The sequence below is a fragment of the Rattus norvegicus genome, chromosome 8 (assembly GCF_021556685.1).
Source record: "Rattus norvegicus strain SHRSP/BbbUtx chromosome 8, alternate assembly SHRSP_T2T, whole genome shotgun sequence".
In the NCBI taxonomy this organism is placed as follows: Eukaryota; Metazoa; Chordata; class Mammalia; order Rodentia; family Muridae; genus Rattus; species Rattus norvegicus.
This window is the reverse complement of record NC_141541.1, coordinates 74,340,539-74,557,184: the sequence shown is the minus strand read 5'-3', so window position 1 is coordinate 74,557,184 and position 216,646 is coordinate 74,340,539. Positions and strand designations below refer to the sequence as shown.

Here is a 216,646-nt window from a genome sequence, read left to right as displayed (position 1 = left end):
TCTCCCTTGAGTGTCTTGTTGGCATCCCACTAGCCAGCACCCTGGTGGCAGCAAGGAAGGAACTTAGCCTAGCACCTCTATGTTTCACCTCCCCAGTGACCCCCAGTGGTGAGGCGAAACACAGAACCACAGTCCCCCTTCCCCTGACTCCCGTTCCCCCATTACTGGTCAATAGAGGCAACTACTTATGCTGGGGACTGGAATGTAGTAGACAGCACTAAAAAGAAATGAGAAATGGGGGAGTGGGAGGGGTGTGAGATAGATCGTCAATAAGAAACTACTAACATCTCTTTTACTCAGAGCTTTCCCAGCCAGGTGGAACGGTGACTATCCAAATGCATAAAGGGGCAAAGTATAAATGAGCAACTCCGAAAAGAACTTTTACATTCCACCAAACATCTAAACACACCCTCAGTCTCGCTAAAAAATCACATTAGTGAAAATTATAGCGAGGTTTGCCATTATACATTAGGCTCATTTTGTAGACACTAATGTATTTTTGTACTTTAAAATATATAAACTCTAAACTTTTTTAAACAGTTAAGTGTGAGTAGTGAGATTATGAGAACTTGGAAGATGTATTTATTTTTCTCCTTTTCCCCATATTTTCTTTACCAAATGACGTTGACTCTCCCCGATCCATGGCCAATCAACTTTTGACCAAAACTTGGCAAGCACACAGTGATAATGCTCACCTGGTACACACCAAGCCCTGAGCTCAATCCTAAATCTCTTTGAAGCCACATACAGTGGCCCATGCCTGGACTTCCGGTACTTGGAAGGCTAAGGTCGGAAGACAACATGAACCCGAGAACTTGAGACCAATCTAGGCAACACAGTGATAACCTGTCCATCTAAAAGATTGAAAACGTAAAGTCCATCTTCAGTGAACCTGTGTGGATTCTGTGTGCATGTGTATGTGCATGTACATGTGTATTTGTGTGAGTGCACATATGTGGGTACAGGCCAGAGGTCACCCTCAAGTACTATTCCTCAGGAGCCATCCACTGTGTCTCTTAAGGTAGGGTCTGTCAGTGACTTGAAGCTCACCAAGTAGACCAGGCTGGCCAGCCAGCCAGCCCTAGGAGTCCCTTTCCCCACTGCCTTAGCCCTTGGGTTTGTAATGTGCTATCATACCTGGATTTTTTTCATAAAATCTGGGGATTAGACTCATATCCTCAGCAAGCACTTCACCTCTTCCGCCCCACATTTTTTTTAAATCGTATCATTATTCTCTTTAAACAAATGATGTAATGACTGCATAACCTTTGCATCATATTAGGCATTATAAGTAATCTAGAGTCGCTGGGAGTACCCAGAAGGATGTGCACAGGCTACATGCAAATGTTGCACCATGAAGAGCCTTGCATATCTGAGAAGCTTAGAAAGCCCTTTCTGTGTCTTATGTCCCATCCTAGCTCCTCTGGGTGCTTCATGGGTACATGTTCTTCCCCTTGTGCTACCGAGGCTTGTTCTTGGGAACGGGTCATCCTAAATGTATTCCCATCTTACTCCCTGAAACTGAGACGATTTTTCTTAGCATTTAAAGAACTATCAAAGAGGATCATTGCTAATTCAGAGTACAGATGTCACCCAACAGGAGCAAAGCTGCTTAGGACGGGTGGCACTATGCCTGTGAAGCATTGCACACTTCACGGTGTCAAGGCAAGAGGCCTAAGCAGAAGAGTAAATCATGCACTGTAAGGAGACCCTTTATCAACAACACACACACACACACACACACACACACACACACACACACACACACATACACACTCCCACAAGTAATTTGGCTTTGAACAAACGGTGCCAACATGCCAGCTTTAAATCCAGCTGTTCAAATTTGAGCCAGAAAAACTTTGGCCAGCACTCTAGAGACAGGTAGACAGACAACCCACAGAAGTGACAGGATTGGCTTGCCCTCCCTCATGGTCCAGCACTTATGCCTGTGTCTCTGCCTGCATTATAGTTTCCTCTGAATGAAGCTGCTGTGATCTCCCTGTGTCTGATGTAGTTAAGAAGGGCCCTGCATGACTGCCGTCCCTCCCCTCTTCACACTTTGCATGCCACCTAGCCGCATTCCCTACTCAGAACAAGTCACCTCAATCCTGGCAGAACAGACATCTATTGTCTTTGGACTTCTTTATTTTAATTAACTAACTAATTGTTGAGACAGTCTAACCTAGCCCAGGCTGGCTTTAAATCGTACAACTGAGACTAGCACATCGAGGACCGAGAGACGGCAGGCATGTACCAGCATGGCTGACTTATGCGGTGCTGAGGATGAAACTGGGGGTTTTGTGTCTGCTAAGCAAACACCCTCTGACTGAGCTACATCCCCAGACATCCCTTCATCCCTTCTCTCCCATCTCACTGCCCTCCCCAACTCCATGCTGTACTGGGTTTGAACCCAGGACCTCATGCATGCTATGTGCTCAACCACTGACCTACAACCTCCAGTTCTAAAGTCTGTTTTTAAAAAGACTTTTTCCTTTTAAAATAAAAACTAAAATCTTGGGGTTGGGGATTTGGCTCAGTGGTAGAGCCCTTACCTAGGAAGCGCAAGGTCCTGGGTTCGGTCCCCAGCCCCGGGAAAAAAAAAGAAAAAAAAAAAAAAAACTAAAATCTTCATTGGAAAGCAAACAGTCACTTCTGTAGTAAGACAACCGCAGGGGATGGTTTGTAACTCACGGACAATTCCATGCGGTTGGTTCATGCCATGCTTGGTTCTCCCTCGCCTGCTAGAGTAAACTTCTCAAGGGCCAGGAGTGAGGCCAGCTTGACACCGATCTTTCCTAGGGCTTGCTCCCAACAGTGGCCAAGTAATGTTTGTTGAATTGAAATAGAAATGAAGTTCTAGAAGGCTGCTAAGGAGCCCCATCACATGCTACAAAAGGAAAGTGTCTTAGGCTCCAATAAAATGAAAGGTGTGCCAATTTACATGAGAGTGTTGATGGCAAGCTCAGTACGTAAAACTCATTGAGAGAGCGATTTGGCAATACCTAGGAGAGCTGAAGACATTTTTACTTCAGCCTTAAACTCTACTTCTTGAGGAACTTTCACACTTGGGCAGGATGGTGATGTTTATAACAAAAAAGTATCCATCAGCAGGGAGGGGAACAGACTGTAGTTCAGTTATCAGAACACAGACACACAGAGACACACACAGACACACACACACACAGACACACACATGCACACACACACATATATACACACACACACACATAGACACACACAGAGACACACACATTCACATATGCACACAAAAATCAACAAACTAGAGCCATGTGTATCAATAGTATTTTGGTTCAAGATTATAGGGGCTGGAGAGATGGCTCAGTGGTTAAGAGCACTGGCTGCTCTTCTAGACATCCTGAGTTCAAATCCCAGCAACCACATGGTGGCTCACGACCATCTGTAATGGGATGCCCTCTTCTGGTGTGTTCGAAGATAGCTACAGTGTACTTATATATAATAAATAAAAAAATCTTTTAAAAAAGATTATAATATTAGTGAAAAATTACATATCATGAAGCACAAATAAAGGTTAAAAACAAAGGTTGCAAAAGGACGCCATGTCATCTTCATGGATATAAAAGCATGTAAGCAATGGTGCAAACTATCTATGGTAAACACTAAGCTCATAGAATTGGTTCCTGTTAAGAGGGTGGGAGAGTGAGGAATGAGCTGTTGTTGGAGCCATAAAAGGTCTTAACTAAACCTGAGCTTTTCCTTTTGCTGTGTTTATTTATTAAAATTAACATTTTTATTTATTTTACTTCATGTATTTGGGTTTTTTGCTTGTATGTATGTATGTATGTATGTATGTATGTATGTATGTATGTATGTATGCATGCATGTATACTGAGAACATGATTAGTACCTGAGGAGGCCAGAAAAAGGCATCAGATCCTTTAGAAGTGAAGTTGCAAGTGGCCTTGAGCCATTGTATGTGTGCAGAGAATTGAACCTGGGTCTTCTAGAAAAGCAGCAAGTACTCAACCACTGAGCTATCTCTCTAGCCCCTGATTTTTTTAAAAAAAGGAATTATGCATTAGTATGTCTATTGCTGTATAATCAAGCATGTGGGTACGGGTGCCTGCTGAAGTTACCAGCAGTTGTGAACCACTCGGCAAGGGTTTGGGGAACTGAATTAGGGTCTTTTACAAGGCAATACTCAGGCCTCTGTGAATCTGGAGGAAGTATGATATCCAAGGTGGGGAGGCTGGCTCAGTCTGTAACATGGTTCATACATGAGTCTTACTCTAGATTCCCAGCACCCACTTAAAAGACCGATTAGGGGTAAGTACTCTTGTACTCCTGTGGCCAGGAAATCTGAGATCGGAGGGTGTTAGGAGCTTGCTGGCTAGCCTGTTCAGCCACACTGGTCAGCTTCAGATGCAGTGAGCTACTACATCTCAAAACAATGAAGGACAATAGATGTCACCTGACACTGACCTCTGACCTGCACACACACACACACACACACACACACACACACACACACAGAGAGAGAGAGAGAGAGAGAGAGAGAGAGAGAGAGAGAGAGAGTCAGGTGTACTGTTACCTCTAATTCCAGAACTCTGGAGGTTAAGGCAAGTGGACTATGAGTCTCAGGCCAACCTAGGAAAGACCCTGTCTCAAAACACAAACAAGCAAACCCCAAAACACTATATCTCTGTAATAGAACAACATATGGTATGATGAAGAATGAGGTTGAAGTCATGGTCTTGGAGGAGAATCAACAATGACCACTCCACAGTTTGTTCTCAACTCTCATAAGGAAATTTCTCTCTACAACAGACAGAGACCATTACAGAAAACCACAACCAATCTAAATGCAGAGTTGTGGAGCCCGGGCCCAACTGATAGACCTACAGCACAGCTCCTGCACTTATAGCTCAGAGACCATTGTGGAAGAGAGAGCGGAAAGACTGTAAGAACCAGAAAAAAAAACAAGTTTGCTGTGGGATGTGACTCCTAGAAAAGTCAGAAGCTTCACCCATGAAGTTTCCTCAACATGGCTACCCAAACATGACTTGAGCAAGGGCGAACTAAGGGTCATGCTAACGTGGACGGCGACATCCTGCAAGGCCTCAGCTCTGGACAAAGAACTACAGGCTGCTAAGGGATGCCGAGAGGATGGATAAGAGTCTTCCATAGAGAAGAGCATGGAAATTCGTTATTCAGTACCAAGTAGTCAGCCTTAAAAATATACCCAAATGCCTGACAGTGGTGGTGCATGCCTTTAATCCCAGATTTCCTGAAACAGAGGCACACAGGTCTTTGTGAGTTCAAGGCTAGACTGGTCTACAGAGTGAGTTCCAAAACAACCAGGGCTACACAGAGAAATCCTGTCTCAGAAAAAACAAACAAACAAACAAATGATAAAAACATCTACACGCAAGTAATCTTATATGAACTGAAATGACCGGGTTGTATTTATGTATTTAGGAATATTTGAACACACACACACACACACACACACACACACACACACACTTTTCAAAATTATGACCTCTTTTTCTTTGTTATTGGCATTGGTTGTGTGTGTGTGTGTGTGTGAGAGAGAGAGAGAGAGAGAGAGAGAGAGAGAGAGAGAGAGAGAGAGAGAGAGAGAAAGGAGAAATGAAGGTGAAGAGGAAAATAATATAATTGTGTTATAATCCCCAAAAGAATGAGGCTTTTACAAACTGACCAAAATGTCTATATTGTTCAGTGAAAAAACAAGTTGTGACCCAGTATGTATACTATGTAACAGGATTATCCTACCCCATGGCAAATAGGCCTTTGAGTTAAGGCCTGCAGGTCACCATGGCTGGGGAACAGTAGCTGTTACGCCTGCCTCCCCAGGGGATTAGAAAATGTGCAGCTGCAGTTGGGCATCATCAGATAACAGGAGGCTGTGGCTCTGTTCCCAAAGTCCACTAAAGGCCAAAGTGCTGAGAAACCTCTGGAAAGAATCCACAGTAATTATCACAAACATCGTGCAATTGTAATTTCTGAAAAGTCACATGGGCAGCGCCACTTGAAAGCTGATCGGGGACAGCATAATGACTGAAGGTTTCCGACACTCTGTGCAAACAAGAATCAAGAATACCAATCTGAAAGCTTACCGAAAACACTGACAGATGACAAGCTCAGAGAGCCAATGACACAGAGTATAAAACATCTCCAAAGCCACAATCTGAGATTAGCCAATTAAAAAAATCAAGCAGCTGCTCAGCAGGTGCACATCTGATGTCCTGAGTTCAGGTTCCAGAGCCAGCAGTAGGAGAAAAGAGCTGACTCCCAAAAGGTGTCCTTTGATACCCATTGTCCCCCACCCTGCATTACACACACACACACACACACACACACACACACACACACACACACTAATAATAATAATAATAATAATAATAATAATATAATTCAAAACTATAAGGCAAGCAAGCTGGAAATTAAGCCCAGTTGGTAGAGTGCTTGCCCAGCATACACAGAGCCCTGGATTTGATCCCCAGCGCCCTGTAACCTGGATGCAGTGGCACCACCTTTTACACTCAACACGTGAGAGCTGGAGACAGGAAGATCCAAGATCAGCCTTGGTACATATGAGTTCAAAGCCAGCCTGCACTACGTGAAACCCTGTCTTAAAAAACAAAAACAAATCAATTGAATTATAAAAGGATTACAGCTGAGGGTACAGTTCTACATAAAACCAGCCTCTGTTGCCTGTTAACACTTTTACTTGTTTCACCTTGGTTTTTGCTGGAAAACAAAGATGTATGAATTGGGCCTGTTTTACTTTAAAATATGTTTGCTTTCTGTCTTTTTTAATGTCTACATCTCTCATCCTGCTTGCAAATTACCAAAGTATGGCTACCGTCACTAACTTTTCTTCTTTAAATGGTAGGGAGTCTTGAATAGAAGACTATGGTGGATCTTCTTCTCCCTAAAAGGAAAGGACACACACATGCACACTCATATGTCATAGTTGCTATTTCAGTCTGTTGCTGTTTTTGAGTCAGGGTCTCACTATGTGGCCTTGGTTGGCCTGTAACGCACTCTCCTGAGTGATAGAATTAAAGGCAGGCACCGTCATGCCTGGCTGGCGTCCCTGCATCATTTGGATCTGGAGATGGAACTTGGGTCATCAGACTTGGAAGCAAGTATCTTTTTCCTATGAGCCATTTTAATAGTCTCCCAAAAAGCAAGTTTTTTTAAGCAACCATCTGTTTTAAAAGAAGGAATATATATATATATATATATATGAATTTATATATACACATTGCTATGTAAAATATATATTCATATGTAATCTTATACAGAGATGAGTTTATATTATGTTTACATGTGTAATATTTAGAAGGATTCACAAATAACTAATAGCAGTAAATATTTTGAAGAGTTGATTTTTCCCACATACTTTTTATACAGTGTGTGTGTGTGTGTGTGTGTGTGTGTGTGTGTGTGTGTGTGTGTGTGTGTGTACTGGAGACTGAACCCAGAGCTGTGTGCATACAAAGAAGGTACTCTAGCACTAAGCTACAACCCCAGCTCCTGTTTTATACTCGAAAATTCCTGAATTACATAGATGACATTTAACTGACTCTGAAAATTAAAGCATTAAGAAAAAAAATCTTGGCAGATTTCCGCAAAGTCTATGTAAAACATTAAACCAGACTCTGAAGGGTTTGGCCTGTGGTTGGTTGGTTTGCTCGTTTCCTTTGAACCTCTGTTTTAGGAACCCGGTATATCTTGCTGGCTCTCAGATCTAGGAATAAAAGATGTCAGCCCTTGCAGTGCCACCTGGTGGCCATGGTCTTGTAAGGTTCCAAGCTTTTCTCTGAATAATCTTTGGGCGTGCCTATGAGCTCGACAATGGGCAACATGGCACCGTGCCCATAAACTGGCTGAGGTTGGTCTCGGTAGACACTAATGAATGCCCAGGACTGTCTTGTGTGGGTAGGATGCCACACAACTCCTGAAGTTTCATGAACTCTGTCACCAAGGAGCCCCTCAAAGGCAGCCTACAGTAACAGCGCATGGACTTCCAAGTCCAGAGCCAAACCCTGGTCCACTATCTACTAGCCATGTCTGATACAGCATAACTTCCAAGGCCTTCCACTTCCTCCTCTGCAAAGGTGGTAGGAACAAGTCAGGGAACGTACATATAAAGTTAGAACAATGCCTTTGTATAACAGGGTCTTGCTAAACATGAGTTCTCTTCCTAGAATTACCAACTGATCACTTAGCTCTCCCCTGACACTAGAGAAGGCAGCTTGGTTGCTATGCAGGTTCAAGCCTTGGAAATGTTGAGGAAGAAGAAATTTATTTAGTGTGTGTGTATGTGTGCACTCGTGTGTCCATGTGTGCACGTGTGCATGTTACAGCAGATGTGTGGAGGTCCGAGGGCAATTTGCAAAAGTTATTTCTGTCCTTCCACCATTTGGATCCTGGGGATGAGACTAAGTACATCCAGGTTGGCCGCAGGCGCTTTTGCCCAGTAACGCCCTCACTGCCCTCTCCCCGTGTATTTTCTTCAGCTGCCAAGGAATAAAAGAAAAACCTGGCAATGGAGAAGAAGGAGCTCCAAAGCAGCTGCAGCCCCACAAGGAGGGTCAGGTATCCCTAGTGCTGCCCAGGGGTGCTCCATCAAGCAAGACTGCCCCTGGAAAGCAGACTTCAGTCCCTGTTCTTCCCATCCCCCACTCCCTGAATGAGAACCAAATAGATAAGAAATTACAGGGATAGGCCAGAAGTTGGGGGCACTCAGAAAAACAAATGATCAAGTTGGCCATATGCCCTTGAAAGAGGATGACTGGGAGCCTATTGGTCTCTCACCCCTAGCATCAGAGTCATCTCTTCCCTTTTAAATCTTCTCAAGGGTGCAGAACCTGGGTTGGAAAGATGGCTCAGTGGTTAATGGAACTGACTGTCCTTCCAGAGGACAAGGGTTCTTCCAGCATCCTTGGAGTATGCACTACTGTCAGTAAGTCCAGGTGATCTGATGCCCTCTTCTGGCTTCTGTGGGAACTGCATGCACATGGTGCACACTTATTTGCAGGCAAAACACCCATATACATTGGAGACAGGGGGGTGGAGATGCAGATGTGTTAGTTTTCTTTTGTTTTAAAACAGAGTAATATAGCTCAGGCTAGCCTAAACTCACTATGTAGCAAAAGATAACCTTGAATTCCTGGTCCTCTTGCTTCTGGCTGCAGAGTGCCAGGATTGCAAGCATGTATCAGCATGTATGGTTTATGCAGTGCTGGAGCCTACAAAAGTCCTCAGACTACCAACTTCTCATTGCTGTGACAGAAGCCTAAGATAATCAACAGAAAAGGAAGAAGGGGTCATTTGGGCTCACAGTTTGGGAAGTTTAGGTCCATAGTTTCCTGCCTCTGATGTCTTGGGGTCTTTGTGAGACCTCACATCATGACAGAAGCTGCTCACTATATGACATCTAGGAAGCAAAAAAGACAGAAGTGTGTGGGCATGGTACACACCTAGGATCCCAGCTCAGGGGAGGCCAAGGCAGGAGGGTTGCAAGTTCAAGGCCAGCCTAGGCTATGGTAGTGAGCACTTGTCTCGGAATGCAAACAAAACAAATGCTTTCCCCCCTCGAAGCCTTAGTTTCCTGAACCATAAGATAAAGCTTTCTCGGGATTGCTGTGAGAACTAAAGGCAATAAAGACCTGGTGCGAGGCTAGAACACAATCTGTGGGGTGGGGTTTGGGGAGGCACAGGCAGGCAGGTGAGAAGACAGCAGTCGCTGCTGCTCTCTAGCAAAACTCCTTTGCATCGGGCCGTAGGCAGCTGAAGGGGCCAGACAGGTGGAAAGCGAAGGCGTTTTGCAACTGGGCAGTGAGGTTTCCTAATCAACCACGGCTCACAGAATGTTCAGGATGTGGGCCAGCCAGCCCCCAGCATGCACTGGGGAAAACCAAAGGACATAAGCAAGAGGTATGTCACGCCAAGGGTCTTGCTCATCATACATTAGCAGTCACCAGAGTGGTTGGCAGAGGCAGCAACACTATGGGAACCCCACCCCCTTCTTCCATTTGCACCAGTTTACTCACTAATAAAATTATGTCTTATGGCCATCCTTAAAGCACAGTTGTTAGGACAGAAGCCACTTTCTGAGTGCAATACACTAAGTCCCGGCATGCATTAGCTAATACAATTGAATAGAGTCATAGAAGCCCTGTGAGGAAGACATTGTCATGCCCCCATCATATAAGTGGAAAAACTGAGGCCCAATGCCTTGGTTTAAGAAAAAAATAACCCAACCAAGAAGATGCCATACCTGTCATTCAAACTCTGAGACCTAGCCTGACTCTCAGGCCAGGGTTTCAGATCAATACTGCAAGCCTAGACTAGAAGACTGTTTTTTTCTTTTCTTGAAAACAGGTGTCTCTATGTAACCCTTTCCAGAACATACTATATAGACCAGGTTGATCTTGAACTCACAGAGATGCACCTGCCTCTGCCCCCTAAGTGTTGACATTAAAGACACAGTAAGCACAATCTGCCAGAAGACACTTCCTAGAGAACAGAGGTAGGTACCTACAGGCTTTGCAGGAGCAGAAAAGCCCACCTCTTGGGCATGTGTCCAGTGAGGAAGGAGAAGAGACATTGCCTACCATCACCTATAGCAAGCATGGAGGGAGGTGCCACACACCTCTGTCAACATCCTTTCTCTCAGCAAAGACCTCAGCTTCCTCCTAGCAGTTTTGGGGAAAACCAATTGTGCCTTAGGCACTAAGGCGCCAGGCCTTAGGTCTAAATAATCACAATTTATCCTGGCCCGTCTGTTCTTGATCTAGGGATGTGCATGTAGACCAAGAAAGGCTTTGCCATGGTTTCATTGTCTGTGCTCACTTCCTGTAAAGGCATATGCAAATTACTTTTCTCATGGTTGTGACCTAGCACCTGACCAGAAGCAACTTAAAGCAAGGCATGGTGGCTCGCACCTGGAAACAGGCAGATCTCTGTGAGTTTGGGGTCAGCTTGGTCTACATTGTGAACTAATTCCAGACCTGCCTGCCAAGGCTACCTAGTGAGACCCTGTCTCAAAAGAATAAAGGAGGAGGAGGAAAAGGAAGAGGAGGAGGAGGGGGAGAGGGAAGAGGAGGAAGAGGAAGAGGAGGGGGAGGAGGGGGAAGAAGAGGGGGAAAGGGAGGAGGGGGAGGGGGAGGGGGAGGAGGAGGAATGTTTATTTTGACTTACAGTTGGAAGGGATACAGTCCATCATAGCAAAGGCATACAAGCAGGTGTGTGAAGTGTCTGGTCACATTGTGTCTGCTGTGTGGAAGCAGAGACAGACAGATACTGGGGTTCGACTAGATCTCTGTTTGCTATGTAGTCCACAACCCTAGCCCCATGAATAGCATCCACAGCTTCGGTGGGATTTTCTACCTTAGCTAACTTATACTCGGATCTCCCTCACGGACACGCCTGGAGGTGATTCTGGATCCTGTCAACCTGGCAACTTTAACTATCCCAGTATCTATGGGTCACCTTTCTGTCTGACGCTCTCAGTTGAGTAAACAATAAAGTCTTTTGCTGCACACCCCTCCCGCTCCCCGGGCATGTATTGGGATAAAGAACAAAAAGCCTGTTTAATATACTGGTCTGTTTAATATACTCAGCCTGTTGGGGAGGTGAGAGGTGCGGGCCCTGCCATTCCCCCAAAGAAGCCTGGGATGAAATACCGAGAGCCCTGTGGAGACATCACAGCTACTCCTGGCCCAGAGGAGCCACCCAGGCATCAGGCCAGTGCCCTGGGTATTTTCAGCTTCCAGCAGCATCAGCAAGGTCTGAGAGCCATGAGCCTTATTGTATTTCTGGTGACCTAGGCACCCGGCCAGCAGCATGGCCAGGGAGGGGGTGCTGTCTTTATGCCCTTGTCTGTCCCTTTCTTCTCTCTGCCAATCTGCATAACCAGGCCATGAGAAGGGTTGTATAAAAAGCATCTGCTAAGCTCGAAATGGATGGTAAGACAGACAGGCAACTAAAATGCTTGAGAAGCAACTTGGGACCCCTCAAGAACTCCATCTTTCACCCGGTTCTCCATAAACACCCTACCAAATACTTCTTTCTGAACAGCACGTCACGGGGTAAGGTGACCAGATGTCCAGTCATATACTGGACATTCCTAGATTTGCCACTCTCGAAAGCAATTCTCCTCTAGGGAATGTAAACATTCCTTCCCTCTTCATCAGGCGCAAGGCAGGCCATGCCACAGTGCCATCCGTGTTCACCCTGGTGAGTTTATTGGGCTTCCTTACAGAGCACAGCTGAGGGTTGCTGGAAGAACAGAGGGTGATCTTGAAGCACATACACTGCAAAGTCTTCACCAAGCTTAGATGATGGCTTCCCATAGTCACCTCAACGGAACATTGTTCCATCAATCTTCCTTGGCTTATATGCTATGGAGAATTTCAGGCCTTGTGCAGTTAGGTAGAGTTGCAGACAACTGACTGGGAGGTGTGGCTGGTATTCAGATGAAGGTCCAATGAGCCTGCCTATCTTCTCCTATGAGGTAACATCAACAATCAACAAGCCTGGTCTTGGGCGACAGGAGATACTGGTCTTCCTCCAAGTGCAGCTGATCCAATGAAGTTGACCATGGTTTTGCTTGGAGGGCCATCTTCTACAACAGCTCTGTCCCATGAAACCTGTCAGGTTCAGGCAAATGTGGACAGCTGGGCACTCTACTTGAGAGCACTGCTGGTGACATCTCCAACTGGTCCTTACATCCATCCTCCAGCCCTGATTCTTTTTTTTTTTTTTTTTTTTTTTGACTAGAGCCAAAAAGACTGGCAATTGCAACCCAGCTGTCTCATCCATGTCTGTGTAGCTAATAGTTGAAGTAACAGAGGAAACCAAACCTGTCTGGTTCCTCCTGCTCCCTCTCTAGGTCAGGTCTTTGCTCATCCCATTTAGATTATCCCAGTAGTCTGAATTTGTCTTCTCCACAAGCTGCCCTGCCCAATCCAATGTGTGTAGGTACGTCTTTGTCTGGAGATCAACCTTCAGGGTTGTTCCTCGAAAGCCTTTTTCTGTGTTTTTTGAGACGGGGTCTCTCACTAGACCTGGGGCTTACCACTTAGGCTAAGCTGGTTGGCCAGTGAGCCCCAGGGATCCTCGTGTTTCTGCCTTCCCAGTGCTGGGATTAATGCATACATATTGCCTCATCTGTCTCTTTGCATGGACTCTAGAGGTTGAACTTGGGCTCTCATACTCCTATGGCAAGCACTTTGCAAACTGAGCCGTCGTCCCCCTAGCCCCTCAGGGTGGTTTTTCTAAAGCATCATTGAAGAATATTCTAAGCAACTTGTTTAGCACCCCCCCCCCCAGAGCTTCTAATACAGGAAAGGTGGAGTCGGGTAGAGAATGTGTGCTTCTGATGAGTTTCCGGTTGCTGGCCAGAGACCACACTAAGAGATGCTAATCTAAACCACAGCCCTAAAGAATATTCACCTCTCCCCATCACCCAGGAGGCTCAAGCCTACATTCAAAGCCATTTTCTTGCCCAGTGCCATCAGCTCCACCATTCTTTCTTCCTGAGTGTACGCTACCAGGCACCCACATCCTCAAGACATGTAAGTTCTTCCCACCTCCAGGTCTCTGCTCAGGTGAGCCCTGTACTGCAGACTCTGTAGACCCATTGCAAACACAAGGCTTTCTGTCCTTAAGGCACATCTCAGAAGCTCACTGGGGCCTTATCTGTCAGAAAGAAGGCTCCTTCCTCAGCTCCTGGCTTAGCTCCTATTTCACCCTGCCGTTAAACTGTAGGTTCTGCAGGACCTGTCATGTTCTCTCTCTCTCTCTCTCTCTCTCTCTCTCTCTCTCTCTCTCTCTCTCTCTCTCTCGTCTACACATTTGTTAAATGCATGTGACTGTAGAAGACAGAACAGGAGCGATGGGTGGATCTTCTAGGAAATAGCTTTGGGCCCAACCAGAGAAAGAGCCTGTCAAACATGAATAATTTTTTATTATAGCTTTTTTTTTTCAAGTCAGAGTTTTTCTCAGTAAAAGTCCTGACTGTCCTGGAACCATCTCTGTAGACCAGGCTGGCCTCGAACTTTCAGAGATCCACTTGCCTCTGCCCTCTGGGATTAAAGACATCACACCATCACACCCGGCTTGATACCAGCTATTGAGGGAGGTCTTGTCACTTGCAGGACCTTTAGTAGCACATCACAAATCAGACAAGCTTGCAAGACTCGCTTGATTACATTGTGGCTAAGCAGACCCTGTGCAATGTTATTTGTTGCCTGACTGAGGAGAGGAGGGAGAATTTTCCAGAATATGATCTCTTACAGCTTGGTGGGGCTTTCCAGGGTTAACACTGAGTGAAGGCGTTTGATGAGGTCTGCAGTTTATACCGTTCAGCAAAGTCTGCCCTGTTTCCTCCCCAACTAGGAAATGCACACCCCCCCCCAGGTCCAAAGCCCACAGTTTGGCTATTGAAAAGGTCTGAGAAAGTCATGCTCCAGGACCCAGCTGGGGAGCTCCAGGGTCTCAGTTTAACCTCTGTCAGCCTGTAGGTCTCAGGAGCTTTCCTGTTTCCGCTCCTTCCCTGGTTAACTAAGGTCACAACCTTCTGGAAGAATGCAGGATCAGCCAGCCCTTCTGCATTTCCTCTCCCTGTGTGTGAAAGGAGATATGTCCAACTGTGACTGCAGAGAGCCCTCATCCTTGTGACTCAGCAGACTGGACTGTCCTCAGTCCCATCCCCTGGAATGACACACAGACAGACAACTGCAGGAGTTGGATGTGGTTGCCACAGATGCTGCGCAGAGCCTGGACTCAGGTATCTTTCCCTGAGTCTCTCGAGTCCATCATACCTGCAACTATCTCTACCAGGACTGGGAACCGAACCCAGGGCTTTGCACATGTGAAAAGAGCACTGTGCCACTGAGTTATGTCCCTAACCCAAGTTGAAGGAATTTTATGGACTGAATTAATTGTTTACTTCCTCCTAAACCCACTTATGGAACTTTACAAGTTATATTTATACAAGTTATATTTTACAAGTTATATTTAAAGACAGGGCCTTTTATAGGGATAAATAGATAAGAGGAAGATATATTATGGGCACTAATCCAGCATGACTAGAGACCTTGGTGTTTGTTTGTTTGTTTTAAAGACATCTAAAGAGAGAAGACCAGGACATGACAAACTAAGGAAAGATGCCTCAGACTGAGACAATGCTACAGACACCTTGCAGTCTCTAAAGCTGAAAAAGTAAATTTCTAGTACATAAGTCACCCAGACCCGACATTTTGTTATGAGATTTTTCACTAATGCAATACTACCAGTAAAAACAAGGAGACAGAGTAGAGGAATTCACCAAGCCTGGCTGCAGGGCTAGGGCTGTGGCTCAGTGGCTGGATGCCTGTCTGGCACATTCAAGGGCCTGGGTTTAATCTTCAGTACCACAAAACCAAAACCAAAGAAGCAGAACCCTGAATGCCAGCCACTGCCCACCCTGCCTCCCTGGTGTAGCTGCCCTGGAGTGAGCTGGGATTTCTACTGAAGTCCTCTCTGCTTCTAAAACACGATGTTATTATGTACAGATTTTTCGTTTTGAAATAGAAAGAATTGTACTTCATGCGATTCTCCAAGATTCTCTTTTTTCTTTTCCTTTTTTTTCTTCTTCTTTTTTATTATTATTATTTTTTTTTTTTACTTTTTTCCCCCTAGGAAACGTAGAATGTGAATCCAGGGCAGGCAAATCTGGGCTGGAATCCAGATCCCAAGAGCTCCAGCTGGGAGAAGGCAGGCACAGTTCTTTGTTGAGGCTGGCTTCATCATCGTTAAAAATGGAACTCATTTCCCTTACAAGGTTGTGCACAGGGCTGCAGAGAATGCCTCACTGACACACAGGTCCCTCCAAATCACCGCCTCCCTCATTTCTGTTGTTATTTTCTTTAACTTGAGGGCTGATGGAAGAGCTTACAATATCGTGTTGTCCCTAGATAACATAATCGACTGTTTTCTAGACTAAGAGCTAGGGCTGTGGATTCTACTCAGTGAGGAAAGGAAAATCTGTGTTTAGTTACCCTTTATGAATTGCTGCTGATGGAGGGCACCCGTGGGAGGGAGGGACAATCAAGCAGAGGAAAACTTGAAGGAAGTTCACCAACTGGGCTGGTTGCCTTTGAGACAGCAATTAGCCACCGTTGGAAGCTTTTCTTCTGTGAGAGTCCCTAGGCCTGTGAAGGTTTGCTGAGAAAGGGACCTTCTCAGCAGACGCCAAGAGCGATATTTTGGGGGTTGCAGCAACTGTGAATAGAACAGTATGGGGCTGACATCAAACTGGGAGCGGAGGGGGTGGGGCCCGATGGAAAGAAAGTTCTCTAAGCCTGTGATGGTTGCTGGTCCTTTCAACAGCCCGGTTTTCACATGTGATTACCCATGGAGCCCAGGGCTTGGAGTTTCTTTCTAGAGAGCTCATGGTTCATTTGCTTATTTAAATGTGACCTTCTTCTGCTTTCAAACTATGCTGGGAGTTTTTGTTTGCTTTGTTTTATTGGCAAATAAATGTATGAATGGAAAAGACAAGTGGATTCCAAGGTCTGGAATCAAGATTGTGAGTTGAAGATTGCAACACAGTGTGTGCTAAAATATTTATATGTGTGTTTATGGAATATTAATGTGGCATCCAGCAAGCACACAGGTAGACACTTGGGACAGCAGCTACCTCAGAGCTCTTCAAAGAACTTCTCTCACAGAATGTGGTTTTCATCTCTGGTCTTTCACTTTCTTCAAAGACTGCTGTGACCTCTCTCAGCCTTGAGGTGTCAGCTTGTCAACACCTCCTCCTCAGAGCCAACAGAACACACCTGTCTCCGCTGGGCTTGTTATTCTACTCCTGCATCCATCTGCCAGTAGGGAGAGGCCACAGGGACTCGGCGGTGTGTGGGAGTAGTGTGGCCTCCACTTGCTGTGAGCTTTTCTGGAACCAGAGCCTTTCAGTTCTTTGGGGACTGTTCTGCTCTAGATCCATCTATAGCACAAAGGAAGCTTGGCTGACTCACACAGTGTGACTGAGACTTACTGTTCACCTCGACTATGACGGTGCACACTTGTACTGCCAGCATTCGGGAGATAGGGATAGGAGGATCAAGAGTTCAAGGGCAGCCTGGGCTTTATGAGATCCTGTTTCAAAACAAAACAAGGACTGGCTAGAGGGCTCAGCAGATAAGGGTGCCCGCTGCCAAGCCTGCCGGACAACTTGAGATCACCTGAAATCAATCCCCAGGATTCATATAGTAGAAGAGAATTGATTTTTGCAAGTTGTCCTCTGAGCTCCTCATGCATTCCATAGAGCATGTGTGCCCCCATACACACAATCATCAATCATTCGGTGTAAAAAAAATTATACAAACAACAAAAGCCCTGTTAACTAAAAGGAATTAATGCCATACTCACTCACCTCTGTGCTTTCCTTCTCTCTCTCTCTCTCTCTCTCTCTCTCTCTATCTCTCTCTTTCTCTCTCTCTCTCTCCCTCTCTCTCTTTCAGAGTACCTGGTATTTTAGAAACAGACTAGCTAAGGAGTCCTATTCCTGTGATATAGTCAGGAAACAAAAACAAAGTGTTCTATACATGTATATATCACTACATTACACACACACACACACACACACACACACACACACACACACACACACACACCCTTGCCCTTAGCGTGGGTTTGTACGCAGTAGAAATTTCCTTACTGGCCTCACTGATCGTTCTCTTCCTATTTCTCCCTGTGGGTGCTTCTTTGCCCTCCTCCATCTAGATTGTTAAGAATTCCCGTTTGCTAGCACTGCCACAGACTAAAGAGCTTAAACAACAGAAATTTAATTTCTCACAATGGAGACCCGCCATCTGAGATTCAGCATGGGTTGATTACTGGACCCCCAACCCCACTCACCCTTTGGCTTTCTGAGATAGGGTCTTGCTACATAGCCCTGGCTAGCCTGGAACTCAATGTGTAAACCAGGGTGGCCTCAGATTTGTAGCATGATCCTCCTGTCTCTGCCTCCCAAGTGTTGGGATTACAGGCACCCAGCACAGCACCTAGCACAGCACCTAGCACAGCACCTAGCACAGCACTCAGCATAGCACCCAGCACAGGACCTAGCACAGCACCCAGCACAGAACCTAGCACAGCACTCAGCAGCTGGCTTTTTTTTTTTTTGAGGTCTTTCTCCCTAGTTTATAGAGGCCAATAGAGATGCAGTGTCCTCGTGTGCTTTTTTTTTTTAATCTTAATTTCCTCCTCCTGTTCCTCTTCCTGTTCCTCCTGCTTCTCCTCTTCCTCTTCTCTTTCTCAGTTTCTTCCTCCTCCTGTTCCTCCTGCTTCTCCTTGTTGCCCAGGCTGTTCTTAACTCCTGGGCTCAAGTTATCCTTCTACCTCAATGTCCTAAGGAGTTAGGACTTAGAGGTGTAAAGCTCCACAGGTGGTAAATCTCCCCCATATACCAGTCTGGACTTGAACTCATGGCAATCCCCCTGCCTTAGCCTTCTGAGTGCTAGGATTACAGAGATGAGCTACCATACCCAGAGGAAATCTCCTTTTGTTATTATTTGTAATTTTATGTATACACATGTGTCTGCATACATGTACAAGCACCATGTGCCTGGTGCCCCTTGTGGGTGCTGACACTGAAAACCGGGTCCTCTGAAAAAGCAGAAATTGCTCTTAACCAATAAACCATCTCTCCAGCCCCAATTCTTCCCCTTTTTATAAGGATATTAATCATATCATAGTAGGGTTTACCTTGATGGCCCCACTTTAATGAGCCACTTATCACTTTATCTCTAGTGATAGACACTGAGGACTAGGACTTCAACTTATGAAGTTGGGGAGTTACAAGTCATCCCCTAACAGGAGGGCTGACAGCAGCGGTGGTGGGTGGATCACAGCCTTCTGTGATGGGGCAGTGGAGGGGGACACTTTCAAGGGAGGATGCAGCAGGACCACATCTTATCGCCTTCTCAGAAGACTGCTCAGATCACCTCTTGAGGTTCTGTCCACTTAGCAGCCAATCCTAGTGTTCCCCATGCTGCAGGTCTTAGGCTACAGGGAATCAGATGGAGAAAGCTCCTCAAACAGCCAAGCATTAGATAAACAAGAAGTTTAATAATAAAAATGAGAAAAAAAACAACACAGTGAGCTGGCAAGAGGCTGGCAGACACAGTCTGACATGAGACAGCCTGACTCCTTATGGATTCTTGTAAAGTCACAGGATTGGTCCCTCACTCTAGAGAGTCTTTACTCTGATAGGGTAGGCTTGTCTTCCTGGTATGGCTGCTACACCAGTTGGTTCTGTACTCTGTCACCTTGTGAGGAAAGCTGCCTAAATCTGACCTTTAACCTGTGGTAAAAACAACAACAACAACAACAACCACGATATTCCTTGAGATCCATTTCCTCAGTCCACACCCATTCCCAGCTTCTGAGGTTAGCAGACAGATGAAAGCCAGTTTTCTGGAGAACTAAGAGCTTGAGGAATGCTGGAGGCTCCCCACCAGGAGATAGCCACAACTCCCAGGGTCTCCTGAAAGTTCTGAGTCCTGCAGACTCCTCTCTCTTGCAAAGTGCTCAGGAACACAAAATGTCTGGATCCTGGTGACAAGCAGGTGCCGGATCAGTTAGGAGGTACTGCTCCTCCTCCGGGGGTGAAGGGCTTTCCTCCTGGCAATGTTCTCCTCCGTGTCACTCTCGCAGTTCCTCTGGGGAGGAGAAAGAGAGGCCCAGGGCAGGGCATTAACAACCACACTGAGCAGCCCAAGTTCATATACGTCAAGCAAGGAGCCTATAAGCTGAGGAAGTGGGGTGATGTCAAAGGAAGCCCTTAGCTCCATCCAGAGACCTCTGTCATACAGGAATAGGAAGGGGACTTGAAATGGGGCCAAACTAGCTGCCTTGAGGCCTCCTTCTTGGAGCATCCCTGTGGAAACAGAGGCAGGGGGGCACAGTTATAACAGTGAAAATGCTATCTGGTACCATTTGTGTCTGTCAATAGTCAAGGCCTCTTGGAAAGGTAGTCCATGGGACTCTGGGTCCCCTGAGCTCAGTCTATGGGGAAGAGGTTAATTTTTCCATAAGGTCGGCTGGCCATCATCTCAGGCTCTTGGCCTCAGCTGGTCTCCACCAAGCCTTCAGCAAGCTTCACCTCAGAGCCGTCTGAAGGAAAAGACTTCTGATTTCCACCTTCACGAAAGTGTTAAACGAGGTGTTAAAATCGCTATTATTATTGGAAGGTGTTTTGTTCTTATAAGGTTTTGTTTTATTTTGTCTGCCTAAGCGAATGTATGTGTATATACACATATACATATATACATGTATACACATGTATGCACATATAAGCACATATAACATATATACATACAGTATGCATGCAGATGCCCAGGGAGGCCAGAAGAGGGAGTCAGATTCCCTGGGACTGGAGTTACAGGTGGCTGCCAGTCACCATGTAGGTGCTGGGAACCAAACCTGGGTCCTCGGCAAGAGGAGGAAGCACTCTTAACTACTGAGCCATTCCCTAGCCGCAGTTAATCCAAACTATCAAAAGAATAATTTGGATTTAAGTAAGTCTAAAAATGTTTAATTTCTATGCTTTTCTAAACAGAAGGTCCGGTCATCTTTCTAAAAAAATTAAAGAAGTTTCAATAGGAAAAAAATCATACAACATGTGACTGAGTAAAACAATGAAAAACAAAAACAAAAAAAAACTGTTTTATACCAGGAAAAAGTTAGAAATTTAAATTCTTTTCCATCCCTTTCTGCAACTATATCACATCAAGGCAAAAGGTCCAAGACTTGGTCCATGCCTGCTGCCTGTCATACACCCCCTCCAAGCAGGCCTGGGCCAGTAGGAAATCTGAGGTCAAGATCAACTTAGCCAACACATCCTGGACCAACTCTGACTAGGACAACGAAAATAACTCAAGCTTTGCTGAACAGCAACTTTTTAGTGTGAGTCAGAGGCAAACAATGAAAGAGTGAGGCGGGTAAACGCAACGGTGACAAACAGGGATTCTCAGAGCCAGCCAAGTCAGTTCCCTTCACAGTGCATGAGGCTGGTGGCCAGAAGAGGGACTCAGCCACAAAGGCCTCTAGAGCTACCAAAGTCCTGGCAAGAGCAGGAATAAACAAGAGCTCAGTCTATGGAAAAAGACCCCTGAGGACGTGTTGGGGCCACAGGGAGTGCAGGGATAGGCAGGGAGCTGGGGTGCAGGCCCAGTGTTAAGCATCTTCAGTTTCCACAGGGCAACTGCCAGGCGGCTACTTTACAGCCCGTTACTGAGCAAGGAATATATGAACTAATTTATACCTCTGGACACTCCTGCTCTTTCCACTCAATCAGGAGGGAGAGTCTATCCCAGGGAACCCCCACCAACTGAAATGTTAACACCAACAGGAGAATTTTAAGCAGGATTAATGAATCCTAATACACACTGAGCCCATACCCACCAGGCATTAGGAACAGGTCTTCATTTACATTTAACCACTACCCAGCAAGGTAACAAGTATTATTACTCCCGTTTTACAAATAATGACACTTTGGAACAGAGAAATCAAGTAACCTTGTCATGGTCACACAGCAGGGAAATAGCTGATTTGAATTCTGGAAGACTGGCTCTAGAGGCCACCCTCTTATATTTTTGGTTGTGAACCTAGCCTTTAATGGTTGAGGCATCTCTCCAGCCCGAGGCCACCACCCTCTTGATGAGTACATTCCATTACAAGTCTCTTGTTTTAAGCATACACTAAAGGGCCAGGGTGTAGCTCAATGGTGTAGCATTTGCCTAGCATAATAAAGGCCCTGGGTTCAACCCTTAGTATTATAAATATTAAATAAACAAACAAAAACTATAACAAGTATACCATCTCAAATGTTATTGATACAGGCAGTCTAAAACAAAGCAGGGACAGTTGGAAAGAGTGTAGCCAAGCACCCATTGTACAGAGGAGCTGGGATTGTCAGAAAAGGACTTTTTGAGGTAGAGTGGTTTGCAATAGGGTCTCATGAACTTGCCTGTACCCTCTGCCTTCACCTCCTAAGTCCTGGGATTATAGGTGTACCCTATTATACTTGGCCAGAGTAAATTTTGGATGGTCTATGGGGCCCATTTCCACAGTTCTCAGGGGACTGCTGGTTCTCAGGTAGGGGTGGGAAGGGTAGGGTGGAGTTGCAGCTGTTAGGGACCCCGTACGGAAGGGTTCCTAATGGTCCCTCAAACATATCCCTCTGCTGGTCACACTTCAGCCTTCAGGGCAGAAGAGGACAGGGCCTGCAGAACAGGCAAGAAATAGTTAATATCCTCCCCCTCCACGCCTACAGTCCAGGAGCTGTGCCCAAGCAAAGGGCTCTACATGGACTTACCAGGTCCTCACTTGTCCTCAAGTGCACCTTCTTCATCAGGGAGCGAGTGAGGTGGTTGCACAGGGAGACGATGCTGAAGGACAGCTGAGGAAATCAAAAAGAGGACGGCTGGCTGAAAGGGAGATCTGGAGAAGCAGGGAACCCCACCGGCCCCTGCCCCTCACCCCAGGCCCTGGCGCACCTTCCACCGCCTGCGGACATACTGCTTCTTAAAGTTCTCCAGGTTGACCACAGACTCTCTGCGCACCATGGCTTGCTGGTTGTCCACTGGCTGAGAGATACGACAGCATGACGGTGTCAACTGGGATTCAATGGCAGCTTCCCACCTCCCCACAGAATCCTGGACTACACATTGTCCTCAGCCTGCCGCCGACCTTCTCCAGCAAGGCTTGCAGTGGGAATGTCTCACTGCCCAGAAGGTATCCTGAGTGTCCCTGAGCTATTATACATATAATAGTTACTATAATGTAGTACATGCATACACAGAGAGAGAGAGGGAGGGAGGGAGGGAAGGAGGGAGGGTAGGTGAGAAGGAGGGGGAGAGAGGGGACGAAAGAGGGAGGGAGGGAGGGACAAACATGCAGACATTCACGTACACACAGAGACTTACAGAGAGAGAGAGGGAGAGAGAGAGGAGGGGAGGGAGGGAGGGGGAGAGGGAGAGGAAGGGGAAGGGGGAGAGGGAGAGAGAGAAACACTAGCATGACTACCATCTCTAACTGAGAAAAGCAGTAGTCATCAGTATCGCTTTGGGGAGGGGGTCATTTTATGGCACTGGGCTGACTGGCTTTGGTGAAATGCATGCCTATTGGCAGGTGTGGCGCTGATACTCCTCTGGTATTAGAAATGGAAGAAAATAGGGGTCTCGATGGGGCAGGGGTTGGGTGGAAGACAGAGACACAGTTGACATTCACTGCCTGGCAGTCTTGGACTGCAAAAAGCCTACCATGACTTCTCTGTGCCTTGGCTGTCTCACCTATAATATCGAGACAGCGCTGGTGAGACTGAATGAACCCACGGATACGGACATACCTAATCCAGGATCACCAAGCAAACAGCAATAAAATGATTGTTATCAGCCCTCTCTGTTTCCCTTTAACTGTCCCCTTTTTTTTTTTGTAAAATAGTAAAATAGGGTTTCCTAAATGAAGAGACAGGTTTAGGGGATTCTGTGGATATCCTAAAATGGTGTATATTTGAGTGCAACTTGTATGTGAATGGTCAGAGTAGCCCCGCTCTTTCATTCCATGGCATTATTTGTTTATCAGTGGGAGAAGGGCAGATGTGTACGGAGGTCAGAGGGTAACTTATAGGAGCTGGTTCTTCCCTTCCACCATGTAGGTCTGAGGAAGTGAACTCAGGTAGTCAGCTTGGCACCTGCTGAGCCATCTCTCCAGCTCCAGCTCCAGCTCCAGTACCATCCCTGAATGTCTTGGAAAGTTCTAGCAGAGGAGCAGAAATGCTCATATACCTTTGACAGGAGAACCCGTTCTCCCTTCAGGGAAAGCCATCTTTAACCAAGCCTTTGGGAGACATGCACCTAGAGTACTGAGGGAGGAGAGGGGTCCCTGCCCAATCAGCCAGACCAGCCTCAATGGAGTGACAGACATCGCAGATCGCCCTATGCCCAGGGTAGCCTTATTCTTACAATCCAAAAAAAGTGGAAACAACCCAAAAGCATATCTGTCGATGTGTAGAGAAACGAAACGTGGCATATTCATGCAATGGGGTGCTAACTAGCAATGGTAAATACAGAAACAAGTGAAGTGCTGGTACATTACACAACATGAATAAAGCCTGGGAGTGTGGTAAGAGGAAGAGGCCAGACACAAAGGGCCAACTGTGTGTGATTCCAGTGATATGATGTGGCCAGAAGAGATAAAAATACGGAGACAGGAAGCAGATTAGGTAGGTTTCGAGCTGGGCCCAGGAGAGAATGTGGAGTGCCTAAGAAAGAATGTCTCCTGGGGCTGGGGAGATGGCTTAGCAGTTACGAGTGAATATGGTTCTGGCAAATCTCTGACTTCAGTTCCCAGCACCCAGGGTCAGCAGCTCACAAGCACCTGTAACTCCAGCCACAACACTTCTGGCCACCTTGGGTACCTGATTCACATGTGCCTTCCCTCCCCCACATACACATAATTAAGAATAAAATAAAGAGCAAGGAGGAATGACTAGGTAGTTAAGAGTACCTACTGCTCTTCCAAAGGACCTGCGTTTGGTTCTCAGCACCCATTGCTTGTAACTGGAGCTTCGGGGGGAGCCAGTGACCTAGGTGGGTTCTTGGACTAGGACTCAGGAAGAGCTGCAAGTACTATTAACTGTCGAGTTCCTCTCCAGCCCCGAGAATGTTTCCCTTCTGGGTTAATGAAAATGTTCCTGGATTAGAAAGTGACAGTGACCATACTATTTTGTAAAAATACTAAGGACCACTGAATTGAACAGTTTCTGATATAGTAATTATGGAAGTAAAATTGTGTGTGTGTGTGTGTGTGTGTGTGTGTGTGTGTGTGTGTGTGTGTGTATGTGTGTTCAGGCAAGCGATGGTTCCAAGGACAGTTGATAGCTTCTGTGGATTCTCAAAGGACCCTGTGACCCAAGAACAACTATCCAGGATGATCCCTCAGGTCTCTGCAGCCTTTCTGCTCTGTTTTACAGCCTGTGATGCTGTCATAGGTAAGAAGCTAAGGGAGGCAACCCATAGGCTCTTCAGAGCTGGTTCTACCTAACCACACCCAGAGCCCAGCTCACTCTCGTTTCCCTCATGGTACCGGGCACCAGAAGGAGGCCATGTATACCACCATCCACACTGCCAGGAGGCCCATGCCAGGGATACCTCACCCATGCTCCCAAATATCCTAATTTATATATCATTCTAGAAATATTGCTGATTCTGATATCACTAGAGCCTCGAATGTTCCTTTGCTGTGTGTGGAGACTGGATGTCAGCTTGGCCTCCCGCAGCTGGGAAAAACCTGTGGACACTGGAACTTGTCCTTTTCTATACCAGCAGGCCATTCTTCCCTCCTCCCACAGCCAATAATGCTCCTGTTTACTCATGGTAGGGTTGAAGTGAGTCCCTGAACTACCGACAAGACCAACTAAAATGGAATCCCAAGACCTGGGCCAACAGAATGGCTCAGTGGGTAAAGGTGCTTGCTGCCAAGTCTGATGACCAGAGTTCAGTCCTAGGTTCCACATGACAAAAACCACCGTCTGATCTCTACACATGTGGCACTTGTATGCACATGTACACACACACACACACACACACACACACACACACACACACACACACACTGTAAACCTGGACCTGCTCACACCCATCAATAAGAGGCCCAGGGTACTTTGATCAGCAATCACAATACCATTTGGAGGTGCAATTCACTCAGCCATAAATGACCTTTGAACCTAGTTCTGGCATAATGTAATTGTTTTTCATAAGGAAATCTGAAGCAGTAGACTAAGGGAGAGGAAGGACTTATTCTTAAGCACTTACTGATGGGTAAGATTCCCAACCCCCCTAGCTGGAGAGACCACATGTAGAAAAAGGAAATCCTATTAAGGAAAACACCACTTCCTTCTGGTTTAACAGTGTCATTCACATTGCAGAGAGGCCCCAATGAAATGTCACATGGAGCTGTGCCCAGGGACATGAACACGAGGTGACAATTACTTCTAGTGTCTCTCTATATGCTACACATATCCACATGAGTCCAAGGAAAAGGCCACCGAACCTATGAACCTGTCAAGCTGGCCTTTCCTCATTAATGGGCTCCTTGGTTGCTAAGAGTCTCTCAAAAGACTGATGCAGTCATCTCAGCCTGGAAAGCCAGAAGGAGAGAGATTCTGCCGTGAGACCTATGCCCAGAAGGAATGTGGCATTGTTTTGGTTGAACGGACTGTGTCGGCTTCCTGCCCTTCCCTCTTCAGAAAGACAGTGAGTGTCCATCTTCCAGTCTATGGTCTATCTCTGATATCAGGGAGCCCAGGTAGCTCTGATGGGGCTCCCAGGGATGATTGGCATCTTGAAAAAAATGTCGAAAAGGGAGGTAAGAAAACAGAAAGCTGTGGCTGCAGTCAGATTTTTTTCTACACGGATGCGAATGTCTCTGAAACTGCCCAGGGGGGTGTGAAGTGGCGCCACAGAGCAGGGAGAGGAAGCAGCTGTAGCAGCCACCCTCAAGATTCGAGAAGAGAACCGTGGGCTTCAGAGGCGCCACCCCCTCCAGTGATTTTCTCTCTATACCAGGCTTTCCACAGGAGCTGCAAATAGACTGTAGCTTTCAAGCCTCCATCCGGGCCACCCCACAGCCTCATACTCCACAGAATGCCAGGAACACCCGCTTCTCTCCCCTGCCACTCTGGGCCTGGTAGACGTCCCTTCTCTCAGTTAAGTCTTCCTCCAAGAGGTACCTCTTCCCTTCCTTTTGCTGGCTGGGCCTCGGCCCCTGTTGGCAAACACCTATTTTCCCAGGAAGATGCAGGTGAAAATTTTGTGAGTTCATCTGTCTCCTCCAGCCTGGGTGCTCAGGAGCTGACCCTGCAGCCACTGGGAGAAGGTGAAAATGTTCCTCTCCGTGCTTGGCTTAGTCTCATTTTTCTGGTAGGTTTTGGGACAGATCATCGATATTGTTTTAATCCTCTTTACCAGGTCTTTGTGTTTTCTAAGCAATTTTTGTCTCTAAGGAAAACTTCCCAAAACTCTCCCTCCTGTACCCTTAAGAGTATGTAAAGGTTTCAACTAAATACCACGTGGGAACTGTGGTTGGGTCCTGATATGAACAAACCACATGGATGTAACAACACCCTTGCCACATGAGGGTGGATTAGGTTCATGAAGGAGACAAAGGAATCGCTGATTTCCTTAGGCATAATGATGTCACAATGCTTACACAACAAAAGACGACTCAGTTGGTGAAGTGCTTGCCTCACAAGCATGAGGATTGGAGTTTAACCCAGAGCCCATGGAAAATTATGGGCACAGTGTACGCATTTGTAATTATAGTCACAGAGACAAGGGAGGAAGAGGCAGGTGGATCCCTGGGAAACTCAACGGGCTAGCCTGGCTTTCTTGATGAGTATCCAGGAGAAGGGAGACTATCTCAAACAAAAAAGCAGAAGGCACCAGAGAAAGATCCTGCAGGCTTGGGGGGCACACACCCACAATCACAGCACTTGGTGGCTACAGCAGGAGAATTGGGAAGCTGAGGTCAGGCTGGACCATATAGCAAGGTGTCTCGAAAGTGCGGGGGCTGGGGTATGAGCTGAATACACTTAAAGCTTGCCTTGAAGTATATTCAATACTTCAGAAGAAGCTAGAGCAGGAGATAAAGGAGGTGACAGCCATGGACTGGATCCCTGCTGAAGCAGGGGGTGACACATGGAACTCACCATTCCATACCTCTACATACGTCTTGAGAATTTTCCCTTTAAAAAGTTACAGACTAATTTTAATCTCTGTAACCTTCCTTTTCCACCTATCACTCAGTTCCAAGCTTTTGGCCCAATCTGGGCACAGACCTCCAGATTCTACCCAGTGTCTTCCGTAAGGACACAGGAGGAGGCAGCTGCCTCAGATCTCCACAGACTCTGCTGTCCTTCATGCACTGCCTCAACCAGGAAACACCTCTACTGTGTTATTACTCTCACTCAACCGTTCTTCACCTGTGGGTCGGGATCCCTTTGGGGGTCAAATGACCTTTCCTCGGAGCTGCTTAAGACCATTGGAAAATACAGATACTTATGATTCATAACAGTCACAAAGTTACAGTTTTTAAGTAGCAACAAAAATAATTTTACAGCTGGGGGGTTACAACATGAGGAACTGGATTAAAGAGCTACAGCATTAGGAAGGTTGAGAACCACTGGTCTAACTGATAACTTACCAAGCCTCTCCTACCTCCTGCTTGATTGGATCCCATTGGCCTGATACTGAATCTTTTTTCCACTCTGAGGTAAATTTTTAAATATTTTTATTAGCATACATTATTTGTAGTAAAGGATTTCATTATGACATTTTCAGACATGAACATAATGTATTTCCAATCACATTCACACACACATACACACCCCATTAATCCTTCTCCACTCTTTTACTAATCCCCTTCCACTTTCTAACTAGAGCCCCTCGTGTGTGTGTGTGTGTGTGTGTGTGTGTGTGTGTGTGTGAGTGTGTGAGCGTGAGTGTGTGTGTGTCCCAGTGAGACGCATGAGGCTGTTCACATGAGCCTGGATAGGTTTACCAGTGACTACATCATTAAAGAAAATATCTCTCCCTATCAACCTCTCATTCAGGGTTTTCATGACCTCATCTGTCACCTCCCCCTAGAACCAGAACACAATGGGTGTTTGTTCAACTGAACCGGCCCCTTTGCAACTCCAACATGCCCACCACTAGTTTTAGTCTCCAGGGCAAGAACCGTCCCCACAGGCCAAGAAGTTCACAAAGGAGAAAAGCCATTCAGCTCCACAGACATTTCTAGAAGATTTGACAGTGATGAAACGGTTATATCCGGGCACACAGCAACCTCTGACTGGGCTGTGAGAAGGGAAGCTACCCCTGTCATCGTCGCCTCAGGAGGAGAAGCAGAGGAGGAGTCTCTGCTCTTCACACTGTGATCATTCCCTCTGCTCTGCTCCAACTCTTTCTCATGAGTCTTCAGAATCTGCACAACCATCCACTGCCGAGTGTGGCTGCCCTTCCCGACACACACAGGGCAGCCATAGTTGTATCTGCTTCAGGCTAGGACAGCTTCCTGCCCAAGGACCTGCCTCCCAACTTCCTTAGGAACTGATTTTCGGGGATATGTTATACACTTTCCCTGCCCTCCTGACAGCCTAAATGATGTTTGAACTGAGCACGAAGCCAAGCTTTAATTTAAAGTCTGGTAAATTAAAAATCTTTCGTGAGGGTCTGGGGGATATCTTAGCCAGCAAAGCGCTGATTGCACTAACATGAGGACCTGCGATTGATCCCCAGGTAAAAGGCCAGGCTCAGTGGTGTGCACTTGTATCCCCAGTGCCTTGGAGGTCAAATGAAGCAGATCCCTAGGGCTCAGTGGCCAGCCAGCCTGGTCTATGTGGTCCCTATGAGGTCTCAAAAAGCAAGGTGGCTAAGCTGGGAGTGGTGGCACATGACTTGGATCCTAACACAGAGGGGTAGATCTCTACTGGAGGCCAACCTGGTCTGCATCATGAGTCTCAGGTCTGCCAGGGCTACACAGCCAGAGACTCTCTCTTGAAAATAAGCCACGGAAGATAGCTCCAGAGAAATGACAATCAAGGTTGACCACTGGCTTCCACAGGCATATACATATGTATAAAATGTACCTATACACATATTTGTACCCCCGTATGTAAGTATCCCAGGGTGACAGAGACTCAAATCAGTGAGCTGCTCCCTGTTCCCAGCTCCCTTCCTCTAGGTCCTGGTGAAGCACTCCACTCCCTATCCCCCATCCTGCCGTGACAGCCCTGTGCTCTAGGTGGCTATTAAAATGCCATCCGTGTGCCCATAAGGAGCAAGCAGGTTCACTGACTGCACTCCTTTCCCGGGTCTCCTCAGTTACCCCGGCGCATCAGGTTGTGATACCTTAGGAGAAAGGAGTTTGTGTGTCGTGACATAGGAAGGTCACAGTCTCCTCTAAGTTCCCTGAAAGTCTCTGGGCTCTTTTCGTAGTTAACTTTGTCTTTGTCCAGTTAAGACTCCGGTTATGAAACAGGTAAGGAGGGTTGGGGATTTAGCTCAGTGGTAGAGCGCTTGCCTAGCAAACGCAAGGCCCTGGGTTCGGTCCCCAGCTCCGAAAAAAAGAAAAAAAAAAAAAAAAAAAGAAACAGGTAAGGAGGCACTGTACTTATGACCAGCCCTGAACACAGAGGAAAATTTCACTGCAAGGAAGGAAACCACTATGGCTCTGAGCCAGGCCAGAGGCTGACCAGCTGTGTGACCTTGGATAAGTGCCATCCCACAAACTGCTGTACAGGGAGAGTTCTGGGGAGCTCCCCTCCGAGGACCCTTTCAGCATGAACAGAGTAGTAGATTCCACAAACACAAGAAAACCAGCTCTCTCTCTCCCTTCCCATCCTCCCTAATCAAATCATGGCCATCACTTAAATCTTCTTGCATTTACTTTGGCCTTCAGAGAAGGTTCATCCAGCATCTTGCACCCATGGCCGTTCTCTTTTTAGGAAACCCAATGTAAATGTCAGGGTCTGTTGATACACCCAAAAGGACCTTTAATATCCATGGTGTCTTGTACCAAACACGTATGTGAACAGGGCACATGGGACTTGGAAGCATCTGTGGAGTCATTTGTCTTTAGCGTCAGGCACAGGGTTCTGCAGCCTTTCCTTCATCCCTGGATGTGCAACGTCAAACCACAGCCATCATCGTCAAACTCCCAGTCAACACGGCATCTCAGCACTGTGGGCCTGAAGTGAGGCAGGTCATTGGGAGAGTGGACTGCACAGCCTCAGTGAGTCAGGTGGGGTCACCCAGCCTTCGACTGTGGGCCACAGCAGTCCATGCTTGAAGTTCTTCTGGTTCACACCAATGTGGCCCAAACCCAGAGAGCAATGTTGCAAATGTAGCCAGGCCTCCTCCTCCACGTTTTACTGTCTCTACCTAGGGTCAAAGTTGAGCCGGGTGTGTTTGCACCCTCTTCTGCGTGGTGGTGCTGTCTCTTGTTTGCCCTCTCCCTGTGCATCTCCTACAAGACTGCCCATGATAGGATGCTTTTCTTCCTTAATTGTCCGTGAAATAACCATGCATCTTAAAATTGTGGTTTCTTATACTTGATTAAAATAGTTTCTATTTCAGTTATTATATGTGATACCTTAAATGATCCAGCTTGCTAATTTTAAAAAAGGATTCTAGAGAATGAGTTTATTAGATCAAAATCTAGTCTGTGCTGCCTGCTGAGAATTTCTACTTCAACACTAGCCCAGGACCTGTTAATGGCTTCTGGTGACCCTGGGAGCAAAGGTAGAACTCAACAGGCCTTGCTGGTTCTGCTCTTCCTCAGCTCGCTCTACAGTATATATACCTGCTCTCTACAGTGTACACACCTGCCCTCTACAGTGTACACACCTGCTCTCTACAGTGTACACACCTGCTCTGTACAGTGTACACACCTGCTCTCTACAGTGTACACACCTGCTCTCTACAGTGTACACACCTGCTCTCTACAGTGTACATACCTGCTCTCTACAGTGTACACACCTGCTCTCTACAGTGTACATACCTGCTCTCTACAGTGTACACACCTGCTCTCTACAGTGTACACACCTGCTCTCTACAGTGTACATACCTGCTCTCTACAGTGTACATACCTGCTCTCTACAGTGTACACACCTGCTCTCTACAGTGTACACACCTGGTCTCTACAGTGTACATACCATTCTCTCTATTTTGATTTTCCTTTCATTCCCTTCTCATCATCACAGTCTACATGGCATGACAGTCTACAGGGGACAGCTCTCTCCCAGGTTTGCTTAGTTGGCCACAGCCCATGTCCTCCATACATAGTTGCCTAAGCAGATCAACCCAATTATCTAGCTATCATGTATCTATCTCTACACCCCTCCCTTCCTCCCTCCATCTCTCTCTCCAGGCCTTACAATGTTGCCCCCTTCTCTTTCACAGCATAGGAACCAGCTGGAGTTCTTCATTTGTATAATTCTTGAGTAATGCTAGAATCTATCATTTAACTGAGAACTCCAAGGAAAACTGACTTGATGTTACATAACATCACATCCCCAGACTCGAGTCAACTTTTTTGAAACTGGCAGGTGCCTGCTAACTATGTCTGAATGGATGGATGAGCTTGGGTCCCATCCACTTCCTCAAGCACAGAATCAATTCCTAAAGTCCACGTAGTTAAGGAAATCAGGAAGAGTGACAGACTCACCAGAAGGCTCCCATTGTTATCACTAATGTGACACAGGACAAGTCACATTCTTTCTTGGTTTCCTCCCTAACCTGGGGATAATATCTCTGGGTATTTTGTGAGGCTATGGAGGTACTTGAAGTGATGCAGTTGGCCCCTAGTCCCAAGCTTTTAGTTCCATGTGGGGTCCAAGGTCCATAGTCTATGTGCTGTCTGCATGGATGCATTGGCCTTCCTCCTAGGAAGGGGAGATGACATCACGCTATGAAGTTTGGGAGCTAGAAGAGACCAATGAGCCCCGTGCTTCTCAAAGCTCTCTGGGGTTTGCCAGGCTTCAAGGCCCACTGGCCTACTATACAGGAATAAATACATCCTTGTTGTATGTCTCTTGTCTTCATCCTCAATATAAAGTCAGACCCTTAGCCTCTGGGATCTGAACTCTAATATCAAGATGGATATTTACAGCTAAACCTCACTAAACTTCTTCCTCCATATCGCACCTCAAAGATGAACACCCTGGGAAGGCAACTGGCTGTGAACGCTCCTATGCCAATTCTCCATCTCTGTGTCAACTTCTTCATCAGTTATGGGAAATGAACAGTAATAATACTGTCCTTATTCTCCGCTCACAGAGCCCTGACCCACCCCAAGACAGGGTGTCATATAGCCTAGGCTGGCCTTTAACTCAAACTCAATATATAGTCAGAGATGACTCTGAACTCTCGATCCTTCTGACTCCTCTTAAATCCCAGGAATAGAAGTATGTATCACCGAGCCTACTTCATGCTATGCAGGGCATCAAACCCAGGGCTCTGTGGATGCTGGGCAAGCACTCTAGAAACTGACCTATATCCCAGCCCCTTAGAGTTCCTTAAGCATCCAGTAAGGTCACAGTCATAAAACCCAATGAGTGAGAAGACAACTCAAAAGGAACTTAACATTTTCTGTGTACTATAAGGCCCTGACTCTGTAACAGGAAGGTACTGCTGAGCAAGTTATGCTAGCTATGTCCATCCAAGATCTTCGCTCAGACACCATGCATGTGGAATGTGAGAGATGAGCCAATCCGTCATCATTACCCAGTTATACAGCATTTCCTGGGGCCCGGAAGATACCCCCAGAGAAGGGCATGCTGAGGGGATAGGTTTTCTCATCGTTTCCACAGCTCAGCTGCTTTGCCAGCACTCTCTCAGAAAACTAGGCTGGTGAGGGAGGTGCGGAGTAGGTCCACTAACTAACTAAGACCCCAGTGGCTGGGGAACTCTAGAGGCAGTGAAGGCTGCAAACACACACCCTGCACGACACTTCCAGCTAGATGCACCAGCAGAGGGGAAGACAGCATGCTTCTACAAAACCCTGGGAATGCACTACTGACTAGATCCTGGTGCTCAGAGATTCAAGCCGGCCAGGATCCCCTCCGTGTGTGATCTGTTGAGCAGCTCTGGTAGGGACTCACTGGTGTCCCGGTGGAACACGGAGCCCAAGGCGTGGCCGTCAGTGTTCCCACTCTCCAGCTGGAGTATGCCCGCCATTTCCTGCATCCACTGAATGTCTGCTGACAGCTGCTGCCTCAGAGTCTCAAACTGCACCTGCAGATGGTCTAGCTTCCTGGCCACACCTCCAAGGCTGGCCCCTGCGGCCTGGATGTCTTCTCTCAGAAGCTTCTTCAGGGACTCCACCTTGCGGAACTCATACTTGAGCTGGGACAGGTTATGACGGGCATTCTCGTTCTCCTCTCGGTACCAAGCCTCCTTCTCATTGTAGATGGAGACCAAAGACTCCACATCATCCTGCAGGGTATCATGGGCTCCTGCGAGGGCATGGCATCCCTCGTCTACCCGAGCCACATCCTCTACTACGTGAGCAAAACGTTCAAAGTTGACATAAGTGTTGTTGGGGGGCATGCTGGAGTGGCATTTGAGGGTATACTCTCTTAGGCGTTTGGTCTTCAGCTGGGCAGGTTGTGTCTTCCACTGCTCAGGGACGCTGGCTTCTCCTTTTGACTAGTAGGTGTTCAGACAGAAGAACCAGAATATTAACATACTATGTGTTCCACAGGGCAGTCCGAGTTGCAGGCAGAAGGCACACACACGGCCTCTTTGGCATTCACTGCTCGTTTCAAGACATGGTAGGAAGAGCCAGGGTGAGGCTAGCACTGCCTCCCACACACAGCAAGAGACACTGAGGGACGTAGGAGTACTGCCTGCATGCTCACTTCAGGTCAGAGAGCTCTATGACCATTAGAGAGGGTCTACGCACATAGAATTTAATAGCAGCTCACATAGACAAGCAGAGGCTCTGCAAACATCCACTCAAGGGCTGAAACATGCAGGCTATGGTGGGCAGAGGAAGGCTGAGGATATCAGCATGCTCAGTAGAAAAGAGCCCAAGGGGCTCTCTAGCTTTGGGCCATAAGCACATCCCAACCTGGAAGATTATTGCCCTTCCCTATCCTCCAAGGAGTAAATGAACTTGAACTATTATCTATAGGCCTCTACCCTTCTCATCCACACTGAGATCATTCCAATGGGCCTTCCCAGTGAATAATATTAATGGAGTCCAGAGAGTGTTCAGCTTATCAGCCCACAGAACCAGGGCTGGGCCTTGCTCCAGTACCCGCCATTTCCAGTACCCTCTTCACACCAACATCAAGACTGAAAACCAGTGGGCCCCCACTACAAGCAGAGTTAGACGGGAATTCACTTTCTGCCCTGACCCTCCAACAGGGGACAGAATTGTCCTAACAGAGTTTCGGGTTCCCTTCCATATCAGATCTCTGTCTCAGGACCAAATTCCCGAAGCCACACAGCACCTATAAAAGTGATTGGCTTTCATTTCATCCTGTAGTGAGAGCCTGGTAGTCAGAAAAAGAAATCCACCTGATTACAAAGTTCTAGTGGCCTGAGATCTGTCTACAACCGGACTTCTGTGTAAAAAGGGACAGCGAGATGACTCCCAGTAAACTACATTTGATTTAAAAAAAAGCGTCTCAAGTGACATCTGCGGTGCTGCACTGGCTCTCTGAACCCACAAAATGCAAGCTTCAGATGGCATAACCCTAATTTACTCACTTTTGTCTGTTTTTGTGGTGCTCTTGATGGACTGCACAGCCTCATGCGTGTGAGGCAAGCGCTCTAGTACGGAGCCAGCATAACAAGCCCAGGCCCTCTGAGGACCCTTGACGAGTACCCGAGATCAAGCAAAGGCCTCCTAACAGCTGTTTGTATCTGCCTGCCACAGCCAGCCCTGGTGGCAGAAGAGGGACCTCCTGCTCACTGGAGCTCAATACCATGCCCTTACCATGATCCAGGGATGCCTGAGAGCCTCTTGGATGGTAAGCCGTTTCCTGCAATGAGAACGAGGAAACAGAAATGACCCCTGAGGACACTTCCAGGAGCAGCACTCAGTGTCCCACCTCTTTGACATCCTTTGGCTGCACCATCAAAGCAGGACAAGCACAGAGGTGGCTGAAAACAGACTGCATTTCCAATACTCTTGGGGAAAGGATCCAGACAGAACCCTTACTACCCAGGCCCTCAACTTCAGTTTCCACACTGGAGGATCTAATCGCCACCCTCTACTGAGCTTCCAGACCCCCCTGAAAGCCAGCTCTCCAGGGCCAAGTCTCTGGTGTCCATTGTGATGTTTTCCTCCCAGCTCTCTCCTCTGTCCTCTACTGCTCAACATTCAGGTAGGTTGAGCCCCAACCCTTCTGCATGCCACAGGACCCCGCTCTGATTCTCTCTGAAGTCTGTGAAAGTCAGAGGACATAGCCCTGGCCTGAGGACCTGTCCCCTGCCCATCCAGGCCCCTTCTCTGATGCTCACACAGATAATCATAGCTCACCGATTCTTGCCCATCCCCCTTCTTTGGCCTTACAGCTTCCTGGCTCAACAGGGCCGCTGAAGGAGAGGTAGGATTTGTATGTCTCATCTCTCCCACTATTCTGACCTCTCTGGGCCTGCTCTGCCTCCACTCTCAGCTTGAATACGCTTCAAAATGTTCATAGTCTACCTTTCAAATCAGAATCCTGCATATGTTTAGGGAAGACGCTACACTGATATCCAAATACACACGCGTGCAAGCATATAAGCGTGCGTGCTCGTGCAGACAGGGTCATCTGCACTCTGGCAGAAGATGAAGGCACAAAACCAAGATGTCAGGATGCGCACCTAGTCACGGCCAGGGACACATCTCGGCACCTGACCAGACTGGACTACATGACCCAGACGGCAGAGCGAGGGCGGGCTGGCACGCCTTTGAAAGGCCACGGGAAAGAATGTGCACCTGAGAAACCAGACTGTATCCGCTTACCGGGTCTCCTTCACAAGAAGCTTCCGAATGAAGTCCTTGGCCAGCTCACTGGTCTGGCTGAAGAATTCCTCGTCAAAGTCGTAACTCACAGCAGTGATGTTTGCCAGGGTTTCTTGCTTTGTGTCTCCCAGGAAGGGGGATGCTCCACTTAGACTGAGGACAACAGAGAAGGAACCGTGGAACTGAGGGAAAGGCCCAGCCCGTTCTCTCCAGGCAACCAAACAGTTGATTTCTCAGTGCTGTCTAAGCCAACTCACTTTCTGAACCTCCCACTGAGTACCTGACTCAGGGAGACTGTGTTTAAGGGACTCTCAAGCTAAAAGAAGAGAAACAGCCCTTGGTAGAACAAAGTAAAGTGCAGTAAGGAGCCAAACAAAGAACCCGGGGAGCTCAGGGAGGTAGGGGCGTTGCAGCTTTCACGGGGTGGCTGATCTTAAAGAATGAATAGGCTGTCAGCAGTTAGAATGGCTCCAGGAAGAACTTCCAGACTGAGGGAACAAAGCTTGAGAAGGCGTGAAAACATTTCGTCCCCATGGGGCTGGATGAGGCCATGCCATACAATGACCTCCTGAAGCACCAACTCTTGATTCGAATTCCCCTTGAGCACTGGGTACCTCTACGCAGATACGCCCTTAAGATGCACGCACCCCATCCATGCACCACCCACCTTGATTAACCACGTCATCTTACCAATTAGCTGTGCTGGGAGTCACTTCGGATTTCATTTCTGCTCCCTTAACACATTCTCTCACTCGGCTGAAAGTCTGTTTCTATCTAGCAGACAGCTCGTGGTAGTCATTCCTGTCCCTGTCACTGCTTTCTTAGCACTGGGGAACAGCAAGGTGCACTGGGAAACTCTGACACTCTGAGTTTAAATCCACTTCTGCCACTCATTAACTGTAAACTGAGAAAAGTCCTCTACCTTTCCAAGACGCTGGCTCCTCATTTAAAATGAAGACAGAAACAGCCCCCACCCATGCTGCACATGATTGACTTGAAGAACTAATGTGTGCAAAACACACCGGGCAGGGAGCTGTGGCAGTGAATGCCTGTTATCCCAGCGCTTGGCAGACAGAGGCAGGAGGAAGAGACTTTAAGGCCAGCCTGAGCTACTTAGAGTCTATATCTTAAAAGATCAAAGGAAGACTGGGCGGAATGGTGCACACTCTTAATCCCAGCACTCACTTAGAAAGCAGAGGCAGGGGAAGAATCTGTATGAATTTAAAGCTAGTGTGGTATACATAGAGAGTTCTAGGCTAGCCAGAACTGCATAGTGAGACCCCATCTCAAGAACGAACAAACAAACAGTCCGTGAATATGGATGTATTTCATGGGTAGAGCACTTGCCTAGCATGTATAAAGTCTTTGGGACCAGTCCAGAGCACCATAAGAAATAGATAAGATGCTTTGTATAACTCTGATCCATACTAGTGGTTCTAGATAGAAATAAATCATTATTTATGGCATGGATAAAACATAATAACCCTCTATGAGTCCTAAGTCTCCCGTTTCCATAAGGCCAGAAATTGGTCTATGCCACGTGTGCTGTGTCCTCCCTCATCTCTTCTCTCCTACCTGGGGGAATCCAGTCCATTCTATAGCTACTGATGTGTTTATAAAAAGATAAAGAGAGGGGGGATTATGTTCTATGGAGGTGTGGTAAAGTATGAGGAAAGGGGGTGCCTCCGCGGGTCCATGATGAGACATCCCTTCCCCCTGAAGGACCAGCCACATGACAGTATAGTATAGAATAGAGTTTATTCAGTGCATGGGGAGGGGAGTTAAGAGGGTAGTAGGGCAAAGAAAGGCAGAGAGAGAGAGAGAGAGAGAGAGAGAGAGAGAGAGAGAGAGAGAGAGAGAGAGAATAGAGGAGTAGAGGCCGGCCATGAGCTTGTGGAGAGAAGGGGGGGAAGGGAATGGGGAGAGAAGGGACAAAGAGGGAAGAGAGCAAGAGCAAGAGAGAGAGGACGGGCAAGCAGCCCCTTTTATAGTGTCAGGCATACCTGGCTGTTGCCAGGTAACTGTGGGAGTGGAGCTTAGAATGCTAACAGCTACTAGTTCAAATACATCTACCTAGACAGGTAGATCTGTTCATCTCCTTCTCTGTTCCACAGAAATGTGTTCAAAACTCCAGTGTAACCATGCTCCCACAGGGTCGTATCTCCCACAGACACAGAGTCCAGGACAAGCAAATCCAACTCTCATCCATGTCAGTATCCTGAGTGCTTGCACAGAGTACTTCTGACAGAACAAGTTTCCTTTCTTTTTGTTTTGTTTTTGTTTTGTTTTTAGAGACAGGGCTTCTCTGCATAGCCCTGGCTGTCCTGGAACTCACTCTGTAGACCAGGCTGGCCTTGAACTCACAGAGATCTACCTGCCTCTGCCTCCTGAGTACTGGGAATAAAGGCGTGTGCCACCACTGTCTAGGCAATAGACACGAGGTCTATAATCCCAGCTTGTGGGGAAAACTGAGGCAGGAATATCACAAGCCCAAGGCTAGCCTGTGCAATCGAGTGTGTCTCTGTCACAGAACATAATAACCTTCTATGAGTCCCAAGTCTCTAAAAAAAAAGAAAAGAAAAGAAAAGGAAAAGGAAGAGTAAGAATAAGATTGAAGAATAAGAATAAGAAGAGAAGAAGGGGAAGGGGAAGGAGAGAAGGGGAAGGGGAAGGAGAGAAGGGGAAGGGGAAGAAGAAGAAATAATTAAGGAATTCCAGGGATATAATTCAGCAGTAGTACATTTGCCTGGCTTACGTCCAATTACTCTAGTTTCAAACTCCTCGTACCACAAAAATAAATAATCAAAGGGCTACACAGTAAAACAAAACAAGAAAAGTAACACAAAATAAAATAAGTCTCATCAAGGTCAAGGAGTCATAAGAACACTGTGTGTGCCGTAGAATTCCTTAATAGTTCAATATGAAAACTAGAATTCTAAAGAAACCCAAGATTTAAGAAAAAAAATAGGCAACAAGCTCCCTGGCTCTGTGAGTACAGAGAAATGGCTGTTCACTTTGCGTCCGATCCAGCTAGGTGGTTAAAAAGGCACTGAGGCCATGGCCCTACCCTAGTGATTCTGACTTAATGGATGTGGGTGGGGTCTGGGCCAGGGTAGGTATTAAAAGGCTTGCAGAGTTGAGGGCCTCAGCTGTACTGCAGGAGTCACAGTGTAGTTCCCAGCCTACACTGCTGGGAACAATCCCTGGCGGTGGAACACTGGCCCTGGCCAAGGGCTGACTTTCACCTCCCCAAAAATGCCATGAAAATGGCATTCTCCATGTGAGCTACCAAGGGCAACCTCTTGGAAGCACTGGGGACTGAGTATCTACCAGCTTGCCCTGTGTGCCAAAACCGAACCTAGGAAATGTGTCCACAGTGGCTGTTCCCACCCTACTTCCTATGGCAGAGAGTCTGTAGTTCCTATTTTTTCTGATAAGAAAAACAGGTCCAAAGGTTAAATACCTGTCCACGGCCACAGAGACAGAAAGAGACAGCACTGGTATCCTGCCCCACGTGACGTCCACAAAACAAACAAAACCCTACACAGGAAATCTTGGCTTAAGCCACTGGATACAAGGGGGCAAGAAAGGGGGAAAAAGGGGGGAGGAAAGTGTGAGAGGGAGGGAAAGTGACCTAGAGATGAGAAGAGAGGAGAGAGGGCACGTGCAGGCATCCTCGGGGCTGTCACAAGGCTTCTGGTGAAGTAAAGATCTCAGCCAAAGGCTGAGCAGAGCGGCCAGAGCTTACCGCCAAGAAATTTAGACGTGACCTGTGTAGGAGGGTGGGCAGCTCTCTCACACTAACCCTGCTCAAGTGCAGGAAGTGGAGCTCAGAGCGCTTGGCCTCAGAAGCTGTGTGGATGTAACACATCTATCGATGCCCCCCTGCCCCCTCTCCCTCTTCCTAAAGCTGAGCAGGGCTTCAGCCCTAAGCTGGAAATACTCACAGGATGTAGGTGATGACTCCGATGCTCCTGTAAAGAAGAGTGGCTGTGTCAGGCCCTCCAGGGGGTCACTCGCTTCCCCCAGGTGGCCTCTGAATGCCATCTCAAGTCCTGCCCCTCCCTATCCCACTCTGCAACAGACAGAACGCATTTAGGATCCTCACTCTCTGCACACTGAGTCAAGGACCCAAAGTCAGGGTCTGACTTCTGAATTTGCAGACGCAGTCCTCGAGGCGTGTCCCTTAACCACTGAGCCCCCTTTCCTTATATACTGAGGACACTCAAGAATAAGAAACAACCTCACAGGACCGAGGGCGGGGTCAGGAGCCGCACCAACTGTAAAGCAGTGGTCAAACAAAACAAGTAAAGAATTTATCACAGCAGAATTACTAGGCCAGCACAGGCCTAGGACATAGAATGCTCTCGTGGAACGGCTGATGGATGGACCAATGGAGCTAACTTAACTGCTTTTGAGACCCCAGTTGAGGCTGACCCAGGATAAGCCTGCATTTGCCCCAGCCCCTCTCCCGCTGACACTGCCTTCGGGCTGGCTGCACAGCTACTGCTCCCGGAGACTAAGGGTTTAAACACTGAAGGGCATGCCATCTAAAACAGGGGCTGGGGCCTTCTGCCCCTGGAAGGATCCCGGGCCACCACTTACCACATGTCTGCCTCCAGTCCCAGTGGCTCATAGTTCACGATTTCTGGAGCTGAAAGAAGTCATGTTTAAGCGTCAAGAGGGAATAGAGATGAGAGGAGATGGTTCTAGGGAATTCTACAGTGTTTGGTGCCTATCGTCTCCATCCTGAGTCTCCAATAGTGAGAAAGGAATATTAGAACAGTGGGTGGGAATAATCTGGATGTAAGAATGCTGAGGAAACAGGTTGCTAAGGACTGTGGGAGTTTCTACAGGAAGTCTATGTTGAAATCTAACTCTTGGGCAATGAAAAAAAGAAAACCAACAATAACAACAGGGCCTTACAGTAGATTAGTTCAGGATAGTAAACCTTCCAGAATAAAGTGAGGCCTTCATAAAGGCTCCAGAGAGCATGTTCCCACATGAGAATAGAGGAAGACAATGGTATCTGTGACAAGGTCCCTCACCAGACACCAGGCCCACTGGCACCATCATGTGGGACTCACTACCACCGGATCTTTGGTCAATAGGTTTTAGATGTTTGGTTGCAGTAGCCCAGACAGGGTAAGACATGAGTTTCTTGCTAAGCTGGGAGAACCTCTCATGAACAAGCCATGATGAGGAAGGAAAAGGAAGGTACAAAGGAAGAGGAAGTAGGAAAACGTGGCAGTAGGAACTGAGCCAAAGATACAGTGAGCGACCAAGAGACAGTATAGAGTGTGAGAGAAGATTCCGCCAAAGAGACAAGAGGACCGTGAGATGCCCCGAGAGCACAGAGGCCCCAGAAAGCCAACCTTCGGTTTCATGCTCACTCTGACTGTGACTTGTAAGCACGTGGTAATGGAGACATTATAAAGGCGGTACCTCATGAGAGAAAAAGGGAGCCTTGATAACTGCTAAGGCAAGAAGGGGAGCACGGGATAGATGAGCTCTACACCCAGAATAATGTCTAAATCACAGCATCTACAGGCTGTCTGCTGTCCTCTCCCCTACATCTCCTCCTTCAACACGCAGACGCCCCATACTGGCTTTGACTTTTTTCCCTGGCTATTTTTAAATGGTGCCAGGATGTACTGTATCTCTTGATTGCTTCTGCTTGCTTCCTGCATGGACTTCTGTTTTCTCCACTGTGTATTAGCCCATGTGCTGAGCTGTTGTATGTCTGCACCCAGTCCCTCTCAGAGAGGCTTGAATGGTTTCTGCTTCTTACCACTGCTACTTTCTTTTCTTTTCCATTTTTGCCGATAAGACACATGAAAGTGTGTTCTTTTTTTTTTAATGATATTCAAATTAGGTGTGGACCTCAAGTAATCTATGGACTAGTCCAATAAGAGAGGTGCAGAATTTGAATATATATTTAAAGAATGTTTTGGGGTGTGTGTGTAGCGGGGGGGGGTGTTGAGATAGGGTTTCTCTGTGTAGCCTCAGCTGTCCTCCTGAAACTCGATCTGTAGAACAGGCTGGCCTTGAACCCAGAATGCCTGCCTCTGCCTCCTAAGTGCTGAGATTAAAGGTGTGAGCCACCACCATCCAGCCAAGAATCTTTTTTTTTTTTTCAAGTTGGAGAGCCAAGATCTGACTATGCAGCCCATGCTGGCCTCCGTCTCAAATTCCTGAGTTAGAGACGTCTCTTTGTTTTTCAGACAAGATTTATGCAGTACAGGCTGAACTCAAATTCCCAGTGTAGCTTATCATAGCCTTGAACTCCAGATCCTCCTGCCTCTACCTCCCGATTACTGGGATTACAAGGTGTAGACCAGCATGCCCAGCTCCAAGTCATTCTCACATGGCAACCTGACACCACTCTGACAACCAAACTATGATCATTTCTCTAGGAATTCATCTCTCTCTCTCCCCTCCCTCTCCTTCACCCCCACCCCGTCTCTCTCTCTGTCTCTCTGTCTCTCTCTCTCTGTCTCTCTCTCTCTGTCTCTCTCTCTCTGTCTCTCTCTGTCTCTCTGTCCCCCCTCTCTCTCTGTCTGCACCTCTCTCTCTCTCTCTGTCTCTCTCTGTCTCTCTCTCTGTCTCTCTCTGTCTGCACCTCTCTCCCTCCCCCCCCCCTCTCTCTCTCTCTGTGCATCTCATGTTCACCCTATGTATACCAGGCTTGGCCCATTACCTCCTGAGGACTCTCCTGTCTGCTTTTTATCTTGCTGTAAACTCTGAGATTGTAGACACACAGTACCACACCTGGCTCTCATGGGTTCTGGGGATTCAAACTGAGATCACACAGGCATGGCAAGTACTTTACTCAATGCTGTCTCCTCAGCCCTAGGAAATTAATTTCATTGCGTCTTACTAAAATGATGACTGCCATACATGACTACACACTGATTTTTTTTTAATAGTTTCAAAACAGATGTGTGCGTCTATGTGTGGGTAAGTGTGCACGTGTGAGCACAGGTGCCCACAAAAGGCAGAAGAGGGTTTTGGACACTCTGGAGCTGGAGTTACAGATGATCATGAGTCATCTACCATGGGTGCTAGGATCTGAATTGGGGTCTTCTGAAAGAGTATGGACTTTTAGCCACTGAGCCACATCTACAGCCCTAAAGTTCTCATATTTTGTCTGTTGTTGGGGGTGGATGTTGGGTTTTTTGTTTTTTGTTTTTTTGTTGTTTTTTTTTCTTTCTTTCTTTTTTTTTTTTTTTTTTTTTTTGACACAGGGTCTGGCCTAGAACAAGGTACTTGGTGGAGAAAATAACTCAAGCTGCCTTTTGAGGAGACCACACCCTCCATTTCTGAAACACTCCAAGTCCCATACAAGATAAATGATGGTTTGATTCTCAACTCTTGTTCCTTTCTTCTCTGCAGAGGTATTTTCTAATGAGCCCCAAACCTCTGGACCAGTTCCCTGGAGAGTATCTAGTGTGTAGGACAGGAAAGGTTAGGGCAAAGGGTGGGAGGAAGAGGAAAGGAATCAAGGCCAGAGCTCGGCCGGAGCTGACTGCTGCAGTATGTGAGTGAAGGCCAGGCTCTCCCTCGGGAGAGGCAGGTGGGGATCTAGCACCTGGCAGATGACCCCCTCTTTCCTTTTCAAGAAATCAAAAGCTGCTCCAGACAGAGGAGTCATGTGAGGAACCAAGACCCAGGAAGTGTTTTTTAAATCTGCACAAGGAACTCTTCCAAGAGTAAAAGGTGAGGCCAGGTCTGGGAATGTTTAACTCTACAAAGGCTTCTAGCCCCACCTGGCTACTCTCTGTCCCACTGGGCAGTCAAAGCCAAGCCCACGCCTTTCTCTTCACCCAGGGCCTACCAAGAGGATTCCTTCTCAACTCCAGTTTCTTGCAAGTGTCCCAAAGCATCATTCCTCAGCCCAGGATTGTTCCTAAGATTTCTGTCCCTCCTTCTCTCTGTCTCTCTGTCTTTCTCTACCACCCCCCTCTGTGTGTGTGTGTGTGTGTGTGTGTGTGTGTGTGTGTGTGTGTGTGTGTGTGTGCCTGCAGGCCACAGGACAACCTTGGCTATTGCTCCTTCAATATAATCCGCCTTAGTTTTTGAGACAGTGCCTTTCATCGGCCTGGAACCTGTCAAGTAGGCAGGCTCAGCTGGCTGGCCACTGAGACCAGTCTCTACCTGTCTGTGCCTCTCTAGCTCTGGGATTACAACTACCCTTGGCTTCCTTACACAGATTCTGGGCCTTGAACTCAGGTCTGAACTCCCTCCCCAGTTTCAATTGGCATTCAGAAGGAGAGAAAAACAATCCCCAAACTCACCAACAAATTCAGGTGTCCCAAAAATGTTTTTAAATTCAACTCCATCTTCTATTTCGTGAGCCAAGCCAAAGTCAATCAGCTTGATGTGTGGAATGGGGATATTCTTGTCTAACAACATAATGTTTTCTGGCTGCAGAACAAAACAGAAAGAAGGCAAGATAGTAATTAAAGTGTTATTTTGTGTTTTCCTGTGGGGTTAGGGTGGGGTTCCTGCTCTCTTAGCAAGGGGCCAGAGAGGGAATAAAACAGCAGAGTTCTTGTTTTTGTGTCCTAAGTCTTCTGTGAGCTTTGACCGAGGGTCAAAGACCAGTTTCCACTAACCCTGTACTGACAGCAAAACTAGAGAATGGGGCTCCAATTTCCCATCTGTCTCTGAATGGAAGAATCCTTCAGTGAGGTTCCCTGCTTGCTCATCTGTCAGATGAGACCAATCCTGCATGTAGCCTTTCCTATAAGCAAAGCCACCTCCCTGTGATGTGAGAGGGGCACACAGCTTCCCCTGAGTTTATACAGGACTCGTTAGCCTTGACTGACTCTCTGACCTCCCTCTTGTCCTCTGGCCAGTCAGCTTCCTGTTGACTTTCTCTGAGACTGACCAACTTCTCTCTGTGTGTTTAACTAATTTTGGCTTTTGGCAGGACACAGGAAAAATGCACCTGATTTCCAGGGAAAATACCAGCTGCCCAACCTATTTCCGGCCCTGAAACAGCTGCTGGCCTGACCCAACAATGGCAGGCTTGGCGGAAAGGAGACTGACTAGACCCTCACAGTCCACCCTGCCATCCCTCTCCCAGCTTCCAGGGTATCTGGACAGGATCATGAGGTCTGCCTTCTTCATTCCCATCCAAGCTCTGAGAAGAGACAGGGAACGGACAGATCTATCCGCTTAGCCATCTTTCCATCACCCCACAAGGACTGTCTTATTTAAGTTGGATTGTCCTGAAAACTTCAACCATACAAAAATCTTTATGTAACATTCCTAGCAGTATCACAAGAGCCAGAAAGCAGAAAATGCCCATAAACTGATAAAAAGATACACAAAGTGATTCATATACATACCGTATATGATATTCACATAGGAAAGCCTACTTTTTTCCAGGCTGGGAACTGAACCAAGGATTTTACTTGTGTGAAATAGTACCCTTATTGGCACTAAGAATACTATTTGATGATAAAGAGGAATGAAACAAATGAAAAGGTAAAAGGGAATTAACTATTGATCTCTGTTACAATGTAGATAAGCCTTGAAAATGTTACACTAAGCAGGTGTCAGGTTGCTTGCCTGAAACTCTAGTGCCTGGGATGATAAAGAGGAAGAGTGAAGTGCATTTGAGGTCAGCTCCGGCTACTCTTAAGTCTCTTCCAACAGAAGGAGGAAGACTAGGAGGACGAGGATGAGGAGGAAGAAAGGAAGAGGAGAAAGAGGAAGAAACATACACAAAAGCGTACATAATACAGGATTCTGTTTGTACGAAACACACACAGAGTCTAGGCAAATACATATGGACAGAAAGAAGATTAATAGTTGAGTAAGACTTGGGGAATAGGGCCAGTGAGGTGGCCCAGCATGGAAAACAGTGGTTCTCGACCTTCCTAATGCTGCAACCCTTTAATTCAGCTCCTCCTGCTGTAGTGACACCAACCATAAAATTATTTCATTGTTACTTTATAACTGCAAATTTTGCTACTGTTGCAAATCGTAAAGTAAACATCTGATATACAGGATATCTGATATGTGACACCCCCCCCAAGGGGTTGAGACCCACAGATTGAGAATCACTGATGTAATTTGCTGCCAAGCCTGATGGTATGAGTTCAATCCTTGGGACCCGCATGGTAGAAAGGAGAGGTGTAACTGCAGCAAGCTCATCCCTGACCTCCAGATGTGCACTGTTGCATGTTCATGTGAGCAAACACACACATGAAAATGTAATAAATTAAAAAAAAATTGGGGAGCCAAGCAGTGGTGCCAAATGTCTTTTAATCGCAGCACTCAGGAGGCAGAGGCAGGCGGATCTCTGTGAATTCCAGGGCAGCCTGGTCTACAGATCGACTTCTAGGACAGCCAGGGCTGCATAGAGAAACCCTGTCTTACAACACCAAGACTGGGGAATATATAGGGACTGCTAATAAATGTGTGGCTCCTTTAGGAGCCGATAAAAAATATCCTAAAATTAATTCTAAAACTGCCCTGGGAATGGTTGTACTTTTGGTTATAAAATCTATCATTTACACACAGCAAGTGGTGGATTGTGTCATATGTGGAGTAAAGTCCAGGAAGGCTGTTAACCAAGCAAACACATTTGAGAGGATCAGAAGCCACCATTCTCAAAGAACTGAGGAAGAATTCCCACCTTATGCCTTTGCTTACACCCCTGTTGGCACCCAGAGGACTTCCGGTCCACCTACTCCCACCATACTCCTGGTTGGGTTTACAAGGCTTGCTCAAACTCTCTCTCCCTAGAAGACATTTCCAATAGCCCTAGCCAGGCCCTACCTGGTTGTAAGGAGACCTTGGTCACCCCTAGGCCTCTGCTTGTTCAGATCTTTTTGTTAGGACATCTGGCCGCTATCTCCAGTCCAGCAGCCTCTGTTATCCTTCCGGACTCTCTGGCATGAAGCTATTCTGGACCAGAGGGAGAACTGGGGCCTTGCAATGCCCTCCTACCCCATGCGCTGTGTGGGTCCTTCATTGTGACACACTGAACTGGACCCTAACTTGTAGCTAAACTCACACTTAATCTGGTCTGGTTACCACCCAACAAATACACCAGGTGTTTCTGTTTCCATGAAATCTCTGAGACCTCCGGTTGATGCAGCCAGAGACTTTTACTCCGGGGAACTGAGGCCCTCCCTCAGATTTTTTCCTTTTTCTTTATTGGTTTGTTTAAACAACACGTTTTCTTTTGCATTTTTAAGGCTTGTTTATTTTTCTTGCCCCCTGGAGATTACTCTCAGCTTTATTTTGAAAATGTGTCAAAGTCCTTTCCCAAGGCAGATCAGATTTTTTAGCCTCTGCTGAAGGGAGTGCGAGGGCAGAGGAGGTCAGGAGACAAGATCCGGGCAGGCGGCCCCATTCCAGTGTCCCTGGCCCAGCACTCTGGTGGCTGCCACAGGAATACTGTTGCTATTCCCTGCACCGAGATACATCCTCCCCACTTTTCACTACTTCCCTGCCAGGCCACGTCTCTTCTTCTCTACCCACATCATTGGCCACCTTGTTAGGAACTTCTCTAGGAACGAGGCCCTGAGACCAGGCCCTACCCTATCTTGACCACCTCGGCTCAGAACCCAACTCAAAACAATGAATGCAATGGAAGCCACGAGCCACAGAGACGGACACCCCCACCCCTGGATGGTCAGGATTACAGAACAGCAGAGACCCAACATCAAAGAACTGAGGCTGACATCTCCAGGGAAGCGACACCCTGAGAGAAGAGACAGCCTTTTATCTACTCACGTCTGTAGCTCACAGGTGGAAATGGCCTCTCCACTGGCTTGGAGGGATGGCAGACTACATTTTCTTACCAGAGACCCATTTTCCAGCTGCTTAGAGCATTTCCCCTACCCTGCCCCCTCCCCAAAGCTGGTGCTGCCCATTCACATTTCAGCCAAGATAGCCAATCTCCTCCAAAAGGTCTTTCCTGATGGCCCCTCCCTTCCCAGCTCCAAACACCCTGCCCTTCCTCATTATAGCACTTCCTCTGGTCCAGAGCTCAAGTTCCTCTGCTTACTTATCAATCTCCCTCCAATGGGCTTCAAGCTCCCTAAGTGATTTGTTCTATCCTCTCCCCAGAGCTTAAGATAGAGCCTGACAGCCACCAAGCTCAGTAGGTGTTCCCCGAGAGAAGTCAAGTACCATTTATTAAGCCAATGAAATATGCAGGACCTGGCACCAACCAAATTCGTGGTCTAAGTTTACACCTCACTCAACTGCCTGAACAGAGGGTGTTATCATTCCTTTCTTGCTGACAAAGAAGCCAAGACATCAGCCAAGGAACCCAGAGATTTAAGCATCTATCTGTCATACCCAAAGCTCTTGTCCCCACCCTCTAAATTAATGATCCCTATCCCTGAGCTGGGGAACCTATGCAGCTTAGTGTCTGGAGCAGGCAGCATCTGCCTGCCGCCACAGGATGGCTTCTCTTCTGTGGATGCTTTCATGTAAATGAGCATACTCCAAACCATGCCCCTAGCCTAGCGTTCAGGCCTTGTCGAACTCTTAAGCTAGCTGCTCTTATCTCAGACAAGAAAACTGAACAGTGGGGAAGAGTGCTCAGACAGCTTAAGAGCATCCGGAGGACTGGAGTTGAAATCTGAGAGTCCACATCAAGGTGGTCACAATACCCTGTGACTACAGCTCCCAGGGATCAGACGCCCTCCTCAGGCTTCCAAAGACACTTGCATATATGTGCCATTATACACATGGGCATATACATAAATAAAAATAGAAAATGAGGTTATGGGGGCTGGAGAGGAGGCTCAGTGGTTAAGAGCACTGACTGCTCTTCCAGAGGTCCTGAGTTCAAATCCCAGCAACCACATGGTGGCTCACAACCATTCGTAACGAGATCTGATGCCCTCTTCTGGTGTATCTGAAGGTAGCTACAGTACTTATAAATAATAAATGAATCTTAAAAACAAAAACAGAAAATGGGGAGTTTTAGGAGGGGAGGACCCAAGTTGGTTATATCTAAAGAAGTGTGGCCCAAGGCACTCAGCCGGGGAGATGGCCTTGTGGCCGCAGGAATACTCTGCCAAGGATGCGGACTGGGCTACTTGTCCCCACCATCACCAGTAGGCTACTTGAATTTTTAGTTGGCCCTCTATACTCTGACTGGGTGCAGACAGGCCATGGGCTCCCTGCCACCAAATGATATTGCTACTTCCAGGTCACTAAGGGGATTCTAGGCTAGCCAGAGAACATGGTTCCCCTTATCTGCAGTTTTCATAAGGCTTCCTTCTACCATTCCAGCCTCCAGTAACAGCCTGACCATCTCCAGGGACCAGAGATTCATTCCCATGCTCCATGCGATCCTGGCAGCCTCCCTGAGAGGTAGGTGCTCCCACTGTTACCATTTCACAGATGCAGGAAACTGAGGCCCAGGGAACGAAAAGACTTGCTCCGGGCCCACCAGCTCATGATGGGAGGAGAGTTTCCCTGGCAGTCCAGCACCTAATCTTACCCCCTCAAGCAGTCTTGTTAAATATCCCAGAAGTCCCAGTGACCATCAAAAAGCTCATTCTGAGGACTGAGGCACTCAGATCCCTGGACCAGCTCCAGCCACAACCCCAGTTACCTTCCCAGCCTTGCAGTGGGTCTCACATCTGGACCTGCTTTTCATTCCCCACCATCTCAGACACCTCGGATCACCCTGGATAAAGCTCTATACTTTTTCACTATTTTATTTCGTATTGATACATGCATATATTGTTTTAGTCAAATTCTTCCCCCACCCCCACCTGTCTCTATTGAATCCATTTAGTGCTCGTGCACGGGGTGGACCATCTACTGGAGCACGAGCAGTCTCCCCAGGTCTACATCCCTAGAGTAAACACTGTCCCCAGCTGTAGCTTCTCTTCTCGCCTGAAAACCTCTGCTATTCTTCTCCACGTATTTCCAAGCCATGCCTCATGACCATGTTCCTGCCACTCCCTTATTTTCAAGGCTCCAGTCCTCCAGAGCCAACCGTGCTTACTGATAGTCCCAACTGTAGGCTGTCTCTCATCCATAATGATGCTTGCCTAGGTGGATGGCCTTTTCCCCAGGTAATTCAGTTCCAGTCAAGGTTCCTGGTGTCGCCTCTGCTATCTTGCCTGCTACACATTAACATTCATGTAAATGCAGTGAAAGATCTCCAGCGAGGGTTTCCTCCTTCTCTGCCTGGTTGGTTATACGCCACCACCAGGAGTGTCAGAGATCCCTCCTGACCCGAGAGCCGTTCATAGGGCTGAAAGGTAGCCCGAGACCCAGCAAGCTGGCAGTTCCCCAGGTTGTGGTCTCTCATTCCACCCTCCTGAAGAGATAAAGAGCCAAAGCTCTTATCTGTGGCCGGGAAAAAGTTTCAGGTCTGTGCGCAAAGGTGTAGAGCTAATAAACAGACCACTTCCTTTCTCTGGCTCCGGTTCACCACTCAGCAGATGTCATCCAAAGTTCCTTTAGCAGTTTTGATGTGACACATAATTCTGGCTGGACAAACGTCTGCCTCTCTGAGCCCCAAGGCTAGACATGGAAAGGATCCTGTGCCTCTGCCTCAGGTCGGAAGGAAGACTAGGTAGCCACAAGAGGCTGGGCCCCAGCCAGACTGCCCTCTGGGAGCACAATCCTATCCATCCTCCTTGCCCGTCGGCCTCGTCCAGTGGTACTCACTGCAGCCAGGTACTTAGCCCACGCAGCTGACATCACCTGCAAAGCATGGCTGGGGGAGGCACTGCATTCTTTAACCCAGGACAGAAAGCTGCCACCGGGGGATGGGGTGGGGTGGAATTGCCCCACCTGTCAAAACAAACATGCCTCACTTGGCCTGCCAGTCAGGCAGGCACTCTGAGAAAAGCCAACATGTTTGTTAGAGGTGCCTGCTGTGGTACCAACTGGTTCCATGGGACCAGCACAGCATGTCCAAGAGTTGGAATATGAGGAACGCAACCTCAGGACAATGTGCTCAAGGGCAAAAGACAAGGGCTTGGCAGCAGGAAGGTCTGAGTTTGCCTCTCAGCTCTGCCACTGAAAATATGAGATGGGCAAAGTCATTGGGCTTCTTGGGGCCTCTCCCTCCTACCTATAAAGTGGGGACATGCCTGGTAGGTTGTACACTGTTCTGAGGAATCAGAGAGATGGTTCATGCATGAAAGGGAGTATGGACCCCAAGAGAGGCTGTAGCACACTGGCTAAGCTGTCCATAGTAGCTCAGAGTCCTCTCTGGGAGTGGTCCTTGACACCTGAGATCATGGAGAACATGCCCTTGCACGAATCATCTTTCCCACGCTCCCACTTCCTGTTTCCCTTCCCCATACTGTTTTATTCTTCAGTCTCACAGTGCTGGGGCCACGAGGGATCTCAGAGGTCAGTCAGTCATGTTTTAGGGGAAGCCTAGAGAAGTCGAGAAACTGCAGAAGAGGCAGAGCTCAAGTGTACTGAGCCACAAGTGTCTCATGTGGCCTGCCTGCTGCTAGGTGAGTCCAAGGCCCAGATGGGCTTGTGCTATGAGGACAAGAAAACTTCATGGGCAATCCAAGCCCTAACCCAGATTGGTCAGGTACCTCTGGGCAACCTGAGAGAGCAAAACAGATTGATCATAAACAACCCTGACCCACAAGCCTCCAGTGTAGCCAGTGCCCAGTGCCCCACTATGTCTGCCATTCACAGACGTCCTGGCCCCTCGGCAGCCCCTACTGCCAGCTCAGTACCTACTTCCCCTCCACTACCTCCACCACCACCGCCCCAACCAGCAGTTTATTCTGCCAGATAACCCCATCCTCACAGTTCCTCTCCTGCCTCACTGCACAAACTCAACACCCACACAGGAATGTCTGTGGCCCATCCCTCCAACACACTAATGCTTCCTACCTCAGGGCCTCTGTCATCACTACACAGCCTCCAGCAGAACACCACCAGTGTGATAATCACTCCCTTATGTGCCCTGCCCACATCACCCCAGGAGGAAGTCAGGGTCCCTGCCTCTTACTGTTATCTCTAAGCACCCCAGAGCATCCAGCCTTGTGCTGACTGTTCAACGACTGGTTACAAGCAAGCAAAGGAGCAAACCAACACAGTCCCACACGTGCTTCTCACACATCCTGTTTTCACGGGGAAACCTGGTATGCATAATGGTTAACAGCACAGGCCCTGGACCCTGGGCTCATCCTCCATGCTGCTATGAATAGCCGTCTGACAGTGGGCAAGCTCCTAACTTCTCCCGCCTGCAAATAAGGGATAACAATAAAAGCTCCCCCTAGAGCAATGGCCCTCAAGCTTCCTAATGCTGCAGCCCTTTAAGGCAGTTCCTCGTGTTGTGGTGACACCCCCCCCCCCAGCCATGGAATGGTTTTTGTTGCTAGTTCATAATTGCAATGTTGCTACCATTGTGAATCGTAATGTAAATATCTGTGTTTTCTGATGGTCTTAGGTGACCCCTGTGAAAGGGTCAAGGAGTCATGACCAACTGCCCTAGATGCTTACCAGGAAGATCAAACATAGCATACGAAAAGGATCACACACATCAGCCTCAACACTGACTATGCTGTTGAGTCTCTCCCTCTCAGAAAGAGGATCTGGTCATCTGCAGTCCTTTCAGGCACCTCCCAAATCCTGTCTCTCCCAGGAGCTACCAGCTGCATGTGCAGCCCAGCCTTTCTCCTTCCCCGGCATCTCCGAGAACTATCTCCACCTATAAGGCCACTGCACCCAAGCATTCTGGGAGTAAGTCTTCTCTTGTTATTTGGTTTTGTTTTTAGCACAGGCTAGCCTAGAACACGCGGTGATCCAGCCTCAGCCTGCTGAGCACTCGGAATGACAGGGATGAGCTGATATGTTTGGATTTCTGGAAATGAGTCTTGCTTTCCCTACTGTATTAATAAAAAAATAATAATAATACCCCTTTCCTACGTTCCTCACAGCATCTAGCTAACAAGTCGTGTAGAATGTACAGAAAAGCTTGTAGCACTTAACATTTTATAAGGTCCTCATCTCTTTTGATCTCTACTGTGTGAGGCCGGTCCTGTCAGGATTCAGGCCACACAGATGAAACCAAGGCAAGCTCTTAGTCAAGCATTCTCGAAGGTGTCTCAGCCAAAAAGAGTAGGGACTTGAGCTGAGCCTACATCCCATGTGATTCCTACTCAGATGCCTCTGATTGATGCAGCCATGTCCTTGGAATCACCCAGCCTGCCCACAGTAGGCATTTTTGGGGTCACCCAGCCTGCCCACAGTAGGCATTTCACCATGGCTCTGCACCTCAGTCAGTATGCCAGCCCAGCTCCCTGCTTTTCCCAGAAGAACCACAGCTGTGGCTTAGGGAAGGGCCCAACTCAGCTGCCCTTAGACTTGTCAAACCACAGCCTCTACCCAGTCACCAGCAGAGGGACCACTGTGTGGCTCTGACCTCTTGCCCCTGTAGGGAAAAACAGGATAGGAAATCATGGCCTGTTCTTTCTCTGCTCTGCTGGGAAGAGAAGTGAAGACGCACTCTTTGTTAGTTGTGTGTTTTTTAGAGAAGGTCTCACTGGGTAGTTTTGGCCAGAGCCTAGAATCTTCGATGCAGACCATGCTGGTAGTCCTCTGGCTAACTGGTGTGCCACCATACCTGACTGTAAAACTTCACAGTCAGGGCTGTGCTAGGACTGCTGGTCTCAGGGGGGGATCAACCAGCAAGCACACAGGCTTCACAGTCTGTGCCGCACGTCCAACAATCCTTGCGACAGGCTCTTGTCCGTTCGTATATGTTCCTCATCCGATCTAGGGAGCTACTACTACCCCTGTCTAAGCTATGAGGACTCTGACCTGGATACTAATATTCTGAGTTCCATGATGGTTTGGGGTCTCCAATGATCACAGGACCAGTTGCTTCTTAGAATCCCCTGGAATTAAAATTAATTAAGGCCAGCTCCAGGGGTGGGCTCACAGTTGGTGTTGTAAAGCAAGAGCTGTGAAGAACCACAGTGCTCAGCATTCGTTGCCAAGGCCGACTGGCATCAGAAAGACATGAGTCTGTGTCTGTTTCTAGCCTGTGCTAACTGTGGGACCCTAGCAGATCACTTCTTTCTCTGAGTCCTGGCGATCCATCTGTCAAATGGGAACATGAATATTGCTTGGTTAGGTCGTTTTGTTTTGTTTTGTTTTAGGTTTTCTTCATGACAGGGTTTCTCCATGTAGTCCTGGCTATCCTGAAACTTGCTCTGTAGACCAGGCTGGCCTTGAACTCAGAGATCTGTCTGCCTCTGCCTCCTAAATGCTGGGATTAAAGGCCATGCACCACCACACCCTGCACCCTTTGTGGTAGTTAAGGGGGCACAGTGATGTCCCAGGAGCCTCGTATGACGTCTTTTCTACGGCGTAACCTCAGCGCTTCTACCTCAGCACTGCTGCATGAGCAGCACAAGTGATACACTCAGAGGAGAGAGCCTTCATACAGACCCCTCAGGGTGCCACCATCTCCCTCAAACCTGGGAACTCATGCACGTGTCCCCCCGTAAGCTTCATATTTCAGTCGTATGGTCTGCCACAGCCCTTTTTATTTTACCTTTCGCCTTCAGATAGTAAGTGTTCCACGGATGCCAACCGCCATTGTTACTCACCACTGCGGCCACCATAGATAGCAATGAATTAGCACTGTCTTGCTCACAAGTACCTTTGCACACTGCATCTCAGAGAACCAGGAAGTAACTGGTTCTTGGGAGGGGATTATCAACTTGATAAGAATTCTGTGAGCGTTTAACAGGGCTATTTATCAAAAAACAAAAAAAACAAAAAAACAAAAAAAACTCCTTTCCTATTGAGATCTATTGCTTTGTTAGGGCTCCTGGTGTGCTGCGATGAAACTTCAAAGAAACCATTGAACACTACTTCAGTCAGGAGAAGTTCGGCTCAGGTAGAGAAGGAAGCACACAGCTGGGGGCAGCCAGACACCTCAGAGGCCCCTAACATGAAATGCCAGGAAATATTAGGAAAGGAAATGCTCACAGAAGGAGAGGGGACAGTGTAGCAAGAATTTTGGTTTCTTTGTAAAACACAGAAATATTCTAAGAATGTGCTTTCATATTAATCCCAGGTGTGAGATATGGGGCTACTTCAGATGGTCCCCAGCAGCTGACTATGATTTGCCTGGTGCTCTAGCAGGGGTGTGATTTTGTCAGCTGCAGACAGATCTGTGATCACTGATGTTTGGAATTCTGGGGACTTTTCTGAGGACCCCAAGAAGCAGTGTGGGTTGTTGGTTGTTGTTCATCATAGTCTGTCATTGTTAAGTAATTGTGTGCAAAAAAGAAAGAAGAAGAAGAAGAAGAAGAAGAAGAAGAAGAAGAAGAAGAAGAAGAAGAAGAAGAAGAAGAAGAAGAAGAAGAGAGGAGGAGGAGGAGGAGGAGGAGGAGGAGGAGGAGGAGGAGGAAGAAGAGGAGAAAGAAGGAGGAGGAGGAGGAAGAGGAGAAGGAAGAGGAGGAAGAGGAAGAGAAGGAGGAGGAGGAGAAGGAGGAGGAGAAGGAGGAGGAAGAGAAGGAGGAGGAGAGAGGGGGGAGGAAGAGAAGGAGGAGGAGGAGAGAGGGGGGAGGAGGAGGGGGGGAGAAGAAGAAGGAGGAGGAGGGGGGGAGAAGAAGAAGAAGAAGAAGAAGAAGAAGAAGAAGAAGAAGAAGAAGAAGAAGAAGAAGAAGAAGAAGAAGAAGAATTAGATATCCTGACAAGTTTGCCCCAAGGAACTCGAAGCCTCTAATCAGAAGGAAGTATCTAATGATAATGTTGATACCTTCCCCCTCCACCCTTTTTTCTCCCCTATCTAGTGTTAGGGGGTTGAAAGGATGAGAGAAAAGGGGTAAAGAAGAGTGGACGAAAGAAGAACCCACAAAGTAGCCAAAGACAGGACAGCATTTTTTGGTTTAGTTTGCTCAACCAAAACAATGGAGAACATATTGGCCCAAAGAAGAAAAGAAAGAGAGAAAGAAAGAGAAAAGAAAAGAAAAGAAAAGAAAAGAAAAGAAAAGAAAAGAAAAGAAAAGCAAGGGGCTAGAAACCAGGCACATGCTTATCACTCCGGAGGCATAAGCAGGAGGATCAGGTGTCCACAGTCATCTTTGGTTATATGGCAAGAAAACCAAAACAAAATGTATAGCCCAGCCCAGACTTGGATTAGCAGCATGAATAACAAGTGCTGAGTTGTCACCTGATACTTGTGTGATCTTGAGCGTGTTACTTAATCTCTCTGAATCCCAAGTATCTGGTTTGTAAAAATATGACATCATCTTCTGCTGCCATGAGGATCAAATGAGGAAGAAGAGGGTGTAAGCTGGATTCTAGAGTGTACTGTGTCGTTAAAGCCTTACCACGACCACTCTTGTGAAAGCTGGCCCAGCAGTCCCTATCACACCATGACCATAGGTCAGCACTGAGGGGATTCTGCTCACAAAGGAACTCAGAAGCTTGGGTTTTGGGGGATTCCTTGCTCTGGAATTTACCCTCTTGCTAGTGTCCATAAAAACCAAAAGCCTCCTCGAAATTTTGAGCTTCCGGATTACATATAATTTTAATCATTTCTTGTGATTTATTATTTTTGCTTTAATATGCCATCTGTCCTGGGGACCACTTTCTTCTATTTCAGAGTTCTTGGGCTAGATTTGGTTGGTACAGAGAGGATAGGATACATCCCGACTCAGAGGAGAAATTCTAAAATAAATTAAGTATACCCAGGTAGATGTCTCCTAGCCATAAGGAAAAGCCATTTGTGGTCCTGCTGCTCAACATTTCCCAGAGTTGCCTGTCTGCACCTAGGCCATGAAACCCATGGAAGGGAGGCTCAGAAAGCTCAGCGTCTATATACCCAGAGGCCGTGGATGGGCTTAGCAGCATCATTGCCCTACTTGTATCTACTTGTACTCAAACTATCTCTGGGTCGTGGAAAATGGCCAGAATGCGTCTGAGAGTTAGAAATAGCCCCATCAGCCACCCTACCACACAGCAAGTCTCAGCTCTGCATACTGGAGTTTGTTTTCCTAGTCTACCAGAGCCCAAAACACTGTAATAAGAGTTGTGTTTTCTTTTCCACTCTTCTGGGAAGGGAGGTAACAATAACAGCACACAACACGTACTCTGTATGCGCCACTGAGCGCTGCTTCCCTCTAACGTCAACTCTGCCAGGTAGGTGGTGGTAGCTACAACAGGGCTGAAAAACCAAGGTTCAGGTGTCTTCAGGGATAGGACAGAATCAAGCATAAAGCCCAACACGGCTGACTCCATCCAGGCCCCTTCATCAGGGCAAACCCTTCCATTTCTATCAGCCACTAGAGAAAAGACAAAAGGAGGCAGTCTCCAGCAGCCAGTAAAGACCCAGGAAAATAAGTTAATTGCCTCAGTGTTATTAGGAAGGAGACACAGAGACACAGAGGAGACACAGTTAGACTATTACCTACCTGGCGTATCACTATCCCACTGTCCAAAAGCTTGGCCAGGCCCACCCTCCACTGGGACCCCCAACTTTTATTTTGTGACGCTTGAGAGGACTCTGTAAGCTGTCTTCAGTAGAAATCATTAAAAAGGCCTGTGATAACTGGCATCAGGAAGGGGACCATGCTGGAATAAGAGCTAGGACAGGGATTCACGCATGGGAACTGAGCCCACACTTTTGGTGTGGGTGCTGTGAGACTGTGGGCATGTCATGTTTTCTCTGGATCAGTCCCTCAAACAAAATATGGAGTCATTGTAGATGTTACTCCTCCTTTCCGTCACATGAAACTAAGCCCCTAAGCAATTCTGAGTTTGACCTCTGTCCCTTACCGTCCCTTACCTAGATTACTACTTTTGGCTGGGCTCCCAGATGCCCGGCTGTCTCCTTACCATCCATCTTCCCAGACAGAGGGATCAAGCTGGCCCCTTTTCTCTCAGGGTAAAGGGCCTCCTTGGCTTAGCCTTAGCGGCTCTCAATTGCTTCCAGTCTCTTCTCCAGTCATGTACACCTATCCTTTCTCTATACTTCATTGAATGCTTGTGTGGTTACTGCGATTCTATACACAGTATATAAGTCTTCCTTCCTCAGATGGTCCTCTCCCTCTGCAAACCCCTGTCAATTCTTTAGAAAAATCAAATGCCAGCTTTTCCAAGCAGCTCCCCACCCCCACTCTCTAGTGCTCCCCTCTGACATGACTCTTAGAATGGCTGATGTTTCTTTTCTGTCTCCTGCACAAATCTCTTTAGAAAAATGAAACTAGCCACGTGGGTGGAGGGGCACACCTTTAATCCCCAGCACTCTGAAGGCAGAGAGTTTGGGGCCAACCTGGTCTACAGAGGGAGTTCCAGGACATTCAGAGCTGCACAAAGAAACCCTGTCTCCAAATACAAACAAAAAGAGAGGGGGGGGGGAGGAAGGAAGGAAGGAAGGAAGGAAGAGAGAGAGAGAGAGAGAGAGAGAGAGAGAGAGAGAGAGAGAGAGAGAGAAGAGCTAAGCCTAGAAAGAATGCTCAGCACAGTACACAACCCAGCACGGGAGTTTCTGCAGAGAAGACTGGACAGCCACCCTGGTGTGGCAGTGCACACCTGTGAGCCCCGCCTGTGGGAAGCAGAGGCAGGAGAATCAAGAATTCAAGGCCAACAAGTTTGAGGTCAGTCTGAGGTACATAGGATCATGACTCAAAAGCAAAATAAAGAAGCAAATGCAAGAAATGGTGTGTGGGCATCCTCCTACAAACAGGAATCTACTCGTGAGGTGAAGGGACCTCAGTGAGTCAGCTCTGCAACCCCCACCCCCCCAGTCTCCGAGCCTAAGAGAGTCTTCAGCTACTAAGAGAGCCAATCCTTCTGCCTTGACCACAGCTATACATGCAGTTAAACACGGTCACGATGAACTTTCTCAACCCTGAACACCAGTTACCACAAATGATCAGTGGGCCCTGGAAGCAGCCTTGCGGCTCCAGTTTGGGGTGAGGGAGGAGCAGGCAGCCAATGGTCCTTGGGCTCCAAGGTCTAGCATCTCCAGTGAGGAGACACAGAAGGCCATGGTGTGCTGGGTCTAGGGTATCAGCCGACCTCAGCAATCCTGCAAATCCTGCTAGTTCTGCCGCCTTGCGACTTAGCTCTTAGTTTCCTCTTGGGAAATGAGTTTTGCTTCAAGTTTCTTGTTGTTGCTTTTTTAAAAAACTTTTTAAAGTATGCCTCACCTACTCCGTGGAAGAGATAAAGTGTTTAAAGAGCTTCTTGTAGCCAGCCCTGTGTGCACAAGGCCTGAGAGTGATCATAGTGAAACTGAGGTGGTGACAGGCAACAGGCCAATCCCTGCCCTGGGGTTGGGTTTGGGGTTAAAGGTGCTCAGAGTGGGCCTATGGGCACCAGACCCTTCTTATCTATGACAAGGGGACAAGGTCCCTTCTTCCTAAACACCCGTGCCCTTTACTCCCTTTACTGACCTTGAGATCAAAGTGAGCAATTTTCTTTGTATGAAGGTAATTCACCCCATCCAGGATCTGCTTAATGAAGCTGGTGGCTTCCTCCTCACTTAACGACTCCTTCTGGGCCAAGAAATCGAACAGTTCTCCTCCGGAAACTCTGGAAGACACCGGTGGGGAGGGCCAGGCCCAGTTAATTTTGTACGTCGTGAGGCCTGGCTCCTGCGTGCAGGTCCTACACCCGACTCTCAGCTTGTCTGGAAAGTAGGATCTCCCTTGCCCTGTCTGGAGCTTAGTCTAACCGGTACCTAGTACTATATTCCTTCTGTTGGAGCTCTGAGTAAAAAGTCACTCCTAGGGTGTTCCCAGAAAGGTCAGGTCCCTTGCTATCGTGAATATTACCCTTTTTCTGTAAAGAGGAAGCTGTGCCCCATTGAGAATTACATTTCGGGTAGAACAGCAGTATGGACGCTAAGGTACAATGACCTGGCATCCTGCTGGTTAGTCAGTTGATGACAAGGGGCACACATGCCCATGGCACACAGGCAGAAGTCAGAAGACAACTTCCTGGAGTTCATTCTCTCCTTCCAATCAGGTTTGTTTCAGGGATTGAACTCAGGTTTCAGGCTTGGGGCAGCAAGCACCATTAGCTGTTAAGTCATATCCCCAGTCCCTGACTTGCTATCTTGCTTGTACAAATGAACAAGTACCATCTGTCCCCTACTTCCAGAAGGCAAAGAATGATAAGTGAATTATTTACATTAATAAAAAATTATCTCCTGAGAATTCATCGCAGCCACCAGACCAATGAATAACAACAATCCTCTCACACACGATTCATGAAAGGAGAAACCACAGACTACAGGGAGACACACCAGTCCATCGCTGTCATGGACACCCTCCAATATGTGTTTGCCATGTAGATCACTAGGTGGCAAATTCCTAACTGTCCTGGACCCAACTAAGAATGATTTTCCCTATTCTTGGTACTGCCCACTTGGAAGCTCTCCAGACCCAATATCTGGTCCCAGGAAGAATTCTGCAGTTGTACTGACCCTCTGCGTGTGTATTCATTTGTGCACACATGCATGTAGAAGCAAGAGATCAATGTCAAAGTCTGTCTCTAGTGCTCTGTGCCTTATGTTTTAAGACAAGATCTCTCACTGAACCTAGAACTCTGGATTCAGTTAAACTGGATGCCTGCAAGCTCTTCCTGTCCCCTTTTCCCTAGTGCAGAAATCAGAGATGCACAGCTTCAGAGTGAGAGCTAGGGACCTGGACCTCCGTCTTCCTGCTTATGCAGTGAGCACTTTGCCAACTGAGGCGTCAATCCAGGCTTGGTGGTACATGCTTTTAAACCCAGAAATTAGGAGATGGACATCTTAGCGAGTTCCAAGACAGAGCTACACAGAAGGATCCTATATACACCTACGCATACACTTGGCTTCTTTAGCTTTGCGTAGCTCTTCTGTAACTCACAAATAACTGTATGAAGTATGGTGTGTATAAAATTAAAATTACACAAGCATAGTCTCAAGCACTTGTGGGACAAAAGCAAAAGGATTGTCACAAATTCGAGGCCAGCCCAGTCCATCCAGCCACTTCCAGGCCATCCTGAGATTAAAAAGTTAAGACCCAAACTCAAACAGGACAAAAACCAAAGTGAAACCAAAGTAAGTTGGGATGAAATAAAGAACTTGCTATTGCTGATGTCATAACCGGTATGCTTGGGCTACCAGCCACTCAGCCTCTCCCTGTCTCTACCTTCACAGCTGCTGTAAAAGAAATAGCAGGTGCCTGTCATGGCTGGCTATGAGCTAGAATCCTCGCCTCCCCAAGGGAAGCTTTATAAGCACCTTAAGCAACCAGGAGCTTCAGGCGGCACACCAAGTATGATAAATACACATATTAACTAAAGGGCCAACTCTTTCCCCTTCCCCTACCACCAGAGAATCAGAGACAGCCAGATTCCAAGCATGTACTATGGGCTGCTCGTCAATCACATAGCATGGGACCACTCTATCCCCTCTGAAACCTACAAAAGAGATTACTTAGCCCTTATGGGTCTAAACTCTCTTTAAAACTCTTGCAATATCTATTTTTATGTTTATCTATGGCTCTAATAATTCCTCTAATAAGTTTCTTACCCAAAAAAGACAATCTGCCTCTGTGTTCTGGCGAACTCCAAACAGAAACCTTCCCATTATAAGGAAGACAACTATCTCTGAAGCAAGTTCCCCCAAGACAAGTCTCCTGATGCCTTGATCTTAAGTTTCCCAGCCTTGAGAGTGTAAGAAATAAATATCGGTTTGTGGTATTTTGTTCTATAGCTGCTTGAAGAACCCAACATAGGATGTTTGTATTGAGTGGGGTGATGCTGTGACCAAAAAAACCCAACAAACAGAAAGCTAGAACCATGGGCGTGGCTTCAGAAGTAGGTAAGGCGCTGATGGGGCAGATGAGTTGTGAAATGCATGCTGGGATTAGGTTTCGATGTCAAAAGTGAGCCACAGAGAACGGTTCTAGGGAAGGGAGTCTCAACACCCGGAAAGTATCTAAGTGGCTCTGAATAGAATTCGGGTAGAAATACAGATGGCAACCTGACATTCTGGTGAGGTTTGCAGATAGAACCGAGGAACATAGCATCAGTCAGTGAAGTATTTTATTACCATTCTTGTAACAAAATAGCAGAGAAATGTTGCTGAATTTTGCTCATGTGCTAGTATCTTACAAAAGGTCAAACTTGTGAGTGATGAGACTGGGTATCTGGCTCAGAAAATGTCTAAGCACAACGCTGGTGAAGGAGTCTGTTCCTCTTGACCCAGTAAAAATATAGATGTGTGTGTGTGTGTGTCTGTCTGTCTGTCTGTCTGTCTCCCTCTCTGTGTGTCTCTCTCTGTGTGTGTCTCTCTCTGTCTCTGTCTGTGTGTGTGTCTGTCTGTCTGTCTGTTTCTCTCTCTCTCTGTCTCTCTCTCTGTGTATGTGTGTGTGTGTGTGTGTGTGTGTGTGTGTGTGTGTGTGTGTGTACCTGTACAGACAACTTGCAGGAGTCGGTTCTCTCCTTCCACCATATGGGTTCCAGAGATCAAACTCAGGTCTCCAGGCACTTTTACTCACCAAGCAATTTCACTGGCCCAAAGAGGAATATTTTAAAATAAAATATTTATTTATTCTACAAAATAAAGAATATGTAAACGTTTTCAGGCTTTTCAGCCTATTCCTGCTGGGAAGAAAACCATGAGAACCTCTGTGGCTGAGAGAACACAGGTGGGGCTGAGCTCTGCCTGATAAGGAGATTTACAAGGATCAGCTAGTCCAAGGAAGGCAAGATATTATTCATCCAAACAATGGAGATTAGTCAACTGTATAAAGGGCCTATTGTCCAAGACAATGAGATAAAGGTTTCAAGTCATCTCAGACTTCATAGTAGGGAAAGAGCTCCACTCCTGTCACAGGACCACGTTGAAGCCTGGAGGACAGAACCCTATCAAAGGAAGAGCCCCGCACTGCCCAGCAGTGGTTCAGGACCATCCTGAGGAACAGAATGCTATCAAAAGAAAAGCCCCCACCCCCACTGCCCAGCGCTGATTCAGGGCCACACTGAGGGCCTGGAGGACAGAACCTATCAAGGGAAGAGCCCCCCACTGCCCAGCGCTGATTCATGTGGAGGCCTTTGCTTCCTGAACTCCAGCACCACATCAGTCACCCCAGGTGTGGCTCCACTGGTTCCCGAAGTGACTGCTCTGTGCCAAGCAAAGCAGTGTGGGTGTGGCTACTCCCACCTGGATTTCAAAGGATGCCTCAGAGCTTGGTGGCCCCTGGAAAGAGAACTGTGTGGGGATGGAAGCCAATGCACAGAGCGCCCCCTGCAGCAGGCAATCAGGTTGCCTGAAGACGCCAGACCAGTGGACCGCCAGGTGTACATCCATTCTTGTCTGGAAGAGCCGCAGCCAGACCACTCCAACCTGTAAGGTGTGGACTACTCAGAGCAAAGACAAGAGGGCAAGGTTACCCAAAGCTGTTATGCAGGATCTGTGCCCTGGAGGGCCTGAAGGGCAAAATATTGAGCCCAAAGTCAGCCTAAGACTGACTCAAGACCTGTCACTCACTTCTTCTTTCCCAGTTTGCTCCTTTGGAATAGAAAGGGCTACACTACTCCTACCACACATGGGACTTTAAAACCACAGTGCTTGTTGGTTGCTCCCATTTACCTGAAGCGTAGTTTGCTCAGAATGGATCCCCTTGACTCTGACTCATAACGGGCCTGGCTGTGCTCCCTAAGACGCTGGCTTCCGTGTGTTTTGTTTCTTAAGACAGGGTCTTCGTTTGTAGCTCTGGCTGGCCTAGGACTTGCTCTGTAGACCAGGCTGGTTTCAAACTCACAGAACTTTGCCTGCTTCTGCCTCCCAAGCGCTGGGAATAAAGGCTTGGGAGCTGCCAGGCCCTGCTTGTCAATGTGTTAAACTCTGAAGCTGAAATCAGTTAACTTTTCAAGCCTCTTAGGGTTCAATGGATCTATTTTACATGAGGAGCTGACATGAATTTTGGGGGGGGGGGGTGCCATAGTCAGAATGGACTGAGACAGACCACAAAGAGGAACAAATGCTAGACCCGACTGCCTGTGACGTGGTGACTCATTTCCCTGCTCTAGGAAAGCTGTGGTTTTCACACCTGAAAAATAGCAGATTGGGCAAGATGGCCCCTAGAGCTTCCTCTCCTTAGTTTTATAAAAAATGGCCTCTTCATGGACTCAGGATCATCTAAGCATGGTCCCTAACTTACACACAAATCTTCATAAAATAATCTCTAGACAGGATCTCCCCCTTTCCAACATTTTCTGCACCTCCATAATGGTGCACATGAATGTCCTGGCCTGTGTGCAAACACCTCTGTTTGCTGAAGCCCTCTCTGTCTAGTCTGTTCGACAATATTTAGCCAGTAAACATGTGTGGTTACTGAGCACTTGAAACATGGCCAATGGGACAAAGGAACTGAATTTTTAAATTTAACCTAATTTTAAATACAAAAACTAATGAATTACTTCATTAAGCACAAGTTTACTGTTTAAATAGAACTGCTGCTCACTTTAACCATGGCAATCCCATAAGCAGGTATGTGCTGAGTGTCAAACTGACATTAGTTACACAGACTTAGAATATACATGTGTGTGTGTGTGTGTATAATGCTCATTAATAACCTCATATTGCCTATATAATAAAGTCAGTATGTGGACTGGAGAGATGGCCCAGTGATTGAGAGCACTGACTGCTCTTCCAGAGGTCCCGAGTTCAAATCCCACCAACCACACGGTTGTCTGTAATGAGATCTGATGCCCTCTTCTGGTGTGTCTGAAGACAGCTACAGTGTACTTATATATAATAAATAAATAAATCTTTAAAAAAATAGTATGTGTTGGAGTCAATAAAATTATCATTAACATCCGGTCACCTATTACTTTTCACCTATTTAACATGGCCACTAGAAAATTTCGAATTATATTTGGTCAATATTCAATTTTATTGGACTGAATAAAGAGAGAATGTGAGCTATGCATTAGCAATCGTCATCTCTGGTTTGTGACTGTGGGTGCCATGTGGCCAGAAGCCTTTCCTGCTGTGATGGATGGCACCCTCGCAGGGTGAGTCAAAGTAAGCCCCTCCTTCCTCAAGTTGTCTTTGTCAGGACATACTTTTTTTTCTTTTCTTTTTTTCGGAGCTGGGGACCGAACCCAGGGCCTTGGGCTTGCTAGGCAAGCGCTCTACCACTGAGCTAAATCCCCAACCCCCAGGACATATTTAATCTCAGCAACAAGGCTAGTGCTTATGTTCCTCTCGGGGAGGGAGGACACGGGTGCACACCAGAGCAAACCTCCTGTCTGTTACATCTCAAACTGGGACAGACAGCTGAGATACCTCTTTAACATATCAAAATGGACCTGGCCTCCAGGTTCTCCCGGCTTTCCTCAGTCCCTACCTGTTAAAAGGTGTGGCTGGTATACCACACCTTCTGCCCTGAATGTTCCTGCCCAAGGGCTGGTTGCCTTTCCTCCAGAGGCTCTTCCCTATATAATCCAGACATTTTGGTTCCCCGCCTCTCTGTACCTTTGGCCTCCTGGCTGCTGTACTTGGTTCCCCTCTCCCTCTCCTCGCATGGTCCAGGAACCTGACCATTCTGGACTCTCCCAGATGTGTCTGCTCTGACTATGCTCTCCCGCATATCTAGAATAAACATTTTCCTCCATACCCAGGAGCAGCCATGTCCTTTCCTTTCCTTTTATTTCTTTTGTTCACTCGCTGTCCATGCTGCAGGACCTCTCAGCTCGGAGTGAGCTGGGTGTGACCCGTAGCAACTGAACAAATGCTAGCGATCAGTCTACCACAGCATTTTCTGTGTCTCATGGTGACATCATCCAGCATCCTGTCCCCACCCTGACTTAAGGCAGGTCCTGGAACCCCACAGTTAGTGCAAGGGATACCTTGAGTCTGTCCCAGGAAGAGTTAGGATGGAAGTCTGGTCCTTCCACGACCTTAACCTCAGGATGGTCTGTGTAAAAGCTTTTCTTCTTGAAACAAGAGTGAGACTTCTCCTGGCCACCTTCAGGCTGGAAGGAATCCTGACACAAGGATGACTCAGCACTGGGAGGCCTTGATAAGCCTTGAAGTGAACACTAGGTACAGTGTCACTGCAGGGGTGCAGTGCTGGGGACGTTCAGATAATTTAATTATCTAATTTAAGTTCACCATTCCTACAATATGCCTTCCTGAATATTCTCTCACTTGACCCTCACATACATCTGGAGGAATGCAGGTTTCTTCTCTCTCCCCATTTAGGATGAAACTGAGGACCAAGGAGGGCAAGTGGCTCCCCCCCTCCATCCCCAACACAAGCTAATGAGCGACTGAGCGCCCCAACACACACAGCTAATGAGTGACCAAGCCACGTCACCTGAGTGCAATCCACCCTGTGCTCCTTTCTTCCTGCCCTCATCCACATCATGCGGCCTAAGTGTCTGGAAATGAGGACACCCCAAAGCCACCCAGACACTGTCCCTGACACACCTGTGCAGACAGACAGACGCCGTCATATCAGGCTACACCATGTCTCACTCCACATAGACTAGTTTGCTTCGGAAATACGTTGTATGCGAAAGCCACTCAATACAAGTTCGGTGACTCAGGGAGCGCGATGCTCGCCTGGCATGCAGGAAGCGTAGGTTTGATCCTGTGTTTCGTAAACTTAGTGTGGTGGCACACATCTGTACTTCCAGGACTCGGCAGGTAGAGATAGGAAGTTAAGTAGATCGTGGCCAACCTTGTCTACAAGGACAGTTCAAGAGCTGCCCAGGCTACAAGACACCCTGACTGAAAACAAAACAAACAAACAAACAAAAACATTTTTAAATGGAAGTAAACTAAATCATCAATGGGAGCTGGAGAGATGGCTTGACATTTTTAAAAAAAATAAAACCTGGCTGGCTGTTCTTTCCAAGGATGTGAGCTTGCCTCCCTGGCTTCCCATGGCCACTCACAACTCTCTATGCCTCCAGTTCCCAGAGATCTGAAGCCTTCTTCCAGCCTCTGCGGGCACTGCATGCATGTGGTAGATTTTTAGCCACACACATAAAATAAAAACAAAACAAATAAAACAGAAGCATTGGGCCGAGCGTAGAACTCAAAGGCAGTGCTGTCTCTGCAAGCCTCTCAGTTCAGCCTCTCAGTTCTGAGACCTTTGTCCTGGGTCATTTTCCATCTCCTCCCAGGCTTCCTTCTGCTCACAGCTCAAACCAAACCCCTCCAGCAAAGGCTAAGTAAGAGTCTAGTCTCTTCTCTCTGTAATAGAACTCTCAGGGGCAACTCCTTCTCCCTTGCAGGTTGGTATGCCTGGTGAAGTGCTTTCCAGAGTTCTTCTGGTAGTGTGTATATAAATGACTGGCACAGGCAAGGATGGACCAATAGTATTGCCACAGCTGCTGGGTCTCAGAAACATCAGCATCACCTAGGAGCCCCTGCCAGGGTAGCACTGGCTACAAACCTGGAGTCCAGGAGGCCCCCAGGGCATTTAGAGCTACAAAGGGGCATTCTCCACACATGACATGAGCTCAGCTATTGAGATTTCGAATACAGTCTTAGAGCTGTATGGAAATCAACTGACACAGAGAGCAAAGTTTTTCCTAATCCTCCCTTCAATCACCATGACCAGAAACAGGTGCTCCTAAGAAGGCCAGAAATGGGATAAAGACAGCTGAAAGGAACAGGAGTCCGGGCATGGTATGTCTTCTGGTACTGGCCTCTTCAGCAGAAACTAAAGGAAGCACCAATCCAGACAACAGCTGCTAAAGACACTGGGACCAGAGTCAATTCACCCACCAAAACTGCAAGTGAGGGGCCGGGGAGATAGCGCAGTGGGTAAGAGCAATTGCTCTGTAAACCCGAGTTCAAATCCTCAGCACCCATGTGAAAAGCTGTGTGTTGCCATGTACACCAGTAAGCCTAGCACTGAGGGAGACAGGAAGGGAAGAACCAGTGGGGTCTACTGATTGCTGGTCCAGCTCCAGATTCAGGGAGGGACCCCATCTCAAGGAAACAAGACAGAGAATAGTATTACAGGACACTGGATGTCTTCCTCTGGCCTCCACACACACATGTGCATATACTGAACACATACATGTGCATGCACACATTATATACATGTGGTGACACACATCTATAAACTTATACATCTGTCATCCCATAGGCTGAGCTGGGAGTGTCACGCAGTCTAGAGCAGCCTGGACTACATCAGTGAAATGCAAAAAATACCTACAAATAAACAGGTAAATTCTGAAAATGAATGAGTGGGCACTAACACTTATGTCTAACCACTGGGCAAACCTGCTGCCCAGAGAGGACCCAAATGCCAAGAACTTCTGATGAGTTCAACAAGAACCACCAAGTCCAAGAAAAACCTTCTGAATTCTTCCCTTAGGATCCTCCCCAGGAAGTCCTTCTCCCATTGGAAGTCCTCCTCTCCAACCCCGCAGAAGTCCTCCTCTCGTGGGAAGTCTTCTTACCCCCCCCAAGAAGTCCTCTGAGAAGTCCTCCCCTGAGAAGTCCTCCTATTCCCCAAGAAGTCCTCCTTCCCTGGAAAGTCCTTCTTAGAGCCCAGCAAGCATGGTCTGAGAGTGGTCTTTACAAACTTGTTTTTTTTTTAATTTCATAAACCCTTAGTATTCCTCAGCCAGACATCCCAAGCACAATGAGGCAACCAGGAATTAAAGGAGACAGAAAATGTGGACAGCTAGAGCTCAACAAGCAGAGCAAGTCCTGGGAGCACCTGTGTGGGGACTGATGTTACCCATGGTGCACCTGCACTCACAAGATGACAGCATATAAGTACAGGCTGGTCATGAGCCCTGCCCGAAGAACTGGAGACAAAGCAGAAGCATCTCAGACCCCAAATTCTAGGGTTCCACAAACAGGGGGAAATGGATCATTTTCCCAGAAGTTTAAGAAATGTCAATTAAAAATACAAGATACTGATTTGCAACTATAAAGATGAATAAAGAAAGACACGTGTTTTAAAACAGATGTCCCACAGATGCCGAGGCTGAAGGCAAACAGAAACACTGTGCTGTCCCTGCATCCTTTGGAAGCAAAGTCACCAAGAACCTGTACCTGCCCACCTTTAACTTAATCCTCCACTCCTGGAGATTCAGCTGGAATAACTGATTCAAAAGAAAAGGGGCAGACCATTGGGAAGAAGGAGTTTTATCAGTAAAGTCTGGAAAAGATAAGAGCTGGAAAATTGTAAGCCAATGTCCAGCAACAGAGAAACACTGATGTATAATTTAATGAAAGATGATATGGTTATTTAAATGGAAAAAGGGCTATACGTGGAATTTTGTTAGTTGGAGAAAAAGTGGAACAGGAAATTGTAAAATTATATACGAAGTAATGAAGATGGCGAGGAACCACAGAGAAACACAAGTAGCTGTGTTTGGGCTGGAGGGTTATAAATACCTTTCCTTGTGAGTTTGGGGGTTTTGTTTGTTTGGTTGGTTGGTTGGTTGAGGGTTTTTTGGTGAGGGAGGGGGATGATAATAGCCATTTAAAGAGGTGACTCTGGACTTCCCAGGAAGATGGGCTTGTCACTGTCTGCTGGGAATCAGGATGCTAACTAATGACCCTTAGCCTTAGAGCATGCCAGGAGGAGTGCACACATGACTGATCATCCCTAGGGAAGGAGAGGAAGGCCTTTATCAGAGTCCTCTCTGGGTCAGGGAGACACACAGTAACTAGTTCATTTTGCACAGAGTCCACAAATGAGACACGAGGACATTGGGCCCTAGAGAAGGGGGGAGCATTGGCAATTCTATATAGTTAAACACAGAGGTCGATAAAGCAAGAATCAAATGCGAGAGGAAGCAAATTCTCTAAATTAACTAGTTATATCTTGCCAAGGTACAGAGACATCTCGAATGTCAGGTGGTCCACTCAATCTGGAGGCAGGTGACTGGCCCACAGTCACAAAATCAAGAAGTACTGAGACAAACACCCCACTCCTCTGTGGATTGGCAGGTGTTTACTAGACGCTCATGAGGCTCTGAACACTCTTGTCCTGGGATCTTGCTGATTAGCTGGCTGGCTGGCTGAGGCTATTGTGACTTGTGCCACAGCCTGACTCAGGCCCTACTACCCACCAGGCTCCACTAGCTCAGGGACATCGGAGTGTCCAACCAAGTCTTGGTGTTACTAAACTAAATTCCACCAACCACTGCCAAGTCCTCCTCGGCCATCCCAAGGTTGCACCTCATGCATGTGGCGTGTACATGGCAGTCTCAGCCTTGCTATTTCTCAGCTATGGGATGTTGACCTTCTTGGTGCTCTGATCTATAAAATGGGTATGCTAAGAGTCTCTGTGACAGTATCACTATGAAGGTGAAATGACGCTCTTTAAACAGTAGCTATGGACCGGTGAGATGGTTACATGGGTAATAGCTATCACTGTAACAACACAAATATTAAACATAGTGCCAAGGTAATGGATTTTCCCCAGGAGGACTAAAAAGGGGTTGTGTAGAGTTGGAAGGATGGGTATTCTTCCTTTCTTCAAGACAGATCCCTCTCTGACAACCTCTGTTACCCATGGTACCCTCTGCTCCTACTCTCCCTCATGAATGCTGTTCAGGCTGAGAAATAAGCCAGAACCACTGGTGTCTTCTATTTGATCCCCAAAGTCTAGTGAAAGCAAGAGTTAGGCCATTATTCACTCTCCTTGCTACTCAGCAGGCTCACACTCTCCTTTGGCTCCATTTAGACGGAGGATGAGGACAAGGGTGGCAGAAAGGAACCGTCTACAGCTAACTGCATCTTGTCTGGGCCGAGCTTCAGTCTAGTCGCCCACCCCACTTCCCCACATCACAGGACCCAGTGCCCCACTCACAGCTCAAGGATGAGCACCACATCGGTGCGGTTCTCATAGACGTCGTGCAGCGTGATGATGTTGGGGTGCAGCACCTGCCGCAGGATGCTCACCTCCCGCTCGATTTCCTCCCGGCACACGCCCCGACGGCTGGCCCGGCTCTGCCTCTTCTTGATGAATTTGGCTGCGTACTCTAGCCCCGTGCTCTGCTCCCGGCACTTCCTCACGATGGCGAACTGGCCACTGTAGGGACGCAGACACAAACAAGTAAGGAGGAGAAGCGATCCCCATGGTTAGCTGCCAAGACAATCAGGAGGTCACTTTACCAAGACGGAAAGGTGTGTCACTGGCCAGTGGCCCTGCCAGGCTGACATGCAGTGAGTGACTCGGTTAGAATACGGACTGAATTCCCTTCCACTCCCAGATCTTCCCATTTGACTAAGAGGAATGTTAATGTTGTTCCTACCATGCAAAGGTGAACACCGAGGCCCTGGGAAGCATTACCTTGGTTAGGGTGACATGGCCTTGTCCTGGCAAAGCCTCAGCTAGAACCCAGGTCTATACTACCAGTTAAAGTCACAACATCCATTAAAAACAGGCTGGGTTGGTGAGGATCTTGATTGGGATGGAGGGTGGGGTAAAGGCCACTTGGCGAGGTTAATCATCATCATAATGTGAGCAAGGAGTTGTAAAATTTGGAAACTAGGGCATAAGGAGAGGTTAAGTGACTCATAACAGAATTAACGACAGAACTGGACATCAAAGCCAGCTGCCCACAAAGTTTCTCAGGTAGTTACCGGAGACATGACCCAGCTCAGACTCCTGAGACAAGGAATGAAATGGAGACCATACCAGAGATCCAAGCAGCCCTGAGCCAGTTTCCCTAAGCGCTCTGAGGGCAGCCTGTGCCTCTCCATCTCAATTCAGCCCATGAGCTGGGACAGACCTAAATCCCTGGTGACTGCTAGTGTCCCCTCCTTACCCTCCAAGGTCCTCCCTCTCAGCCTCCATTTTGTCCCATGTTGTTCCACTCCCCCCTCCCCAAATACCCACTGCCCAAGTAGCTCAGAAAGATTTATTAGTCTGATAATGGCTTAATAAGGGGCCCAATGAATCAAGAGCCCCGATGCACTTTCTTAGTGGATCTAGTGTAAAAGATACAGTTGCGAGAAACTCTGGGCATTTGTCCCAACCTCGGGAAAATGGCATTGCATTTAAAGCATCCTATTTTTAGAATACTCTTCAAAGAGATGATCTTCTAAGTGAACCGGCTGACACGAATAAAATGAAGCTGAGCAAGGAAGCGGATAGCCAACAGCCAAACAGCCTGTCCCTGCAAGCACTTGAGAGATGTCACCAAAAGCAAACTCATTCATCTCTCCACCTTTGCCCTTCACTCAACGCTGTCTGAACATGTACCCTGCGCTGGCTGGTAAACAACAGGGGACAAAGGCAGGGACAACAGGTGCAGAGGGAGCCCCCACTCCCAGGGCGGGAAGTCCCTAGGAGCTAGGCTTGGGGTCAAGTTTATACTACGTGGCCCACGAAAGTTTCAGCTACCCAGGCTCTACGAGCTGGCTCTGAGCTGTCCACACACTAGGGGCTGACACAGGTGGAGGAAGGCCAGTGTGATCTCTAACACAGATGGCCACTTGGAGCCACTCTAAGTCTTGGGGACATAAGGTCCCTGAAAGGGTGCCAGCAAACACTGGACAAAGCTTTTGGCCTCAGGTGGCCTGAGTCTTAGCTTTAGGGCCGCATATTCCTTTCCTTCTGGTACCTCAAAGGCTGCTGGCAGGCCTGACATTGCTGGTTCTGGTAGCTGTCCCCTCACGATCCTGAATAAGTTGACAGATGCAGAAAGTGAAGCTCAAGGCCTTTACACTGTATACATGCAGGTGGTGTCGGCGGGAGTAGGTTTGACACCCAAATCCCCCAGCACCCAGCTTCAAGCTGTGCTATTCGATGACGTGAGAACACAAAGTCTCAAAGCAGAGCTAAAAGTTTCAGGTCACCTTGACATCGCATCTCCTTGGCTCTCTGAGGGAAATGGAGACACCTTTCTGTCATGTGATTGAAAAATCCCTTAAGCTCTCAGAAAGCGAGTGTGTGCTTTTGCCTCTTGGTTTCTCCAGGAGAAGAGGGTGCAAATGAGATGGGAGTAAGGCGGGCCTACTCTTCTTCCCTCCAAAAAGAGGCCCTTCAAAAGTGGGGGACTAGGATGGAGCCAAACACCAGGCAACAGCAGTCATCTCGGGGCCTTTCTTCTCTCCTGAACGGTTTTCAGCTCAGGCTTTGAGGGTAGCTGGAAGGAGAGCCACAGCTTCTGGCTACCTTTCCCGTGCCCATGATGCAATGAATGGGGTCTGGACAACTGGGACAAGTTTCAAGGTTAGACAGACCTGCTTCAGGGACTTCTTATTCGGTCATGCAGGTCAGGCCACTACCTGCTCTGAACATCCTTTTTCCTGACCTATGAAATGGGAGTCATGATTCACTGGTAGACAGTTGTAAAGCAAACACTTGCACCGTTGGCTCACCGTCAGTAGGAACAGCTGGCATAGATGAGGGCTGAGTAAGAGATACCTAGGGCCGGAAGTCACTGCTTCGAATGGTCTGGAATGTACAGCCAGGGAATCAGTGTCATTTTAAAAGCATCCTTTCCCCTGATGCCAGCGCCCACCCAGATGTGGGAATACTCTAAGTCTTAGTTGACTTTTTAAATTCCAGAGCAGTAGGTCTCAACCTTGGCAGCATTCTAGAGCCCCCTGGGAAATGTTTAAATGAAGGAGGTCTAGATTTCAAGTCCAGAGATTCTGAGTTAGGTCTGGGCTATGGTCAGGAGACGAGGGTATTTAACATTTTATCTTATTCTGGTTTTGTTTTTCGATATAGAGCCTTACTATGTAGCTCAGGCAGGTCTTAAACTCATGATCCCTGTGCCCTAGCTTCCCAAGCACATGCACCCCTGTGCTCAGCCCCATGGTGACTCTCTTAGATAGCTGGGCTGGGAACCATGACTTAGAACAGCTCTTCTTTATAGGTGAAGAACCCCATTAGGGTCATGTTATCTGTGGCCTTCTCAGTGTACTGCTCAGGAAGCCTTCTTGAATCTGGTTTTACTTAAGAAGACTAGAGGAATCAGGTGGGAAAGGAGGCTTTCCTACCCTCAGGTTCTGCTTGAGGGGATAGAACTGCTCTGATAGTATCTACTATCAAAACAGAGACGTGTGTTTTCCAGGAGCCCCTGTGAAAGCCTGATTCTACTGCCTTTATCGGTATCAGCAGCCAAGCTACTGCCCTTGCTTTAGTTTGGTTTTGGTCTGTTTTTGTTTTGGAGACAGAGTTTCTCTGTGTGGCTCTGGCTGCCCTGGAACTTACTCTGTAGACCTGGTTGGTCTCAAACTCAGAGAAGGGCCTGCCTTTGTCCCCTCAGTGCTTGGATTAAAGGTGTAGGCCACCCCCCAGCCTGGGTAAAGAGTGGAGATGGTGGGGATTTCACCCAGGTACTCATACATGCGAAGCATGCACTCGATCATTCACCTATGTTCTATGGCGTGTGTGTGTGTGTGTGTGTGTGTGTGTGTGTGTGTGTGTGTGTGTGTAGAGGGGGGAATCGGGAGAGAAAATTACTCTAGGCTTTGGCAATTCCCATGCATAGTCATTCCATGGTGACTACACAAAAGCAGAATCTGAGGTAATCTTACTATGCCCATAAAGCCTGCTCCACCCAACTTGGAGGGCTATTTGGGAAATCATAATGTCTGTGACAGGACTTGACTGACCGGGCGAGAAGGAACGAGGTGTTGGCAGGTGGAACTTGGTGCCTGAAGCTGGTACCGGTCTTATAGAAGAGTTTATCAAGGGACAGTAAATCCACAAGACACAGAAGCTGTCATTCTTGTTCTGCCAACACGCTCTCCTGCCATTGTGTCAGGAACACAACGCTCTTCTCAGGCGGAGGGCTCAGCTCCCCAAACACTCCACACCCGTTAGGGCAGGTCACCAGCAGACAGGCCTGGTTCTAGAACTTTGCTGGGCCTCGTTGCACCTCACAAGGGCTCCCTGTTATCTGCCTAGGAACCCCATTAAAAGGAGTGTATTTTTAGATAGATAGAGTCTCGGGTTTGGGAATGTCCCAACCCAATACCCAACACCTCACGAAAAAGCCTAACTCAACCCTCTCAGATTCTGCACTGCCAAGAGAGAATAATCCCCAAATGACCCAGATATCACACCATGAGATAGATTCATAAAGCTCCATGGATACTGTTACACATGCCGCTGTTCTCTCTCTCTCTCTTTTTTTAAGATTTATTTATTTATTATATATAAGTACACTCTAGCTATCTCCACACACACCAGAAGAGGACATCAGATCTCATCATAGATGGTTGTGAGCCACCATGTGGTTGCTGGGATTTGAACTCAGGACCTCTGGAAGAGCAGTCAGTGCTGCTCTTAACCACTGAGCCATCTCTCCAGCCCACAGCTGTTCTCTTTAAAGACTAATTGTATTATTAGCCTTTAAAGATAATTTAATTATTACTTAATTTAATTATTTATTATTATTTTACTTAATATTATTCTTTTTTTTAATATTTGAAGACACAATCTTGGTTCCATTTTCTAGACCAAAATATTGGGGGAGCTGGAAAGGTGGTCCAATGGATAAAGTGCTTCCTGTGCAGACTGTTTGCTTTGTGATTGGATCCCTGGAACCCCGGAACCCAAAGACATGTGGGAGAAGAGAAATGACTCAACAGTGTGTCATCTGACTTCTATACTTCGATTTGTCTAACACTGCCAGCAGAGATTATAAAAGGCAGAGTGACTTTTTTTTTTAAACTAAGTTTTATTGCTGACGTTAAAGTCTCAAATGACAACTCAACCCTGAAGTCATGCCTGCATCAAGGGTACCTGCTTCCTCCACCCACCGCTCCCTCCTCTCTGCTAAGCCATGGTCAGCCAGACTTGTTCCGTCATCTCTCAGGAGCCAGGTACTGCAAGTTTTGAATAGTGGGGCTAACTCATTCCCCTTCTCAATCAACTCTTGGGTGTCCATGAAGTGAGTGTCCCAGAGCCCCCAGTTTATCTGGTGGAGAAGAGGCAAAGCAGCAGAGAAGGTAGGGACCGGAGGCAGAGAGAGAGGATGAAGAATATTAAGATCTTAAGAATCTCTCCAAGGCAGAGGGCTCTTCCTCCTGCTTCCCCACAGTCATTACTGTAGTTCCTTTTCCCACCCAGCAGAACAATGGGCCACAGTTCCTCTGGAATTACCCAGCAGACATTCGGGGCCATAGGGCAAAAGTAGTGCTTTGAAACTTCCACTCAACGAGACACCAGGTGCAGCCCAACAGAGGGAATAGGACCTTCAGCCGATGAGAATCAAAGACAGGGGCAGGTCAACTTACAGCCCCCAGGAACTGGATCAGCCAAATTCTAAGGGGTGCACAGCCACTGTGGAAATGACATCTCTGGGGCCTTTCTGCTCTACTTGGCTAGTTTCCAAGGCTGGCCTCTGGGACTGCCCCACGCTGTCACCGATACCCTTTTTTATCTCCCATAACCGTCCTCCAGCCAAGCTACTCCCATGAACTCTCTTGGCTGAGGCTATGGGTCAGTGGTAGAGTATTTGTCTAGCATGCACAAGGCTCAGGGTTCAATGACCAGTATGGAAAAGCATTATGTGGTTGTGTGGTTGTGTGTGTGTGTGTGTGTGTGTGTGTGTGTGTTTCCACATTGCTGTAGCCACCAACCTGTTTCTAATCTCACATATGTGAGTCCATAAACTACAATCACAGAAGTGCAGAATTTAGAGACCAGTTTTGCTGTGTTTAGCCAATCGTGTAAGTCTCGACCTCAGTTTCTTTGTACCTAACACAGAGAGGAATACTGCAGTTTTACCACATCGTAATGTGAATGAAAGGAATCTGTAAGACAAGCTTCTGTGGGTGCAAATCACCATCTCCTCAAAGTCACTAGGTCACCACAGCTCCATTTCCCAATCACAGTGAGTTCAGGAACTCGACTTAATCCTGATGAACTCCAACCTCAGCTTCAGAGTAAACGGTGCTGTAAGGACTTTGGCCACCGAAAAGCAGGGTTCCCCTGGTGGGACAGACACCAAGGGAGACCGAGAATACTTCGGGACACTGGTATCTAAGTCAGGGCAGGCAGGAGACCGTATAGTCAAGAAGCCAAATAAAAAACACAATGTCGTGAGAAGCAGAGCTGGGAGCAGGTGAGAGACAGAGGAGGCAGCAGAGCTTTGCCCATAGCCGGGTGGGTGAGTCAGGAACAGGACATTGAGGATGCAGCGCCCACCTACAGCAGGTGGGGATATCAGGGACAACAGAGACAGCAGACAGCAGCCAAGAAGAAACTGGTAAATAGAAGCAGGCCTACAGCCATTCAAACGGTCTTTTCTGCTGTCTGAGGAATGCTTCCCTGTCCCGGGCCACATGGCTTGGACATTTCTAGGCTCCTGACAATGGCTTCCACAGTTATTTGGGGGTGAAGATGCCTCTCCCAGGCAAATACTTCATAGAAGTAAAACAGATAAGAGGCCATGTTTCTTTGGTGGGAGAAACATGAGCCCAATTCCGAGTATGGGCTACCAATGTTGGGGTTGAAATCTCTGCTGGAGTCCAGACAGACCCTACCAAGCCAACATGGTTCCATGTGTAGAGGTATAATGAGAGAAGAGTAGAAGAAGAGAGGAAAGGCCAGCCACGAGCACGTGGAGGAAAGGGAGTAGGGGAATGGGGAGAGAAGGGACAGAAGGGAAGAGGTCAAGCGAGCAGAGAAGAGAGTGAGGAGGGGGCAAACAGCCCCTTATATAGTGTCAGGCACAGCTGGCTGTTGCCAGGTAACTGAGGGGCGGAGCATACCTGACTGTTACCAGGTAACTATGGGGGATGGAGTTCAGACAGAATACAACACCACCATCTACCACCCCCACACTTATGAAGCCTCCTCTTTAGAGGCTTTATGGAACCCCGAAAGCTCCTGGGAAACCCAGTTTGAGAAGTACTTCTTAAAATATGGAAGTATGAATTTAGATGATCCCAGGGGAATTTCGAGAGGCAAATGAAAACAAAGAAGAAGTAGCATACACCGGGGCGGCGCTTCCTCTTCCTGTAAGCGGCCAGAGGTGACCTGTGAAGATGGTTTGCTACTCCCAGAAAACCCCACAAAATCATGCAAATCAAGAGGTTCAAACCTTCGTGTTCACTTTAAGAACACCCGGGAAACTGCCCAGGCCATCAAGGGCATGCATATCCGCAAAGCCACCAAGTATCAGAAGGCTGTCACTTTAAAGAAGCAGTGTGTGCCATTCCGGCGGTAAAATGGTGGAGTCGGTAGGTGCGCCCAGGCCAAACAGTGGGGCTGGACACAGGGACAGTGGCCAAAAAAAGAGTGCTGAATTTTTGCTGCACATGCTTAAAAATGCAGAGAGTAATGCTGAACTTAAGGATTTGGATGTAGATTCTCTGTCACTGAACACATCCAGGTGAACACGGCACCTAAGATGAGCCGATCAACCTACAGAGCTCATGGGCGGATTAATCCATACATGAGCTCCCCCTGCCACATCGAGATGATCCTCACTGAGAAGGAACAGATTGTTCCAAAGCCAGAAGGGGAGGTTGCACAGAAGAAAAAGATATCCCAGAAGAAACTGAAGAAACAAAAACTCATGGCACGGGAATAAATTCAGCCTAAATAAATGCAGATAAAGTAAAAAGAAGAAGAAGAAGAAGAAGAAGAAGAAGAAGAAGAAGAAGAAGAAGAAGAAGAAGAAGAAGAAGAAGAAGAAGAAGAAGAAGAAGAAGAAGAAGAAGAAGAAGAAGAAGACGACGACGACACCGGGCCTTTCCGAATCACCTGGCCTTTTAAGAAGCTTGCTCACCAAGGCAAACTCAGGGCCAAGATAAGAAACATGGGGCTGGAGAGATGGCTTAGCTTAGCAGTTGAAAGGAGTACCGCTCTCCCAGTGGACCCAAGTTTGGTTCCTACCACCTCCCCTGCACAGCTCTCAACTGCCTGTAACTTGAGCTCCAAGGGGTGGGGGGCACTGATACCCTCTTCTGTTCTCTATAGGCACCTACACACACATGCACATACACGTAAATAAATACTAAAATAAATCTTGTATTTTTAAAGGGGTAAGATAAGGATCAGGAATTAGAAATCTCCAGGGAGCCTGACCTACAAATGTCCCCAGTCCCCAGTCCCCAGTCACAGATGCTGTTCTGTCTGTACAGGCCTGTGGCAGCAGCTTTCATTGGTTAGCTCATTTAATTCTCTGGCCCTTACAGATGAGTTTCCTTCCTCTGTCTTTTTTTTTTTTTCATTTTTCCTGTCAGAAAAAAAATTCCTAAAGCACAAAAAAGGAAGGAATTGTTGAGCAGAGCCAAGTGTCTCTGAAGGATAGTTACCAATTTTGAACCATAAGCACATTTTCACGATGCTGTGAAATGAAGGTGGGGGGGGGTGATGACACTGACGCAAGTCCTAAAATAAAAGAGGCCCAGTCCACATTAGGCTTGACTATATGGGGAGTGTTTTCATGGAAAACTGAGCTCATCCCTCACTCAAACTTCCCTTAGAGTTTGGAGACAGTCCATACAGAACAGATCCTTAAACACGAGCTAGGGCTGTCGAGCAAGGAAAGGACTGCTGTGAAGGAGCTGACTCTGTGAAAGCACCAAGCATGGCAACCTGAGTTCAAACCCCAGAATCCCCTGGTTGGAAGGAGGAGAACCAACTGCTGCACACTTGTCTACTGACACCCACGTATGTGCGATGGCGTGTAGCCCATCCCATAAACAACAGCAGAAGCAGCAGCAGCAACAACAACAACAGAGTCAAAGAAACCAAAAGACGTCAAAGAAAAGATGGATCCAGGATGCTTTGCCCGTTGCCTCATTAAATGCTAACACCACACAGTTTAACTTCTTGAATACCTCCGTCCCAACCTTCGGACCCTCCCCTCTCATGCAGGCTCTCTGGAAAACGCTTCGTTGCTTCCACTGTTCATAGAAACTAAACAGGAGGCCCCAAACAGTTAACCTTCTCTGAGTAACATCTTCACATTTTAATGACTTTTAAAAAAATTAGTAACAAGGTTAGGCAAGCATCGGGCAAGTAAAGAAACTACTTAGAGACAAATGGTTCTACCTTCCCAAAACTCACACTGGGTAGACGTGACTCTGTGTGTGTGTGTGTGTGTGTGTGTGTGTGTGTGTGTGTGTGTGTGTGTGTGTGCCAGTGTGCTCAAATCACAACCCACTTTCTTCAGCCTGGATACACTGAATGCTAACGCTACCTACAACTTGCCATTCTCTCTCCTCCACTTCCCTTATGGGTTATGGCTAAGAAATTCTGGTTGGAACTCAACTGTTAGCAACCTAAGGGTAGGTGCTATTTCCCAGAATTTCTCTGAACTTTCTATTCACAGTTTCCTTCCACACCCATCATTTGGCAGTCACCTCTTCTCAAAGCCAAGCACTGTGAATGGCGAAGGCCAAATGTGAACAAAAGACTGGGTTAGGCATCTTGGCTCTAACACAAAATTCTAAGCTGCTTTATCTCTTGGGGCTTTAGATCTGTCGTCAGAAAATAACATGCTGGACCAGATATCTTTTTTGAGTCCCTATCCCCATCCCAATTTAGCCTGCTAAGATTCTGATTCAAGTCACTACATCCTATGTATATATCAGTAAGAAACAACGCAAAGACGCCCAAGCTGCTTCTAGGTTTCAATCATGGGCAGAGACTTCTGAGTCTGATCATGTTAGCCAACTCAGTTTGAAGAGGCAGACGACCAGAGCTTCAGGCCAGCAAAGCAGATCTCAGGCACTCTGAGATGTCCATGTGCCACCTATGAAGATGAGCCCAGGAAAACATGGAACATTCTAATTACAGCACATAACCCGGACATTCCTCCTAGCCCTCAACTCTCAGCAAGCCCTGAGGAGCCAAGAGACTAAGGACTGCCATTTCACAGGGTCCATCCCAGCCCAGGGTGCAAGATGGGTATGCGGCCGGCAAGTTTAGAAATGCCTGCTAGAAACTAAAGAGGCAGGCGGTGTGGTTGAGGGCCTTGCTCCGCACGGCCAGCCCATGATGCTACACAGCACCTCGCTATTAGGCTTCCGTAAAAGAAGAAAACGTGCTTGATTTTTCAAGTCCATAAAAGTTCATTATCTCTAAAATCAAATTATGCTCATTAGTGTGTCTCTGTGTATGTGGAACTCAGAAGCCAGTTGGCAGCAGTCAGCTCTCTCCCTGTGGGCTCCTGGGATCAAACTTAAGTCACCAGCCTTGGTAGCAAGTGTCTGCTGAGCCCGCTTGCTGGCCCACATGTTCGTTATTTTAAAGAGGCAGAGGAGGGAGACAAGGTAGAAGAGAGGAAGGATGGAAAGGAGAAGGGAGAGAAAGAGGAGGAGGGAGATGTAGAGGAGGGAAGAAGGGAGGAGGAAGAACAGGAGGGGGAGAGGAGGGAGAGGAGGAGGAGGAAGCTAAATATTTCCCTCATCTTATCTTCCTGAGATGAGATGCTTTCATTTGGGGATCTGCTCTGTTGGAATTTCTGTTTTCAGTGAATACCCTCTAGTCCTCCCCCTCTTCCTCCTTCTCCCCCTCCTCCCTCCCCTTCCTCACCTCTTCTTCCTCCTCCTTCTCCCTCTTTCTTGATACTGAGAGTTGAAGTTAGGGTCTCACATGTGTTAGGGAAGCCCTTTACTGAGCTATGTCCCCAGCCAGCCCTTTTCCCTCTTTTTATCTCGAGATGGTCTCATAAACTCCCTAGGCAGGTTTTATGCGTTCAATCCCCTCCTGAGAAGCTAGAACTGCAGGCTTGCCCCACCAAGCTAGCTCTTGGTAGAAAGAAGATGATGCTGTATATACATCACAGACTTTTTTAGTGTGTGTGTGTGTGTGTGTGTGTGTGTGTGTGTGTGTGTGTGTGCGTGCGCGCGTGTTGTTGGCAATAGGAACTGACTATTCAGCCAAGGCTGGCTGAGATTCTAGGTGTGTGCCATCACACTCAGCCTTATTGTCTATTAACAATAGACAGTGAGGGGCTGGAGAGATGGCTCAGTGGTTAGGAGCACTGACTGCTCTTCCAGAGGTCATGAGTTCAATTCCCAGCAACCACATGGTGGCTCACAACCATCTGTAATGGGACCCGATGCCCTCTTCCGGTGTGTCTGAAGACAGCTACAGTGTACTCATACATAAAATAAACCTTTAAAAAGAAAACAATAGGGGCTGGGGATTTAGCTCAGTGGTAGAGCGCTTACCTAGGAAGCACAAGGCCCTGGGTTCGGTCCCCAGCTCCGAAAAAAAGAACCAAAAAAAAAGAAAGAAAAAGAAAACAATAGATGGTGGACATTCCTCTAGTTGTTCTATTGGACTCCTTGCATTTTTCTTATTATTTGTAAAAAGCCCTTTACATGTTTGTGATATTAGGCCTAACAAGTACGGTCAAATATTTCCCTGACTTCCTATGGCAGAATCAGTCCAGGCTTAACATCTGTAAGGGGGCAGTAGGTCTTTGGGGCACTCACACCGAGTCCCTTCCTCAAGGCCACTGCTCCTGCCTCTCATAGTGGCCAAACGAAAGCAGAACTGGCATCTGCACATGGCAGGTCTTCTGCAAAGCCCAGTGGCCCAAGACCAACCTGACTCTTTTCGGATATGAAGCAGTTCCATCCCTGGATTCCATATCGGACGTGCAGTGTCCTTTGGGGTTGTTTGTTTGTTTCTTTGTTTATACTGGTTCTACTTTTATTTCTTTAACAGGGTCATGCCGTATAGCCCAGGCTAGTCTCAAAGCCACAGAAATCTTTCTGCCTCAGCCTCCGCTGGTTTTCCAGGTGTGTGCCACCACACTTGACTTATAACATTTATTTGAAAGGGGACGGGAGGTTCTTAAGCACAAAAAGGTTTTAAGGTGGTTGCAGGATTGCCAGCCCTCCAGCTGTGCCTGGAAAGGCTTGGTCTGTCATCTAGCCTATGGCAAGACCTAGACTCGGCTCCCTCTTGCTCAGAGAATCCCTGAGCTGCAGAGGAAGGGGATTTTGACTTAAGTACTTTGATTTTTTTTTTTTTTTTTTTTTTTTTAGGTATCTGTGATCCATGGGAAAATTCCTTCCGAAGCAGACATTAGCCTCAGAGTGATGGGGTGGGTGTCTGGCAGAGCATCAAGACCACGCTCCTGGGCTGAGCTTCCTGTGTATGGTGTGCTGTGTGCCTAGAGTAGGAAGAAGTTTTACACAGCTGCCCTGTCCTCAAGGAGCGTTAGGACAAAGTGTAAGTTCAGCAAAGGGAGGTTTTCTGAGGGAAGGGGCAGGTAGATTCCCTCTTCCAATATTTAGTGGTTCCCTGTGGATAAGGGAGAGGCCTTTGTCCATCATTGTGCCCCATACTCAGAGCCGTGCAGCCGAAATCCAGCAGGCATTACAGATGCTGAGGTACAAGAGCCACACTGGCCATTTGGGATTTGACAGCCATAGCAGGAGCATGCAGGTCCTCAGAATGTTCCTGAACGGCAAGAGCTGCTATAGGGTGGACACAGCACTTCTGGATGGGCTTCCAAGAAATGCCCCCTGGGTCTCCACTGAGGCAGGACCTGAGGCAGAGCCATCCATCACCCAGGCAGAACCCTGCTTGATCTTAGAGCAAGGCCAGGCAGGCCTAGCCTCTGGCAGAAACTCTGAATTGGAGAAAACAGCGGTAGCAGATGGCCCAAGGGAGACAGTCTGTCCTTTGGCTGTCCTGCGTCCAGACATGTTGAGACGAAGCCTGGCTCCTCCCTCTGCTCCTGAGGGAAGCCTAGACCTGCTAATGCTCAAGATAAGGCTGGAATGTTCCTGTCTGGCCAGCCTGGGCTTGTGTGACAGCCAGGAACTGACTGTGCTTGGGTCTTTCTCACTGAGGGTCGGGGGATATTCCTGGCATATTGACGGGTGGGAAAGGGCAGACTCCAATCATGATAGGAACGTCTGCTCTGAGCCATGAAACTCATTGTGTGATTAATTTATCTTCATTGATCAGAAACCATTCCCCGAGCCCCATAGGTCCAGACCCAGGACTGACGTGCGCATGTGTTTAAATGTCTAGTTTCTTACATGATCCCTCTGAGGATTGCAATTTTTTTTTAATTGAGACAGTAACCTGGGCATCACATAGCCCAGGTTAGCCTCAAACTTACCCATGTATCTGAGGATAACCTTGATCTCCTGACTCGCCAGCTCCCAAGTGCTGGGGTTACAGGCATGAGCTGCTGTGCCCTACTTTATACTCATAAAATTCTAGTATTAAATTACCTCTACGAGGTAAGTGCATTATTTTCATTACATAGGGAAAGAAATTGAAGCCGGAGGTGTTTATGTCTCTAAATGCTTCCTTGTGTCAGGGGCTGCCCTGGGCATTCACAGAGATCAACACATTTAATCTTCATTACAGCCTTTGAGGAGGTTATCATCCCCACCAAAGGACCAAGAAATTCATCCAGCACCTCACTCCCAGCTAAGAAATAGAACCGTGGCGTAGTTTTCCTGGGGTCCGTTCCATATCTGAGCCCTCCAGTCTGGGGGCACTGCTTATTAACCTCTGTGACACCAACACGGGCCACCTCAGCTATCTGAAAGCAACTGTGTCAAAGCGGGGAGTTGGGGTGGGGGTAGGGGTGAGGCTCACCAGGCAGGAGAGGAAAGGCAACAGTAAAAGTCAGGGCCCACTTAGGTCTCAGTTTGGGTAGAGAGGGAAAACGCTGTTGGGTGTGACATGTACCCATCCCGTGCCCGGACAGTTAGGCTTGAAGGCAGTGCCAAAGCTCCAGACGACTCAGAGCCAGGAGGAGTGGCAGCCCCAGAGGCGCCCAGGAGCCGCTAATTGGCCATGGTGATGACAGAGGAGATGGCACAGTCTCTTTGAGCTGCCTGCCTAGTAGAGGATCTCACTGCTGCTGGCAATCGGGACAATCAGGGCTGTGTGGGTGGGGAGTGTGGAGAGAAATTTGTAGGCTTCTGAGAGGACTGGGGCCAGGTCCTTCTACCTCTGCCTTGCCCTCTAGGCTTATGGGCATGGGGTGTCTGGGTGTGGATCTACACAGTCAAATCCTTGTAAGGGTGGGGTTGAGGGAAAAGCCTGGGAGAAGAAGTAAGGTGAGTCCACTGAATTCCTGTGAGAAATGTCCTCTATTCTGCAGCCAGTCAGCATGGCCACTGGGGTAACTGTAATGGATTGGATCATGTTGCTGTCATTCCGAGAGATGCGATCTCATGTAGACCAGGCTAGCCTCCAATGTGCTACATACTTGAGAAGGACCTGGCACTTCTGATCGCCCTGCTCCCACCTCTCAAATGCTGGGACTCCAGGCATGGGTCACCCTGCCCGGTTTATTCCGTAGTCGGTATCTAACGCAGACTTCGTTCATGCCAGGCAAGTATTCTACCAGCTAAACTGCATCGCCGGCCCGTGTTTCAGTGGCCTTTAGTACTCCAGGGCTGACTTTAGCCATGTGTACAGTTCACTGTCTCTCCCCATGCTTGCTTCTTGAATGGGTTGACCCCACATAGATGGCAGCCTAAGTCCTCCTTAAAGTTCCTCCTGGTCATGGGTGCTCAGGATATAGAACAAACACAACAGGAAGCACATAGTCAAATTCAAACTGGAACAGAAAAATAAAGATTAAAAACAGAAGCTAGGTATGATGGCATCTGCCTGCATTCCTGTCACTCGGGAGGCTGACGCAGGATAACTTTAACTTCTAGGCAAGCCTGGGCTACATAATGAGACCATACACATTTAAAAACAAAAACAAAAAACTGTAAGCCCTGTAAAGACTACAATTTGGCAAACTGTGATAAGGCCTGGACACCTGAATATTAACGCATTCCTCAGGTAAGCCTGAGAAACAACAGTGTGGAAGGAGTAGGAAACAGAACCAAGATCTAAGCCACCAAGACAACAAAGGGAACTAAAGAGAAGGAAGGGCGCCAGCTTTTCCAAGCAGGCAATCATGTCATAGTCATAATTTCTGAAAGAAAGTCATTACAGGTGCATACTGCAGGCTGGGCATGGTGGCACATGCCTATAATCCCAGCTCTCAGGAGGGAAATGTAGCAAGACCAAAAGTTAAAACCGAACTTTGTCTATTTGGTGAGTTCAAAGCCAGCCTGTGTTCTATGAGACCCCTGCAAACATGCAAGCAAGCAAATAAGGCCTGTTCCACATGAAACATGGAAGATTAATACGAATTTGAACTCATCTTTAGTTACATAGTAAGACCCTATCTAAATATACATACATACATACATACATACATACATACATACATACATACATACATTTGCAAATAAATAAATGCCAGACATGGTAGTATATGCCTAGCATCCCAAAACTTGGAGCCCAAAGCAGAATATATAAAATAGGTCGACGTAAAGATGCTTTGGTTGAAAGGGAAAAACACAAGCAGTTATTGACCACTATGTGCATACACACGCACACAGCTATACACATGTGCATACACATGCATCCACACACGTACACAGCTACATACCCTAAATCTATATACTACAGGGCATCCTTTATATCATGGCCTCCTGTTTGCAGTGGACCCCTATGATAGATGGGAAGGAATCTCTTCCCCAATCCCCGGACAAACACACCTGCTGCAGGTGGACCTACCTAGCACTGACCCCAAAGGTTTCCCTACACCCTCTGGGGCATCGTCTACAAAGTGAGACTTCTAGAAAGCCTCAGAGGTTCCCTAAGGGGCAGGTTCTGAACTAGGGGGACCAAAGGAGAGGAGGATCCATGTGTTAAAACTCATAAAACCACAAACAACTAACAGTTGGGTTAGTAGTTATGTAGCCATTAATATCAATTAATTGTATTTATTCCTACCAATAGGCAGAACTCAGTTAAGCTAGGGAACTAAAGTGTGTGGTGTGTGTGTGTGTGTGTGTGTGTGTGTGTGTGTGTGTGTGTGTGTGTGTGAGAGAGAGAGAGAGAGAGAGAGAGAGAGAGAGAATGTATGTGTGAGTGAGTGTGTGTGACTGTGAGTGTATGTGTGTGTGATGTCTGTGTGTGGTGTCTGTGTGTTGGGGGTAAGGGTTGTCCCACTTTGTAAATGGCTAACCTGGAACTTGCTATATAGACTAGGCTGGCCTTAACTTCACAGTGACCACCTGCCTCAGTCTTCCAGGGACTGAAATTAAAGGCATGTTCCTAATTTGTTAAAGGAATTTTTAGGTGGTAGAAAGGAGTACTAATGGTGGTGGTAGGAGAAAATATGGTACAGAGGAGAGGAAAGGCCCTGAAAGCCTCCCAGTAGTGGGAATACAGGTGCTTTGTGGTTTTCCCTTTCAGCCAAAGCATCTTGGCTTTGACCTACTTTATTTTGCTGCTTTAGGCTCTGAGATCTAGGATGACAGGCATGCACCACCATGCCTCACTTTTCGTTATTGTTATTATCCAAATACAGTCCCACTCTGTAGCCCAGGATGGGTTCAAATTCATAGTAATCACACATGCTCTATGTGGGCCCTTAGATGCTAAAGAGCAGCACATGGGTATCCAGAAACCAGCAAGCTGGACATAGATGAGACAAAACATATTGGAAGAATATAGCAAGAACGAGCTGAGTTTATAGCCTCTCTGAAGAAGATAATGTGTCTTCTTCAAAAGTTATAAGTCAACACACCTCACTTCCACCCTCTGAAAACAGCAAACAAAACTACACCCAAACCCCAAAACTGTCCAGTCTGTGTTCTGCTGCCCCACACGAACAGATACTAACAGGAGGAACTGACCTGTTCTGTTATCTCTAGGTCACTGAGCAACCCTGGGGAAATGCAGTATGCCTCTCAAGAGGACAGTCACCATATTGATGGTGCAACCTCCTTCCTTCCTCCTCCCAACCCCAGATATGTCTCAAACACAATGTGTATCAGCACCATCAAAATTCAGAGCAAACGCCCAGGCTGGGGAGACAGCAGCCTTTCCCCACCAGATGTGTCTGGGGGCCTGGACCTTTCAGAAAAGCTCATGGTGGGGCTTGAATAGGTTGGTGTTATGTGTGGTCCTGCGTTGCAGTTCCTCTCCTCCCTCAGCTCCGAACTTTAGCACCCTGAGAACACTGCTCTCCTCCGTCATGTAGCAGTGTTCACCTGGGAGCTTCTCAGAAAGGCAGAGTCTGAGTCCTCACCCACCCCTGTTGAATTAGAATCTGCACAGACTTTTACGGTCTGCATGCACATTAAATCATGAGAAGCAGTTCTGACCAACAGGGAGGCCTGAACCCACTGCCTAGTAGAAACCCGGGTACCCTCAGATTTACTCCAAACCCCTTCAGTTTAGACCCTCTTGCTGAAAAAACCTGCTCTCCTGCCCTGGTAAAACCAGTATCATGAGCAAACAAATTAATACATAGGTGTTGAATGACTCCTGTGAGTGAGGAAGACTTTGACAGGAACCATCATCCAGTGGCTTCCCCTGAGCTCTCTCACTGCACACCTGGAAGCCCTGGGAGGCCGCTGAGGACAGGGCTGCTGACAGGACAGGGGAGCCAAGGTCGTGAGCCTTAGAGTATCCCAGTCAGCCTGGACATGGTAATTTCATGTCACATAGTAGAAATATCACAGCTCAACTGGGGCTAGCTGCTGTTTACAGGAAAGGATGGGAAGGGCTTAATGTTTTCTAGTAGCAAAGGTCATCAACAACGCCCTTGATTGGGCTTCCTTGGAAACGGGAGTCAGCGCGTTCAAGGGAGTAATTAATGTCTTATACATGTGCTTTGACTAAACGCTGAAGGTGGCAGGTCTTGAAGGGTCTTACTGTGTCTCCTCAACCATGATGTCTTCCACAGCAATTTTCACACCGTGTAATCAGTAAGTGTTTTTAATTAATTAATTAATTAATTAATGGATGAACAGATAGATAACCAATGGGAAAGGTGATTAGAACATATCCTAAGCTCCCAGCCTCAGTTTCCTCTTTTATAAAATGAGGGTGAGTCTGATGTGAAGCCAGCATGATAGCAAAAAAGAGGTCATTTTAATAAAAGACCCCACATAGAATGGCATGCATAGACACACAGCTAACTGGAAGAGTGCCAGCAAGATGGCTCAGTGGGTAAAGAGGTTTGCTGCCAAGCCTCATGACTTAAACTCAGTCTCTAGGATCCAAATGGTATAAGAAAAGAACAGACTCCAACAAATTGTCCTCTGGCCTCTACATGTGACAAACGTCTGTTCCTCAAAACAAAGCCATCCCTGTCATTTCATCTCTAAGGTATCATCCCTGTGGGGAATGATGACATACAGCTCTAGTGCCAACACTCAGGAGGCAGGAGAGGGCAGATCTCTGTGAGTTCAAGCCCAGCCTGGTCTACACAGAGAGTTTCAGGCCACCCATGGCTATATGTGAGTCCCTATGTCAAAAGTAAATAAATAAAGTTAGTGAACAAATAAATAACTAGGAAAGTAAGTGTCCTCCCTGCTGGGTGTAGTACACACTTACACTCCCACCACTCAGAAGCTGGAGGCAGGAGGCTCAGAAATGTAAGACTGCACTCAGCTTCATGGGGAGTACGACGAGACCCTGCCTCAAAATGAAGATGATTTTTTTAAAAAATTCAAATGCCATTCCTTACAGTCTATGATTATTTTTCTTCTACAGAGAATTACCTACTGCATGAAACTGGGAGACACACACACACACACACACACACACACACACACAGAGAGAGAGAGAGAGAGAGAGAGAGAGAGAGAGAGAGAGAGAGAGAGAGAAAGAGAGACAGAGACAGACAGACAGAATTGTAGGTGGAACTGAATCATAAAAGAGTTCTTCATTAACTCCTCACAACAGGAATTAGCAAGAGTGGGATCTGGAGGCTGGGCAGGGCAGGGCAGGGCAGGGTGGGAATGATAAGAAGTGGGGAAGGGGCCACCCCCAGAAGAGAGATTGTCAGATGAGAAGATTAAGGCCCTGTTCCCCAGACTCTGCTCTTTTACTCCTAAAGCCAGCTCAGGTCTAGGGCACATCTTGGACTCTGACTCTGTCCAGTGGCTGAGCAAAGCCAGCAACACTCCAAAGGGTGTGAAATGAATCTCCATCTCCAGGAAGGTTTATTAGCAATGTGCGCCAACACAGTCACTGTGCAGTCTTGGAGAGGCCTTTGGAGACTGCAAGATACGGTCCTATGAGGTGTCTGGCGTTTCCAGATCACTGGCCTATGCCTGCTTCCATGCTGATAGAGAACGGAGTCTAAACCCTGGATTTAGCCTGCTGAGAAAGCAAGAGCCAATCAACCATATTCTCCAGGACTTAGTTTCCTTTGTTTAATGATGATGAGGGCTTGGAGAGATGACTCAGTCAGTGAAGTGCGCACGCATGAAAACTTGAGTTTGGATCCCTACCCCAAACCTAAACTGGAAAAATAGAGACACTGTTTTTCACTAGATCACTAGGGTTTGATGGGCACTCACTCTAGTAGAGTCAGCAAATTCCAGGTTCAATGAGAGAACTCATCTCAAAAAAATAAGACAGTGACTGACATCTGATGGGTGGACAGATGGCCCTGAGGTAAAGAATACATGCTGTTCTTCAGAGGGCCCAAGTTCTGTTCCTCACACCATGTCAGTTGGCTCGTAGCCACCTATAGCACCAGCTCCAAGGGATCTAACACCCTCCTTCTGGCCCCTAAGGGCACCCAAAAACATATGTGCATAATCCTACACAGATATACACATAAACAAAAATAAAATAAAATAAAATAAAATATAAAAGACACCCAACATCAACTTCCTCTGGCCACCACATAAATGTGCACACACACACACACACACACACACACAAAGAAGATGATGAGACTAAACTACATTCATAGACATTAAACTTCTTAATTAGAAAAGGCTAACATTTAACCAGATAAAAACAGAATTCAGAATATGAAAGCCAGTTGGCCCATTTCCTGTCACCTTTATTTGTATTATAATTTAGGAGATCCTTGATTCTAGAAAAACATGGCGTGAAAATCAATTTCTCTACCCTTTGGGGTTTGATTGGTACCAGCAACTACTAAAGAACGCTGAAGTGGGGCAGGCAAATGGTACCCACCTTTGATTCCAGCAGAGGTGGAAGTGGACAGATTTGTGCAAATTCAAGGTCAGCCTGGTCTACATGGCAAGTTTTAGGCCACCCAAGCCTAAGTAGTAAGACTCTGTCTTAAAAAACAAACAAAGAAAATGCCAGGGTGAATCAGAGACAAAGTGACAAAATAATTTTTATTGGCAAGTCAAGGGACCAAGTGTAGAGTTGGAGATTCACAAGGTCAGAGTGACACAGCTTATTGTGGCCTATGGAGAATGCATGACTTAATGCAGTTTGTTGAACTGTGCCTCAGTTTCCCCATCTTGTAAATGATGTTTCAGAAATCTTTTTTAGAGGAAAAATCTCAGATACAAGCACGGAGCTTGGTTTCCTGCCCTTCAAAGGGCTTTCTTGTCTAATGGAGCATGGAAAAGGAAAACAGTAACTTTCCGGTGGGGAGAGACGGAGTCGATACCACCTTAACCACCCAGTGAAGGTCAGCATGGCAGAGATGGGTCACAGAGACTCGTCAGCCCTTCCCTCTGCACACTGTTCACCAAAATCTATCACCCAAGATAATCAGACAAAACGTGGGCAGCCCACAGAACACATGGCCAGTGACCCTCCGACTCCAGAAGCCCCTGAAGACCAACACCACGGAGAGGCAGCCTGACCTCAGTGAAGGGACTGTTTGGTTTTGGGTGTGTGTCCATGCCAAGTATGTGCTGATGCCCGTGGAGATTAGAAGAGGGCATTGGATGCCCCGGAACTAGAGTTACAGGCCATTTTGAGCCACCCGATGTGAGTGCTAGGCACTGGACAGGTTTTCTGGAAGAGCAGGACTCTTGGCCACTGAGCCATCTTTCCGGCCCCACAAATGGATTCTTAATTTTGACAATTTTTTTTCAACAAGGTCTAACTATGTAGTACTCAATCTGGCTGGCCTCAAACTTTTACTGCCTCAGTCTCCCAAGAGAAGGGATTACAGGTGTGAACCACCCTCCTTGACTAGTTTTGACAAATACGCCACTATTATGTAAGATGTTAACATTAAGGGAAGTTCTAGGCCAGCCTGGGCTACAAGACCTTGCCTCAAACAAAGTAAGAAAAGCAAAACAAAACAAACCTCTCCCCATTAGAAACAGCTTTTTGGCTTAGTTTAGTTTCTTATAATATGATTTCATTTTTGAAGCAAGGTCTTGCCATTATTAGCCCAGGCTGGCCTTGAACTTTTAATCCATCTGCCCCAAGTGCTAGGATTATAAGCATGTGCTATTGTACCTTGATTTAAAAATGTTTTTTCTTTAAATGTGTTGTTGTTGTTTTAATTTTGAAACAGGGTCTCTCTATGTAGCTCTAGCTGTTCTGGAACTCACTTTGTAGATAGGCTGACCTTGACCTCAGAGATCCCTGCCCCTACTTCTTCAGTATAATGTCACTGTCTCTCTGATACTAGCAGGTCTATATTCATTAATCCAAAGAGAGTTAGTAATCTCAATATATCATCATGCTAGTTGAAAATCTGCCTCACGATATCTTTGCTGGGATGGGACAGCTCTGCTTTCTGAGCCGGGTGGTGGTGGTGTTCGCCTTTGATCCAACACTTGGGAGGTGGAGGCAGGTGGATCTCTGAGTTTGAGGCCAGCCTGGTCTGCAGAGTGAGTTCCAGGACAGCCAGGGCTATGCAGAGAAACCATCTGGGGGAAAAGTGGGGCCTGGGGTGGTGAAAGGGAGGACAAGAGTTTAGGCTCCTAATGGAATTCAGATGTCCAAAGATCGCCCCCCCCCCATTTGCAACAGGTGGAGGCGGGGGTCTCTGCTGGCCTCCACAGACTCTGATGGCGGGCCGGGGGCGGGCCAGGGGTGGTTCTTTCATAACATCTACCTGCTGGGCCCTTTGTATTGGAGGCTCTGAGAAACACACACAAGCACCTGGGCACGTGCAGACCCGCAAGCAGCACTTAGGACACAGTCCAAGGAAGGATCTAGTGACTCTGGAAGCCTCGCCCTCCCTTTCAGCAGCCAGGGTTTGTTCTTTGACCTCAGATCTTGGCTTCAGTGCCAAAAGCAATGTGTGCCTGCCTTTCTTCTCTTTAAAGCATTAACTTCTACTGCTAGATCGCCTTTGAGGTGAGAATTTGCAGAAGCTTTCAACGTGCTCTTACACAGTCCTCCTAGCACTCAAGCAAGGAAGGCGGCTGGGAGAGAAGCCCTCATTCCCAAACAGGGAAACTGACCCCAAACCTTCAGCCGTTCTTCATGCTGCATCACTCTGGCCTAAAATCCGTCCTTGGGAGTACGAGACTATGTTTCTGACAGAAAGGGGCATGCTGGCATGTAACCCAGAATCCATCCTATAGGGGTGGTTTGCAGTATGGGCTCAGGAAAGCCAAGCTCTCCTCAGGAGGGATACACCATCCTCTCATGGCAAACCATCCCAGCTGACTTCAGGCTCAAGGGGTAAAGACACGTGTTTCAGACAGGGAAGTAAAGAGCCACTAGAAAGCAGGGCACACACTTATCCTTCCTTGACCTAAATCCCACATGCTAGCCCAGGAATAAGTACTGTTGTGTCTTATAAAAAGAACCAGGATGTGTTTGATAGAGCCAGGTATGATGAGGTGGGAGGGATGCCTCAGTGGACCCGTGCTGAGGTATCCCTTCCCCATGAGGTGCCAGCCACACACAGGCACAGTATAAATAGAGTTTATTTAGGGCATGGAAGGATTGTTGAGAGGGTAGTAGACACAGAAAAAGACAGACGACAGACAGACAGACAGACACACACACACACACACACACACACACACACGGGGTGGGGGTGGGGGAGGCTGGAACACGTGGAGAGAGGAAGACGTCGGGGAAGGAGGGAGAAAGGGATCAAGGAGAGAAGGGGCAGAGAGAGCAAGGAGGGGCCAAACATTCCCTTTTATAGCAAGCCAGGCCTACCTGGCTATTGCCAGGTAACTGTTGGGTGGGCCCTAGGAGGAATGCTAACAACTACAGCTACTGGAGAAGGAGTGGAAAGGGATGCCTAAAGCAACTCAAACGGAAAGAGGATGGTCATGTGACCTTCCAAGATAGGAACTAGGCTGTAACAATCTGCCCAGAGTCCCTCCTGCCAGAGGCCAACAGCAAACGGCAAACACGGAGAGACAGATGGTCAGGTTGGAGTTGGAGGGGAAAACTGAGAAACTCTCTGGCCCACAGGGGGAGAGAAATGAAATGTTAGCATTTGATCCAGGAGTGGAAAGCAAAGGCAGGCTGATCTTTGTGAGTTCAAGACCATCCAGGTCTACAGAGTCAGTTCGAGGCTATCCAGAGATAGATCCCGAGGCTTTGTCTCAAAAACAAAACAAAGCAAAAACAAAACCCCCCTGAGGTGTGGGTAGAACCAGCCTGCTGCAATGGCTCTCCCTGCACCAGCTCCTAGTACTCCCGAGGTTTTAGGTATCAGTGTGCTACTCGAATGTACACCAGGCCACCACAGCAGCACCTGCCACTGACTATGTACCCATGCCAGGTCTGCCACACACAACTTTTGTCAGTTTATCAAAAAGTTGGCAAGGAAGATGGCTCATCTCTTAAGAGCACCCTTGCTGCTCTTCCAGAGGACTGGGGTTTGATTCCCACCATCCATATTAGACAGCCCACAACCACCTGAAACTCCAGCTCCAAGAGATCAAATCCCCTCTCTGGCCTCTGTGGGTTTCTGTTCACATGCCTACATATACTCATATACATACACATAAATACATTTTTTAAAGTCAGGAACCAAAGAATCAGCACCAACCATTGGGTCTGCAGGCTTCCAAACAGACCAAATTGAAACCAGAAGCCAACATGGCCTCTTCCTCCTTATATCATGACCTGGTCTATACAGTATATCCCAGCTCTTGGCAACTCATATAGTTTGAATGAGCCATCTCCACCAGACTTAGGAGTTGGCAGCTTGGTCCTTGCATGGTGGATCCAGTCACTAAGAGGTTACTGGATCATGGTGGCTCTGACCTAATCACAGCTTCCACCCATTGACTGATTCATAATTTGGTGGCAATAGTGAAGGTGATAGAAGCTTACAGAAACAAGGCTCTGCTGCCACAAATAGGCTGCTAGGGATGTGTTACTGAGGATGGTATCTTGCTCCAGCCCTTCCCTGTCTTCCTAGTTGCTATGATGTGAGCAGCTCCTCTGCCATGTGCCCCTGATCTCATGCTCAAATCTCTCCCCGTTCACATTGTTTCTCTTATGCATTTGTCTCAGCCAAGAAGAGCTAACATCTGTTTCTAGCTGAGGAAGACAGCCTCAGAATTTTCATTAGGATCCTCATAGAGGGGCTGGAGAGATGACTGGTTAAGAGCACTAGCTACTCTTCCAGAGGACCCAGATTCAATTCCCAGCACTCACATAACAGCTCACAAGTGTCTGTAATTCCAGTTCCAAGGAATCCAACACTTTCATACAGACATATAAGAAGACTAAACACCAATGCACATGAAAAGAAAAAGCCTCTAGAAAAGCAATCAACCCAGCTCGTGTCTACAGAGCATGGCAGAGCCAACCAAGAGCTGTCATCTGAGAGCCCCCAAACACAGGGCTTAGTAAACCACAGAAATAAAGGGAAATTTTCAACATCACCCTCCATTCACAGCTGGGGAAACTGAGGTGTGGACAAAGGGAAACACTTGCCTCTTGCCCAGGCAGTGGCAGATCCAGGACTTAGAAGCCCTCCCACCCCACTCCCCATCCCTGCTAGGCAGTCTAGTTCATGTTCCTTCCCACCCGGCTTCATGTTTCATACAACTCTGACTTGGCGTCTACATGGGGAAGGGCTGGCAGCTACAAGAGGAGAAGGCCAAGTACACATTACATCATTGAAAGCAGGAAGCCAAGAAGGAAGTGGAGACTATTCTTCCCTCCCACCCACAGGTAGCCCAGTTCCAGGAAACCAAATGAATAGAAAGAAGGCCCAAATCCCACTCAAATAAAATCACCTACCAACTACATGGGCAAGGACGCTACAACAGAGGAGGCCATCTTTACTTCATCATGCTTGGCACCACCTTTGCTGGCTTCTATCTAGATGACTGGAGGGTAGATATTGTACAATTTCTATCTCTAACTGCATAGTCAGCATCTCCAGCATTGCACAGACTGAAACCCTACGGCTTAAAGAATTATATCGTCACATTTGGAATCAAAATTAGGTTATTTAAGTGCACCGTTCTTCAGAAATTTAGCCTGTGGAGAGAAGACAGGAGAACCCAGCTCCGTAGACAATGGAGATCTGGAAATGAGCCAGCCATCCTTTAGTAAGAACCAGACAATTAGATGGTCTGGATGCAATGGATGATTATGTGGACATTCAAATGATGAACACCAAGAAGGGCATATTTGTGCTGGTGAGATAGCTTAACAGCTAAAGGCTTCCCACCAAACCTGATGACCTAAGTTTGATCCCTAGGACCTGGCAGGAAAAGAGATCTGACTCCCACAAGTTGTCCTCTGACATCCACATGTGCCAGCATGCGCACACACACACACACACACACACACACACACACAGAGAGAGAGAGAGAGAGAGAGAGAGAGAGAGAGAGAGAGAGAGAGAGAGAGAAATGTAATTTTTTTTGTTTTTTTCGAGACAGGGTTTCTCTGTGTAGCCTTGACTGTCCTGGAACTCACTCTGTAGATCAGGCTGGTCTTAAACTCACAGAAATAATCACCTGCCCCTGCCTCCTGAGTGCTGGGATTAAAGGCATGTACCACCATGCCCAGCAATGTAATGCTTTTTGACATAGAGAGATGGCTCAGTGGATAAGCATACTTGCTGCTCTTGTATAGGCCCTGGGTCTGGTTCCCAGGACTCACATGGCTACTCTCACAACCATCAGTAACTCAAGTCCATGGGATCTTCCCTTCTTCCAATCTCTGAGGGCACCAGACACACAGGTGTACATACTGGCAAGCAAAATACTCATACACATAAAAAATAATTAAAATAAACTTAAAGGGGACATGTTTAGAAAATAATAATAATCACTTACAAGTAATATATATGAATTGATTCAATTTTTTTAAAATATACTCATATAGCAAAAAAAAAAGTCACCATAAGATACAGTAGCAAAAGAATGTAAAGATGATGAACAACATAATGAAACTTTCACATCTCATTTTAAAATCCCCCATTCTGTCAATCATGGGTCAGGGAGGGGCTCATAGGCCCCACCCCTCCTTGCTGAACTATTGGCTATTAATGTATCTGGGGGAGGGACAGTCATTGCCTTCAGTTGAATACCAAACCATGAGCCCACCAGACTCCAGTGGACAGCGCAAAACCTATGGGCACAAAGATGGCTCTGGTTAGAACCAGGGCATCATGAAACAAAAAGACATGCATGTGGGAAAGGAACTCATGGGGAGGTGGAGATAACAAGGTGGTCAAGTGATGAGAGAGGCTTATGGACTGAGAGCAATTGGGATGCATTATACACACGTCTGAAATGGTCGAAGAACAAACTTTATAGATCTTTTTTTAAAAAAAAAAGAAAAAGATACCAAACAAAATGAAATTTCCTGCGTTGTCTTGGCAGTGAGGAAATGAGAAAGGGAACAGTTGCATAGTCACATCCCCTAACAAACAAACTCCCAATATCCAGTCAAGGGTGAACTGGAGGACAGGACACTGTGCTACAGAGTCACCCAGGGCCTCGCTGTGGACAGAGAAGGGCCAGCCCCGCTTCCGTCTACAAACGTCTTCTTCATTTACAGGAAGTTGGGTAGCGTTGTTCAGTCACCACTGAGCCGCCTCTCAAAATATTCGTTGTGTTTCTGACACGAAGTTCTTCTTTCACATTCACCTCCCCTGGACACCACCATGGGGTGCTCTATTTACTCAAGTTCTCTGGTGCCATACAGCATTCCTCTACTTACTTGACTTTGAGCACCTTGGACAGAGTCCATAAATGCCACTCCTTGTAACAGTATTTGGGGCATAGTATATTAGTAGTTTGTATTTTTTTTAATGGAACTAGTTATTTATTTTGTGTGTGTGTGTGTCTGTCTGTCTGTCTGTCTGTCTGTCTGTTTATGTGCAGGTTCTCATAGAGTCTAGAGAGGGCATAGGATGCCTGGAACTGGAGTTTCATGCAGTTGTAAACTGCCTAATATAGGTGCTGGGAACATCTCAGGGTACTCTGCAAGAGCAATACGTGCTCCAAACCGCTGGGCTCTCTATCCCCAATGTGTGTTGTTTTCTGATGGAACTATGCTAGAGTCTCTTCATCTCAGGCCTCACCAATGCACTTGGCACAACCTCCTGGATCAGCATTCCTATCCCCCAACCCCAGCCCAGCCCACTGCTACATTTCCCAGTCCACTTTCCTAGAACACTGACAACATCGTGTCTTCTCAATGACCCACTCCCTTTCCCATGAAGCCTGAGCTCCTTGGCTGGGCCCCAGCAGCCTCTCATCCCCTGGCCCCAATCCACTTGCCCAAGAGCACTCTGGCTTCTCACAAGGCACAGCACAGCACACTCATTTCCACCTCGGGGCTTGTGCTAGTCCTGATTACCTATCCTGGGAGAACCTCTGCTTACCCAAGCCCTCCTCTTGCTTGCTTAAAGTTCAAGTTTCAACTCCTCCTAAAAGCCCTTCTCGCCATGCCAATTCCCGGGGATCGTCACCTCTGCAAACGTATCGGCTCCTACAATGGAGTACACCTAATCATCTTTTCACGCCTTTTGCTTTTTTGTGTACTTTGCTGATTATCTGTCCCTCACCCCCAAACTAGATTAATCTACTTAAGGGAAGGGCAATGTCTAACACCTCATCTGTGATCTACCACACCCGACTTAAGAAGGCATTTGGAAAAACTCAAGACTTAGCAATGGTTAGGACCGAAAACTATTCGAAACAGTTATGGTGAGAAACGGCAAAAGTCAGGGCCGGAGGGATGGCTCGGTGGTTAAGAACATACACTGTTCTTGCAGAGAAACAGTCTTCAGTTTCCAGCTCCCATTGGCCCAAAACACCAGCTCTGGAGGATCTGACACCCTCTTCTGGCCTTCAAGGGTACCTGCACTCATGTGTGTATACATACACTCATATACACATTTTATACACACACCTACACACATACATACACGCAATTACAAATTAAAAATAAATCTTAGAAAGACATGCCGATGTGTCTTCTCGGGGGGCAGAGGCAGCCAGCACATGGGGACATAAATAGCAAGGTTTGGAAGGGGCACAGAATGTCAAGGCTATGGCAGTGGGACCTGAAATGAGTTCTCCCTCCCTAGTACCAAATGGCAGAAATCAGTGGCTCTCAAAGTGTGGTCCCCAGACCAGGACCATCAGCACCAGCGTATGTTAGATATAAAAGGCATTGACCCACTGAGTCAGAAGCTTAAGTGCCCACACAAGTGTGAGGATCAGGACTCTCTTAGGACGGTGACGAAGTTTCTTCAACTTCGGACTGTGGACTGCCTGTGGGTGCGATTTCTTTTTCTTTTTTTTTTTTTTTTTTTGGTTCTTTTTTTCGGAGCTGGGGACCGAACCCAGGGCCTTGCGCTTCCTAGGTAAGCGCTCTACCACTGAGCTAAATCCCCAGCCCCTATGGGTGCGATTTCTAACTCATGTCTTTCTGTTTTCCACAATTCCCAAAGATGAGGAAACGGTAATAATCACAAGTTACTGATGACCCAGTGCAGTGCTCTGCCAATTTTCCTAATAAGTTTTCAAGAACACGGACTTTCTCGGTCCTTTCAGCGTGGGGAGGCTCCCCGTTTGTCTCAGCCCCGGATGAAGCTCATCACTTGCTGGCCCCAAAAGAGTGAATCTGCTCTCGATTTTCAGCGTTCACACTTTAAGTGCTAAGTCTTCATGGTGAGCTTACGTCTCTGGTTTGTCTATCTACCTCCACTTATAAAAACACCATGCCAGTCTGCCAGCCTCTCCTTCCTCAGGACCTGTCCCAGGTCTGCCGACTGCCAAGGGGGGTGGGTCGCATGCAGAGTGACAGCTCAGCTTCCCGTAATCTCACAGGTAAATTGTTGGTACATGTCCTGACTGCATGAGGGAAGGGTTCAGAGAGAGCAAGGTCTGTGGTCCCCAGGGAGAATCTGGGGCACAGCAGCCTCGTGTGGAGGTGAACCGCTCACACTTTGACCTCTTGATCTTGGGTTATGAAGGCCTAAAGCCACTGACAGAAGATCCTGCTCGTCATGGGGTGCTGAGTCTAACACCGTCTAGATGAGGCAGTAGGCAGGGTAACAGATACCACCGTGGATAAGCATTCTCAGGGCAAACAAGGCAGATGCCGTGGAGAAAACACAGGCAGAGGGCTGGCTTTAACTGGGACTTTGCACTCCCACCCTGCCTGTGAGCCTCATGTCCCCAAAAATTACAGAGTAAAGATGACCTGCTAAGCTGGGCATGGTGGCACATGCCTATAATCCCAGTGTGTGGGAGGACACCGTGAGTTTGAGGCCCGCCTGGGCTACATAGAAAGACCCTAATTCAAAAGGCAAGAGAAAGCAAAACAAAAGTTAAAACATAAACATTGTCATGTTCAAGAAAAAACAAAACAATTCTATAGCCCTGAAGACACTCCAGTTGATCCTGTGGATGGAAGCCCTCTGCCCAAGGCAGCAACAACCAGTCGCCAATTCTACTGCACACTTGAAATGGAGGCAGCATGAACCAAGAACTAGCCTACCTTTCAATGATTTTAATCATTCTACCATTAACTTTAAACCTCCATAAGCAGTCTTGACTACCACACTTCAGAGCATAGTTCTAAATGAATTCATGAATGACTAATAAGAAGTCTTTGAGAACTCTCTGTTCATACAGCAAGTGACAAAGACAAGTGAACTGCCCATCCCATCGGACGACGCTTTAACCTGTACAGCACCATCATTGAGGGCTTTTTGAGTAAGTCCCAGAAACGAGAGCCCTGTTGGTTGGGTTCTCAGCCTAGCTCTTCTGTCAACCACATATGTGAGGAACTAGGAGTCCATTCTCTCTAGCCACAATGACTTTGACCTCTTGATGATCCAGTTCCTTTTATAAACTGCAAGCCAACCAATGTGACTTCTTCACATACACAGCCGCGTGGACAGACTGCAAAGCTGTCCTGTGAGGAACTCCATAAGCACTTGCAAACACACATCACTGTGGGAGCCATCTGTCCCAAACCTCTGCACTTTAACCACTGGACAGTAGCTGTAGCCAGGGCCAACAGAAGGAGAGAAAACTCCAAACATCCACTTATCAATCATACACGCAGGTAAATATTGTAGGTCCGTTTTGTGTCTCATCATTCAACAGATGAAACAAATGACTCGGCTGACAATTTCACTCTCCAGGATTTAATCGGCAGGTACACTGGTAAGGGGGTAACAGGGGGTTTGCCTTGGTTACCCTGGAATCCTCACCATCTAGAACCATACTTGGTAGATAACAGGTGAGGTGCACAGCATATGTACAGAGTTGTTCATTTCTGTAACAATCTAAGATCTTTCAACAGATGCCTTACACGGCTGCTAAAAAAAAATACGATAACACACATACATATACAAATGCATACAGACCTTGAAGAATGTATATTCAAAAAAAAAGTCAAAGCTATGAAAGTGTAGCAAAGCCAGGCATGGCAGCCAAAGCAGGAAGCTCAGTGTGAGTGTGACACTAATCTGGGATACAGAATGAGACCCTGCGTCAAAAACAGGAGTTAAAGGTAACCATGTCAGAACTTCTCTCTGTGACACTGCATAATAATAATGTTTATAGAGGAAATGACAGGGAAAATATTTACACTCTAACTAGGAAAAATGGATATAAATCTGTTGTCAATATGATCACAATGTCTGACAAAAGAAACTACAGAAGCAGAACTAGAGATGAGGAATAGGGCTCTGCAGCTAAGGTGTTTGCAATCTGAGCACGAAGACCTTGGTTCAGATCCCCAGCAGCCACATAAAGAGCCACGCATGGTGGCCCCTTCTGTAACCCCAGCAGGCAGAGACAGGAGGGTCCGGGGCTCACTAGCCAGCCAGTCTGTCCAGTTGGTGAGCTCCAGGTCCAATGAGAGACCCTGTCTCGAAAGAAAGAAAGAAAGAAAGAAAGAAAGAAAGAAAGAAAGAAAGAAAGAAAGAAAGAAAGAAAGAAAGACAACAGACAGACAGACAGACAGACAGAAAGAAAGAGGAGGAGGAGGGAAGGGAGGAGGGAGGAAGGAAGGAAGGAAGGAAGGAAGGAAGGAAGGAAGGAAGGAAGGGAGGAAAAGCGGAAGATAATTCAATGTCAACCTCATGCCTTTGAACATGCACACATAGGCATAAGCACCTCCACACATATCAACACACGCAAACACACATACATACACATAACAGGAAGAGAGGGAGAGGAAGAGGGGAAGAAGGAGAAGAAAAGGGAGAGAGGGAGAGAGAATGAGTTTGTCCCTGTCAGTGTGGTCCCCATAAGGAGGCTGAGATCCCTACTACACACCTGGGCCCCAGACAATCCACAAGGTGGCAACCAAGTCATTAAGAGCAGATTCACAGGGGCTGGGGATTTAGCTCAGTGGTAGAGCGCTTGCCTAGGAAGCGCAAGGCCCTGGGTTCGGTCCCCAGCTCCAGAAAAAAAAGAACCAAAAAAAAAAGAGCAGATTCACCCTGCAGCCAGAGTGCAACAGCAGTCACAATAACATTTCAAACGTCCTGCAAAGTGAGCTGGCTCTAACTCTCTCCTCCTGCTGGGATGAGGGGGAGGGGGACCTACCAATACCCTTACAGTAGGGATAAGACTTTGCCCTTTGCTGCTGATATTTGAGGCTGGGAGACTGAGAGTCATGAGGCATTAAGTGAATCTGCCTTATCTGAAGAGCCCAAGAGCTGGCCACTTGAGCTACACAAGGCGCCTTTAAGATTTAGTGGCTGGGCAGAAAAGTGAAACCAGCCGAAAGGCTTCCAAGCAGCTGAGATGTTTCTGATTATATCTAGACCATCCTATGGAAGCAAAAGCCGCAAGAAAACAGGAGGGCTAAATGCCTCCCAATAAGAAAGGAGGGGTGAGGAGATGCTACTGGGTAAAGTGTTTGTCGTACAAGCATAATGACCTGGTTTGAATCCCCAGGATCCACAAAAAACCTAGGCACAGTGCCATTCATCTGTAACACTAGCATGGGGGTTAGGGGAACAGAGACAGGCAGATTAATCAGTCTAGCCAATACAGCAAGCTCCGGTTCAGTAAGGCACCTTGTCTCAAAACTAAAACAAAGGGTCTGGGGAGATGGCTCGGTGGTTAAGAGAACTTACTGCTCTTGTAGAGAACTTGGGTCTGGTTCCCAGCATCCACATGGTAACTCCAGTGCCAGTAGCCCCGATGCCCTCTGCTGGACTCTGCAGGCATGTGGTACCCACACATTCAAGCAAAATATCCATTCATACAAAATGAAAGCAAATCTCTCTTTAAAATAAAGTGATAGAAGAAGACACCTGACTTTGACTGGTAGCTCCATACACATGTACATATGTGCACACACACACACACACACACACACACACACACGACTATGTACATAGTCACATGCCACGTACACAAATAAATAATGGTGATTAAAGGTGAGAAGCCTGGAAATGTAGCTCAGCGGTGAAGAACTTATCTTGCATTCACAAGGACCTAGTTCAACCCTCAGTATTATAATATACTGAAACGGGGAGGAGCTGGGTGAATGTAAGAAAAAAACCCACCCAAAAGTGGAGAACCCTAAGGAGGGCCTGTTCAATCATGCCAAGTACTAGAAACCCAGAGCTATCAAGGTCTGGACCTTAGACTATAACCTCCCTCTGCCACCATACTAGCCAAGCCGAATTCCTACTGCGTTCTAAGACTTATCCCTGCACCCACAGGTAAAAGCCGTTCTCGCTCTGTATAAAAGCTTTCTATCTTGGCAAATGAAGGCCATCACAGAAACCACAAAAGTCATATCACAGAGGTCCACTGACTGTGGGAGGCCCAGCCCTGATGGATACATCTACAATAAAATTTATTGGCAAAGACTAAAAGAAGCTAAGAGCTAGAAAATCCTGGGGCGGCATCTAGCCCAACTCTCACACTGCCAGAGAAAGCACGGAGGCCCAGATAAGAACATATTTCTTCTAAAATGACCATGGACCCAAGAAAAAAGGGTGCTATTAAGTGACCAGAGTTATAGGTTTCCTGGTAACTGGGAAAGCCAGCTTGATTTAAGAAATCATGGATTCTGGGAAATCACAGCTGGCTGCATATCAGAAGGAAGCCACAGGAAACAATCCTTCAAAGTGGTCCAGCCTCGCTGAGTAAGTCATGACGGCATTGTGAGCAGACTGATATCTTCTTCTTCAGGACAAATTAGAGAGTTCACTGAGCAAATGAGGGAGACTGGGACCTTCTTTGGGTGTGGCTGAGAGGCCAGGTCTAGGAGGCATGCTGTGCAGTTCCTGCAGAGGCTACACCAATTCAAGTGGGTTTGTTTTTGTTTGTTTGTTTGTTTGTTTGTTTTGACTGGCTTTTTTTTTTCTAACCAGCCTTCAAGATGGCCTTAATGTGCCCCAGAGAACCTGGTCCATGGGAGGTGAGGCTGGCCTGAAGACTGCTCTATCAGAAGAATGGGATCCTTCCTGAAGTTTGTTTTATAGGAATACTACTTATTATTATTATTAGGGCCAGTCTTTGTTAGGGTTTCTATTGCTGTGATAAAAACCATGATTAAAAGCAACTTCGGGAGGAAAAGGTTTATTTCACTTACACTTCTATATAGGAGTTCATCATCAAAAGCATTGAGGGCAGGACTCAAACAGAGCCGGAACCTGGAGTCAGGAGCTGCTGCAGACACTGACCGTGGAAGAGGCTGCTTACTGGCTTCCTACTCATGCCTGCTCAGCCTGCTTTTGTACAGATCCCAGAACCACCAGCCCAGGGATGGTGCTACCCACTTGGCCTGGGCCCTCCCATACTATCACTAATTAAGAAAAGGCCCTACAGGCTTACCTACAGATTGATATTATAGAGACATTTTCTCAATCCAGCTGCCCTCCCGTCAGATAACTAGAGCTTCTTTTGAGTTGACATGAAACTAGCCACCCAAGACCAGAGTTGGGGAACCACTATTAGTGACCCTCCTGTGGTCATGGGAATAACATTCACACTGGCCAAGGCCCTGCCATTCTCTGACATGAGCCTTTGGATAAAGGCTGTTAGGATAATCACAGAATGATCAGGCTAAAGGGAGGTCTTCAAGAACATCTCACCACCAATGCTCTGGCTTCTCTAAGAAAGAAATAGAAGCTAAGGAAATGTCTGACAAAGTCACCTGAAAATTTAGGAACAGAAATGGAGTGAGATAAAATATCCTCCTTAGGCAAACAAATAAGCCGGTGTGTTGGCCTTCCACTTTAGCATTTGGGAGGCAAAGGCAGGCAGGCCTCTGTGAGTTCAAGGTCAACCTGGTCTACACAGCAAGTCTAGGCCAGTCAGAGCTACATAGTGAGACCTTGTTTCACATATAAACATACATATATACATACATGCACACATACATACATATACACATGCATAAGTACATATATACTTACATAGGCACACATATACATACATATTTTTTAAAGTGGAAGAAGGACTAGGTGGGAGGAGGAAGGGGATCAGAAGACGTGAAGGGGAACAGGAGAGGAGGAATATTTTACAAATGCATTATATATTTGTAAAATATATACTAACATGTACTAATGAAAATACTAATAAGTAGATAGACACTTTTCTATGACAGATTAGCACCCAGGAGGCAACTGCTATTTCTCAAAAGCTACATCCAAGATGTCACAGGGAAGCTTACTTCTCAGCAGAGAAACAGGGACTGTGCTCTTAGGTAAGCTAATACCATTAAATAAAAATAACACATGACCCAGTTCAGGGAAGAGAAATAAATTGCCAGGTACAAATTGCTGGGAACCAAGAAGCACACAGTAAGTCTCATCCCTAAGAGGATAGGATCAGGGACCTGACGGAAAAACAGATTTTTGCAGAGTGACCCATAGGTAAAACAGTAGGATTGGACCAACTTGTGGTCAGAGATCTGTGCCAGTGTCAATCTGGCAGGACAAACTGCCCGGCTGACCTGGAGCTCTGCCCAGGCCAATCATACTCGCTTGCCTGCCACTACCACACAAGATAAAGGCAACATAGTCAAGGTAGGAGTCACCACCTTGAAACACAAGAACAGCTCATCCCAGGGCTCTGTGGGCCCTTTCTACAAGGCCTATCCATTGGTGAGTAACAAGGAACCAAGACCTATGTCACTATCAGACCTGGGAGGGTACAGGGCCAGAGCAGCTGATATGAGGATGAGGTGAGTACACTAACTCCAAAGAAACGATGAGGACATAGGAGTGGACAGCGACCCCTGGGAGATCTGTCCAATGACTTACCCCTAGAAAATGTGACTGTGGACATATTTGTTAAGTCTTCCTAGACGTAATCAACTTGAGGGTCTTGAGAGGAGAACAATACTAAATTATGTAGGCAAGTCCTAAACCTAATGTCAGTGAAGCAGGGGAGGGTAGGGGAGGCAGGGCTCTCAGACGCACAGGGAGAAAGTGGTGTAAGGAACATTGAAGACTATTGTCAGGCTCTGTGAGTCAGGAAGACATGGAAAGGGGCTCCCACTGAGGGAGAACCAGCGCTGGCAACACCTTGATTCCAGATTTCTGCCTCTCTAACTAGAAGGGGTAGATTTCTGAGGCTTTAAGCCACCCACTTGATGATCGTTTGATATGGCAGCCCTGGGAAACTAATACGGCACAGGAAAGAGGCTCAGGGATTCGTCAGGGTTCGCAGTGCCCAGGGAATCTGGCTGATGGACATTAGACCAACTAGACAAAGAGATAACGTGATGACCCTCCCCCCACCCCACCCACACACACCCTCCTCTCTCTCAGGCATTTGCTGCCAGCTGGCAGAGAATAAAATCCTCTCACAGATTCTCTGCCAGAGCCACGGTCCAATCCACGTACTGAGCACTGTCATACCTGACCCTTTTTCACTAGGAGCATCCAGAAGATGCTGGGATCATCCATCCTTCTCTATCGGGTTCCTCAAAGCTCATCATCAAAGAGAGGTGATGAGGTTCAGCAAAAACTGTTCTGGATCTGTCGCCCATACCCAACTTTAACCCCAAGGTGACTTAGAACATGAGTTGCAGCTCTTCTGTCAAATAAGGCCAACAACTGTTGCCTCACAGGGTTATGTGACAATAGACATGGCACATGTAAAACATCTAGCCTATGTCTTCTATACAGCAGACCCATAACAAGTGCCGGCAATTATTACTGTCATTATTTACATCATATCAAAAGAATCCTGCAGCAATGGCCCGAGTCTTCTTAGTCTCCATGCTACGGTGAACAGAGTTACAGAGCATGGCTCATCTCCAGGAACCTCACGCAGCAGACATTGGACCCTGTTCTAATTTACTTTCTCTTGCTGGGATAAACACCATGACCAACAGTAACTTGGGTGAGGAAAGGGTTTATTTCCTCTTACACTTCCAGGTCACAGTCCTTCATCGAGAGCAGTCGGGGCAGAACTTCAAGGCCAGAACCCGAAGCAGAAACCATGGAGGGAGGCTGCTTACTGCATGCTCACTGGCTCGTGCCCATCTAGTTTTCTCATACGACTGAGATCCCCCTGCCTAGGAATGGTGCTGCCTGCGGTGGACTGGACTTTCCCATGTCAATCATCAAGACAGTCTCTTGCAGACATGGCCACAGGCCAATCTGATCTAGCAATTCCTCAAACCAGGCTCCTTCTTCCCAGGTGGTTCTAGGAGGTGTCAAGTTGACAATAAAAATGAAGCAGCTTCTGTACCTACTGTGTTCCCTCTTGTTTGCCTTCAAATCTCTTCTGCCCCAGTCGCTAGCTGTGACCTCAGACCCCACTCGTGCCTCCTAGGTGTCCAATACATATTTGTTTTGTGAATAACAAGTGCATAATGAGTCACTCCAAGGCACTATCTTCCTTCTCTGTAAAATGGAGCTAATACTTTTCTCTCCACCTCACCGCTTCACGGAACAAGTGAAAACCACCACCACCACCAGCAGCAGCAGCAGCAGCAGCAGCAGCAGCAGCAGCAGCAGCAGCAGCAGCAGCAGACTCAAAAAGGTCTTGGAGGGCAAAGCACCACACTGGCCCCAAACTGTCAGTCCTGCTGAGCCCAGCCCAGTTATCACACCTGCCTGTGTGCAGAAGGACTCACATCCCACTACCTGAGCCAATACCTTAAAATGAATGCAAAGCTTACTTCCGATCCAGACAGAAAGCCTGGCTCAACTGTGACATCGCTCTTCTAGGGGTGTGTGACTATGACCTTACCCTCTCTGAGCCTTTCTAGCAATGCAGAAGAAAGATCTGACTCAGAGCACTTGTGTACCTGGTTCCACAGGCAGGCTCCTTCCATCTGGTAAAAAGCCAGAACCCAGGCGAGTGGCTTCAGAGAGAACGCAAACACCACAGCTCCTTTTCGTTTTTGCAACTTTAAAACCTTCCCAACATGAAATTACAAACTTCTACGTGGCTTTGCCTGAAAACCAAAAATATTCCAGCCACAGCTCAAAATAGCCTGACCATGGAATAAGCCGTTTTTATGAGTGCTGGTGGGTTCTAATCAACTCGGCCGCTTAGGCTAAAACAAACAACAAACATGCCACCTCTCCACACACACACAAATCCTTCCTCCTAAGAAAATGAGCTAAGTGGAAACTGACTTTGTGTGATAAGAGCAGACTCCGAGGCACTCTGGGAAGACAGGCTCTTATCTGGTGACAAGCACTTTCTGCTTACAGTGTGCAGACAGGAGATTTCTCAGGGTGAGTGCCCTGCTCTGAGACAGATCCTGTGGAACCAGAGTCAATGACTTCCTCAGACTCAGACACTCTAAAACACCTGAAAAGCTGAACAGCCTTAAGACCCCTTTGGTGGTTTAGTCAACCAGGTACAAGGAAAGCCAACAGACCAACTTCTCCTCACCTCAGAGCCTCCCTACAATCCAGCCCCCATCCTCACCAAGGGCCTTCCCCATACAAACAGTCAGCAAATGGAAGGACCTCCAGGCTGACCAAAAGATACCTCAAAGGAGGCCATCTGTCCCATGATTCTTAAAGCCCCACAGTTTAGGCCAACTGGCCTACTTGGGTTGTCCCACTGCTGAGGGCTGACACACCCAGCTCTGGGTTCAGCTGCCACATCTCTGCAGCCCACCCATGTCTTACAGTTGGGCTGCCTCTCCCTCCGCTGGTCCTCAACCCAGATAGGGACACTACGTACTCATTTGGTAGACTCTTTAGTGCAGAACTGTGAGCCACGAGAGGCAGCCTGGCCTGACAGAAGGGGCAAATGTTATGTAGTCTGCTGACCAGCTCTACGGCCTTGGAGAACTGACTGCCCTGGCCCAGGTACCCTGTTCCCTAGAAGGTAGCTGGAGCCTATTCTATCAAATTTTGGGGGGGTTAGTACCAGCACAGAAGGTCCTGCAACAATGCTAGCACGAAATCAGTGGTAATTATTCTGATGCTACTCCCGGCTCTAACCCTCACCCTAGTTCTCCAGTTTCCACGACCTGGGCCCTCCTCCATATCTGGCTCCTCCTACCTCTAGGTCTCAAGTAACCACTGCCCAGTGTGCTCAGTCCCCAACCCTGTGTCCTGATGGAGGGCAGGCCTGACAACCAGGAAGTACTCAAAGCCACTGAGTGACTATTGACAGAGAAAGCGCAATCCTGAAATCTGACAGGACTGAAATTCTTTTTCCTACCACATTCCACTTTCATGGTTACAGACCGGCAGGTAAACACCATGAAATTGGGTTCTGTTACACAGATTTTGTTTTTGGTGTCACAGTGCAAAACACAAAGATACCTGGATGATTCTGAAAGATCCTTCAGACTCTTTGGAAGAAATTTCATTTCCAATTATAAAAGATACTACATAAACCAGGCATGGTGGTGCACACCTTTAATCCCAGCAGCCCTCGGGAGGCAGAGGCAGGCAGATCTCTGTGAGTTCGAGGCCAACCTGGTCTATAGAGTGAGTTCCAGGACACTCTATCTCAAAAAATAAAAAATAAAAAATAAACAAAAACGAATAAAAGATATGCTGTGATCGTTATAGACAGCATAAAGTCCTGGAAAAATGGCTGGTGAACAGCTCTGCCAACCAAGGTGCTTGTGGGTAAAAGTGCTTCGGACAAGCCTGAGGATTGAGTTCGATCCCAAGGATAGACAAGGTGAAGGAAGAGAACTGACTCCTACAAGTTGTCCTCTGACCTCCACATGCACTATGGCAAGTATATGTGTGCAAATAAATAAGTGGAATTTTAAAAAAGCAAATTAGAAAAGCATATTTTCCCCCTTTATGCTTGTGTATTATTTCTCTGTGTGACATTCATTTTTTAAACTAACAAATGAATCAGAGAGCCAGCCGGCCACTGACCAGACATGGAAGGCTTTCTCATTCTCTTCTACTCTCTCCACTCCTAAACAACATGTTGGTTGGGGAGAGGAAACTCCCAATTGCATAACTCCATCTCATGTTATCAGGGGTGGGTGAACTTCTCCCCTCTGAATGAGTTAATGCAGTCATCTCTCCTGTCCACGTTCACACCACAGAGTCAATATTTACCACGTTGCTAAAACAGGCACTGGTCACAGACATGGTGCCAAGTCACCTTGTCTAATCACAGCGGCTGCAGCAGTCTCGGTGGCACCCACAGGCTTTACTGTACCACAGGCCACAGCACCAGGGGAGTGGATCTGGACTCTCTAACAGGTGGCTGCTGGCCAGTGAGGATGCCTCACATAAGCTTGACAGGATGGAGTGCTGGGGAGCGCTTCACAAATAGAGGAGCTAACTGAGTCTGATGTGTGCTCAAGAGGCAGGGGCAGGTGGTCTGTATGAGTTCAAGGCCACTCTGGTCTACAGAGCGAGATAGGGAGAGGGGAGGGGACGACTGCTCAGAGGGAAAGGGCCTGCCTAAGCACATGCAGTCCAGAACTAAAGCCAGGACTCTTCTGCTCCTATGTTAACAAGTTAACACCGTCTTGTCTTGTCTCATGGAGTCCATCAACATGAAGGATTAGTTGGGAAGGCAACAGAATATAACTAACTGGAGCTAAAACTTGGGCCAAGGTTTTTGAGAGGATTCATTTCTCACAAGGGTCTTCCCAGAGTGGCCCAGTCTCTTGAAATAATGATTAAGTGATACTATGACACCCTCAGTCCTCCAGCTGGCATTAAATAGTAGTTTGTTAGGTTTTCTTCTTTTTTTAATGTGTGTTATTTAATTATTGGGTATGGTTTTGCACACGTCACAGCATACGTGTCGAAGTCAGAGGATAACTTTCAGGCGTTGTTTCTCTCCTTCCACCACATGGGTCCCGAGGACTGAACTCAGGTCTTCAGGATCAATGGTAAGTGATTATTCAAAGTGACATCTAGCTGGCCCCTCACTCATATCTGCATTATGCACCAATGATGACAAGATGCCTCCCCAAGGCAACATCTCTCCTGGAAGACTGTCAAGAAATATATCCATTGGGTAATCTAAAGTCTAAGACCTAAAGGAAATACTGACAGAAAGGAAAAACAGGGGGATCATGGTTTGGGGGAGACCTCCAACAACAGGGCTCTGGAATAAGGTCCTTTTCTCAAGGGCATCTAGGGAAGCAAAAGAAACATGTTAAAAGGAAAGGTGACTTTTTGTGGCACCAAATATGCAAAACGTTTCTATAAAGAAGTGGAAACATGGGATTGGGGATTTAGCTCAGTGGTAGAGCGCTTGCCTAGCAAGCGCAAGGCCCTGGGTTTGGTCCCCAGCTCTGAAAAAAAAAGAAAAGAAAAGAAAAAAAAAGAAGTGGAAACACTAAGGAACCTCGAGTGAGACTTGTCCTCATGTCCTGTCTCTGCCACTGACATGACATAGGACCCAAAGGGACAGCACCACATCAAGGACACACAGCATATTGTTTGGTAAACTGGTATCTGAATCAAGTTCTTCATTCCAAGGCTATGGCAGATGATCTAGAGAGCACAGCTGAGTCTTTTATTCTTCTAATCCTTGGAAAGCCCAAGAAAGCCCCAACTCTGATCTGGAGTTTCCATAGCAACAGGATTCTTCCTCTTCTTCCTACTCAGATGGGAGCAGGCCCTGCCTACAAAAACAGCCCTCACCAGGACCACACCTTCCTGAGAGAAGGTGCTTCTCTCTGGGTCCAAAGAACCTGGCTCCACCGAGGGTTGAAGAAACAAGTCAGGACAAGGGTCACCAGGCCCACACCAGTGCAAAAAGATGTTGCGATGCAGGATGATCCTGGGACACTGCAAAGTGCACAAGTAAATATTCTAAATAGCCAAAGAGTATCAAATAGTTCCACATGCTTGTCCCTTGGCTCTGTCTTACCCTGACAAGAAAACAATAAAGGTCATGGAGCAGGGCCTTGACGAAATGCCACCCAGGATTTCATCTCTACCTTCTCCTTGGTACAGACACAAATTCATAGCCCTCGGGGGCTCAGCAATGGCTGGACACAGCCTGTGACTGCGACAACCCATGTGTATTGAACACCTAATGTAAATAAATCCAGCTACCTACCAGAAGTACCCAGGACACCATGACTGACGCTTGGGCCCATCTTCAAAGGGTCCACAGTCTAGCTTGGAATGCAGCCTGAACCCTAGAAAGCACGCTGCTTAAGACAGGGATCTACAAAACAAACGCTAGGGGCGATGAATTGGATGGGGCTGGGAAGAGGAATCCATGTGAAGGTCTCGGAAGGAAAGGAGGTATTTATAAAGTATGAGGGCTGAGAGAAGTTAGGAAGAAGACAAGTGAGGAACAAAAGCAGAGGATCCGCAGAAAAAGAACGGTTCACTAAGAGTCTCCAGCGGAGCAGCTGCAGTGAGAACTCTTCCACAGTGAATGGGTGGACGGTGGGCTAGTCGAGCTATCTCCTTCAGTCTAGCAGTCACTTTCTCCCGACACCGTTTGAGATGTTGTGCAGGAGGACATGGCTGAGTCCCCTGCCCTGAAAAGAGCAAACTGAAGTAGCAACTGAAAGAAGTACATGCGTCTGAGGCACGTAAAGCGGTTTTTACAAGGGTAACTATCAACGCGCCAGTCAAAATCAACAAGGGCCAGCAAGCCTCGATAGTGCTACGCATAGCAATCTTACAGAGACAATGGAGGAGCTGCCCTGCAATTGTGTACAACTAGATAGTCAACATTCTTCCTCTGGTCAATGGTTATTTTCCTCAAAGCATTAGGTTAGGCTAGGGAAAATGGCTCACTGCGTAAAAGCACTTGCCAGCCAAGGCGAGACCTGAGCTCAGATCACCAAAACCCACACAGTAGGACATGTCTCCAACCCCAGCATTCCTATAGCTAGATAGGGAGTAGAAACGGGAGACTCCCCAGAGGCTCATGCGACAGCTAGACTGGTGTGCACAGTGGCAGATGCCACCTCTCAAAAGAGGTGAAGGGTAAAAACCAACATTAGAGGTTGTCCTCTGACCTCCAACATGTATGCATGCACACACGCACAAATATACACATATGTACAAATCCATATGCACATGTTCATGCACACACATTTACATATATATATACACACATGCACATATGCATACACACATATACTCATGAACACATACATATATATACATGTGTGCATGCACATAAATACACACACACATACACACACATACACACACATACACACACACACACACACACACACACACACACAGAGTGGAAAAGAACAGAGCCCAGAAGGCATCCATTGTAAGTAAATTAACATAGCCAAGACAAAGCCAAAATGACAAAGAAACTTCTTTAATGAAGGAAAGAAAAGAATAAACCAATATCCCAGAGAGCCTACTGTGTGTCTCAAGGATCATCTGAAGAACTGACTTTGTATAATTGTGTAATTCTACACAGAAGCAAGCACTATCCCAGACTTCTAAATCTAAACTCTTGCATGCATGTTTGTTTGAAATCCGTGGTTCATGTGTGGCCACACATGACAATCGTCATGCTTCAAGTCTCAGCCATAACCTCATAAAGTCCTCAGGAGAGGGCTGGGTTCAAATCTTGACCTGATAAAGTACACAGTACACATCACCTTTCTCATCCACACATGAAGAAAACCAAGGGTCTGAGAGTTGAAACAACTTTCCCAGTCTCACACAGGCCACCAGCAGTAATGCACACCCAAGTTTGACCTTTGACCTTAAAGGACCAGTTCTTGACCGCATGCTAGAGATGGAAGTTTAGCTGCCCCACAGATATAGCCTAGCAAACTAACTTCCCAGAGGGAAGGGACACTGGGAACTGTGGAAGAGAGAGGAAGATCCAAAGCCTCTAACCTAGTGCCTGGGGACCTTCCTAACCAGTAGGAAGTCTTATAGGGAGGGACATGCACAGACTCCAGGAGAACCCCAAATCAGAGGTTACATGAGATGTCAGTCACGACTCCAAACTCAAAAATTACTGTAGATATCCTGCTTTAAGATGACTTTTAAATATATATTTATTTTTATGTTATGTGTGTGAGCATATACATATGTACCACCTGTAGAATCTGCTTGGAATCAGATCCTAGAACTGGAGTTACAGATAGTTGTGGGCTACCAGGTGAGTACTAGGAATCAAACCCAGGTCCATTCGCTGTAAGAACAGGAAGATAGGCTTTTAAACCTCTTCCTCTCAGGAGTCATTTCAAGGATGATGCGTTGATGCCTTATCTCCACTCATCTGTCTTCTCTGTTCTCCAGGGCAGAGACTGGGCCTTTGTACTTTTGTTTTCTTATCTGTAAGATGGGCACAATGGCTTTCTACTGTCTGTTCTGTTTGGATCGCTATTGTTGTGGTGATAGTGGTGGTGGTGGTATGTGCGTGCAAGCGTGCGTGCGTGCATGCGTGTGTGTGTCTGTGTGTGTGTCTGTGTGTGTGTCTGTGTGTGTGTGTGTGCAGGCCAGACACCAATACTGAGTCCTGCTCCTCGAGGGCCATCCACCTTTGCATGACAAGCACTTTATTGACAACCATCTGAGAACTGGCTTTGTTTGGGGGGAAAATTTCAACACACCTTTGAATCTACAAAAGAAGTCAATGGCTATGGTGGCACATGCCTGTAATCGCAGTAGGTAGAAAACAGAGGCAAGAGAATCATGAATTTAAGGCCAGTCAGGACTACACTGTGAAACCCTGACTCAAAAATAAAAGACAAACCAGAAACAGAAAACAAAAAAGGAAAAGATTCAATGTTCACCCAGGGAGAGGCTATCTAAACACAGTCCAACTGCCCAACTGTGGAAGGATGGACCACCTCTCTTGGGCGGTAAGTACAAGAAAAGCCAATGGCAGCATGGCAGAGTGCACAAGCCACGTGATCAGAGATGTCTGTCACCCCACTGGGAGACACGGTCTTCTCTGTGCAGAATTTCCTCTCAGCACCTCTGATGATAGCATGGAACTCAGTTGACCCTGCAGTCCTCTCAGAGATGAGGGGCAGATACAGATTGGGCCCTTGGTCCCTGCTGGGTTAGGCCACAGAGAAAGGGTGGCCTTGTTTACAGCAAGGTGGTCCCCCAGCTCTGAGAGCCTGGCTGTGGAGGAGGAAGCACTCTCTGGGGGCCTTGGAAGGGTTAGGTCAGGTAATCGGATTTCCTGGTAGTCTGGAACAGAATGTTCTTTAAAGGGAAAAAAAAGTTATTTTTATTTTATGTGTATGTATAAATGCCTGTGTTCACATGTGTGTACCATGTGCATGCCTGATGCACGTGGAAGCCAAAAGAAGGTGTCTGATCCCCTGGAACTGGAGTTAAAGGCCCACTGTCTGGGCACTGGGAACCAAACTCAGGTTCTCTGCAAGCCTACAAGGACTCAACTGCTGAGCCACCTCTCCAAATGCCACCCCCCCACACACACACACACACACACACATCACATTGGCCACCATCACCTAGGCCACCATCATCACCGCCAATGCTGCTGCTGCCACCACTATTTATGAGACAGGGACTCACTATGTAGCCCTGACTGGCTTGAAACTCACTGTGATGACCAAGCTGGCCTCAAACTCAGAGAGCTGCCTGCCTCTGCCTCCCAAGTGCTGGGATTAAAGGTGTGTGCTACCAGGCCAGGAATATTCATTTTTATTTGGACATTGAATCTTAAAGGGTGGAGATCCCAAAAAGACAGAAAACACAGAGGACTCATATTGTACAGGTGGGGTTTTTTTTAATGTATTTATTATATATAAGTACTCTGTAGCTGTCTTCAGACAGACCAGAAGAGGACCTCAGATTTCATTACAGATGGTTGTGAGCCACCATGTGGTTGCTGGGATTTGAACTCAGGACCTATGGAAGCACAGTCAGTGATCTTAACCACTGAGCCATCTCCCCAGCCCACGGGTGGGGTTTTGACAGCTCTGTGAGTCAGTGGCCGTTTCAGGACAAATAAACACAGCCTATGAGAAGAGAGTCAAACATTTCACAACACCTGAGCCAGGATCTTATGTGCACTTGGTGACTCCAGAGTTCAAGACTTGTGCTGCTAGGATGGACCCTTTGGGGTCTGGCCCTGGGCTGTCCCCTGAAGTGGGTCTCAGTTGCTCTCACCCCCTTGTTTGTCTCTCAGCACAGACACCTCCGAAGCACAGACTGGTTAGAATGTCACGCTAACCAGAAAGAACCACAGCAACCATGGTCTCCTCTCTGCTTGTAGTTTCACCCTGAAGTGCTAAGCATAAGTGACCTAGAGACAGAGGTCATTTTGTCACACTCCAGGCCCTGTGACCAGCCAACTATAGTCCAGCAGCTCAGGACTCAAGATTAGAGTATCAGAGCCTCAGGTTAGATGCTGTCATAGAGGTATGACGGGAAGACATCCCAGCCATGAAATGGACAAGGGGACTCTCAGCAGATGTCCAGTAAACTGCCAGAGGCACTGGTGAATCTTACTTCCTGCTCTTTAGAGGGACCTGGGGGTCACAGGCAGAAAGAAAATCCTAGGCAACTTGGTACTTTAAAGGGAACACTGGATCAGAGTCATGCATCATCAGCAAATCCCAGCTCCAACTCATGCTGGCTGGTTGGTTAAGTCCTCTAAGCCTCTACTTCTCAACTGTAAAAAAGGCAAACTTTGGGGCTGGAGAGATGGCTCAATGGTTAAGAGTACTGACTGCTCTTCCAGAGGACCATTGTTCAATTCCCAGCAACCACATGGTACCAGCACCCACATGGCATCTCACAACTGCCGTAACTCCAAGATCTGACAACCTCACACAGACCTACATGTAAGCAAAAACATAGCAATGTGCATAAAATAAAAATAAATAAATAATTTTAAAAAGTAAGAATTCGGGCTGGGGATTTAGCTCAGTGGTAGAGCGCTTACCTAGGAAGCGCAAGGCCCTGGGTTCGGTCCCCAGCTCCGAAAAAAAGAACCAAAAAAAAAAAAAAAAAAAAGTAAGAATTCATAGCATCCCAATTGGCTGCAAGGATTAAGCCAGGTCATTAGCCCTGTGCCTAGTGCAGAACGGGGTCCAGAGAGGACAGTCCCTGGTACTCCAGTCTCAGTTCCTTCTTATTGCCTCAGCCCCTCTCTGAAAATGGCAGGATTCACCTGGGTGCCCCACGGTTCTGAAAAGAAGAGGCTTCCTTGAGCCCTGAGTGTCTAGGGGCCTGTATGGGTTGGTGAGGGGGGGCAAGGGAGCAGGGGGTCTGGGGGCCTAGGAGCCCGGGGGCCTCTTCCCCTTTCACTAAGACCTATTTATACCCTGGTTCCTTCTCCTCCTTGAGAGTCCACTTTAAGGAGTTCTACTGTGTAAACAGTCAGCTCTCCTGAAGAGGAACAGAAGCAGGCACATTTTTCTCAGCAAAGGGCCAAATGGTAAATATTTGAGGGACTGGAGACCAAAAAACAAGATCCACATGATTATCTGGGTATTATATAACATGGGAAAAAGCAAAATTTCTGCATGTTTTGAAGTGTTGTAATTCAACATATACTAAATAACTGAAGATTTTTAATGTTGATCCTCAAACAGATATGGGAGTACAGACACCATTTTGCTTGCTTAGGGTTCTAAGCTGGAGTTCCCTACTATCAAATACACTAGGAAAGTTCACTTGTAAAACCTATCCTAGCTGGGCATAGCAGCCCATACCTTTGACCCCAAGCTCACAAGAGGCAGTAAAAGGCTTTATCACACACACACACACACACACACACACACACACACACACACACACACACACGATTTTGTTTTTATTTTTATTTTAAAAACCAAAACAAAACAACCAATCCTAACGCCTTAGTCAGGGTTTCTGTTGCTGTGAACACCGTGACCAAAAAGCAACTTGGGAGGGAGACATAACAACAGAATCAGAGGAAATTCAAAAATCATCAGATCCTACTACAAAAGCCTATATTCAACAAAACTTGAAAATCTGGAGGAAATGGACAATTTCCTAGACAAATACCAGGTACCGAAGTTAAATCAGGAAGAGATAAACCATTTAAACAACCCCATGACTCCTAAAGAAATAGAAGCAGTCATTAAAAGTCTCCCAACCGGGGTTGGGGATTTAGCTCAGTGGTAGAGCGCTTGCCTAGCAAGCACAAGGCCCTGGGTTCGGTCCCCAGCTCCAAAAAAAAAAACGAAAAAAGAAAAAAGAAAGTCTCCCAACCAAAAAGAGCCCAGGTCCAGATGGGTTCAGTGCAGAATTCTATGAAACCTTCATAGAAGACCTCATACCAATACTATCCAAACTATTCCACAAAATTGAAACAGATGGAGCACTACCGAATTTCTTCTATGGAGCCACAATTACTCTTATACCTAAACCACACAAAGACCCAACAAAGAAAGAGAACTTCAGACCAATTTCCCTTATGAATATCGACAAAAATACTCAATAAAATTCTGGCAAACCGAATCCAAGAGCACATCAAAACAATCATCCACCATGATCAAGTAGGCTTCATCCCAGGCATGCAGGGATGGTTTAATATACGGAAAACCATCAACGTAATCCATTATATAAACAATCTGAAAGATAAAAACCACACGATCATTTCATTAGATGCTGAGAAAGCATTTGACAAAATTCAACACCCCTTCATGATAAAAGTCCTGGGAAGACCAGGAATTCAAGACCCATACATAAACATAGTAAAAGCCATATACAGCAAACCAGTCCCTAACATTAAACTAAATGGAGAGAAACTTGAAGCAATCCCACTAAAATCAGGGACTAGACAAGGCTGCCCACTCTCTCCCTACTTATTCAAAATAGTTCTCGAAGTCCTAGCCAGAGCAATCAGACAACAAAAAGAGATCAAAGGGATACAGATTGGAAAGCAAGAAGGCAAAATATCACTATTTGCAGATGACATGATAGTATATTTAAGTGATCCCAAAAGTTCCACCAGAGAACTACTAAACCTGATAAACACCTTCAGCAAAGTGGCTGGGTATAAAATTAACTCAAATAAATCAGTAGCCTTCCTCTACACAAAAGGGAAACAAGCTGAGAAAGAAATTAGGGAAACGATACCCTTCATAATAGTCCCAAATAATATAAAACACCTTGGTGTGACTTTAACCAAGCATGTGAAAGATCTGTATGATAAGAACTTCAAGCCTCTGAAGAAAGAAATTGAAGAAGATCTCAGAAGATGGAAAGATCTCCCATGCTCATGGATTGGCAGGATTAATATAGTAAAAATGGCCATTTTACCAAAAGTGATCTACAGATTCAATGCAATCCCCATCAAAATTCCAATCCAATTCTTCAGAGAGTTAGAGAGAACAATTTGCAAATTCATCTGGAATAACAAAAAACCCAGGATAGCTAAAACTATCCTCAACAATAAAAGGACTTCCGGGGAATCACTCTCTCTGAATTTAAGCAGTATTACAGAGCAATAGTCATAAAAACTGTATGGTATTGGTACAGAGACAGGCAGATAGACCAGTGGAATAGAATTGAAGACCCAGAAATGAACCCACACACCTATGGTCACTTGATCTTTGACAAAGGAGCCAAAACCATCCAATGGCAAAAAGATAGCATTTTCAGCAAATGGTGCTAGTTCAACTGGAGGTCAGCATATAGAAGAATTCAGGTCGATCCATGCTTATCACCCTGTACAAAGCTTAAGTCCAAGTGGATCAAGGACCTCCACATCAAACCAGATACACTCAAACTAATAGAAGAAAAAGTGGGGAAGAATCTCGAACACATGGGCACTGGAGAAAATTTCCTTAACAAAACACCAATGGCTTATGCTCTAAGATCAAGAATCAACAAATGAGATCTCATAAAACTGCAAAGCCTCTGTAAGGCAAAGGACACTGTTGTTAGGACAAAACAGCAACCAACAAATTGGGAAAAGATCTTAACCAATCCTACAACTGATAGAAGGCTTATATCCAAAATATACAAAGAACTCAAGAAGTTAGACTGAAGGGAGAAAAATAACCCTATTAAAAATGGGGTTCAGAGCTAAACAAAGAATTCACAGCTGGGGAAAATCGAATGGCTGAGAAGCACCTAAAAAATGTTCAACATCTTTAGTCATAAGGGAAATGCAAATCAAAACACCCTGAGATTTCACCTCACACCAGTGAAAATGGCTAAGATCAAAAACTCAGGTGACAACAAATGCTGGCGAGGATGTGGAGAAAGAGGAACACTCCTCCATTGTTGGTGGGATTGCAGACTGGTACAACCATTCTGGAAATCAGTCTGGAGGTTCCTCAGAAAGTTGGACATTGCACTACCTGAGGACCCAGCTATACCTCTCTTGGGCATATACCCAAAAGATGCTCCCAACATATAAAAAAGACACGTGCTCCACTATGTTCATAGCAGCCTTATTTATAATAGCCAGAGGCTGGAAAGAACCCAGATGCCCTTCAACAGAGGAATGGATACAGAAAATGTGGTACATCTACACAATGGAATACTACTCAGCTATCAAAAACAATAACTTTATGAAATTCATAGGCAAATGGATGGAACTAGAAAATATCATCCTGAGTGAGGTAACCCAATCACAGAAAAACACACATGGTATGCACTCATTGATAAGTGGCTCTTAGCCCAAATGCTTGAATTACCCTAGATGCACAGAACACAGGAAACTCAAGAAGGATGATCAAAATGCGGATGCTTCACTCCTTCTTTAAAAGGGGAACAAGAATACCCTTGGGAAGGAATAGGGAGGCAAAGTTTAGAACAGAGACTGAAGGAACGGCCATTCAGAGCCTGCCCCACATGTGGCCCATATATATACAGCCACCAAACTAGATAAGATGGATGAAGCAAAGAAGTGCAGGCCAACAGGAACCGGATGTAGATCTCTCCTGAGAGACACAGCCAGAATATAGCAAACACAGAGGCGAATGCCAGCAGCAAACCACTGAACTGAGAACGGGACCCCCGTTGAAGGAATCAGAGAAAGAACTGGAAGAGCTTGAAGGGGCTCGAGACCCCATATGAACAACAATGCCAAGCAACCAGAGCTTCCAGGGACTAAGCCACTACCTAAAGACTATACATGGACTGACCCTGGACTCTGACCTCATAGGTAGCAATGAATATCCTAGTAAGAGCACCAGTGGAAGGGGAAGCCCTGGGTCCTGCTAAGACTGAACCCCCAGTGAACTAGTCTATGGGGGGAGGGCGGCAATGGGGGGAGGATGGGGAGGGGAACACACATAAGGAAGGGAAGGGGGAGAGGTTAGGGGGATGTTGGCCCGGAAACCGGGAAAGGGAATAACACTCAAAATGTAAATAAGAAATACTTAAGTTAATAAAAAAAAAGATATTACCAAAAAAAAAAAAGAAAGAAAAAAAAAGAAATGTAAATAAGAAATACCCAAGTTAGGGGTTGGGGATTTAGCTCAGTGGTAGAGTGCTTGCCTAGTAAGCGCAAGGCCGTGGGTTTGGTCCTCAACTCCAAAAAAAAAAAGAAAAAAGAAAAAAGAAAAAAAAAGAAAAAGAAATACCCAAGTTAATAAAGATAGAAAAGAAAAAGAAAAAAAAAGCAAGTTGGGGAGGAAAGTGGTTAATTCAGCTTACACTTCCACATTGACATTCCTCACCAGAAGTCAGGACAGAAACTCAAGCAGGGCAGGAACCTGGAGGCAGGAGCTGGTGCAGAGACCATGGAGGTGCTGCTGACTGGCTTGTTTCCCCTGGCCTGCTCTGCCTGCTTTCTTATAGAACCCAGGACCACCAGCCCAAGGATGGCACTACCCACAGCGGGCTGGGCCCTCCCCCAAAGATCCCAGGCTAGCCTTGAACTTGCTATTATAGCAAATAATAGGATGAGAAAATGCCTTACAGCGGGATCTCAGGGAGGCATTCCCTCAACCGAGACTCCTTCCTTTCTGATGACTCTAGCTTGTGTCACACTGACACACAAAACCAGCCTGTCCACCTGATAAGCTCCAGGGTCTGTCTCTCACAGGTCAACTCAGATTTTTCATGCAGTTTTCTGTCCCCTGGACTAGGCAATGTGGAATAAAGTCCTTAGGTTCGAAGGTCTACACTGAGACTGGGCAATGTGACAAGGCTGTGGCTGTGGCTGTGGCTGCCCCTCATGGGACACCCTAGGTGTCAAGCCTGGCAGCAGAACTCAGTACACTGCAGAGGAGTCCTGGGTGCTCTAGTCCAGATGAGGTGATGGGGAGGCCCAGAGCCCCAGCTCTGGTTTCCCTAGCAACAGGGAGAATGAGAGCTCGCTCCTGTTTCCTTTTGAAAGCACCCCTATCTCAAACACCCACTCTCCCAACGGCTGTCTTCATGCTTCCAAGCAGAACCCTGGGACTAGCATTCTGGGTGCCCCAGAACTATGCATCCTTTCTACAACTGGAAGAGGGAGCACCACCCATCTGTGCCAAGATCTGCCCCTCGGCCCCGCTAGCCTGGGTCAGTGGAGTGCCTTGTTCTCATCATATTGTGAAACGGAGCATATTGTGTGTGCCCTACCTTCCTGCTGTGGCTAGAACTTCACTTTATCCATGAAATGAGACAGAAATACTATAGACGGAAAAGTAAAGAAACAAAGACAATAAAGGCTAAGGTTAAGGGGAAAGTAAATGAGGTTTTTACTACTCAAAATTCCCAATGAAAAAATCTTAACATACCACACAAACACACACACACACACACACACACACACACACACACACACACACACACACACCAATACCAAGGAGTGAGTGTTGGCAAGGCCACAAGGAATGCACACTTGCTGGAGACGCACTGCTTAGTATTTCTCCATTCAACACTTAAGCAAATCAGCCATAACTCTCGCCTCCGTATGCCACCTCTGGGAACACACCCAACAGAAATAATGCCAAGAGAGGACTCTGAACAAGTGAATTCACAGAAGCACTCTTATTAGCACTTTTTTTAAAAACCCAGAAGTGTTAATTGATAATGTTTAAGGAGGAGAACAGGATGAAGTTAACCGATCTATACTTCCTTTTTAAAAGGCCTTTTTTTTAAAAATACCATTATCACACAGGACACCATTCAAGATTAAAGATGGCTACAGAGCGGTGACAACGGAATACTACACCACACAATCCTGCACTGGGTAAAGTAGGGAGAAAAACCTACAAGGAACACTAGTGGCAGTGTCAGGGCTCCGTGTGTAGGGTGCTTACCTAACATACACAGAGCTGCAGGCTCCATCCCAGCACCACAGAAACCAGGCACGCACTGCTAACCTACCGCTTAGGAAGGAATGAATGCAGAAGGATTGCAAAGTCAAGGTCATCCTCAGCTGTAATAGCAAGCTCAAGGCTAGCCTGGGATATATGAGATCCTGTCTCAAGGGGGGGAAACAAAACAAACAAAAAAATCCCAGAATGCTAAAGGCTAGGAGAGTCAGGCATGACATGTACCTGTAACCCCAGCACCAGGAGACAGAAGCAGGAGTGCCAGTTGGAGACCAACCTGAGTTATACAGCAAATTTGCAGCAAACCTGGGCTACATAGTGATATAGTCTATCAACATCCTTACAAAACAACACACACACACACACACACACACACACACACACACACACACACACACACACACATGTTGATATACTTAGAATAAAAGTGACTGCTTATAGTGTTAAATGTCCTGGTGATGAAAGAGAAGGTCTGTGTCGTTAGGAAATACATAATAAAGTATCATGAGATGAAGAGGCATTGTGTCTGCAACCACTTTCAAATGGCTCAGAGATAATAATGGACAGAAACACCCACAGCCTCGGGGGATAAAAAGAAAGAAGACAGACAGAGAAGGAAGAAAGGGGATAAAAAGATGCTAAATGCTGGGATATCTAGGGCCAGCAAGATGATTCAGGCAGTAAAGGGACTTATCCCCAAGCCTGATGGCCTGAGCTCAATCCCTGAGACCCACCATTTGGAAGGAGAGAGTCTCCTTCCACAAGTTGTCCTCTGACTTCCATACATAGACACTCTGTGGCCTGGCACACCCTCCATCCCACACTCACATGCACAGATAAAGGAAGGAAGGAAGGAAGGAAGGAAGGAAGGAAGGAAGGAAGGAAGGAAGGAAGGAAGGGAGGGAGGGAGGAAGGAAGGGAGGGAGGGAGGGAGGGAGGAAGGAATGCTAGAGAGATGGCTCAGTGGTTAAGAGCACTTGCTGTTCTTGCAGAGACCAGAGAGTTTGGTTCCCAGCACCTACAATGGACAGCTAGCACACAACTGCCTATAACTCCAATTCCAGGAGATCGATCTGATGCCCCCTTCAGTCTCCATAGGTACACACATACACATACACACGCACACACGCACACACATCTACATGCTGGCAAGAAACGAATAGCAAATAAAGGACATCTATAAATCCTGGGGAGATGATGGCATCAATGACCCCTAAGAGAGTCTCTCAACCCTTAGGTACTCACAGTGCAAACTGAGCTCCACAGGACCCACCCATCAATCAGAACAATTTGCATGTATGCTAAGCTTCCCACTGACTGAAGCAGGCTCCATGCTGCCACTTTGTTTGAGTGGCTTTGTGCTTTGTTTTCCTTACAATGGGTGACGAACAGACCCCCTCCCTCATCCAGGACCTCTGTCATCCAGGGCTCTCTGCAGGCAGCTGGGGTTTTTCACCCTTGTCTGCTCTTTCACCCAAGCCCAGGCCTACCACTCCTGAGTCCTGACACAATCTCACTTTAAGGATCCCTCATCACCAGCTCTGGGACTCAATCATGAGAACGCACCCCTCCCAAAGAGGTAGGTTCCTCATCTGAACTCCTGGTACACATCTTCAGGGTTCATTTCACTTGCTTTTCAGAGTATTCCTGGGCCCAAGTTGAGCTTCAAGCTCAACAAGAACTGACCCCTAACTCCCCTGTGCTGTGACAATGTCCAATAGACAATAGGTACCTGAGACATAGCCTAAAGCACACATGGGAACCCAAACATCTACATGCACACACGGATACACACACACACATACACACACACACACCACACACACACACACACACACACACACACACAAATGCGCACACACGTGAACACACACATACACATGCACCTTATAGAAGCCACTGGCTTATAGTCTAGGGCACATCTACATGCACACACAAACACACACAAACACACACACACACACACACACACACACATGCTCACCTAATAAAAGCTGCCGGCTTATAGTCTAGGGCACAACTATAGCCTAGAAGGCTTCCTTGAGGCCAACACCAAGCATGTCTACACTGAGCTGGTGAACTCATGTGTACACTCATACACAAAAGGTAAAACAAATGAATCTAAAAAGAACATGACCTTCCCAAAAGTGACAGGCCTAGAATTGAGTCCTGGTTGTCCTCATCAGACTGCATGACCATAAATATATATCTTTACTTCTCTTGTTTGCCCCAGCTGTCAAATGAGAACACTGAGTCCCCTTGTATTGAGCCTTGACATGAGCCAGTCACTTCACATTCTCAGAGGCAGGAAATACCAGCGCAAAAGTCCCAGATCAGGGTGAGGAACAGGGCTCTGCCTAGAGAAAGTCCCTGGTTTTCAGCCTGGACTTTCTCTGAGGTTTGTCGTCTTCACTTCATGGTCTGTTCCCTGAGGTAGCTACTCAGTGCTTCAGGGCTGAGCTTCCTCATGTGCTGGACTGGAACCGTCTCTGCATCGCATGGTGGTATGAGAATTAAACACAGGGCCGCCAAGATGGCTCAGTGCAGAAAGCTGCCTGCCCCCTAGCCTGACGATCCGAGTTCAGTCTCCAGGCCCCCATGATGAAGGAGAGTATCAACTCCCACATACCCAGAAAAAATGTAATTAACTAATTAAAGGAATTAAATGCAGTCGGACTGGAGAGATGGCTTCAGGTTGAGATTGTGTACTGATATTGCAGAAGACCTGAGTTCAGTACCCAGTACTGACAAGCTCACACACTCTTGTAACTCCAGCTGTAGGGATCTGGTGCTTCTGGTCTCCATAGCATCTGCATGCATGTACACATACACACGATCTCACACACACACAAATAAACAAACAGGTAAATCTTTTTTAACAAAGAGTCTGTGATGAGTACTCCGTGGAGGGAGGTGATTTGTGTCCTGTGTTCCCTTCTATCTCAATTCCAGGGCTTATGAGAGCAGGGTGTGACAGAGGCCATCCACTTCACATTTAACTCAAAGCACCTTCCAGATAGCTCTGCGTTTAATTATAGGTGTCAGTGGGTGCTGAGAACTCACCAAGTGTAAAAGGACAGGGACGAACACCACAGTGGGCTTGGAGACCCATGGCTGAAGTCCCAGAAGCCCAGGGGGTGTTAGAAAAAAAGCTAATTAATTCTTTAGGAAGGGTATGGGAAGTGGTGGGATGGAGGGGGTTATAGTAAGCTATTGAGAGGATAGCAACTAATTTGGATCTCAATTAAAAAGTATAATTTTTTCAATGTGTGGGTGTTTTGCACGCATGTGTGTTTGTGTATCATAGGCACGCCTAGTGCCGTGGAGACCAGAAGATAGCAGATTCCCTGGAATCTGATTACAGACATAGTGAGCTACCTTATGGTGCTGGGAATTGAACTCAGGTCTTTTAAAAGAACAGCCAGTACTCTTAACCTCTGAGCCATCTCTCCAGCCCCCTAAAAGTAACATTTTTAACAATGGGGGAATGGCAAGGGCAGAAACAAGCCACAGAAGGTGCGTGGCCTTAGTTTCAGTGTGGTCTGATGCCTAAGATAGGAAACTAGATGTTACCTGACATCAAAGAGCCCAGCACAAACTCGTGGTAGGCCTAATCTCACGCCTGGCCTCTCCCTGAGCCGCCGGCCCCTCTTTGCTGTTTGGGCCTCCTTAGCTCTTGGAGGAATGTGAACACCGTGCACAAGCAGACACAAAAGGGGAGGGGTGTGTACAAGAGTGAGAAACACCCTTGGCAAGTTAGAAGAAAGGCTCAGAAAGAAAACTAGCTGATGATTTAATATGGCTGTGCTGCTGTTGTTGTGGGGTTTTTTCTTTTGTTTGTCTGTTTGTTTGTCTGTTTGTTTGTTTGTTTGTTTTAAGACAGGGTCTTACCAGGTAGCTGTGGTTTCCAACACACAGATCCCCCTTCTGCTACTTCTCAAGCATGGAGACTAGGGTGTATGTCATACACCTGGCTGTTTGTTTTGAGACACAGAGGTTTATTATGTTGCTTTGGTCCCAAACACCTACTCTCAAAGCCAAACAGAAAAGGGAAAAGAAACCAACTCCCCTACTTGACATTCTCTCCCGCTCCCTAGAAGCATTCAAATAAAGGAAAATGATTTTGGGTTTGTGGGTCTTTGATCACTAACCCCTACCTCATTCCATCACACATGTACTTTGTGACGTAGGACAAGCCACCAGTCTTCGCTTCATATAAAACTACGGGTTAAATGAGATTCTCTTTGTGAGCCTGGCTCCAGTCAGTATCCTCCTGTTCTTCCCCACTGGTAGTTAGGAAGGCCAAACTAGCATTTCTCTAAACACTCTAGAAACAGTAGACAACCTCCAGCATTGTGAGCAGGCCGGAGCCAAAGTGTGTACAGCCAAGAACCTACACTCAGCATGGACGCCAGAGCTCAGAGCAGCCCACCTTAAATATATCTCCCATTCTTCATCCTCAAAGCACCCTGTCCTTTCCCTTCATATCTGACCTGACCATGACTCATTCTCTGTAAATCCTCTGGTTTGGTGCCTCTCTGCATCAATAAATCAGACTGCAAGAAGACAGGACACCTGTTTTACTTACTACCGCTTTCAGCCATGCCTGGGACACAGTAGGTCCTCACATCAGAATCCTGGGCTGGGTCCCCCCAGCACCTCCTACCTTACCAAAAAACTATGTGGCTGTCCTCAAAGTAGCTCTAATTCCAATCCGTTCTTTAGCCCCCTGCAGGACCCTTCTCAACCCTGAACCTCAGTTACAACTGTCAAATAAGGATCCCAGAAGGGAGGATTTGTGATGGCCTTTCTAGCTCATGAACCTCTTCTGGCCAAGTCCTAGCATGTTTGACCACTCCACAGATCCCAGCCTCTGTCAACTCTACCAATCTTTGAGGATAGAGGACCCTAGACTGTGAGACACATGCAGCCTCTACACCTGCAACAAGGGAGGGCCTGAGGCTCTATTGTCTCCCATTTGTAACAGCTCATGTCCAAAGTGGGGAACATCCTTTGGATCCTTCTCCAGGGCCCTTGACCAGCCAACTTCTCAGTTTCTCTGCCCCTCAGACATCAGTCCAGTCCCACTCTTGCCTTGTTGCCTCTGCCAGGCTGGAGTTCCAGGAGGGACACATGCACAGTCCCTTGCACATCACTGTACCCGTGGCACAGAACACAGGCAAAGGCAAGAACACCAACTCAAACACCTTTGGCAGTTCCCTGCCAGGAGACACTGTTTCCTGTGCTGGAGGGGGGAGGGGCAGAAGGGCCTGCAGCAAAGAGACCCCGCTTTTTCATTCAGAGGCAGGCTCCAGAAGAGCACCCCAAGCCTCTACCCTCTATCCTCCTTGCATCCCTTTTCTAGGTCCAAGATCAACAACAGAAAGCTGAGGGACCCTCAAAGCCTGCCGACATTTGCTCCCCACTTAACCAGCCTGCTAGGTGGGTTACTCCCTAACCCATGCCCCCCACTGCCTCTCATCTTGGAATCAGGCTCCCTGAGGCCTTATTCTGTTTGGCTTTAAAACAAGGGATATAAGAATTAGTGCTAGTTCAACAGTTCTAAAGAAGACGAAACACTTCCTGTTTTACCTGACCTGTCTCACACGCACCCTAAACAACCTGTGGTTTTGCTCGGCTCGGGGTGTGAAGGGCTGACGAGACGGCGTGCCCCGAGAAACACATATGAGTGTACAAGAACCCTGCTCACACGAGAAAGCAGGACGGGTGTGCAGGGACAGACAGACAGGACAGGTCCTTCAGTAACTTAGAGGAACCCCTTTAAACCCTGGTCTACTGTCTCCCACCTGTAAGACCAGAGTGAAAATAACTTCCATCCCCCACATGGTTTTGAGACCAGAACTTCAGGATTGGTGTCTCGTAACCACTAAATTACCATCTAAATATCAACCATTCTTAGAAACGGAAGTCCAGAGGGAAGCTTCAGAAAAATCCAGTCTCTCCCTTTACAAAATAGTGACTTTGAGAGGACGAGGGTTAGTTAGCACAGCCCTGCTCTGGGCTGAGCGAACATAACTCAGATCCCAGAAACTTCCCCGACGAGGCGAGGCTGGCGTGGCCATTACTCAATACAAATCCCTTTTCCCAGGGGATTACTTCACCTCCCATTCAGGCTCCTAAAAAGAAACTCCTGGGAAACCATGGAGGATCCCAACGGGAGACCAAGAACAAAAGCAACAGGTCAGATGTCCGGCCAGCCTGGAGAGGGGGCTTTGTGGGGGGGTAAAGTGTCAGATACACGAAGATATCCCTTAGAGGTCAGTTAGAGTATAGAGAAAGCAGCCCCCAGCCGTGCACCTCTGCTGCTGTTGTGACGCTATTTCCAGAGACACAAGGTCTGCAGAGTCACCCGTGAGGATGAATAAACCTCAGGCCTGTTTTGCAAGCCTCCCAACGGCCCTGTGACAAGCCCGGCTTTACAACACCAATCAGCCAAGAGAAGAGTGTGTCTGGCCATCTACGCCCTCCACCTTTCACACAATCTCTTACCTGCCCAGCTCCTCTCCGATGTCATAGAAGTCCTCCACCTTCTGCTGTTTGAATGTCTCCATATTTGGACTCCTCATTGAGGCCTGGACCACGCAATCCTGAAATGGAAAGAAACCTAAGCTTAGGGTAGCCACACAAACGAACACAAACCTAAGAGTCTGAGTCTGGAAAGAAAGGAACTGACTGCAAAGCAGCAAACAGTCTAAGTTGCCCACAACCTTGGTTCCTTAAGAATGGGTCTGTCTGAGCTTCTCACTGGCTGATAAGGTATACCAGTGGTTCTCAACCTGTGGGTCCCGACCCCTTTGGGAGTCACATAGACACTTACATTATGATTCATAACAGTAGCAGAATTACAGTTATGAAGGAGAAACACATGAGGAATTGTATTAAAGGCTCATGGCACTAGGAAAGGTTGAGAACCACTGATATATAGTGTCCTGGCTAGTTTTCAACTTGACACAAGCTCAAGTCATATGAAAAGAGGGAACCTCAATTGGGAAAAATGCCTCCATACAACAAGGCATTTTTCTAGTTAGTGATCCACAGCGGAGGGTCCAGCTCATTGTGGGTGGAGTCATCCCTGGCTTGGTGATCCTGGATTCTACAAGAAAGCAGGCTGAGCAAGCCGTGATGAGCAATTCAGTAAGCAGCACTCCTCCATGGCCTCTGCCTCAGCTGCTGTCTTCAGGATCCTGCCCTGTTCTTGTCCTGACTTCCTTCAGTGATGAACAGCAATGTGGACGTGAAAGACAACTAAACCCTTTCCTCTCTAAGTTTCTTTGGTCATGGTGTTTCAACAATAGTAACTGTAAGACATATAGGTTTTATTTCTCTCTTAAATTTTATTTTATTAACATTTAGATGTATGTGTTGGTTTATGGATATGAGCACACCAGTGCAGGTTCCAAGCAGGCCAGGAAAGATTATGAGATGCCCAGGAGCTGGAGTAACAGGCAGTTGTAAACCACCTCCTATGTGTTTTGCAAACTCACCCCGGGTCCTCCAGAAGGGTGAGAACTCCTAATTGCTGAGCCACCTCCCCAAATCTCTTATTTGATTCCTCTTTTAAAAAATTAATTTTTTTTGACACGGAGTCTTGTTATGATCCTCTGCTGGTCTACAATTCATTGGCTGGCCTCAAATTTGCAGTAACTCTCCTGCCTCAGCGTCCCCCGTGCTGACATCACAAGCATGTACCACCACACCTGTCTCCTATTTCTGAAGGAAACAGAAAAAGAACCCTTTCTGCTTTTCCAGATTTGTCTGAAGCAGTTCACAGAGAAACAAAATCATGGGAACCTTAGCTGCTTGTTCTCACTAATTCAGTTTTACTGGGACAAGAGGTGTCTGCAGCCAGGGATCTATGACACCAGAGGTGTTTGCAGCCAGGGATCTATGACCCCAGAGGTGTCTGCAGCCAGGGATCTATGACCCCACAGGTGTCTGCAGATGGGAATCTATGACCTCATAACTGAGTGCAAGGGGAATCAGGGATTCAAGGCCAGCCTAAACAGTGAAATCCTGTCTCAAAAAAAAAAAAAAATCAAGAGCTGGGCTGGAGAGATGGCTCAGTGGTTATGAGCACTTGCTGCTCTTCCGGCGGACCCAGGTTCTATTCCCAGCACCCACACAGTGGGTCACAATCACACGTAACTCCTGTTCCAGGGGATCTGATGCCCTCTTCTGGCCTCAGCTAGCAGCATGCACCTGTGATATGCAGACACGCATGCCAGCAAAACACCTCTACACATAAAATAATATTTTTAAAGCCAAAATATGGTGATGCAGCTCAGAGGTAGAACATTTGGAACATGTAAGGCCCAGTTTTGCTTGGGTAAATCATTTCAGTTACCAGACACTTAGCTTTCCCATCTGTAAAATGGGGCCAGTGCTGTAAAAACCTATTTCAAATCATGAAATTGTTTCGTGAATGATTAGGCGCTGTGGAAAGACAAGGGATTATCATGACCTCAGCTTCCTTGGGAGCTGTGCCACCCGACAGCGAGTCTGAACGGATTGGTAAATGTTCACTCAACCTCATAGGGAACATGGGTGGGAATGTTGTGACAAAGTAAAACAGCACCAGGAGTCAGGAGCCTCAGGTGCTGGTTCCAGCGCTACCCACATCTAGCGCTGTTACCTCATCACTTGGCAAAGGAACCCTGTTTCTTCATCTATGGAACACGGCTATCTCTGCCTGCACTGGGCAACTCAGCAAAAGACACTGGGCCATTTATGCCACAGAGAACCCTCACCGTGGGCATTGTAACTTCCCCTGTGATCTCTTTCCCAAAGGAGCTCACCTGAGAACAGCACCCTGCGGGCAGGGCCCCATTACAGACTTAGGACCAGTTGTTTATGGACGTGTCACTCAAGGATCCTTAGCAAAGACCTATTTGGGGTAGCATGGGCAGCCTTTCTTCTGCCTGCCAACTGCACTCAGTCTGTGACCCTGAAAGACTCTCCTCTCTAGGTTTAGAGGGACCATCACATAGAACAGGTCTCACCAACATCAAGAGATTGGGGCTGTTGCAGATGTTAATGGATGTATATGTGTCTCCTTCTCACAAACTAGTGTCCCATTACCAAAATACTCCCTCCTTCAATCCTTCTGCCAAAGCACAAAGATCCTTGAGACCCTTAGACAGAGCCGGCCTAGCTCCCAGATCTCTTTCAGGGTCACCTGTGCTGTGGATACCCATGACCCTTCATGTATCCTCCTTCTTCTTCATGTCCACTGTATATTCAAGGAAAGCCTGAGTGTGCAGATACCAAAATGAGCCTAGACACAGGACTGGGTTGATTCGGATTATCCCTGTAACCCACAGCAGGCTGGTGCCCTTTCTCATCCACATCTATAAACAGAGACGCCCTATAATCCCTAACATCTACTTCATACACCAGTATGAGGGGATCCACTGGGTGGAGGGTGGGGAGAGATGTAAGCTACCATACAAGTAAGGAGGACGGTGGTTTTACTGTCATAGCCCAGGACACTGTGTCTCTGCTTCTTGTGGCCATGGAGACATACATGCTCCCCCTCAGGAAAAGGTTTTAGCATCCCCTTCGCAAGGTTGACTCAACCAGGATCAGAAGCTGAACCTGTCTTCATTCTCAATATCCCCCACGGGGCTGGAGAGATGGCTCAGTGGTTAGGAGCACTGACTGCTCTTCCAGAGGTCCTGAGTTCAATTCCCAGCAACCACATGGTGGTTCACAACCGTCTGTAATGGAGATCCGATGCCCTCTTCTGGTGTGTCTGAAAACAGCTACAGTGTACTTATATAAATTAAATAAATCTTCAATGTCCCCCGCAAGCCTCCTGAAACCAACACTCATTCCAAGCAAACCATTCATCAGCTCCCAGGGGAGGGCACCAATCGCCACTGATAGACAAAAGCAGAAAAACCCTCAAAATTGTGTTGGCAGGGACATGAAGCATGGTCCCACAAGAGCTATGAGCTTCCCTTTGGTGAGAGACCAGCTCCATTTGCCAGTCAGAGCTAAGCTGGATTCAAAGAAGCTCCCGTTTCCCCCAGAAACATGGCTTGGGTGGTGTGGAGGGCGAGAGAACTCAGCCACAGATCAACGCCCTATTCCACATAGCATACATCACAGCTACAGAGGGCCTTTCCTGCTGCCTGGTTCACCCTGCCGGGTCTCACCTCTGGGAAGGCTCTTTCCATGAGGAGCCCACTGGACAGCTGCTCCATGCCCTTAGGGTCTAGGAGCCCAAGTGCCTCCTTCTCTGTGAGGCTCCCTGACCCTGTGCGTCCCTCTTCAAATCCTAGAAAGATCCTCTTAACAGGATTAGGTTATAAATTTTTCATCCTGGCTCATAATTTGTGCCTGTCTCAAAAAGTAAAGGCAAAGACACTGCAGAGGTGGCTCAGCGGTTAAGAGCACCAACTGCTCTTGCAGAGGTCCTGGGTTCAATTCCCAGCACCCACATGGTGGCTCACAACCATCTGAAGTTGTGATTTCAGGGGAACTGGAGCCCTCTTCTGGGCACACATGTGGTACACAGACATACATGCAGGCAAAACACTCATACACAGAAAATGAAAATAAATTTTGAAAAAAAAAGAGAATACAGGCTTGAATTGAAATCCCAGTTCTGTTACTTATAATCACATTGCCCTTGGCTGAGCACAAGCTTCTAACAAACATCCATGGAGAACGGCCCCATTTATCACCATGCTGTGGGTGAGTGTGTAAAGCAACCAGGACACCCACACATTACCAGGGGGTACACACTTCGAGAATCACTCCGAATACCATGGAACCATCTCTGTGAACGCACTGTGAGAAACACGTGCAGCTGTGTTCCAGAATGGTCCATGCAGCATCAACTAAAGTAGTAGCAACAACTAAAAATTGAAACCCACCAAACGCCCATCAGCAGGAGAAGGGAGTCACTGTATAAAAGTGTAAAGCACGAAGCATGAAGAACAAAAGAAACCAGGTTCCACAAAAGGATCCTATGCTGTGCGAGTCCATCTGGAGAAGACTTATCCACAGGGCTGAGGAGACTTCCCAGTTATCAGGGTCTATAGAAAGGCCTGGCTTCTGTCCCCAGTGCCAAATACAATTTTTTCAGGCCAGTGTGAGCTATGAGGTAAAACCCTGTCTCCAAGAAGAAAAAGAAATGAAAAAATAAAATGTTGGGCATACAGCCCAGTGTGTAGAGGGCTTGCCTAGCAGACACCGGACCATAGCTTCAGTCCTCAGCACTCCCTAACCAGGCACGCACCAACCATCTCAACACTCCAGAGATGGAGGCAGGGAAAACAGAAGTTCGAGGTCATCCTCTGCTACCTAATGAGTGCAAGGCCAGCCTTGGATATATGAGATCCTGGGGTGAGTGTCACGGAGTAAACCAATACCTACTTTATTTTTTTTTTAAACTATTTTTGTAGAGTTAGTCCTCTGTATGTGTGTGGTTGTTTTGCCCGCATGGATGTCTACGCACCACATGTCTTCAGTGCCCAAAGAGGCCAGAAGAGGGCATCAGATCCTCTGAACTGAAGTTACAGACGATTGTGAACCACCGTGTGGGTGCTGGACATTGAACCCAGGTCCTCTGGAAGAGCAGCCAGTGCTCTTAACTACTGGGCCATCTCTCCAACGCCCTAACAAATATCTATTTTATAAGTAAGATGGCGTATCGGAAATGCTTTTGGAGGCCCATGAAGGCAAAGGGTGTAGCATTCTCACCTCTGTCCCCTAGGTAATAGCTAATACAAGCAGGTATTATACAGTAACCATCTTAAGACGGTGGGTGGCTTGCAGCTAGTACCCCGGCCTTTGTTTTCATGGCCACAGCTCAGATTCTCCATTATCAAATCAAACACATGTGGTCGCTCACCACCCTTCCATCACGCCTCCACAAGATCAATTTTCATTTTAAAAATGATAAATTCTCAACTCTAAGGTAGAATTCTAAGCCCCAACTTTGAAAGCCTGAAAACAGCACCCCAGAGGCAAGGCGCATGACTACACCTTTTAACCAGAGGTTCAGGCTACCAGCTCCAGACCTTCCAAAGATGACACCCATCTGGACGTCCACATTTCTCCCAAGGAGGCCCTGGGAATCCTACCCATAGCCTTAATACCAAGCAACACTCTAGGAGGTAGCAACTCCCTGGGACCCCACAGAAAGGGGCCTCACAGACACCTTTCCAGTTTAATCTCTTCCTCGGAAGTCAGCAGGCGGAGGAGGTGAGCCAGAGTACTCCCACGGTATCCTTGCTGGGGACTGGGGTTTGAGGCAAAAACTTAACTTGAAACAAAAAGTCTGAACCCACTGGCATCCAGTCTAAGTCACTCATTTGACAAAAGGAGAAATTTGAGGTCCAGAGAGGGATAAGGACTTCTCAACCATGGCAGAGTTAGGCCATCAAACTTCCCAGGGCTTCTCTTGCTTTCCACCCAACTCCTCCAAGAGTGGCTCAAGACTGGAGAGTCAGTGGCTTCTAGAAAGACAACTCCAAGGAGAAGGTGCTCAGGTCTGGAACATCCCCTCACACTCCCTGAGTTTCCTCTCCTGGTCAGTGCTCATTTTGCAGTGCTAACCCTCTGAGCTTCTCACCCACCTCACCCAATTCCAGTATGAGAAGCCAGGCTATGGCAGGGGTAGGCAGTGGTTTGGAGCACACACGTCCATATGCACATGCGCACACATGCACAGACACACACACAAACACAAGCACACCCCTATATAGAATCCTCAGACACAGGCTCTGGGGAAGCTGCCAGCAGAAGGGAGGGGACTCTAGCATCACAGAACCCCTTTGGGCGATGCCTGATAAGGAAGCTGGGGCTCAAAGAAGGTCAACCACCTCCCTAAGCTGACATGAGAAAAACTTCGTCTTTTGATAAAAGGTTCGGTTTCTTTGAGCAGCGGGATTGTTTGCCCTCACATCTAACAGAATGGAAGGCTCTAGAAAAGTGGTCAGGGTTGGCTGGTTTTTATTCCCACTAGCAGGTAGTTTGTTGTCCCGGGGCAGTAAATACTCACTCATTCCTGACACGTACTCAAGCCTCCGAAGACAGCTACTGGGCTATCAATACCATCACTTTAGATGCCCAAAACTTAAAAAGCGGACGGGTGGGGATAAAACAGGGTTTTGAACTCAACTCTGAAACAGTCAATGTACCAGCCCCTTTTAGTCAACAAAATTCCCCTAGGATGCCAAGACACTTAGTTGGGAACTAATATTCCCAAAAAAGAGCTGCCGCTAGCTGCCTTCAGATTCTAGATGATAGGGAACCTGGGAGTGTCCCTCTACCTGCCTACAGCTGTTAGGCCACACTGGAGGTTCATTTCGCAGGAAGCAACCTCCAGGGCTGACACCGGGAGGAGGAGGAGGAGGTGCGAGCCCACAGAGGTTGGGCTTGTCTCTCTCCTACCGAGGACTAGTCCCCCTTTTGAGGGGGCCAAACTTGATGCATGGTTGTTTTCATTCTCCTGCCCAGATGTCAGGCCTCTGTCCGTCTCCCCACCTCGTCTCTGGGACCAGAGTGCCAAGCTTAGGAGGCACCCCGAGGTAGCAGCGTGCAGACTGGCCTCCGGGTGCCGCCACAGCGCACAAACCACAGAAGGGCCATATCCTAGACAGGCAATGCCCGGCTACCCCAGCCCCTGCTGCCGTCGAGTCCCACAGCCCGGGCGCTACTCACGGCGAGAGGCTGCGCTGCATGTGCGGAGGGCAGGACGTGCGCCGGGGCGCGGCGGGGTGCGCGGCGATCCTCTCAGCTCTGCTCCCTGAGCCCGGCGTCCGCCCGCAGAGCCACCGAGGAACCCAGGGGGCGGAGCGGCCAGCCCCGTCCCAGGCGCCGGCTGGAGGCGCGCCCGGACACTCGGCCCGGAGCTCGGGGCGCCCCCTGCTGGAACCCCCGCGGGACCGCCCCGAGGTGAGGGCCTGGATGCTCAGGCGACCAACAGGTTCCCTCGTCCTATCCCGCCCTGTCTCTCACATGCTGTGCCACCTGATGCGAATCAACCTGAGTAAGCTAATGATCGACGCACTTCACAGCCCAGCACAACTGCCGGAAAACAGTATTTCTCTGCCCTTCGCCCCCACCCACGTACACCCTGAGGGAGTCCCACTACTCCAACTCCGGACTCCCTGACTGCACAGATCCTCTAGGGACCTCGCCTCCTTTGTCTCACACAAGGGTAGGAAGCCGTCATGTCCCCCACTCATCCCAGACCCAGCTTGAGGATTGGCCGCGTTTGCCCTTTTCCCAGGCCAAGCCTGGCACCATTCTTGAGTGTAGTCGTGTGTCACCATTAAGCCTGTCTTAATGAAGGACCTAGGAGTTGATTCTTTTTCTCTTCCTTTTGCCAGAAAATATCAGAGGAGAAAAGAAGTCGTGTGGTAGTGTTGGTGGCTGAAAACAAAACTGAAGTTCAACGGTCTCCATTCAAGACCAGAGGCCTTTCAAGTACTGTCACCTAGAGCCTCCAGCCCTAAGTCACTGTGACGGCTAATACTGTCAATGTGGCTGAATTTACAATCAATCATGCAGGAGGTCAACCCCTGGGCATGCCTATAGAAATTTCTAGATTGTGTTTGTAGAGCTTTGGGAAGACCCACCCTAGAGGTGCACAGCAATAGGCCATGGGCTGGAGTCCAGGACTTAAAAAAAAAAAATCGGGGAGAAGAAACAGTGGCAAGTGAGAGCTGCTCTTCTCTGACCATTGCTGCAGTATCAGGGGCAGCCTCCAGGAAGATCCCAGACCTTCAAGTGTGACCTTTCAGGTTTGTACAGGTTAGAGGGCTCTCAGTGACCAGAGAAGCAAGATTCACCTCATATCTCTGTGTCTCTCTCCCTCCCTCTGTCTGTCTGTCTCTGTGTGTGTGTCTCTGTCTGTCTCTCTGTTCTCTCTCTCTCTCTCTCTCTCTCTCTCTCTCTCTCTCTCTCTCTCTCTCCACTCCCCTCCTGATTCCTGACATGGTGCACAATGTAGCCAGCTGCCTCACACTCCTGCTGCCATGATGGACTATGTACACTCTAACTGTGAGGCAAAATAAGCCCTTTTTTGAGTTGCTTCCCCCCACCCCTTGGGTACTTTCTAAAAGCAACAAGAAAAGTAACACAGAATGCAGTCACCCATAGGGATCCTCTCTAGAGCTGAGGAAGTGAGATTCTGAGTCCTGGGTCCTGCTCTACCATCCATGTGTGGTCACCAGAAAGTGGGAGCACCAACCCTTCTGGTAGCTTCCAGTGAAGTCACCAGTAGAGCTGGCGAAGGGGTAACATGTGAAAAGTGTCCGAGGAGCACATTTTTCCTCAGCCCTTCAACCATGGACACAGACGATGCCACTGAGCCCCACCCAACCCTCATTGCCTCGGTGTCTTCAACAGTCTCAGGGAAGACCCCAGACCTTCACGCTTGACCTTTCAGGTCTGTGCAGGTTCTGAGGTTCTCCATGCTATAGAGAAATAGCCACCATCTGATGGCTTCAAAAGTCAGTGAGCAGAGGGAAGGATACCACCCCAGTGCTCACCACAATAGGGAGGTTCCCTCCTCCTGCAACCTCCTCCCCCATTGTTAGTTCTGTTGCTGTGTGACAAACCATCCTAGCCTTGCTGATACAAAACAAGAATTTTATTATGTTCCTGCATTCCTGGAGTCTGCCCTCTGAAAGCCAGTCTATTTGGAACTCTGACACCTCCATTCAATTCTTGTCATTTCCCTGACCATGTCGTTACTATGATTAATGTCTACTTTCTTTTTTCATTTTTTTTTTCGGAGCTGGGGACCGAACCCAGGGCCTTGCGCTTGCTAGGCAAGCACTCTACCACTGAGCTAAATCTCCAACCCCTAATGTCCACTTTCAGCAAAAGCAAAACAGCGTCTTGTCCATTTTGAACTCCATAGATTGCATGCTATCCCAAACCTAATGAAAGGCATGTTGAGCAGAGAGGTTAATAGCACAAAAAAAGGAACCACAGCTGTCTTCTATCACTCCCTGTAGTACTTTTCTGCAACAGAACAGATAACAAAAGCCACTTAAAAGGAAGTTCTATTGGTTCACAGTTCAAGGGTATCGTCCGTGGCGGCAGCAGGACATTGGCAGCAGGGGCGTGAGGCAGCTGCTCACATTGGATCCCCAGTCAGGAAGCAGAGAGAGGTGGATGCTTGCTCAGCTCTCTCTTTTTATTCAGTCTAGAACCTCAGCCCCTTGGAATGGTACCACTCACATGGAGAGTGGGTCTTCCCCTCACTTAACCCAGTCTAGAAACTCTCCTCTCGGTGTGTGTCCTAGATGATTCTGTGCTACCAAAGTGACAATGAGCATCAGTTACACAACCCCAAGAGAAGATTCTAGAAACGCTGGTAGCCTGCCAGGGTGACAGGCAGCTACAATCACAGCACCCAGGAGACTCTAGGCACCAGAGCAAGAACTCATCTTTAAAAAAAAGAAATGGAGCTGGAGAGATGGCTCAGAGGTTAAGATCACTGACTGCTCTTCCAGAGGTCCTGAGTTCAATTCCCAGCAACCACATGGTGGCTCACAACCATCTGTAATGGGATCTGATGCCCTCTTCTGGTGTGTCTGAAGACAGCTACAGTGTACTTATATATAAAGTAAACTAAATCTTGTTTTAATCCAGAGGGGCTAGAAAGCTGGCTCAGCAATTGAGGCCATAATGTTCTTTCAGTGGGTTAGCCCTTGGACTCCAGCACCCATGTTGGACAGCTCACAAGCTGTCTCTGGGACCTCTGTCCCCGTGGGCTTCTGTTGTCATCCTACTGAACTTTCGGGCTCCTCCGACACTCCCATTACAGCCCCTTAAATCATCTAGCACAGAGCCAAGGCCCAGTTGTGCTTACAGTTCGGTAGACTTGTGGACGATGCAGTCATTTCTCCATGTCTCTGAAACATGAGTAAAGCGGTCCTCAGCCTGTGCTGTGAAAGGACCCTAGACTTAACAACTCCTGATGTACAGAACCCATTTACAGATCCCAATGTAAAGGATGTGGGGTGGGGTCAGGGCATGGGGACTTTTTGTCATTTCAGCTCTAGAGAACTGATGTCCTCTTCTGGCCTCTGAGGGCATCTGCTCTCACATGTGTACATACCAGCACAGACATATACACATAAAATCACATTTAAGTAAGCCACTTAAGTAAGGAAGTTCTTTTGGTTCACAGTAAAAATACAACAAATCTTTTTAAACAATTAACCATTGGCTAGACAAACGTGTCACGAATGTTAACAACTACTGTACACTTTACACATCTTCTAACGTGTACTTTCTCAGGCCTTTACTTGGGTCGCTCTACTTCAAGGCGGATTATTCTCCCATTTTACAGATAAGATAACTGAGACCTGTGGAGGTTAATCTGCCCAAACTCACCCAGGAAGTGGTGAAGAAGCAGTGATATGACTCTTGCCTGCCCATCTCCACAGCACAAGCAGCTTTTCCTGCTTCTCTCAATGTCTGCCTTCAACTGAAACTTCCAACATTTCATTTTTGGTTTTGCTGTTATTTTAAGACAGGATTTCTCTGCATAGCCCTGACTATCCTGGAACTCTCTCAGTAGACCAGGTTTATCTTAAACTCAGAGATCAACCTGGGTTTGCCTCCCAAGTGCTGCGATTAAAGGCATATGCCACCACTGCCCACCTATCTATCTATCTATCTATCTATCTATCTATCTATCTATCTATCTATCTACCTATCTATTTGAGACAAGGTCTTACTGTGTAACCTTAGTTGGCCTGGAACTTGCTATGTAGACCAGCTTGGCCTTGAACTCAGAGACCCGCGTTTATCTGCCTCTCAAGTGCTGGGATCAAAACCATGCACCACCATGCCTCACCCAGCATCTCTAAAATAGGATTGCTTCAGACCACATGTTCAAAAAGTCCCCATGCCCTGACCCCACCCCACATCCTTTACATTGGGATCTGTAAATGGGTTCTGTACATCAGGAGTTGTTAAGTCTAGGGTCCTTTCACAGCACAGGCTGAGGACCGCTTTACTCATGTTTCAGAGACATGGAGAAATGACTGCATCGTCCACAAGTCTACCGAACTGTAAGCACAACTGGGCCTTGGCTCTGTGCTAGATGATTTAAGGGGCTGTAATGGGAGTGTCGGAGGAGCTCGAAGGTTCAGTAGGATGACAACAGAAGCCCACGGGGAAAGAGGTCCCAGAGGCAGGCAGCAAAGGGCTATCACAATGGGGTGATGCCAAACACACTTGGTGCCCAATGAGTTGGCAGAAACTAATGACCTCCTGACACATCCACAGGGTAGGGATGAAGCTGGTATATGTGCTGGCCATGTTAGATGACACTGGGGTCGGCGTATATCATGAGGGCTAAGTGAAGAGCTATGGAAGTGTGGATCCAAGCTGAAGTTTATTTATTGTGTGGCCTCAGGCAGGTGACTTGATTTCTCTGTTCCTCATCCTCGGGCACCAAATGGGTATCATGTTTGCTTAGTTTTCAACATCTTTGAAAGTCTTAGACCAGGGCCTTGCCCTCCACTAAGGGGTCAGTGAGTATTAGCTACTTCTGTTATTCTGCAAGTGTCCGGGTGTGAGCTCCCTTGGGGGAGAAAGTACATCTTATTCACCTTTGTACCTACCCCACCCTGCCCCTGCCCAGAGCAGTTCTTAGGAAGTACCAAATAAAGTCTGCAGTGTAGACCGTCTTGACAACGGCTCCAGGGTTGACACCTCTCCTAGACCAGGTCAGGTGGTTCTTCCACAGCTGGTCCTTTGGTGGAGTAGCCAGACACAGGAAGTCTCCTCTTCCGAAAGGTGGCCTGGTGACATAGCTTTCCAGGCCTGCCTGCCCCACCCTGCCCTCTGCTCTTCTATACCCGATCATGCAGGATTTGGGTGGATGGGGGTTTCCTGGGTTTGCTCATGCGCTGATTCACTTTGTGAGCATTGCACAGGGCAGGGTACTGACTGGGAGAAAACTGGACGCCCAGAACCTAAGAGTCAGCGCTATCCTGTGAGGGGCCTGGAGAGAAAGGGAAACCTGGAGTCAAGCTTGAAAGAAGAGCTAGCTGTGTTGACAGGAAGGACCAGAAGAGAACATGGGGGTGTGGAAAAAACGGGAACCTCTATGTGCGTATAAAGGGCTGTGGGTGTGAAACCACCTGCCAAGACCTGCCCAGACTTCCTGACCAGCAGAAGGGCCATAGGGAGGGATCTTGACCCAAGCGTTGGCCTTCTGCTTAGGGCAGAGGCTAGTGATACAGTACTTGGCCAAGGCCCCAACCTATGGCTACTGACTGAGGAGTTTGGGTTGAGGAGTAACGCAGGCCTATTTCTGTTCTACCACTTCCCTTCCTTGAGATGTGGTTGCCTCATCTGTGAAAAGAGAATACCCACACCTTCAGGGCTGATGTTAGGAGCAGCCGCTTCCCCTCCTCCTCTCCCTCCCCTTCCCCCTCCCCCTCCCTTCCTCACCCTCCCCTACACACACACACACACACACACACACACACACACACACACACGAGAAAGTAATAATACAAGCACCAGCATCCCTTCCCTGACCCTAGGCCCCCACCTTGAGATAGTCTGTCCCATGCATCTATCCAGACTGGGCTTGAGTCTCTTGGGCCCACCGCAGGTACCCTGAGCTGCTCCCATAGAGAAATGAGGCACTAACTCTGAAACAAGCAGAGGAGCTAAACTAGGAAACATTCAAGAATTCTGCATTCTAGGCCAGACCAGGGTCTGGGCAGAGCCCAAGAGGAGGTCAGAGATGAGAGGAAAGGGTGTTGAGTACCTGGGAAGGAACAGTGTAGGGAGGCTCCCCCAAGGACAGGAACTCTTCCCCGAGTTCACAGTCCTATCTGCAGAGCTGAAGAGAGGATCTCACCTTCCTGTATTTGCGAACAGGTCCTTGACTCCTGTCACTCTCCCACACACTGTGCCAACCACGCCGTGGAAGCCACCCAAGGCCTTTGGAGATGCACACCAGAAGGCCACAAAGGGAAGCTTTTCCTTCCCAGCCTTCCCTAATGAGGGCTGGACCTGGTGACATTAGGGTGGCTCCCTCCACACCCTTGGCTGAGTCTTGACCACTGTGTGTCCTGGCTTTCCCGCTCAGAGCCCCTGTCCTGCCCTCCTGAGTCTGCATGATGACTCCATCACTCCTGCCCGTGTCCTGACCCCATGGTGTACAGCTGCATCCTGGAAAATTGTGTCCACCCATTTACAGTGGCCTCGGCTCTGTCCCCTTCAGACCTTCCTCTCAGCTGAAGACTCAGGCCCCCACAGCCCTTCCCTTCCATGGGAGCTGCCTGATTCCTCAGCCTAGGTGCCCATCCTTCCACCCAGGTTTTCATCCTCTGACCCGGCTTCCAGTTATCCCCTTTAATGCCCACACTGAATACTTTTTAGAATAAAATTTTTATATTTTCTATATTCTCAGAAATAAAGAATCGAAGATGTAGCAAATATCCTCATTTATTAGAACCATCCAACTTCTAATCCCCCTTCCTATTTTGGTGTGTTCCAGGCCAGCTAGGACTATGAGACTCTATGATGGAGAGAGAAGAAGGAGGAGGGAGAAAGGGAGGGAGAGAGGGAGGGAGAGAGGGAGGGAAGGAGGGAAGGAGGGAAGGAAGGAGGAAGGGAGGGAAAGAGAGGGAGGGAAAGAGAGGGAGGAAGGGAAGGAGGAAGGGAGGGAAAGAGAGAGAGGGAGGGAGGGAAAGAGAGGGAGGGAGAGAGGGGGAGGGAGGGAGGGAGAGAGAGAGGGAGGGAGGAAGACAGAGAGAGAGAGAGAGAGAGAGAGAGAGAGAGAGAGAGAGAGAGAGAATCCACCAAGTGACATTGCTATGAAGCATTAGAACCTTAGGGAGAAAACATATAAAAGAGTTAAGAAGGAAAGGGTATTTCATTGCAACGATACAAACCATACCACCGGCAACTATTTGTTTTGTTTTAACTTTTTATTGGTCCTTTGTGAATTTTACATCATACACCCCAATCCCACCTTCCTGCCCCCACTTTTGCAGCAATCTTCCCACCCTCTAACAGAGGGAAAAAATCTCATTTTGGAAGCTGTAGTGAGTGTCACACTTTGCCCCACAGTACAGACCCTTTTGCTTGCAAATATTCATTGCGATAACTCATTGGTTTGGTACAAGACCTCTGGCTTCTGCTACTCTATCTACACTGGAACTTTACTGGGACACCTCTCAGATATCCTGTGGTTGCCCTGTCATGGAGATCCTATAGTTTTGGATCTGAAGGACTGACTCCTTCAAGGACTCCAGCAGTTCATCACTGGGGTCATGTTGAGGTGCACTAACTCAAAGCCTGAGAGGTATCTGAGCTGTTCAGCCCACCAGCAATTCTGCTGTCATGTCCTTAGGACTGGCTCACCAGAAACCCCTTCAACCATGGCCAGCTCTACTCTGCTGCTGCAGCTGGTGAGGAATATGGCCAGTTCTCCCACTCTCATGACCCTGGAGCCAGCTCCCCCACCTGCCATAGATGGTGAAGGATGAGGGAAAGCGGAGAACATCTCTCCCTCATCTGCACTACTGCCCAGCTGACAAGAGGCAGGTTGGGCTCTCCTGTGCAGCCCTTGTGGCTGACTCAACTGCAACCCCCACATCCAGGGCTAGCTCTACTGAGCTGGCTGCCAGGAGAGGTGCAGGGCCTGCTCGCCTGAGTGTTGGAGCAGGTGAGGGGCAGGGCCCACTCTCCTACTGTCATGACCCCAGGTGAGCCCAGCTCTCTCCTCTGCTGCTACTGGTAGTGAGGGCAAAAGGGAGGGGAGGGAATCTCTCCATTGCCATGTTCCTGCTCAGCAGACAAGAGGCAGAGCCCCAGCAGCAACTTTTAATTCTTAGAATCAACCTACAGATAAGTTATTAAATGGTTTAACCATAGGTGCAGGTCAGAATGTCATAATGGGGTTTCATGTAGACTATGCTAGCCTCACACCTGGTAGTCCTAGGATCAGCTTGAACACCTGGTCCTTCTGCCCCCATCTCCAGAGCAGTAGGATTGCAGATGCACCATCGTGCCCACTTTATAAGGTGCTGGAGCTCAAAACCAAGGCTTTGTGAATGCTAGGCAAGCATCCTATCAACTGAGTCATCTCCCCAGCCCGATGTGCCACAGTGAAAACCTTAACAATTAAAAAATAACACAAAAATGCATGAAACCCTAAGTTCAATCCTCTACACATAAACCAGACATGATGGCACAGCTCTAATCCCCCCGCTCTGGAAGTGGAGGCAGGAGGACCAGAAGTTCAAGCTGATGAAGTCTGAAGACATCTTGGTCTGCGTGAGACATTGTATGAAAAAGAAAAGAAAAAACAAACAAACAAAATCTAGGTTAATTCTCAGAACATCTCTGCAAGCTTAAAATTTTTCAAAGAGTTAAGAAAATCAAATTTAGGGGGGTTGGGGATTTAGCTCAGTGGTAGAGCCCTTGCCTAGGAAGCGCAAGGCCCTGGGTTCGGTCCCCAGCTCCAAAAAAAAAAAAAAAAAGAAAATCAAATTTAGGAACTACAAGGATGCTGAAGGTGGTTGCTTTTGGAAGTGTCTTGGTCTGTTTGGATTGCTCTAACAAATGCCATATCTAAGTAGCTTCTTTTTTTTAAAGATTTATTCATTTGTTATATATGAGTATACTGTAGCTGTCTTCAAACACACCAGAAGAGGGCATCAGATCTCTTTACAGATGGTTGTGAGTCACCATGTGGTTGCTGGGAATTGAACTCAGAATCTCTGAAAGAGCAGTCAGGGCTCTTAACCACTGAGCCATCTCTCCAGTCCCAGCTAAGTAGCTTCTAAACAATAGAAATGTTGCCACCTACAGCTCGGGAGATGGGCAACTCTAAGCTGAGGGCCTGGCAGATTTTGTATCTGTGGAGAGCTCATTTTTTGTTTGTTTGTTTTTGTTTTTCCAGACAGGAATTCTCTGTATAGTCCTGGCTGTCCTGGATCTCACAAAGTCTTTGCTTCCTGAGTGCTGAGATTAAAGGCATACACCACAACCGCCTGGCTGAGAGATAGCTTTCTTCTTTACAAATGGTGCCTTCTTGCTAATGGCAGACAGGACAAGGAAGATCTCTGGGACCTTTTTAAAATACATTTTTTTTTAAATTTCTTCTTTGATGATTTCTTTTTTAAGATTTATTTATTTACTTATTTCATGTATGTGGGTACACTGTCACTGTCTTCAGACGCCCCAGCAGAGGGCATTGGATCCCATTAGAGATGGTTGTGAGCCACCATGTGGTTGCTGGGAATTGAACTCAGGACCTACGGTAGAGCAGCCACCTCTCCAGCCTGACAATTTCTTCTTTTAATTTATCTTATGTGTATGGGTGTATTCCCTGCATATACACCTGTGTACCACCTGTGTCCCTGTTGCCTCAGAGGCCAGAAGGGGATGTCAGATCCCCTGGAACTGGAGTTAGGGAAATTTGTGGGCCACCCTGTGGGTGCTGGGAATCAACCCAGGTCCTCCGGAAGGACAGTCAGCAATCCCTGCTGCTGCGGCAGGCCTTTACAGTTTCGTAGATGCATGCGATGTGTGGTGATCGAGTGCATCTGGACGCCCCCCCCCCCATTCTCCTTCCCTCCTCCTCCTCCTCCCCCTCTTCTTTGGTTATAACTGCAAGTCCACTTAGTGCTGCCTGCACGCACATGAGTTTGGGCTATCCACTGGATCTTGGGAGCCTACCAATGGCCTCTCCCTTTCCCAGCAGCTATCCACTGCCAAAGGCCCTCAACTAGGGGTGGTGCCTTTTAAACAAGGAGCAGTCATCTTCATAAGGATGTACTCTGCTCTCATGACTAATCTGCTCCTATAGCTCCCCCCTCATAGTCACCTTGGGGTTACGGTTTACAGTTTGAGCTTGTGAAAGGACACAGACAGTGTGATGACAACAGCAGATAATACACGGCACAGATACAAGGTTGCATTTCCTACTATGGAAGATTTCCCTTTCCCCCATGTTTCCATGTTACCCCTACAACTAAAGAAAACAAGCTTAATCAATTCGAATCATCATTCACGCAAAGACTGCGCTAAAAAGACTAAGCTTACACTCATGGAGACCTCATAATTCCAGAAAAGATCAAAGAAATAATGTGTTTAATGCCCAAGAGGGATTGTGTGTGGGGTGTATCTGTGTCTGTGTGTATGTGTGTGTGAGTGTGTCTGTGTGAGTGTGTGTGTGTATGTGTGTGTGCGTGTGCGTGCGCACGTGCAAGTTTACGTGGAAACCATGGGTCAGCTCCAGGAATCGTCCACTCTCACATTATCCCTTACATTTTTGAGACATGGTCTCTCACTGAAACTGGAGCTAATCATTTTAGCTGCACATTGAGCGCTAAGATCTCCCTGTCTCTGCCCCATCCCAGCTCGAGTTACAAGTGTATACTGCCACATCTAGCCTTTTCTTCCCTTCCCTTCCCTTCCCTCCCCTTTCCTTGGTCTTACTATGTGAGCCTGGAACTCACTTCCTAGACCAGGCTGGCCTGGAACTCAGAGAGATCTCTCTGCCTGCCTCTGTCTGCTGAGTGCTGGAATTCAAGGTGTGTGCCAACATACTACGTGCCCAGCCTTATGGGGTTCGGGGATCGGAACTCAGCAAACCCTGTTGCTCTCTGGTCTCCCCAGCTCCACCACTGAGTTTTCGGCTGTGCAGTAAGTGGTGAGGTGAAACTCGGCTGCCTTGGCTCCCTCCCGCTCGGCAACTCTTCTGGTTTCCCTCTTGGGGTCCAGAGGGTGGAATCTAGGGTCTCATTCATGTCCGCAACTGCTTGATCACTAAATATTTTAACCCAACCTTTGTGTTATTTTTTTTTCATTTGAGACCCAATTACCATATTGGCCCTGGCTCCCCTGGTAGGCCAGGGGGGGTCTTGAACTCTTGATCTTTCTGCCTTGGTGATCCTAGCAGCTGTGCCTATTAGGCTTTGTTCAGGACATTGTATCCTAGTTCTAGATTTATTTATTTTATGTGGATTTATTTTATAAGCCTTTTGCCCAAATATATACATGTGTGTCACATGAGGGTCCAAGGAGGGCAGAAGCGGGCAGCAGTGCCCTTGGAACCAGACTTTCAGGAGGTTGGCTGTGAGTCACCATGTGGGTTCTGGGAACTGAACCCCTATCCTACAGGAGAACAGAGAGTGCTCTAAATCCCTGAGCCTCCTCTCCAGCCCCTATATTCATTTTTTTTAAGTCTTTCTAGAGAAAGATGAACAAGGACATTAAAATCACCAAAGTGCAGACCTATATACTGAAAATTGTCCTTCAGAATCTCCATAGCTTTGTCTCTGTCTAACCCTCCCCTGTTTGTATGAGGAAATTCTGCCCATCTACCTCGCCCCTGTTCTATTCTATACACAAAGATAAATAAAGGACCTAGAAAGTTATTTTTCTTATTTACATGTTTATGGTACTTAAGATAGAAGAATCCAGGGATTATAAGGAACATGTATAGCCCTAGCCCTATTCCTGTGTGGGGGCATGTGTGCATGTGTGTGTGGTGTGTGTGTGGGGTGTGTGTATGTGTGTGTGGGGTGTGTGTATGGTGTGTGTGTGTGGTGTGTGTGGTGTGTGTGTGTGGTATGTGTGTGTGTGGTGTGTGTGGTATGTGTGTGTGGTATGTGTGTGGGTGTGGTATGTGTGTGGGGTGTGTGTGGGTGTGTGTGGGGTGTGTGTATGTGTGTGGGGTGTGTGTATGTGTGTGGTGTGTGTGTGTGGTGTGTGTGTGTGGTGTGTGGTGTGTGTGTGTGTGTGTGTGTGTGTGTGTGTAGGTTACAGGGTGTCAGTCCCTGCTTTCCATGAGGCAGGGTCTCTTTTGTTGTTGGTTTTCTTTCCTGGTAATTGGCCACGCTAGCTGACCAGTGAGCTTTTCAGGAGATTCTCCTGTCTATGCCTCCAAGTGTCCCTATAGAGCTGTCAGAATTATAGGTGGACACTCCAGCACTTAGCTCTTATGTAAATTTTGAGGGTTCAAACTCAGGTACTCACATTCACCCACTTTACCCACTTAGCAATCTCCCTGCCCCTATTCTATCTTTGATTTCATTATATCAGTAGGGAGATAGGTCTTCCCTAACTCATGCCGCTGAATCTCAAATACGAAACTGGAAACCTTTTTTCCATACATCTTAATACCAACCTGATTCTCAGTGTGATGTGGTGTAGACAGCTCATCCGCCATCTCTTGACTTAGTTTATTTACCTGTAAAATGGGTAGTATGGAGCCGGAGAGCTGGCCCAGTGATTAGAAGCACTGGGCCTTGCAGCAGACCCTGTGTTCAGCTCCGATACCTACATGCCAACCGTTGGCAGCTCTATTTCCAGGAAATCAAACCCTCATCTGTATTTCTCAGGTACCAGGCACACACATGGTGCACATATGTACATGGGGAGAAACATTCACATACACAGAATAAAAATAAACTTTAAAAAAATGGGTGGCAGGACTAGATTATGTGGAGTCAGTCCCCAGAGTTCCTGCAGGAGAAATGGAGTTCTTAAAAAATTGCAGGGGGCTGGAGAGATGGCTCAGTGGTTAAGAGCACTGACTGCTCTTCCAGAGGTCCTGAGTTCAAATCCCAGCAATCACATGGTGGCTCACAACCATTTGTAATGAGATCTGATGCCCTCTTCTGGTGTGTCTGAAGACAGCAACAGTGTACTTATATGTAATAAATAAATAAATCTATAAAAATATTGCAATCTCAAGAAGGGAGGCAGGAAGAGGATACTCCCTTTCGGATGGGAAAGCTGATGGAGACAAAATTGTTTGCAGCAATAATTTGGCCGTGTCGGCCACCCTGGTGATCTTGGTCATTACTCAGAAGGAGCATTCATCTCTGTTGGAGTGGTCAGCATGCAGGAACTCACCAACAGAGGCTACTGGGGTAACAAGAAAGATACAGCCATCTGCAAGACAGGACTTGAAGCCTTAACAAAAAGTGAAGACTGATGCAGCCTTGAACTTAGACTTCCTTCGCCTTTAGAAGTGAAAGAAAATGAAACTCTATCATCCATTTCCAGCATTTTCTGATAGTCAATTGAGGCAGTATTTAAAAAAAAATGTGGCAAAGAAAAAAAAAATTGCAGTCTCATAAGGTCTCCCAGCAGGGCAACAGCCTGGAGCCCTGCACTGGTATACACTGACTCAGCTAAGAAACCTAGCCTAGCGTAGCCAGAGAACGGCCCGGCCCGTGTGAAAGCTTTAGGCTCCGTCATTGAGGGCACTCTGCTGCTGGGACCCACGGCAGCTTATCAACCCCAACCAGAACACAGTAGCAGCAACAACCCGTAACAAACAACACATTCTTCAAAAATTAAAACAAGGGCGGGCAAGAAGCAGGAGAGGCACTTGCCACGGAGCTGAAGACCTGAGTTTATCCCTGAGACCCACAGGGGAGAAAGGAGAGAACCAACACCTGCAAGTTGTCCTGACTTCCACAGGCATACACAGAAATTAATTAATGTAAAAGTTAAAAAAAACACAACGACAACCACAAAACAGATAGTTTACCGGAAAGGAAACGCAAATGCTTTTAATGCTATGCAAAAGATATTCAACTTCATCCAGAGGAAGGAATACCAGAACTTTACCAATGTAGGGCTTTTCACCTATCGCTTGGGCAAAATCTAAGTCATATAAGGCCTATCTATGTGAGCGCATTCAGACATTAATGGTAGCAGGATGAAGTGGTAGAGCTTTTGTGGAGGACAATCTGCCATTATCCATCTAAACAATAACCATATATGCTTTACTCAATAACCCCATTCCCAGGAATGCACCTTAGAGATCACTTGTACATGATGAATATGAGCTGTGTCTAGGGTTGCCTACTGTGCTATAGTTTATAGCAGTAACATGCTGGAAACAACCTAAATGTCCGTCAGTATGATACATACAATGATGATACATACAATGAAATGCTATGAGGCTATAAAATGAGCGAGCTCTTTGTAAACTGTTGGGGGGGAGGGTTATACAAAAGATACATTGTTAAAAGAATAAAAGAAAGCACAGAGCATGGCCCTGCATGACCTATGCTAAAGGGGCCATGCGTACTGTGATGTTTAAGGAAGTAACAAAAAAAAGGGGGGAGGGGGCTAGAGAGATGGCTCAGTGGTCAAGAGCACTGACTGCTCTTCCAGAGGTCCTAAGTTCAAATGCCAGCAACCACATTGTGGCTCATGAGATCTGGTGCCCTCTTCTGGTGTGTCTCAAGACAACGGCGGTGTACTTATATATAATAAATAAATAAATCTTTTTTTTAAAAAAAGGAAGTAAAAAAAAAAACTCTAGAATGAGCAGGAGAGGACTGGTTAGGGAAGGAGCCTTCCACCCTGTACATTTCTGTCCTTTCTGCTGTTGGCTCATGTTATAACATGGCTCATTCAAACTGTAAACAAGTAATGGAAACATGTTTACTTGTTTGTTTAAAAAAATCTATCATTTAGTGGCATGTGTGTGTGCCTTCACGAGTTTGTACCACATGCATGCAGATAACCATGAAGTTCAGAAGAGGGCGTCAGGTCCCCTGAAGCTGGAATTACACTGGGCCATCACTTCAACCCAACCACGTTTATGTAAGCAAAAAATTGAAATGCAAACCTACAGTATCTATGGCTGAAAGAAAAGGTGACTGTGTGGAGGTCTCTGCAAACACTAGGGTCAGCAGACTAAAGACTCACAGGCGGCAAGGAGGGTTTCAGCTCAACCCAACACCCGGTTCGACTTGGAGTGTTTATCTGAGACACATTTATGTACCACACGATTTTGGGGAAAAAAAGTTTCCTGATAACTAATTCCATCCCATGTATACAACAAAGCTTAAGACACATTTACATCAGAGCTCTTTACAGAGTACATATGGCCTTCCATAAAGATAGGTTCTGCCGACTCAGCAACGACGCTTGCGATAAGGTTCTAGAAAGTCTCCGGAGTCTGGCGTGCCTGCCCTACAGAGAGCACAGAAGATACCTAGGCTGTTGCAGGGTACAAGTGACATCTCCCATAAGGACACTCGATCAAGATGTAGGTCTAATGAGAAAGTCTGGGGGGGCTGGGGATTTAGCTCAGTGGTAGAGCGCTTACCTAGGAAGCGCAAGGCCCTGGGTTCGGTCCCCAGCTCCGAAAAAAAAGAACAAAAAAAAAGAGAAAAAAAAAAGAGAGAAAGTCTGGGATGAACAGACATAATAGTCTGGGGGATTCGGGTGTGGCCTGGCCGTACAGCACACAGGTCACCAGGCTCTTAACGATGTCCATTTCCAGCCTTCTTGGTGCAAGCCAGGCATACATCTTCTCCGCTGAGGAGACAACCTGCATGTTTAACATTTCTGGCTTCCATGGTGCTTATCTGTGAGCACAAGGTCCTCCTGCCCTCCACACGTGTTTACATTATACAGATAGCTTTTCACTTGATTTTTTAAAGATTTATTTATTTTATGTATATGAATACACTGTAGCTGTCTTCAGACACACCAGAAGAGGGCATCGGATCTCATTACAGATGGTTGTGAACCACCATGTGGTTGCTGGGATTTGAACTCAGGACCTCTGGAAGAGTAGTCAGTGCTCTTAACCGCCAAGCCATCTCTCCAGCCCTTGATTTTTTTTTTTTTTAAGTCAAAGTCTCACTAGGTAGCTCTGACTGACCTGAAACTCACAGAGATCTGCCTGCCTCTGCCTTCAGAATGCACTATTGTGCCAGGCTTCATTTGATTTTTATCTCTCTCTCTCTCTCTCTCTCTCTCTCTCTCTCTCTCTCTCTCTCTGTGTGTGTGTGTGTGTGTGTGTGTGTGTGTGTGTGCTCACATAGGGGTGGGCACACAATTGTTCTGATGCTCACTCATGTACATGCACATGTGTTTGGAAGCCCGATGTTGACATCAGGTACTTTCTTCAATATCTCTCCACCTTGTATATTGTAGCAGGCTCTCTCTCTGAAACCCAAAGCTTCCAAATGCTGGGATTACAGGCAGGCTGCTGCCACATCCACCCTGCTTCTGCTCCTGTCTACATTGTTTCTGGGGATCTGAACTCTGGTCTTCATGTTTACATAGCAAGTACTTTGCCCATTGACCTATTTCTCCCCAGCCTCTGAGGTTTAGCTTTTTTGTTTGTTTTTTGGTTTGTTTTTTTTTTTTTTTTGAGACTCGTCTTGCTGTGTAGTCCAGGCACCTTTAACTCATACAACCCTCCTGTCAAGTGCCAGGATTACAAACAAGCATATACTTGGCTTTATATTTAGGTGTGTGTGCATTAGGGTGGGAGGATGTACACATGTGTGTGCTTCCTGGACATATAAACACAGAGACTATAGACTGATTTCAGGTGTCTTCCTCTATTGCTTTTGACCACTTTTAATTTTTAACGGTTTTGTTTTTAAAGTGATTACATAAATTTCCCCCTTCCCTCCAACCTTCCCCTTGCTCTCTCAAATTGAGACTCCTTTTCAATAGTCTGTCTGTCTGTCTGTCTGTCTGTCTGTCTGTCTCTCTCTCTCTCTCTCACACACACACACACACACACACACACACACACACACACACACACACACACACGTAAGTGCAGCATATGCTTGGTCCATAGACTATCACCTATGTGTTGATCTCAAGGCTAACTACTTGGTACTGGATAAGCAGCTGAGGGGTGTGGCTCTTCCCTGAGGAAGACCATTTCTCCATTTTAGCACACTTGACCGTCGTTCTTTGTCTAGGGCTGAGACCTTCCCCTTCTGTGGGTGTTGCCCTTATTCAGGTCTCACTGAGGCATCCATGCTGACGAGCCACTCTGACATTTCTAGGACGTGCTATCTCACAGTAAGTTTTCTGTTCCTCTGACTCCTACAGCTCTCTGTTCCCTCTTCCGCAGGGAGCCTTGGGTGCAGGAATTGTGTTGTAGATGCATTCCTTGGGACTGGGCTCTGCAGGACTCCTTGTTCTCTGCATTTTAATAGGTCGTGGTTTTAAGACAAGGTCTGTCACTCAACCTGAAACTCACCATCCTGGCTAAACTGGCTGGGCAGCAAGCCCAGGGATCCTCCTGCCTCCACCACTCAGTACTGAGATTACGGGTGCTGGTCACCAAGCTTTTACAGAGGTGCTGGGGACCTGAACTAAAGTCTTCCTGCTGGCTGCTGGCACAGCTAACATTTTATCCACTGAGTCATCTCTCCAGTCTTGAAAACTGAAAATGTCAATAGAAAAGAAAAGCAGACAAATAGTACCACATGTCCTTTGAGATACATAGATTCCCCCAGTGGGTTTTTAAAAATAGATTTATTATATATATATTAGCTGTCTTCAGACATGCCAGAAGAGGGGCATCCGATCTCATTACAGATGGTTGTGAACCACCATGTGGTTACTGGGATTTGAACTCAGGACCTTTGGAAGAGTCTTTGGAAGGCTCTTAACCACTGAGCCATCTCTCCAGCCCAGGGATTTTTAAATATTTAATTTTAGTAAACAAATTCCAACAGAAAAAGATAATATTTTGTCCTTTACCTTGGGACTTTCTTCCAAAGTTAGTGCATGGCAGGGACACACAGGCCACATTCTTCGTGCCTTAGGTGTACAGCTTCTTCAAAATGATAGCAGTATGTATCAGTGCCTCAGGAAGAATCCTGATCTCGCTGGAGAGATGGCCCAACAGTTAAGAGCAGTGGCTGCTCCTCTGAAGGACTTGGTTCCTCCCAGCACCCACAGAGTGAATGCATACAGTGTACAGACATGCACACAGGCAAAATACCCATGTACATAAAATAAAAAAATAAAAGAACCATAACTTTTCGCAAAGAAATTCTATGCTTAAGAAAGTCTCCAGAGGTTGGGGATTTAGCTCAGTGGTAGAGCGCTTGCCTAGCAAGCGCAAGGCCCTGGGTTTGGTCCCCAGCTCCGAAAAAAAGAAAAGAAGAAAAAAAAGAAAGAAAGTCTCCAGTGACAATCACCCCAATCAGAACAAAGGAGCTAAGTGCAGAGCCCAGAACTTGGACTTTAGGTTCTAATGTTCTGCAGAGACCTCTGGAGAGACCTTCAAGACCTTGCCCTCCAAGAATCATGCTTTGCCGCCATCTAGTGTTCATGTCTAGTAAGCGCGCCTAGCCAAGAGAACCCAGTTGCTTCCTCAGGCCTTAGCACCAAGCCTCTCTCCTAATTTTTGTTTTTTGTTTTGTTTTGTTTTGTTTTGTTTTGGTTTGGTTTGGTTTTTTTTTTTTGGGGGGGGGGTGGTTTGCTTTGTTTTGGTTTTTTTTTTTTTTTTTTTTTGGTTTGGTTTCATTTGGTTTGGTTTGGTTTTTTGTTTTTGTGTTTTTTTTTCTTTTGAGACAGGGCTTCTCTGTGTATCCCTGGCTGTCCTGGAACTTGCTCTGAAGACTAGGCTGGCCTCGAACTCAGAGATACAACAGCCACTGTCTCCAAGTGCCAGGATTAAAGGCAGGTGTCCCCTCACCTAGCTTTTCTCTTCTACTTTTTTTTTTTTTTTGGGTTCTTTTTTTTCGGAGCTGGGGACCGAACCCAGGGCCTTGCGCTTCCTAGGCAAGCGCTCTACCACTGAGCTAAATCCCCAACCCCTCTCTTCTACTTTTAACAAAGCATATTCTAGGTTTCCAGCGTAGTCCTCAGCGTTCTTCTTTTACACCATCCTTGTAACCTAGGTAATGCTATGGACATGTGTAGAAAAGGGGATGGAAAGGCACACAGACATTAGGCAACCTACCATGGTCACACAACTAGCTCAGAGCCCAGTTGCGGTTAGAACAAGGTGCAGTTTAACCTGAAGTCTATGATCTTGGTCACCTGCTCCGTGAGGGTCAAGGGTCTATGAGGTACCCAGAACTAGGAGAGAGCCTCACACAGCAACGTCCCCACACTCAGCACAACTGTCGTAAATAAGATCACACCGGGGCCAGCCTGGAAACACCAGGGATTGATCTGAAGCCCCGCAGTGTCCCGGCTTGTTTTCTGCCGTCTTATTAATACAGGAGAGACACGCACTGGACTGTGGAAGCCCTTTGTAGCAATCCTCCCCTCTCCTAACCTGCAGCCCTCTCTGACTGACACTCGACTCTATCCTGCTGGGGACATCCACCTCTGGGTAACAAAGTCCTTGTGTTGAGGAGACATCTAACAAGGCGCCGATCTGGAGAATTATCAGGGGAACAGCAAGCCCAAACGCTCAGCTCCACGATTTGCTTGGTTTCACTGCTGTTGTCTTGGCTCACACTGCAGTCCAAGCTGGCCTGGAATTTACAGTGTAACTGAGGTTGGTCTCAGACTCCGGGGTGCCTCCGGCCTCGGCCTCTATTTCTTACAGGTGTGCACTTTCACTTCCAGTCTCAGCTGTTTGTAGCCCAGAGCTGTCGACTTAGGATCCACTGGCTGCCAAAGCACTGGAGTCAGGGCCATGTCTGTAAATTCCCTTTCTTTTCTTTAGGGGGATTTAGGGGGAAGGTCTATATTTTGACTGATTCTCAAACTGGTTTGAGACGTTCCAAAGGGATCAAATGTAGTTCAGCGCTCGCTTTTTTTATATGATCTTCAAGGTAAGATGGGTTTCATTGCTTTTAAATGGTTGAGACTGCGGGGAAAGGGAGAGTTCAGGGTGCATGAAAATCACATGAAATTAAATTTTATACCAAGTGCGATGACATGTGCCTGCAATGTATACATTTAGAAGCCAAAGACAGCCAAGTTTCTCTAGGTTCGAGTCCAACCAAGGCTGCATAATGAGACCCCGCCTAAAATAATAATTATAATAACAATGAGATGACAATTGTGTTCAGGAACACACTTTTTGTTTTGTTCTGAAACAAGATCTCAAACTTACCACGGAGCCTAAATAAACTGTCTCTTAACTTCCGATCCCTCCCTTCTACTTCCTGAGTGCTGGGTGTATCCCACCACTCCTGTGACTCAAGTCATAGCTCTGGGCTATAAATAACACTGCAGAAGTTTCAAGTGGAGGCTCATACTTGTAAGTACTCAAGAGGCTGAGGCAGGAGGAGTCCCCTGAGTTTGAGGCCAATCCGGGATACATTGTTAAGTTCCAGGCCACCCTGCAGGTTGTGTGGTGCTAGGGCTAGACCCCAGGGCTTCATGTGCACCAGGCGAGCCCTCTGCCAACTGAGCCACATCTCCAGACCCCATCCATAAATGTTACTGGAACCTCAGCACCCTTTGCTTATCTGTTACTCTACAAGGGTGGAGTTATCAAGTTCTAACAGTGTGAAAAGTCTCAAGCCCTCTCATGTTCTCTCTCTCTCTCTCTCTCTCTCTCTCTCTCTCTCTCTCTCTCTCTCTCTCGTTTGTTGAGATGGGGTCTATAATGGATGGTTTTATGTCAGTTTGACACTAGCTAAAGCCATCTGAGGAGGGAACCACAATTAAGAAAATGCCTCCATCAGATCAGGCTGTACCCCAGCCTGTAGGGCATTTTCTTGCTTGATAAGGGAGGGCCCAGCCCATCGTAGGTGGTGCCACCCTTGAGCTGATAGTTGTGGGTTCTGTACAAAAGCAGGTTGAGCAAGCCAGTAAGCAGCTACTCCCATTGCATCCCCATCAGGTACTGTCTCCAGGGCCCTGCCCTGACTTCCTTTGATGAGGAACTGTGATGTGGAATCCTGAGCCAGACAAACCCTCCTCCCCAAGTTGCTTTTTGGTCGGCGGGGTGTTTCATCACAACAATAGAAACCCTGACTAAGACAGGATCTATGGTTGATCAACAATGGACCCCAGAGGCTCGTGTTTGAATACTTGGTTCCAGTTAGTGGAACTGCTTAAGACTGGTTAGGAAGTGCTGCCTTATTGAAGGAGGTGTGTCACAAAGCCCAGTGTCTCTTTCTGCCCAGGGATCAGGAGGTACGCTTAGCCCCATGCCTGTCTGCCTTCAGTCAAGTGTCCTGCTATGATGATAATGTACTAACCCTCTAAAACTGTAAGCTGGCCCCCGTTTAAGTGCTTACTTCTATGAGCATTGCCTTGGTCATAGTAGCTCTTCACAGCAATGTAACACTCATTAAGACCGAGTATTGTACGTGTGGCACAGGCTGGTCAAAGTCGGGCTCCTCCTGGGTCAGTCTCTCAGGTACATATCTACACTGGCATCTTTCCCGCAGTGTGCAGACTAAACCCAAGCCTGGTGTTTATGAGGCAAGTGCTCCGCCACAGACCTAGACTCTCAGCTGCCCTAAAACGTTTCAAAGAAATTTCTCTGCCAGAGATGCATGGGAGAACATGAGGTAATGCTTGTGCAGGGGGAAATAGCAGGGCTAGCAAGTCTGTCTGTCCAGACTTCTTGGATTCTCTGCAGTGGTCTTCCTTTCAGTGAGAGGGTAGGACCCTCTGAAGTGAGGCTCTTATTGTCTGATGAGGTAGAACAGAGTTCCTTTATTCTTGTCTCTTAAGCAGAGAGAGGGGCTAAGGACCTGCCCTGGGGAAGAAAAATTCTGGATTCTAGGACTTCAGGGGAGAGGGGGACAGAGGTACAGGTCACAGGAGGGCAGAGAAAATTTGCCCTTAAGGCATTGTCTTAATTACTTTTGGGACTAAGAAACAGTCTCACTCCTTAGCCCAGGTTGGTCTTGAACTCAAGATGATCCCCCTGCTTTAGCCTCCAGGGCCCTGGGATTATATGCATGAGGCACCATGTCTGACCTTGGTCTCCCTAGTTTACAGTACTCAGCCAAAACACACTTTGGGTATTTTTTCCTGGGCCCTAACATCACAAGTTCCAAAGACCCTCTCAGAGAATGTCTGTCCTATCTTCTAGAACTTTCTCAACTTTCCTAATACTGCAATCCTTTAATACAGTTCCTCACACTGTGCTGACCCCCTCCCACAAAATTATTTGTTCCTACTTCATACATGTAATTTGGCTACTTTATGAATTGTAATGTAAATATCTGGTGTGCAGGATATCTGATGTAAGACCCCTGTGAAAGGGCCATTTGACCTTCAAGGGGATCAGGAGCCACAGATTGAGAACCGCTGTTCTAGAAGTAAACACTGGCCAAATGGCACACGCATGCATTAGGGTGAAGAACACAGAACAGGGCAGATATCCATGGGCCCCAGGCAGCACGGACCCAGACCCTCTGCCTTGGCCCTGCCGAAAGTCTGTTGGCCAATGTCAATTATGGCACCACAGCAAGATTCATGATTCAGGCACTGCTTTGCCTTCAAAGTAGTCAGACCTGAGGCCAGAGACTGAACCCAGGACCTTGCACTTGCTAGGCAAGCGCTCTACCACTGAGCCAAATCCCCAACCCCCTAAGGGCACTTCTTACTCTTGCAGCACCCAGGGATTGGTTCCCAGCACCCACATGGCAGCTCACTACCATCTGCAACTCCAATTCCAGGGGATCTGATGCCCATCGCTGGCCTCCACAGGTACTAGGCACACATGTGGTGCACAGACATATGTGCAGGCAAAACATACATGCATTTAAATTTTTAAAAAAAAATTTTTTTTAAAGTACTAATACATTTCCAAGGTCCCTAGCCTCTAGCCCTGTTCCAATTTGCTCCTTAGGCCTGTCTGATGTCCTGAGTCTCTCTCACCCACAGACCACACCTCCAAACTCTAAGTTGACTTCTTAATATTTCCCTCAACAGAATGCTGAGTGTCACATCCCTGCCTTCTGCCAAAATGCGGTTGGCACCCTGTGACGAACTTACCCCTGCCCAAAAACTCCTAGTGAAATAAACAATAAACATTTATTCTCTAGCATAGCCCTTCCCTTCCGCGTCAGAAATAGGACCACTCTAGTTCAGGGTCTTTTATGAGATTCTTGTCTACCTAACACAGTGACCGAGAGTGGAAGATGGCTTCCACAGTGGTTCACGAAGGACGCAAATTAGTGTATGGGGACTGTAGGAGACCTTAGGACCTCCTCTACTGTGAAAATCCCCACAGGTATGCTTGAGTTTTCTCTGGCTATAGTAGCCAGATTCTGGCAGAGAGAGCAGCAGTCCCTACTCTACTGTACACTCAGAGGTCACACTTCATCCCTCTGCCTCTTCTATTGGATCTGCCCACCAGCTCGGACTCAGTTTGTAAGAGCCTGTACAGAAGCACAAGGGCCAGGTGGTGAAGATATTAGGGTCTGCTGCAAGCTGCCTACCACACCCTTTACCACGCCAAATGAATACTTTTTTCCATATCAAGCTGAACCAAGAAAAAACAAAGAGCAGAACATCGAGATTGATTCAGTAAAAAGAAAACAACAAAAACCTTTGCACAAGTACCTTATGGTGCTTTTCTTAGGGGTGCAGTTTGAGCCCAGGTACTTGACCTTGCAGAGCACAACACTCGCACTGTGCTCTATCCTCAGCTCTTCTTTGGGAGACTTCTTTAAAACCGTGTTAATATGGAGCTGGAGGGATGGCTGAATGGTTACGAGCACCCACCTACAGCCTAAGGACCTGGGTTCGATCCCAGCACCTACATGGCAGCTAACAATTACCTGTAACTCCAGTTCTAAGGGATTAGATCCCTTCTTCTGAACTCCTCAGGCGAGCATGTAGTGCTCATACATACATGCCCGCAAAACACTCATACACATAAAATAAGTTATTTAAATTGTGTAAGTCACCTGACCCTCCCACATGACCCTCAGCTCTGAATGAATGAACGGGTCTAGGGTTCTCCAAAAAAGGAAAGCAGGGTCTCACCTCGAGGAGTCCCTTTCATTTTCAGACTTCACTCTACATAACAATCAGAGAACACAGCTCTGGAGATGCCTGTTAAAAGTCCCCATTTATATTAGAATTTATAATTCAGTAAAAATCTAAGGTGAGCCATTATAAGAATCATCTGTCATATTTATTTTAGAATGATTTAAATCAAATACATTTGGGCACAGTAGATATTTGACATGAAAAACAGTTGTATCAGAATGGTCATCAGAAAAATAGTAACATTTTACACATAATAACTAGAAAATATTTTTCTGTATGATCACTTGAGTTAGAAATCCTGAGAATGTTACTCACTGAACAATTAGAATTTACCTCATAACTGAAATCTGCTCAGAAAGAAGCCTTTTAAAAAAACACTCTGAAGGCTGGCCAGTGGTGGCTCACACCTTTAATCCCAGCTTTCAGAAGACAGAGCCAGGTGGATCTCTGAGTTCAAGGCCAGTCTGGTCAACAGAACAAGTTCCAGGACAGCCAGGACTATACAGAAAAACCTTGTCTTGAAAAAACAAAAAACAAAAAAAAAGGTCTGAGGTACAAATCACCTATATAGTCGACATGTGTCCTCTACATTTTTCAAAGGATTTAAACAAGCAGATCAAATGCTTCCAGGCCACTGGCTCTTAGGAAGGCGTCAGTCCGGCTCGAGGACGCACTGTTCCACAATCTCCCGAAGGTTGGGGTTCTCCATTGCAGCTGCCACTCGCTCTTTGTCATTTATCTGCTTGTTGACTGCAAAACACAAGGACAAAAGTTAACAGAACAGCGTTGACAGAGATCAGACAGCATTTCTCCAGCCTGCTAAAACAAAAGAATTTAACTCCTTGAGAACTTACAGCTAACTACTCTTCATACAGTTTCTTAGACCTTTTCCTCTTGTGCACACACATGCGTGTGTGTGCATGCACAGACATAGACACACACACACACACACACACACACACGTGTCTGTGCACTGCTCACACTTATGGAAGCCAGAACAAGGCCCTGGATCCCTTGGGGCTGAAGCTCTGAGTGACTGTGAGCCCCCTGATGTGAGTACTGGACACTGAACCCCAGTCCTCAGGAAGAGCAGCAAGTGCTTCTAACTAATCCATCCTAACTCCATCGATGACTAAGGTCCTGAAGGCAGTCTCAAGAGAAAAACACTCTTAGTGCTCTACAACCAACTGGGATTGATTTCCTTCCCGGCACCATCCAGACACATATTTCTACACAGTTACATTCAGAGTGAAATTCAAAACGGTTGCTTTTCCCACTTAAGCCTGTTTTTCAAACTAAAGCATTGTTTACATGGCAAAAATTCTAAGTGTCTGGGCAGGCATGGTAGGGCCTGTCTTTACCCAGCACTCAGCTGTCAGAGGCAGAAGGAACTGTGAGTTCTAGACCAGCCTGTTCTACAAAGTGAGACCAAGTTTTATAAACAAACAAAGAAACAAACAAACAAAGTGGGCTGGGGTGTAGCTCAGTGGTACAGCTCTGGCCTCGCACATCTGAAGCCCTGGGTTCCATCTGAAGCACTATAAAAAGTAAATAAAATAAATAAAGTAAGGGCTGAAAAGGTGGCTCAGAGATTAAGAGCACTGGCTGCTTTCCGTTCCCAGAACCTAGATGGCAGCTAATAACTGTAACTCCAGCTCCAGGGACTCTGACGTCCTCTGCTGGGCTCTGAAGGCCCTGGAGGCATGATAGTGATACGCAGTCATGCATGGAGGCACACACACACACACACACACACACACACACACACACACACAGAGTTAGCAAATAAAGTGAGAGGTAAAGTGCCTCAGCTCAGGAGTCTGGAGCATTAATCCTCAGGGATCTATAAAACCTAGGACATGCTTTTCATTGTTCTCCTACCTGACAGGCTTCCAGGACAGGCTAGAGGGCTGTCCCTCTGACACAGCAAGTGTCTCTCTCAGCGCTCTTCTATTACAGCGTGCTTCAGGGCTCACTATCCTCCCTCTCACCCCACCCATGACCTCCCGTTCCCCCTCCCCACCCTGCTCTTCTCTATCTCTTCATCTATTCAGTGATGCTGACACACAAGCACTCTTATTGTTTACTTGAGACAGGGTCTCACTATGTAATCCTAACTGGCCTGGATGTCACTCTGGCTTCAAACTCAGATCTGCCTGCCCCTGCCTCCTGAGTGTTGGTACTGAAGGCCATTATGCCTGGCAGAAAGCAAACACTTCCAATGCTCTTTTCTTTGCTTGTTGTGGTTGTTTGCATATGCTTGGTCCAGGGAGTGGCACTATTAGCAGGTGTGGCCTTGTTGCAGGAAGTGTGTCACTGTGGAGGTGGGCTTGGAGACCCTCTTCCTAGCTGCTTAGAAGGCAGTCTTCTGCTAGCAGCCTTCAGATGAAGACATAGAACTCTCAGCTCCTCCTGCACCATGCCTGCCTGGATGCTGCCATGCTCCCACCTTGATGATAATGGACTGAATCTCTGAACCTGTAAGCCAGCCCCAATTAAATGTTGTCCTTTATAAAACTTACATTGGTCATGACGTCTATTCACAGCAATAAGACCCTAACTAAGACACTTATTTTCTATCATTTGTTTAAAAATTCTACTTTCGGGCTGGAGAGATGGCTCATCAGTTAAGAGCACCCGACTGCTCTTCCAGAGGTCATGAGTTCAATTCCCAGCAACCACATGGTGGCTCACAACCATCTGTAAAGAGACCCGATGCCCTCTTCTGGTGTATCTGAAGACAGCTACAGTGTACTTATATATAATAAATAAATAAATAAATCTTTAAAAAAAAAAGATTAAAAATTCTACTTTCCATGTACCACATAACTAATTAGGAAACATTTTGTCTTTTGCTGTTTTCAAATCCCACTTCTACAATTTTCAAATAACTATTGATTGTCTTCTCTCTACAGAAGAGGGGATATAAAGCCACCCCCATTTCCATTCTACCACATTAACCCAGACCCACCCTCAACCCTACCCCCACAAATTCCCTAACATATGACTTGTGAGATTCTCGGTTTCAACTTTCCACACAGCTAAGGCACTGTTAGAGAACCAAGCCTCCATAGCTCAAGAGCTCTAGAGCTGGGCGTGTTTACAGATCTGTGTGGGGTCTGAACCAGTTAATATCCACAGGCTCTAGTTTACAGGATCCAGTGAAAAATGACTTCCTTTAAAGGCTTCCCCACCTGTGAAGGGAGAGCATAACTGTGGTGTCCCCTCTTTTTTGCAAGGTACCCCAGTATAACAGCTAGGGCGGTTGACTGACAACATAGTACCCAAGACAAAAGTATTAGCTGCAGCCATTTTCACTTACTGTCTTCTTCTGTCGAGTGAGTTCCTTCAGAAATGTAAATTTCCAGCTAGAGAGAAGAGAGACAAAGCAAAACATCAGAATCCAGGGGTGTATAGGGCAGACCCAGGATGGAGGAGAGGGAAGTCCAAACCATGCTGTTAACTTCAGGATGGAACCAAAGCATTTCCCCCAACTGACCTGCAGGGGGCGCTCCTGAATTTCTGTATGAATACGCACAGATGTCACGTGATCTTTGCCCTGCCCTCACCCTCTTCCCATCTGTAACTAATCCCACCTCCCAGGGGCACCACATCCACAATCTAGAAGTGTACTTGCTTCTTCCTCGCTTCTATACACTCATACACATTTACACACACACACACACACACACACACACACACACGGACACACACGGACACAGCAGTCACAGCTTTACAAAAATGAGACAAATATGTAGGTCTTGCATCCATGTGCATCCTCCTTTTCCTGTTATCTCCCTTCATCTTCCCACGTGTTTACCAGTAAAGCCGTCTTGCCTAGCCTTGTTAGCCCCAGAAATTAGTCAACCCCTAAGCCCAAGAGCTTTTAATACAACCACAAAACTGCTGCAAATCCTGTGGCTAAGGCAAGCCTGTGAGAGGGCAACACAGAATCCACACAGCACAGAGGTCAGCAGTTTTCAAGAGAAAAACATTCAGAACTATCTAGTTCATTCGTTCGTTCTCTCTCTCTCTCTCTCTCTCTCTCTCTCTCTCTCTCTCTCTGTTTTTCAAGGTTTCTCTGTGTAACAGCCCTGGGCACCCTGGAACCCACTTTGTAGACCAGGCTAGGCTCAAACTTAGAGATCCAAGTGATGGGATCAAAGGTGTGCACTACCACACCCCACTTGTTTCAGTTTCTTTTTTTTCTTTTTTCTTTTTTTTTTTTTTTCGGAGCTGGGGACCGAACCCAGGGCCTTGCGCTTGCTAGGCAAACGCTCAACCACTGAGCTAAATCCCCAACCCCCTTCAGTTTCTTTTAAAACCACAAAACAGGGCTGGTGGGATGGTTCAGTATGTAGACGTGCTCCCCATACAAGTCTGATGACCTGAATTCAATACCTGAAATGCACAATGGAAACGCACAATAGACAGAGAGAACTGACTCCATCCATGTACCATGGCACACACCATTCTCACTCATACATACACACAATCAAAAAGACCACTATCCAGATTCCCCCCAGTAGCAGAAAACTCCATGAAAAACAAAGGTTTAACAGTTAAAATTTACACATGACTCATCATTCTGAAATAGCCATTGGGTGGGCACAATGGCAGATGCCTTTTAATCCTAGAACTTGGGAGGCAGCAGCAGGTGTCTCTCCGTGAGTTTGAAGCTAGCCTGGTCAACTATAGTGAGTTCCAGGACAGCTAGAGCTGCATGGTGAGACCCTGTCTTACTATGAAAAAAAGAGGCCAACAGAGATGAAGAGTCAAGCATTCACTCCCATTCCTATGTGAATTATTAATGTTTCTCAGTATAACCAAATAGAGGCAACTGTCATAATAGTGGGACTAACTAAAACTATAGCCTCTTCACGCTATGAAATGAAAACATATTTATTGTTTTTTTTCCAAAAATGCCTAACAGTCTAATCATGAAACATCTGAAAACTGAATTTGAGAGAGAATCTAAAATGTCTACACTCTTCACAAGTGTCAAGATCTCTAGGTGTGCTGGTGGATGCCTATAATGCCAGAGCTTGGAAAGCTAAGGCAGGAGGATAGCCTTGAACTCAAGGCCAGCCTGGGCTACATGATGAGATCCTGTCTCTTGAAAGATAAGAGCAAGGAACTACTCTTGCCTATATAAAGTCTAGACATAACTAATGAGAGCCGTGATGGGGGAGGGGCAGTGCGGGAGGGAACACTACCATAGAGAGTGTTGTTGGACAAATGGGGGAACAGTTATGTACATATTTAAGATTTATTTATTTTATGTGCATAGATGTTTTACCTGCATGTATGTATGCATACCATGTGCCAATGGGGGTCAAAAGAAGAACTAAAGTTACAGATGGTTGTGAGCCACCACATGGGTGCTGGGAATTGAACTCAGGACCTTGGCAAGCACAACCAGTGCCCTTAACCACTGAGCCATTTTCTCAGCCCCAAAACAGCATTTTTAACAAAAAGTGGGGGTTGGGAATTTAGCTCAGTGGTAGAGCGCTTGCCTAGCAAGCGCAAGGCCCTGGGTTTGGTCCCCAGCTCCGAAAAAAAGAAAAGAAAAAAAAAAAAGTGGGAACAACTCAAATGCCTAAAAACTGGTAAGAAAGTAAAATTAAACAAGGTCTCTCTGTTTAATTGGAATATTATATGGCGCTATATAAGAAAGAACACACTTTAAAACACCAACACTAAAAACATACTAAGTCATAGAATGCGCATGCTGTCAATGTCATTAAAATGAACTAGATAGATATCCAAGGCAATCTATGGGACAGGCTCAGTGGCAGGGTCCTGGCTGAGCTCATGTGAGGCCCTGGGTTTAAGACAGTAACAAGCGGGGGCTGGAGAGATGGCTCAGCGGTTAAGAGCACCCGACTGCTCTTCCAGAGGTCATGAGTTCAAATCCCAGCAACCACATGGTGGCTCACAACCATCTGTAAAGAGATCTGATGCCCTCTTCTGGTGTGTCTGAAGACAGATACAGTGTATTTATATATAATAAATGAATAAATCTTTAAAAAAAAAAAAAAGACAGTAACAAGCTTCTTACCTTGTGTTTGAATGGCAGACATCGCTGGAGCTTTACTCTTAAGCACAGTCCTAAGACAGGGGAAAAAGATCTAATTATCTTTGTATCCCTTCTTACTGGCTCCAGAAAAACCAAAAACTCAAACGACATCCACATACTACATGGCAGCAGAAAAACAGCCCTGTTCCTCCCAGTGTGGGTCTCCTGTGAGCTTGGTACCACGAGGAAATTTACAGTAGAGTTTCATGGGCTCCCCCAGTAAATCCAGGGAGCTGCGTCCATTCCTTACACGGTGAACCAAAGTCACCCTGCAAGGTGACTTCTGGAGGTAGAACCTCAGCAGAGCTCACACTGAGCACCACAAAGGCCAGGCCTCTTCTGCTGGGCCAACTGGCACACAAGTATAACGGATGAAATCATTAGGCTTTATTAAATGCCACTGGTAGAAGACAAGCATGATGGTGCACACCTTCAATCCCAGCACTCAGGAGGCAGAGGCAAGCGGATATCTATGAGTTTGAGGCCAGCCTGGTCTAGGACACCCAAAGCTACAAAATGAAACTCTGTCTCGAACCCCACCCCCTAAAATAAGCCACTGGTAGACCAAGATATGCAAAAATTTAAAACAAAGTATAGTTAAAAGCATTTATTTCGGGGTTGGGGATTTAGCTCAGTGGTAGAGCGCTTGCCTAGGAAGCGCAAGGCCCTGGGTTCGGTCCCCAGCTCCGAAAAAAAAAGAACCAAAAAAAAAAAAAAGCATTTATTTCTAGCAAGCCCAAGGCCCTGGGTTTGGTCCCCAGCTCCGAGAAAAAACAAAAAAACATTTATTTATTTATTTAATGCCATCAAGATGACTTAGCAGGTCATTGCTGGCACTGCATGCACATGTGCTCAGACATACATGCAGATAAAATACCTATACACAAAAAGATTAATTAAAATTTCAAAAAGCATTCATAGTGACACACACTTAACAATAAAAAATAGAATTCACATGCATCCACGTACACACACATACACACGCACGCATGCACACACACACCCTTACCAATAAGAGTTGCCAAAGAGCAATGAGGTACTGTTGGTGTGAACTTGATAATAACCAAATAGTCATCTTCACTTATTTCTTGAACTTCCACACAACTCTCTGTGACCACTTCCAGTTCTTCTAAAGTATTGGGCTTTTCTGGGTCCCGGATAGTTCGAATCAAATCTAGAGGCATCAGAGACAAGGTATTAAATTAAAATATGAATATTCAAAGTGAGGATGGTGATTCTCATCTCAGCTGAAGCACCGACTATTTTCAAAGATATATTTTGACTTTATGTGTATGTTTTGCCTCCATATATGCCTGTGTATTATGTGTATGTAGTGGCCACGAAGCCAGATGAGGGCCTCGAGATCCCCTGGAATGACGGCTGTGAGTGGCCCTGTGCTTAAGGAACTGAACACAGGTCCTCTGCAAGAACAGCCAGTGTTCAGCCATCTCTTCAGGCCCACCACCCCGCCCTAACTTCCTTTTAATCAAATATTTCAGCAACTCCCAAGTATCTGACAGAAATTTCCACTAACAGTTACCTTTGAGAAAACAATTTTCTTAAATCATTATCAGACTATATCCAATTCTTAATTCAAAACCATGGGAGGTACTAATAGGGGGAATAGGAAGGGAGCTCCAGAGGAGTCTTGGTTGGAGAGAAAGTGAGATTAAGCCTGAAAATGAACAGCCTGTCAACGTATCACATTTAGACTAAAAGAAAGAACCACCAGGCGCTTCCTTCGCTTGTTTCCAGCAAAGGAAAGAGCAGAAAAGAAGGGTGGGGCCCAACCACCAGGGTGTTTCACAACTAGCCACAGGCAACAGGGATTCCTCAGGAGACGAACAAGGAAGTGGGAAGGACAGTGGTGCACTCTGACTGCTAATTTACTCACACTAGCTGCAAGACCCAGAACCAAAGAGAAGAGCTAGAGACAGCCACTGAAAAGCTTGGCTTAAAATCAGCTCGTGACAATGGAGACAGAGACAGGACAGGCAGCTAAGTGGTTTCACAGGAACTAACAACATGTGGCAACTTTTGGAAGACAAGCACAGAGAGAAAAGGGAGATGATTCAGATTTTAAACTTAAGTATTAAGATAAAACATGGATCATAGAGGCTGGCGGGGGAAGACAGTGCTTTAGCCAAGCCTGAATACCTGAGTCCCATCTCCCACACCCACGTGGTGGAAAGGCTCACGGCAAATTAGCTCAATTTCACATGTAGTGATTTTGGAGGTGTGTCAGAGAGTGAAATGTTCTAGCAAGTGTTACATAGTGCTAAGTGCACACCGAGGCTAGAGCGGTTGTTGAAAAATCACGGAATCCATCAAGAAGCACTTGGCTGGATATTGCAGTTACCATGAATGCCTTGAAACAAAAATGTTGTCTAAAACTTTGTTGTCTTGTTGTCTTTGTTTAAGGATGTTTTGCCTACATGTGTATGTGTGAGCCAGGTGCATGCCCGGCACCCACAGACATCTGGAAAAGGCTTCAGATTCCCTGGGACTGGAAGTTAGGATCGTTGGGAACCACCAACCCCGGTCCTCTGCAAAGACGGTGAATGCCCTTTTTTTTTTTTTTTTTTTTTTGGTCCTTTTTTTTTCCGGAGCTGGGGACTGAACCCAGGGCCTTGCACTTCCTAGGCAAGTGCTCTACCACTGAGCCAAATCCCCAACCCCGACGACTGTGAATGCTCTTAACTGTTGAGCTCTCTCTCCAGCACTCTCAGGCTATTCTCATATGCAGCCTAGTTTGAGACTCCTTGGTATAGAGGGAAGGAAATCCTCAAGGAGAATCTTGAAAAGTTGGCTGTGGTGGCACACGCCTACCTAAAATCCTGGCACTTGGGAGACTGAAGGATGAAAATCTTGACTTCTAGGCCATCCTAGGCTACACCCTGAGACCCTAGCTCAAAAAGAAAAGAACCAAAACGAAAAAGCAAAGAATAGAGAAGGGAAAAGAGAAGTGTCTAGCCATAGCAAATGCTACAGGAAGAACACAAGTGGGAGAATTCAAGGCTATCCTGGGCTACGTAGTAAGACTCTCAAAAAAGTGGTCAACAATAAACACTGCAGGACAACAAGGGCTACAGTGTGCTTGCATTTGTTATTAAATACGTCACTTATAAGAAAACAGTTTGGTAGAGAAAGGAGGTGCAAAGGGGGAAGCCAACAGAGCAGAGAATGCATCCTGAGGGCCTTGGCAGGAGGGTGGGGCAGAAGCTTTAGACAGAAGTTAGAATCTTGACAAAGCTCAGGGACTTTTGAGTATAGTTTTTAGTTCAATGGAAGGTTGATAGAAGGAAGATCAAACTGTGAAGGGAACCGGGTAAACCGGAGCAGAAGAAAGGGGAATCGAGAAGGCAGCAGCAGCTCATCATGCCTCTGGCCTACGGAAAAAATGAAACAGAATAAACAGATGAAACAGAGAGTGCTAATCGGAGGGCAGGGGAGAGAGGCAGACCTCAGGTGAGTGGGCTGGCCTTCTCAGGACCCTGGGGTCTGTCTTGTCACACATACCTAGTCCAGTGACTGCAAAAGCAACCAAGAAAAATGAACCCATCAACCTTCCCTTCTCTAGATTATCTTCTGGCCTTACCGGCGAATACGGACAGGAAAGAGGATAAAATTCCCCTTCACTTAGCAGGTTATTATGGGATTTGGGAAAGCAGGGTTTCCCCTCTCCTATCCTAGGCTTCTCCTTCTAAACTTAATTTGTAAAAGCTGTGTTATGTTCTTTGAACACCACTAAATCCTGAAATTAAGCCTTATCCCTTACTGAACACCTCCAGCTTTCTAGTGATTTGAGAAGTTTGATTTCTTTAAAAAGATATCAAGCTTGTCCCCACATTACTCTTCTAATCTCCCCTCACCCCCAACTAAAAGTGTTTGCTGCTCTGTACTGACTTGAAGGCAGGGAGAGCCAACACTTCTGGCCTCCAAGGACACACACAAACTTAAAAAAAAAACAAAACTTTTTTAATAGTTAAAAAGATAACTCTTTCATTTATTTTTTAAAAGTTTCAGTGGGTGGTGTTGGTTCTAAGACGGCTCAGTGGGTAAAGGGACCTGCCACCGAATAAGCCCAACGTCCTGGGTTTCCATCCCTAGGCCCCACTTGCTGGAAGGAGAAATCTAACTCCAGCAAAGTGTCCTCTGACCTCCGTACTTGCACTGTGACTTGCATGGGTGTGTGCCAACACAAAGTAACTAAATGAAGTAAAAGCCATTTAAAACTTCAGTATTCGATTCCAGTCTACTATCTAAAGAAACAGCCAACCACACCTCCACCTGCAGTCCCTGACTATCAGCTGCCTCCTTCTGGACAGCTAATTCTGTCTTCTCACCTCCACATTTTCTTCAGCTTATGCAACCTCTGACATATCCAGGTCCAAATTATTCTTCAAGGCCTAACTCGAGTAACTGTCTAACATCCTCACAGATATTTCCAGTCAATTTATCTTTCTTCTGAGTGTCCATATCTCCTACTTAAGCTCATGACCTCTGACTGAATTTTGTATTTTTGCTTATGTAGGTGTCATTCAATCCAAATTTGAGGACTAGAATCATCTCTCTTGCAGAGTTGTATCTCTGGTGCCCGGAAGTTTCCAGGTGCTATACACAGAGGTAATGGTAGGACAGGAATGTTTTGTGGAGATAGCACACTAGTAATTATCTTCTGCCTGGGGTTAAGTCATTAAGTCAGCCTTGCCTCCCTACCAAGAGATAAGGAAACCTGATTAGCTTCCCAAGCCATTCCATTTTTGGAATCATTCTTCCTGGCCTAAAATCCTTACCTAAATTGTATTTGTATGACCAGCTCTCTTGGTGCTACATCTAGGTCTTTTCGCTGTCAAAAAATAGGGCTAGCGGTGGAGCATACCTAATTTGTATGAGATTCTGGATTTTCTCCCCAACCCAGATAAATAATACTATAAATGGTGAGAGAGAGAGAGAGAGAGAGAGAGAGAGAGAGAGAGAGAGAGAGAGAGAGAGAGAGAGAACGAGGACGAACAGGCATTATATTTACAATCACAAGTTTGGTTTTCTCTGCTCCTTACTGACAATGTGACCTCTGCGTAGTCGTTAAACCACCATCTCCCCGTCTGTGTAATGAAGACAGTCCCTCAAAGTGTTAAGTATCTGGGAGAATATATGCACACACTTAACTGTGTAAGAAAACTGTACATTTAAAGCCTCGCGCTGAGATGCCTATTCCTACCTCTTTACTTCCTATTGAATCTGTCACAGAAGAGAGTATCTGTGACCTTGGGTCAGTCCCCAACTCCGCCACTACCTGAGTGGCCTCAGTTATGGCGGGAGGAACCGCGTCCAGTAGCTAAAGAAGGAAAGACTCTCGACTAGTGAAATCTTAGGCATGCTTTGCTCCTTGACCACTGCAAGCTCATTCTGCCCACACCTCTTGACATAGTCACTAAAGTAGTCCAGGGGAAGGAAGCGTTTATGAATTCCAGGCTAAATTTCGCTCCTGGTTTAGAAATAGCCCGACATTGCTGTGTGACTTAGGACCCGGAAGAACACGCTTCCCTCTAGGTCTGGCAAAATCCCCAAGTGTCCACTCCAGCCCAAAGGTGAGGCCCTCCTCCACCCCCTCTCCAAAAAACCTTAAATGGTGCTCTGGGTAAATTACCATAAACTTCTAGCGCTTTCTCTTCCATGATCCGGGGCTGCCAGGCAGCTCCCTGCTCAGAAAAGCCTGAGAGCCATAGGACCCTGCTCAGCGTCCAGGAGAGCAGCCCAGACACTCGCTCCATCCTGACGTTCCGCCATCCCTGGCGACTGTCCCAACCGAGCCACCGTCTTTCCGCAGCCGATCTCAGAAGTTAACTTCCTGGACTTCAAATAAACCAAGACATGTGTAAAGGTTTAGGGGAGCAGAGAATAGGCGGGACTCAAAACAGTAACGCGAAGGACCTAGGGAAATTAACAGTAAAGACTACATGTCCCAAGATGCTTTGCTGGATTTAGATGGCACAGAAAAATCCTTAAGGCTCGTTAGGCGCATTGCATGCTGGGATGTCTAGGGGCGAAGTAGCCGAGGGCCGTCGAAATGCATCTGGGGCTTGTAGTCTCAGCCAGAGGATCGTGTAACGGACTGTTAGGCGTCACCAAGTGCCCCACACAGTTCCTAGGAAGAACTAAAGATGAATCCTGAAGAGGTAGGGAAAAGGAGATCAAGGTTACTACTATTGGAAGGTCTTCTAGAACAGAGACTTTTCTTTCTTAGAGGAAGCCACTTCCAATTTTTTCTTACTTTCTGATCAGGCCGGAAGTGGGTTTCCTTTGCGGTTAAAGAGGCTATTTTGGGAGACAAATGTTGATAGGCATGGCCACGGACAAGGAAGACTTGGTTTTCTTGTCTTCTAGAGACTTAGTCCAGCTCAACTTCTCTCCATGGGGAGTATATCTACCAACCACCACCCCAATTACAGCGAGAGAACTTTCTCTGTGTTCACTATGTATAGTGACGATAATGGAGATGACCATCCTAAAAAGGCATTTCTTAAGCTTTCTTGTGTTCTTGGCTGTGATGAGTGCCCATTACAGAGTTGATTGTGTTTCCACCTCACAATGTATATGCAGGAATAAAAGTTACAAACTAAGACACTCTCCCGACCTTCAAGCAGTTTACAGACTATAAAGGAATCCACCTCTCATGTTGAGTTTGCAGTTGCAAACAGCCAACTTCGCTAGGCCTGGTGGCTTGTGCCTGTAATTCCAGCACTTGGAGGCCGAAGGAGGAACATTGCCACCAGTTTGAGGCCAACTTTGGATACAGAATTTCAAGCCCGTTTAAATGAGACTTTGTTTCAACCAGAAAAGCAAACCAGGTCTGTTGGTTTTAATGGCAGTTTTCGTGTCCTTGAAAAGAAAGGGTCATCTTGCAGAATTAGTTCGTGATAACATAACCTACGTTATCTTTTAACTCTAGTTGACTGCGACTCACCAACCTATGATTAAGTCCCAGGAAATTTTGATCCAATCCCAACAATATCCCTGCCATTTCACTTCATTGTCATCGGAAATATAACCCCAAATTCTTAGAGATCGAATTTAATACACTGAGATCTCGCCTTTGTGTAAAGCCTGGTTTCTCCCAAAAGAATCGATAATGTTTTTTATTGTTGCACACTGTAACACTGAGTGTGTTTAAATTGTTGATTTACAAGACTGCCTCATTAAACTGTAAGCACTCATTAAACTGTGAGCCAGGAGCTTTTGTATTTGTATTTGAAACGCACAGTAAGGTGCCAAACTCACAGTGAATGCTCTGTATATATTGAATGAATTAATGCTGTCCAAAAACTAAGTAGCAAAACTTCCTGCAGTCTTTTCAGCCCTCAATCAAAAATATGTATTAAATCTCTCTGAGAGCACTGTGCTTGGCATGAGCAGGTGGCACGCAGAGGTTTTCAAACATTGTTAGTCACAGACTTCTTTATTCAAGTGAAAACTTAGAAGTGTGACAGATAGAGCAGAGCCTTGCAGGGCACAAAGACCTGGCGGAACTGGGAAGCTCTAGCTCCTCCTCTGCCTATTTGGCTGGCCGGAGTGCAGCCTTGCGGTTCAGGGCTCGGATTGGGTGAGCAGAAGCCCAGGCCCCGCCCCAAGTGTCTGCCCCAGGCTCCGCCCCGACGGTCCCTCCGGGTCTGTAACGGCCCTCGCGCACCTCACACAGCTGGAGCGCTTTGCTCGCGGCACTGTCTATAAAGTTGTTGTTGCTGCTTCCGCCACGGGTGGAGGAAGATGGCGTCGGGAGGTGGTGGCTGTAGCGCTTCGGAGCGACTCCCTCCGCCCTTCCCTGGAATGGATCCGGAGTCCGAAGGGGCTGCCGGGGGGTCAGAACCCGAGGCTGGGGACAGCGACACCGAGGGGGAGGATATTTTCACTGGCGCCGCGGCAGCTGTGAGTTCCCATCCTTGGGGCAGCAGACAGGAAAGAGCCCCCCAAAAGAGAACCCTTATCAAGGGTTCGAGGGCTTTGAGGATAGTGGGCCTGGTGGGAAGTCTTCGCTGGGTATCAGCAATCAGGACTCCAGGGCCCTAAGAAGGAAACGAGCCCTAGAGCCTGGCTGCCCAAGCCCGGGCGGGAAGAGACGATGAGGGGTGTGGTGGCTTCACCATGGATCCTTAATAGCCAAGAGCAACCTAGGCCGTCCCCTGGTCCTGAGATGTGGTTACCCCAGGGATTCCACGGGCAGTTCTACTGGTTGTGTCTTGGGCAGACTGACTTAACATGACAAATAAGAAAATGAGGTGCAGACCATCAGTTCCCTTGCCTTACTGCACCGAAAGTGGAAACGTGATCTAGGGTAGGATCATGGCCCGCCCACTGATCTCCTGTTATACCCAGCACTTCCTGGTCATTACCAAAGCCCATTCTGGATCCCAGTTTATGAAAGTTAGGTTGTGACTCCTTTGATCTCTCGAAGAATCCGGCCAAATGCTGGTTGAGAGAAGATGCACCCAGATAAATTACACGGATCAGCAAGCTTTATTTCTGTTAAACGGATACATTAAAGTGCTTGGAAACAGATCTATAAATGTGAAGGGGAAAGATGCCTCCCATAATAAATATCTAGGTTTCAAATGAGAGCTAGCTGCTAGCAAAACAAACAAAACCTCCTCTTCTTTCAGTGTGGAATGTCACGAGTTAACAGCACCAGGAGGGATGTTTTGGGCTGTTTTATGAGAACACTGACTCATACCACTTGGTACAGTTAGTTCCAGCTTAGAAACGTCTTCAGTATTGAGTCTATGCAGTTATCTTCCTTTCTTGGTTATTGTTTCTCTTCAGAGTAGCTAATCAGTATCAGACTAAGTTAAATAACTTTAAATTCTGTATACCGCATGTGTCTGAAAACTTGGAGGTGCTCCTTATGTCAGAAAAAGTTTAGATTTTGGAGGCATTTCTTACATGACCATAGTTAGAATTTTACTATGTTGAGAAATTGGAGGCCATAATTCCAGCTCATAAAGTGGTTGGTGGTGCTAACAACAGCAAATTATCTAATGATGTCTGTTACTCTGATGTCTGTTACTACTTGCCGCCCGCTAAGGTAGTCTTCCTTTCTGTTTAAGTATCGTTATATAGTTACTCTCTTAAATATGGAGAACAACAGCTAATGTTCTGCTGGGATGGTGGATGAAATACCTGAGAATTGACACTGGCACCTAGGAGCTGTTGTCTAGAGTTCTCAGTGAAACTTGGAAGCCGTGATTTTATTGACCTCATCCAGTTGGTTGATGGAGGCACAATACTTAAGACTGTAGAAATCTCTTACCTTCTTCCCAAAAAACAAGGGAGAGAAAGTCAGAATGACTTTGCTCTACCACAGAAAGCAGGTGCTGGGTCAAACCTAGCTCTTTACGAATGCTAGGTATACATTTTACCACTGAACTATGTCCTCAGTAGCTAGCTATCTTTAGATTTGACCCAGAATACTAATTTTTAAGAAACCAAGGCTTCACTAAAGGACTTTATTAAGCAACCATTAATTATAAATTATATTATAACAAAAGCTTTAGTTGTGAGATAAACACTATAGAGGATTGCCGCACTTCTGCACAGTTGTAGTTAAAGAAAATCACTGAAAAAATTAAGAAATTAAGTTGTACCTATTGGCTCAAACCTATAATCTCAGCTACTCTGAACCTGAAGCAGGGGGCTCTGTCAAGGTCATCCTGGGTACAGAGAAGAGTACAAAGAATAGGCTTTGAAGTCTGATGCTAATCTAGGCTGTTTTCGTGCTTATTTTAACTTTGGCTTTTGTTTTGTTATCATTTGAGATAGGTTCTCTTGTAGCCAAAATGGCTTGAACTCCCAATCAGTCCTTCTGCCTCCACCTCTGGATGGCAGGATAAGCATGCTCCGCTAAACTCAGTTTCGCTAGCTTAACTTTGGACAAAGTATTCTGTTAGCTATAGTCTTCATTTCCTAACAGAAAGAAAGGTAAGTGTCTTGGTATGGTAAAATTCCAACACTTGGGAGACTGAGGCAGTAAGATCAAGAGCCCACCCTGGACTTCATTGGACATTGTCTTAGGAGACTAAATAAATAAGTAGGGATTTGAGAATTCTAATGAATGGGCAGAGTAAAAGGAATGTGGTAGAAACACACACACACACACACACACACACACACACACACACACTCCTGACAACAGAAGGATACGTATTTACTACTGTTTTTATATGAAGGTTAAGTTAGGATGTGAAATACTTGGAACAGTTGTTTCTACACAATAAATTAAACTGTTTTAGAAGATGTTGGACTGGATTTGTTGACAAGGGTATCAACTGTCGAAACTCCCACAAAACTGAATGAGTAAGAAAACAAAGCTAATTTATAAGATTGATTCTGATCAGCCTAAAGTTTTCAGAGTAAGCAATTGATGGCTTCAGTGGCTTCCTATTGTTTTAAGTTGATTGTGTGTGTGTGTGTGTGTGTGTGTGTGTGTGAGTGAGAGAGAGAGAGAGAGAGAGAGAGAGAGAGAGAGAGAGAGAGAAGGGGCTTGAACCTGGATGCTTGAGCATTTTATTTAAACATTCTACCATTGAGCTACATCTAAGCCCAAGTTAACCTTCCTGTTGTGATTCGGCAACATTTTAGAGGCAAAGAAATGGACATTAAAGTGTTGGGAAGCTGAGGTGGGTAGCATTTAAAACTAATTCACGGTATGCATGTAATGTTCTGGACAGCTGCTGCCATTAATCATCCCATCTGCTGTTTTCTTCAGCCAAGAATCCACGTCACTACAGTAATAAAAATGGGTTTGTAGTCAAAAGATAGGCCAGTGAGGTACATCTCAAAATATATATGCCGTTCAGTTGAGTAGGAGACCCTGAAACCAAAAGAAGTCAGAAGTCATTAATAAAAAGTCTGAATCCAACTCTTTGATGTGGACTGGAATCCTGATATTTAGTTGAAGCTTTCTTCTAGAATAGGACTGCTCTCTCAGTAAAACACGGGACTGAATTAGAGCCATCGGCATTTTAAATTCTCAGTGTTACGTTCAAAAGTGCATGCAGATTTTCCACCACACATGACTTCACTGGTTTGCTTACTGTAAGTAAAGGGCTCACACAGACGCAGGTCCCTTTGTCCTCCAAAGCTTATCTGCTCATCTCCTCAGCAGCCTGCCAGGAGCACAGTAGATTTCTCTTTGCTCAAATAAAAAGGGGGAAACTATGGTGGCTTTCTTATCCTGATAGAAAGGAAGAAAATATAGAGAAATGAAGTCATTGGCTTTGATTTTGGCCCAACATCAAATGTCAGTGTCTTCATTTGGTTTTATGTCAAGCCAATTCAGATTTTTTTTTTCTCATTACTCTCCTGTGAACTAAACCCCATTGACTAGAGAAAGGTCTGGGAAAATAACATGGGGTAAAGAAGGAATGGCAAGAGACTGGAAAAGTCATGCTGAACAATTTGTCTTTGATTAGTCTGTTACTTACAGAGCCCTGTGCAAATGCTTAATGCTTTTAGTCCCAGCCCTTGGGAGGCTGAGGCAAAAGGTCACAAGCTCAAGGCCAGACTGCTATATAGCAGACCCTATCTTGAAACAAAAACAACAAAAGACTTATTTATATATGCCTTCTGTTATTTAAAATTAACAAGAGAGTATAATATATTGTTACAAATTTAAATGTTTAAAAGTAGTAGACCAACAAGATAAAGGTTCTTGCTAATGACCCTGACAACCTGAGTTTGATTCTTGGCACCCAGGAGAGAACTTACTTCTGAAAGTTAGCCTCTGATTTCCTCCACATATGTGTTACAGTGCATGCATGCATGCACGCACACACGCGTGCTCACGTGCGCTCGTGCGCGCGCACACACACACACTATAATGTAATTTAAATTTTTAATTTAAAAAAAGCGAAGCCTTGAATAGCAGTGCCTCCTGATGAACAGAACTAACATTTAAACAGGAAAGGACATGGACTTGTTAGATCCAACCCTGAATCTGTGATTAGTACAGAATGTATCTTGGGGTTAGGGTATATGCAACTAGCAGAGACCGCGATAAAAGCTAATAAACATTTTTAATTTGTGTTAAGTATATTCATGTAGCTGCAAAACATGTTCATGTTTTCATTGGGCAAGTCCGAAACTCTGTACCCATCAACAGTACCCACTCCCCTTTTCATTTCTAGTCTTGTTTCTGTGAGTATCATTCCAACCCAGGTTTCTACGAGCCTTTCCTTTGAGCCAGGGAAACACCACATTAACGGGCCAGTCTCAAAGGTGTAGATTCATCTCACCAGGCTGCTTCTTCCGCCTCAACCTCCTCTAACTGGGACTGTAGTCATGGGTAACCGTTTTATAAACTCACTGTTACTTTATCTATCTATCTATCTATCATCTATCTATTTATTTATTTATTTATTTTTGGTCCCATGTAGTGCAGTCTGACCTCTTGTTCTACAGCTGAGGTTGGCCTTGAACTTCTGAGCTTTCTGCCCCTACCTCTGAATGTGATGGTTGTAGATACCTCACACAAGAGTAATCCTAGCAGTTTTGTTTTGTTTTGTTTTGTTTTGTTTTTGAGATAGGATCTATGAAGTCCAGGGTACCCTCAGTTGCACATCTCCCTGCTGAAACCTGAGTGCTGGGATTTCAGTCATGTAACACATACTGTCTACAGTATGTGTCTTTTTGTGCAGGCTTATTTTGCTAAGTATAATATCCTCAAGGTTCATCCTAGTTGTGGCACGTATCAGTACCTTATTTAGGACAGATAATATCCCATCCTATATCTTTTTTTAATATTTACTTATTTATTTTATGTATGTGAGTACACTGTAGCTGTCTTCAGACACACCAGAAGAGGGCATCAGATCTCATTACAGATGGTTGTGAGCCACCATGTGGTTGCTGGGAATTGAACTCAGGACCTCTGGAAGGGCAGTCAGTGCTCTTAACAGCTGAGCCATCTCTCGAGCCCCACACTCCCCCTCCCCGTCCTATATCTTATCTTCATATCCATTCACATGCCATTAGACTCTGTTAGTTTTACCTTTGGCTATTAAGACATGTGCTTCTGAACTAGAGTGTGCAAACATAAAGTCCCTCTTTCACTCTTAGATCCTAGTAATGGGACTGCTGGATCTTACAGTGATACTATTTTTAATTTTTTTTTTAAGAACCTCTATATTTATACCATTTTACAATCCCAACTCAGCTCTTTTTCAACCTTGAATGCATATAGACTAACTTCTTTCAATCTGGACAGATTTTGGAATTTTTATTTTAAGAAAACAAGAAAAAGAAAGCATGAAAAAAGTGACAGTTTCCCTGGTCAGTGTTTTAATTCTGTATTCTGTACAGCATGCACATGGCTGTTCCCTCATGTTTAACCTGTCTTCAATACATTTGTGAGTATATATGTGTGAGTTCATGGGGGAGTGCACTTGTATGCATTCATGTGTGTGTGTGTGTGTGTGTGTGTGTGTGTGTGTGTTTGCGCACGTGCGCATACGTTTGTCTAGAAGTCAAGATCATGCATTGTTCCTCAGGAGTCATCCACCTTGGGTTTTGAAACAGTTTCTCACTGGAGCCTGGGACTTGCTGATTAGATCGATTTGACTGGTCTACCTGCCTCTGCCTCCCCAGCGCTGGGAAGACAGTGTGCCACCATTCCCAGCTTTTTAGGCAGTGACTGGGGCTAGAACTAAGATCCTTATGCATATATGGTAGGCATCTTACTGGTTAACCTATCTCCTTAGCCTCCTTCAGTAAATTTCTTTTTATCTTTAAAGGGAGTTATTTATTTTCCATGTGTGTACACATCTTGGAGGGTACACTAGCATGTGTAGTGGGAGGTTCATGTCATGCCTGGCTTCTACATGGGTGCTAGGGATTGAACTCAGGTCCTCATGTTTGAGTGGTAGGCACTTTACCAATTGAGCTTCCAGGAAATTTCTTGACACAAACCTTACTTTGGCCTTTTTTACAAAGATGATGATGGTGGGAGTGGTGCATGGGGGCAGTTGTCCGAGGACAACTCTCATGTCACTTCCCTTCTTCCCCCCTGTGATTCAGGGGATCCGACGTGGGTCTGTCAGCTTTGTGTGACTAGTGCTTTTATTTGCTGAACCATACCTCCAACCCTCTTCTCTAGCTTTAACAGGATTTCTGATACCGAATCCTTTTATTTTTTTAGACAAGATCCTGGCAATGCCACTTGCTACACAGACCAGGGTGGCTTCTGACTCACAGAGCTCTGCATGTCTGCCATCCCTAGTGCTGAGATTAAAGGCTCTGTTGTTTTGTTCAGTTAATAGTTCAACCACTTGGAACTCACAGTAGTAAATAGTTAGAGGTAAGTTTCTTGTTAAAGCTGGGTGTAGTAGTACACCTCACTCTGAGGGTGGAGATAGAAGGATACGAAGTTCATGGCCAGCAGCGCTATATAGGACCCTGTCTCCAAAAGCAAAAGAAAATTTTCTTTTATGTCATGGCTTCTTGTGGGAACACATTGCTTCAAACCGTGTGGTTAAATCTGGTCTGAAGTTCAGAAGTTGGAGGCTGCGCGTGGCCTTTTAGTCCCAGCACTGGGGAGGCAGAAGCAGGAGGATCTGTTAAATTCAAGGCCAGTTTGACCAAGAGCAGTGGGTCTCAATCTTCCTAATGATCTGGTCTTTTAATATAGTTCCTCATGTTGTGGTGACCCCAACCATAAAACTATTCTTATTGCTACTTCATAACTGTAATTTTGCTACTGATATCAATCATCATGTAAATATCTGATTTGTGACACCTGTGAAAGGGTCATTCAAACCCCAAGGGGTCACAGCTCATAGGTTGAGAACCAATGGTCTACAGAGTCACCAGGAATGCCAGGGCTACATAAAGAGACCCTGTCTATAGTAGTAGTAGTAGTAGTAGTAGTAGTAGTAGTAGTAGTAGTAGTAGTAGTAAAGTTCAGAAGTTGAAATTCCACATTCTGATAAAAATTTACTTGAAGGCAGCAATGTGCACTGCTATGAAAGCTTCATTTTAGTGATCAGCACAAATAATGAACAATCATATTTACTTCATAGGTTACTGGGCATGGTTTTGCACCTTTAATTTCAGCAGTCAGGTGGGATCTCTGAGTTCCAGGCCAGCCTGTTCTACAGAGTGAGTTCTAGGACAGCCAGGGCTATTCCACAGAGAAACCCAGTCTTGAGAGAGAGAGAGAGAGAGAGAGAGAGAGAGAGAGAGAGAGAGAGAGAGATACATACATACATACATACATACATACATACATACATAGACAGATAATTATTTTATATACGTCATTGAATTGAATTGTTCTGGCACTTTACCTAATTCTCAGCATTATAGAGGAAGTAGTTAGAAAGCACCTGTGGGGAAGAGAGCTGACTTTTCCAGACGGCTTATAAGAACCCAATCTAAATTTTATTTATTATGGCGTATGGAACATGTGAGAAGTAATAAAGGCTGTGGCCAACTTGTAGTCTGAGGGAGCTTGAGCCCTTCTGCTTTGGGCCAGCTCCCGTGGCTTGGGTGTTGGCAGCTGGTAAGGCTGGGAGGGGGAGAGGAAAAGGAACACTAATTCCCCTCCCTGGGTCCTCGAAGCTTCTCAGCCCTTTAAAGTAACTTTTTTTTTTTTTTTTTTGGTTCTTTTTTTCGGAGCTGGGGACCAAACCCAGGGCCTTGTGCTTCCTAGGCAAGCGCTCTACCACTGAGCTAAATCCCCAACCCCTAAAGTAACTTTTGACATGAATAAATCATGGGTGGCTGCTGCAGAGAGCAGCCGCAAGTGCCTCATCTGCGGAAACAAGCCTGTTGCTCAACTGTGTCTGGTTCAGGCTTTGCTTAGTCAGATGGCCAGCTGGGGCTTCTTCACTCACTTGAGCACAGATTCAGTCTGGGTTTGCCTCTTCCATGGTGGAGCTGATCCACCCTTTAGTTGTCTGGACCTCCTGCAGCTTTCCTCACCCAGAAGTGAGGAATTACAGCAGCAGGAGTGGAGCCCAATGTTTGCAGCTTTATTTCAGCTGACCACAGCAGCCTTTGCACTCTGAGGTCTCCAGTGGTCCCTGTTCATGACTTCCGTAACTAGCAAAATGGCCAACTTCAGGCTCCTTTCTCCACCCTTCCAGAGGCCTTTTCCTTTGTTCTTCTGCTTCTCTACTTAAGAAATCCTTCTCCTTGGTGTGTGTGTGTTTTGGACTCATTGTATAGATCTATTCTCAAAACAAAATATTTGTTTAAAGATTTATTTATTTTTTATTTATATGAGTGCACTCTGTCTTCAGACACACACCAGAAGAGGGCATCGGATCCCATTACAGATGGTTGTGAGCCACCATGTGGTTGCTGGGAATTGAACTCATGACTCTGGAAGAGCAGTCAGTGCTCTCAACTGCTGAGCCATCTCTCCAGCCCCAAAACAAAATTTTTTTTTTTTTGGTTCTTTTTTTTCGGAGCTGGGGACCGAACCCAGGCCTTTGCGCTTCCTAGGTAAGCGCTCTACCACTGAGCTAAATCCCCAGCCCCAAAATATTTTAACATATAAAATACATCAGCTCACAAAGGGAGCCATTTATATTAGTAATTGTTTTTTGAAACAGGGTCTCACTATACAGTAGTTCGAGCTGGCCTTGAACTTAGGACAGTCCTCCTCCCTCGGCCTCTCAAATACTGAGCTGGTAACCATGAAACACCATACCTAGCTTACCATATCCTTTTGATGTTTTAAATAATAAAATCTAGAGCTCTAGTTAGCTACCACAATTTTTAAATAAAGACAGGCACAAATGGTACTTCAGTATCTATAGCAATTACATCATACAACAACAGCTACTGTTGGATTGGGGGTTGTGGCTCACTGGTGAAGTGCTTGCCCAATGTAGGTAAGATTCTGAGTTCTGGTCCTAGCACTTCAAAACAAAACAAAAGACATTTAGTGTGTATTAGTTATCGTCTCAACTACTGTGGTTGCAATTATGCCTTTCTTTATGAGCAGAGAAAACGGTATATTTTACCAGAGGTTAGGGAAAATAAAGTTGTAATTTTATTCCTATCCAAGTTCAGCTACCACTGCCCTTGGAATTCTGTGGCTCGTGAGACTCAGTGCTGGGTGGGAGGGGCTGTTAAAGCTATGAGAGAAGGTAGTACTGTGAAACATTTAACTGTTTAGTTAGTTACGCAGTTTGTAGATGCAGCCAGATTCCAACAGACACAAAATGCTCATTTTCCCAAGTACAGGTGTTAGCCACTGTTAAACGTGATTCTGGGACAGGAGTCATCTACACATATTTGCCGCCTAACACCTTCAGAAAGGAAGGCAGCCCGATTGGCATCTTGATTTTTGCCTGGTGCTCTCTATATGGACACTGATAGGAATAAAGAATGATGAATTTGCACTGTTAAACTATTGAGTTTGTGACAGTTTGTTGCTACTAGTAAGAATACACAGATACCACCTCATTTATTTTCCATAGTAAAGTTGGCAAGGGGAGCAGCATTCATGGTAAGGCGGCCTGTTGTATGGGTGTGGCCCCTCCTTGGCTCCTTAACCTTACTCAGTTATGCTCATTTTGTCTTTAAAAGATAAACAGTCTAGCCCTCCACAGGCAGTGTCACCTTATCATTGAGTTGGGATTGTAAGTACAATTGGGGGTGGTTGTTTTTTATGCAGTGACCTGAATTTATCATATTTATCTGTGCGTGCGTGCGTGCGTGCGTGCGTGTGTGCGTGCGTGCGTGCGTGCGTGCGTGCGTGTGTGTGTGTGTGTGTGTGTGTGTGTGTGTGTGTTACCACTGCCCACATTTGGAGGCCAGGGGGACAACTGTCAGGAGTCAAGCCTCTCTCTTCCTACCATGTACATTTCAGTGACTGAACTCACGTCCTCAGGCTTATCGGTAGACAGCTTTATCTGCCAAGTGCCTTTATCTGCTGAGCCGTCTTTCCAGCCTGGGTAAAGTCCCTTAAATGTAACCCGTAGGTCCTCTGCAGGGCAAAGAGAAGTTAAGCAACAAGAGGAAGAATCACAACTGCTAATCTAATGGGAAGTTGCCTGGAATCCCAGCAGTGGTTTTCAGTCCAGACTGGCCACATCACTCTGAGGAGCCCACACCTACTTTCTAAGCTAAGAAAAGCATGCTCATAGCCTGTGTCTGAGAGTTTGAGGCTGATATGTGTTGAGAAATACCTATTTGCTCTAAATAAAAGTGCCCCCACTTCCTGCAAGATCATTCTAATACCTCTCCAAGATTAGCATTTGTCCATTTCTCTGCTCTTTTTGTAATAAGCAGGAGCTTTTAGACAGGCTTATCAGTGAAACCGCCTGCTAGTGCCAAAAGGAGTGAGCAGGTATTGGATATCCTTATCTGCTAGCAAAAGAGAACATTGCTTTTTTTATAAAAGGGCAAAGGAGGATAGCAGGATAGTTTCCTTGGCTTTATTTACTACAACTGCTGTTTTTGTTTGTTACCCAGAAATGCTTCCTCTTTTGAAGGGATGGGTAGCTGTAACTTACTATTAAGGAGCTAGGATGTTTTTGAAACAGGGTCTTCCAAGTAGCTGAATCTGGGCTTGAACTTGCTCTCCTGCCTTCGCCCTCTGAGTGCTGGGGTTAGAGCAGCAGCAGCAGCTCTCAGCCTGTGAGTCATGACCCCTTTGGGAACTCTTTCACAGGGGTTGTATATCAGGTATTTACATTACAATTCATAACAGCAAAATTAGTTTTGAAGTAACAACAATAGAAAATAATTTAACAGTTGGGGGTCACCACAACATAAGGAATTGTGTTAAAGGGTTGAAGCATTAAAAGGTTAAGAACCATTGGATTACAGATGTGTTACCAGGCCTGCTTACTAAGGTCCTAGAAGGATAATTTACACATTGGTTCTGCATTCAGTGTAATGCGTCTCTCCCTTCTCCAAAAGTAAGTTCATCTAGCTAGAAAACTGGCTTTCTGGGCTGGAGAGATGGCTCAGTGGTTAAGAGCACCCGACTGCTCTTCCAGAGGTCATGAGTTCAATTCCCAGCAACCACATGGTGGCTCACAACCATCTGTAAAGAGATCCGATTCCCTCTTCTGGTGTATCTGAAGACAGCTACAGTGTACTTATATATAATAAATGAATAAATCTTTAAAAAAAAAAAAGAAAAGAAAACTGGCTTTCTTAAAACAAAGTCTTACACATGTTAAACGTCAGCTTTTTTTTTTTTTTTGGTTCTTTTTTTCTGAGCTGGGGACCGAACCCAGGGCCTTGCGCTTCCTAGGTAAGCGCTCTACCACTGAGCTAAATCCCCAGCCCCAAACGTTAGCTTTTGGAGACTGGCGAGATAGCTTACAGATTAAGAGCGGATTTTGCTCTTGCAGAGGACTTGACTTGGTTCCTGGAATCCATATGGGGCAATTCCAGCTCCAGGGAATCTGATGCCTCTGGCCTCCACAGACACTACACTCACAAGCACATACCAACACACACACACACACACACACACACACACACACAAAATTAAAAATAAAACAATTTAAAATTTTTGAATTAGCTTTTCACCTTAGATATAAGGTATGGAAACTGTTGTGATGCCTGGCAGGTTATATTTTGAAGGCAAGCAGCTGTAGACCTATCTTGTCCCCACCAGCATACTGTGGAGATACCACGGACATGGATGTCCTCCTCCTTACCTTAAAAATGGTTCTGGCCCAGTTTGGTGGCATCCACATTTAACCTCTAAAGTTGGGAGATGGTGCTGTGAGTTTGAGGACAGCCTGAGCTACTTACTTAGTAAGACCCAAAGGTTTATTTTTTTCTTTTTTCTTTTGTTTCTTTTTTTAAAGTGACTTTGTTCAATTTGCTTTTTTTGTTGTTGTTGTTGTTGTTGTTCTTGGTTGTAAGTTAAACTTGAGAGCATTATTATGCTTATTATTAGTAGTAGTAGTAGTAGTACATGTACAGTAGGTTCTCCTCAGTAAGGTTAGTTTCTTAGTATTAATACAAATCAACTGAAAATCAATTTAAAACATTTTGTGTATGTGTGGGTTTTGTGTGTGTGAGAGAGAGAGAGAGAGAGACAGACAGACAGACAGACACAGAGACACAGAGAGAAATTGACTAGACTGGCTGGCCAGTAAGCTCCCAGGATCCTCCTGTCTCTACCTGATTCTCACTGTAGTTAGCTTTTTAAGTGTGTGTTGAGAATCTAAAATTGAGCCCTCATGCCTGTGTGGTCAGTGCTTTTACCCATTGAACCATCTCCCCAGCCCTGAAAAAGGTATGTTTATAAATGTATATTATAAATGTACATGTAAACATACTTACTGTTACAAAAGAGCTACAGATAAAGATTAGAGTACTAGTGTGGCAACTTTGTTCAGTTGTCTTGTGCCCAGCCAGGCATGTGGGCCCCAGGGAATCTCTGACAGCATTTCTCTAGTCTCAAGGGTACGTGTTACCTAGCTCACTAATAGCACAAATCTTGTTTCCATCACAGTTTCCATCAGACTTAGGTCTGGGCTTGTCATGGATGGGTGGAGGGAGAGGGGCAGGTGGTGGACCTCTGGTTGTCTCTAAGTAGCTTTTTCATCTGGATCTGTGGCTTGATTAGCAGAGCAATGACAGGCTGCCTCCCAGGATCAGGCGGTAGATAGAAGTGGAGAGCCGGGTTTATTCATCTACATATCTCAGGAATAGATTCTTTTGGAAATTGTAACAGGCCCTTTCATGTTGCTTTGGTTTCTTTGGTTTGTAGTCCCCCTTGTCCTTCTGCCTACTGAGTCTAAGCTCCCTGAGTTCTTCCTCTGAAGAGGGCTGGCGCCAGTGGGAAAGAAGCTAAAAGAACTTAGGTGGCTTCTGAGCTCTCCTTGAGTGAGAGTGAAGGAAGAAAGTGGTTGTGAGCGGTTTTAGGCAGGAAGTGTTAGTTTTGTTTTCATTCTGGCTTGTTTTTTTTTTTTAAGATTTATTTACTTAATGTATGTAAGCACACTGTCACTGTCTTCAGAAACACCAGATCCCATTACAGATGGTTGTGAGTCACCATGTGGTTGTGGGGAATTGAACTCAGGACCTCTGGAAGAGCAGTCATTGCTCTCAACCTCTCAGCCATCTCTCCAGCCTTCATTCTGTTTCTTTATCTTTTGGTAATTCTCTTTTGTTCTTATAATTGGGAGCAGCTACAGGAGAGGCCACCTTCTCAGACAGATTTGTATAAGGTCTAACATTTACCACTGAACTTCATTAGCACAGAACAGCTAATACAAACCAAATGCAGCTAAAATTTTCTTTCCTTGAAAGGAAGGCCCAATACGGTGAGGAAGCTGTTTGCATGAGAAACTCAGAGAATATCAGAAGATCTGTCATTTCACTTTGCTCTGTTGGGCCCGAAAGGCCTGTCCAAGGAACAAACCCTCTCAGATTTGTTAAGGGAATGTTTTAGGAAAATTCCCTTAAATCAGGTCTTTTAACTGCCTTCGCCTTAGGGTCTGACTTCAAAGCCCTGCAGTAGCATAAACTGGCCTTCTGTAGATGCATGTGGCACAATCCAGCTTTGTTCACACTGGTACCGGCCTGGGCTGCTTCCCCACTCTTGTTTGTGACTGCGATGAGCTGTTACTACAGGCCAAGGACCACTGCTTTTTCACTGTGTGCCTATTAGAACAAGCATGGCTGGCTTACTCTCTATCCACCATAGAGTGTGGCTAAAATTTTTTTCCATGTCAGTTGCAGATGAAAACCAACCGTACTTCTAAGCAGCATTAGACAGAAAGTGTTAAGTCTCCCTGTGTCTGTCAGGTGAGTTAGGAATGTCTAAGCTTCAGTTAATAGTTTAGCCAACCCAACAAAGGAAACCTGGGATCAGAGCTTCAACTCCGAACTCCAACGTGATGTCCTTGTCACTAGAATATACCCTGTCAGCCAGCACTTGAAATAAAAAAGGTCATCAGGCTGGGCATTGTGGCACACACCTTTAATCCCAGCACTTGAGAGGCAGAGGCAGGCAGATGGATCCCTGAGTTTGAGGCCAGTTTGGTCTGGCTACACAGAGAAACCCTGTCTTGAAATACTCACTTCTACCCTAAAAAAAAAGAAAGAAAGAATTTTTTTTAGAAATTATCTGTGTATATCCATCCCCATGTTGGTTTCCTGTGGTTTGGGATATCATATTCCAGCAAGATGTTGGTTATACAAATTAACCTGTGATGTGTGTGGACTTAGCCCTGTGGTCACCTGAGCAGCACTCTTCGTTCAAGCAATGATTGGCTACTTGCTGAGCCAGCTAACTAGTGAACCTGTCTTCTAAACACTGTGGGACAGAGGGACGCCATAGTCCCTTTCTAGGTAGGCAGTTTGTTTTTCAGGGTTTCATTCTATTCAAAATATTTTTTTTTTTGTTTTTAGAGTAAGCCCCAGTCTCCAAAGAAAACCACATCCCTTTTTCCTATCAAAAATGGTTCCAAAGAAAATGGGATCCATGAAGAACAAGACCAAGAGCCACAGGACCTCTTTGCAGGCAAGTAGAGACTCGAAATTTAGGCACCTTTTATTCATCTCTATGAAGTTATGAGCTATTAAATTAAAAACCACTGTGCATATGCATAAATTAGAATTTTTAAGCCTGGCACAATAGAATCTGTGTCTATGATACCAGCACTTGGGAGGTAAAGACAGGAAGATCAGGAGTCCAGGTTCATCCTTGGCTACCTAGCAAGTTCAAGGCCAGCACAGGCTAAATGAGACCTTGTCTCAAAAACAAACAAAAAAAAAAAACCTACAACAAAACCCCCTAAACAAACAAACAAAAATCTAATTTTTAAGAATATGAGTTAAGGGGCTGGGGATTTAGCTCAGTGGTAGAGCGCTTACCTAGGAAGCACAAGGCCCTGGGTTCGGTCCCCAGCTCCGAAAAAAAAAGAACCAAAAAAAAGACTAAAAAAAAAAAAAAAAAAAGAATATGAGTTAAATTATTAAAAATTAGAAATATGGTAAGGGGAATTACAGAAATACTATATCACAGGAACTCACAAAAGTATAAGGTTATTAACCATTGCAGTAGTGATAGACTTTTATTTGAGATGTGTAGTCTTTCTGTGTAACTTGGCCTAGAGCTCACAATCCTCCTGCATCAGCTTCTCAAACAGTTGGGACTACAGATATTTCTTATCACTTTGAGCCCTATCTACTGAGATACTACCTTACTATGTAGCCTTTGCCAACCTGGAATTTGCTGTGTGAACTAGGTTGGTCTCAGACTGTGACTGTGCCTCTGCCTCCTAGGCTAGGCTTTAGACATGGGTCCCCATGCCCAGTCCTTAGAACCATGAGAGAGACGGAGAGACTAGAGGAGGTAGAATATATATGAATCTTATATAAATCTGAGTTTAGAAGAAAAACTGAAAGTTTATTTAGATCTTGATATTTTAAATTTCAATATAAAGAAAAAATGCCCAGATGATATGAACATGAAAGGAACAAAGAGGCCTGAAGAATACAAAGATTTAGAGGATTTTTCTACTGCATTTGGTCTCTGAAACCTTAACATACACACTGCCCATTCGGGTAGTTAGTGGGTTTTTGGAGGGAGAGGAATGGATAAAAGAAAAGAATAAAATACATGAATAATGAATTGTCTTTACCTAGAAGGTATACTTTTTGTGTTTGAGCATTTGAAATTTATGTGATCTTTCCTTATACAACGTGAAATCTTATTGCCAAGTAACCGTGTGATTGGCTTTCTCTATGACTGTGTAGATCTTGCAGATTTTCTCAGCGTAGTCATTGTGGTTTATGTCATCTGCTGCCAGTGCCACAGGCAGAGTTACTGCCTCACTACTAAGGAAGGAACAAGAATGCCCATAGAAGGAGTGTCTGCTATGAGACTGGAGTATGTTCTGAGGTGTTTGCAGTCAACTAATACGCAGTGGAAATTTAAATTTATTTTCTGCAAGGTTACATAGTGCTGATTGATCCCTCTAGATCTCAAAGGCTTTTCAACACATATTCTTGTTAGGAACACAAAGGAAAGAAGCCCAAATTTTCATCCTTAGGTATACTTAAAGATTTGACATCTCATAGTGATTTCTATAGAAGATGCTCAGCTTTTCAAAAGGCTTTAACTATTCCTCTAGCAAACCAAAGATATATATATATATATATTTTTTTTTTTTTTTTGGTTCTTTTTTTCGGAGCTGGGGACCGAACCCAGGGCCTTGCGCTTCCTAGGCAAGCGCTCTACCACTGAGCTAAATCCCCAACCCAAAAATTGGATATTTTTTCTTTTTTTTCTTTTTTCTTTTTTTCGGAGCTGGGGACCGAACCCAGGGCCTTGCACTCGCTAGACAAGCGCTCTTCCGCTGAGCTAAATCCCCAACAAACCAAAGATATTTTAGTTCTGTTTTTCATTCTGAAGGTTGAGTCTAGGACCGTTAGGCATGCTTAAGTAGGTACTCTGCCACTGAGCTCCATCTTCTCCCTTTGGTTTGGTTTGAGACAGGAGTCTACTGTATAGCTCAGTCTGGCCTAGCTCTAGCTGTGGAGAGTCATGGGGTTTGGGAGTTTTTGGTTTTTTTGGTTTGGTTTTTGAATTTTTTTGTTTTGTTTTTCTGCTTATTTGTTTGTTTTCGGCAGGTTTTTTGTTTGTTTTTTGAGGCCGTGTCTTTGGCTCTCTCTCTCTCTCTCTCTCTCTCTCTCTCTCTCTCTCTCTTCCCCCTCTCCTTTTCCCTCATTACTCTGTGACCCAGGCTAGCTTCAAAATGATGGCAGTCCTTCTGCCTCAGTCTCCCAAGTCTGAGGTTATAAGTATGAAGCCCAGATTACATTCATGCCCAGGTGAGACAGGGTCCTTTTATCCAACTTCAGCTTCTTAGGAATGTTTTGTTCATGTATAGGGGATTGATCCTAGGTCCTCACATGTATTGGCAAGTTTCCTTTCACAGAATAAGATCCCCAGCTGTCTTAGGATTTCTGTTGCTATGAGGAAAGGTAGCACAGTCCATCATCAAACAAGGCAGGAACCTGGCAGCAGGAGCTGGTGCAGAGGCCATGGAGGATGCTGCTTACTGACTTGCTCCCTACGGCTTGCTCAGCCTGCTTTCTTATAGAACCCAGGACCACCAGCCCAGAGGTGTCCCTCCCCATAGTGGATTTGGCTCATATCAGTCACTAATCAAGGAAATACCCTACATGCCTGCCTACTCCCCAATCCCATGGATGTGTTTTTCAGCTGAGGCTCCTTCCTATTAGATGACTGCATTTGTGTCAGGTTGACATAAAAAGTAGCCGGGAGACTAGCATTGTTGTTGTTGTTGTTGTTGTTGTTGTTGGCATTATTATTGTTGTTGTTAGATAAGGTTTTACTAAATTGCTCAGGTAGACCATGAATTATCAATCCTCTTGCCTCATCCTCGGAGTAGCTAGACTTTAGATCTGTGCTCTGGACCTGTCTGGAATGCTGGGATTGCAAGTACATCTCCTCACACCCGGTTTCACCCAATGAATAGTTTGAATGAATAGTGCTTGTTTCATTTACTAACTTGATCTGTTATGCTGAACCTGCATAAAGTGAATCTCCCATACAAACTTGAGCTGGCCCCTTGTTGTGAAGACCTCACAACCTATCATATTCATTCTCTGTGCTGCTTCCGGATTTATGACCCCATGGCAGGGTCTTTTGCAAAAATGATTCACACTCAGTGGTCAGCACAGTAATCTAAAACTGTCTCTGGGTTTTTCTGCTTAGCCCCCAGTGAAAATCTAGAAAGAAAAGGAAGCAACTTTCTCTGTGGTCCCCAAGACTAAACTGAATATGTAACAGTCAGACCAAAACCTATAAGTGAATGTTTATGTTTTTCTTTACTAAAAAGAAAAAACTGAACTGGTTAGGGTTAGAATTTCTAGCTTCACTGCTCCACATAGGAAGTACATTTGCATAAGAAATTTTAATGTCTAAAAATGGCACAAAATGCTATTTTAGAAGTCATTTCTCTGGAACACACAGAGAACGAGTTGTTCCGCTCACCTGCATATTCTCCAGATAGAGGCAGTTCTTAAAGTGAAGGCCGGGTCTTCTCTTCAAAATCAGAAGTGTTTTTGGGTCTGCTGCTCCCTCTCCTCATTCTGGCGGCATTTACAAATGATAGCTTATTCTGTCAGGGTATAGCTAAGCTGTCACTGTAACTAGTTCTTAAACTATCAGCATAGTGTGCTGTGACCAAGTGTACCAAACCACACTTTTCCAAGTGTTGCTACACGTTTTCTGGTTGATATTTTTCCTGAGGCTTCCTCTGATGTATACTTGCCTGATCTGTCATTCAGTGTATAAAGCAGACAAGCAAAGGTGCTCTCGTATACAAACAAGAATAAATGAGCTTCACGTAATGTTTTGAGTGATCACTGCCTTGATGGTTTGAGTATGTTTGGCTCGGAGAGCAGGACTATTTGGAGGTGTGGCCTTGTTGGAGTAGGTGTGTCACTGTGGGCTTGGGCTTTAAGACCCTACCTACTCCTAGCTGCCTAGAAGCCAGTAGTCTGCTAGCAGCCTTCAGAGGAACTCTCAGGTTCACCTGCACCATAACTGCCTGGATGCTACCATGTTCCTGCTTTGATGATGCTGGACTGAACCTCTGAACCCGTAAGCCAGCCCCAATTAAATGTTGTCCTTATAAGAGTTGCCTTGGGGGTTGGGGATTTAGCTCAGTGGTAGAGGGCTTGCCTGGCAAACGCAAGGCCCCAGCTCCGAAAAAAAGAAAAAGAAAAAAAAAAAAAAAGAGTTGCCTTGGCAACCAACCAGAGCTTCCAGGACTAAACCACTATCCAAAGACTGACCCTGGGCTCCAACCTCATAGGTAGCAATGAATAGCCTAGTAAGAGCACCAGTGGAAGGGGAAGCCCTTGGTCCTGCCAAGACTGAACCCCCAGTGAACGTGATTGTTTGGGGGGAGGGCAGTAATGGGGGGAGGATGGGGAGGGAAACACCCATACAGAAGGGGAGGGGGAGGGGTTGGTGGCATGTTGGCCATGAAACCAGGAAGGGGAATAACAATCGAAATGTAAGTAAGAAATACCCAATTTAATAAAGATGGGGAGGAAAAAAAAAAGAGTTGCCTTGGTCATGGTGTCTGTTCACAGCAGTAAAACTGTAAGATAGATGTTGGTACCAGGGACTGGGGTATTGCTGTGATATCCATGTTTTTGTTTTGAACAATGTGGATTTGGGGATTTTACATTTGGAAAGCATTGGAATGCTTTAACTGTTGAGGTTTAATGGGCTATCCTAGTAGGAATGTGGTAGACTTTGTTACTGAGGGTAATTTGAGCAGTGCAGACCTGGCCCAAGGGGTTTCAGATGAGAAGAATTTCAGTATGTGACATAGAAACTATTTTTGTGGTATTTTAGTGAAGAATGTGGCTGCTTTTGCCCTGATCTGAAGAGCCTTCCTGAGGCTAAGGTAAAAAAAAAAATTGTGCTAATTGCATTGACAAAGGAAGTCTCAAAAAAGCCCAGCAGAAGCTTTGTCCTCTGGTTAAATCTCATAAAGAGTGTTTTGAACAAGCATAGCAAGTTTAGAAAGGAAAAATATAAAATATATGGTTCAATTATAAAAGGGGCACCAGGAAGTGAAATGGAACTGAATCCTATGTTCTAGGAGATAACAAATTAAGGAATTTGGGGGCAAGATCCTACCCAGCTAAGTTTATATCCAGACATGATGGTACACACCTGTAATCCCAGGAGACAACGCCAAACATCTCTTGAGTTCAAGGTCAGCCTAGGACAAAGCAGGTTCTAGCTGAAAAGAAAAAAATCTTAAATCCAGGCATGGTGGTACACACCTTTAATACCTGCATTATAGGAGAAAGAGCCATGCAGATCTCTGAATTCAAGGTCAATCTACAGAGCAAGTTCCAGGACAGCTGGGTTTAGGCAGAGAGGGAGTCAGAAAACAGAAAGCTGATACTAGAATAAGGCGTGGAGGGCCATGTTCCAGCCCTGGTAAGCAGCAGAACATGGCAGCTTTAGCCATGTGGCTCTGACTTTAGAAGGAAAAATAGAAGGGACTACTAGGACAACTGATGCTGGTGAGCTGGAGTTAAGAAGTTAGTGGTGATTAAGAAGAGACCAGCATCACTGCAGTGATATCTTTTGGGAAGTGTTTTCTGAGAGCACAAAGAAGCTGTGTTCCAGAGATAGCCTAGGTTGTACCTGTGCTATAGCTGGACTTGGTAATGTGAAGAGTTGCTCAGCTGGTACTGGTTTTGAAGGTATGAATAGGTCATGAAGAGCAGCTCAGGCTGGGCACTGTGAGAGGCTATGGAAGGCCATTGGTGAAGGTGCAGCCTCAGTTGTAGCTGATGGTCCAGGACTGAAGGAGTCATGCAAAGGGGTTGAGGCTTGGCACCATGAAGAGAGCCTATGAGAGGCTACTGGTGAAGCCTAGTTGCAGTGGGAGATGCCATGTTTTGGAGATGCCAGTACCATGGGATGATCACCAAGAACAGCAGCAGCAGTGAAGTGGATCAACCTGAGTTTAGACAGGGCAGTACTGGCCAGCCCTTCGAAGGAGCCCAGAAGAGCATGTGTAGATCCTGGACATTGAAACAAGAAGCTGTAACATTGAAGTTGCCTTGGAGACCCCAAGAAGTTCAAGATGCCAAAGCTGTGAGCTATCTGCTGAGGAAAGCTGCTAATAAGGAGTGGAACCACCCAGAAGAAAGAGATTTGTTGCAGTTAACAAAGATGAAAAGGGAGTTTGAGATCGAAGACTGCTTTGACGTCAGACACGAAGAGGCAAAGTTTGGCATGTGCCCAGCTGGTTTCCTGTCTTACTTTGGGGATTATAGTTAAGTGATTGGATGAATCTTAGGAGAGACTTTGAACGTTGTTGAGACTGCTATAGACTATGAGGACTTTGTAGGTTGGACTTCTTCTTATGCCATGGCTAGATATGGCCCCCACAGACTCATGCGTTTGAACAGGCCTATGGGGACCAGGGAGTGGAATGTGATGGTTTATAAATGCTTGGCCCAGGGAGTGGCACTATTTGGAGGTGTGGCCTTGTTGGAGTAGGTGTGTCATTGAGCATCGGCTCGAAGACCTTACCTACTCCTAGCTGCCTAGAAGCCAGTACTCTGCCAGCAGCCTTCAGATAACTCTCAGGTTCTCCTGCACCATGCCTGCTGGGATGCCACTTTGTTCTGCCTGTATGATAATGGACTGAACCTCTGACCTGTAAACCAGCTCTAGTTAAATGTTGTCCTTATAAGATTGCCTTGGTCATGGTGTCTGTTCACAGCAGTAAACCCTGACTAAGACAACTCCAAAGAGTAAAATATTTGACATGCTGATTTTTGCTAGACTCCTGGTTCTCTGGTCTAAGATAGCCAAACAGTTGTGTCTGAAATGAAAGGGAGAGCTTTCTCTACCAAACCTGTGCTAGAGCAGCCCTCCCTCAGTGCCTTCTCCTTTGACTCATGTAAAAACTGCCTCTTGTTTTTGTTGTATTCGGTGCTTGACATTCATTCTTATTGTGGGCCTCATCCTTCCTGTAGGACTGATGTTCAGCCTTCAAAACCCACTACTGACACTCATTTTAAACTATCAACTGTTTTAGATGCCACAGTGGAACTATCCCTGGACAGCACACAGAATAACCAGAAGACAATGCCAGGCAAAACACTTATTCCTCATCCTACGCAAGAAGCCACAAATTCTCCTAAGCCACAGCCAAGCTATGAAGAGGTAAGAGCATGTGTTGTTGGTCTTCTTGCTTTTGTATCTTTGGAACTATGTGCTGCCAGTCTGGAGCTCTGTTGGGTTTGAACTTTGAGAAAACATTTGCGGCTCCTGAAGGAGATACATGTTTAATGCCCAACCAGAATCCAAAGGAGAACTCTTTGTTAGACGGTGTCTGTTCCCCAAAGGAGAGCATAAAGGCTTTCACTGGTCCCTGATTGGAGCTTCCATATGCAGGAATACAGCTCTCTCTATTCCTTATTTAGTCCAAAGAAGATCAAGTCAACTAAAATTCTCTACTTACTGGTTATTGTGGAAGTAGGGGTGTGGGGAAGTGTACATGAAATGACTGAACTGGTTCATGACTTACACTGTAGGACAGAAGTGAGCACTGAGAAGAACATCTTAACTTCATTATATTGAGAGGTATTGAATTTTGTAATGTCTAGCCTTCTTTATAGCAGCTCTCCTGGTTTTTCTTTTTAAAGCTGGAGGAAGAAGAACAGGAGGATCAGTTTGATTTGACAGTTGGTATCACTGATCCTGAGAAGATCGGTAAGTGTCCTGGGACTCTCATGATGTTACCATGAGCCCTGAGCAGCCATTTAGGGAGTGGCTCTCAACAAAGTTGAACCAGCAAAGGTGGGGTGCTTCATCGGTCTCTTTTCTGGGGCTATGCTTCTGAGGTCAGAGTAATCAGCCACATCACTTAGATTTCTTTTCTTATCTTTGGGAAGAAAATCCAGAGATGAAATATAACTATAATCTTTAGAAACTCAAATGGGGTCCAGAAGATTACTGAAGGTACCTGCAGCCAAGCTTCACAACCGAACCAGAGTTTGATCCCCAGAGCCCACATGTTGAAGGGTAGAACCCACTTTGAAAGTTGTTTTCTGACCTCCACATGTGTATCATGTCATGGTCATGCCCACATACGTAGAAATGCAAAATTAGATGATAATGGTGATGATGGTAGTAATAATAATAACAACAAGCTACAGACAGGAGCAGGAGAGAAATGACTCAGCATTAAAGAGCATCCACTGCTTTTGCAGAGGACCCAGGAAAGTAGCATCCTGTTAGGGCAGCGTGTGGTTCAGTGTAAAAGTAGGACCAGGGCCTTGGGTGACATATCTAGAAGTCTCTTGCCTATTCCTTAACACCTTAATTTTTTTTTTTTTAAGATTTATTTATTTAGTTTATGTACAGCATTCTGCCTGCATATGTGACTGCAGGCCAGAAGAGGGCACCAGATCTCATTACAGATGGTTGTGAGCCACCATGTGGTTGCTGGGAATTGAACTCAGGACCTCTGGAAGAGCAGTCAGTGCTCTTAACCACTGAGCCATCTCTCCAGCCCCTTAACACCTTAATTTTAAGCTTAACCACCTATATCCTTATTACATCCTTAGTAGAATAATACAAATTATAAATGCTACTCATTGTTTGAATATTTACTGTTGTGATTTTGAACCAGGAGAGGGAGTTACCTAAAGCTGTTCGCTTCCTAGAACTGATGTAGTAAAGACCCACAAACTTAAAAGAGTTAAGACAATAACATAGGCCAGGGATGGTGGGTTATACCTGTCCTTCCTGCTCTTGAATGCTGAGACAGGAAGAGTGTCGTGAGTTGGAAGCTAACCTGGGCTACAGAATGAAAACCTTGCTTAAAAACAAAAATCAGAGATTTCCTCACAGTTCTGAATTGGAAAGCGGGAGATCACGGTGTGGGATGGCCGTGTTCCTTTGAAATCCTATGGGAAGGAAGGTCTTTGCATGTCTTCTAGTCATCTTAGGTGTGCTGTGTCCTGAAGATGCACCAGTACCTTGTCACCACTGTCCCATGTAGTTCTAAGTGTCCACATCATCATCCCTCCAGGAACACCTGTCTGAGTTGCCCTATTTTTTTTTAATTTACTTATTTATTATATATGAGTACACTTTAGCTGTCTTCATGTACACCAGTAGAGGGCCTCAGATCCCATTACAGATGGTTGTGAGCCACCATGTGGTTGCTGGGATTTGAACTCAGGACCTTTGGAAGAGCAGTCAGTACTCTTAACCTCTGAGCCATCTCTCCAGCCCCCCCACCCCCACCCCCTTTTTTTTTTAGGGACACATGTTATACTTGATCCACCCTGTCTTAGTCAGGGTTTCTATTCCTGTACAAACATCATGACCAAGAAGCAAGTTGGGGAGGAAAAGGTTTATTGAGCTTACACTTCTACATTGCTGTTCATCACCAAAGGAAGTCAGGACTGGAAATCAAGCAGGTCAGGAAGCAGCTGATGCAGGGGCCATGGAAGAATGTTACTTACTGGCTTGCTTCCCCTGCCTTGCTCAACTTGCTTTCTTTTTTTTTTTTTTTTTTTTTTTCTTTCTTTTTTCTTTTTTCTTTTTTTTTTGGAGCTGGGGACTGAACCCAGGGCCTTGTGCTTGCTAGGCAAGCGCTCTACCACTGAGCTAAATCCCCAACCCCATCAGCTTGCTTTCTTATAGAACTCAAGACCACCAGCCCAGGGATGGTACCACCCACAATGGGCTGGGTCCTCCTGCCTTGATCACTAATTGAGAAAATGCCTTACAGCTTCATCTAATGGAGGCATTTCCTCAAAGGAGGCGCCTTTCTCTGTGATAACTCCAGTTTGTGTTAAGTTGACACACAAAACCAGCCAGTGCACACCCTAATATCTTCATTTTACCTGTGAAAACAATGCTTTCAAGTAAAGTTGTGTTACCTAGAGGGGCATACCTGACCCTACATACAGAGTAATTTAAACAGCTCACAAATCAGAGTTGAACACAAATTACTCCTAAGTGCTAAGCTTTCATTCCCTTGTTCTATATTCTTAGTCAGAAACTGGCTAATTAAAACATTTTTTTTCTAATCAGGACCCGATCTCTGTAACAGCAGGTTCTGTTTGTGTGGGCTGTTTAGCCAACATGCGTGTCTCATCCCAGCATGCATCTCAATAAATTAGAATTGCACATTTACCAGGGTATGCTTTTTAGAATTTTGGTAATTTGCATATGCCGTCTCCAACTTGGGTTTATTTAGGAAAACTGCATTCTCAGATTGTTGTGTGGCTAAGCTGCTTTCAGGGCTTCTGTACCTCTCTGCACACACTGCTTTAGCTGGGGCAGTGTCCGGAGGCCCTGCTTGGCTACATATTCATTGGATATGGACACTTGGGCTTTTCTTCCTGTGGCTGCTAAATTATGTAACTGACCATGACTATTCTATGGTGGGAGAAATTTCCATTATATTAAAAAGTTGTTTTTGGGGTTGGGGATTTAGCTCAGTGGTAGAGCACTTGCCTAGGAAGCGCAAGGCCCTGGGTACAGTCCCCAGCTCCGAAAAAAAAAAAAAAAACAAAAAAAAAAGTTGTTTTTAATGCATGGTAAACAAATTCTTAGTATTAGGCAGTGTGTTTCTGAGTGTAAAGGTGGTAGCCAATATAAGGTAATTTTTTTTTAGGTTAACTTGTATTTTGCAACACCCTTTTTGGTACGTGTTGGTAAGATGGGTATACCTCCTATTTCTGTATAATTTCTGGCCTTTGTGTGTGTGCACATGCCCTTACAAATAAAAGCAGGCATTTCTACATCCACAGTGAAATGTTGTGAAGTATGACCCTGCTGATCCACTTCTGCCCTTCTCCCTGGCCCCTCACTTCAGAATCAGATCAGAAGCAAAGGCAACTGGGAATTGTTTGCCTAGGCTTTCCTGTTTTCTGAGAGGAGGAATCAGGAAGGGGGTGTGGAGCTACTCTAAACCCCATGGTCCTAGGGCTTTGTCTGCCTTCCAGTCCGTGCCTTTCCAAGGCTCAGGGAGTCAATAGTGCCTTTATCTCCCTAAGTGGTCTAGGTCAGGACACTACCACACAGAAAAATAGTTGCTTGAATCCCAGATTATTTAACAGTCAATGGCTTTTTCATAAAAATTATTCCTCCAGGAAAGAGAGATTTTTGTGACATCAGGCAGCCCAAGTGTCTTCCTGCCAGGCCCTTTGCTCTGGGTGAGCATGCTAGATCAGAGAGGTCAGTGTCTGCCAGCACCAGTGGTGGGACCTCTGAAAGAGCAGACCAAGCCTGGAGCTAGCCTCGGGTAGAACTACTTGTTTCCTTTTATATCAGTAGCTTCCTTCTCCTGCTTTATACAGCAAGAGAATTGTTTGGTTTTGGACAGATGTGTGTAACCAGCCCAAATATTGGCGTGGTAACAAGTGATGAATTGTCAGCATCCAGTGCTGCTCTGTGAGGGTATAAATGGAGCCTGGCTTTGGAACAGGGGACTGACTCTCTTGTCTGACTCAAACTGGGGCCCAGCCAGCATCCGTACAGGCATGTATGCCACACAACCCCCAAGGCACAGGGAAAAAGTGAATTTTGGGGTTGCTTATAAAGCCTCGAGATACAGCAAGCCGTTTGAATACAGGGCTTCTGTAGCTTATGGTCTCTAGTTACACGTTATTGGATTAGCTTCCCTTCCTTTAGTTGAGAGATTAATTCCTTCTCGTTTCTTATTCTCCCACAGGGGACGGTATGAATGCCTATGTAGCCTACAAAGTCACCACACAGGTGAGTCCCAGTGGCACTGCCCAGGCCCCTCAGTAGCCCTGACTGCTTGACCAACGTTAACTAACATCTAGACCATTTCTGGGAAGCTTTTTGTTTCCTTCCCAATAACCTCCTCCTATTTATCAAGCTATAGCAAGTCTGTGTTGCCTTGTCAGTCTTTTCTTATTTTACGTGTATGACTGTTGCCTGCATGTATATCCTGTGCACATGTACATGCCTAGTGACCACAGAGGCCAGAAGAGGGTGCCAGAACATGTGGAACTAGAGTAACAGATGAACTGAACCCAACCCAGATCCCCTGGAAGAGCAGCCGGTGCTTTTAACCTCAGAGCCATCTCCCCCACCCCCACCCCTCGCCTTTGTAATCTTAACTAGGTACACCAGCCTAGGCCTCCCCAATATTCTTCCAGAAAGCTGTAACTTTGCAAGGTTTACGACGTGCAGCATATCTGATTTTTGCTCTATCCCTCTTAGGAAGTATGTGACTGGAACTAGTTTAATGGATTGCCTCGAATGGAGAGTAATTATCAGTTTACAGTTCTTCAGTGCTTGGACCAGACAAGGTGGCCTACATCTGTAAACTCAGCACTACAGGGGCAGAAGCAGGAGGATTAGGAGTTTGAGAATAGCCTGGGGTCCTTAGCGAGACCCTCTTTGAAAGAAGCAAAAGCTATCTATATGCTCCCTCAGAACGGAGGGATTTGAGGTTGGTTGGTGCTGGAGACAGGATCTCCCCATATAGCCCTATATAGCTGGTCTCAACCTTTTATTTCACCTGAGCCTCTGTAGCACTGGGACTACAAGTGTGCCCAACCTCAGCTGACACAAAGCCAGACTGTTCTTGAACTTATGACCTCCTTCCTCAGTCTCCCGAGTGCTGGAATCACAGGCATTTGCCCCTGTACCTGGCTTTCTTTTCCTACTTTCTATAACTTTTACTCCTTGATCTGGACCTTTCTAGTTAGATACTGTTTTGTCCCACTAGTAAAACAGCCCTGGACCTACTACCATTGGCTGCTACCAAGAGCAGCACTGGCTGCATCAGCTGTCTTCCTGGTTGTCTGTGATAGCCTCGGCTTACACCTCTCAGGCACTTGCCCCTGCGTAGTCTCCTCCCCTTTAAAAGATTGCATGCGCATCTTTTAAGTGACAGGGTGCTTTGTGTTTCATAAGAATAGTCTACTAAAAATAGTGGATCCTTTATTTAGCATGGTTTCTCAGACCTCTCCTTGTTGGAAATATCAACAGTCAGCCTGCTACATGAATATAGCATAGTATACAAACCTGTTTCCCCGGGCGTTTCCAGTTTTCATACCTGAACTCTATGCACATCTCCTCTAATGTCTGGTGGGTATCCCATGTTCATGCTTCTAGATATACAAATAACTAGGAAATATTGAATGCAAGGAATATAAACTATTTGTACCAATTTTTACAAAAATTTGTTCAGAAGTTCTCATTGATTTGTTTCCTTGTAAGTACCTGGCAGAGACAACCTCTGTAAGTTTTGCCAATCTGGCAAATAGAAATAGAAATATGAATATAAAGTTATGCATATTCCCTAGCTTGCCCGTTATATGTTATAAGTTATGTATGTCCAATCTCCTGGGACTGCAGTTACATACAGATGGTTGTGACTCACCATGTGGGACCTGGGAATTGAACCCTGGTCCTCTGAAGAGCAGTCCGTGTTCTTTACCACTGAGCCAGCACACCAGCTTTCTTTTATTTCCTTTTTACTTTTACTAGAAGACGTCTTTAGCCCTCCTGTGGGCTCTAAAGCCCACCGCACTTTAGAGGTTATTGTTCACAGACATATGTCGTCTGATTTCCTCATCATCAGAAGCATTCTTCAGTGTGTCTTGTTTTGTTTGTCTGTTGATTCTAGTAGCTGACCCTAAAGTAAATCAATTAGTGACAAATTGCTTAACAATAACCATGGAATTGTATCTTTTAACTAGAATTCATTATTAGTTTATTAGAGCAAGTGTTGTAGGAATGAAACTATATTTGAATTTTATTGGCTGCCTTTATAACCTCATATACACTTGAGTGTGCAGGTGTGTGTACTCGTGTGTGTCCTTGTGGGAAGCACAACAAGATATTGGATGTCTTAACTCTATAGCTCTCTGTCTTACTGACTTAGACAGAGGCTCTCATAGGACCTGAAGCTTACCTTTTTGGCAAAACCAGTTGGCTAGAAGTCACTGGGTTAGGCATCTACCTGTCTCCCCCTCCACCTTCCCAGTGCTTCGGTACAGGCATGCCTAGCTTTGTTTGTTTTGGTTTGGTTTGGGTTTTGTTTTGGTTTTTTGGTTTTTTTTTTTTTTTTGTTTTTGGTTTTGGTTTTTTTGGGTTTTTTTGTTTTGCTTTATTTTGTTTTGTTATTTTAGACAGGGTCTCTTTGTGTGGCCCTGGCTGTCCTGGAACTTGGCTCTGTAGACCAGGCTGGCCTCGAACTCAGAAATCTGACTGTCTTTTCTTCCCAAGTGCTGGGATTCAAGGTGTACATCACCAACAACCTTACCCAGCTTTTTCTGTGGATATTGCAGATTCAAATTGGCCCTTATGCTTACAGCGCAAGCCACTAAGCCATCCCCCCAAGTCATATAATCCTATTTTTTTATGCACTTGAAATTATTATTATTTCAAGTAGGGTTTCTTAGATTTCTAGGCTGCTCAAAAAGAAAAGCCTCTGTTTTGGACAAGGTTATTTGCCATTTGTCTAAAGGGCAAGGTAATCTGTTTCCTTTGATGTCAGTAGGATAGATAACTCATTCTGGATTTGGAATTAAATTGCCTTGTGTTTTCCATCCCCAAGACAAGCTTACCGATGTTCAGAAGTAGGCAGTTTGCAGTGAAAAGAAGATTCAGTGACTTTCTGGGTCTTTATGAGAAGCTCTCAGAGAAGCACTCCCAGAATGGTTTCATTGTCCCTCCTCCACCTGAGAAGAGCCTAATAGGTAAGCAAGCCGGGTCTCTAATAACACTCGGGGCACTAGAGAAACAGCCGGACTGCTTTACAGCTTCTTTCTGCCTCAGACTCATGAGTGCTAGAATTACAGGCATGCACCACAACCCGGGGAAGATTGTGTGTGCGTGCGCACACGAGGTAGTGGGGTGGTGGGGGTGGTGGTGTGGGGTGGTGGTGGTATTTAAATACAGCGCCTCATGCATATTAGGAAGACACTACCACTGAGCGTTGTGATTGCTCTTGCTCCTGCCACCAAGTGGTTGTCAGTCTGCACTCAGAATCTCAGCGCATTTTCCTATTGTTTAACTGTGTATCTATGGGACTTTGCATACTTACATGCATGTTGGGTACTATGTGTGTGTCGGGTGCCTTAAGAAGACAGAAGAGGCTGCCAGATCCCTCAGAACTAGAGTTGTAAACCCCACATAGCTAGAAATGGGACCTATATGCTCATAGCCGCTGAGCAGACACTCATACGTGTGCACACATATCCTTATAGGATCTCTGTATGAACACCTAGATGGCTGGAACTCACCATGTAGAACAAGCTGACCTTGAACTTAAGAGATCTCCTTGCTTGTGCCACCACACCCAGTGTGCTTTTATCTCTTAAGACAATATACATTCTAAATCCCATAGTTTACAGCCCCCAGCATGTACACTCATAAGGACTTAGTATAAGAACTTTAGTCCACGTCCGCTCATGACCTTAGATGATGCTGTGCAGAGCTCTCCTTACCATCATTCCTTCAGATGACTCTTTAGAAAACTTAGATACTTAGATGTATCCTTTTTACTATTTCTGCTATATTTGTTTCTTAAATTCTACTCTAGGAATGACAAAGGTGAAGGTTGGGAAGGAAGATTCTTCTTCTGCAGAGTTTCTTGAGAAACGGAGGGCTGCTTTGGAAAGGTAGGTACCTGAGAGCTGTTCTTGGTCATGTTAGATGGGAGAAGCTGCTTCTGTGCTTCTCTACTGGAGATGAGCTGAGATGAGCTCAGCTACACCTGCCTTTATATCCCTTCCCTTCCCACCTCAGTCTTCCTCCCCCCCCCCCCCCAAGCTGAGGACCGAACCCAGGGCCTTGCGCTTGCTAGGCAAGCGCTCTATCACTGAGCTAAATCCTCAACCCCCTCCCACCTCAGTCTTTTTTTTTTTTTTTTTTTTTTTTTTTGTTCTTTTTTTTTCCGGAGCTGGGGACCGAACCCAGGGCCTTGCGCTTCCTAGGCAAGCGCTCTACCACTGAGCTAAATCCCCAGCCCCCCCACCTCAGTCTTAAGCCCTCTTTCTCTTCTCCATCCCCACTGAACTGCCATACTTTCTTCGTGGATAATCTAGTGGGAGGTTCTGGGGTCTCTCAGAGTCAGTTAGTTGTCTTTTTGAAATGTGAAGAATGTGAAATGTTAAATACTTTGTTAAAGATTTGCTTAAGTGCCTTATCTGAGTTTACATAATAAAAGGCACGAGTCCGGGCTGGCGCTGGGCAACACCCCAACTCCTGAGAGTCCTAGCCAGAGCTGGGCAGTAGAACCTTAATCTTAGCACTTGGGAGGCAGGCTCTGGCAGATTTCTGGGTTCAAGGCCAGCCTGGTCTACAGAGTGAGTTCCAGAATAGACAGGGCTACATAGAGAAACCCTGTCTTGAAACAAACTAAGGAAGCAGAGCCCTAACCAGTTTTTGTTTTTGTTTTTGTTTTTTTATTTACCCTTAGGTACCTTCAAAGAATTGTGAATCATCCTACCATGTTACAGGACCCAGATGTCAGGGAGTTTTTAGAAAAAGAAGAGGTTAGTATTACACCAAACTTTATCATCTCTCACTACCCTGAGTGAAAGGAAACTGCTATAGCCAGTGAGTTTGTGACCCCCAAGAGAACAAGGATTTCCAGGGCTCTATGTGTGGTCAAATAGTGACCTACTGGCGTCCTATGGAGCACAGTGCTCTGTTTGTCAGGGTCTAGGCAAGCCTCTCGTGAGTTACTAATGTGTAGTTTGTTAGGAGACTGAGAGGCATTAGTTAAAAACCAGTTACCACAGACCACAGAGCCATCATATGGCAAGGGTTGACTGAAGTGGCCATTTTTAATAGACTATGCATAGGGTATTCATGATTGTGAAAAATTGGAGACACCTCGATTTTTAGTAACTAAAGAAAACATCTACACAGCAAACACCTTTTTTTTTTTTTAAAGACTTGGCCTCTCTACCTATCCTTGCCTATGCTGGGATTAAAGGTGTGTGTCACCATACCCTGCAGAAGCCTTTAATTTTAACAAAGGAATGCAGTTAAAGGAACGCTGGGGAAAGTCCTTGCTCTGAATTCCTGAGGACCCGAGTTAGACGTAAGGTTACCATGTAAAGGTAGAAGGAGATGACCAACTCCAGCAATGGCCTCTACCTCTGACCTCTGTATGTGTGCTGTTGTGAATGCTCACACACAATAATTTTAATGTCAAAACAAATGTAAAGGAATGCTTGGTGTTTAAGTAGGTCACACGTGGGTAGGCAAACAGTCATGACTTGGTGTTGCCTGGCCACATAGCACTGTCTGTCTGCTCTCTTTCTAGGAATAATACCAAAAGCTGAAAGTGCGTTTGATTCTTACTGACGTGGTGCTTGGGTTTTGCTTCTGCATTTACTAGTTTTAGATTCCTGTAACTGCCGTAGAGTACAGCAGTCTATAGTCAAGTAACTTGTTGACAAGTTTTGGGCCTACCATCTGATGGATACTAATTCTTCTGAACCTTAAAGGGGCAACAGATAACTTGCATCCCCGCCTTGGTCTTGTAGCTGCCTCGAGCTGTAGGTACGCAGGCTCTAAGTGGTGCTGGTCTCCTTAAGATGTTCAACAAAGCTACAGATGCAGTCAGCAAAATGACCATCAAGATGAATGAATCAGACATTGTGAGTAGACGGTATCTCTCAGATGCCCTAAGAAGTCCTACAATTCCTGAGATTCTTTTCAATTAAAAGAAACAAAACAAAAACACAGCTTTTGTAAAAGCTGCTAAAGAAAGGCAGCTCCCTACACTTTGTTGAACACTCAAGCCAGCTCTGGCTGTGTTTCCAGTGGTTCGAGGAGAAGCTCCAGGAGGTGGAGTGTGAGGAACAGCGCCTACGGAAGCTGCACGCTGTGGTGGAGACTCTAGTCAACCATAGGAAAGGTAACCACACACACTGCACTGGGGGAAACGGTGTCTTCAGTGGGCTGGAGATGAGAGGCTTGCTGTTCTTAGCCATTCAAGTGGAAATTGTCAGCCCACCTGTTGCATGATGTTCTGATAAGCAAGATGCGCCCCACTCTCCTGGCAAGAAACATGACTTAAACCACTATGGGCAGAGGGTGGAGGGAGCCTGCCTGGGTACATGCTGCTTCTCTTGATGGGAGTTGGAGGCTTGCCATCCACACTGATGCTTTTGTTACATAGTCATACTAGCAAGGTGTGGATGCAAGGAAGCCTCTTTGTCTTCTGTCTTCCCCTCCTTTATAGCGAGCTTTGCTTAATTGAGAACTTGGTGGAATTTTCCAAATTTCAATGCTTTCCTTCTGTGTCTTAAACATACTGCTAGCAAGAAATCTAAAAGACCATTAGCATGACACCAGCGTAAGGGCTGGCAAGCTATGGCATGGCTGAAAGGACAGATTTGGCCTTGGACCCTGTTGCTATGAGAAGAGTATGCTGCAGAGACAATGTGTGGCCTGCAGAGCCCAAGGTACTGACTGGCCCCTGTACCAGTTTGCTCTGCTGTAGAATGTGGAAGAGTCTGTGTGTGGTGTCTGTCTATGTTGTGTGTGGTGCATATAGGTGACAGTTCATGAGCTCCAACATAAATACCAGAGCCACTCCTTTACTTGGCCTGGTGACATGAGCTCAAAGAATGCTGGACCTTCTTCCTTCAGGCAACCAGACTCAGTCATATTTAGACAGCGAGAACGTTTCCTTCCCGATCCTGTGACCAGCTGAGGCCATGTCCCTTCACTTTAGTTTGGAGACTGGGTTGTAGAGCCCTCAGTTGTCAGATATGTGGGGGCCAGAGTTGCCAGGCTACACTATGCAGGGCCATGCTCCTTTCCCCTTTCCTGAGAGATCAGACGCCTCTGCTGTCTTTGCCTCCTTCCAGAACTAGCACTGAATACAGCCCTGTTTGCCAAGAGTCTAGCCATGCTTGGCAGCTCCGAGGACAACACAGCACTGTCTCGAGCACTCTCCCAACTGGCTGAGGTGGAAGAAAAGATTGAGCAGCTCCACCAGGAACAGGCCAACAATGACTTCTTCCTCCTGGCTGAACTCCTGAGTGACTATATCCGCCTCCTGGCCATTGTCCGAGTAAGCCCCACTTCCTTTCCCCTAGCTAGCTTCTGCTCTTCACTTCCTCAGAAAAGTTCATCACAGTTTAGCTTAGCAGCGGCTGTAAGTCTGCTCTTGAAAGAACCCTGTAGACCCAGCAACCCACTTAAACTAGCCAGTTACCTCTAGTTGTTCTGAGGCCCACACCAGCCCACTCTTGGGTTTCCAAGTTGGCCCATTATTGTCAAGGACAGACTGTTCTCTGTGCACCTTTCTCCAAGCAAGACTTATTACAGACTGCTGCTTGGCCCCTGGAGCAGTGACTCTGCAGTCCTTTGGTCTTTGCCCTGATAAGAGCTCTTGCTGGCTTCCACTTGTCTTTCCAGTGTGAGTAGTCAGGTAATGACACGGAACTGGCTTGGCGTTGCATGGAGGAGTGTGCTGAGAGAGCTTTCACCAGGGCCCTCCTTGTGCTGTGCTAACCACACTGGTAGCAACATTGCACGCTGCCCTTCAGGTCAAATACCTCATATCTTCTGGTGGCCTGGGTGGTCTGTTTCCAGAGCTCTCATACCAGTTAAGGAAGCTTGACTGGGCAGTATTAGCTCTTGCATGGCCTCCTTGACAAGGGAGAAACCAAGAGGAACCTGGCACTTGCACTGTGAGGACCTGATGCTGCACAGTATCAGGATGCATGAGCCTCTCCTCCTCCTCCTCGGTGCATCTCCCACTGTGGAGCTTCTGTGCTGTGTCAAGAACTGAGCTGCCCGCTGGGTTCTCACTTCCGTGCAGTCACAGCTACTAAAGGTAGCCTCAGAGATGTTCATTGTCCTGTTAATTCCAGAGAGATCAGAAAGAGCCTGCCGAGGGATTCTTAGAACCAGTTAGCCTTCTCAGGCTAGAAAGCCATGGGGAAGGGCTCTGTCTGGGGAAAGGTTTCTGTGAAGAGCATTGTTTTGGGGGGACAGGGGTTCCCTAGAGAGCACAGCTTTTGGAAATGACTCTAGGCAGGGTGAGCTTTTGTGAACAGGACAAAGAGAAGCTAAGCCTTGTTCTCCATGGGCTGGAGCAGCAACCTGAGAGCAGAGAGCTATGAGCAGGTCTCTTACAGACAACTGGTGCCACCCTCCTCATGTCCTGAGCGAGCAGTGGGAATGGAGAAATGAGCAAAGGTTTCTTTTGTGCCCTTCCCTGAGGCCCTGTTAACCCAGTGGGATAGGTTTAAGCCTTTTTTAGATGTGGAGTCACCCTGTACCTGAACTTTTGACATTAAGATGCTAAGAAATTTCAGGAGCCAGGAATGGAAACACATGCCTGTAATCCCAGCAGCTGGGAGGCTAAGGCAAGAGGATCATGGGAAATTCTAGGCCAGCCTGTGCTACATAGTGAGTCATTGGATACACAGTGAAGCCTGTCTTGAGAAACAGGAGCAGCAGAGCAGCAGAAGCAGCAGGACTAGAGAACTCTCCTTCACTAGGAGCTGTGCTGTGGCCTAAGCTTGTACTGAGGAGGCCTAGCAAACATCAAGGAAACCTTTGCAGGGAGTGGGGAGCAAACAAACAGGAGGCTGGCCCCAGGGACTGCTCCATGATGTGGACTGCCTTCAAAGCCTGTAGCATGCAGGTGGCATGGCCAGCAGTTGTCCTTCTGAAAGTGCTGCTTCTGTTCCAAGACTAGAGACAGGAAGCCAACAATGACCTGTGGAGAGCTTCCTCCAGCCTAGGTAGCCTAGAGCAGGTGAGTGAGTGTATGGGTAAGGTGAAGTCAGTCAGTAGGTTGTGGCCATTTTAAATGTTTATGTAAAGTCCCCTTAAGCTGCCAGCATGGTGACTCATGCCACTAATGCCAGCAATTGAGAGATTGGGGCAAGAGGTTCATGAGTTCAAGGTCACCCTCAGCTACACAATGAGATCAGGCCTTGTCTCAAAAGGGAAAAAAACTCTGTCACCAGGTCTGTTTTTTTTATCTGTTTGAAAGGCTGCTTCCTTGCTGTAGACTTAGAGCTCCAGAGCTGAGCAAGGTGGGTTAAATTTCGGTGCCTACTTGTTTTCCCAGTACTCTGCATATGTGTAGACATGTACTGTGATTGCTAATACAATGGTGGCTTTTCTGGGCTTTTCCTTGAGAGTGGGACTGTGTACTTCACTCCCACAGTATTCATGGCTCCTTACATGGCAGGTTTGGGGAAAGCATGCAGGCTCTTGGTCTGACTTGGTGAGGTAGGCAGTTTGGAAACCTTATTAGTATCAGATTTGGGCATCAGGCCACCCTCTGTGCTCCAGCCCCAGGAGTAACATGGTTCTGGCCCACTGGAAGCTTGAAGAGGGCCTGACCCAGGCTTGTGCTTTTAGACGTTAAATGTCTCAGCTAGCAGTGGCTGCAGAACCTGCCCTTGTTCAGTGCTTCCCGGCCACGGTGGCTGGGAGAGCTTCCTTCTAAGGCAGAGCCAGCCAGCATTACTGAGGCGCTGGCCATGCTCCTCCCAACTGCCCTCTCCATAGGCCGCCTTCGACCAGCGCATGAAGACATGGCAGCGCTGGCAGGATGCTCAAGCCACGCTGCAGAAGAAGCGGGAGTCTGAGGCTCGGCTGCTGTGGGCCAACAAGCCTGACAAACTGCAGCAGGCTAAGGATGAGATTACAGAGGTGAGAATACTGCCGATTCCTCAGTGAACACTGCTCCCATCCTGACCCTGACTAGATGGGCAAGAGAGCTAATTAAGGGCCAGGGCTGCTTATTCATGGATGTTCTGCCTGCATGTCTGTGCACCATGTATGTGCCTGGTACCTGAGGAGGCCAGAAGAGGGTGTTGAATACCTAGAAATATGAGTCACCATAAGGGGGCTGGGATTTGAACCTGGATCCTCAGGAAGAGTAGCCAGTGCTCTTAGTCCCTGGGGGTAACTCTAGCTCCTTGTATGGATCTTTGAGAAGCTACCTAGGTGGTTCAGACCTGCCTCTCCAGGAAAGACCTAAATTAAGTTTGTCTGTGTTTGTACTGTGTTTCTGAGTTCCTGAGTCAGAGTCTGCTATGGGGCTAGAGTTTTCTCAAAGGCTAAGCTTGGCCAGAGATACACGGCCATCTTTTCCCATTGCCTGCTGGACTGTTATATACAATACTGAGTCCTTAGGTATCTCATCCTTTCCAAAGGGGCAGAAAGATGTCAGGATCCAGTGAGGTCTCCTGTAGAATTGCACCATGATTTAAATGACACTGCTTGCCACCTTTTTGATTTTTGGCACTGGAACTCAAACCTGGTCTCTCACACATACTAGCCAAGCATTGTGCTACTGAGCTCCATCCCAGACCTTAAGCCCCTCTTTCCTCTTCCTAGTGGGAATCTCGGGTGACTCAGTATGAAAGGGACTTTGAAAGGATTTCAACAGTTGTCCGAAAGGAGGTGACACGATTTGAGGTGAGCTAGAAGCCCTGTGTTCTGTGTGTACCTGAGTGTCTGTACTCTGCTGGTTTCTGAGGCCTGGGGGCTATCTTACATTTGCTGCTAGACCGACACAATTAAACACAAACCACAGCCAGGAGCTGCTATGTGTCCCTTCTCCCCTGCCACCATCTCCTTCCCTCAGAAAGTCTGTAGAGCTTTGTCAGAGGCTGTTTGGCTGGAACTGTAGCTGTTAAAGCTACTGGCTACTTTCCAAAGCTGTACTTGACCTTGGTCAGCAGTAAACACCACCATCCCACCAAAGTGGGAAGGAAGCAACACCTACCTGACTGGGAGGTCAACGTAGAATCCTGTCTCCTATAGAAAGAGAAATCCAAGGACTTCAAAAACCACGTGATCAAGTACCTGGAGACACTCCTGCATTCCCAGCAGCAGGTATGTAATTGTGCATAGCTCTGCCCCCCCATTTCCTCCCCAAATGACAGCTGTCTGCTTGGGACTTTGGTGAGTAGATGGGGAGGGCTGGTTCTGAGGGAGGAGGCTCTGATATAGTTGATAATTGAAAACAGGCCTTCAGTCAGGAGAGCTCTGTTGCCCTCTTCACCCACTGCTGCCCTCGGGGACCTTCCTTTACCTCTTCTTTCACTGGTGATGTAGTGCCTTATCCTCTGAGTGCCCACCCTGTGGTACTGTCTGCCCCTCTGGTTTCTGCAGCTCTAACCAATCTGTGGAACCATGGTACCATTGTGAGGTGCAAACAGAGACTACCTTTGAATGTGGGACAGAAACTGATGCCTCCTTACATCTAGAGGGAGGAGGAAGTGTGGCTTCTGCATCTGCCTCACATGCCTCCCTCTTGGGTAGCTGTGGTACCTCCCTCCCAGGCTAGCTCGGGCTCGGCTCTGCCACTAGGTGGGGCGCTTGCTTACTGTCTCCCCACTTCTTTGCAGCTGGCAAAATACTGGGAAGCCTTCCTTCCTGAGGCCAGGGCCATCTCCTGAGGGACCAAGGAGACCAGAGCCTACCTTCGTGACGCTGCCTTTTTATATACTGTCCTCCTCCCCTTGATGGACCCCAACTGATGCCCCTGCCTTGGCTGGACTTAGCCCTTCCACTCTGCCCCACAGACAAACTGTTCCCAGTTACTCTAACCAACATTTCATTTAGCTTCCACATATATTTTCTTACCTAAGAGAATAGTTTCCTGCTTTAAGCAAAAGACCTACAATAGGTGGTGGAGTTATAGGTTAGGGGTGGAGCAGTGATATAAATATATAAATACAAATGTATATTTTTCAGGATGTGGTTTAGGAACTGGGAATAACGTTTTCTGTTACTCCTGATGGTGCCATGAAAGATTATGTAATAAAATATTTGAAAATCAGGTCACAGGACTCAGCATGGTAGCACTTTTTGCTTTCGCTGGAAAGCAGTTGGGAAGGTCTAGAGTACTCCTAACCAAGAAGTTGCCGTCTGTAGTAGTTTCCCTCCATGGGCACTGAGTGCCTGCTGTGTCGTCCTGTGGAACTGGAGTTTCTCCTCTACCTGCCTCAGCTCAGAGCATCTTAGTCTGTTTGAGTCTTGTTCCTACTTCTACAGGAAGGAGCTTCAAGACAGACTCAAGACTCTAAAGCTTGTTCTGTAAAGGAGGCTGACTTGACCTCCCACTTCTGCTTCTCTAAGCCTGAGGAGCTCTCTGCCCTATCATATGTTCCGATCCTCTTTTTCTTTCTACCAAAACAGGTCCTCAGGCTGGAGGGAGGGTGTGTCCACTGACACCTGGGCATGTGCTTGCTTAGCATGTGAAGGATGTGGGTCCTTAACACCACACAGAGGGAAGGCACCTCATCTTCAGAGCTGTTCCTGTCCCTATGGAAGGCGTGATGAGGACTGGCTGCTTACAGGGCACTTACTGCTCCAGGCAGGGTAGTCACAGAGCGCCTAAGCCTTTCAAAACTCAAAGTAGCTTTACTCATGTGTCTGAAAGACAGCGTGTCCCCAGAGCCCCAAGTGCATGAGCACAAGCCAGAGTCTAGCCAGGGAAGGTTGGAGTCTCAGACCAGCCATTGCTGGGCCTTTCCTCAGCAATACCTACAGCTGCCCCCCCCCAATCTCCAGAGATGCCCCCACACAGAAGCTCCTGGACTTGCTGCTTCACGGTGGGTGGCCGCTGCTTGGGAACAGCACTGAGCCCGGTCCTCTCACTGGGACGGGAGGAGGTGCTGCAGCTGCTATGTCAACAGGTCAGTGACAGAGTCAGTGACAGAAAAGGTTGTGGGCCTCCAGCTGCCTCCCCAGGCCATGGCCGCCTTTGGTTTTCTCATACTAACTTTTACATAGTTAAAATTATACAACGGGTTCTGTGTCCTGCTTTTATCATTTAACATTATGTCACAAGCATTTTGCCTCCATGTAGTAGTGTAGTAAAGAACACATTTAATTCTAGTACTCTATGAGTTCAAAACCAACCTATTCTACATAGTAAGATCCTGCCTCAAACCAAAACAAATAGACAAGTTTCTATGGAGTACCATAACTCAGATTCGTCACTCACTGCTGGACCCTTCATTAAGGATGGGTCAGGCAACTGTTTTATTATAATTTCACAAAGAACTTGTATTCTTTATGAAGATTTTGAGTGTTGAGATTTTACCCCGCTTGCTGGTTGGTTGGTTTGCTTTTGAGTTAGAATCTTGGGTAGCCCACACTGGTTTTGAATTTGCTGTCACCAAGCCTGGCCTTGAACTCCTCATCCTCCTGCTGAAGCCTCCCAAGTGCTGGGATGCATGTGTGCACCGACACCTAACACACTTCATCTGGGGCACTTACATGTGTGCACCAACACCTAACACACTTCATCTGGGGCACTTACATGTGTGCACCAACACCTAACACACTTCATCTGGGGCACTTACATGTGTGCACCAACACCTAACACACTTCATCTGGGGCATTTACATGTATTTTCTGAATCATTTGAGAGTAAGTTGCAGACATTACCACTTACCCCAAAATTTCAGTATGAAGTTCCATAATAGCCCATCATAATTTAAATAAAAGTTGTTAAAACCAAGGAGTTGGGGGCTGGGGAAATGACTCAGTGGTTAAGAACACACACTGCTCCAGCAGATGACTCAAGTTCAATTCCAAGCATCCATGTTGGACAGCACATAATTGTCAGCAATGCCAGCTCCAGGGATCCAACTCTTCTGTGACCTTCAGGAACCTGCACACACACGCGCGTGCGCACACACACACACACACACACACACACACACACACAGTTTTCTAAAAGGCTTAACAATATAATAGTCATTTAACACATAGCTTATACTTAAGTCTGTCCATTGTCTTAGGTTCCCTCGATATGGAAAGACGTTCCATATACGGTCAGTGACTCTCAAGAACCCTGACTAACAGTGTCCTTGTAGCAATTCTTTTTCCTGATACAGGATTGTATCAGTACAGGAAGACTGACACGACTGTATGCTGGGTGAAGAACATGAATCTGTTAATACAGAGAATCCCTCCACCTGCCTTTGTCTTTCATTACCATGGCATTTCTGAGGAATGAAGGCCCTCTTCTGGCCTCTGTGGACACACATACATGTAAAAATA

At 46.5% G+C, this 216,646-nt stretch overlaps 3 protein-coding genes across 16 annotated transcripts; 1 reads left to right on the top strand and 2 right to left on the bottom strand.

Moving 5' to 3' along the window:
- Positions 1-19,114: 19,114 nt before the first annotated feature.
- On the bottom strand, positions 19,115-138,121 carry Dapk2 (death-associated protein kinase 2). Of its 12 annotated transcripts, none has more exon segments than NM_001395735.1 (12): positions 19,115-19,727; positions 22,385-22,468; positions 22,566-22,655; positions 35,575-35,620; positions 36,589-36,741; positions 40,536-40,562; positions 41,194-41,242; positions 44,886-45,015; positions 59,982-60,120; positions 71,382-71,603; positions 130,794-130,891; positions 137,979-138,121. In NM_001395735.1, coding segments are annotated over 11 exon segments (1,098 nt in total). In that variant the 5' UTR covers positions 130,871-130,891; positions 137,979-138,121; the 3' UTR covers positions 19,115-19,646.
- Positions 138,122-162,110: 23,989 nt separating this feature from the next.
- Ciao2a (cytosolic iron-sulfur assembly component 2A) lies at positions 162,111-173,970 on the bottom strand. Its single transcript, NM_001008327.1, has 5 exons — positions 173,714-173,970; positions 169,073-169,237; positions 168,046-168,095; positions 165,307-165,352; positions 162,111-162,734 (listed from the first exon to the last, which is right to left on the bottom strand). The coding sequence occupies exons 1-5, from the start codon at positions 173,835-173,837 to the stop codon at positions 162,637-162,639; spliced, it is 483 nt and encodes a 160-aa protein (NP_001008328.1). The 5' UTR covers positions 173,838-173,970; the 3' UTR covers positions 162,111-162,636.
- A 135-nt stretch (positions 173,971-174,105) lies between these two features.
- Positions 174,106-214,412, top strand: Snx1 (sorting nexin 1). 3 transcript variants are annotated; one of them, XM_087563947.1, is made up of 15 exons: positions 174,106-174,242; positions 190,453-190,564; positions 197,661-197,788; positions 198,271-198,337; positions 202,320-202,363; positions 205,185-205,326; positions 206,172-206,250; positions 207,051-207,126; positions 208,129-208,242; positions 208,409-208,502; positions 209,461-209,666; positions 212,129-212,272; positions 212,963-213,043; positions 213,392-213,463; positions 213,979-214,412. In XM_087563947.1, exons 1-15 carry the CDS (start codon positions 174,228-174,230, stop codon positions 214,027-214,029), a joined length of 1,425 nt encoding a protein of 474 aa, XP_087420073.1. In that variant the 5' UTR covers positions 174,106-174,227; the 3' UTR covers positions 214,030-214,412. The 3 variants fall into 3 exon arrangements, with proteins under 3 accessions (XP_087420073.1, XP_087420074.1, NP_445863.1); NM_053411.1 differs by lacking the exon at positions 174,106-174,242 and adding an exon at positions 175,754-175,989 and having other exon boundaries at positions 213,979-214,411; XM_087563948.1 differs by lacking the exons at positions 174,106-174,242; positions 209,461-209,666; positions 212,129-212,272; ... (1 more) ...; positions 213,392-213,463; positions 213,979-214,412 and adding exons at positions 175,730-175,989; positions 208,909-209,052.
- The last annotated feature ends 2,234 nt before the right edge of the window (positions 214,413-216,646 follow it).

Coding starts and splice junctions, on each gene's coding strand:
- Dapk2 (XM_087561140.1), bottom strand. CDS start 130,870: ATGAGGAGTCCAAATATGGAGACATTCAAACAGCAGAAGGTGGAGGAC. Junction 71,604..130,793: donor ATCGGAGAGGAGCTGGGCAG/GTAAGAGATTGT, acceptor GCGTCCCTACAG/TGGCCAGTTCGCCATCGTGA. Junction 36,742..40,535: donor GGAGTCATCACCTACATCCT/GTGAGTATTTCC, acceptor TGTTGTCCTCAG/TCTAAGTGGAGCATCCCCCT.
- Ciao2a (NM_001008327.1), bottom strand. CDS start 173,837: ATGGAGCGAGTGTCTGGGCTGCTCTCCTGGACGCTGAGCAGGGTCCTA. Junction 168,096..169,072: donor CTCTTTGGCAACTCTTATTG/GTAAGGGTGTGT, acceptor CCCCTGTCTTAG/GACTGTGCTTAAGAGTAAAG. Junction 162,735..165,306: donor TCACTCGACAGAAGAAGACA/GTAAGTGAAAAT, acceptor TGTGTTTTGCAG/TCAACAAGCAGATAAATGAC.
- Snx1 (NM_053411.1), top strand. CDS start 175,831: ATGGCGTCGGGAGGTGGTGGCTGTAGCGCTTCGGAGCGACTCCCTCCG. Junction 190,565..197,660: donor GCCACAGGACCTCTTTGCAG/GCAAGTAGAGAC, acceptor CAACTGTTTTAG/ATGCCACAGTGGAACTATCC. Junction 198,338..202,319: donor CACTGATCCTGAGAAGATCG/GTAAGTGTCCTG, acceptor ATTCTCCCACAG/GGGACGGTATGAATGCCTAT.